Raw genomic sequence first — 248,650 nt, 5'->3', positions numbered from 1 at the left:
TCGAAGTTAAGCTAAGCTTATCTACCAATCTTAGCATGGCAAACGAGAGAGATGGAATAGGGAGACCGGACTTAATGAACTTACCTTTTGCACATGAATGATCCGGAATGACGTGAACTTATGCTTCAAACTTTTTGCCTTCTCACACAAGATGGAGATCTTTTTGTCTTTCACCTTCCATAAGCCTTGAATCTATTTCGTCGAAATATGAACTTTTGGAGCAGATAAATCGAGAACGAATCCGTGTACTATTATTCTAGGAACAAGATACTACCATGCAGCAAAAGTCATATTCCTAAATGCCCCATAAAGGAAATAAACCAAAATAACCAGCCCCATTACACACAAGTATAATGTTTCAAGCTCTTATACCTACTATAATAGAATACTTTTCTAACTTTTTATCAGTAAATTACCAGTCTACCACATGAAACATTTAAAAGAACAGCTCTATTTACAGCAATTTTTACAGGGAGAAACATAGCCTGGTATATACATGAAAAAATGGTCAAAAAAAAAGGGGGTCACATTGATAGATTATTGAATACGATGCCAGGAGCCCTATTCTGGCAAATGACCCGAGGTGCGTACTAGCTCTATGTCCAGACAAACTTATTCCTGAAAATAATTAAGAGATTCTATAGATTAAATTACGAAAAAGAGGAAGAAAAGAAAATGTGGAAAAAGGTGTGCTAAATGATTGGAAGGTAAACAAACTTATCCAGGGGATTACTTGCCTAACTGAATAAAAATGAATTTGATAAGATGCAAATAATATGGCATAGACCCATTATAGTCTAATGTGTTTTCAGAACAATGCTTTAGCCTTATGCAAGTGAGTGGAGCAAACTAAATCCTTCCTTAGCTCATGACTGAAGATGGACACATAGAACATTGGTGTAAATATATGCTACTCACCCTCTAGACATTACCAATTTAAGGTTCTTTGCTTTGAACCATTGGTGGAATGGAACTTCAAACCAGATTTTTGAACCACGATGCAGCAAAAAATGGACCACATGGAAAATGGAAGAAAGGAAACAAAGTCATATGAAATTGAGAAATTTAACAAGAAGAGAGCCAAGCAGGTCAGCACCAAATGAATAATTGCAGAGTGAATGGGGAAAAAGCGGATCCAAAGCATATGCCCATGGGTGTGACAAACCTGCATGCAAACAAGGTCAGAGTCACCCTGAACATGGATGCTTCTAAACCCTTTATCCAGTGCATATTGCAGCCCTAAAATTATAGCTTGATATTGAGAAGCATAAGCGGTTTCTATGCCCAGACCTTCACGCAACCTACAAATCTTTAGAGGAAAAGGTAAGGCGCGTGCATGAATCAAGAAGCCAAATGCTTGAAATAGAGCAAGATGTTTACCCAACTTCCATCAGCAGCTCGAAGCACAACTCCCGCACCAGATTGCCCAGGATTTCCTTTTGAAGAACCATCAAATTCTAGAGTGCAAGAATGCTGACAAGAAGTAAACGATCAACTAATAACCTCCAATTCAAAACAGTCTAGCTACCAGAAGAACAACGTGGAAAGTATAATAAGTCAGTTTTCTAAAATGAGAGCACCTACATACAAGAATATTAAACAAGTTCTATGCAGTGTAAATAAAAGTAGTAATAAGAATATAGAGATCTGTAATATTTGCTGGAATAATAAGTTGAGTGAGTTTAGCTTATTCATGTGTCCAACAGCATCAGGAAATGGGACTCAGGAGATAGGACAATCTTAAAGATTAAGTATAGCCAGTCAACAGCTTAATGATAATATGCTATTGAAACTTACCCCAGATAAAGAAGATAACACTTCCTGTGGCCACTTCTTTGGCCCAAGCTTGATGGATATTTCGTCTCTACAAGAAGAAGGGAGCTGCAAGAAAATGAGATATTAGGTAGATGCTGATGAAATGGCGAAAAGTAACAAGGACATTTCAATGTTATCTAAGCACCAAAATCCACAGCAATTCAAACAATGAGCTATAATGCACATTTAATTTCACCTTAGACAGATAAGTAAGCCCACCTTTACAAATTCATGGACGGTTGGTTCAACAAGCAAAATTTTTAGTAACATTACCTAGCAGTTGCAAAAGGTTCATCAAAGTTTTTATTCATGATACATCAGCTAAAAAAGAAAAGAACAGACAAACACTTTCAGAAGAAAAGAACAGACAAACACTCCCCGAAAGTCAAGCTCCTGACATATTACTGATGATCTTTGATGATTTCTACATTAATAGGTTCACCAAACAGAAGAACCATGTACATACTTAGACAGCATAAGGTACCAAACTAAGGAAAGAAAACGTGTTTTGCTTCTTTTTCTTCTAATTAGTGTTTCCAAAACATTACATTTAAAAGCTGTTAGTCTTGCTGATTTTGAAACATGTTATTGAATCAAGAATTGATATGATAAAATTTGTTTTCTTAACAACTCAACACTTTGTCCTGACCAATGAGGTTCATACATCACAACACATTTCACTTCCTGATCAGACTATCAAACTGGAGGCAGTTCTGCAAAGAATATCTAGCTGAGCAAGCCACAGCTCAAGTTCATATCACACTCATCATGATAGTTGCATTTTGATAATTCTTAATGGCAAGGGTTGATACTGTACAAGCAAAACTTTCTCTGATGCAAATATTACAAGCATCACTTTATGCAATCTGATAACTCAATAAACTGTTGGTTTATGTGAATCACCTTGAATGAAAATCATAAGATTTAAGTAATTGGAACATCAAAGACAACGAAACAAAAAAAGAAAGCACATCCCAAACTTTACAGAACCATGAAATCACAGGTCACCTGATATGAATGGCAAGGCAAAAGAGTACCAAAAAGCCGTTCAGTTAGATCACCAGCCTTAAAAGAATAAAGAGCACCTTTAAGGCCACAAGAAAGAAGATATTTCTCTACACCCTTCGGCATAGCATGACCTTTATACACACTGACAGGAGGATCACGTACCTATGAGAAAATGAAAGAGGAGAATCATTTAATCCATCCATCAAAATTAACTACAAGTTCCATGCCAACATGGAAAAATCACCAAAGTTTCAATGATTGTTCTTGAGCAGAGACATAGCTGGAATAGTGTATAGAAGATACTACTGCAGATCTAGACATCTAAGACAACCCAAGTGACATTCAAAATGTGTACTACGCACATAATCCACTTTGACCAAAAGCCTATTACATGCCACATATGAAGTCAAACAATTATACCAGGCAGAAGTAAAGATGAAATCAGATAACACTTCAGGAAACAAATCTCACTCCTTTTCTCTGCCTTTTATAACACTGACAGTCTCACATTACGTAGACCTCAACTGGTGTGTGAAGCTCAAGTGTTCCTGGAGATGGAACACATATATCATTTAGTTTAGATTTGAATTCGAAAAATATTATGCACCACACTACATCATACTATCCCATGTATCAGAAAGATGACTGGCTGAAGGTGAAAATTTTCACAGTAAAATTTCAGTTCAATATAACAATTTTGCGGTTCTCTCATCCATTCGCCTGGAGCTCTACAGCAAAAAGAAACGGGTAATATATACAGAGATAAATTTGGATGCCAATACAAAATCAATGGCCTATTTCGCCGGTAATTTAAAGTGGCCTATTTTGTGAAAAAAGGTTCATATATCAATCAGTAGAGTTACAGAAAACATAGGGAATCGGATTAGTTACCGACGATCCAACTTGAGCCTGACAATCACTTAAACTCTTGTAAACACCAATAATATCCCCTTTTCTAACCACAAAGAATGCATCCTTCTCGTCCTTCAGCATCGCTTGAGTCCCAGTGTCCTTATGTCCAATAGGCCACTCAGATGAATAGCACTGACAGCTAATTCGCGTCGAGCAAAGTCCCAAATTAGCAGCTCTACTACTATCTACATCCTGAAAACTTCTACTCCATGACAGAGAATAAGCTCCATGCATTGCACTCCTCACAACACCACTGGTCCTGGGTAACAAAGCCCAAAAGCAAGCCGAAACCATCTCTCTTAATCATCATAAGAAGCAATTTGTGAGTGTTTTTAGTGTGTGCCCGCGAGTGTGTGCAGTGTGCTGCTGTGCCGGGTTTCAACTTTCAATTTCACAGAGACTGAAATCAATTTAAATTATGAAAAGAAGCCTCATTACCATAATTTAAATTACACGTCTGCTGACCAATTGACTAGGGACAATAATAAATGTAAAATTCATCATTTATTTACGTTCATCATGTCATGTGCTCCTAAATTAGGAACCGCGGGAACCAGAGTTTCCTAACCATATCCCAATTCGTTTCATTCGAACCATTTCTATCGATGCTAAAGGCCCATACTAAGACCACTGAGGTTTGGCCTTTTATTTCTGACCTTCCATGGGCCATGACTTCCTGGACTAAAATTGGGTCTGGGAAGCTGGGGATGGTAGGATGGTTTTATAGCGCAACGGATCTTCTGTCCTATATTTTGTGTCATTCTCTGTCCCACTTTGTATTATATTGCTATTTTTCCTTCATAAATATCATGTTTTAGTTCTTTTTTGTTTCCTTATGATTCAATAACTATTAATTCAGTAAAAAATAAATACAACAGCTTCAAAAAAGCAATATATAATAGAAAATTAAAAAATACAGCAGAAAATGCATAAAAGATCTCATTTTTTATGCATTTTGATTTTTTGAGTTTGTTAAATTTTGTGTATTACTGAATTAGTAGTTATTGGATCTTAAGGAAATAAAAAAGAACAAAAACATGATATTTATGAAGGAGAAATAACAATATAATAAAAAGTGTGACAGAGAATGGCACAGAGTGTAGGACAGAAGATCCGTTGCGGTTTTATAGTCTCTTTACATCACTCGTATCTTTATACAGATGAATGGACCTAATTAATCAGCATTGAAGTGACTGTTACCACAATAACTGTAGCATGTTTGAAAGTTCAGCCTTTTTGCCTACTTCCATTACTCTTTCTGTCGGTTTTGTAGGCTCCATCGTTAATACTTTAATCTGAAATGTGTTTAAGGTATGGATTTGGTGCTTAACTTTTTGTCATTGAAATTATGTTTTTTAATTGGTAAAAAGTTGATAATAGCTTTTTGTATAGAGTAATAGGTATTGTGAATTGTTGTAAATCCGTTTTGGCGTATTTAAGATGATTTTTTTATTCTTACTGTATATAGTCATTATTTCACAACTTTCTGGTAGAGATTAATTTAGTGTAGATTTGCTGATTATATTAGTTATTCAATGAAGCTGGCTATTGCTTATTAATTAATTTGTCTTATGCACAACAAATTCAGGGTTATAATCCTTTGCTTGTGTATCAGTAGGCTTTCTTGATATATAGATATAATAAGCTCAAATCTATTAATGAGGCTAAAATTGCAACTCAATCTGATCATCTTTTAACTCATCTCAAAGTTCACTTGAACTTGTCTGACTCCTTCCACCAGAAATGATAGAAAGCTTCGAACAATATTGCATTTTCCATTTTTGCCATTCATTCTAGCGTCCGCTAATATTAATCTAAACTTCCGAAATACTAACTTGAACGAAAAAATAGAGAGAGGCTTGAAAATTCTTGACTTGCACAAAACAGAGACCAGGATTAATTTAGAAATGCTTTTACCAAGAAATCGATCCATGCTTGCAAATAGAGCGCTTGTTTGAGAACGTGGTCTGGCCAAGATTCCTGGACCAAAATTGCAAAACAAAACAAAGTTTTGTTACTCCGCAAAATCTGAGCGCAAGGATCTTGATTAGGTTGTGAGTAGCTGTCACGTTAGTTAAGAAATTGATCAAACAAAGCCATTTCAATGAATTTAAACCTCCATATGACGGTGAACAACTTAACCTGTTTCTATGTTTCTTGCATGGTGTAGTCGGCTGAATCATAAGCCAGGACTCTTGGGAGTTTTAGGGAAATTGAACAACTTATTAGCGGTTGTTTTGTTTTACTTCATTTAGGTCCGTCGTAATGACAGCATTAATTTGGAGAGCAAGGACAATTCTATCGATCAAGAATTTGTTTGTCCAAAACAATTTTTTGATTGGTTTTTCCAAAGGAGTGTCTCACTTCTCACTCGGTTCTCATCCCTGACAAGAAACAAATTGTATGACTCAGAAAGCATGTTTGAAGCTTAAAAAAATGGCATTGCATATATTGAGTAAATCTTATATGCACTGACAGTGCATATACTATCACCGTTAGATTTATGACGTGTGTGTAAAAATTGAATTTCAAATTCAAATTTTGCATAGTTGTCATTCATCAAACGCTGTCATCGTAGGAATTATTAATTCTACAAATATCTATTATGTACACATCACCTAGCTAACCTATGATTCTAGAAAGTTAGGCCGAGTATTGGATTTTGTACCGCCTTCCTAGTCCTACTCGTTAAATGGAAAGGACGACCACGTACCATCGTATTAGCCACCACAAATGTATTCAAGAATGATGCTGATATATACCCTGAGTTTTTATTGGTGTTGCAAGGACCATTTTTAAGTATAATAATAATAAGTATGTGAGCAAATTACGCTGATAATTCGTCGCTCAATTATTAAGAGTATGTTTTTATCCACTGCACTATCAAAAGTGTAAAATTTGGACAATTTCATCTGATTTCATCATTAACTGTTTTTTAATCTCTCCAAAGTGAAGAGTTGGGATTTAGAAGAATGCACGTCAAAAGCTTACGATGATTGGTACCAGACCATCTGACCAATATAATCCGGTCCGATTCGACCAACTTAACAAGAGTAAAAAAGAATTTGGGCATTGACCCCTCTAAAAGAAAGTAGAAAACTATTTTAAAAAGTTGGTTTAAGATTTATTTGTTCAGTTTCTACTGATTTTATCGTTGGGGTAATCTTTAAGCATCAACCTAAAACAGATTGAACTGTCTAGTTTTGCCTTCGTATATATGCGCAAATCTTGTCTTACTTTCGCCTGCTTATGGATTAATTAGTTCGAGAAGGTGAATTAGTCGTAAGGTTGAAGCCGGCTAGCTCGAAAAATAACAGGAAAAGGAAAAGAACAAATTACATTATTCTGCAATATTTTGTTAGAAGAAAAGACATGGTATTGATTTCGAAGCTTTCATACGCTAGTTTTGGAAAACAAGGCAAATGCAACATGCCATATAGCTTCATCACTGCTGCGCTGTGCTTTTGTGACCCCCATAAGACCAAGTTTCCATCCTAACGAGTCCAAATTCAAGCATGCGCGATGCGTCACTATATCACAAACTTTGTTTCTCTCCCAGCTTGAATCAACACACCATGCAGATTTTACGTCAAACACAAAGAAAACCTTCTATATAAATAGACGTGTGGAGAGTAATGCTTATCAAAGAGTTGAAAAGCTCTAAGAAACTTTAACTTATCAAACATGGAGTCACAGAATAAGAAGAAGAGCTTAGCTCTTCTTGGCTGGTTTGCTGTGGTAAAGGCTTTTTCTCGCCCATTTCTTCTTCTTCAAAGTCATCGTCACCCACAGCGGAAAACAAACAGGATGAGGAAAAACATGATTTGTCTGCACCAACATCATCAGAAACCACCCAGAGGAAACATGGTGGATGGAAGGCCATCCCATTTATCTTAGGTATCTATTTCTCCATTATTATCTTTCCATTTCAAGCACAGGCGGAGCCAGAATTTTCACTCGGAGGGAGGAAGCGAACCGAGTGGATTGCTATACAAAACCATGAAACAAAGAAAATGTAGCATATAAAAATTTCAAATTTAAAATACTATAACTAGCATTCTAATGCTTCAATAAAATATGAAATATCAAAAAATAAAATACTAAATCAAACTCTCTATCATTTTATTTTTTCAACAATCCAAGTATTATGCGACGAAAAATGTTATTGTATTATTGCTCACCGTGTAGATAATTATAAATGATCTTATATTATGCAAAAGAACTTTGGTAATTTAGTTGATATTTTACATAAATTAGATATTGGTTGTGGGATAAAAAATCAATTTATTAGACTGTTAATTTCTTTTAAGAACACAAAATATATGAGATTTTATTAAGCTGTGTTACACAAAAGACATATAAAAAAGAGTAGGTTTGAAAATAATTTTGAGTGGGCGGCTGTCTGTCCCCGCCCCGGGCTCCGTCCTTTAGTAAAACAACACTCTATCGCCTACAGTTCTAATTCGTCGAAGTATACGTGCATACAGATAGAAAAACAATGCATCTAGTTATTTCTTTAAATTGTTTTCATCTACCTATTGAAGATTTATCTCATCAGTTACATTCTGATAGTGTAACGCTTTTTAAACATAGTTTGGAGTCAAATCACCTGCATAATAAGATGATTTGTACAACTAATGATATCATGTTCTACCAATTTAAGCCAGCTTGTGCGAACACAGTTTGCACACTTGCGTGCTGTAAGTATAAAGATGCGAACATCATCTTGTATATATCTTTCGTGTTCATGTGTCTTTTTTTTTTTTCCCTGGTCATGTGAAAACAATATTTTGAGCCTTTGATGATAACTAGTGAAGTGGTTTATACATGCAGGAAATGAGACGTTTGAGAGGTTGGCAAACGTGGGATTGTTGGCAAATTTTAACGTGTTCTTGTTAACACAATTTCACACGGACCAAGTTTCAGCTTCAAATGTAACCAGCATATGGTCGGGAGCGACAAGTTTTTTACCCTTGGTTGGTGCATATATTTGTGATGCCTATATCGGCAGATTTGTGACCATTGCTTTCGCCTCCTTCTCTTTGCTGCTGGTACGTATGCTCCTGTGGATCAGTGGATGTGCTACTTACAATATTTCCCTCTGTGAAACTACTTGGAGTTTCTTTTAAATAATAGTAACTAAAAGAAAATCGTCACGATCAGGAATTCCGTGTGGTGTAACAATAATTGCTTGTTGTAACACGGAGAAATTTAGCATGAAATGATCTAGGTTATGTGGATTGTAGGGAATGGTAATAATGACACTGATCCCGTGGATTCCTCAACTGCACCCGCCGCCATGCCCAACTGAAGATTCTTGCAAAAGACCTACGGTATCCCAGATGGGATTCTTGACCATAGCACTCGGATTTTTGTCCATAGGCTCAGCTGGAATACGGCCCTGCAGCATCCCATTTGGTGTGGACCAGTTTGATTCAAGGACTGAGGAAGGAAGAAAGGGAATCAACAGTTTTTTCAATTGGTATTACTCCACTTTTACCATGGTTGTAATCATTTCTCTAACCTTGGTGGTTTACGTCCAAAGCAACGTCAGTTGGGTTTTGGGCTTTGCGATTCCCACGATCCTCATGGTAGTCGCGATTATTCTCTTCTTTTTATTGGCAACAAATTATACGTCCACAAGAAGCCGGAGGGAAGTGCATTTTCCGGCATTGCTCAGGCATTGGTCGCCGCCTACAGAAAGCGTAAGCTTAAGCTTCCTGAGAAAATTCGTGGACCATCTGATAGAATCTATTCCGACCCACCATTGAAGCTAACTATTGTGACGAAATTACCACTAACAAATCAATTCAGGTATGCACGTTATTCCTTTCTTCAAAGTAATATAATTCTTTTCCTTTTTATGATTAATACTATAACGGTTCGATTATTTGGTTCCCTGGTGGTACATAATAATAATAGGTGGGTTTGTGTTATTTTTTGTCGACGTAAATTTCTTTAGAGAAAATGTTACAATTTAGGGAGCAGATTATAATTTTAAAACACTAATAGTTTATTCGCTCTCCTTTTTACCTTAGAGTACCAAGTACAAAAAACCCCACTGTAATATTTCCATTTGGATTAGTAGTTGTTAAGGAGGGCTTTGCTGAAAGATTAACTAACACCTGTCTATTTAGGAACTTAATTAACATTACGAAGAGATGGAATACCCTTGTAAAAGAGTATCAAGTGTTGGCATATAATAGGTTATTCACTTATTTGCATGTGGTTTGGTGCCTTCAAAGGTTGCAGTAAACTAGCTGGCGACAAATCATTTTCCATCACCTTCACAATTTTTTATTTTTCTCTTTTTGGTTGCACTGCTTTTTATCGTTGAAAAAGTCTATGTCGACTGTTTCTAGCTCTTCCAAAATATGGACCCATTCACATTTTCTAGTTTACCAGTACTTTACCGACAACAGACAGAGATGCAATGCAATCGGGAACAAACATACATGCAATGCAATTGGAACTCTTTCTTTTCTACAATAAAAATGTTTCAGCAGACGATTATTTAATGCACTAATGAAAGATACTTCAAAATTTCTTTTTTCATATTTTGTTCTTTGTCACCTGTATAAAGATTAGTGCCATTTGATCACGTTAATCCCAGGTTCTTAAATAAAGCAGCAATGATAACGGAAGGTGATGTGAAGGCTGATGGATCAAGAGTTAACAAGTGGAACTTAACCAGCATACAACAAATTGAAGAAATGAAATGTATCTTGAGAATTGTCCCGGTATGGGCGGCTGGAATCATCTGCCTCCTGTCCTTGGGACAACAAGGGACCTTCACATTATCACAAGCATTAAAAATGGACCGTCATCTTGGCCCCAATAAGTTCCAAATCCCAGCTGGATCCCTCTCGTTAATTACCATGATCACACTTGGAATATGGCTTCCTGTATATGATAGAGGGATCGTACCATGGCTAAGAATAATCACAAAAATAGAAGGGGGAATTACTCTCCTCCAGAGAATTGGAATTGGGTTAGTTTTTTCTGTTCTGTCGATGGTTGCTGCTGGATTCATCGAACGTATGAGAAGGGCTGAGGCTATAAAGCATGGAAGCCCTAATGGTATCTCACCGATTTCAGTAATGTGGCTTGCCCCGCAGTTAATTCTCACGGGTTTTGCGCCGAGGCATTCAACATTATTGGACAGATCGAATTGTACAACAAAGAATTTCCTGAGAACATGACAAGCGTGGCGAATTCTATATTGTCGATTACTTCTGCGCGGGCTAATTACCTAAGCATAGTTCTTGTTAACGTTATTCATAACACCACGGGGAGACATGGGCGTCCTGATTGGTTGGCTGAGGATATTAACGACGGAAAACTTGAATATTTCTACTTTGTTATAGCCGGTTTGGGAGTCTTAAACGTGATGTATTTTCTACACGTTGCTCCTAAATACAGATACAAAAGTAGAGTACGGATTGATGAAGATGACGATGATGAGAAGGCTGCGCAGGTTTTAGCATTGTGCTAAATGCGGTGAAAGAGTGAAGTCTAGTTGAGGATTTAGGCAGATGTATAGACTACTCCATCCGTACTACGTGCGTATGGTTTAGTCACCTACTTGTGTATGTATAGCAGACCCTTTGAAACTGTTTTCATGTTAGATCATTATTAACGGTAATGAAAATGGCATGCCTTTCCAAGTATTTCAAGTGTACTTGTTGGTTTGCTCACATTCTTCCAGAAGAACAAGACGGGAAAAAAGAGAGAAAGAAAGAAAGAAAGTGGTTTGCGGATTACAAACGTAAGGACTCTTATTTCTAAGGCGAAGCTTTGTCTACTTTTTTTTTTTTCTTTTTCTTTTTTGGAGGGCAAAAGTAATTTGTAGTTTAATTGCATGCTCTTTTCTTAATGTGGATGGCAGATTCCTTTCTTTTGATATAGAAAAATACCTGGAAATGATTCACTTTTATCTTCTTCTTTTCAAATTCAATGCAAGTTTGATTTTCTCTCTTGATTGTGAAGACAAAGGCGAAGCCATGTTCCATTGAGGGTCGACAATTGTCCACCCCTCTACTTTGAAAAATTGCTAAAGATGGTACTGAAAAGTATTTTTGTTTTTTAATTTAGTTCAAGGAAATGATTTTGGATAAACTACATTAACTTGCTAGGTGATATGTTCATTCTAATTTGCCTCCTCTAAAATTGTTTTATTAGTATTTAACCCTAAAAGGAGGGGGAAGGAGGGGGAAGGAAGGGGCGGAGGGTTGCAGGGGAAGGGAAGGAGAGAAGAGGAGAAAGAGAGAGAGGGAGGAGAAGGAAGGATGAGAAGAGGGAAGAGGAGAAGAGGGAGGGGTGGTGGTGGCGGTGGTGGCAAATAGTGGTGGAGGGATAAGATGGTTGGTAGAAATGAATCAAAGAAGAAAGAGATGGAATAGTTTATATTATTTTATTTCGTGTATTTTTTAGGTGTTTTTAGATGTATTTGAGATTATATGTATTTAAAGTGTTTTTGAAATGTATTATACAATAAACTTGTGTATAAAAAACTTGAATTTGAAAAACTCACCGATCCAAACAGGGTCTAGGAATCAGGGCAAGTGCCCAACGATTGAATGTTGAGATAGGTTTAGCGCACAACTTCCTCGTCACCATAATTCCACTGACTAATTTTCATATCTTATTTTATTACTCCCTTAGCAATTCAAGTCCATGGTGTCGGTATCATTGAAATGGTGCAACAATTTTGTTCCAAGTTCCTCCACCCATTAAGGCTCTTGAAAACACCGGGTAAATTGTTACCTGTGGGTTGTGGCAAGCAAAATTGGTTAAAATTGTCAATGCCTTGAATTGATGCATGTGTCTGGTAACTAATTAACTACAGACAATGATACCACTCACCATTTTATTAACATTGTTATGTACTTGTTGTTGTGTGCAAGGGGAACTAGAATTGTACCATATCCATGGATGCCATAGGCCCATACCAAGACCGCTAACATTGGCGTTTTACCCCCGACCTGCTTGGCATTACTTGAGCCATGGCTTGCTGGACTAAATTTGGGGCCAGGCAATATGGAGACTCCAGAAGCTGAAGGGTGGAGGCTGCATAATTTCTCCATGCATCTCTGTGTATATGAAGATGAACAAGAAAGTTGAATTGGGCTCAAATATTTTGCATGAGATTTTTCATATCTGTGGTTTGACTGCACAAACAGAGACCGGGATTCATTTAAAAATGATTTCATCAAGAAATTGACCCATGATGCTTGGAAGTAACTTGAAAGTCAGTACTCGTCTTAGAACGTGGCCTCGTCAAGATTTCTAGACGGACAAAGAGTATAACAAAGGGCACCGGTGAATGTTTAAGTTTTGTGACTCCGCGGAAATCTTAGCGCAAGGATATATCTTGATTTGGCTATGAGTAGCTTTCTGATTAGTTAAAAAATTGATCAAACAAAGTCATTTGAATGAATTTGGACCTCTATATGATGGGCACAACGGACCTGTTCCCATGTTTCTTGTATGTGTATCACGCTGTCAATTTTACTTCATTCATTTTTCTCCTACCAACCGTATTAATTTGGAGAGCTAGCAAGGACTATTTCAATTGATCAAAGGCTTGTCCCAAGCAACTTTACTAGCGCCTCGCTTCTCAATTCTCATCCCACACAAAATACAAATTGTATGACTGAAAAGATATGATTAAAGCTAAAGAAAAAGGGATTACGTCCATGTCACCTAGCCAACGAGTCTAAAAAGCTAGACATAGTAGTATTGTATTCATAAAAGCTTAGGCGGCGCGCCTTTATATTATAATAAACCGCGTCTTGGCCCAGTTATTTGGAAAGTGATGGTCATAAGTGTGAATTTAGGAGCAAAACTTTCGATTCTTGTCAATATATGAGGGCATGAAACATTTTCTTGAAAGCGAAGTTCGTGTTTTCTGTTAATGATCAGCTAGATAGATGCCACTGTGCTCTGCCTGATCCCTTGAGATAACAACAATAATGCAGGACAATAAAGATGATGGCCATAACGTTGGTGATTGATTGACCATATGATTGATTAAGTTCACCCCATATCGATCTCGGTTGATGTCGTTTCTTCTACCCAAATATCTTTCAATTTGAATGCGTTCGTTCACACTATACATTCAAGCATATAAATATGTATACCAGACAAAAATTTAATAATACTACCACCAAGATTTTGTAGGTATTAATTAGCTTCCCCAGTCGTCTACTTTCCAGCAATTCAGTACTAGCTAGTTTGAACAGAAAACATGGATCGCCCACCTCGTCAGCAGTCAAAGAGATGATACTGAAGCATGATGTTGATATGGATCATGCATCCTGCTCAAAAGTCAAAACCTGTTGCAAATTGCTGATAAATCATAAATCAATGATTGACGTTGTGGAAGATGGATCATCATATCTATCTATGTCTCCACCTTAAATTTTTCCTATTGGCGGTGCGTGGAATACAATAATAAGTGTGTTGAAAGTGAAATTAGTACTGATCGACCATGAATATCGTGCGACGATGGTCGACAGCCGGAAAGCCGGAAACTGGTGCTGTTTTGCTTAGGTAAGATGTGCATGAGAACAGCATTCTCAGTTGAAGTAAAAGGAAGAGAATCATTGAGATGATGAATGGAGAATCTTTCCTGCAGCGTCTTTTTCAAAGATAAATCCAAACAAAATTTACAATCATTGGCTTGGGAATTCAAGTTTGATCCGAAAGCAAATTTGAACGCAAGGGCCTACAGGCCGCAGCTGGTTGACAGTACTGATTGTGAAGATGATGATGAACAATTTGAGGCCACCAAAGCACCTCCACTATGAACAGGTTGGACTAACCAGTCAATCATACCACGACAGCAGTCGTTCATGTGGTGCATTTTGCGTTTGGGAAATCTAAGCCTGATACGTACAACAAGACAACAGGGATATATGCAAATTGAATTAATCAACCCAGTTATACGTTCAAGGTCTGCCCTGCCCTTGTATTTGTATGTTCCAAAGCAGGAAGCCTTACAAGAGAATCTCATATTCCTGCAGGACTGAGATCAACATGTTTGAATGTACAATCGCCCAAACCCCCATCTCGATCGATCTGCCACCTTCGCAATTATTGTTAAGTGACAATCACACCATGCGATGTAAGCCATGACGTAATAAATATAAACACGAGTACGATCATGTTATCAAAACACAACAATAGTTTTTATCGCTAATTGAAATATGCATCCAAAATTCAAGCTCAAGTATAAATATTCGAAATTATCAATTTCCTATCATGAAATCGTTCCTGCAATCGCACTAGTAATGATTGAAGAGAATCGGGATCCCACGTCCATGTTTTTCCAGCTAGCTAGAAGTAACTTGTTTGTTTTTCTTAGCGTTCCCATTTTGGTGGCTTTAGTCCAATATTAGAACCCTCGCTCCTTGAGGACTCTCTAGCACCACCATTTGTGTTGTCCTGTTCCAATGAAATGTACAACACCTTAAAAAGATTTTGGAAGGAAGTGATTTTTGTCTTCAAATTGTTTTTTTTTTTTCGTGTGTGCGCGTGTGTTTTCACTAGACAATCATAAATCTTATCCTAATTTCCAGAGTTAGTAAAATATTATTGTCACCTCTATCCTCTTCTAATCTTTTTTTTAGTAAAATATTATTGTCACCACTATCCTCTTCTAATCTTTTTTTTTAACACATGGATTATCCCAACTTTACCAGACTAATCTCCTTGCGCCTGTGCACCCCGCCCCTAGGGATGGCAATGGGGCAGGGGATCCTTCCCCCGTCTCCCGCCCCATTGTCAAATAACTCCTCCCGTCCCCCGCCCCTTGCCCCCCATGCCCCGCCCCGTTTCCCCCGCGGTCCCCCGCGAGGAAAGAAATTAACTTACGAAAAGCAAAACTCTCCTCATATGTCCAAACATTTTTTAGAACTAACAGGAGAGAGGAAGAATTCCCAAACACTAACCAAAAATATCAAGAACAGTTAAAATCCAGAAATAACAAAAGGCAAAGATCAATGAAAAACATAAAAGAGAAAATCAGCAAAATGAAAGGAAAAACAAAGCCATGGTTGTTGGAACTGCTTATAAACGATATCATAGGCCATGGAAAGAATTCTTGTTCCATTAGACTCTCGTATTTACATTTTCATTAAGGCTTTTAGACAAACATCTTTTCATAGGTCATGGTTGTTACTTACTTTTGTTTTGTGTGTGTGTGTGTGTGTATATTTTTTTTTATGCGGGGGACGGGACGAGTGTACGTTGCCCCATCCCCCGCTCCATTTTAAGGTGGGGGCTAAATATTTTGCCCCCACCTCCGCCCCATTTTTATCCCCGCGGGACGGGCACTTGTTCCCATTGTCATCCCTACCCGCCCTCCAAAAATACATAAACGTTAGAAAGTTAACTCGAACACACGACCTCGGAACCTAATTAGATTATCTTGAAACCATTGGAGCCAACCCCAATGGACTATCCCTTTCTTCTAATCACTTATCTGTTTTAGCATCATCCTTGATTCTGCATTAACGCACTATTCTAAAAAACGAAATATGGGTTACTGTATATTTTCTTTGGTGCTGTGATTTTGCCCGACAGTTGGCATCTTTATCCTGTCATTCATCGCTCCTTTTAAGCTTGATGATGAAATAGTTGCCACTTCCCATACAAATATACGGTACAATACAAGTCTTCATTCCTGAAAAGACAGAAGTATGCAATTTATTCTTCAAAATTTCATTCAAGACTCTTGGACTAGTTAATTTACAGAAAGGCATATCATATTTATTGCGGTTAATAATGATCTAACATAGCAAAAAACAAAAATGAAGTAAAACAACCGATATAGATACATAACAGGTGATTAACCATAGGCAATTAAGTAGCATATTAGCCAAAACCCGCAACTAACAAGACTTCACCCCTTGACTACAGCATTAAGTTCAATGCTAAAATCAGGCTTTTCCTCATCATCTTCATCAACCCGTACTCTGCTCTTGTATCTGTAATTAGGAGCAACATATAGAAAATACGTCAAGTTCAAGACTCCCAAGCCGGCTATAACAAAGTAGAAATTTTCAAGTCTTCCGGCGTTAATATTCTTAGCCAACCAATCCGGATGCCCGCGTCCCCCCGTGGTGTTATGAATAATATTAACAATAATTGCACTTAGGTAATTAGCTCCCGCAAAGGTAATCGACATTATAGAATTCGCGACGCTGGTCATGTTCTCAGGAAATTCTTTGTTGTACAATTCGATCTGTCCGATAATGTTGAATGCCTCGGCAAATCCCATGAGAATTAACTGCGGGGCAAGCCACATTACTGTAATTGGCGCGCTCCCATCGGGGCCTCCATGCTTGATCGCCTCAGCCCTTCTCTTCCGTTCGACGAATCCAGCAACAACCATTGATAGAACGGAGAAAACCATGCCAACTCCAAGTCTTTGGAGGAGGGTAATTCCACCTTCTACTTTTGTGATTCTTCTTAGCCGTGGTACAACAATTCTGTCATACACCGGAAGCCATATTCCAATGGTGATCATGGAAATTACAGCGAGGGATCCAGGGGGGATTTGGAACTTGGGGCCTAGACGACGGTCCATTTTTAATGCTTGTGACAAAGTGAAGGTCCCTTGCTGGGCCATGGCTAACAGGCAGATGATTCCAGACGCCCATACTGGGATAATTCTCAAGATGCACTTCAGTTCTTCAATTTGTTGGATGCTACTTAAGTTCCACTTGTCGGCTCTTGATCCATCAGCCTTCAAATCACCTTCGGTCATCATTGCTGCTTTGTTTAAGAACCTGGGATAAACAAACGTTGTGGTTAGATGATCCATTAATCTTCAAGTGGGAAAATAAAGGAGAGAATGGACCAAAAATAGGGGCAAAAAAAATATTCAAGCACTATCTTTCATTCATTATTTGAAGGGTTGTGCATTAGAGCATTAATAATTATCTGTCGAAAGATTAAAATGTTTATTATTACAAAAATTAAAATGTGCAAATAAGATGAATTGATACTCAAAGGTTTCATTACTTTCTTGTCATATTGATATTTTACACTGTGTGTGTGCATCTCTGACGAAGTACCGTGGCACTAAATATCAGTATGGCCAAAAGGAAGAAAATGGAGTGACAAACGTGCCCTTTAATGGGCATTTGATAATGGACGGTCCACTTGCGTCAGGATCTGATATGACTTCTACAGTTCTACCATTCTTCACCGAGAGAGAGAGCGATATGACTTCTACCCAAAATTTGATAAAACGAAATCATCACCTTCTGAACAACATCTAGTAGAAAAATAGCGTATTCTTCTGAAGCAGAAGGAAAACATGAGCGGACACACCTTCTAGAAGAAATAGAAACAGTACCGGTGAATGTGTTTGAGCAGAGTATTATTTAAAATAATTATTGTAATATTTTTTGTGATGCGATGTATGTAAAATAAAAAAATAATTAATAAATATATTTATGATACAAATAAAATATTATTTAAAGTAATTTAACAATTCAAACATACTCATTCCGAGTGACATTTCAAGAAAAAACACAAGACAGCCAAAAAAAAAGCGAAAATGGATCGATAATGAAATGTTGCCAGCTACTTCAGTACTGCAAATATTAAATAACCTACATTATCTGCCATCACTTGGTACTCTTTCAACACACAGCAGGTGTTAGTTGATCTTTCAACATAGCCCTTCTTAACAAATAATAATCAATTGAGTGCAAGTATGACTTTACCAATCATAAAGGAAAAAAAAATATTATGATACTTGTGAGAAAGAGACGCGTGCATACCTGAATTGATTGGTTAGGGGTAATTTCTTCACAATCGTTGGGCTCAATGGTGGGTCGTAATAGACTCCATCAGATGGTTCATGACCATTCTCAGGAAGCTTAAGCTTTCGCTTTCTGTAAGCAGCGACCAACCCCTCAGCAATGCCGGAAAATACACTTCCCTCCGGCTTCCTATGGATGTATATTTTCGTCCCAACAAAGAAGAGGATAATTGCCACGACCATGAGAATTGTGGGAATTGCAAAGCCCAAAACCCAACTTACGTTACTTTGGACGTAAACCACCACCGTTAGGGATATTATTAACACCATGGTAAAAGTGGTATAATACCAATTGAAAAAACTGTTGATTCCTTTCCTTCCTTCCTCAGTTCTTGCATCAAATTGGTCCACACCAAACGGAATACTGCACGGCCGGATCCCAGCCGAGCCTATGGACAAAAGTCCTAGTGCTAGGGCCAAGAATCCCACCTGGGATACTGTAGGGCCTCTGCATGAACTTGGATCATGGCATGGCGGCGGGTGCAGTTGAGGAAGCCACGGGATCAGTGTCATTGCCACCATTCCCTGCGAGTCACACAATTAATTTAGATTCAGTTTACATGGGATCAATTCATTATAAATTGCTAAGTATCTTCTAAAACATATCATTTCTTTTAATAAGCAATTGTAGTTGCACTTGCACCACATCATGTTACTAATGAGAACTTATTCAATGTAGCACTTCTACACCGTGTCAACTCACAGTAAAAGGATTTTTCTAACAGGTACCTCCGTCAAATTAGTATATCAAAATGATTGTTTTTTAATGGGTGTTCACGTCAAATTTTGTTAAGAATTTTTGTAACTAGACCTAAATTATATTGCAAGTTGTGTTAAAATTATAATAATATCTGCGGGGAGGTAGGGTTTGGGGTTGTGCAAAAAAATTAGAGGGTAAACATGATTTAAGTGGGGAAAAGGACCCTTCGACGCGGACATGGAACTAGCAAATCTCACAAACATTAAAGTAGCAGCAAGTAAATTGCTCGCTCGGTTTCCATTAAAGAAATGATTAAAAGGTTAAAAAGTTTCCGTAATGATCATGCGAAGAAGGTATTAAGTATTAGTTTAAGGAAAGTTAAATAGAATTATTGGGTGAAGGGAAAAGTCATTATGAAAGAGATGTAGGGAAAGGAGGACAGATTTGTAATTTAGACATGGATGAAAAAGGCAATTTTGCAACGATGAATATGCAAAATCGTTTCCTCCCTCTCAAGTTGTATCCTTGGATTAGTTAAATGAATATATATATATAATTTAGGTGCATCAAGGATCGATAATCTCCCAATTTACTAAGCTTGTCATCTAGACCATAACTTTGGAATTTCCGGATTTTGGCAGACCACCCAATTGAAGAGTAGCCAATTCAAGAAATTAAATAATAAGCATGCACCACATACTATTATATCACGTGGTAGCGGGCCCCACTGTTTTACTGCCAATGAATACTTAATTACTAGTAATTGAATATACTACCTATAAATAAATAGCATCTGCTTTGCCTAATATCCGATCACTTTAACCAAATTCTATTAGCTGCGGCATCGTCTGCCGAACGTTCTGGCATACATATAATTCTGGCCCTAGGATATGACGATAATACCCAAAACAGCGACATATATCAGAGCACAACAAGGCCGGCCGGCCGGCACGGCACATATGATAGCTTATGATATCAGTAGAAGATGAAAAATCAAATCTGATGCTGGAAAAAGTACTGACTAATTTGTTTGGTGAAGAACCTCATCGATCATATATAATTGCTAATGTGTTTTTTTTTTAAAAAAAAAAAAATTTGTAGGAATTTAGGGTACCCAACCCAAGCACAGATTGAATTCCTGTTCAAGTTTCAGCAACAGTACGTGTTATTTTTATATAAAAAAAAAAAAACATATTTTGGAGCATTTATTATAGTAGTAAAGAGTTTAGTACTAATGCAGGTATGAGTTACATAACATCATCCACACAAAGGAATTAATACACGTACCAGCAGAACGGAGAAGGAAGCGAAAGCAATGGTCAAAAATCTGCCGATGTAGGCATCACAAAGATACGCACCAACCAAGGGTAAGAAACTTGTTGCCCCCGACCATATGTTGATTACGTTTGAAGCTGAAACTTGGTCCATGTGAAATTGTGTTAACAAGAACACTGTAAAATTTGCCAACAATCCTACGTTTGCCAGCCTCTCAAACGTCTCATTTCCTGCATATATAAGCCACTTCATTAGTTACCATCAAAATTAAGCTCAAAAAACTGTAAGCTGCAGGTTTAAATTGTTAAATCATAGTTATTGGACGATATTCATCTTATTATGCGGCGGGTGATGTAAATGTGAAGTGACTGTGGTAAAAAAAAAGTTCACTATAAGTGTAGCTCGTGCATAAAGCTTGAACAGTTAGATGAAGGCGATTTAAAGACACAACTAGACGACGCATTTTTTTTTTTACAAACTTCATGCATATTTGAAGAAGTAGAAGTAGAAGTAGGCGATCGACAAAGTGTTGTTTTGTGCAACCGTGCAGGTCAATTCAAGAAACAAAACTTGACAAGCTTCATCTCAAATGGATCCTTGTAGAAGCCACACCAATCTCACGAATGGTCAGAATATGCACGCACGTAAATGGGTTTTTGGCGAAACAGAATGAAAAAAAAAAAAAAAAAAAACAGATCAGATCGACCTAAAACAAATGGCATGGCCTTCCATCCTCCGGGTTTTCTCTGGGTAGTTTTTGGCGAAGACAAATCTTGCTTTTCCTCATCATTTTCGTTTTCCAGCGAGGGTGATGCCGACTTTGAAGAAGGGATGGGCAAGGGAAAGCCTTTACCACAACAAACAAGCCAAGAAGAGCTAAGCTTCTTGTCTTCCTGTGACTCCATCATGTTTGATGGGTAAAGCTTTTTAGCTCTTTCTTAGAGCTTTTCAATTCTCCCCACCCCTCTATTTATAGAAGGTTTTCTCTCTCTTTGACACTACAAGATGGGCATGGAATTCTGTTTCAAGCTAGCTGGGAAGAAACAAAAAAGTTTGTGATATGGGGATGATTACTTGGGTGACGTTTGCTTAATTTTGTACCTATTTTAGATGGAAAGATGGTCGTATGTGGTCACAGCCTCACAGGACAATGATAAGACACATCACTCCACGTCGCATTTCATTTCCCTTGTTTTATGAATTTAGCGTACGAAAGCTTCGATTCAATTCTTCCCAGAGAATACTGTGGATCAATGATGAAATTTCTTTTTTGGCTTTTAATCTGTTATCTTTCGAGCCAGCTCCAACAATATGACTAATTCGCCTTCTCAATGATTAAGTAAGTAACCCATAAGCGAAAGTATCCACAAATGTAAGATAAGATTTCTGTTTACATGGCAAGGCGAAACTAGAAGAAAGTTCAATCTGTTTTAGCTTCATGCTTACAAATCGTCCCAACAATCAATAATATAATATATTGGTCAAAATCAGTAGAAACTGCAAGAGTAAAAAGGGCACTAAACCAGCTTTCAAAAATTTTTCTTCTTCCTTAGAGAAGGGTGAGTGACCAAATCCTTTTTTAATTTACTCCTTGTAAATTGATCAAATCGTACCAGATAGTGTAGGATCAAGTAATCAATTATCATAAGCTTTTGACCTCTATTCTGAATCTAATATCCGGATTCAAGCCAGTGAATCCCATTCACGCTCCTCATAACTCCCCAACTCTTTACTTAGAGAAGACAAAGACAAATTAAATTAAGGTCCGAAGGTTGGAAAAATAAACGGCAACGTACGGTCGACGTAAATGCAGGGCGATGATGATATATTGCACTAAATTGCGGTGTTAAAATCGAAGGCCAATTATGACTTCTTTCTTACGAAGTCGAGTCGAAAGCTAGGCCTCACAATTTTGGTGTTGTCATGTAATGTTTGGATCGGTACAGTTCGTCGTCATTTATTTGAGATGCCGTTGTCACGTTGGTTCCCATAGCAACATAATGAGTTCTATATATAGCTTGATCATTTTATCATCATTATTTTTGAGAATGATCTTAATTAGAAGTTCACTGGAAAATTTGTTAGTTGATTTGATAATTCAAGTTATTTATGTTGAGAAGGAAAATAGTCTCCGACTAGTAGATATCGTCTGTACGAAGAAAATGAAGGAAGAAAGAGAGAGGACGAAATGTTTAATTAATTGTATTATGACATGATAGCAATAGCTCAATCATTAAATGGATAGCACCAGTTCACCTGTAAAATTTTAGTGGGGATTTGATGTTCTAGATTATTGCTATCTATAAACACCAAATAGAAAGTATGAGCTACAAGCCAAAAACTTACAGCACCAGTCTCACGATGAGATACTTGGGTCAGTAAATCAAAGTTACAACCGCAAGCAGACATGAGCTTGAAGCTTGTAAGGGGAGAAGTCGCATTCAAAAGGAAAATTATGGTATAATGACTTTAGCTCAAAAGTCTATATGCCAATGTAACCAAGTCAAGTCACAGTGGTGGGATAAAAAGTAGGTTTGTGCTTTTATTTTCCCTTTATTTGTTGAGCAGCGGGAGGAAGAATATAATGTAGACCTTTGTGTTAATTTGCCAAAATAACCCTTTACATATTCAACTCCGCTAGCTGTATTTGTACTAGGTAATCCGATATCAGTGATGAAGGCAGAAAAATCATTTTCAGGTAAAGATACAGAGACTCTGAGATATGAACACATATATTTTATTTGCCTGGAGAGCCACTTTTTTAAGTTTATCTACGCACGATAGCCGTTAAAATTATAGTGCCCTGCGCATATGAACTAGAAAATGCATAGACGGGTATACCTGCCTCTTAAAATTAAACAATAATGTTAGCTTAACCAAATACGATCGAAGCTACAAAGCCATGCAACATTTGGACCGTAACAAAAAGTGTTTTAGAGGAAATTTTTGAGTTACCTCCTCTAGCTAGTCTTTGTCATGATCAGTTGATCAAGAAAAGGGTTAAAATGTGATTCAGGCCATGTAAATACTGCGGCAAAAATTACTGTAAATAAAAAGAAGCTGTGAATGTAAATTTACCCTATTTCCAACCCAATAGGCATTAATTGGCCTTCTAAGAATTCCCCATATCAGTATTTACACTCTCTCGCTAGCTTTAGAAAATAAATAAATACATGCATCAGGGTTCAGACCCTCGTCTCAATAGTGTTAAATAACTAGAAAGTCTCATCCCTAAACTCAGCCGTCAACAATGGGTTCAAGAATCCTACCTTTGTATATATTGATCATTGTTTTTCTCTATTATATAGTATATAGTATATACCTCTTGCAAAAAGCATCAAAAATTGGAGTCTTGGACATTTAATATCGTCTAAGTGCTTCTGTTCAGATTCGCCTGCAGCCTCTTAGTTAGTGAAGGTTCTAGTTAATATGACTCTGATGGCAAGTGCAGCCCGGGACCAAAGTTTAGTCGGGGACAGGTCTTATAACCATTGAAGCATGCTTTTTAGGTTTTATGTACCGACCTTCTTTCTATAGGTAAGATATTTCAGCCAGAGTTCAATTTGAATACAAATTTTGCACTGCCCTGCAAAACCAAGTGCTTTTCAACGAGCAGGAGACTACTTAAGAAGAAAATTCTCCTGGCAATTGGCATTGGGACGTATACGTGATTGGTTTATTCAGATACAGTATCCGATCTCCCTACCGCCCCACTATGATTTGCCCCCCTAGGGTTTTGATTCGCGTTGCAAGGACTTGAAAACTACTTTTCATGATTGTATTGCTCTATTCCTATTAAATCTGACATTTTTCTTCCTTATCTACAGAGATTACGTGTTGAAATCTAACTTGACATGTGTCTGGGATACAAAAAATGGTCCATAAGGAAAAAAAAAAAAACCCTTTGTGATGTTAGTACCTAAGAGTTGTGACCACGAGGCCAAGCAGTGTCACAATAATTGTTTGCAGTTTTTTTTTTTTTTTTTTTTTTTTGTAAGAAGAGACTCTAAACCTTACGAAATATTAAGAAGGGAGAAAAAAAAAAAAGGAGTGATTTTAAAGCGGAACCAGGATCTCATATAGTTCGTCACCTAACTAATGTATTGTGATTTCATTGTAGAAGAACGTCTGTTTATAATTCAGCTATATCATTGAACAGCATCATTCATGTACTTGTTGTTTCATTATTCTTCATGTGAAAGACTAAATTAAACCATGTGATCAAGCGTTAATATATAATGAACTCAAATTATAATCCATCCTGCCATGGCCCCTATAGGTTTCTTGTAAATCAAAACCACCCACCCAAATGAGCAGAAAAGAGCTGCTGCAGCACGTCAGCGTGCCCCCCTTCTCTCTCTCTCTCTGGTATTTCTTGCTACAATCTTCCAACTAGGAAGAAAGAAGCACTCTACTATTATTTAAAAAGAAATTGGAGCCCTGCTGTTAATTGGTGAATCCTGCCGGTCCAGGCTTAGACAGAATTATTGGTTCATTGGAAAAGGGGCATGCCCAAATTAAATGTTTGGCATTGACTACCGCGCCTTGGTTTTTGGGATTTTTATGATTACAGATAACGTTAAATATGTAAGCATATCACGGGGCAAACACTAAAAGAGCATGTTGTTCTTTTATCTTGCAGCAGGGGTACAGAACAGTACGTGGAGCATTTACGATTCTAGGGGCCTTTGGCTGCCTCGGTATGTAAACTATATTTTACTTTTAGTAGCTCTAACATATAAGTATTTGCTATCTTTCCTACCAGAAAAAAAAAACCCTAGACAGCATTGTCACATCTATGTCCAGTATTGCCATGTTCTCGTGTTTGCCTCTGCAAAGAGTTCTTGTTGTCTAGTTTTTTTTTTTTTTTTTGGGTCTGGGAGCTATTATCTAGTAGTAGAACTTTATATAAATAGTAGAACTTTATATAAGCTGATAAGTAGTTTACCACTTTTAGGCATGGAAACCAACATGGTAAACCCGCTCATGACCTTTCACATAGGAACCAACGGCTCATGACGAGGAAATCGTGCATTCAGGTATTTTTTGTAGAATAAATAGACCAACTAGCGGGCCCTCCGATTCTCTTTTTGGGCTAAAGAGGAAGTCCAACAAGTGAGTGAGCCTGAACCAGATATTGCCTATTCTGCTCTCCAAGAGTCCACTTAAAAGAAATAAAAGAAAACTTTCCTAGAGCTGAAAACAACACTCATCGAGTCGGACAAAAGTATATTCAGAATTGATTTGAAGCTTTAAAATGAATGTTTGAACTTGATATTTTTTTAAGAACATTGATCGAGTTTGGGTGGAAATTTTAGATGTATGTTCATGAAAAACTTGGCTTGGTTTGGTTTAAAATTTCAAACACATACAATCAAAATTTGGCTTGGTATTTGTTGCTTATTTCATTAATTTTTCTTCTATGATATTTAAGAAATCTATTACAACAAATTAGGGATGTGATTAAAATCAATTATGACTATTCAAGAGACGAGAGTATTATATGTTTACTATTTTATAAAATAAGCAATATACAGGAAAAAAAAAAGTGGAGTTAAGGAGGGAAATTATAGGTATAATTTTATTAAATTTATTTGCAGTATATGTTATCGAACATATCGAGCCGGACAACGTAACAAACGTGATTGGTTTGTTAATATTTTTGAATTTGAAATTATCTTCGAGTTTGGATTGATACCTAAACAAACAAAGCTGAACGAATCTGGTTCGAATTCAAGTATCAACTTGTCGGATGGGCCCTAGCTATGCTGTGGATTCCCATAATAGTTGGCCCAACTTGATTGGACCAATAAAGGTTATAATTCAGGAAATTCTGATGTTCTGCCACGAAAGTTTATAGGCTGGTGACCGTGGCAAGTGGCCCACTATTGTTCTGCATCTCAGCTCGTTGTTAAACAGCCCAAAGCTTTTTTCTTTTTTTTTTTCGATTTACTTGACATGACCGTAAAATAATTGTTTGAGTCGTCCAATTCCATGTGAGAATTAATTTCGTAATTTTATTGATGTGTGTTAACTGAAACATGACCGTAGAATAGCAGTATACACTTGCATTGATTTGGTGGAGCATCATTAGTATTATTATTATTACCCTTCCATCCATAATTGTCAGGTACAGGATTGATTCGAATCTTAAATTTGATAATCCTGAATCTGAATTCAGAAAAGATTCTAAAAGCTCTCTCTTCATACAAATTTTTTTTTTCATCGATCATATGAAAAAATTGCAGTTGTAATAACTGTACTTTACATTGCACATATATAAAAATACAAACTGCATCTAAATATCTCATTCCGTTCCTCTCATTAGGTACTTTGTTCGATTTGAATTGTCTATTTACTTACCAAAATTTTCCCGCCATTCATAATATATCCGTCAAGCGGACCCTACACATATACTCATGACAAAGAACAAGACTGTTGAGCAAAGAGCCAAAGCAAAATGAAATACTACCAAAACACAGCCGTTTTGTCTCGTTGCTTGCTGCACCATTTTCCGAAATTGGAATTTGATAGTGAAACAGTCAGAAAACAAACCAAATACGGTACCATACGCTGTTTGTTTGGTTTCTGAAACAAATAATCGCAAATCTAAGAGGTGAGCCCTCTCCCCCCTCTGCAAACCAAAAATAAAAAATGGAGGAGTAGGAGTGGACCTCCATCGTCACAGAATTTTTTTTGCTTTTCTTTTGTACGTAAAATTTCTTGATAAAGTTGTCACAACAAAATTTTAAAATAGGTGGTTCTACTTACAAGTACTTGGTGGTGTAAACTGCATTTCCACAAAGTATTGCCGATTGTAAAAAAGAAATCAATGCTTAGCCATACTTGGATCCTCATTTTTGTTAGTTTTTACGATGATTTTTATGAAATCATATGGTAAGGTTAGCATGTACATGCATACACATAATATTTTTCTAAGAGTTTTCCTAGCGAATGTCCTCAATGCATTCGTTAGCACATTTAGTATTCACCTAACATATCATATGTATAAATATATTAATAATTATTATCATCTCTTACATATATATATTTTATCATTTCTTATATTTATTTATTTATTTTAATTAATTTTATATTTTACAAAATATAACGCATGAAATATATTTTAACGATACATCGGTTAAATTAACCGAAAAAGTAGCAGAAGACGTGGCCTTGAACAAATAAGGCTACTAAACTATACGGATCAAGTAGTTTACTATAGTGAGGCGGTTTATACAGAAGACGCCACTGAATTAAATGCTTGCTCCGCTTTTCAGTACAACATTGTTCGTTGCTTCACTGCTATTCCTTCTCTCTCTCTCTCTCTCTCTCTCTCTCCCGCGCGCGCGCTCTACCCTAGTAACAAAGCATAGAAGCGGGCGTTTCTTGTTCTTGAAAGCAAAGCTCAACCTGTTCGACGAAATGCCTGTGCGATGCTGTCCCTGACCACTCCAATCCATTTCCGTTTCCATTTTCCTCCAAAACCCGTTTCTCATTTGAACATCCCACCAATATGTCTTGTTTTAAACACCAGAAAGAGGGCTCAAGTTAGGAAAAAAAGCTTTACGGGGCAAAGTAGTGATTTTGTTGGGTTTCTTGAACTGGGAAGGGGGGGATTCTGGGAGAGTTCTTGGTGTTGTTGGTGTAAAGAAAGGTCGGCAAGAGAAGGAGATAGTGAATTGGAGGAGGAGATATTGGAGTTCATGGAGAAATCAGCTAAGCCTGGGTACTTTCCCACCAAGAAAGAGTTGGTGGAAGCAGGAAGACTGGATTTGGTCGAGGCTATAAAGAACAGGGCTGGATGGTTTACTCTGGGTTGGGAGTCTGACGACGAGGGAAATGAAGAACAGAATGTTAAACGAGATGAGGCGTTGAGGATGGATTTTGATATTAAGGAGTTTCAGAAGAGAGTTGAGACTTGTGAAGACGGTGGTTCCTTGAGAGAAAATGAAGCTGGTTCTAGGCCTTCTTCATCAGCTAGCAATAGTTCCCTATCTGAGGAATCCTCAGCTTCATCTAATCATTCTGCCTCCTCCTCTGGTAGACCATTGTGAGGTTCCTTTTTGCAAAAATAATAGCTTCTTGAAAGTGTGTTTCTTTAATGTTTATCCTCTTATTTTTTTTATCAGTGTAAAGTGTCCGTTTTCTTTGTTTTATTCGTGGGAATTACACACAATTCTGTGGGAATTTGTATTCACCAATTACTTGCCTTTGCCTGTCTGTTCAGAGAAATTGGGGTTGAGGAAGATAGTGGGATTGACGGCATATTGAGTCGTTTAGAGAAAGAAAGGAGTTCATCTTTTGGTATTAATTTGGGGATGCCTGAATACCTAACTCATGCTCCTGGGGATAACGGTTACTTTGGAACCTCTAGAGATGTAGGTAAGTCGTACTTGTTTTTGTCATTTTCTTTGCAAAACCTCAAGGATACGGTTAAGTTGTAGCTGTTCTTGTCGGTTTCTTCGTAGTTTATTTTTGATAAACCCCTGAGGAAATAATTCAGACCAGATCTATTTAATCCTTAATTCATTCTTTCATGATTGCATGACATCAGAATCCATGTTCGTCTCATAAGCTATAAAGTTGATGGAGTGCACTTGTTCCTTTTAAAAAATTATTGGACAAAACTTGAAATCTGATCTTGTTATGCCTCAATAGACGTTCTATCACAGGGTGCATGACCTTCAGAAATCAATCACTCTATAATATGTTGTACATTTGGTAGAACAAGTTTAGTAATGTAAATTTTTGATAGACTAGTAGTAGAAAATCTTAACAACTTGTTTGGGTTAAGAATTGATAATATGATTATGTGGGCTTCTATTTTCATTTCAAAGTTACTTCCTTGTTTGAGTTCTAAAACATATAAGTGGTTTTGGTTAAATTGTAAAAGACAGGATGGACCCTGGAGAAAACAGCAGATGTACATCACACGGTCCTAATGAAGGCAGAACTAGTAGTGCAGATGGCAATCACCAGCATTATACTAAGCCGGACACATGGAGAAGTTGGAGTCTAAACCGTGCTGGTTTCAACAACACAGAATTCGAAGGTACATTGTTTCCCATTTTGAACTTTATTTTAAGGTTTCGTCACATGGACTTTTGATGTCCTCCTAAAAATTGCAGCTGCAGAAATTTCTTACAATAAAAACCAAATAGAAGATAGCAGAGAAGCTTCAAAATATGAGATCATCAAACTGGCAGCAGATGTTACTAAAGCTTTGGATAAATTGAAAGAGACAGACAATACTCTAATACAAACTCGTCTTCAGAACCTAGAACTGGAGCTTGCCTCTGCACTTAATTCTTTGAGGTTCAAGAGTGAGGAAATAAATTCAAAGGAGGTACATTATTCCACTACTCTGGATTTTTAGGGGCACCCTTGATTATGCTATACAGTTAGTGTAATTAAAGACTCTGGCTACTTTTTTCCAAACCATTTTGTCTGTTGCTATTTTTAATGTTATGATTGTGATAATGACTGATCTCTTGCTACTCAAATCCAGAGTAGCAAGAATACTTTTTGCATGGGGAATTGGTATCAAACACTCTTAGTTATGATCTTTGCAAGGCCAGTTTTTTCTCTGAACAGGGAAATCCACATTCTTCGTTTTGTTTCATCAATCTAGTTTTGTAGTTTTAGAAGTGCCATCTGCTATCTTCTATGATACTGGCCTATTTCATAAAGTACAAGCTTACATAAGCTTGTTTTGATTTGTTATATGAATAGACAGGTGTAGTGCCATTGCTTTTGCAGATTTTCATATAGTTTGCTTATGTGTGAACAAATGTAGCTTTTGCTGATAAAGTACATTACATTAACCCCCGCCTCCCACTATCCTCCCAAACAAAACAGAATAAAAAAGTTTTAGAGCAGCTTTAAGGAAGGATGAAAAGTAAGAATGCTGAATACAACTTGCTAATCAATTATTTACCATGTTCAACCACAAAAAGGATGAAGTTACACAACCCTAGAAGCATGCCCTACTCAACAATAGATCTAAATCAGCTATCTATTTTTCAAGGTTGAAGAGGATCTCTCCCCCGTGCTTGTCTTTGACTGCTAGCTACCGCTTTTTTAGGTTCTTGCAAACTCTTCCAGGGACTTGCAGACACTTTCTGATGCAGTGGAGTTCCAGGAAAATGAGTTAATGAGTTCTCAGGAGAGATTACGGTCAATACGTGCAAAATTGGCTGTTGTAGAAGGGAAAATGGCATTAGCAATAAGGTGAGCATGTCTTAATTTGTTTGATGATTTACAAATCTGATTTTTTTTTTTTTTTTGTAAAGTGTGTGACATGTCCATTTCATACTGTTGCAGGGATGCAGAAAAGATATTGGAAGAGAAACAGAGGAGAATTGATGGTGCTTGTAAAACTTTGGCACTTCTTCGCACTGCCTACATTGTTTGGCCTAGTTCAGCCTCAGAGGTTCTCTTAGCAGGATCATTTGATGGTTGGACAACTCAGGTTTGCTTGTCTTTAAATACAATTCTAGTGATTGTTATTATTGCTATTAATATTATTGTTGGTGCTTTTGTTATTATTACCTATTGTGATTGCTAAGACGTGAGGTTCAGAATTTTTTCTTCAAATGATTGATTTGGTATGCTTATACCCTGAAACTTTTACTCACCAAACTGGATAGATCCCCTTTGCTATCCTATCTACATCCTTCTCCCCAACTTAGCAGACAGACTAGCCCTCACTGGCGCCTCTTCAGAAGGAAATGAAAAACTTAAAATCTGTTGACAAAAGATGTGACGGCATAAGAATTAATGACAGCTTAAAATAATTGTATTGAGGTTCGCCTGCTTGGCTAGCGTGCACAGTTTGACATTGATTTTTTTTTTTTGTACGAGTGATTGAGTTGCATATATTGATTGCTCACTTGTACTCGACTATACATTTGCAGAGAAAGATGGAAAAATCGCAAACAGGTGTTTTTTCTGTCTGCCTGAGGCTGTATCCCGGCAGATATGAAGTATGTTTTAAACATTTTGTTGGTCATGATTTGAAAAAAAAAAAAAAATTTGTTACAAATGGACAATTTACCCTCCGTTATTTTGCAGATCAAATTCATTGTTGATGGTAAATGGAGAATAGATCCGCTGCGTCCCATTGTAAATAACAACGGATATGAGAATAATCTACTTATAATAACTTAGAAGAAAGCTCAAACTTGGGCAACCCTTGGTCTTGTGCGTGAGTCAGAGATGATACTGGGCTGGTTGATTGTTGGATGCACAGACCACTAGTTTTTCGACACCCTTTGGTCTTACACAAATTTGTAATACCACAATTTTAGCTTTTACTTTGTAATGAGTTTTCTCCCTATTTCAAGTTTCATTCAGTTCTGTACATAATTCGACTTCCAAGTTGGAATCTTTCATACATATTTTGATCTTTTTGCACAGTTTCTCATTCAGTTCTATGTATTTGGTCTGGTAGGAATTATTTACAGATTATTTATCATAAACTTGAGCTGAATTAAATTATTAAAAGGATTATATGTAGACAAATGGCCACAACTTACTGCTCAGTACGTACAGGTTTTGGCAAGTTTTCAGGCAAAAGAATATGTCTCGGTGATCTTTGATTGACTCTAATTTTGTAAGACAACATTACAAGAATAGCTACGGTAAGAAAGCAGAAGGGCAGTCTTTTCTTTTTCTTTTTTTTTTTTGGGATCTTTGAGCCAAATTGTCAACTTCACACTACTCTTGGGATAGCCTAATTGAGCCAAGGGACTAGAGGGAACAGCACCAACCTCTTGAGTGTTTAGATCGAAGGGGTGCAATGCTACACGCCCTTTGTAATGTAGAGATTTGAACTCCGAACCTGCATCTTATGATTCACCGTGGCCAACCCACCAAACTAGTTGGTTAATAGGACCATCTATTTAGGAAATGAAATGCTGCCAAATATCCCTTTTAATGTTGAAAGCCAAAAGACCAAGAAAATACTCTCAGATTGTTACAACTGCTTTAAAGAATACTAAACCTCTTTCTACATTTAGTGCTATTAAATAAAGGAAAGCTGGTTACAATAACTTAGCGCTTGATCTGATTAAGCATATATGAAAGCAGCCATAAGCATATAACCAAGAAGAGAGCACGAAATTGGCCAGTGGCCTTCCCCATGACTGCCTACCTTGGACAAATTTCAGAACAAACACGAAATGGTCTTGACCACCCAGCATCCAGAATTACAAAACGATTGCTTGAATCAAATGATTGAAGCTTCCACTTGCAAGACCGATTGTTTTAAATCCCTCTTTATTCATATTTACTCTGAATTTATCAAGAATACATCCAATTCACAGTTCTTTCAATACTGTCACCTGCATAACTTGGTTTCTTGCTATCAGTACCCATGTTTCCATTTGGAAGCTGCACTTGCCCTTGCCTCATATCAGGAAGCTGTTTATGGGCAGCGCAGTTAATGGTATCTAAGCGACATAGAACTGAGTGAGTAGCTGTAGTTGCTGTTGACATAGTACTAAGTGATTAAAAACCAATTTTTTGGCAAACTTGAAAGGATCATCATCTCTTACGTGAGCTAGCGTCTTGTTCTAGCAATCTAGGTCAAAAACATCTCCAGATCCCAAATGCAGCCAGGTCAAACATTAGAATTCGTACCAGGAGTTCTTATGGCATAAGTGAACCCACTTCCGCAATATACTTGACAAACAAGATGCTGAGGAGCAATTAATTTGCCAAAACTTACAACGTGAGGGCCAGTTTGATCTGCTGTATCTCCCAATCCCAACTGGCCATGTTCACCCCAACCCCATGTCAAAACTGATCCATCATCTGCAACACATTATAAAATATAGGAGATATATAAGCTAGCTAAGGATGGATGGTACTTTCAAACAAAATTCTTGATGATAACTTGCCAGTTACTACAGCAGAGTGCTCAGCTCCAGCAGCAATTTGCCGAACCTTCAATCCATTAAGCCCTGGAATTCTCCATACAGCATCTTTATCTGATTCTTCTGTCATAACCATAAATTTTAAATTAAAAAAAAAATTAAAACACTTGCATTCAAGAAGGCAGCTACAGATATAATCCTAGCCATGATAGAACTTGTTAGAGATAAATGTTTCATTGGTGACTGGTCAGATTTATTCTGTCATATTTACAACCTTAGATAAGTTCAGGATGAGGACAAAGACAATTAGTCTATCCTATGGTGGAAAGTTACTTAATTAGCTGTTAAAATATAATGTCTAAGTACATTATATTCAAATAGATAATAATCTCATTCAACATTTTCACACATATTGATTCCAACCCCCCAAAAAAAAAATAATAACGAACTCCAGTCACAGATTAAGCATTCTGTCAATTACACATTAAGCTTATAACTGCTTTATGACTCTAAAGCCACTATATATTATCAATCTGCATTCTCAAACATACTTTTTCTGCTTCTTGTCATCTGAGGGTCGCTAAGAATTCCATGGCCATAGTCACCAAGCATGAAGGCTTCCCCATCACCTGAAACAACAACATTGTTCACAAGTAGTTTGGAAGACTTTCAGCAGATACATAGAGTGATATCAACTTGGAGGTGGATATGAAAAAGAAAACTAGACAAGAAGCAGGTACCTGTTAAAAGTAAAGCATGATTCCACCCTAGAGCAGCAGTGCTGAATGACAAACGTGTGGTAACACACTGCGGAATATGCACATCTGAGGCACCACTGAATCCCCTTCCCCATGTGTATAGTTGTCCTTCGGCTGATAGAACATGCCACATTTAACAAAAGAAAGCAAGAAAAATGCAAGGAATAAAAAGAATAAAGAAAGGAAAAAAAATAGTTTTGTACAGCTAAATATTTGAGGAACAGATGGCGCAATCCAAGCCACAAGAAATTACTGAATTATCAAGTGCCATGAAAGAAATTTTTGAAACTCACCACATAAAGCTGCACTATGATCTCCATTTGCATAAACACTCACGATTTTGACATCATTCAATCCCACGGAGGTCTGAGGTAGACTTACTGATTGGAGTCTTTCATTAGATATACCTAGTTGACCACGCTTTCCAAAACCGAATCCATGTACTTGCTGTCCTAAATGATCTGCATAACAAAATTTCAGATTTCAAAACTTGGCATAGTGTGAAAAAATTGGACTGCTCTCTAACACATCACATGTACATTTCTCTAATAGCATATATATTAACTCGTAACAGACACAAGACTGGCAATGACTAGTGCAATGGTGATTATATTTACCTTTAACCAGCACTACTGAATGGCGCATACCACATGCAATTTGCGTAACATGCCTCAGCTCGAAGTATGATACCTTTTCTGGTGAAAACCGTGATGTACAGTCACCATGTCCAAGCTGACCAAATGAGCCATCTCCACAAGTGAAAAGGTAACCCTTGTCTGAAATTTATTACGGAATTTCACCAAAAGCAAGACAATGGAAGGCAACTATACAAATGACCACACCAAATGAATTTGCAAATTTTCAGGGACCTTTCTTGAACGTCAGCTAATAAAGTTAAATACATAGAATTGCTATAGCTGATGATGGAATCACGATTGAAAATAGTTCCGGATTAGCGGGAAAAAAAAAAGGTTTTCAGTTGACATAATCAGGCATGAAACACATGCTAGAGAATCTGAAAGCTCAACATTCAGCTGAAAGGTAATTTTGACAAGTTCGGAGAAAAGCAAGCCAAACCAAGAGATTATAGTCCATTCCATAAAGGCACTTGAGCTTATGACATGAAATCCAGCATTTTGATTTAACTAAATAAGTCCAAAATTCGAACTTTAAGATTATAGTATTCAAGTACTAATTCAATTGAATTGAAGGCATGAATGAGAAAAAAGTCTAAAAACCTGAAACAAATCCCGAGTGATTCCAACCAGCCGAAACGTGAGTGATGACAAAGCCTTCCAAAGACTCTACAGCCTTGGGCTGTAAAACATTAACCATCTCCCCATGACCCAATTGCCCCGAAGTACCCCTCCCCCATGTCAACACGCTTCCACCTATAAATTCCATAAAAAAGATTTAATTTTTATTGAACCCAAAAAAGAGAAAATGTGAAAATGTTATGTATACAAACCAGGGGTGAGAGCAATGACATGGGCGCCGCCACAGGAGAGGAGAGAGATGGGCCCCGCAAAAGAAGAGAGGGAATTGAGTAACTGAGGATTTTGTTCATCTTGGAGTTTTCCAGTTCCCAGTTGTCCTTCTGTACCTGCGCCCCAACTCCACACTTCTTGTTGTTGTTGTACTAATACTTCTTCTTCTTCTTCTTTTTCGTTTTGTTCTATGATTCTCTCGTTTTCTTCCATCAACTTGGCGAGTTCGATCAGGGCCCGACAGACAAACGAAGTGCTATTCCTACACGAGAGGACTTGTTCACTTCTGGACTCGGTTATTTTTAATTATGTCGTGGCAGTCAATTGATTTTGCCGGGCGCTCAGATACCCCTTTTTTTTTTTTTTTTTTTTGTTTACATAGGAATGTCCGGATCAATCCTTACCACGCCCGACTAATCCCCTAATCCTTACGCGACGCTCAAATACTTGACGTTCATGCTTTCAAGTCGAGATTTAGTCGATTTCCAATTTCAGCGCAAAAGTAATGTATAAAACTATGAAACTGTGGCTAATATAAATTTAATTATAAAATACAAGGAAAAACCCCTTTCTTGCAATTATCTATATTTGTATCTATATGTATTCAGGAAGGGATTTTTAGCAGAAACCCTCTCAATGCCTTCTAAACTTATCATACTTTTTTTCTAGATTTTTGTATTTATTTTAATACATAAAAAAGTAGTGGGTTATAACCCACTTTATCACCAATCAATATTCTTACTATCCCACTATCACCTTATCACCAATCAATATTTCCACTATCTCACTCCCACTATCCCACTATCTTAATTTATCATACAATTACTCCTACAAATTCTTCTTTTACTGATCGACTTAATTAACTTATCGAGTTAATTCCCTCACCCTCTCTCTCAGTTTCTTATTTGTTTTAGATTCTCTATTGATTTTGTAAATGTATTGATTTTGTTTCTTTTGTGAGCAGTAGTGGAAGATATTATGTGCAGAGACTCCAGCAGAAATCAACCTTCTTGCGGCCAGCTTAATTTTTCAGGTCAGTCCCCTCTGCCTTTTAAGTATGTTTTGTTTTTGCTTTGTTTTTTGTCATGAATGATATTGCATTGATTTTCTGATCATCTATTATTTCTGAAAATTTTTTACAAAATCTGATGAACGGTTGTTTGCTTATTGTTACACTGTAAATCAAAGATAAAAATGTATTGCTTGCTTATATAATTGCGGATGGTATAGGTTCATGATTGAGGGTTCTACTATTTCTAACATAAATTGTATATTATAAAAATTTATTTGTTTGTATTACTGAAATTTTTTTAATTATTTTTTATTGCACATTTATCACATAAAATAGGTGTTACGATAGTTATTTTCATAATTTTATTCCAAAAACGATCGTGCATGAAATAAAAAAAAAAGATTTTTTGATAATTAAAAAAAATAATTAAAAATGGTTTATAATTGGAGAAAAACAATTCAGATACTACTAATAACTAAGGCACTATACGCCCATTATTAAAATTGGATTAATTTTTAATTTCGTCAGAAATCCTTTTGGCAAAATTGCATTCTAGCCTTTCTTTTCTTTATCAACAATGACAATTACAACTATATAATTCATCTATCTAGCAACAGCACAATTCAACTCATGAAATAAATAGTTCATTGCTTAAAGTACTTAAACGAAAGGTTAGAGCCAAGTCCTACTTAACACCTGCAAGTAATATATTACAATTAGAAAAAAGAAAATGATTCAAGAGGAGCAAAAAACTCACAAAGCCCCTGACATATGTGCAATCGTCAAGGCACTTTTGAGCATTTAAAACTGCATTCCTTAGTTCAGGTAACCACTTCTCTGTAATTGTTTTCATTTGATTACAATGCAATTCTATTAAATTCTATTGATGCTATTTCTATATTAATTATTATTTTTTTTGGTTAACAGTTCTCATACAATATATCACTATTTACACATAAAATAAATACATAAACTATTGATTTTTAATTTAATATATATTTTATTTCTAGATCAAAGAAATGAAAAATGTAACTATCCTCAAGATCGCCAGGCATCCACATCACCAATGATTTTGCATGATCATGGTAAATATACAGTTTCTTATATCGTCATACACATCTTACATATACATTTTTTGGCTGCACTATCTTGCTAAATCAACTATAGATACAATACAATACAATTGTATTACAATTGTTCGATTACAATACAATTGTATTACATTCTATTGATGCCATTTATAGACAACTTAGCAATTTATTTTATTTTATAGATTACCAATTACTACATGTACCAAAATATTTTTATATAGGGATTACTTCATTAACTATGGGTGCTAATAACAATTCAATTGGTGCGTATTTTTCATTTGATTATAACACAATTGTATTAAATTCTATTGATGCTATTCTATATTAACTATTGTATTTTTTTGTTAACAATTCTCATACAATGATAAAAAAAATTCTCATACAACTGAAAAAAGACGGTTCTTGAATGATATATACATTCTATTATATTTCAAACTATTGTTAAACAGATATTATATTTTAATTTTATTGGTAAAATTTTTTCACCTTTATTTGTTCACCATTTTATTTTTTTTCCAATAATGTCATCACCGTGCATAGCACGGGTATTCCCACTAGTTTATATGTATTGCAGAAGGGATTTTTAGCAGAGACCCTCTCAATAACTTCTAAAGTTCTCATTCTTTTTTCTAGATTTTTGTATTTATTTTAATACATAAAAAGTAGTGGGTTATAACCAACCCTATCACCAATTAAATTTAAAATTTAAAACATTCACACTATCTACTTCATAAACCGTTTATAGTTTGTTATTTATACTTTAAATCTTTTTTACTCCTTAATTAAAGACAAATGCTCATTCACATACTATTTTAATACAATTTTAATTCGCAAGCATACAACATGATCAAGAAACAATAGAACCAATTAGGACTAGATTTTGACTCCAAAAAAATTAGGCCTAAATGGCACTGGCCCGTTGTCGTAACTTGCGATGCCAATTAGAACTATTTAGTGTTTTTTTTTTTTTGCAAGGAGTTAGAACACTGTAAATCTTATTTAGACAAACTTTGCCTCATCGGTGATTTGAGTATCAAGTTATTGAATATACTACAAATCCTATAATATCAGTCTGCTACAAAAAAATAATATTTTACTAGCATGTGGTATTTGCGTACGAAATTTCAGAGGTAAATCAAATGTTTTTAAATACTCATGCATTAATTAAATCACCAATTTTGGCTTTCGTACTAAAAGTTGATTGGTGTGAAGAGTGTTCGCACCTTTATGTAAGATTATCAAATCAAATGCATAATATTTTCAAGTATTTTATTTTAACAACATTTAATTACATTCATTTTTATTCATATATCATTCATTTTCTAATATAAATTTCTATTATTTTTTCAGGATATATCTTCCGAAAAAAGGTAATTTTTGAATAATATACACATTCTATCATATTTCAAACTATTGTTAGACAGATATTATATTTTAATTGTGTTGGTACAATTTTTTAACCTTTTTTAATTCATCATTTTATTTTCAGTTTTTCAATAATGCCAGCACCGTGCGTAGCACGGGTATTCACACTAGTATTATTGTATGGAAGAAAACCTTTTGCATTTCTTGGAAAAATTTTTGTTTTTGGGCTTTGGATTGTATTCTGTCAGCACTTTATTGGATTGTACATTTTGGGAAAAAAATTTTTAGAATCATTATTAATGTAGCACGTGATTTGAAAGTGTGTATGTGAAACAAAATATTAACTACAAAAAATGTTAAATTGATCTTTTGAATTTCTTTTCGACAAAAGTTCAAATCAAACGTATCTGGACCACACAATGGAAGAGTATTCTTTTTTCTCTTTCTAGTGTTAAAGTTCATTTTTGCTAAAACTTTTACTGCAATTTTTAAATTGGTCCATAAACTCCTTTATTCTTTCTCCCTTTTTTTTATTACAACAGGGGGGATGAGCTTAAAAAAGGGGAAGGACAGAGAATTTGAATCCAAAATATGTAATTCTTGATGTCTAAACCTTGGTCCTAGTTTTTTTTTTCTTTTCTTTAATTTTGGATTTTTTTTTGGGTTATTACTTAATCTTTTTTGCTGTTCACTTGACTGGTGTTGTATTAATTTTAGAAATTCCATTAACAATTGTCTTCAAGTAGGAAATTTTTTACAGTTGAAGAATTAAAGTGTCCTAATTTATAATTTAGCGACTAAAGTAAAACTTGATGTATAGTGGAGGAATGTTAAAAAAAAAAAGAATTAAACCTTGACAAAGTAAGAAAGAGGTGGAATTAGGCAAAAGGCTCCTTATGGTACATTGGTGCCCTGCGCCTCCTTTCCCTGGTCCAGGCTTCCCAACAACTCAGATCCAAACTACCAAATCCAATGTCCAAAGACTCCAACGTCCAAACCCCTCCTCCTCTGGGCTCCAACTCCTCCTGTTCATGAGTTCCATTCGTCAGAAATAAATCTCCATTTTTTATTCTCCAAACTTTTAATAGGAGTAGTAGTGACTACTAAGTAGTAGCAGCAAGAGAAAAAAGGAAGGAGAAAAGATAAAAGAAAAACCAAGACGCCGCGCACACCACACACACAACACAATGAGCCGTAAGCGAGACAGGCCATCTTACTCCTCCCGCCATATTCCTTACTCTTTCCCGAAACGACGCCGTCCTCTTCCATTCCAACAAGACTCCATAGCCAGCGACTTGGACGACTCCGCCCCTTCCCCCGCCCCCGCGAAGCAGCCCACTACAGTGGTGGTAATTGGGCTCCCCACCGATTGCTCAGTTCTGGACCTCAAGTCCCGCTTCGAGATCTATGGCTCCATCTCCCGCACCCGCATGGACCCCAATGGTCTCGCTCACATCACTTTCCGCTCCCATGACTCAGCTCGGGCCGCCGTCTCCGCCGCTCTCGACCCTTCCTTCGCCATTACCCTCATCTCTAAACCAGTAAGCCCTCTAAAACCCCACCCCATCTTTCTCTTTTCCATAATGAATGCCAACACTTGTTTCGGGCTTCATATCCAGCCCAGTTTATCTTGTTCCCAGAACCGGCCCGGGCCAAGTTTGATGACCGATCGAACCCAACCCCTTATTCCTTTCTGTTTAATATACATTAACATTCGAGGAATATATTATTATTTTTGTCGTAGCTATGCTTGAAAGTTTGGATTTTTACCTCACCAAGAAAGGAAGAAAGTAAGAAACAGCAATGCTTTCCTGTTCCTTTAGACATCTGAATTAGTCAATTGTTGGCCACGCTATGAAGAAATCATTAAATTTTCCAGTAAATTGCTGAAATGAGAGCTAACCTTCTTTTTTTTTTTTTTCGGTGCGGGGAGTTTAAAGGAAGGAGCCCTTTTTTATTCTGGTTCCCATTGTTACCATTGTTCTGGAGTTTTGATTTTGTCCATAAGGGGGCCAGGCATTGAATTTTATTCAGTTCATGTAAATTGGTATAATGGGGAATTGAAAATTTGGATATTTGAATTTTGTTAATGAAGGTGCAAGTAATGTGGGCTAGTGATCCAGTGCCACAATGGAAGGAAGGAGTTGCAAAGAATGAAGGAACGCCATCAACAATATTGCCGTTGGCATCGAAGCTATTGAGGCCTGAGGTGCCTCTTAGTCGGCGTGGGAGAGGTAATAAGCTGGGCTCTGCTATTGTGAATCCGAGAGCTGAGAATAATGCCAATGGTGATACAAATGATATCGATAACAGTAAGAAAGTTGGAATTGGAGATGAAGGTGGTTCTGGGCTTTTGAAACCTTTCATGGGCAGAGAAATTGTTGCCTATGATGATATTCTGTAAATTAGTTAGCTGGGTCTTCTTGGGGTGTCTCCTGATTGTAACAGTAGCAGCATAGTTTTCGATTAAAGAATAGGTTATCTTTACCAGCAGAGATTTTGAATTAGGTTTTGATGTTATTGGTGATTATGGTTTTCTTCTAGTTGAGTCTCCTTTGCTTCTGCCTTTGTATCTGTATGATTTAAAGATTTATGAGGAGACCCCATTTGTAATGTATTCTCTCGTCTAAATAAGTTGTTCTGTGGATCTGAAACATATTCAAACGCTGTTGATTTGGTGTTTTTGAAGTGCTCATGTTTTCTGGTTGGTGAACAGTTGATATGTTCAAGGATTACAAGCGTGCGTTTCCCAAGGATTGTGGCTTATAATTTGATTCCTCTTGAATATACTGAGCAAGGCTACTTTGACTCAGCTGGTCCCTCTTTGCAAGGATTTACGTAGAATGACAGTGCATGACAAAGCCTCTTGGTGGTTTCGTTATAGGCTTTGCCTTGGATTGTCAACTTTCCTCTTGATTTTTATTGTACTGTTCACGTAATAGGAGCTGAAGCATATTACTTCCAGATAGCATTTATTTTCATCTGTGAAATAATTTTTGTAGTAGCCCAGGCAAAGTAAATTCTTTCTAGGTTTTCTGCATTTTTGATATCATGATCCTACCTAAAGTTTTCAAGACTTTTTCATCTCATTTGTCTGCAATTTTCCAAGCAACATTGTACTGTTTATAACAAGCAATTTGTTTCAGTTGGTACAAGTTTGGCAAGAAGGGAATATGTGTGCAGACTATCTAGCTAAAATGGCAAGGAGTTTGGCTTCAGAGATGACTAATCTCAGGGACCTCCCGCATCATCTCAAACAGCTTTTTGGACAGGATGTTTGTGGCATTTCTTTACCTGGGTTCCTGCGTAATGGGCGTTGACCCTCCATTGTAGAGAAAATTTTTTTTTTTTTTGGTTTGTTCGATTTTGGTCAACCAAGTATGCAGCTTTGTGCTTCTTGTTCTTGCTATTGTAGCAGTAATGTCAGTTCTTTCTCTGCCTCTGGCAGCTGTAGCTTTGGATCTGTCTTGTTCTTAGGCTGCCATGAAGCGTTGCTCCATCACTGTGTTACATAAAGATAACAACTTGATGGATCGTCAGTAGATCGCCGGTGCCCTGTGTCTTCATAAAGTTCAATATATGATCAACTATGATTACAGGATTTAGTAGGCAAGATCATTTTGGATCGGGATTATTTGTGATGGCAGGTGCAATTGCAAAGTATAGTTAACAGTCGAGATCGGTTGAGGAGAGTTCAGCCAGATCTTGGTTCTTCAAATGAAATCAAATGAACAGCTGAGATTAGTGCAAGTTCTCCTCAACAAATCTTGCAAATGAACTCCTCTAGTCCCCCTGTCTGCTTTGTTATTTTTGTATCCCACAAGTCTTTACAAATGCTAAAACTAAACAGAGCAAAATCTAACTGGAAATGGTGTTGAATTTTTCGAGATTTAGACGCGCCTCCAAATACATTCTTATCCTCTGCTTAATTCGTGCTCCCTTGCTTTAACCTCATCCCAAACCAACAAACTGCTCTGAACTGCATCAAAAACTCATATAACAAAATTCCACATCACAGTATTGGCTGACCTCGGTTAGTCCGCCCCAATTTTTGTTGGCTTATGCTCAATGCTTCCGTTTGGCCATGCTCTGAGTGTCATTAAGAGACCAGAAAATTAACCAATTTTCTCTTTTTCCTTTATTTAATTTTTCTGTAAGCTGCTTGGCAATTGGCAATATATCATTTTTTTAATCCCAATTCCGCCCCACGCCCGGAAAAGTCCAAGTACTGAAGTAGACCTTCAGTCAAGGATCTCGTAAAACCCTCTTTCCTATAGACTCTTTCCCTTCAGTCCTCTGTTGTTGTGGCAAAATTGGACATACGCAGCTGTATGGTATATAGCTGAATGTATAGAGATTGAGCCTTTTCTCCATTTTTGCTCCTCAACACTCTTCCCTCAGCAATGGCTGCTTCTTTATCTAACCCGCCAATGCTTCTGACCCTCAATCATGGAAAGTCCCATTTCAAAGTGTCTTTTTCGACAACATATTTCCACCTACTTTCCAACAAACAAATTCCCATCAAGTTCAAACCTTTTTCAACATTTCATGCCCCTAATTATCTGGGGCAGTTCCAGACCTCTTCTTTTCCCATTCTAACAGCTACAAGAGCTTCCTCAAATGATTTTCTTAAAACAATTGAAGAAAAAGATAGAAATTTGGCGAATGAGGAAAGGCCAGTGAAATTCCTCTTCTGGGTACTTTTCTGGGCATCTGTATCTATTGGTATATTTGCTGTCTCTGGCGATGCTAGAGCTGCTGTTGATTCCATTAGAGCTTCCAGCTTTGGTTTAAAGGTTGCCACTGCTTTGAGGGGTTTTGGTTGGCCTGACGAAGCTGTTGTGTTTGCTTTGGCTACACTGCCTGTGATTGAGCTTCGTGGGGCTATTCCTGTGGGTTATTGGTTGCAGCTCAAACCTGTTTTGCTCACTGTCTTGTCTATTCTTGGGTTAGTGCCTCACATTTTTCTGCTCAATGTTAATTTTCTGAGATGATTACGTACCAGATCGTTATGTTTAGAAGTTTTCGAATTTAATTATGGAATGTTGATAAACTACCATAAGATGTTTATTTTTCCTAATCTCCAGTGGCACTTTTTAGTTTAACCATGTCATTGAACTACTGTGATCAATAGGAATTGAATAAATTTTATATGGGAGCAAGCGCTAGTCCAAGTGATAAAAACCACCCTTTTCCCTTCGGCTTAGATAGTGATGTACTTTAACAAAAATTTAGAATAATTAGAAATTTCTCGATTATAGTCTTCCAGATTGTTTGTGTATACGGGTAATGCACTCAAGCTTAATGCAAAAGCTCTCGGGTAGAACTCTAGATGACTGTGACACCCCCAATCAATGTATAAGCTCAAGATCAATGTATAATTAGAAATTTTAAAACTAATGATCCCGAATGAATGTAATTTTCCAACTCTTTGAGATGGCCTGTTTATTGAGGATAGCCAATTTTACGCATTTTCATGTTCATTTATTTTTTATTGCTGTTTTCAAATGCATGAAACGGAATGTAAAGAGACTTGTTGAGGTTTCTGGATTCTCGTATCATCTTGCTATGCAGGAAACTGAAATAAGAAGTTGAGCTGTACATGATTTTGTGAGTTGTCAGTTATTCAATTCAGTTGCATAATTGTAGGAATATGGTTCCTGTTCCTTTCATCATTCTATACTTGAAGAAGTTTGCAACGTTTCTTGCTGGGAAAAATCAGTCTGCTTCTCAGTTTCTTGAGATGTTATTCGAGAGGGCCAAGAAGAAAGCTGGTCCTGTGGAAGAATTTCAATGGCTTGGTCTAATGCTTTTTGTGGCTGTGCCATTCCCTGGAACAGGTGCTTGGACAGGAGCTATTATAGCTTCTGTACTTGATATGCCTTTCTGGTCTGGTTTCTTGGCCAATTTTGTTGGTGTTGTTTTAGCTGGTCTTCTAGTGAATTTATTGGTGAACCTTGGACTCAAGTATGCTGTTATAACTGGTGTTATACTGTTCTTTATCTCCACCTTCATGTGGAGTATCCTTCGAGGTCTCAAAAAATCTCTAAGCTCAACAAATTGAGCCGTATTATATGTGGAGAATGACTGAACAAAGTTACTTGACATGAATCTGTCAGTTTATTGATAAACATATTTCTTTTCTGTTGAGTAAGTTGGTATCACTTCCACTTAGTGCCCTTCTACTTTGGTGTGCTTGTCCAAATACTACTTTTGTACATTAAAATTACTGCTGAAAAGGTTGCACTCGCTTAAATGATCCAAAGGGGAAGAATATTTAAATAGATCATAGATGTGATTTAGTACTTGAAGACTACGTCAGATATGTTTGGTTAAGAAGAGTCTTTTAAGAGAAATGATATAATAGCTCCAGATTTATCACCTTAAACTCTGCTGAATTCTTTAGCTTCTGCCCATCAAAGAAGAGTCCATCCTCACTTGCATTTGATTTTTCGAGTACCAGCATTCATTTTCTGTACGGTCTTTCTCCTTACCTGTCAATGTTTTGGCTGCTTGTTTGTACTTGTGGAACTAATCAATGGTTCCTAAGTTTGTTATTTCTCATCACTACTTTCCAGAAAACCTTGCAGCTTTATTTTAGTTTCCATTGATGGGAGGCTCCGAAGTTCAAACTACTGCATGAAAATTGAAGTGATTATTAAGGCTTGAACTTGTACACTCACAGATCCCTAAGACCTAGCATGTTTAACCAAATAATCGAAGTGTTATTTACAATCCCTTTGCAGTAGGACATTATCATTATGAACCACATGAGTAATAAAACCACTATGGATTGCAATACTTTGAATACATTTCTCATAAATTGGCTTTCTCGAAATTATGTAATATATCTTTATGGCGAGAAATGCAAAGATAGCTATTGATGTTGTATTTGGTTTCAGATGATATGACTCAAGAAACTATTTTTCCACACAGCTTAGAATGATTAGGTTACTAAGATTGCAATTTTGGTCTTTCACCCTTTTCTGCAGATGATATCTCTGATTCTTAGTTGTTCATATTCATTGAATCGATCTCGTCAATTTTTCCTTGACGTTGTCTCCTGTACAAGAAATGTCAAGCAAGACTTGGATTTTATAAAAGTTTTATTTCAGCATGTTTCTGAATAAGTTTGGCATTTTTATTGGACTGAATTGAGCTCCTTTTGTCATTCTCTACCTCAAGAAGTTTGCAACTTTCTTTCTGGGATAAACCAGATTCACAAAGTAATTGAACATGCAACTGGAAGTGTCATTTATGAGATCTGTAAAGTCTGCTAAATTCCCGTGACAAAACAGTCTTTATCCCATGCAACAAAATTAATGAAGTGTCGAAAATGTTTGTGATTGTATGCACCTTGTTTTGTTCTTGAATTTTTGCTGCCTTTGGGGTTTTCGCTGGATGCAGCATCTAAATTGGGACCTGAACTCGTTTCCTAACATGAAAACTTTGATCGCTTAAAACCTACAGAAAAAACGATCCACATTAGGCTTTTACTACTGTCTCAAGGGCACAAAAGAATGAAATTGTGACCGAGGAATCCAAGCCCGAGAGAGATTTTGTTCCTTATTATTATTGTTATTATTATTTTTTTTTTTTTGGGCTTGGAAGGTTTTGATCCTATTCCAGGTTGGAAAGCCTCTCACAAACCCCTTGTTAAAGGAAATACAGCCCACAAAATCCAATCGGTCCATACCACAGATGTTAGAACAGAGAGGAACAAGCCTCAGGATCGGTGCAGCCCAAGTTATGATGATATGAAGTATTGAGGAAAGCGGACTCGGAAGAGGAGCGGGCTGGTAGTTTATGCATAAATCAGCGAAGACAATCTTTAGTCACTAGTCAGTTAAAATTTGGTCTTTTTCCAGTTTGATAAACGCCCTTCAACAAACGGGTGTGAGTGTTTTTCAAATACAATAAATTTTTTTTAAAAGTATTATAAAAGGTAATCTAAAAATTAGTTTAAATTTTTTAAAACTTTAAAAAATATCTCAAAATATATTTTAGAAACTTTTCTACTCTTAAATATTTCAAAATATAATCTAAAAATTCTGCTATAATAAAATTTTTTAAAAACATTTCAAAAAACAGCTAATTCAAAAGAGTTACGTTCTTGAAGGCCAAATAAGACCGGAAAAGAGATGTCCATCACTTCCACAGATTTCGCATTGATGGGGCAGGTTCGTTTAATTTATGGCCATAAAACAAACACCACAAAGGCCCTACTGGCTACTGCAGAGCTTCACCTGAATGAAATTCCGGTAAGATTTTACTGGTATCTAATGCCCACATGAGTCGAAGGATAACTCCATCAAGAATCAGAGCGCTGGCGGCGACTGAGTGGACCAATGGTGGATCGACAGCGCAAATGCTGTAAATGCAAGACTTGGAAAGAAGCCTGGATTTACCCATCTTTGTAATTTTTTGTTGTTTTGTCATTGTGGGCTCGAGGTATTTATTATTGATAAATCAAGGTCGGCATACATTTGGCCCCGGATACCAGTCAGAGGATGTTAACGGGGGACAAGGGGCACGGACGGTTCCGGATGATTTTGCTCATTTTTAACTGCGCGTAACTTTTTTTGTATATTGCGTAACTTTTTTTACACATCGTGTAACTTTAGAATAAATTTTTGTGGATCTCACACGTAACGTGAAAATCGAGTTACAACTTGTGATTTCAGCCGCACAAATTTTTGAGACCAAATCATAGCCATTGACTGTTGAGAGACGGTCATTAACTGATGACCGTCCCTGCCCCATTTCCGTTGATGGGTCATTAAAACCTGCCTGATCTGACCCATACAAAGTACGCATGCCAACGAGGTTTAATTACCTAAGATGAGAAAAGGAAAATAAATAACAATTGAGTTGACAACAATGTGGTTCATCATGGTTTCACGTGGGAATTGGAAATGACCCCACCCCCCTCCCAAAATGAAAAAATCCCATGCCCCTGTCAATTGGCCGGCAAGACCTTCAAGTTCCACCAAGGTCTAGCATGATAGTTACAAGAAAATTGCTTGTTTGCAAAAGTAAAATTGCTGTGTTTTATGTAAATATATTTTTAAATTATTTTTTTATCTTATATATATATATATATATATCAAATTGATACAGTAATTTTTTAACAAAAAAATTCAGAGAAATGCAATCCAAACATGGAATGGGTTGGTTACAGGAAAATTGGTTTCTCTGAATAAATATGGATAATATAATTTTTTTTCACTGTAACCCCTGATTTACCGTCCAAAGAGGGATTTAGTTTTTTTTTTTTTTATGACCAAAACTCAGTGGTTAGGATAAATATGGATTCATAAATCATAAACAGATAAATTGATGTAGAGATCTCCACATTTCACAATTCCTAGGTTGGCTTCTCCAGGACAAGAGGATTTAGGGCCTATTTGGAGCTGCGATGAGAAAAGCATGTAAATTAGTAGAATTTTTGGTTAAAGTATTTACGGAGTGCATGATCCTATTATTTGAGTGTATGCTAGCATAAGTACTTTTTTCTATTTGGTAACATGTAATTTTGAATTTTTAAAAAATATTTATCTCTTCATTTAGTTCAAATTATTAAAGTTAATTTTTATTTGTTGAAAAACAAAAGTTGTTCTTAAAATGCCAATTTTGACCTTGAGATAATAGCCAAAAGCTCTACTCATAAATTCAAAAAATTGCTCACGAAAAATATTTAAGTTCTTTATCCTCTAAAAGCACCCTAAGAGCAAAATTATCACAATTTCAAATAGACCCTAAAATAGTTTGTTGGCTTGCTTTTTTGTCTCATTTTTTTTTTTTTTTGAAACATTACTAGTTTATAGCCAATGCTGCTGGCTATTATTCAACAAATTTCGGGTATCTTGAACGGGAACCAAAAAAAAAAAAAAAATAGAAGAAAAAGGCCGACAGTGTTTGGAAGATAGGCAAATTCTCAAAGTGACGATGAGGGGTATCTTTAGACCTGTGCCAACCCATATCAAAACCAAGAAATGAGTATTCAAAAGTGTAAAATTAGGAGTAATCCTACTCGCTAATGATAATATTGATTTTTTTTTCACTAATAAATACTTACATGGCAAATGTAACTGATTTTTAGTATTGCCGAATATCACGCTATAGGGTGGGAGTCTAAAACTTTTGATGATGTAAGGGGTGTCTTTTTTCCCCCAGGAATATTGTACTGAAAAATTCTCTCAATGGAGTTATTTAATGGAATATTTATCATCTTTCTACCAAAAAAAAAAAAAAAAAAGAACTTTCCATATTAAACCATAAAAAACATAAAACAAAACAAAATAGACTCATTTCACTTGCAACTTGCAAGTTGCAAATTGCCACCCATTTCACTTGCGAGTTGGGAATGTGGAGCCTCATGGCATAGGTTGCTGACTGCTTAAATTAAATGTGCTTCTGACAAATCGGCGTGGCACGCACGTGGGACAATGGCCCCATGAGAGTGATCCTACACTTTGTCACTTGTGATCTGTCGAACTACTGCTAATTTAAAAAAAAGGAGCGATTCACAACTGACTTCCAGACAAAAGCCCAATTTCTGAGTAGTCAGAAAAACCCCAGTCCAAATACCGGGAGGACCCATCTCTCTAATTCGTTGCATTGGGCAGTCACGTACGTTCATGAAGTTGAGGTCATCGGCTCAATCAACCCCAGTTCCCAACCTTATCTTTTATCTTCTCTCTTCATCTTCGGTCTTCTTTTCCCCTCCTCTTCTCACCATATGATCAGAGAAATCTGAATCCCCTGGAAAGCAGAGCTCAACAACAACTCACAAAAAGACCTGTGAAACAGAGAGTTGTGGCCTTTGTGTTGTGGGGCAGCTTTTGGACTCCTCCGTGCACTACCCGCCACGTTGATCTACGGATCACCATCAATGGGCCTTTCGCTGGGCCCTTGGGCTTCAGAGGTTCCCCAGCGTACGTCTCCTTTAATTGCGTGGCATGTTTGACGTGACCGCTGTTCTCGACACGTGCATGTCAGATGTGATTCTTCCCAACGTGGCACTTTTCTATTTGTCATCTTATAAGACGAAGCAGACTTTCAACACCCCGCCCCTTCTTTTTTGTTATTTTTTTATTTGCATCCACCAATCGGTCTCTTCTGCCCGGTGGACCGAGTCTGAGTACTAGCGCCTCGGCCAACAGCCGAAGGGTCTTTGCCCGCCACAAAGCCCGTTTTTTTTTTAATGGATCTAAGAGTTGTGATTTAGAGGCGGGAACCACGCAACGGATCTTCTGTCCCATATTCTCTGTGTCATTCTCTGTTTCACTTTTTATTATATTGTTATTTCTTCTTCATAAACATCATGTTTTAGTTCTTGATGGTGATCTACTCCCTCTCTTGCTCTCTCTCTCTCTCTGATCACGTTGGTCCCCCTACATAAATTAGAATTGGAATTAGTCTAGAAATTGTCAAAAAATGGACAGAAAAAAAATAAATAATGCCTCATTTAAAGTTGCAGTGACTTATTAGGAAGACGCGAGTGCTTTTAATATAAGCAATTTTAAATTATCAAAAAAATGAGTTTCTTAATTATAAAAACATCCTAAAAATGCTTTAGGTGTGCTGTGTAAACGCGCCTCAACTCTAAATATGGCCTAAGGAGCTCTCTCAATTCTTTGTTTTTTGTTTTTTTAATGTATAATTAATTCCGTCTAAGTCTACCCTTTTCTTGCCTCCACGTCTCAACAATCTTGATCATTTTTCTTTAGCTTTTTTCACTGGACTAGGAGGATTAATTTGATATAATATTTTTAATTTTTAACTTTAATTATCCCTTAAAGTCATATATATTATCCAAGTACCCAATTGAAAGCTCAACTAGAAACGTTAGATGCATAATTCAAAGAGAAGAAGAAAAAAAAAAAGGAAGAAACTGCACCGAGATTCCATCTTACTCGAGGTTGATTTATTGAGCAACGAGGATGTAACTTTTGAGACACTTTTCCACAACGTTGATTTCGGGAACGGGCAAATAAAATTTTTCCCCCCCTCCAACGGCAACAGAGAGGGTAGAATGTAGATGTAGTTGACTTTACGTGCAATTAGTACAATCATTATACTCTTTACGTGAGTGAATTGATGTATATTCACATAATTTTATTGTATTTTATGATTAATGTACACCCACTCACGTAACTTTTATTGTATTTCATGAAAAGTAACAAAGTAATGTAAGTGTGTACCAAATTATAAAAGAATTATAACAATCGTACTGATTGCATATAAAACCAACCATAACCATAGTACATTTTATAATTGCAATTTAATCTGTAATTGCTACAATTTCACCACATTAATCTCGCCGGTGCATTTTTATTTTTATTTTTATTTTAGTGCAAACAATGAACAAGCTTCTACTTTAGGGATTCAGCAATTTGGCATGCGTTCATCTGTTACTTCAAAGTTACGTGCTAGGTGATGCATTGACCATCGATTACTAAAAAAATGAATAGGTTAATTACGAGATTAGATTCTAATATTTGTATAATCAACCAATGATTACCGGAATTCCACGTGTAAGCCCAATACAATAGCAAGATATTTCATTTCAAGACCTTAATTCAACTTAGAAACATTTTAAGAATGACCCGTGACACGTTAGGGGCATTTTATTGCAGAGTTTGAGAGACGAAAATGTCAGCATCCATTAAAGGGACGTAGTTAGCCAAAAAAGTCATTTGCCTATTGAAGAACATGTTGAATTGAACCGTTCAAAGAATTTGACTTTTTGGCTTTCCTACCCTCCCTTCCCTTTTCTTCCTCCTCCTTTCGGTTTCGCTGTTTTGTCATGGTGCCACATTACTTTGTCGCTTCTTCTAGAATCTTTGCGAGTTCATTCGCTGCAATTTCACCATAACCAAGTTCTTATATTACTACTATATGGGATTGCACCGGTTCAAGATCACTACATTCCCGAGTTCCACAGGTGTCTGAATGTATAGGAGATCTTTTTTTTTTACGTAACGACATATTTAACCTAACCTAACATACTCCTATTCCTAAGGGAGGAAAATCTATTCTATAGGGTGGCCCAATTGAGTTGGAGAAACCTGATGGGAACTGAACCACCATCAGACCAAACGGATGCATCACACACCCATATGAATTTAGAACGAACCTCTTATAGATGCACATTGATGAGAGACAAGATTTGAACCTTGATCTCTCACTCCCACAATTAATATAATGATCAACTCCTCGACAAGATTTGAACCTTGATCTCTCACTCCCACAATTAATATAATGATCAACTCCTCTAAAGAGAATTGGTTGAATGTATAAGAGATTATTTGAAAATTTTTTGTCAAAAATAAAAAAAAATGCTCGAAGATTATGTTTATGACGAACAAAATAGAGAATTTCTCCCGAATAATTTCCCATCCTAAACAATCGTTACACAAGGAGCAAAGGTGTGCCATGAATTAAACCGTCTCTAGCAAGGAGACCAAGTTCCTTGCCGGGCGAGGTCCAGATCAAAGTTTCTACATCAGGAGTGGTGGTGAATCACCATGCACTCTCTATAAATTGGGTTGCAAATTGCTCCATATATTTAGGAGCGTAAAAGGGAAATCAGACTAAAAAGCTCATGCATGGTTAATGGGACGTGCTGTAGGGCAGATGCCTTTGATTTTGATCAGTTTTAAATCCGTCCTAGACAGAGTGACTCATCATTATTCACTTTAACCTAATGCGCCGAACAAGTGATCCGATCCAAGGATGAAAGTTCGCAACAAAACTAACAAAAGCTGATGGTTTTTCTTCTATCTCAAGTCGGTCTAAAATTTATTATGCTGAACTGAAATGAGCAAATGTCATGATTTTCACCAACTAAACAAAAGCCAACCACAAGATGCTGAAAATGTCAGTATCCGGGGCCTGATATGACTCCTAAATCTTCTCTATATTTACAGCAAGATATAGAACCGGGACATCCAAGATAAGTCAGTATGCCCAGAACCAAGTGGATTGATCTTCAACCGAAAATCCCAGATTGCCTGAATTGCATTGCAGATCATTGTAGCATTCGTATTCAAGTTTGGGTGGAAAGCCTGTTGGCTGAAGGAGGCTTCTGCTCAGGCTATCATCCTCATCCTGAGAGAAATCTGACAATTCTGGTTCAAAAACATGTGAGGAATCATCAGGGACCATCAAGGAAGAATGGTTTCCATCAGTACAATGTGAGCTGTCTGAGTCAAAAACATCACTTTTGGCTGAACTTGCATCTTCCTGCTTAACACTAACTGGCATTTCGGGTACGTTAGGAGAAAGAGTAATAGGATTTGCCTTCTGGGGTTCAGCATTCAATGGACTGATAGTACTGGAATCCAAAGGCTCTGATTTAGCCTTTCCTCTCTCTCTTTGGACCAACTTTTCAGCGAGTGAATGAACCTATAGGAAAAAACAAAATAGTAATATTTTAGCAAAAAACCAACCAAATTGGACAACTTTAATTAATGTCTATGACAAATATAAACCAGAAAAATACCTCATTTTTCAAACTCTCATTCTCTTTGAATAGGGTATCATAATCAGCTCTGAGTTTATCATAACTTGATTTGAGACAATCATATTCTTTCTCCAGCTGTTTAGTCTTGTACCGGGCTCTTCGGTTCTGGAACCAAATGGCAACTTGCCTAGGCTGCAAGCTAAGATCTTTAGCAAGTTGGACTTTTCTCTCAGGATCGAGCTTGTTTTCCAACTCAAAACTTCTTTCAAGAAATTGAACTTGCTCTGCCGTCAGTCGCCTTTTCTTTTCTGGTTGGTGAAAGCAATTGTCGTAACTCTCGCTGCCATCATCTCCTTTGTCACGCTGTGCGAAGAATGTTTTCTCTCTTGTGTTTTCTCCTCGAGCATCACCGAAATTAACCATGGATGTAGAACCTGAAACAGAGTAGGATAATCGAAACTCACTCCAATTTTCAAGAGACACAAAGAATTGTTATTAACGTCACATTGAAATTAGAATCCAAGTCCATTGTTCTCTGCATTGGGCTAAGCAAAATAATAGCACAACTATGGATAAATTGCAGGATTTCACAACCACAATCCAACTTTAGGACAACATAATGAGGTTAAAAGAGATTAATAAATGAGAACCATGGGATAACAAGCTGGCTGAGGAAATCTTCAGAAACTCTCACTTGGTTCAACAATTTGCCATGCCAAACTACACTACTGTTTGATTTTCAGAATAGTATCTACAAGACAGTACAAAATCAAGAGATGCAAATAATTCATCATAGGCAAAAAAGTTAGTTACTCGTATGAACGAACTGTAAAAAAATGTGATCGTTAGCTAAAAAACTAGGAAAAGAAAGAGAATCACATGGACTACAATGCTCAGTAAAATTCTTGAAATTTTAAAGAATTTGACATACCATTTGATCAAAGCTTTAGAAAAATTCAAAGAAAGTACAGAGCAGAATAATGAAAAGAAAAAGCAAAATATATTTTTAGCCCAAGACCAGCATAAAACAAGACACCATAAACCAACATGCCAAAGCAAGCAAGAAAAAAGGGACTCAGTATGAATACCATGAAAAGGAGGAGGAGAAGAGTTAGAAATCCAGAGAGAATCAAGAGCTTCATGAGAAGAACAGGGCAGCCTTTCGTTTTGCAGCAAAACACTACTGGTACCGGTAATATTTCCACCACAGCCCTCCATAGCTTACAGGAGTATTTTATCCTATGAGTTACTATGACTTAGAAAGAATAGTTACAGCCGAGAGTTTTTGATCAATGAGGCAAAACTTCAAGGAGGCAGGAGAATAGGCCAAAAATAAAGGGACTGACGAGAAATGGGATTTAAGCAAAGTTTTGAATTAAAGCTTATGGCGAAAGAAAGTAGTGGCGAGGACGATAGTAGTAGTAATATCCTCAAAAGTACGAGACTGGCGAGAGCTTAAACACATCATTTCAACTTTCAAGTCGGTCTTTGGCAGGTGAAAGGAAAGACTAGAGGCGACTGAGGAGGAAGGTCTCGTAGGCACTAACTAGGTAGGGGACCTAGGAAAGGGGTTGCTTCTGTATAGACTATAGAGGGAAGAAATCTATGCAATCAGAGAAGGAACAGAGAAAGAGAGAGGCTCTTGTATGGGAACTGGGAAGGAGAGGTTGATGGAAGAGCTTATAAGCAACTACCAGTATCAGGAAGCTTACTCCAAAGAAAGGAAGGCAAGAGGCCTTTTCTTCTGTGGTTGGAAGAGCGACTAGTTTTAAGTTGCTTTGAAGCCCCTTGTTCATAAATTTAAGTAGGAGAATGATTTTTACACTCCCCAAAAATCTTCTTGCACTCCCCTGTTATTCTATATGTGTGAAACCCATGGGCTAGCCCGGTTGGTCGGGGATTTACTCGGAAGTTGCCTCAGCTGTCAATAGCAAGTCTCAATCTTCACTGATAAATTGGACATACTTAGTAATATGATGATTATTGTTACCCTCTTGAGTACTGAATAGAAATTCAGAGAAATTTTTTGAAATTAATTTTTAGCATTTCTTTGATGTGATGTGATACACATGAAATTTTTTTTTAAAAAAAAGAAAATCTAAAAATATGTTGATAATATAAGCAAATAAAAAAAATTAGCAAATAATTTCTATCCAAACAAACTCATTTATGATTTGTAGTTTGGTTTCTTAATAATGAAATTGAATATTGTGAGAACTACTTGACTCCGAAGCTGTCCTCTTAAATAGAAGAATACGAAAGTAATGAATTTTTCATGGAAAGGAAGAGGCAAAAAAGAAGTGCTTATTTATAATTTTACGTTAGACATTTATTGTTCTGAATGTGCCAATTCAAAAGGTTACAGTAATTTGAAAACCTCTCTTTCTTAAGATGAGAAAAGCTTGGTGAGAACTGGGAGTCTGACCCTCGTTTAATGAAATAAAAAAAGATAAGGCTATCAATCAGAAAGATTCTTTTTTTTTTTTTTTTTTTTTGTGGTTCTTAAGCTCGAGTCTGATTAGAAGCGCCTTGTTTGGATTGTCGGTTTCCGTACAACAATTACATCGTTTTTCGTGATCATATTTCTCTATTATCTTTTTTCCTCGCATACATCAAATCGTTACAGTAATTTTTCCATGAAAAATCACGAAAAATGCAATCTAAACACAACTTCAATACAAGTTTCGCGTCAGGTCAGATCTGCTCATTGGACATGTACGTTTTATTCCAATCTAATATTCAAATCTAAATTCTGCCCAACCCTATTACACAAGAGGATCAACGAGTTTTTGTCTAATCGACTAGGCTATACTAGGGCTAGTTCGGCTCCATTGTTTGTCCTAAAAAAAAAAAGAACAAATCTCAAGCATTTGATCATTTTCAGATCCTCACAGCCTAAGACCCTAATTGTAAACCAAATTATATTGAGGTAAACGGCATTATACTTTCTTAACATTTGGTCCCAAAATCACTTTGTCCGGTAACGTTGATCTCTAAGTACTTTATTTTATTGACGGTCAAAGTTAATGGAAAGATGAAAGGATAAAAATGCCTTTATATTAGTAGTTATTGGGAATGATATCCAGTTTTTGCATTTTCTTCAAAAAATGACCACATAAATGTTAGAGAAAAATACGTTGCATCTCATGTGATTAAAAAAAAAAGAGAGAATTGAAAAGAACAATTAATATTAAGGTCCACATATCTACCTCACTTCAATAGTTGAAAAATTTATATGCTTTAGGAGTTTGTAGAAAAAATAATTAATTTTTGTGTAGAAGCATTTCAATAAGTATCACAGCGAAAAATTGTACCAAAATATAAATTAACCAATATTTAGGACTTTTTTTTTATATCTAGCCATTGATTTGTTAAAAAAAAAATGACATAGCAACACACATAGAGCATTTGGGTCTTTTTTTAAAGTCCTTATTTATAAGAAGAAGGGATTCATTAGGACAAGAGTAATTTTGCTTAAAAATTTTAAGGATCAAATGTTACCTATAACCGATAGAACGAGGCATAGTGATTTTGGGACCAAACGTCAAGAGGTTTATTGCCATTTATCCAATTGGTCGTCAGAGCATTAGTTTTTTGGTGTATCAAAACATGTTACAAGTTTTATCTTCTCTTTTAAGAACTTCAAACGAAAAATTGACTAAACATATATTATTGTTGCAACGGGTATCAAGTTGATTGACTAAAGGCTTTGCTTCCCACAAAAAAAAAACAGAGAGAAAAAGGCTCAAACTTTTTTGATTTCACAAACATAATAATGAGTCGGTACACTGGCAATGTAGCTGCGTGTGGAACGACTTTTAGCCTTTGCTGAGGGGACTCTCAGGCATGGAAATCCCAGAAACAGGGATGGGTGTGGTGAGTGATTAAAAGGGAGTGCCATTTAGGGTCTGTTTGGTTGGAAGTAAAATGTTTTCCTTGGGAAAATATTTTTCATGGAAGTAATTTTTCATGAAAATCATTTCCCTTTCATTATTTTCAGGTGTTTGGTTAGCTTATTGAAAATATTTTCTTACTTCATTTTTCTGGTGTTTGTTTAACTTTTGAAATATTTTCACTTTTATCTCTATCTTTACTTTCTACACATTATAACTACATACTTCTTCCCATGCAAAATAAGAAAATTTATCTCATTGTTTAACTTTAAAAAATCTTGGAGAAATGTATATATGAATAAAAAATATCTCCTTAAGCAATAAACAAATTGCTGGCCATTTAGTGTCAAATATCAATCGCATGCAATGCTTATTGTGACATATATCTTGCACTCTCACTGCTGAAAGTTTCTCTAGAAAAGAATGTCTCTATTATACATAATTAATTACTAGCATAGGATAAGCAGGATGAGGTTTTTTTTTTTATTTTTAATATACTAGGGGGAGGGTTGGGTGGTACGGGGGAGGGAGTGTAAGGAAGAGATCTTGGGTTCGAGTCCTCCTGTTTATACTAAAAAAAAAAAAAGAACATACTACAAGATGTTTTCAGTAAGTTTGGAACATACTACAGGCGGGATGCATGCATTTCGGAAAACAACTTCAGTAAGTTTGGAAGGGAAGTTGTTTTCCATAAGATGAGTAAAAATATTTTACATAGGAAAATGTTTTCAGTAACTTTTGTGCAACCAAACACGGGAAATTAGGAAAATATTTTCCTGGAAAATATTTTCACCCAAAACAAACGGACCCTTAAGGAAAGGGATTTTCTTCTGCTGATCCACCACTCAACCTTTCCTTTTTTTTTTTTTCCCCCTTAGTGGAACTTATTAGATCACATCAGTCTTCAAGAGGATTTGGAATTGAGTGTCTCAATTAACTACAGCAGCCATGAGAGAGATAAGCCTCCTTTGTTTCATAATCACCTCTGCAAGAAAGAAGAAGCATAATGAAACGTTTCTATAATTTCAGTTTGATTGATGCGTGTCAATGGAAGTTAGTTCCTAATGCACTTTCCTCATCTTCTTTTTACTAATCGGTTTACAACTCATTGCATCATCTCTTTACAAGAAAAAGTCATTATTGCATTATCTGTTGTCCTTACATTAACTCGTGTAAGAAAAGATACAACTGGCTTTGTTGCATATTTATTGATTGTGCCACCGTACCCGCAGCAGCCCTTTTAATGAATAATGTGTTGTTAAAATTTCAAAATATTACTACGAAACGTAATTCAAGCTGAACTATTATACCATAAATTATGAGCATGCTGTGCCACTTGGACAGACCTTAATTAAGCGCAGGGGAATTGGAGGTCGCCAATATTATAGTTACCAATTTTAGGCAAAATTTGGGATGGTTTTACACTTGTACGATGCCAGACTTGTGGGTCAAAGTAAACTGGAGGTGCGTGTACCGTACTTAAGAGGCTTCAAGACCTTCTTTTGACAAGGGCTTCAAGGCCTCAAGTGGAGGTGGATATATTGCAGGAAGAAAAGATCCTCATTCAAGTTTATAAATTTTTTTGGGATAATTTCAGAAACCTCCCCCCAAAGTTTTTATTAATTATAGATAGCTCCCCTCAAGTATTCAAAATTACACTTACTGTCCTTACTTTTACTATTTAGGTAACCATTTAGGCCCAATAACCTAGATTCTTTTTCAATAATCCTAAACTACCCTTCTATTAAAATTGTGAAAACAAAAAGGAAAAAATAATTTAGTCACCACCTTCCACATATACACTTTTGCAACTAATCAAGCATTCCCAACTCAATCCATCCCTACACTATGGCAGAATCCCAAATTCACTCCAACTCAGTCCCCAAAATTTGGGCAGTCACAAAATTCCCAACCTCAACTCAAATGCTTTCAGTGCAAATCAATTGCAACGGTCACCTCAAATACCCAATGTTTCTACAATTCATCCATTTCATTCCTTATCCAAAATTAACCAATCTCAAATTCCAAACTGTGATCTCATTGGCTGTCATTTTGCCAAACATAAAACAATATCCTAGCCTACGATCCCAATACCAAAAAGCAATAATGCTTTTACATAGCAAAGCATATAATTTAGTAATACTCCATCAACATCTAGGGATCTAGACCAACTTCGATATCCATAGCAAACTACTATCAACTATTGCAAATCAATTAAAGAAACCCAAATGCAGCTATTAATATGCAAGAAAATTTATCTTTATAGAAGGCAAAATTGCATGCCCCTCATCTAGACCTCTTCCCTTTCCAACCATCAATTTTTTTTTTTTTTTTTTTAAAATATCTATCACTAGTATCCTCTTCGTCTATAACTATTTTGATAGAGATATCTACTCACCTCAATTTATTATTTGGCAATTTCAAGTCATTAGCATCAGCAAAACATAAGAAAAGTTGAAAAATCGAAAGGTTCTAATTACTAAGAATGAGAGAGGCAGACATTGCTGTCATTATAGTTGGTGAGAACAGGTTATGGGAAGAAGGAGAAAAAAGATATTTTGAGATATACCTGGTTTTGTTGGGATTGTAAGTTATTTGAGATATTTTTACCGTAGCATTTTTTGTGATGTGATGTATGTAAGATAAAAAGATAATTGGGTAGATAAAAAAGTGTATTGAAAATTGTAATGATGATTTAAGCAAATATATTTGAAAAAATAATCAGCTGTCCAAACAAACCCAGGACTCAAGGAGGATGGGAGAAATAAATAACTATAAGTAGTTGGTGAATTTGTGGCAAGATGGGTAGTAGGGACAATTTTTTTTTCGTTTCACCATTTTGTTTAATCACATGGTATAGATTATCTATTTAATGAAAGAGATTCTTGTCATTTCACTGCATTCAGGGAGGTTGGTGTAATTTTCTAAATCTGAGGGGAGCTATGTGAAAATGTCAGTAACCTCAGGGAGGTTTCTGAAATCATCCCTTTTTTTTTGACAACCCCAACTCCTTTATTGATTTTTTCCTCTTCTTTTTGCTTTTTGTTTGTGGTGAATGAGCCCACTGCTTTTCCCTGATCAGTTTTGATTACATTCTCTTGCTTTACGATGGGCGAAAAGTTGGTATAAATAAATTGGCCCATTGCCGGCAAATTTTAGGCTACGTGATAAAAATCTTGGAGTCATTGCCTGAATATAGTCGGTCTGCTTCGCAGATTATGGTAGGAAAGCAGGTGCAATCCCTGCAGGGAAGTTTGTGTTGACTGATGCAAAGTCCACCGGCTTTCAACAAAAGAAACCAAAGTAGTATCTTTCGCCATTACTCCTGTGCATTGATTGAACACCAAATAAAAGGAAAAGAAGAAAAGAAACTGTATAAAGTAAATCAAATCCATGCACAAAAAAAAGTGTTAGAAATTTAGAAGTATGAATGAATAGACCTGCGAAAATTGGAAGTCTCCTTGCCCACAGGTAGACAAATCTTTTCGAGTGTGCAATTGAAAGAAAGAACAATCGAGGGCCATGAGGGGTTCAGCCAATTTCAGAGCGCTCTCTAAACATGTGCACTCATCATTCATAATTGTTATATATTATTGATTACTAAAAATAACATTAACCACGCCACCAAGAAGGGTATTAAGTCTCTCATTGTGCTGTAGGTGAGAGTTCAAATTGCATCTGTAGCGAAAAAAATTCAAGAATGATGCCAAAGCATCCATTTGATCTAATAAGTTCCGTGTACCTGTTAACTCTTAATACAAATCTCTTTAGACTCTCCATCTCCTCTAGTTTATGATATAATAGGTTATACAATTGTTATCGTCTCCGAAAAAAAATACTAAAAATAACACACCAAAACAAAATCCTAAAATTTGAACTCTCTCTCCTCTAGTTTATGATATAATAGGTTATACAATTGTTATCGTCTCCGAAAAAAAATACTAAAAATAACACACCAAAACAAAATCCTAAAATTTGAACTGCGGGCGCAATCAAAGTGGCATGAACTTATATTAGACCGCTACATATGAATAGCTTTATGAGTTTGTTTGAATATCCATTAATCACTCATTCAACTCATTTATTTGTATCATAAATACATTTTTTAAGGCTTTTTAAACACGTTTTTGCACCACCTTTCTTATTTATTCAAGTACTTCTACACACATATAATAGAGAAAATTTCTCCCAAATAATTAAGGGTTTGTTTGGTTATCAAGATTTACTATCTGCCTGTAATATAAATATAATATTTTTATCTCGTTTACATCACATTATAAATCATAAAAGTACTTGTTCTTAGTGATATTTTTTTCAAATAATTTTCCCATCCAAGTGAAGCCAATTGTTTTGAAATGTAGTACGATAGTACAAATACGAGAAAACGAGAGATTTCATATTGGGTTTGGGTTAGGTAGGTAACTTGGAAATGTGGCATGTAGTACAAACATGAGAAAATGAGGATCAGATTCCCTTTTGGGGTTTGGGTAGGTAACTTGGAAATGGGATTGAAAGAGAAATGTCATAGACATATAACATAACATAACATAACATAACAAGGGGGCGGAGGAAAGGAAAGAGAAAGAAGAAAGAAAACAAAAGCAACAAGTCCAATCAGTCGCAATCAATAGGGAGCTCAGGACTTTAGGGAGGCTCGATGAGTCACCACCTCCCACCCCATCTCTGCCTTCGCTCTCTTCTTTTTCAGTTTTCTGCTTTGCTTTGGTACGCTGCGCCCATTTTGTCCTCTTATACATAGGGTCCCCCGCTTTTCAACAATATCAAAGACCGAAAAAAAAAATGCGTTTATCTAATCTGCTGCGTCCATATGTTTTTCTTTTCCACGGTAGGGTACCCCACCACCCCCCTCCTGACAAATCAGATGATCCGCCACTTCATTTCTTTCATTCGCATATGAGCCCTTGTAAATTGTATGTATTGCTAATTTAGCACAACCATAGGCAGAAATCAAATTTTTCCCATTATATCAACACAGACTCATCATTAATTTTCATTTCTTTCACTTCATAGACAGTAAAAAATGGTTGCCTCAGAAAATTCTCTACAACTCATGATGCGATTCAATGCATCAATGTAAATTTCCAATTGTGTGGGAAAACAAAAATAAAGGACCAACATTTTTCTTCATTTCCTTCGCTTCTTCTTCTTCTTCTTCATTTTTTTGGGCGGTAACTGGTAACGGGTAAGACAGCAATATCCACCTGGGTTTCTTCTGCCCACGGCCATGGCAACAACATTAAAGCCGTATATTCCATTTATGGGGCTCCAGGCATGGGAAACATGCTAGTATATTATTCCATTAGCATGTGATCTGAAAACTTGCAGCTGTATATTTGTATCCCATTGGGGGATTGGATTCCCATTCCCATTCCCATTCCCCTTCCCCATTTGTTCTGGGCTATGGCTAGACAGACCTGGAGAAAGAAAAGTGAACCCAATTGATGAAAGGCTTAACTCGGCCGAGCCCGCGTGCTCCTGTCTGGCATCTATGCCCAAAGCCTCAACTCCTCCAAATGTTGCATGGACTTAGTTATATGCAGCCTGAGCCTGCGCTGGCCTCTGTTGGGGGCACAAACTTTTAGGAGGATCGCAGTCTGATTCTTCTACATTGGTAATTGAATTTGGTACCTGCTGGGACTGTGCAGACATTTATTTATTTATTTTTGTCTGCAGACAATTGTAGTAGTAATTTGTTATTATGAATCTTAGAAAATGTTCTTGGCCTGTGATATTAAAATGTGAGATGCGTCATACTTGTGACATAAGTAGTATAATGCTGCTGAAGTTGCACTTCCAAAATGTTTGTCGGTGCAAATCAGAGGACGTGACGTGACTTACCCGACCTTATGCCCTTTGAAATAGAGGGTATTAGGGGGGAAAATGGATTCACATATCCGTATCCCTTTTCACAGTCTAATGGTTTTCCGATTGCATGCTATTACTAGAATTCTTTGTCATAGTCGTGCTATAGTGGGACAGTTAAAAATAATTAAGTTCTAATCATGCTGCTGATGTGAAAGTTAAGTTAATACTCCTTGTGTTGTTGGTGAGTAATCAATAAGTATTTCGCAACTGACTTATAGTTTAGTTTCGAGCAGAAATCATTCAAACATTTTCGTACTGGAAAATGAGAAAGAAAAAGTTTTACGGTGGGAACGTTCACTAATTAACGTAGCCACATAAATCTCCATCTTTTTTTTTTTTTTGGGAAAAAAAATGACCAGTACCAAGTGGAACTGTCGCCCTCTATACCGTGTGATTCTTTGTTTTGAAGTTTCTGGGAGATCTTTGAATGCATAATATTTCAAGATGATGCAGCTATTGTTGAAGTCATTTAGTTGTGTTAAGAGTATTTACCACCCCAATCAATTATTTTCTGCTTTCTATTTATTACAGGAATGGAGACTAAATTCACCCTCTTTTTGAAAGAAAATTATTGAGCACTGGCCCGATACAGTCAGTCCATCTAGAGTAGATACCGTATTAAACCCACTTTCACCATTTGCCCATTCGACCCAATAGTTTTTTGCTGTGGGATCTCATTAGCAATTAGGCCTTGCTGTATGGAGCTGGATAAAGTGGTCAGCGGATTACAAAATAATGGGCCTCATCGAGCGTGGCCCTAAAAGCCCTAGGCTTAGGTGCGATGCATTGATTTGTTTCATGTAAATATATATATTTTTTAGTAAGTGGGAGATTTTGAACTCAATATCTGCTAGTTATAATTTCTCCCATCTTACCATTTAATCCAACCCTCTTCCCAGTTTTTTTCCATGTATCTTAGGTGTGACAAATTAAATTTTTCCACGTATCTCAAAATGCAATTTCTACTGTGAATTTATGATTTTTTTAATTGTATTTTAACAGGTCAGAGTAAATTGTGGTTGGATATTTGTATGTAAATGTCAAAGTCGAGATTCATTAGACTTTTGTTCAAAAAAAGAAAGAAAGATTGGAACACTCCTTTACCTTTCTTCTTGGGCAGGGATCAGTAGTAGTTCGGCCTCTTTTTGACGAGTACATCAACGTTACTATACTATTATCACATCGAAATACATTTTTTGCACTTTCCTTGACCAAGTCACATAACACGTTTCGTACAGTCGAATTACTGCCACATTTTGTACTGGATTAGACCTCTTTTAAGACGAGTGCATCAACGTCAATACGAAGTCGAATACACTTTGAACTCTTCTAGGCCAAACTATTGGAATCCTTAATTGTAGTGGATGGATTGTTTTCATTGTCAATGATGATCATGTGTTTCACGGGTTGGATTCGTACACGACAGTGACCCAAAGCCCAAAGGGCTTTGCCTAACTAAATATCACTCACTTTAATTGTTTCACTAGGATCACACTTTCTTGGTCAACTGTCCGCTCTACAAGGCTGGCATTAGGTCCTCTAATATATATATATATATATATATATATATATATATATATATATATATATTTTTTTTTAAAGATATAGACACAAGTTTTAAATCTTGTACAGCTTAGGTATAATTGAGAAAATATTTGTTAAATCAACTTGAAAAGGAATTTGAGGATTATGCCGGAAGGAATAAGCAAAATACTACACAGTGCTATAAATTCAGTCTGTTTACGTGGGTGCGCTCTTGCATTGACATTTTTGTGTTGAAGTGACATGTCAAAAGGAACTTCTTGGTTTGACCAGAGCCTAATGATGATAATGGCTTACTAATTAGAACCTTTATTCTGAACTCCCACTGCCTTATTGGATCGGGCATTGAAACTTCTAATTTAATTGAGAAGCTGACTCTAAAATGAAACTTTTTTTTTTTTTTGTTTATTGAAAATTAAGAAGTTTATTTCTTTTAAATTTAGTGAATCCTGTAGTTCGAGCGCATGAAAATCAATTTTAATAATTTAGTGTTCCAACAAGTTGTAAAGCTAGAAGCTCCACGTAGCAGTTTGTTGATCATTTCTACCTAACCTTGTGATTAAAAAAAAAAAACATTGAATTGAAGTCTTGATTCTTGGATATGAACCGCGCATCCAATAAAAATCTTAGTCCACTTTCTAAACAATGCTTATATTTATTATTATTCCATATAATAAATAATAAGAAGTGTTTTTATCTTCCATACTTCTGGCCGGGTCAACAAACCTCAGCTATGGCCTGCCTTTAAAAAAAAAAATATGTATATCCTGATTGCCTATATTCATATAGGTGGTGCGTTATCGGGATCTCTCCTTTCTTTTCCTTGGAAGTAAAATATTCCACAAAGCTCATCAAGAATCCATTGAAAGACCTTCATTACCCAACTCTGACGTCAAAGATCATAGGTTAATAACTATGTTCACGTGTTGAAATCGAATTGGGAGATACACATGACATGAATCAGTTCATTTGTTTCTGGACCCAGAAATTGGACAGGTATTCTAAAACAAATTAATAATCAATCAGAAATTTTGCTAACAAGTCATTGCATGGTAAGGGTGATCCCTTCCCTTCCCGCTAACATCTGGCACCCAAATCTCTTTCCCACATTTACCAGAAACCATTGGCAAATGCGTTGGTGCTTTGTGTGCTAAGCAGCGATCGATTAGGAGTGATCAAGAGTTTGGTAAAAGGTTACTTTTAACGTTTGGTTTTAGGTAAATCACATTTTCCGAGTATCCACATAATTTTTGACAGTTCATGATTGGAAATGACAGACAAAAATCGTGGCACTATTTCGAGTAAGTGTGACAGGTTAAAAGAGTGATGATCAGCACGAACCAATCGCTAAGCTTCACCTTCCACTTTCGGTTCTACTTCAATTCTTGATGAAGTACTACTAATGACGAATGATACAAAATACAAATTATACCATGAAACTCTCAACAAACATATTGCCAATTCTGATAAATTGTCCAAGTACTTGAGGGTGAAGAATCGACAACTTCAAAATACTATACCACTTTAACCACCCCCATAGCCTCTCTCTCTTCTTTTTTCTTCCTCTTTTGACATGATAACAGTTTTAAGGTAAAATCATCATCCTTAGCTTTAATAAGCACTTAGTATCCGATCAAAAGGGACGAGGCGTGTACTTTTGCCTGATGGTCAAGCGGACAGCAATAAAAGCATTAACAAAGTTGTTTCAGGAGAATTGGATTTTTTTTTCTTTTTTTTTTTACAGTGATAAGCATTGTGACCCAAATACTACAATAATTTGATATTGGACAATTTTAGAACAGTAGTGAATAGTATTTGGTATGGATTCATTGCATCTGTTGTCATTCATTCAAGAGCATGCACTTAGAAGAATTCTGTCAGATTAGACGTCCGACGTCCAGTCGGCTTAGTTGTCTCTTCACAGGACTTTGCTTCCAAGAATTCTTGACTTAGGAAACCAATAAAAATGACAAAATACATGTGGCGGTGTAGAAAAATACTAACTTGTTTAGTATTGATTCAGAGGGGAATAAGCTTCCAAAAAATGTACTATAAGATAACGGTCATGATTGGATATCAAAATTAATGAGAAGAATACCTGTTGTTTGGTAAGCTCTTATGGGAATCATTTGATGGGAATGAAAGTGTTATATCTTGTCCCTCATTATTTCCCAAATCAAACAAGTAAAGGATAATAACCAAAACTCATGCTCATAATGAGTCTATGATCGGGACTCTAATTCCAACTCCAAAAAAAGAATGCATCCGTCTCAGCAATTGAAATAAGTCAACAAAGTAAGTCGCCTGCAACTACAACTTAGTTCGATGAAACTAAAATGCTTAAACGTCACATTTCCTTTGCAAAAGAGTGGACAGGTGTGGAAACACTACTACAAAGCACGCATAAAAGTGTTGCTTTAGTCGAGACCCAGCTAGCTTTCCCCTATTATTTTTTAGTGGTAAAGAAGAAAAAACAAAAAGAGCAATTTCAAAGGGGTTTGCACTTGAATAGTTGCTCAGAGTATTAAAAAAAAAAGAAGAAAAAAAGGAAAAAGGCAAGGCCACTACTAAAATGATATGAAATATTCCAGTATAACCACCAAGATTCCCCCGGGAATATTATGTTTGGACAGCAGATTATTTGGTCAAATATATTTGCTTATATTATCATTACAATTTTCAATACACCTTTTTATCTTTCCAATTACCTTTTTATCTCACATACATCACATCACAAAAAGTGCTACAGTAAAAATATCTAAAATAATTTACAATCCAAACACATACAAAACATTCTTCTTAATCTCGAACCCAGTACCCTCAAGGATTCTTCCAAATAAAGACTTCAAATCATCATAGCAGCCACAGATACATGGAGAATAATTATTGTGCCATACTCTTATTCCATTCCATGCCTAGCATCGATCGTTATCCCAATTCGCGGATTTGGACTTCATTTTCTTCTAGCCAGTTATGTTTCCATCCGTAGAAGTTTACTGTTTTGCCTCCGGCACCTATAACTTGGCAACCTCTTCTTTTCGATTCTCTCTTTGTTCCCTTTTAGCAATAAATTCTGAACCATATATTATATATGAACCCTTTTTCGAAAGAACTGGTTTGGAATTTGGTTGGCATTGGTTTAACTTGCTTTATCTTGATTGCATGTAGTGTTTTACTTCCAAGAACTGAATTTGTGCATGCATTTCGATGCTAAGGACCACTTTGAGCATCATCACTTGGATACTTTTTTGGAAACCTAGATAAGTTGATATCTTTAGAGTCTAGAACTTTAGCTAAAATAAAGCTTCCCCTTTATAGCAGAATGAATTAGAGACGTAAACCAGATCTATCACAAATATCACTCGATGTAACTTTCTGCTTTTGAAAATTATACAGGAATAGTCAGTTCACTTGTAACTTTGCTTCACCAAAGTGATGGCAAAAGCACAAATAAAGAGTACAAGAAAAAGAAAAACAATTAAAGCAGAGATGGAGGGAAAAAAAAAAAGGAAAAACGCCGAATGCATAAAGCCTGGAATCTGTTGATTTATTAAAACCATTTATTTATTCAATTTTAGACAGCTTGAGGATGAATTAAACCGGTTGCATAAATGCGCCTGTTTCTGTGGAGACTAGCCTGGTGTGCAGAGAAGATGTCAAAGCACATGAATCACCGACCTACATAATTGGTTATGCCTTCAATTTAAGTTACCATACATATATATATCCGGTTTCGTTGGATTAGGGGGAAAAAAAAATTTACAGCAATATGAACTCATTTACTTTAATATTTGAAAACAGATTAACAACCTAAATTATAAATAGTACTATATATTTACTTGTTTTAAAGTTGTTACAACAATCTTGTGGATAAAAATGACTATGGCGATATATAGTAAAGGGTAATGGGTAATTGCATACGTTTTCTGCAAAGGATACGGTTCGAAAGTTGCACTAGTCTGCCATCTTTTTTCCTTTTGTTCTGTCTGGGAATATGAATTCAGGCTATGCATATTTTGTTGTGAAATAGACATAAAGTAAAACATAATTATGAAAAAGAATTTTTGACGGATAAAGATTCTCTTTTCTTTTTCGTTATGAAAGGAAGCATTTCAAGGCTCTTCTACAAAATCTTACACAATCACTTGTATACTTTCTGTGCATTACACAATCACTAGCTACTGAATCGAGTTTAGAATTTAAGTTTGGTTCGTTTAGCTACTGAGTCGAGTCTGAATGGGTCTTTTTTTTTTTTTTTATCGAGTTTAATTTGATTAGTTAGTGAATTAAATTAAAACAAGCAATTCGAGTATCTAATAATTTGATTCATTTTTCGATCTTAGCTGCTACGGAATCGACAACAAGCGACTTTTTAGGCGTAGAAGAAGCCCAAGATTCTGGGGCTTCAAAATAAACAGATGACTAGAAGAACTGAACCACCTCCACCAGCTGCAATTTCTGTATTGGTATATCCATCGGAATTATGAAACCATGTACTACTACACAAACACTCTGTTAACGCAAGAAGGCACTGAATTTCGTAGCCCGACACAAACATTTGACTGCTTAATGTTAATCTATTTGTTGGTTGCGTCAATTTTGGACTTCCACGTCTAACCCGCACTTGATGACGCATTAGCAAGTTAAGCGCCTTAATAATGCGAGATTCTTCACAGACTATATAGTAAGTACTTAATTAGCAAGGAAGTACATGAAAAATAACTCTAGAAATGAATCTCACCATTACCTACCTGTCTAGCTTGAGGACAAAGAAAAAAGAATATAGAAAATCCCGGAATCACAAAGTGTCCAACTTATGAATTTGACATCATATGATATCAGACTATGTCGACACATGACTTGATGCCACATAATAATGTTACGGTAATAGCTTGAGCACTTGTCTTTATTTATTTATTTATTTATTTTTTTCCTAAGGCAAACTGGGATATTTCATTGATAGAGAATTCAAAAGGAAACCAAGAGAAAGATAGAAGGTGTGATGTAAATGAACATTTTATCAACAAAAATAATTCAATCGTCTAGTGCAGATTACCACTGTTTTATCTGATATCGTAGGTTACCAAATTTAACAAATCATAATTTCAGTGAAAAACGACTGTTAGTTTTTTGAGGGAATGTATAAAATGTTATTTTCTAAATGGAAACCAATATATGTTTCTCCAGTTGATGATCTGTTCTACTTTTCTTTGAAACCATATTCACATACTTATTTCACCCTCTTTTCTTTTTGGTACAAACTTCTTTCAAACCCTTACAAAGTGAAAATGTACTAAGACAACACAACCTTCGCAGGTTCTGAATGCCAATTGAACGTCATTTTCTTGACATTGTTAAATTTGATTTCTTCGTCGAATTCAAACTTGAGGGAGCATATCCATATGACCCTTCAATTCATCTGTTTGTCCTTTTAGGAAGAATAGGCCTGCCTCGACAACACAACACAAAATTGGGTTACCTCACGTTGTGGCAGCTGCAACAAATGAAAATTACTAGTCATCGAGAGATTGTCTGGATGGAAAATACTACTGGTACTGCTTATGAATCTTGCTATTTTCACTCGACTACTATCAACCCTTTGTCAAATATATGAATTACGTGGCGGGTGATTACCCAACAAACTGGTACTTCCAGTTCCTTTCTTCATTTTTTTTTCTTTTCTTTTTGTGAGTTAATATATACATCAGGAATCAAGTTCTGCTGCATTTTTTTAAAAAAAAAATATATAAATCATAATCTCCCCTTTGGAAGAGCATGATTTAAGATGAGCAAACCCTTCCTTTTATTCCCCGGCATTGTTGTGAAAAGGCAGTATTTCTTGCCAATTAAATTTGCTGGATTGATACTCCTAGAAAACCAGGGAGCATAATGCACGAAATCTCAATTTTTGTGAAACTAAAGCAGGCAATTTTTTTTTTTTTTTAATGAAATATGCACTGATGTAACAGTTCACATATTAATTCACCAGGTATATATCATTTTGGAACTACACCATTTAATTAGCAAATCCTTTATTATTTTTGTTAAGCTTTTTCAAAGAGTGATTTTCTAGGTTAAAACCTTGGTATCTTATTCAAATTGTAGACATAACGTAAGGAACTACTCGATGTATATCATTAGAGCTGACGCATGATAGATACTTATTTAGTGAAATAGTCCTAGGAGTGGGCAAAAATACCCATAATATTCTATTCGATCCAATCCGAAAAATAAGATACATGATCCGCATTATTTGATTGGGACAAAAGAGGATCAGTCACCTGCTTATATGTAGGATGGATTAGGGCCATGGGATTAAGAACTCCTGGATACCCGATTCGCGACGCATATATATAAATTTTTAATTTTTTTTTCATTATATATATATGCTATAAAATAATATTTTTAGAGTTAATCAAGTAATTTCATCGAGCAAATGCTCTTTGAAAATATGAGAGACTATTTGTTTACAAGTTTCATTTGTAAAATTGTTGGCCTGATGTGGATCGGATCATCCAAATGCTCAACGGGGCGGCTACCTGACTTGTACCCACCCCTATGAAGTACTATCCATATTGTGAATTAAATAAGAAACTAATCTTCCTTCGTGCATTAAACGACACTTAAAAAAGAAAGATTATTTCCGTAAAAATCCTTTGACAAATAATTTGTTACCACATTTGCTGATGCATCACCAACCCTCCACTGATTAAAAATTTAGTTCAGTTAATCGATAGTTGGTAAAAATAATCTAGGTCCCGTTTGACAAGTGAGTTTATTGAGTGTTTGTCTAAAACTTTATTGTAACTTACTGCAGAAGTTTTTAAAAAAAATTTTGAAACATGTTTTTTTTTTTTTTTTGAATATTTTGAAGTGTATAGTTTAAAAATTTTGAGAAGTTTTTTGAGGTTATTTTAATTAAAGTTTTGTAAAAATCTTATAGCAGACAAACTTAACAAAAAACTTGTCTGCCAAACGAGGCCCTAATTTCTTCTCCCGACAAGTAACAATTTGCATTCACATATCCACATCAACGGGTAGTAGTTAAAATTCTCCCACCACTGAATCGATCCTCCATCTTAAGATGGACTAACAATCTTGTCAGAATAGAAATATAGAATATCTGCAATGTCGTGCCAAACAGGATCCAACATTTGTGTTAGCAACTATACGCGGACTACAGCCTTGTGGGAAAGAAGTCTGACTTTGTTTTTGAGGTTTTGTTTCTAGCTATTTAACTTTTGAGTTTTGGAGCTAAATTGAAGACTGAAAATTAAATGCGTAGGTGAGTTTCGGCACTAGCAGAGGTAAGTGGAGGAGGTTTGGTTAGTTGGTATGCTCTCTTTAAAAGCCAAATGGACGTGACTTTTGGTCCTCCATGACCGTTCCTTTTTGAACACCGATAATGTTCGGTTTGTACAAATCAAGTTAACCTACTTTTTTTTTTTTTTAACATGCAATTTGGATTCCTTTGTGGTCTTTGACCAAAAAAGAAACATGATTTTATTTTTTAATCAGCCCCTTTTATTCCTCCCCCCCCCCCCTCAATCTCTCACCTCAAACGCAAGTATCAACAACCAATCCTTAATGAGAAAATTAATACCCCCTTATCGATTATGGATATTGTTCAATGCAGAAAAAGAATTTAAGAAAAAAAGAAAGTGAAACCAAAATAATAATAAAAATAATAAGCTAAAATTGAGTTCTTAATCAGACGGCTAGAATGCTAGACTAGGGATTTTTTTTTTTCTTTGGAGGGTCGTAGATTAGGGAGTTAGATAGACAATATTGACCATTGATGAAAAGAGTTCAATCTTTATCTATCAACTACCCCATGGATTCCCATGTGATAAGTCATGACCAACTTAAAGGAGGGGATCATGTTGCAGGTTTGCTGCGCGTGTGTGGAGGCTTAAAGAATCCAATTCTTCGTTTGTATCCACATTTCAGGGTAACTCCACAAAGGAGGAGTAAAATTCAATAATATCGGCAAACGAATTAAAAAGCTTTTTTTTTTTTAAAAAAAAAGAATGCCAAATTGTTATGTCTTTTGAGTTACATTTACCATAATGATGGCGTTGATGGGTTGTTGCGGTATCAAGCTTTATCATTTATTGTTACGGTTCCTGCCTGGTCAAACAACTCATAACAATACTTATGTCTCAGCAGGTATAGCAGGAGGAGATTACTTACCAAAGAGGCAAAGAGGCAAAAAAAAAAAAAAAAAAATGGTAGGAGGAGATTCATGTTTTGCTTAATATTTTTTTTCTCTTCTCCCTTCTATTCAGGACATAGATATATACATTTCCTTATAACCCAAGGGAATCCCAGTTCACACCTTCATTATCTGTCTCTGTTATCTACAGTGTATTCTGTGTTCTCCCTTAAAAGTGGATACTTGAGTGCCTAAACAAAGATTAATAACACATGACCAAAATAAAACAACGCTAGAGTTGTTAAAGATTTGTGATCAGACTAGTATAAAAGGAGCTTTAAGGGGTTAGAGGCTTTTTCTACTAAAGGGTCTGAACTCTAGACGGTTCTCTCTAAGTTGGACCCTTTCTTGTCTCTCAACTCTTCAAATTTCTCACGTTTGATCCCCCCCTTCCCTCCTCCTCCTCTTCACCCAGTCCCCCTCTTCCTTTCTTGGCTTCAATTTTCCTCTGCAGCAGAGAAAAAAGAAATGGTTAGTTGTTCTTCATCCTCCTCCTCCCTTCGCTTTGAACCTTTGGGAAAGAAAAAAAGCGACGTGCTTATCTCGTGGAGTTTTCTGCAGGAAGTGGAAAACCAGCAGCCGGGCTCATGGGAAGGGTATGTAAGTTGGAGAAACAGGCCCGCACTCAAAGGCCGCCATGGTGGCATGGTAGCTGCATCCTTCGTCTTAGGTAAGGAAAAATCTTCCAAGCACCGATACCTGTTCTTGCATGTGTCCTAATTTTCCTTGCCTCGGTGAATACAAACCTATAAATGCACTGCCACTATTGTATTGTGGTCGGAAAAGGGACGGACTCTCTATGATGGGACTTTGATTAAATCGTAGTTCCATTACCTCATTTATTTATTCATATAGTGCCATACTACTTTTTTTTTTTATCTGCAGGCGTACTTTGGTTTACCATTGTGCATGCTGTGCGAGTATGAATTCTTGTTTGAGTACAACATATTAATGCTTTTTGTGTTGATTATTATGGACAACTTTTTTTCCTTTTTTGTATAGTGGCTGAGGTGTTGGAGAATTTAGCATATCTGGCGAATGCAAGCAACTTGGTACTGTATTTCTCGGAATACATGCACTTCTCACCATCAAATTCAGCGAATTCTGTGACAAATTTCATGGGCACCGCTTTCCTGCTTGCCCTTGTTGGAGGGTTCTTGTCCGATGCCTTCTTCACCACTTATTTCATCTACCTCACAAGTGCCCTCATTGAATTCCTGGTAATCAACCACCATCCTTTTTTCTTGAATAATTTTGGTTTTGTTCTTCTTTATCGACCAACAACAGGCGGCTTTAATTTATTTAAAAGAAGAAGAAGAAGAAGAAAAAAAAAAAAACAAGGACTGATTGGTCTGCTGTAATTTCTTGGCTCCACACATAATAGTTACATAGATTCACTAGTCTTCAATTACTCTCAAGTTCAACATATTCCACCTTGCAAGTTGTCAATGACTCCAGCCACTTAGCTTTAAAGAAAACCAATTTTCTGCGCTATAGCCTATAGCATGACTTAACTTTCCGGCCCCCTCAGCCAAAGGGACAAGAACTAAAATGTGACAAATGCCATGCCACAGTGGAAAATAAGATTTGTCAGATTTGGTTCAGCCCAATAACACTTCAAGGTTAGGATTTTCATTTTAATCTTTCTGAGTAGGATCCAGGGGACGGGAAATTCAAAGTCAACTACTGCACTTGATAGAAAGTGAATTTTTATAAGAAAATAGAAAGAAAAAAGAAAAAAAAATGGGTCATCGAGTTCACAGCCAGTTCAAAAGTCAAGCTAGATAGACGGTATTTCACGTGTCTTCAACTTGATGGGCAACAATTTGATCTTTATTTTCACCCTTTTTGTAAAAGGGTCCTTTTCGTCCTCCCCTCCTCTTGGGTCTGTATGGAAGTTGACATAATAATTTCCTCCAAGTTCGATAGCCAATAAAAATAAAGATAAAAAGTGATCGACTTTAGAATCCTAATCATGTCTCGATCATCTCTTTGAGATGGCAAAATCAAAAAAAAAAATTATCATTTTTAAAGGGTTAAAATCCATAAGTGCTTTGGAGAGAATTAGGTTAAATGATAAGATAAAAGGAATTATAAATAAAAAGTTTGAATTCAAAATTTTTCACTTATCAATATATATATAAATTAATTTTTTTTATATTAATAATATAATATATACACGATGATAAACGTTGAATGAATAATAATTACGTAAAATTTAACTTTGAGGATTTCTTTAAATACGTAAAAGACATGCATTGTGATTCCAATTCATGCATGGTATCTTCGTATTCTTGTGTAAAATTCAGGGGCCCGTAGCTCGGGTGCGTCATGCCAGGACGACAGCAAACTTCATTTTCGTAATTTCCGCTGAAAAGCCAGCCTACATAACATACCCATTTTGTTTTGTGGCATTAATATTTTTGTCTGTGGGGGGGCTCCGATGAGGCCTCCCCCCTCAACCAATAACGTCTTACCACTGATGCCAGCTGTCCCCATTCTACCGCATGCACACTTTCTTAGCCTCAGCGTCACATAAATTTTTTGCCCTATTTTGTCGGGCTGTCCCTTTTCCAGTTTCTTATTCCATGAGGACAACTCCCCTCATGCAATCATTTCAATCAACCATCTTGTCTTCTTCTTTAAGATAAATTCGCCACGATGACTCGAGTTTTTCTTTCGGCAAATCATAGATTGGGCGGCATTCAAATTTTACGCCTTCGAAGATGTACTAGTGCACTTCCTGGTTTGGGTTCAATAATTTAATACAATCACGATTACAATCCTCGTCCTCGTGGTAGACCACTTTCTCTTAAAAGCACAGCATCTCTACCAATTGAATTGTACGACGACATGCCCAATTGATCTCCAATTGAATATATTGTTCTTCCAAGTAATAGACGACCATCCAAACGTACAAGATGGATTGGAATCTTGGTCCGACATATCTCTGATTGGATGAAGCAGCATCAAGTGGGCTGCAAAACTCCACTATTTATTCCCTAGTATAACCACCATGCATGGTGATGTGTTGTCAGTTGTTTTCTCGAAAATCTCTTGTCAAAGATGTAGAGTGGCTGATTATCTGCCGGTCTGTTTTCATCTTAAAACCACATAAGCAGAGACAAATAATCCAGGTCAGCTAATTCAAAGAATTTATCATGCTTACTGAAGAGTGTCTATCACGTATCTAAACGCTTGTTTCCATACGCTGAGATTAGCCAGCCATTGTGGTAAGATACTCTAGCATGTACGTACCCGTAGGCTGGAGGATGGCGAAACAGGTGTGTTGTTTTGAGTGGTACACCCCATGCCTCGGTTACACTGCCATTAGGACAGAGCCACATAACATTCCATTTTTGTGAGGCAACACCATTACGGTGACATATCAGGGGTTAATTATCCTTATTTGGAGCGCTAGTCCAATAGAATAACTTGGCCTCAGACAAAGGCCACAGGATTCTTTTTTTTCTTCTTCCTACCTATGGGGTATTATTATTATTGACACTTTCTGATAAGTAAGGCCACATGATATCATGCGAAAGGTGACAGCTGTTTGAGTTGATGACCACTCGGCAAAACGCCCCCATCAGATGGACCGGACCCCATCTAGAGAAAAGGAAAATCCTGCTAGTCTAGTTGCATCATGCACGTGACTCCCCAGATTAGATACTCCATCCCATAAGTCATACAGTACTTATTAAGGGTGTTCGGTAATTAAACTCTGAAAGTTAAACTTAAAATTTGAATCCATTGAGTCGCTGAATTGTTAAATATACTATATTTTAGTGTATCACTTATCACTAAATTTGAATTCATTGAATCGCTGAATTGTTAAATATAATATATAATATATTTTAGTGTATCACTTTTCACTTTTTTTTAGGAATTAATTTTATTCAAAAAGTTCAGTATCAGTTAATTAATTTAAATATTTAATTTTTTTTATTATCAAACGCATCTGAACATGCTAAGATCTAAACTTATTAAATTTAAATATTATTGAATTGGATTATGAAACGGGACACCTGACACTCGCCATCGTTTGTGTCTAGTTGGTTTGATGTTACCCTACCCCCCCAAGAAATTTTGGTTCGACCACCGCCAAAACCAAATCGTATTTGCTCGTTTGATGCGTCGCTTTCTATATGTAAACACCTGAATTTGGGGGAATATGTAATTGTACCAAAATTAAAGGGTAAACTGCATGGAGCTAAAAGTAAATCTTGAGTTTCCTTTCCCGTGAGAGGTTGGGAAGCTTTTATAATTATTGCACCCTTCGTCTGTGAAGATTGTGGAAAGAATAAATTTTCTTTTTCCCCTCAACACGGGCTTATGATGCGAAACCTAGGACGCACTACTTGTTTATGTCAGAGGAACCAATCATATGGGTAGGTCAGCCCGAATTCTGAGCCTTCAAAAGTTGCATGTCCTGTCCCATAAAAACTGTCAGCATAGGAAGCAAAATGAACCTCAGGCTCAGGAATTGAACTAGCGTAAATTTGATACTAGGAAATATACATCATCTCTTTGAATTCCCGGTGATCAGATGTCATCTTCCTGACCTCATGATTTATTTGACTGATGTATCAGGGCTTGGTGATACTGACGGTGCAAGCTCACTCACCATCTCTAAAGCCACCAAAATGTGACCCTGCAACCCCTAGCATTCCATGCCAAAAAGTTCATGGTGCAAAAGCTGCTATGTTATTCATCGGCCTATATCTGGTGGCATTGGGGGTTGGAGGTATCAAAGGGTCGCTACCGGCACATGGGGCGGAGCAGTTTGATGAGGACAGCCCTAAGGGCAGGAAGCAAAGATCCACATTCTTCAATTACTTCGTGTTTTGCCTCTCGTGTGGAGCTTTAATTGCCGTGACCCTGGTGGTGTGGGTTGAGGACAATAAGGGGTGGCAATGGGGATTTGGGATCTCCACTTTTGCAATATTGTTGTCAATTCCAATTTTCCTCCTGGGATCAACTTATTACAGAAACAAGATACCAAATGGAAGTCCGCTTACCACAATAGTCAAGGTCAGTTTAAGGACAATGCTAACGTTTGAACCTTAAAACGCTGTCCAAATAGTCAGCTTAATACTACTAGTTTATTCACTTTAACTCTGATGCCATATAAATCTGGAATCCTCATGCATTCAACTGGTTCGAACTTCTAATTTAGGAAAAAGAAGAAAATAAAAAAAAAATATTGTGGTTCAAAACTACTACGACATCACGTGCAGGTCAGCTACATTTTCCTAATAAACACATTACTTGAATGAACAGGTCTTGCTCGCCGCGCTGCTAAATTCATTCAAATCAAGGGGCTCAAACAATGCTATAGCTAGCATGGCAACAAGTCCTACTCCAACTCCAGCATCTGAGGAAGAAGGTGGAAATATAAAGAGTAAAACAGTTGAACCAATCCAGGAGACTCCATCAAAAAGTCTCCAGTTCCTCAACAGAGCAGTGGGAGACAACTCGACTGCTGGTGCACTAGACTGCTCAGTGCAACAAGTGGAAGAAGTCAAGGTTGTGATTAAAATCCTCCCCATCTTTGCTTGTACCATAATTCTGAACTGCTGCCTTGCCCAACTGTCCACGTTCTCAGTTCAACAAGCTGCAACCATGAACACTAAACTTGGCTCCTTAAAAGTCCCTCCGGCATCTCTTCCATTTTTCCCTGTAATCTTCATGATGTTCCTAGCACCAGTATACGACCATTGCATCATCCCCTTTGCTCGTAGAGCCACAAAAACAGAGATGGGAATCAGTCATCTTCAACGCATTGGCATTGGATTAGTCCTATCCATTCTAGCAATGGCAGTGGCAGCTGTAGTTGAAATCAAGCGGAAGAGAGTAGCTATGGATACTGGATTACTTGACACCACCAAGCCATTGCCCCTCACATTTTTCTGGATTGCTTTCCAATACTTGTTCCTGGGATCAGCTGATCTTTTCACATTAGCAGGATTATTGGAATTTTTCTTCACAGAAGCTCCGAGTAGCATGAGATCTCTGGCTACCTCTCTTTCCTGGGCTTCACTGGCAATGGGATACTATCTCAGCACTGTGATTGTCTCAATTGTTAACAGTGCCACAGGAAACTCCGATCACAAGCCGTGGCTGTCAGGGAGCAACTTGAATCACTATCACTTGGACAGATTTTACTGGGTGATGTGTGTCCTAAGTGGTCTGAATTTCTTGCACTATCTATTTTGGGCAATGCGATACAAATATAGATCAGGTAGGGCCCCTAACTAATGGGCAATCCTGAAATGTAAAAAGTGAACTCCCAAATTTTAAGTCATATGTATAGTTTGCTATGAGAATTAAGGTTAAGAGTATAGGAAGACAGTCCGTTGGCTGTAAATATGTCCAATGATTTGCTGCATTTTGTTGTTCACATCGTAGAGTCAGCAAGAGGAATAGTATTACTATATATTTGAAAATTGAGATAATTTTGCAATTTGTCTCTGCATCTAAATACCAAAGCCTTCCTGCACAACCCAGGCTGCAACCAGGTTATCGTCTTCCTGATACCACCACCATCCACGATATTTTGAAGTGACCTTTGATGTATCTACAATTACGGCGTTCATTGCAAGGTCAGAGCATTGTCCGCTATGCCATCTGAGGCACTCTCATTAAAATCATCGTTTTAATTTAGCGATGTGGCCACCATTTCTTGAAATTTTGAGGAGATTGGACTTCAGCTGGTTCAGTACTAGCCAGTAGAAGGTTATCTCTGACTGCTGATCGATCACAACAGTGTCCTAATTTTGATTAGCCATTGCTGCACGATGTATTTATACTACATTACATGTTTCGTTTGGTTTGAGGAATTTGACGAAACATTTAAAATTCATCCAAATCGTTTGGTTTGAGGAATTCTTGAGTTGTTGAAGAACAGGCAGTTTTCTTGAAATCATAAAAGAAGAACTGTTATATGATATATTTGTGATATAATATTGTTAGTATTTCTCCATAAGATTGATAAATTTTTGAAAAATTCAAAATGTTAACATATAATAGTGGGAAAATCAATAGCATCTACGAAGAGTACTTTTCTGCAGAATTCTGAAAAGTTGGATCATTGGAGAAGAGATAGTCTATTAAAGATCATGAAAGAAGAAAGGGAAATCAGAAATTTATAATTATATTTATAAAGATTTTATATATATTTGTAAGTATACTAGTGATAAAAAAAAAAAAAGGGACTTCATAAATGTACTTGTCAATATTGAAATGAAAAGTACATTCTGTTGAAGGTTGTGCAAAAAGAAAAGAAAAGAATGTGTCTTGAAGATCATGAAAGGAGACAAGGAATCAGGAATTTGTAATATGTTAATAAGTATTTTTTTTATAGTATTGCTTTCAAAAAAATTTTAAATAAAATAGAATGTAACCACTGGTAGTTAAGATTGAAGAGCATGAATGGTGGAGCTAAGAGTCTCCACTAAGGTCAAATTTTGACTTGTTACATCTCTTATGAGTACCTATTCTTATAAATTATTGTAACCCACTACATTTCATACATCATCTATGAGTACCTATTATTTAAAAATAGGGCAAATGATCGGTTTCATCCTTCATATTTCACAAAAATATTCTTTTCGTCCCTCACTTTTAAAATGAAGCAATTTCGTCCTTGATATTTAAAAACTGAAATTATTACATCCCTAAACCCAAATTTCAATCTGAATCAAACCACCAATCAACCTGATTACAAATTTTGCGGGTGTAATTGGTAGATCACTTGGTTAACTCAACTTGATATTCATGTGAAATTTAATGAACCTAAAAATAAAAAATAAAAAATTATAACATAAAAAATAAAGATTAATCTTTTCTACATTATCATTGTATACACTGACGGTTTTATGTACCGCCATATCATTTTAATTTTAATTTAAACACCAAATTTTATATTTATAATACACATCTAAATTCGCAAGCGGATATACTAACGGTGTATGAAAAGATTTATCAAAAAAAAACTCTACTATTCCAAGACAAAGAATGGCCTTTTATTTTTTTGGTTTAATAAATGTCATGTGAATATGATGAAGTTGACCGAATGATCTATCAATTCTATTTTCGAAATTTATTACTGGGTTATTAGATGGTTTGATTTAGATTGAAAATTAAATTCAGGGATGTAATAGGTTTAATTTTTAAATGTCAAGAACGAATTTGCTTCATTTTAAAAGTGAATGACGAAAAGAATATTTTTGCGAAATGTGAAGGATGAAACAAGTCATTTTCCCTTAAAAATATTACGAATTAAAAAAAATGAGTGAAAAATTAATTTATTATTATTTTCATTAAAGAAACCTTTTTCCAAAATGAGTATCCAAATAGTTACAAATAGATATACAATATCTCTTTTGCTTTATTTTTTGAAACATTTTTTAAACTCTTAAAAATTTTAAGATCATTTTTGCCAAAGTCAGATAAACTTTTTCGTTTATCTATTTACTACTTCTACTTCGAAACTTATGCAATGTAAGTGATAGTTGGCATTTTTTGTGCATTTCACACTCTGCATTAGGAGTATTTTTACTACAAGCAACTTTGTCCTAATATGCTAATCAGCGTGTCACGTGGCTCGCAGGACTCGTTTTATTACGGATACAAAAACCTCAACATGGGGATGTAGCTCAGATGGTAGAGCGCTCGCTTAGCATGCGAGAGGTATGGGGATCGATACCCCGCATCTCCATTGTGTTCTTACTCATGCCTTTGTTTGGCGCTTTTCTGGCAAATTATGCAAGCGCATTTTTTTTCCCCACAAATTCTACCTTTGCTATCACAAGATGAATGATTGATAATTTCTTACTTTCAGCTCTTTATTATTTTGTTTTTAAACTTATTTGAATCAAAAAAATATTTTTTTGAGTGATTTGGTAATAACAATAATGTTTCTATTTTCAGTTGTTCAAGATACTATGTGAATGAATCTATTACCAAATCTAATGAGTTAAACGTAAAGCAAAGTCAAAACATTTAGTTTATATGCTTATTCTTTGCTCTAAAATCAAGAATAGATTCAATAAATTTAAAAATAGAAGAAATGATCGATATAGAAATAATTTTTGAATTTTATTCCATAATAATTCTCAATATTTGCTCTTACCTAATCTTGTAGTACTTCCTTAGAGACTATCAGTGTTTCACTTCATGAGGTCTAATGTGTCAAACACTAACCCAATTTTTTCTTGTCTCCTTTTTCCATCACACAAAAAAAAAAAAATTTTTTGTTTTTGGCTTGCCCCGCGTGAAATGGATTAAAGCCTTCTTAAGACCCTTATCATTTATTTATTCATTGGCTTCTAGTATTTTCATAACAGCTTTAAAAATGACACGCCAAGAAACTGTAACGCTTGAATGAATTTTCCGTCTTTCCAAAATTGCTGTCCTCCACCAATTTATATATTCTCCAACTACAACGAAATCTAAACGGATGTAGATTTTATACATCTAATGGAAGCTGTTTTTACTTTTAATGATGCGTTTTAACTGCTATGATCTAATTTCCACCAAATTAAATTCTCCAACCACAATTGGTACAAGATAGATCAATTAGATAATCAATATGAATACAGACCAAACCATATTCATTTCCAATTTTGAATTGGTCAAAAGATTGAATGATAGCTTGTCTTTTTTTGGCTTATGATAGAAACAATAATGAGTTTAAACATTAAAATCAACACGGACAGAACATAAAAATGACAAAAATGCTTGAAAAAATTTCCAATTATCTTCTATTGCAAAGCTGCTCTCCACAATTACACTTTCCAGCTACAAGAGATGCATGACACGGTCAACAAAATCAATTACTATTCCAATTTGACCCAGGCCCCAGGAGATGGAATACCATCGTGGACCACAAACATCATATAATAGCCCGGGGGCGCAATGTTTTTGGTTGGTGGCGCATACACCGTCATATTGTACACCCCATTTGAAATCTCCTCTACACCAGCACAGTCCAACACCAACAGCCGTTGATTCATCGCAAAGGAGTGCGTTGTAAATGATGGTGCAATCAAGGTTACGTCAAACCCTCGACCAGGATTCAAATGCTTCAGATCAAACTTCACAGACAACTGCTGGCCGTAGGATATCACATTCACATTTCCTGGGGCCCCCTCGATGGAAGGAATTGAAGGCCGTACATCATCAAATTGTGGGTCCAAGTAATGCGGGGAAAAGGCTTCCAGGCTCGTATCAGTTGGATATTTTACCCCCTGAAATTTATAGCTCCCGGTGGGATTGCTTCCGCCCACTAATATCCTGCCATCTGGCATCAAGATGGCTGAGGATTGGAACAACCTCGGAGTTGAGGAGGGGTTCATCACGATAAATCGTCTGCTCGGGTCGGGTTCGCAGGCCACGTAGAGAACCGGGTGGAGAACCGGGTCGTCCGCCATCTCCCACATGGCTGATCCTCTTTTTGCACCATTCACGATGATAACGTCACTGGTGGGCAGCAGTAACATATCGGGCATGACCCGGCGGAGGGGCATTTTTTCCATCACCCACTTGGGTTCTTTCTCCGTCACCTTCAGCCGCCCACAAGTCGTCGAGGCCAACACGTGTTCACCCTTGGAGGCCTTTACGTAGGCTCCACCCTTTGCACCGCCGCATATCATCACCTCCGCGTCTAGTGACTCGATAGAAATTGGGTTATCCCTGACGCCGGTCAAATTCAATGGCAGCAACACAGACGAACCCGTCAGCGGAGTCGACCGCCTTGCTCCTGGGATGGGAGGAAACTTCCTCACAACCTCATGCTTCATGTAGTTTAATAATATGGAATGTCTGTTTGCGAAAATGAAAAGGTTTCCATCGGGTAAGAGGTGCAAGAAAGGGTAAAGATTGCTGACTTCGATGTGGTCGAAGGTTGATTTCAGGAAAGGAAGACTGTAAAGGTCTCCTCCGGGAGAAACTGCAGCCTTGGGAAAGAACTCGTAGCTGAAAGCTGCGTGGCCTCCCACCACGATAATCCGCCCATCGGGAAGGCTTTGAGTGGTTGCGTAGTATCTACCCTGCCTCAGCATCTGGTTAACCTCGAGCCAGTCACAAGTTTCACCGTTGGTTGGCCTGAATATGCGTATCTTTTTCGATCCGTGGTTGTAGCCGCCGGATTGCACGAGGATGCCATCATCGTCGTTCGCCCCGGAAGAAGCCCACACGTTGCTATGCACCAAGAGGGGTCTGTAAGTGTTGGTGGCGATGTCGTAAAGGAATGAATGGGCAGTGCAGTCAATGTTGGCAGGCTTTTTTTGATTCAAGTAATCCTTCTCTAGGCACCTGTGCTTAGGGAGAGAGAGGTTGGAAGGGCCGAAGTTGGTGCTGTCGAAGATCACTACCTTGTTGTTGTGGAAGAGTTGCATGTGCATGGCGGACACGCCTACGAAGTTTTGTAAAACTTGCCATTCTCCCCCTGGAATTGGCCTCTTTGCTGGAGCTGGAGCTGGTGCTGGAACTGGGCCGTAGTCTTGAGAAGGTGACGGTTTTGGAATCTGCGCGCCTCTCGAAACCGGCGATGGTGCAGGCGCTCTAGGGGTTGGTCTGTCTACTGGCGATGGTGATGGTGATGGTGATGATTCAGGAATATCGTCGTCTCTCTTTGGAGCAGGCTTTGGAGACGGGAGTGGGCTTTTTGCTGGAGAAGATGTCGTTTCTGTGTTGACGTTGTCGCCATCGAGCCATGCCCTATGGACGAATTTATTGGACGAAATTGTGAACGGAAGAAATTCTGCTTCAGATGTTGATGAGGTGAAAAAAGAGAACATTGAGAGAACGATGATGCTGATAAAAGATAGGTATCTTGAATCCATTGATCAAACTGTTTTTTGGGTTATTTTTCTTGTATTTGGCGATATGATGAAGAATTTTAGTATAGAGACTGAAGATCGAAAAAAAAAGAAAAGAAAAACTACGGAGATTTGATCTTCTTGGATGTTTGAGAGTATAGAGAAGCAATGGAATTGTTTTGTTTTGGTACATGTTTCTGAGGCTAGAGTGAAGCCTTTATATAATCGGGGGAAGGGGGTAACCGTAACAAACCATTAAATTCACAAATCAAAGTGTGTCTTAATTGGCAAAATCAACTTAATTATGTAAGTATCGGTTGGGAATTAAAGATAAGAAACTCATTAAATTCACAAGTATTTTATTTTATGCACTCATTTGTTTTTGCTTTGGTGAAGTTATTGGATTAGACTTAATGCGTATGACTTTTACTTGTGTTTGAAGGACGAGCTTTTATCCCTTTTTAATGCTCAAGCATGGATACGTACTTGAGTGTGAAAATGAGAAGAAAGGGCCATATTTTTTTGAATGCCGAAGCATGACAAGCATTTTGCGGGTTACAGATAAGAGAAGGGGAAGCAAATAGTAATTGTAATGCTGAAAATTGAAAATTGAAAATTGTTTTGTGTGAAGAAGAGACTTCCAAATGGCCAGCATTAAGCTCTCATTCATTCGAAGCATGGTGCGAAGAAATTAAGCTTGATCTACATCAAAGACCTTAAGGCCCTGTTTGGATTGTATTTCCTGCCGAAAAATTGCATCGTTTTTCATGATAACATTTCCCTATTACTCCCTCCGTCCCACTTTGATATTCCTGTTTTCATTTTTCGTCTGTTCCAAATTATAGTCCACTTTCCAATTGAAAAATGTAGTCGTATTTTAATTTTCCTAAAATACTCTTATTCAATGTAAGTTGTTGTTACTATAAACCTACCCCATTTAATGAGAGTTTATTCTTTTTTTACCATCAATTCAAGTTCCAATAAAGTTGTACTCTAATTAATATGAGGGTATTTTAGAAAAATGCTACTTAAATTGATTGTTTCAACAAAGTTAACTATTTTTTATTAAATTATGTGAAAAAAGAACCAAGACTATCAAAGTGGGACGAATGGAGTACTTTTTTCCCTCACATACATCAAATCGCTACAGTAATTTTTTCATTGAAAATGCAATCCAAACGGGCCTTAGTTTGAGATAGTACTCCTATATGAAAGTGGGAAATTAATTTTTTAAGAGACAGCTAGCTTATGTTACACTATATAACATGACCAAGTTTTTCTTATCTAATGCTAAGAAGAAAATAAAAAATGAAAAGAGTAGAGTGTACTGCACCAAAATAATCTCTTCACTAAAAGCCATAGGAACAAAATTTGATCTGATAATCATTTCATTCTTATCCAAACACCAGTAGATGGTATGCCCCCATTAACAACAAACGTCATATAGTATCCTGGGGGTGCAATATTTCTTGTTGGAGGTGCACACACGGTAACCTTGAACGCAAATGCAGACAGCTGCTGGTACCCAACCACATCCAACATCACCAGCCGTTGATTCATTGCAAAAGAATGCGTGGTAAAAGATGGCGCAATCATAGTAACTCTGAAATCTTGACCGGGAGGGTGCAAACCGAGAGTAAACGTGATGGAGAACTGCTGACCGTAGGATATGATATTATCCGTGGGACCCTCGAAGGTCAAAATTGAAGGCCGCAATTGGGAGTATTGTGGGCCCAAGTAAGGTGGCAAAAATGCCTCTAAAGTCAAATCTGTGGGGTACTTTACTCCGGTGAACCTGTACAACGCATGAGGATTACTTCCACCCACTAGAACTCTTCCGTCTGGCAGCAGGACAGCAGATGAGTGGTAGAGCCTTGGGTTTACTGTGGGGTTGAGCACAGTAAATCTCTGTTGCGGATCCATCTCACTGGGTCTGTAAAGTACCGGGTGCAAAACCGGGTCATCCGCTAATTCCCACCCGGCCGATCCTTTTGATGCGCCGTTCAAGATAAGCACATCACCCGTGGGTAGCAACAGCATATCGGGCATGACCCGATTCATAGGCATTGTTTCCATCTCCCATTCAGGATCCGGATCCGTGACCCTCAACCGCCCACAACTCTTAGAAGCTGCCACGTACACACCCAGCCTAGCTTGAATATACGAACCGCCATTAGCTCCACCGCAGATCATCACCTCCACCTCCGGCGACGGCGACCCCAACCGCGAACCACTTCCGGTTAACCGGAGTGGCAACAACACCGACGAGCCCGTTGACGGATAAGACCTTTTTTCGCCGGGAATCGGGGGAAATTTTCTTAAAATCTTGTTATTAACGTAATCCAATATAACCGAATGCTGGTTGGCGAAAACAAAGAGATTTCCGTCTGGTAGTAGATGCAAGAAGGGGTAGAGATTGTTCTCCTCTCTCGGGTCGGACGTTTCCTTCAAGAATTGGAGCCAGTAAACCTCAGCATTGCTGAAAAACACCGAGTTCTTGGGAAAGAACTCATAGCTAAAAGCTCTCCGGCCACCTACGATGATAATCCTGCCGTCGGGGAGAATCTGGTCGGAGGCATACCATCTTCTAACTGTCAAGTTCTGTGGGAGTTCAAGCCAATCACAGAAATCGTTGTTGCATGGGGTGAACAACCGTATTTTATCGGCACCGCCGCGGTAGCCGCCTGTCTGGACAAGAACTCCATCTGGGTTGACGGCGGCGGAGGAGCACCAGACATCAGTTTGGACCATGAGGGGTCGAAAAGTGTTAGTGACAATGTCGTAAATGACTGAATGAGCAGTGCAGTCGATCCGAAGTTTGTCGTCGACGCTGAACCGGCATCTTCCAAACGGGAGGGAGATATTGGACCTGCCGAAGTCGGTCCGGTCGAAGATGACAACTTTGTTGTTGTATAGAAGCTGCATGTGCATGGCGGAGATGCCTATACTTTTTTGTAAAAGAATCCATAAACCACCTGGGTTTATGGGCCCGGATGATGAGGATGGAGGAATATTGGCCGAATCCGACGGCGCTTGAGGAAGTTCTGGTTCAAATTCAGACCGAGGAGGTAGTGAGGGATGAATGAAAAATGGGAGTGGATTATTTTCTTGAAATGGTGAGGATGAAATTGATGAATAAGTGGGAAAAGGGAAAACGAGCATGATGATGATCAAGAAGATGAATGACCGGTGATTTTGTGAGGCCATTTTTCTTGCTTTCTTGAATTGGAAAAAGGAAGTCTAGTCTCTTGGGTAAAGAAAATTGAGCGTTGATTCCATGATTGAATTTAAACTCTGGCCGGGAAATGGATTGAGAACTGGAAAATGGGGATAGAGAATGTGATGGAGCTAGCCTCGTAATTGACAGGTGACAGCAGATTACTAAAGCAGAAGCGGTGGTTTCTCGTTAGAGCGTATATAATGGCTGGATTAAGTCGCTGTTAAAGTTCCTAGACAAACTCGTTTTCTTGGGTTGCTATCACTATGATTAAGGGTGTCACAATTAAGTTTGCTGCCTAATTATGAGGAAGTTCTTTTACAAAGTTTAGCTTCAGGGGCATCAGTAGACTTAATTGTGTTAATCAAGACTAGCCCAAAAATATATATTTATTGCTGGAGAAATGGGACTGCAGTGGTTCGTGGATTTGCCTCTTTGGAAGGAAATTTAGTTGTGCTCGTAAGTTCGTAATCAGTGTTTTGAACGAGTATGTGAAGAGGCCGACACAGATACAGATTATCAACACTGCTAAAAAGTTGCTGTAAACTTTCCTGGCTTGCATGTTTCACCCAGACAGATTATCAAATCAGTCTAAAGACGTACACATTTCCTCGCATGAATCAAATTTGTTGTCCCACAAACACTGCCCCAATTGAGTCTTGACTATAGGCAGTTGCCGTTCCAAATTTCCAATCCATTTAGCTGGAATCATAGTGGGATGTAGTTCAATCAGGTAAAAATGTGACACATATCTTAAAAACTCACCGCTGTCAAATTCTTACATGACCAGTTCAGATCTCAGTACAAGAGTTTGTACATCAAGACAACTTTACACGGGAAGCAAAGCACCTCTAAGCAATATCATCTGGAGTCGCGCTACTAAATTTGAAGGCACTGTTCCAGATCATTAGTCGCCTAAGAAACAATGCAAAGTTCAATGAAGTCCAAACTATACAACAATCTACCTCCCATGTCTCCCAACATCTACATTTCCTGAAACCGCTTTGATCGATGACTTTTCAGGCAGCAACATCCACGATAACAAAAAATGAAATCAGAAAAAACTAGGGGCTGCTAGGAGGTGCTGGCACCTATTGACAAGCTTCTAACCGCCACTTTGACAGCGCCCACAACGCTAAGATGCTCCATCGCAGGACTCAACCCTTGTTTACCCTGACTGTTACAACTACTACTTATCTGGACCCCCACAAAGTATGCTACCTGTGCAGGCATCAAGCAACAAGAGGGAACGTGCTACATTAGATGCTTACAGAGTCCATGTTGATCATGCGATGACAGGAGTAAGAGAGTGTTTGTAATAAATTCAAAATACATCGTGCGCGAGTCCATAGTAAGATCTACACTAGATGCAATATGCACCGAAATTTTCGAGAATATTGCAGAAGTAGAACATCACAAATGAGCTAAATTCAGGATTTGAGATGCTACTATCTATAAATGATTAGTCCAAGAAATCTCTTAATGTTATCGATCAGGAGATTCATTAAAAGTTACGAAGCTTGAGTACACTTTACAGAATGATTTCAGCTATCTCAAGCAGCAAGAAATGTGCAATGTGCAATAAAGGTCATGCATCTAAAACATACAGGTAATAATGCTACCATTGCATCCAATCAGGTCCTTCCAATTTGAACCGTATTTTCTTATTCCATATCCACTAACAGAGATACAAATTAAAGAACTAAACACCAATGAAGCTTTATAACAATAATGAGGAAATTAGTCTCAGACTGGGAAAAAAAGAATAACAATAAAATAAAATAATATGACATGGAAGCACGAGGAGAAGATTAATGGAAATATAAATCACTGGTGGAGGGTGTATCTGATGGTAGCGAAGCTGTATGGATAGAAAAACAATAAAATTTCTGCAATGATATACGCTTTGTAGATTCGTAATTGAACTCCCGACATTCTGAATCTAGTGGCTTACTGTCGCAATTATCACATTTCAAATCTGAATTCAATTGTCACTATCGCAATTATCATATTTCAAATCCTTTATTGACAGAAATTGATGGAGTTTCACAATTATCATATCCTTTAACTGAAAATATCACTTATCATTGAGTCATAGATCAACTGTTAGTATATTGAACCTAATTACTGAGTTATGCTGAAAGCAACAATACAATAGGTAAAATGAAACAAAAAAGTGAAAAACCAAGGAGAAAACAAAGAAGATGAGGAGGATTATCATGGTACTGAGAAAAAACCAAGAATTTGCTTGTATCTGCAAGAGAAACAAAACTATCATACTCCTTCCGTCTCACTTTGATAGTTTTGGTTTTTTTTTTTCCGCTTCACACAGTTTAAGAAAAATTAGTCAACTTTATTGGAAGGATGAATCTAGCTTACTATTTTCATAAAATACCCTTACATTAATATTATTAGTATAACTAACCATTATACCTTTTCGTTAATTGCAACAACAATATTGATGAAAAACTGCATCATTCAAGGCATGAATCAAAGCAATTAATGAATAAGGTAGATTTCATTCACTAATAACAAAGTACATTAAATAAGTGCATTCTAGAGAAGTTAAAAGCTAACCATATTCTTCAATTTGAAAGTGGACTATAATTTGGGATGGATAAAAATGGAAAACAAGACTATCAAAGTGGGACGAGGAAGTAATGCTTTAAGTGTCATATTCAGTGCAAAGGTCATGTCTTGATGCTTTAGTATTACAGGCAAATTAATGGTGCGTGTGGAAGATCCATATCCCATAAGCAATGCAGATATCCAGACTGTATAACATCAAAATTTCTTACCAAGAACTAGCTCAGTGATACAAAAGACATTCTTTAATTGACAATCAGCAAGTTTACCCAGTGATAGTAGGGGACAAAAAAAAAAGACAGTTGCTGAATGCCAAAGAATTACCTTTCCTGTAGCATTACGGACAGGTGAAATGTGAAGAAAATTCCAAAATGAAGTCTTGTCTTTTCTGATAACAAAATGGCAATACAGATGATTCAGCTATAAACATGAATTCAGTAAGCTGCTAATCAACTAGATCTTTCACTTTTATTTAACTTAGAATGAGTAAATTATTAAAAATACCTGTAATTAAGGATATGTACAGTGCATGGTCTCTCATTTCGAATGCATTCTGCTATCTGACAAAGAACAATTAGCCAGCGGTTACATTCATTTGCTTTCCTTTTATGTAGAATACTAAGATTTTGAAGCCCTCAAAGTCAAAACAAAGATTGACTACAAAACCAAATTGGAGAATAAGTTACCTGAAATTGAGTGGCAGAAACTGTGTCCAGCCCACTTAAAAATCTACAGTTACGCCCCAATACTTCATGCCGTGCATAACCTATTGAATCATGGATACAAGAACAAAATGAGAAGACTAAAGACATCGTTTTGAAGTTTTCTACCAAGTGGAAGTTCGTCAGGGTTGGATTGAGCTTGATTAAGACAGACAAACAAACAAGTTGACCGATATTTGGTAGGTACCTGTCAATTTCAGAAAGGCATCACTGGCATACACAATTGGCATGTCATGTAAGTGTGGATCAGTTCTGCAAGGAAACAGAAAGTGTTTCCAAAAAATGGAAAGCAGAACATCAATAACCTGGGGAAAGAATACAGTTATTGGGCAGCAACAGTTACAAATAGTTGGAAATTGAAACAACTCACAATACAAAGCTTTGTTTGATTCTACCAAATGATATATTAATGGAGGCACCAAGACCCATTCCAGATAGGCAGCATGCTTTTCCACACACCAATCGACCAGTGACCTCACTCGCACTATAGTGAGCTAGGACTGAGAGAATGTTGCTAATAGCAGTAGCAGCTTTCCTCTTCTCCAGCTCACTTGCCTCACAAGGCTGATCGATCTCTAATTCTACAAATCAAGGAACGTAAACATCACATGGTTTAACAAAAATGAGAATCTGATTTACAATAATCCTACTCCTCCAAATGTGAGATAAAGTAACATCTTACTATTCAGCATTTGTACGTGGGTCACTGTTTCTTCCCAAAAAGGAGAGTAACAATCCACAAAAGTGACAAACAAAAGCCCTACCTCACCCCCCAAGACACAAATTTTTACTTGCTAAAGCACTGAAAGTGGCAATGAAAGCACAATATTATGCTATTATGGCACTGGAAACATTAGAATTTGAGACAAACCTCTATCATCTGAGTTCAATAAGTAATCCAGAGCCAATCCACGTCCCACTTCCATGACTGAATCAGAAGTCACCTCTCTCCGACAGCACCCAAGAAATCCGGTTCCATCTTCACACAACTTTGAGGGATTCCTCACAACTCCGGACTTTCTCAAGATAGGCACTTGAACTCCCAGAAAGTGAACCACCCTTCCATCCTCCTTAGCAAAAACAGGACACATATGAAACAACATCCAAAATGGAGTCCCATCTTTCCTATAATTCAACAAACTAATCTGTATAGCCTTCTCTTGCCTAATTGCCTCACGAATTTCCAGAACAGATCTTCGATTAGTTTTAGGCCCCTGAAACATTCTTCCATTCTTCCCAATCACCTGGTCTTTAGAATAACCAAATATTTTCAGAAAAGCACTAGAAGCAAACACAATTGGGTGCCCAGAAATGGAAGGATCAGTTATAAGGAAACTATCACCCAATTCATCAAGTGCTTCTCTAACCCCATCTGAGTATCTAACATGAAAAGATTGTTCAATCAATCCCAGTTGTGGTTCCATATCAATCGAACTACAACAAATTTCCCCTCAAAGACTGTACCTTTACAATCAAATAACAAGCAAAATCCCATGTGGTAGTTTCACTTGCAGCTGTTTCTGCCTAAATTCAAAATTTCAACTTCAACCCATCAAAGTAATACCATACCAGGGAAAAATATCAAGCAGCGGAGAATCCATCAAAAGAGAACATAGTAAACACAAATATAGCAACTTTATACCAAAAGACAGCTTGCTGATGCATGAATTCTGTGTACTCTAGTTGAAGAAAAGCATAACGGACAAAAGGGCGAATACAAAGCATATAATACTACCAATTTGTGAGAGTTCGGTGGTCTTACTAGGAACAGTTTACAAGATGCCTTTGACGGAGTTGTCTCTACATGAAAATATCAAAAGAGAAGTATTCATACGAATGAACAAAAAGGATTAGGAGATGCCCATCACTCATTGTTCAAGCATGAATTATGTGTAGAACACTCTCAATCAAGAAGGGACTGTCGGGGGAGAGAGACGGTTTTGAGTTCACAAGTTGCAAAATATATACATATGTATATATATTCTATCAAAATTTCTCAGTTATATGACAGGGTTTTTGACGCTATTCAATCATCAGCCAGAATGTGGATGAAAAGAACTGAGGGTGGCTATTCGCCGCTAGTCTGTTTCGTCAAGGGGTTCATCTTGGATGTGTCGTGAGCAAAATCAATTCTCCCTACCCAAAAGGTTTTAATTCTTGATGTAAATCTATTGCAGAGGCGATTTTTAGCTGAGACTTGGTTTCAAACTCTCCATTCTTTAAATATCTTAAAATATATTTTAAAAACCCTTCTACTCTTAAATATTTTAAAATATTTGTTAAAATATATTATAAAAACTTTGATACAATAAAAATATTTCAAAATATCCCCAAAAACAGTTAATTCAAACTAATTTTTTGACCCTTTTGCCTTAAAGAGGGAACAAATTTTAGTGAAATCTTCTATTCCAATACTTTAATTTCCAGTCCACTGTCATATGCAACAATTAATGGAATTTACAACAAATGCAAGAATGCTACTGTAACCAAATTTCACACCTTGAAAAATAATTTTTTTTAAAGAGAAGGATATGGAAGCTGGGCGAGCACGTCTTATTAAATCGTTACATGGCGAGAAACTAAAAATCTATCGATCTGGTGTGGGTACTATCGTGTTTCCCGAATTATCTGAGGAAGTTAAATCCACGTCACTTCCAGGCGACAATTTCCAAGTGGTGGTGGCTGTGGCGGCCGCGGCATTGCTGTGGTGGAAAAGTGCAACATTAACACATTGGCAGAGATCCATGATTTTACGTGCTTAGACAAGCAAGTTGCCAAAGGTAATAAAACGTGCTCAAGGGACAACCCCAGGACACAAATTGTAATGGTAAGATGTTGTAAATAATTGTGGATATTAATTGTGCATTGAAATTTCAATTAGCTGTAGATGTGTGTGCATTCACTACGTTATTGTATTGTGACGAAATTGGGCATGTTTTGGTCGAGAAACATTTGAAATTCATAAGGATGAATAGATTAAATTTTTTGAATTAATATTCTATGTATCGATAGTATATACATTGATAAATTTTAATGCGTGTGTCGCACATGTAAAATATGATTTTTAAATTTAAATTATGATAAGTTATTATACTTTCGAATTATAATATATATAAGTTATTAATGTATAGAAAATTAATCATAATTGTTTTATGAAGAATAATCAAAGCAAGACCTGTATTTTTGGGCATTGATTTCCATTGCATACTCCGAAATATGTATGCGTCGATCAATCCAACCCAAGGACTTCATGGCAACCAATTATAATTTCTTGCTAAATACATAATTAAGAGTATCCAAGTATGCGTAGAAATTTTTTAAAAAAAAAATTGAAAAGGGAAATGAATATACAAAGCAGATATAAGCACAAAATAATAAATTAGGTAGGGATGGATTAGATGGTTTAAAAGAATGAGTGTAAATAATAGATTGCGTGTTTAAATTCTTCCACATTCCATTAAGAAAAAGCATAAAATTATAAATAGATTTTTTTTTTTTTGGAAGCAAAGACATAAATAGAAAGTTGGAACGCCAAACTCGACATTGATACTTATCCATCCACGTTATATCCAAGTCATCTAATATTCAAATTTTCTTCGAAAAAAAAAAGGTCCACATTTTCCGCATAAAAATTTCTGGTTCGACCACTAGTCCGTCCATCTTCTTTTCCAAAGATTATTTATGTCACTTCGCCTTGGCCGCGCATCGCCGCATTTCCACGCGTCCCTCAGTTTTGCCCACAAGCTTATTTTTCTTTTTAATATTTCTGGTGGTCCAATGAGCAAATCATACGCGTCAGATCAAAGCTAGCTCCAAACTGGAGACAAGGCTGAACAGATAGAGTATCATAATCTTAGCTAGAGAACAAAATAAAAGGGCAGTATCTCTTCGGGTCAATAAGAAGGAAAAATAAGTTCTGGGTGCATGTCAGAGGGTGTGGTGTCAATATGTAGCGTATTTTTGCAAACTTCCTTTTTTAGATTTTCCAGAATTGAGGGATGGAAAGGAATTACCTGCAATAGAATGGAGAAAATGGGAAGTGAACCATTATATTAAGATTTTAGACAAGAAAAGGAATGGATATTCCCGTTGAGACTACCGTAGGAATGATGCATTTGATAGAAAATACGGAAAGGAAATGAGAATTTGATAATGAATTCCATAGTTGGGTATTCCTTATCTCTTGTTGCATTGCCAAATAAATAGGGATTAAATTTTTATACATCGTTAATAGATGTGTTAGTGGATCTCGATGCATATCATATGATGTAATATTTCAAATTGAAATCTAATAAATTGTGTAACATGCATCAAGATCCATTTATCTGTACATTAATATTATACAAAATATTAACTCAGTAGATAAAAATAAATACCAACACCATTCCTTAGATTTGCTGGTTTTACCACTTGGAAGACGAAGCGGACATTCAGCAAGAAAAGGATGCTCTATCTTTGATTTGGTGATTATTGATGATAGTATTAGGCCCTGCTTGATAATTCAGTACAACACCTTAATTTAATGGATTCGAATTTTAACATATTTAGACCGTTTGATAATAAAAAATTAAATATTTGAATTAATTAAGTGACACTTAATTTTTTAGGCAAAACTTACTCCTAAAATTAAGTGATAAACTATTCACTTATCACTGAATGTGGTATGCACTCACATGTATTAGATTTAATATTTAACAATTCAATAACTTAATGCATTTAGATTTCAGATTTCATAATTCAGTTTTTAGATTTCAGTTTTATCATCCACACCCTTAATTTCATAAATCTAACTTATCTAAGGGTCTGTTTGATAACATAAAAAAGTGCTGAATCTGAATTTTTTCAGATATTCAGATGTTTTGAGTGTTTGATAAATGAAAATCTATTTGCTGAACTTGTTAAGTAGTTCTGAACTTGTGTGTATTTTTTTCAACACAAGAATCCTAACTGAATGCTTAATTCTGATAGAAATCAATAGAATTACTTCAATTATCTTATCTTATCTATCAAATCTACCTTTGTTTGTTAATTATGTTCAAAATTCTTATCTAATTAAATAATCTAATATTATCTATCTAATGATTTTCTATTTCTTTTTTCTCCCTTTTGAATGATTTTCACATCTTCTCTATACTCCTCATATAATATATTTCATCTTTTATATTAATTTGATTTAAAAATAAATATTGTCATTTTCATACCTAACATTTTTAGCTAATTAAATCATAGGTTCTATTTCTTTTTTGGATGAAAAGATATAAGGACAAATTTGTCAAATTTAACTTATTAAGCATTCAGTTATAAATGTTTACCAAACAATATAAATAGGTTTAACATTAAAATTCAGACATTCATATATTTCTTTTCAGTACTTAAAATTCGGCAAATTAATTGTTTCAGTATTCAGATTTCAGAATTCAGACTTTAGAATTCAGATTCAGTTTTATCAAATGGAACCTAACTTGTTTGACCTGCAACGGCAATATTATTGTTGTAAAAAACTTCATTTACAGATCTCAGCAGGGGAAAAAAAAGTAGTAATAACTAAAGAGATCCTTCCTTAAAATATAAAATAAAAACTTAGTTGATAACCTTTCATGTTCATAATCTAGATTAGGAATTTGGTCAGAGATGAAGACCTTACATGAATTGCTAGATCGTATTTCATAGACTTCAAGGGAGTGCTCAATTACGTAAAGAAGTGTTGCATGATTGTCGCCATTGATGATGCTAAATAACATCAATACGAGACCCTTTATATAAGCAATATTAGCAATTTGGTAATACACTTGCTATTTTCTTAAAAATCCTTTAAATTAATCATTGCTCATTATTATTCAAAAATTTGATTGGGTAAGTTAAGACTCGAGAAATTAGAGCTTATGAGTTTAGATCCTTTTTTCTCCTTTCCGCCTCTTAAGTAAATCCCACCACTTTCCTACTATGAAAAGGGGAAAAAAAAATTGTCCGCTTAAAATAATTTCCCGATAATTGGTTATTAGCTATTGGCCACTACTGGACTCATTGTCTACAAGTTTTTGTGTGTGGGGGGGGGGAGTCAAAATCTGGCGTCTGTTGTTGAGCTCGGCCACCACTGGGTCTGTGACGCTTTTAAAAAGGGAAAATCGTTTAAAACGTCCCACACATTTTGTAAAATGATATTTTTCGTTCCTTATTTTTAAAATGTAATTTTATGTTTCTTACAAACTTAGATTGGTCAAATTTGGTTCCTACCTAAGTTTCCGACTAGCATTTGGTTGGAATCCATCACGTACCTTGCACGTGATCATTTTTTAAGGGTAAAATTATCAAATTAATTTTACACAATTCGATCCATAGTCACTCATATTTCACAAAATGAATTTTTTCATCCCTCGTATTTCACAAAATGAATTTTTGTATCCCTCATTGATCATGTGTATGAATAGTTTTTTTTTAAAAAATATATATGTATCTATTTAATTTCATTTGAACAATATAAATAGCACGCGTATAACTACCATTAGCCTATTTAGACGAAATCAAATAATTTCAACATTGTCGAGTATTTATATCGAATTAAATTTGGATAAAAAAAATAATCAAAGAAAAAGTATGATAAAAAGAAGTAAGTAATTGGCACTTTCAAATTTTAAAACAATCACAAAGTAAATAATTCAATTGTTGGTCTTAAAGGTGGCGAGTAGAAATTTCAAATTTAAATTGCAATTCATTAGCATGACTGTAGAATTCGAATTAGGACCCATTAATTGGATGACCTTATTATACAACTCAATAAATAAATTATTGCTAAAGAGAAAAGACCACAAATATTGAACAAATTCACATGGTGAAATCAAATAAATATATTCATGAGTTTAAAATAAAATTATTAGTTTTAAACTCATATATATATATTGAATAGCATGTATACAATTACAATTAACCTGTTTGGGTGAAATTAAATAGAGATATATTACATGTTATTCGCATTATTCAAGTGAATTTAAATAGATATATACGTGAATTTTAAAAAACTATTCATACACATAGTTAATGAGGGATAAAAAAAACTCATTTTATAAAATATGAGGAATGAAAAAATTCATTTTATAAAATTTGTTCTCCATTTAGTACTTTAGATTTTATAAAAAAAGAAAAAAAATCGAAAAGACTACAAAAATCTGATTTGTAATCTATAATCAATTAAAATAATAATCGAAAACAAGAGTTCATTAATAAATGTTTTTTCCCCAAACTCCCCTACCTAATATAAATCAAATGCAAACTAAATGGGTTTAGGAAAGGTGGCTCCAGTCGACCGTAGTACGCTAGCTAGTGGTGCTACTGAACAGCGAAGTGCAAACTGCAAAGTGACACTTACCAATCTATCGCAGATCCGGGCTCCAACTCCACTGGCACCCGATCTTACACCGGCTCCGACCCGCCTGCCCCGCTCCTTCTTCCCTGCATCTCTCCAACATTATCTCCGATCAGGTATTCAATTCATCAGTCCAGTCGCCGATCACTTGTTTCCTTTTCACATTTTCTCATTCCCTACGGTGGATCTTTCTTTGTACATTCTAAAGCGAGCTTATTTAAATTATTAGGGTTATTCATCAATGAAATATAAGGATGCATTTCTACCAATTCCTTCTCTAATTCTGGCCTGTAATTGGATTTGTTAATTTCGCTTACTATTCAAACCGTCACATTTGCTGCTGTATTTCTTTTTTGACGAAAATTTTGCATCAGTGCTTTTATTTAGTGTATATGTATGTAAATTGTGGCTAAATGTAGTAGATTGAATCTATACTGCTGTCTCAACTCGAGGTCTGGTCGTTTAGTTTGTAGAAAAAAAATTTTATAATTCAAAAGCTGCAGAATTTAATTTTTGCCAGGAATTGCATTAGTCCTTTTTTTTTTTCAACGTGTCTGTATCGTGTGGCCATTTTGTAAATGGAGTATTTATGTATAGCGCAGTAGAAATTTGGGGTGAAGTTCTAAGAGATGGGCGTGCTTAATGTTGCAGAATTCATTTTTCGGTTGCAAAGCTGCAGAGGTTAATTTTGGTGCAAGAATGAACTTTTTGGGGCTGCGGTCAAATCAGACTGCAGCTTCTTCTGAGCAATCTTATGCTCAAGAAATTCAAGGAGATGCACATCAGCGTGTGAAACTTGCAACAACTCTAGAGGGTCTTATTGCTGAAGATCCATTTCCTGAAAATATGGTGGCTGAAAGTAGGAATGGAGATAGTGAAGTGTACGGGACTGAAAATGGGAGTTTTGACCACACAAGTGCAAAGAGTAACTCTCATGTAGAAGGCACACATGTTGATGTTTCTGAAGATGAGGGATGGATAGCCATTCCATACAGTACAGCCTCTTTTCTTTCCTTTCTGTTTTGGTTTTTATCATGCTATCTTAGTGGTGGTGTCACCAAACCAACTTGATAAATTTTAAGAGAAAGTGTGCGGCTTAGTCTTTATCTTTTCTGCAGCCAATGTATTGATTTCACTATTTTGGAAAGTCCAGTGTGTGTGTGTGTGTTTTTTTTTAAAATTTTAAAAAAATGTCATGATATGCTTTTCCTCTATTGAGAGAGTAAAACATATGCTGGAAACTATTTTTTGTTCTTCCTATTTTTGAAATGGATTCCTGAGATTTCTTGAATGGCTTCCAATAAAGCTGAAGATAAGATTAATCATAACCATGTATTCTTCTCCAGAGGAACTTCCTCGGAATTGGAGTGATGCACCAGATATGTCCTTGTTTCGTCCTCTGGACCGCTCTTTTGTATTTCCAGGTAGTTCATCTTCAGGGGCATCCTTCAGCTTTCATTTTCATATTTTCATTTCTGCTACCCTTTTTTGTTTAGCAAAAGAGTTCAGGTTTCAGTTTATAATTTATTCTTCCCTCCCGCCTCTTGTTCCTTCTGATTTTCTGAAGTTTTCTGTTTCACAGGTGAGCAACTTCATATATTACTCTGCTTGTCGGCATGTAAGCAGGATATGGAAATTATTACACCCTTTAAAGTGGCTGCGGTGATGAATAAAAATGGTTTTGGACATAGTCCCGAGAAAGAGAACAGTAACGCCAGTGGTGAAAATAATCCTGTTCCAGAAAGAATGAAGGAAGGGAGTTCCGATGATCAAGATGTGAATCTGCATAGCCCGAATAAAGGCAGAAGGGATTCACAAAATTATATTTCTGATGGTGAATCTCTTCTTAGAATGGAAGATCACAGAAGGCAGACTGAAATGTTACTGAAAAAATTTGAAAACTCGCATTTTTTTGTTCGAATTGCAGAGTCAGATGAGCCACTTTGGTCTAAAAGAAGAGCTCCATCAGAATCTCTGGATTCTTCAGAAGTGGCTGAGAAGTTTAATATTGATAGTTCAATAAGTAAGAGTGCAAGAAGAAAGGTTGCTCTAAGCGCAATTGTCGATAGAGGAAGCTGCGATTCGAGCATCACTGGGGGTTTGGCAAGAAATGCTATCAAGTGTCTCTCTCTTCCCAATGGAGATATAGTGGTATGCTTTACATAATTCTATCCCATCTTGAATATTTTATCTCATGTTTGTTGAGAATTATAAGTATGGTATCTGAGCGTTCATATTTTGGAACTAAGAACCTACGTTTTTTTTGGTATTCTGATATGTAAAGAAGTTTCTTTTTATTGTTACCTGATTATCTTTTTCCAAAATAGATATTTCCTTTAATCATGACATTTATTGGGTTGGAGTACTACTGATTTTCATTCCATCTTATTGTTTGGAAGGATGCAGGTGCTTTTACAGATAAATGTTGGTGTAGATTTGCTCAGAGATCCTGTTCTGGAAGTTCTTCAATTCGAGAGGCATCAGGACAGAGCTTTGTCTCCTGAGAAAGGGGAGAATCTTGTTGGCGTGGATCATGATCCATGTGGGGAATTATTGAGGTGGTTGCTTCCTTTGGATAATTCCATACCTCCTCCATCTCGTCCTTTATCACCACCTCAACTAAGTATGAGTTCAAGCATCCGGAGCACGTCCATAAGAGCTAGTGCATCTGCCTCATCTGGTTCTCAGCTTTTCTCTTTTGGCCATTTTAGAAGTTATTCCATGTCATCCCTGCCACCAAATAGTACACCAACCCCATCTGTTACAACCCCCAGTCCCAAACCAAACACTGACCTTGATGACAGGGATCAGTTCTCATTTCAGAAGATTGAAATTAGTCAAAAGAACAGGAGTGAAGGGCTTTTATCATTCCGAGGTGTGTCATTGGAGCCAGAGCGATTTTCTACTCGCTGTGGTCTGGAAGGCATTTATACACCAGGAAGACGGTGGAGAAGGAAAATTGAAATAATTCAACCTGTAGAAATTTGTTCTACTGCTGCAGATTGCAACTCAGATAACCTTGTTTGTGTTCAAGTGAAGGTCAGCCCTGTTTTCTCTTATTGTCATTAACACTGTTAGCGTCTCATAATGTGGTCGGAAGCCCGTTTTTATAGTAGATCTGCTAGATCATTTATGAAATGAATATTGAATTAAAAAAACGACAGTTAAACTATGGTACTAGTTCCTTTTTATGTTTGTTCTGCCTACTTTGGCTCGAAGGAACCTTCTGATGAAACTTCTGATGTATATTCATTTACTTGTATTGCAGAACATCTCTCCTGTTCATTTGCAAGAGGTTGTGGTGTATATAGATGCCATTACAATCGTCTATGAAGAGGCTTCAACTGGTGGACCACCTTTGTGTTTTCCAATTGCATGCATTGAAGCTGGCAATGAGCACAGTTTGCCAAATTTAGAACTCAGGTTGCTTTTCACCTATGGTTCAGTATTAGGTCTTGAAACCATTTTTTATGCTTGGAAAACCAAGAGGTTTCTTAACTTTTCTCTCATGAGTATAAATTGCCTATGCTTTCACATTCATTTACTTGTGTTCATCGACTTGAATGCATCACCCAGGTCATGTATTTAACGAAACAAATGGACTTTAATAGACTAGTAAGTGTTGCTAATCTAGATTCCCTAGAATCTCAATCGTTTAGTTGTTATGCTGTCTTTCCAGGAGAGGGGAAGAACACTCCTTTATTCTTAAACCAGCAGCTTCATTATGGAAGAGCCCTAGAAGTCATAGTGAAAAAAGTTTTGAGTCATCAAGTTTAGCCGCTGGAAATGCAGCAACAACTTGGCGTCAATCCATTTACAACGAAGGAAAACAAAGTGGCTCGTCTGCTGATCAGTATGCAATTCTTGTATCATGTAGGAGCAACTTCACTGGTATAAATTACTGCTGATTATCTGTTAGTTACGGTACCGAATTGGTTAATATAATTATACTTCATTTATACCTATATGTTATTAAATTCTAGAATCAAGGTTGTTCTTCAAACAAGCTACAAGCTGGAGGCCACGTATATCTAGGGATATTATGATATCTGTTGCTTCTGAAAGGTCAAGACAAGCTATTGGATCTGATGGAAGAGTTGCTCCGCTTCCAGTTCAGGTTTTACCTAAATCTGAGAAGCAAATGTGTTCTTTATTTCTCTATTTGCAAAGCATTTATCTTGATTCTTGAAACTGTCAGGTGTTAACACTTCAGGCTTCAAATTTGACATCTGAAGATCTTACATTGACAGTTCTTGCTCCAGCATCATTTACTTCACCACCATCTGTTCTGTCATTGAGTTCTTCACCATCATCACCAGCAAGCCCATTTATCAATTCTTCTGAGTTGACAACAAGAGTGAGTAGTGAAAGAAGCAGCAATGCTGGCCATACACAAGTCTCAGTTTTCGTGGATCAAGGTCAGGGAGGGAAAGGTGGATATCAGTCTATTTCATTGAATGCTGAAGTTATTCATTTATCTGATGTCCTTCCGAGCAATGATTTAGGCTGTACACATCTCTGGTTGCAAAGTAGAGTGCCACTTGGGTAATCTCCCTCTCTTTCCTTTACACGCACACGCACATACAGAAAACACCATTGTAGTGTTTTTTTTCCTCTCAATTTCAATCTGCCCCCTCTTGAACTAAGCTTGGTTGCATCAGATGCATTCCTGCTCAGTGTACATCAACTATCAAGCTTGAGGTACTTCCTTTGAGGGATGGAATCATTGCTCTTGATTCTTTGCAGATTGGCGTTAAGGAGAAAGGTATCTCTGGGTCCTTTTGTTGAGTTCATATCTTGTTTGTGATTGTTCTTGAGATTATAAGGTTTTTGTATTAAAACCAAGATGAGTAGTGAAGTATTGCATATCATCCTTTGACTCTGATATGTTTCAATCAGTGATTATGAACACAAATTATCTAAAAAATCAAAAGATTTAACCTATGAAATGTTGTCTAGGAAAAGCAAACAATCAGAAGTGTTGTCTAGGAACATTTAGCCAAAAGATGTCAAATTTTTCTTGCAATAATTACCTGATACAAACTGCACAGATACAGGGAAGGAGATTTGTTTGCAACACTTGATTTTACAAAGAATGTTGATTGTTTGGGGTCAAGGATGGCTTCTGAGTTAATGACTTGATGTTGATACCAGTTACCAATTCGATTGGGTTTTCACTTTTGATGCATGCAGTTTCTTCAATTTGTAGAATTGTAAAGGCTATACAGACTAGGCTTATATGTAACTTGTCTGGTATATGACCTTGTTTATGTCCTTTATCCATTTTTGTTTTGTTCTGGTGTTTGGCAGGGCTTACCTATGTGCCTGAGCATTCACTAAAGATTAATGCTACGTCTAGCATTGCCACAGGAATGGTCTGACGGACTGTTGAGTGGTGTAGAGACCAAACAGGCATACATAGTCATGTACGATTTACAGATTCAAGTAAAGGTTAGAATAGGAGATATGCTGTTAAAGCTGTATTTGTACAAATTGAGTTCCGTGAAAAACAATTCAATTTCTCAAATTTTCAATTTGAGTTTTCATTCATTGTGAATATGTACGGGGCCATTTTGATTTATTTTTTGTTTTTTCCCTTTTTTTTTTTTTTAAAAAAAAAACAATTTCGATAGAGGTAATTTATCTTTTCTATGAAATGTCATTGTGGCTACTGGAATATTGTAGTTTTATCTCTTGCAAAATTTTAGTTCTGATCCTAAGACATCATCAGGGAATACTTGCAGCTGCGGATATAAAATCCCATTCAGAGGCTGAGACTGCCCCTTCCCAGAGCTTCCTGGGTTTATAGCTTAGCATAGTTCCCTGACCAAACTTTTATTCCTCTGCCAATGTCTGCATTTTTTTTAATCCAAGGTGCGATATTCTCGCGAAGATTGCTTTTGCAAGTTGCACCAACTCTTAATGGAAACCTGAGCTAGTAGTGGTTAGGCAAGTGGTGCTTTTCGGATATTTGCAGCAGAGCCACAATCATATTCGACAGTGCCAAAATCCGACTGTAGTTGAAGGACACTGGAGATTCAACTGCAATCCAGTCATTCTCCGGAGATTTGTCAAGTGGCCAGTTTGCCATCAACAATTGTCATGCGACGTGCATACTTTCGATTGTTCTTTTCACTCGGAGACTAGATGAGGAGAAAGAAGAAAAGATACAAAGTACGATGGGATTTTATCAACTGTTCTCTCCTCGTTGGGATGATGTTTATCTCTTTGCAAGTGTCAACCTTTTTCCTAGGAGAATTCGAGTTAATTGCTGCGGATTTGCCTCTAAATTGGAGAATGTAAATCAACACTCAAAAACTGAACCAAGTTGTCCTTGGGTTTTTAGCTTCAGACAGGCCATCCATTTTCACCTTGCTAAAGGATCGAAGACGCTTCTCGTACGTTAGTTTCAAACTTGAGGTTTAGTGTGTAGTTCATTTTGTGGCAATTTTTTTTTTTTTTTTTTTGTCTTCACAGTGGGTATCTGGGGCTTATGGACTGGTAATACCGTACGACTCCAACTAATCCCATTGCGGATGGAGAGAGAGGCTGCCCAGCATCATCCCACCAATGTTTACCCGGGATTTGAACGTGCACGGAGACTCTCATCCAACTGGGCTACAACCATCCGCTCTAGCCCGGGGGCAGTTCATTTTGTGGCAATTGATGTCCTTAAACATCAAATAAAACTGTAGAAGAATGTAGCATGGGTCCATTATTTTCATGGCTTGGTGTAAAAGAAATAAAAAGAGACACATCAATCGCAATAAGGGGAGATAAAAATTACATGGACGTTAACATTTAATAGTAGCTTTCAGAGGGGTCACTTTATCAATTTATAATACAAATTAAGAAGGGATATTCTCTATAAAAAAAATATATGTTGAAACAACCATCAGCTTATCATGTTCTACAGTTATACATTAGCAAATAAAATAGTGCTCGCAAGTCAACTCAGCCTTGACAAAAATCCGCTACAGTAGTGTTTTCCAGAGCAACTGTCCAGTCTGATCTATTAACATTTTATTACACTTGTACGGTTTTAAGTTGCAGAATAATTTGCACATCTCTCTCTTGTCTCGCAGATCAATTCGTCTGTTGTTTCATCCTAGATCTGTGGATGCATTTCCGTTCTAGCGTAAAATTATGCTTGAATTGATAATTTTTTTGAAAAGTTTGTAAAAAAAAAATATATATACTGTAACGATCTAATACACGCGAAATAAAAAGATAAATATTCATGCAAAAAGTGAACATCTTTTGAAAAAAATAAATAACAATCCAAATAAGAAATCGTAGTCGAAACTTTTTAAATATTACTATTTTTTGCAGTTCATGTATAAGTGACTTGCTGCAACGAGTTATTTTTCCAATTCGGGCTTCAATATCATCCAACTCAATCCACATGTTTCATGGCTTTCTTCAATTTCAGAGAAAAAGAAAACCCCCACCTCACCTCACCTCAGCCTCACATGCAAATAAACCTTTTGTCAATCATCAAAAGTCAAAGAATTTGGTGAAACACTGCAACTTCCTTTCCCTAAAATTGTTGAACAAAAATATCATAGCAGCAGCAGCAGCAGCAGCAGCAGTCTTGGTAGATAATGAATGAAAAACCTAATCGAAGCCAGCCAGGGCCAGGGGTGGCTTTCACATGCAGCTATGCTCCCATTTCAACCCCATATCGTATTTTCTATTTTAATATCATTATGTGCCCATTAAAGTCTACTCTCCGCCCCCTATCCCTTGTAAATATTAATATTGGTGAAAATTAAACAACCAAAGGAATTTTGCCGCAACCTACTCGCACTTTGATGGTCAACATTTGAAGAAGGGTGCAACTCATTTATCCAAGTCAGCATAGAAGATAGGGATGGGGGCACTGCTGTTTTCAGACTCCCTTCACTGTGCCCCTCCCCAACTTTCGAATCTTCCCTTTGGCAGATTGTTTGTTTTTTTGTGTAATTATTATTATTATTATTATTAAGCCAGTGCTTAGAAGTTATCCCACTCATTGGCTGCTGATCATATGATTAAATTTCATTTTGTTTTCCGTGTCTCAGAGTTTTTTTATTTATTTAATTTTATAGAAATATGCGTGTTGATAACTACGTGATGTATATGAAATAAAAAAATAACATCAAAAAATCACTTTAAAAACTTTTCACGAGCTAACAATCCAACAGGTCCTTCATTTCTTATGTTTCAAAATATATGATTCGTGTTTCTTCTATTTTTCTTTTCTTGAGAAAATACGAACCAGATATGGTCTGGAATTTCACTTCTTTTCTCCACTAATCTGCTTGATCAACAGATTAGAATTCACGATGGCTTTTTTCTGTTAAGTGGAAAAACAGAGAAAAATAATTTAAGATTTAAGAAAAAAAAACCCTTAATATCATTCCTGACGCCCGTGTTGGCGTCCGCACACTTGAGGCGGACACGTCACCGTACATGTGGGTCCCGCCCTCTTATTCTCTCTCGTGCCCAGGCTGCCCATTCTTTCCACTTCTCACTTCTTGAAAACTGACAGCTCTCCTCTTCAATACCGCTCGAATTTCCAAAACTGCCCCTCCAACTAAAACGTTTGCAAGAGCCTCAGTATTTTTTAATTCGTGGATTTAAATGAAGCCTGCTCTCAGTTTTAGCCAAGGTGCGATTGGAATTTTTTTACAGACAAATATTTATAGTTTTTGTGAATGTTCTTCCAATGCATCTTTTACTTGATATTTTCTCTTCGCGTGCATCATATTTTAAAAAATATTATAGTAATTTTTCTTTAAGAATTTCTCAAAATATGCAATCAAAATGCATTTTGAAAATTTAACCATATTTTATTTCTTAATAAATTTAAACTTGTGTTCCTATTCAGTTTGGTTATTCTTTGAACTAAATTTAAACAAATTTTAATCAAATTAAACTCAATTGACTTGATTCGATTCTATTAATATTCAAGCTTTATACTTTATCTTTAGGGCTTGAATTGATTTCTATTAGACATTGTACAAATTTGGTTTAATTTGTTAAAGAAGAATGAATTTTTTAATTTTTTTTATCATCGATGACCTCCGTTTTTATTGTTCAAGTAATTTTGGTTTCTATTTATTAAGTTTTAACCCGTAAATAGTTAGCAGTCTCATAACCATTTACGTAAATTCAACTTTTCTGCCCGCGTTCTCCGGGCAGCTCCACATTAGCTTTTTCGGTCTTCGATTCTATTAAAAAATGTAAGAACCGATAATTCACATTTCATTACAATAATTATTTCTCATTTCCAGAGGTGTATATACATTACGCATACATATCAGAGAAAATAAATTGCTCTTTTTCTTTTTCTTTTTCGAGCATTGAATTGGTCAGAATAATAGTTCTCTTTTGTTGGGATTTCAATATCTTTGAGGTGCAGACATTTCTGGGGGGCACTTTTGAACTGGAATTATTATCTGATTCCAGCTCTGTTTTTTTTTTTTTTTTTGTTTTTTTACTATGCTTTGCTTGCTTGCCTGCACTATCAATCTGTTCTCCTCCTCTACTGGGGGTAAAGTTTTCTACTTTGTTGAAGATCAAACATGTGATCTGATTATTTGAGCTCTTTTGGAGCAAATTTGTGATCTTTGGTTGGTTTTTCCTACTGGGCTTGAGCTATTTCCACTGTTTTCGAAGGATTGGCCTACAAGTTTGGGATTTGTGGCGGCCCTTTCGGGTATTTGGGTTGTATTTTAGAGTCTTTGGCTGATTTACTGAACCTGGTTTGAGCTATTTTGGATGATTTTTGTCGGGTTTTGTTGGAAATAGGAGTTCTGTATAAGGGCTAGTTGGGGAATTTGTTTGAGGGCTTTGGGAAAGGGGGAGGTGGGTCTTTGGTGAAAGGTGTGATTTTGGGAGTTTTTTGATGCCATCTGAGTTCTATTTTAGGGGTTGTGAAAGATGGGATTAGTTGGAGGAGGTGATGGTGAAAAGGTGGAATCTTGGGATGTTGGAAAATCAGAGGGGAAGAAGAAGAAGAAAGAGAGAGGTGGTTCCGTGGAGACTGGATGTTGGAGGAAGTTAAGGTTTATTGGCAGCTGTATTTCTTCAAGATCTAAAGTGGATAGCTCTATCAGTGGCATCAGTACTCACTATGGTATTTGCAAGATTCCTTCCTTTTTCTCAATTGAACTGATTAAGGTTGAGTTAATTGTTTCAGCTAAGCTTGTTCTCAGTCTACATGAACACTTTCGTATCATATGTGGTGAAATTGTGCGTACATGTTCTGCTTGTGTGTTTTACTTAATTCGCTTGAGCATGTTGTCCTTTCTCCGGATTCCAGAGCATGGTCAACATCTTTTTTTCGTGATTTCACGTGTTCTTTACTTATTGGTATGCCAAGCTCTAGGTGATATAAGCAATGCCTCATGAGAAATTTCAGATTTTGGTTTGAGCAATTGAAGTCAGATGGTGTTATGGGTAGGCAGGTAGCTTTCACTGTCCCAGTCCCACCATTTCTTCCCTTGAAAACCTGAAAATGAGACAAAAATTGGAGGGAAGGTAAAAGAAATCAAAACACAAATAAGACTTCCAGTATAATCTAATCGTCCTTTTGTTGGCTGTGGGGTGGGGGAGGTCTTCGCTTTTTTCATGGATAGAGTACCTCAATGTTTGTAGCTTATTCCTTTTTAATCTTTTTGGATATTTATATCATGAGATTTGTATATTCTATACATGGATTGCAACCTCTTCCATGGACCAATGTGGGATATATCCTTTTGTTAAAAGGAAATGGTATTGAAATTCTTAAATTTGACATAATTGCTAGTCTTTAGACTACAATTTGCGAAAGAAAAAATCTTAAGGAGTACTTGAAAGTCCTTTTTTATTATTTCTTTATTGTAGCTTATGACAGTAATGGATTGCCACTGTAACCCATTTTTGGTAAATCAATTTAATATTCTGCGCATGCCCTTAATGATTTTGACCAAGTATTTGAAATTTCTATACTTAATGGAAATTGACGTTTTCTAGTCTAGTTGCAGAAACCAATTCAATTAAGGGGTTGTAATTTGCTAGGAAATCAATTTGAATGGTTCAAATAATGTCAGTGCTGGGAAATGTATTTGATTTTCGATGCCTTTTAGTCAAACATATCCCCATGACACGCATGGATAATAACAGGGATAAGAGACGAAGGGAGACATTTTATCCTTGGTTGCACATAAGCACCAATTGGCAGGTGGTTATTCAAACTTCTGATGTTTCCAGCCTCTCGCTGCAGATATGAGAGTACCTCATTTAATGGGATTAAAGTTATTACTTTCTGTTGTTTAAGTCAAGCATCTCATAGAACCACTTCAGGACCTTCCATTGATTCTCTTGTAGTGCTGTCTGACTACTTGCTCATGTTTGCTCAGTGATGTCTCCATACTGGTTGCCTTTGTCTAGTATTTTCCCTGTGTAGCACATGGCTGTGATTTCTTGGAATGTGATAGTCTTCAAGAATACTGTGTGCTAAATGCTAATTGCTAAACAAGATAAATTCTTCCTAGGTTTTCTCTTCTATACAAGATTATATCCTGTACCTTATGTTTTCCACTTTTGTGCATGTCTGCAGAAAGCAAGTCTGCAAATGACACTAGTCGAGATCAACCAGCTGCTGCAGTAATTTCTTCGACAGCCACCAGTACTGCAGAAAGTAATTCATCCACGTCCAAACTTGAAGAGGAGCTAAAGGTTGCTTCTCGGCTTCGAAAGTTCACATTTAATGATCTGAAACTAGCGACCAGAAATTTTAGACCAGAGTCTCTTCTTGGTGAAGGAGGTTTTGGTTGTGTATTTAAGGGATGGATTGAAGAGAATGGAACAGCGCCAGTGAAACCTGGAACGGGGCTTACTGTTGCTGTGAAAACCCTCAATCATGATGGGCTTCAGGGTCACAAAGAATGGCTGGTTTGATGCTTTCTTGAATAACTTTGCTTTTGATGCTGTTTTTCTAATTTGTCCTTGTTAACTTTTGGTCATTCTAAATTTTTAATTAAATTTGGCAGGCCGAAGTAAGTTTTCTTGGTGATCTTATCCATCCTAATTTGGTTAAGCTTATTGGTTACTGTATTGAAGATGATCAAAGACTGCTAGTTTATGAGTTCATGCCTCGGGGAAGCTTGGAGAACCATCTCTTTAGGAGTATGTAATTAGTACTCTTGTAAATTTTGTTCAATGATAATTTCTTCTCCTCATGTTGAATTGTAAAAGTGATACTTTGAAGAGATCATCTTGTCTATGTATGACATTTGACAAGCTTATACCCGTTCTACAAAACCAAAAAGTGTATAAATAAATAAATAATAAAATGACAAGCTTGTAACCCATTTTGTTGAGGAATATGTTTGAAGTGCTAATTATGATTTATATGGACTTATGCATGTGCCTCCCTGTGTGGGCTTCCATTTAGGATACGGGGTATTTATATTTGTCATGTTGGAGTTCGCTGTATTTTATTAAATGTGGTCCCACAAGCTTCAAGAAATGGTATGGTTATTTCTGTACTGGCTGAATGGCCTTGCTACTTATTCCACAAGCTTCTTTATGTATTACCAATTCATTCTGTTTTAGTTCAGAGTGTTGCTCATTTTATTGTTCCATTGATGCTTGAATGCAGGTTGGCTGACTCTTGAAATTTCTAATGCTATCTCTTTAACTAAACATACATCAATTCTTGCCTAATTATGAATTAGGGTTGTCTCAGATGGTTAATGAATTTCTTTACCAATTCTTTAACTGGGTTTGGTCTTCCATCATCCTCCCCTTGAGTAGTAGGTTTTTCCATGATAAAAGGGGAAAAATGGTGTTTCTAGTCCTGGTTTGATGAAGGTGCTTGGGTGCCAGAAAGAGTATTGGAGTAAAAGAGAATATGAGTAAAAAGCGAGGATGTAGTAAGGACATGTATCTTCAACTTTACCTACTGTTTTTGTTTTCTGTTCTTGAATATTGGTTTGAGTATTGGTGTCTGGATATCAATGGTCAATGTTATGTAGGTGTCACTTACCCAATCCTTTTTCTGATCAGAGTCAGATTCATTGAATGATAATACTCATAGATCATGGTGAGGGATAGTAATACTGTTGAAATATCCTTAGCTACATGCTTAATGCCTTCACATAATATTATGATGGAAATAAAGCAAACTGTGGACATCTTTCACAATCCTGTTTCCCATCTTCTTCCTTATCTAGTTCTCTGATTGTCTGTACCATTTTTGAGCCTGGTATCAGAGGTGTAATTTTAATCTGACGGTACTAAGAAGTATTCACTTCATTCACTTTGTTGTTGGTACTGTGGTGCTATTGCAACGTAAACGTAAATACTGGCTTTGCATATGATTTTCCATTTTTATTTCAATTTAACTCCTGTTCTTTTTGTGCAGGGTCCCTTCCTCTTCCGTGGTCTATCAGGATGAAAATTGCTCTAGGTGCTGCAAAAGGTCTTGCATTTCTCCATGAGGAAGCAGAGAGGCCAGTTATATACCGTGACTTCAAGACCTCAAACATCCTGTTAGATGCAGTATGTGATCAACACTTCAGAATTTATATGAATTAAGTTGTATTATCATTTTGGGAAATGCTGTTTGAGTCTTCAAAATTCTGCTCTGGTTCCATTTTATTCTTCTATTTTGCAACTTTTAAGACATTTGATTGCTTATGTTGTGTATATGTATCAATTTAGTCCACCATGTTTTTACTTGACAGTATTTCGTCCACTGTGTTTTACAGTTTGTATGTTTGCTTTATAGCTAATTAACCAAAAATAATCAAACTTTAGGATATTGGGGATTAATTATGCCATTAGTGAAACACGAGGGACAAAAGTAGGTTGTGACTAAAATATGCTTGGGCTAAAATATGGCGAGTGCAAGATATGATGTACTAAATTGAGATCAGTACAAAGCACAGAGAACTAAACTGCAATTGGGCCATTTACCTTTTACCTAATAAAACATCATTTGTTTGTAGGATTACAATGCCAAGCTTTCTGATTTTGGACTTGCCAAGGATGGTCCAGAGGGAGATAAGACTCATGTCTCTACTCGTGTGATGGGAACATATGGTTATGCAGCCCCAGAATATGTGATGACAGGTAATCTTGATCTCTTGTTATAATTATTATTGATATTTGTTTCTTGCATGCTATTCCTCTAGAGAAGAAAGAAAGATAGAAAAGGGGGCTGTGAAGGCAATAAAAGTAGGTTACTCAATCATATTGGAGGCTTAATTTTGTCTTTTCCAAAGCTTGACCTGTAGTGATGGATGTTTCACTGCTGTTGGAAAATATGCTAATCCCGACCCCTTGTTGTCTCACAATTTTCCATTGCCGTGTGTGCCCGCTTGTCTTGTGAGAATGAGGGGCTTCTGGCATATCTGTGGTCATTATTCTTGCTACCGTTTGAATTGGCACGGAACTTGGCTACTTCAAATAAAAGCCCAATTAACATGGTCATAGGACATTCATCTGTTTGATTATATACGCTTGGCTGCTGAGTATTCTATTCTACGTGCTACTTATATTCGATGTCTTCATAGGACCAAGGCAGCGCAATCATGTCAATACATTGAAGCTCACACAGAAAGCTGGAGCTAGACTAGCTTTTCTCACTAAATCATCAGTAATTCTAATAACTAAGATTTTTATGTGGTAGAACAATACTTGACATTATGGATGGCGTGTTTAGCTTCTCTTTTTCTTGAGCTTCATTATGGAGTCGAGTGTTTGGTGGCTGCAACTTACCTGGTCATTGTGTATTTAGCTGTTAATTTCTAATCAGACGTGTAATTTTTTTCTCAGGGCACCTTACGTCGAAGAGTGATGTCTACAGCTTTGGCGTGGTTTTACTCGAGATGCTAACAGGCAGGAGATCGATGGACAAGAACCGGCCTAACGGGGAGCATAACCTGGTAGAGTGGGCCCGGCCTCATCTTGGCGAGAGAAGAAGGTTTTATCGATTGATAGACCCTAGGCTGGAAGGCCATTTTTCGATTAAAGGTGCACAGAAAGCTGCACAATTGGCTGCTCGCTGCCTTAGCCGAGACCCAAAAGCCAGGCCGCTAATGAGTGAAGTTGTGGAAGCCTTGAGACCTTTGCCTGCTCTCAAGGACATGGCCAGCTCATCCTACTATTTTCAGACCATGCAAACTGATCGCGTAGGATCCAGTCCAAACACCAGAAATGGTATAAGATCACAAGTTGCATCATTCACGAGAAATGGACAACATCCTAGGAGTCTTTCCATACCAAATGGCTCTCATGCTTCTCCGTATCATCATCAGTTTCCTCAAAACTCACCAAAACCGAATGGTAAACAATAGGGGTGGACTGGAGTTCCCAGGACGCGTTTCTTTTCCAATCCACATTCTTTTTCTTTCCCCAAATCACGAGCATGATTTGTTGGCCCCCTGGTGTTTTAGATGATGACTGGAAAAGGGAATGGAAGAGTATGGTTTATGGTGTTGTGGTCTTGAGTGGTGTAACTTCCTTTTGGGAAAGAATGTAATGTAAGCACAGCTGAATTTAGTGGAGAAAATATTTATCTGTATCCAAATAAGAAACCCTCCTATCTCTACTCCTCCCCCATCCCTGATTCCTGCGTTCTCATGCGGGAAGGGGAAAGAAAAAGGTCCAATCTGGTAATCGTCTGACGGTCTGGGTACAAATTTTTAGCATGTATATATCAACTTCTTATTGGGCTCATTGTTTGGAATACGTGAACTCCTTTGCCTTGAGTCGTAAAATGGACGTCTCTTTGCTGGAACAGAACTTTTGACAATCAGCACGATGCATGAAGGAGAGGGAAGGAAGAGGGGGTGGGGGGTGTAAGGAATGATTGATCAAAAATAACTTTTCCTCCCCGGGTTCGAAGGACCGGGGGGAAGATGGTGTGGAATTCTTGATGAAACGAACTTTTCCTTCCCCGAGTTCTTTGAACTAATTAACTAAACAAAAGCCCTTCAACTTAGAACAGAAAGTAAGCCCCATGAAAAGTTTCGGAAATCAATCTCAACTTCTGATGGGATTACTATTAATCATCATACATACCAGAACAAGTTAATAAGATTATGCCTGGCTAATTCGAATACTTATTTTGAACATTTACTGTTCAGAATCTTGGTGCTCATTGGTAAACCAACCTTTCAACTCATTGGTTCCACTATTTGGTCCTTAACAATCAATGAGATTTATTTAGACGGTCATGCCAACTCGAACACAAGTCAGTTGTAATCTCTCTAAATAGTGATGTGTACAAATTATAGAAATTAAAGGAAGATAAAAATTTGTTAGCTGTGTGTGAGCTTTAATGGCCTATCAACTAAACCGGGAGTTTAGTTAACATGCAATTTTACGAAATCATGTCATTATTTCTTGCATCCGTACAATACATAACCAGATATTTTGCCGGTAAATACTTTTCCAAATAGCGAGTAGATTCGGATTTTACTAACTTTTTAACTACAATTTCTGTGTTAAACTCCCTTCCATTGAGGCAAAACGTTTCCAATCTGCATGAGAATTTGCCTTATTAACACTTTAAATACAACCTCTTAGTAATCCCTTCTTGCATTCACTGGCATTAATTAGCATCTTGTGATGTACTAATCCTCTTCAGCTACTTCTACCAACTTTTCTCCTTAATTTGATTCCATTAGCTTTTTGGTCACGGTATTAATTTCAGAGTTTGGACCATGAATAAACAATTTTCTAATTAATTATAAACATTAAATATCGGTATTAATAAGTAGTATTTAAGAACCATGGAATGCTCCATGCTTCCTTATGGCTATAAGTTTCTGCCCACTGATCAAGATTTAATAAAACATCTTCAACACAAAGCTGCTGGAAATCCATTGCCATCCCTCGGTCTTATAGATCGAGGAATGCGATCTATACAATACGGAACCGGATGATTTGTTCAGAGGGTCGAATAAAGATGTTAGATATTTCTTTGTTAAACCTGAGAAAAAGGTTAAAGGCGGCTCAAGGCTTAGAAGGACGGTTGGGACTAAAGCAACGTGGAAAGGTTCAAACAAAGGTAGCTTAGTGCATGACTTGAGAGGAACGGTGGTGGGATTGAAAAAGAATTTCGTATGCATATTGAATAGTGGCGAGAATGGTACGGGCATTCATGGCGGATATATTATGGATGAGTTTAGGCTTAAGGATTCTATCCCAAACATTGTTCTTTGTCGCGTCAAGAAGAGGCCGCAGCAAAAGAACCATCAAGATCAAGACCGAGATATTGATGCCAATACAAGTGAGTTCAGTATGATTTCTGACGACGTAAATCATGATGAGGGAGCCATCATATGCATGCCCACAGCCGATCAAGATCAAGGTCAAGATGTTGATCACGACTTAATTGACATTGACGAGTTGTTACCACCTTTAGACGATCAAGAAAGCAGCAAGCAGTTAATTAATGAGGATCATCATCAAGGTCCCCCAGTTGAACTCAGTATTGAAGATGCTTGTGATTATCATAACACTATGGCCATGATTAAACATTGATCAAAATGGCAATGGATCCTTTGCAACCGAGGAGTTAGTGCCATGCATAAGTTTTGGAGCGAGCGAGCGATATTATCAAGACCGTTCAGGACGTCCCTTGATTCTAAACGTGGAAGCTGATTATCATAAACAACTGGAGGAAGCATTAATTGATCCAATGCGGTCAGTGGACAACCAGCCCTCTGTGGAAAAACCATACGCCACCGCAGGACTTTTATCTGCAATCAACAATGCCGGAGAGTTTACAAAAGACACAGTAGAATTTCTCTTAGGTGATTATGACTAAAAAGATGACATAAAATTCTAGATCATAAGTTCCAGAATGGTTCTTCAAGGTTTATATGGAATCTTGTGTCGATTTGTATGCATATAGTCTAGACTTTGTATCCTTGTTTAAGCTTTCTTTAGTTATTGCAAGTTTAGCCACCCTGTGACATATGTTCTGTCTCTCTTTCTAATTGAATTTTCCCCCCCTCAAAAATCTCCATTGCTTGCTAATAAAATGGTAATAATGAGTGACATTCTTCTTTTTTTTTTTGGTGCATAGAATACATATTATAGGGTTGGTTTATTTTTTCCCTTTGGGGATGGGGGAAGGGGGCTTATGTTGCTCAAAGTTAAAGGCCAGCCAATGGTGATGGTTTTCTTCTTCTTTTTGGCGTTCACTTCTTCTATTGTGTGCAAATATTTGCAATTTAAGGAGTATCTTTTGCCTTTTGCTCATAGTTCTATTATTCATTTTGAAAGAAGCATCCGACAAATGAGCTCACAGCTGTGACTTATTCTCCGAGCTTGGCAAAATCAAGAATTGCACATTCTCCGGTGTTCTCAATTAACCAAAGTGTGTACAGTGTGTAGGATTTGTTTGGATAGAGTATTATTTGAAATAATTACTATAATATTTTTTGTGATGTGATGTATATGAGATAAAAAGATAATTAAAAATATAAAAAGGTGGATTGGAAAACGTGTTTATATTGCAAGCGATTACAAGAACTTTTAATTCTCACCAATCCTATCTTTTACAAAATTTGGCACTTTTTTTATTTGATGTTTGATAAATATCTTTTCTCGACAATTAAAGAAAAACAAAATTAGGAACATTATTAAACAAATGTACATATGAATATCCTCTTTCTATGACTTGCATGGAGGTAGAAATTGTCCCTCTGATAATTATCTTGAAAATTAGTAAAATCATTACAATACAGTTCACAATAAGCCCCAAAAAGGGTCTTACAATCACAAAAAATCCCTCTTGTTACATTATCCACAAGGACAATTAGCAAGCCCTTGTAATTTATCACAAACCTCAAGGGATAATTGTAAATTAACCAAGTATTTAATGTAGTTTTGTTGATTTTTGCCATATTAAATTAAAAAGACATGAAGGAACCTGTTATTATTTGTTTTTTTTTCCCCTTGCCAATCTCGCAAGTTCTTTTTTCCTCAATTTTCTATTCTTTCAAAATAACCGACGGCCCACAACATTCCCCCCTCTCCCAAGATAATCCAACGGCCAAGAAAAATCAGCGTAATAAACTAGGTTAAAAGTTTTGGAAGCATTTTCCAACACATCCAGCCTCATATTCTCTGTCTCTATTTTCCCCGTCAAACTCCCCGTCGCAGCTTACAACCCAACGCCGCCAACCAAACCCTCCTTTCTCCCTCCTCAGTCGAAATTTAGCGGCGGAAAATGGTGAAGGGTCCCGGCCTCTACTCCGATATCGGCAAAAGAGCCCGAGGTATTTATCCTTTGCTCTTTCAATTGTAGTCCTGTTTTGTTAAGTTTCGAGGATTTTCGTACTGTACTCACAAGATGTTTGATGTTTTGTCTGTTAGATCTTTTGTACAAGGATTATCAGGGCGACCACAAATTCAGCGTTACCACTTATAGTCCCAATGGAGTGGTGGGTTCTCTCTCTCTCTCTCTGTACTGGTTTGTGTGTTTTTTGTATACATATCTGTGTATGGGTTCAAATGGGTCATGTATGTATGAGCTTGTTTTGCCGATGAGTGTTGTTTCTGAAAGTTTGATGTGCTTTTCGGCTGGAGTTTCGTGATATATTGCAGCTGGAAAAAGTAGTCTCTTTGATTTACTTATGGAAGAGGAAATATTTTCGTTTTAGCTACTGTTGCAATAATGACAAAGGAGAAGAACATGGGGGGAATGTCGTTATTTTGGCTTTATTTACTTTGAAATGCTAAGTTTAAATGTCACTTAACTGTGTACAATTTGGACTTGCAAATTATTAATTTGGTTACTCAACCCCTCCCCCCCCCTCCCCAAAAAAAAAAAAATAGCGCTTTTGGGAAGTGTTCATGCCTGATTTCTCTGGTGTGGATGAAAAGCAAGGGAAATTATTATATCCTCCCTGTATTTGTTATGACCCACGAATCATGATCATGAGGTCATGATTGATCATATTATTAATCCATGATCCTTTTATCCATGAATCATGATTGATAAGGTCATGTATTGTTCTTCTTGCAATTTATTCTCAAGGCAGTTATTAGGCTCTGCTGTTGATAGGTACTCTTGTGAAAGAGTTCCTGTAGGGGGGTATGGCAGCCTTTCCATTGGTTAATACTATTGGTCAATCAAAGAGTTTATAGAAAATGCTGGTACTCTACAAGCATCACTGTGTAAAATGTTCCGGCTTTGGTTCTTTTGTGTATTTTTTTACAAATATTATCTTTTTGGAGATAGAAGAACTTCTCTTTCAAATTTGCACATCTGCAGCTTAAAACAACTGAGAATACTCTTATTCCAGGGAAAAAAAGTTGTTTTATGGTATTGTTATAACTTTCGAAACAAGTTTTCCAACTGTCTAATAAGCTTTGCCCGTTTTCCTGGAAGACCACATAGGCTGCAGTTTAAGATAGCAACATCCATCATCACTTCTACATTGATTTCTTTGTTATTCACATATGGAGAGGTTTTAAGGTCCCAAATACACTGTCATAATGTCAATCTCAGTCATTATATTAGTTGTTGATACCTGAAAGTTTATTTTAGTTTGTGCTATGAAGGTCAATACGTTGTTTCATTGACTAATAAATTATCTGTCATTGAGTCAATATCCAGGGCATTAGTACGGGGTTTAAATTTTTCTGCAAGTCGGTGCTTTTAGTCAGAGCTTTATAATAGCATTTATTGTTTGCGTGCTGCTACTTGAGCTGCATACATTTTTTACTTTTCTAGAGCGCAAATATGTAAATATTTTTGCTATTTTTTCAGGCCATTACAGCATCTGGACTAAAGAAGGGTGAATTGTTTCTGGGTGATGTCAACACGCAGTTGAAGAATAAAAACATTACGACTGACTTTAAAGTCGACACCAACTCCAAAGTAAGTTGTTGAAGTTGTTTGGCTTGTAGTTATTTCGTCTAAAGGTGGAGATTTCCTTCTGTAATTAACGGTGATTCTGAATTATAATCTCATTTGTTAGTCATAAACTGGCAGGGTTAGTATGACATGCTTGTTTCCATTAAGTTGTACATGTAAATGTAATTCTATGTGCAAGTAATGACTGAAACAAAAGAACATATACTGTTGTCGTTGTTGTCTAGGTCAATATTTGGTTTTACGGCATTCGAGTTGTGATGTAACTGTAATATTTGCTGTTTTTGAATCCTGTGCTCTTAGCATGGTTTGGATTGTCCCCCATTATTGTGGTTTATTTTTCCTTCCAAAAAATTTTCAGTTGAGGCATGTTATTGCTAGTTTGATCTCTTCTCTGGGTTTTATTATGTTGTTTGAACATGAAAGAGCTTTATGTTATTAAAATTTGCATTATGCAAAGTAGATGCTTGCAATTCGATGTTTACCAAGGATGGCAGCCTATTTGTGTAAATCAAGGAGTGCCTTAGTTAAAAGATTTGCATGTAAGAGGGCCAAAAAAGAAGAAAGGAGATCTAGGTGATGATTAATTTGTCCTTAAATCAATTTAATGTAGGCTTTTCTACCCTTTTCCTATTTATCTACGGAATGGTCTGAGGTCTTACATAGTGGTTGCAATATCATGATGCGTATGTTTGGCTTGCTTATGTATATGTAGGTTTTCACAACCATCACTGTTGATGAACCTGCACCCGGTCTGAAGACAATCTTTAGCTTTGTTGTCCCAGACCAAAGATCTGGCAAGGTACTATATATTTTACGGGTACTTCTTCCGTATCTCTTGCAAAATGATGATCAGGGCTGACCGGTGAAATGCCAAATTTGTTCTGATTCTGTTATCAGGTGGAACTCCAGTACTTGCACGAATATGCTGGAATTAGTTCTAGCATTGGACTTACTGCAAATCCAATTGTCAATTTCTCTGGTGTGGCTGGAAATGACAAGCTTGCTCTAGGTACTGACGTCTCTTTTGACACTGCCACAGGGAACTTCACTAAGTACAATGCTGGTCTTAGTTTTACCAATTCTGACCTAATTGCTGCATTGACCTTGTAAGTGCCCTTTCTTTTTACTGGATTTTAATTGAAGTACCTGCCGTGTCACTTATAGCTAGTTTGGGAGTTGAGATTCCAACGGAATCAAAAAGAAAGGAAGAGAGAGGTGGATTTCCCTACGTTTGGGACTTTCAAGTGAGACAGAAATGAAAAGAAATGAAAGTTCTTTCATAACTTAACATTTCCCATCTTTTCTTTTCTAACCTAAACATCCAAACTAGGTATTAAGTTGCTTATAACCACTTTAGTTATTACATGCTTACTTATGTATACACACTCGTTTTTTTAAGATCTTCCTGATGATGGTGGTGCGTGTTCATAATTTTTCTTCTGAATGCTGGGCTATAATTTTTTTTTAATTATTATTATTATTATTTAAGTTTCTTGGTTGATGAGTTCTTTGTTAACACAAACAGGAATGATAAGGGCGACACCCTCACTGCTTCCTACTACCACAGTGTTAGCCCATTGACTAATACAGCAGTTGGAGCAGAGTTGAGTCACAGTTTCTCTACCAACGAAAATTCTCTCACCCTCGGAACACAGCATTTATTAGACCCATTAACCACAGTGAAGGCTCGCGTGAACAACTACGGCAAGGCAAGTGCTCTTATCCAGCATGAGTGGCGCCCGAAGTCTCTCTTAACCATATCAGGTGAGGTTGACACCCGGGCAATTGAAAAAAGTGCAAAGATTGGGTTGGCTGTTGCTCTCAAGCCATGAAGCAAATGATTACCATTGGCTTGGGTAGCACCCCGGCAATGTTTGCATGGGCAGAGCAAATAAATAGGGCAACAAGAATCTAGTGAAACTTTGTTTCCTAAATTCAATTAATCTTTTTATGTGGTAGAATTGGTTTTCTGATCTATTCATAGTTTGGCTGGTCGGAACCTGTCTGGCTTGGTATGACTTATTTTGACTTGGTGATGGTGAATTGAACTTTCAAGCAAAGTTTTGTATGAGATGCTACAATTGGTCTAAGCTTCTTCATATTGGTTGTCCATTCCGGACCCAGATGTGCGACATGAAACCTCTACTGCAGGAATTGCATTTTAGAACTCTGGAATCTGAAACCGCTTCAGCTGTGGCATTTCGGTTCCTTTCTGATTGGTGGTAATTGGCATTTTAATTTGGAAAAAAAAAAGAGCAATTAAATTGCATCCATCCAAACATACAAATTGTTGAAATTGTTTGTAGCTTTCAAATTATTGCACTCTATGATTGATTCAAATGTATTGATATGGCACTAAGAGCATACTAAGCATGTCCTCTCATGATACTATGGATTGGTCATTGGTCAAACCCTCAAAAGTGCAACCGCTGCTACTACTCAAGGATCACCGTGCTTACAGCCTCTGACCATGCAGCGACTAGGAAGCGAGGTCTAGCTTCTATTTGGATTGAGAATTTGGAGCCTAAATGTTTATGATGTTCTGGGGAGATACAAGGTAGAAGTGAGAAACAAGTAGGATATGCGTGCATCTTGAACTGTAGCTTATAAGTTTTTGCAGGGTGATGCCGGAAAAGAAGAAGAAGAGGAAGGGACTTTTAGCATAATAATTTTATACATTCGACATATGATAACAAAACGCCTCTCCTCCTTGCATTGTACTCTGTCGTACTTAGACAGACGTCATTTTAGCTCTTCACAAACAGATATAATTAAGTCTTACATAACCAAATCAGGCTTAATATGCAGTATCCTGCCATCATGATCTGTGCAGTGCCATGTAACCTCATCATTCCTGCCTTGAAGTATAAACCATCTCTGATTTGTGTCTTGTGAAGCAATGTATCTTCCCGGCTTCTGCATTTGCGCTCGCAGCAGCTTCCGTTCTTAGGCTTGAAGCCAGTAGCAGCAACATAAATAGATCGAAAGTGTAATATAGGATGTGTATAGAACTTGTTATAGAACTCTCAATCCGTTTAAAATTAAGTATTAGCCGTAAATATTGCAGCAGACTTCTTGTGTGATTGCTTGTTTGCATGCTGACAAATAAAATGCATAGGATGGCCACAGCTAAAGAACGATCAAGATCATGCATAGACTTTGGAGTGAGCAACATTGATCAAGATCATTCAGGTCCCTTGATGCCAAATGTGGAAACTGATTATCAAAAACATTTGGGGGGAGTAGTAATTGATCCCATGGAGGTGGTGGTCTTTCAGGTGATTATGACTGAAAAGATGATATATAAAATTATAGACCAATGACTCCGGAATGGTTGTTCAACATTTTGATGGATTCTTCTGTTGATTTATACGTGCACAGTCCAGACTTTACTATTTTTCAGTTGAGCTTCCTTTTATTTTCTTGCAAAATCTAGCCAATTAGAAAATCTCTGTGAAGTATAAACTGATTTTTTTTCCCTGTTTGAAGGAAGCATGTGGCTGGTTATTAGTGGCATATTCTCGAAGCTTGACAAAATCAGGTATAGCATATTCTATGACGTTCTGATTCACGTCTGCATTGAAGCCGGAGGTGTACAGCATTTGGTGGCTAGCTACTTGATGAAATAAACCGCACATTCCTTTTGAGGTTCATTAAAAATTTAAAATACGCAAATTCCTTTCAAGTTTATCATAGTTGCCAACATATTAGCATTTGGCAATGAAGTACAGCTTCTTCTTCTTCTTCTTCTTTTTTTTTTTTTCCTGATGACTGAATTTTTAATTGCCAAAACAACAGTTATAATTGCAAGGACTTTTTAATTCTCACAAAATTTTATTGTTTTCACAAGATTTGACACCTTTTCTTGTTCTCCTTGGCCTTTGATAAATATCTTTCCTACATAATTAAAGAAAAGTAGAATGAGGTATATGTATAATTAATTGTGAATTATCCTCTTTCTGTGATTCATACGGAAGTAGAAATTGTTGTTTTAAAAACTAGTAAAATCGTTATATATATATATATATATATTTTCTTTCTTTTACAATCTCTCCTATCTTACTATCCAACTCAACCTCCCAAAAAACCATTGTAATATATAATTCACAATAAGCCCCAAAAAGACACTTTTTACTTGAACAACAAAAAGTATTGGACAATTAGCAAGCCCTTGTAATTATCACAAACCTCAAGGGGTAATTGTAATTTCACCAATTGTTTCATGGTTTTTTTTTTTTCCTTTTTTCCACTGGTGCCAATCGCAACTCTTTCACTCTCACAGCCCAACCATTTTTTGAAGGAATCTCACAGCCCAACCTGAAAAGCCAGAAAGTCCTCCTCTAATTCGTTTCCCTCAATTCTAAATGCCAAAATAGACGACGGCTCATAACAATCTTATATCAACCCCCTCGCGAGATCCAACGGTCAAGAAAAATCAGCGTAATAAATTAGGCTAGGAGTTTTAGTGGCATTTTCCAACGCAAGTAATTTTCTCTCTATCACATTTTCCCCGTCGAACACCGCATTTCAGCCAACAACCCAACGCCACTTACCATTTACCAAGACCCTCTCTCTCTCCCTCTCTCTCTCTCTCTCGCTCTCTTCGTTGAATTTTAGCGGCGGAAATGGTGAAGGGTCCCGGCCTCTACTCCGATATCGGCAAAAGAGCCCGAGGTTATCTTTTATTACTTTTTATTATTAGTCCTTTTTTTTTGTTAAGCTTCGACGATTTTTGTATTGTAATATCCAAGATGTTCCATATTTTGTCTGTTAGATCTTTTGTACAAGGATTATCAGGGCGACCACAAATTCACCGTTACTACTTATACAGCCAATGGAGTGGTGGGTTTTTTCTCTCTCTCTCTCTCTCTCTTTTTTATGTGTTTTTATATTCGTATCTGTGCATTAGTTCAAATGGGTCATGCATGTATGGGCTGATTTTACTGATGAGTGTTGTTTCTAAAAGTGTGATGTGCTTCTATGGCTGGAGTTTCGTGAAATATTGCTGCTGCAAAGAGTGGGTTCTGTGATTTACTTATGGACGGGAAATATTTTGGTTTTAGCTACTGTTGCAATTATGACAAAGGAGAAGAACAGGGGAGAATTTAGTTATTTTGGCTTTATTTACTGTGGGAAGCTAAGATTAATTGTTAGTTATCTGATACAAATTGGGCGTGCAATTATGAATTCGTTTTTTTTTTTCCCTTTTTCCCTCCAAATTAGAGCTTTTGGGAGGTGTTCATTTCTGATTTTCTGGTGTGGATGAAAAGCAATGGATATTGTTATATCCCTGTATTGTTCTTCTTGCAATTTATTCTTAAGGAAATTATTAGACTCTGCTGTTGATAGGCAGTCCTGTTGGGGAGTATAGCAGCCTTTCTATTGGTTTAACGCTTTTGGGCAATCAAAGCACTTATAGAAAATGCTTATCCTCTAGAAGCATCATTGTGTAGAAAGGTCCAGCTTGGGTTCTTTGGTGTATCGTTTACGAATATCATCTTTTTGGAAAGAAAAACTTCTCTTTGTAGTTTGCACTTGTGCAACTTAACACAACTTAAAAAACCCTTATGCCAGGAAAAAAAATTGTTCTGTGGCTTTTTTATAACTTTCGAAGAATTGTTTCCAACAGTCCAATAAGTTTCTATTGTCTGTTTTCCTGGGAGACCACATAGGATGCAGTTAAAATAGCAACTGCCATCATGACAGTTCATGAACTGAGAGGTTTTGAGGTTCAAATTCTTTTGTTATAATGTCAATGTCTGTCATTATATCAGTTGTTGATATCTGGTAGTTCAATTTAGTTGTTTGTGCTACAAAGATTAATGTGATATTTTGTTCATTGATAAATTATCTGTCATTCGTTTGACAAAAAAAAAATTATCTGTCCTTCAGTCAATGTCCAGGGCACCAGTGTACTTTTAGTTATAGCTTTTCTTATAACGTTTATCATTTGCTTGCTGCAACTTGGGCTACATTCATGTTTTTGTTTGCTAGACTGCAAATAAATATGTGAATATCTTTGTATATACTTTTCAGGCCATTACATCATCCGGTATAAAGAAGGGTGAATTGTTTTTGGCTGATGTCAACACCCAGTTGAAGAACAAAAACATTACAACTGATGTAAAAGTTGACACCAACTCCAAAGTAAGTTGTTGAAATTGTTTGGCCTGTAGTTATTTTGTCTGAAGGTGGAGATTTCTGTCAGCAATTTCCAATAATGATGAATTTAATTTCATTTCTTAGTCATATAAATCTTAAGTTTGCACAGTAATCAGATACAAAAGCGATAAGGAGGTTAAGTTTATAAATTGAGCTTTTGCCCAAAAAAAAAGTTTATAAGTTGAGCTTTTGTCCCAAAAAAAAAAATAGGGGCTTGTACATAGAGCTTTCAACCAAACTGGCAGGGCTAGTATAAGCAAGCTTGTTTCCAATATATTGCATTTATAAATGTAATTTTATATGTAAGTGATGGAATTGTAGTTTGAGCTGATATAAGAACGTGGACTGTTGGTTTTTGTCGTCGTCTAGTTCAAGATTAGGTTTTAGGGCATTACACGTTTGATGTATCTGTAATATTAGCAGTTTTTGAAACCCATGCTCTTACCAAGGTTTCTTTGGCCCCATTATTGTGGTTTATTTCTCCTTCACAAAATTTTCAGTTGAGGCATGGCATCGGCAGTTTGATCTCTTGTCTGGGTTTTATTATGTCTTTTGAACATGAAAGAGCTTAATGTCTGTGAAATTTGCATTTTGCCAAGTGGATGCATGCAACTCTATGTTTACCATGATATCAGCCTATCAGCATAAATCAAGCAAGCAGTGTCTCACTTAAAAGATATGCATGTGAGAGGAGCTAAAAAGTTGAAAGGAGCTCTAGCCCCTTGGTGATGCTTATTTTGGCCTTAAATAAAATTTATGTAGGAAGGCTTCTCTTACCTGTTCCTTTTTACCTACATGGTTGTCTGAGGTCTTCCATAATGCTTATGACATCATGATGTGTAAATTTGGCCAATTTATGTATATGTAGGTTTTTACAACCATCACTGTTGATGAGCCTGCACCTGGTCTGAAGACAATCATCAGCTTTGTTGTCCCAGACCAAAGATCTGGCAAGGTACTGTATCTTTTTACAATTATCTTCCTCCATTTCTCTTGAAAAATGATTATAAGGGCTGACAGTTGAAATGTCAAATTCCTGATTCTGTTATCAGGTGGAACTCCAGTACTTGCATGAATATGCAGGAATTAGTACTGGCATTGGACTTACTGCAAATCCAATCGTCAATTTCTCTGGTGTGGCTGGAAATGACAAGCTTGCTCTAGGTGCTGACCTCTCTTTTGACACTGCCACAGGGAACTTCACTAAGTACAATGCTGGTTTTAGTTTCACCAATTCTGACTTAATTGCTGCGTTGACCTTGTAAGTGCCCTTTTTTTTTTTTATTGAATTCTAATTGAAGTACCTGCCATGTCAGTTAAGTTGCATATAACCACTTTAGTCATTGCAAGCTCACTTTTTTGTGTGCGTGTGTGTGTTATAAGATTTTCCTGATGATGGTGGTGCATGTTCATTGTTTTTCATCTAGATGCTGGGTTATAGCTGTACTTTTTGTTTCTCATTTTATTTTTTATTTTTCATTTTTTAAGTTGCTTGGTTGATGAGTTCTTTGTTAACCCAAACAGGAATGATAAGGGCGACACTCTCACTGCTTCCTACTACCACAGTGTTAGCCCGTTGACTAATACAGCTGTCGGAGCAGAGTTGAGTCACGGTTTCTCTAGCAACGAGAACACACTCACCATTGGAACACAGCATTCATTAGACCCATTGACCACAGTGAAGGCTCGTGTGAACAACTATGGCAAGGCAAGTGCTCTTATCCAGCATGAGTGGCGTCCCAAGTCTCTCTTTACAATATCAGGTGAGGTTGACACCCGAGCAATTGAAAAAAGTGCAAAGATCGGGTTGGCTGTTGCTCTCAAGCCGTGAAGCAAATGATTACCATTGGCAGCCGGCTATGTTTGTACGCACAGAGCAAATAAAGTAGGACAGCAAGAATCTAGTGAAACTTTACTTCCTAGAGTGCGGTTAATCATTTTATGTGGTCGAACTAGTGTTCTGTTCTATTCACAATTTGCCTGGTCGGAACCCGCCTGGGTGGGTATGACTTATTTTGACTGGTACTCCATTTTGATTGTGGTGGTGATGCCGATGGTGAATTGAACTTTCAAGCAAGTATTATATATGGTGCTACAATTGGGTTAACCTTCATATTAATTCTCCAGTCCGGACCCTGATATGCAACTTGAAATCTCAACTCCAGCAATAGCTCTGATGCTCTCCTGATTCTGAAAAGCTTCAATGGCTTCCTTCCGATTGGCGGCATTGTAATTTGGAATGGATGAATGACTAAATTGCAGTCTTTCCAAACATATAATGTTAACAGATTTTCAACTTGCATTGTTAATATAGAACCAAGAACATACCAAACTTATCCCCACAGAATGCTTTGCTTTTGTCATTGTGTTATACCCTTAAATTTGAACCCGTATTTCTCGTACTTCCTCAGGCCGCTGGCGACTAAATCTCTGGTCAAACGCCGTGATCTTGATCTCTGACTCTTTGACTGTTTAGCCGGTCGACTAATCTTTATTTAGCTTGAAAATTTGAAGCCTAAAAGCTTTTTCTTTTTTGTTGTTCTGGGGAGCCAGGAAGGAAGATGGAAGTTATAAACAAGCAGATGGCTTATCCATGTAAGCATTCTGATTACAAGACTACTACAAAGACTGTATACTGTATGAGTTTCTGAAGGGGTCACGCTAGAAAAGGACAGCATTATTTTATATACCATTCGACATATGGGAACAGAAAGCCCCTTTCCCTGCATTCTTCTCCATCGTACTTAGACACACGTCTCTTCAGCTATCACAAATAAGTCTATATCTTACACAACCAAACCAAGCTTCATGTCCAGGTTATTATACATGCTAACATGCATTCCCTGCCAAAAGCATTATGTGGACTTCACACTTCATCAATCCTCCCTTGAAGTAAACCATCTCTGATTTGTGAAGCAATATCTCTCACTGCACCCGGACCATGTGGGATGAAGACAGAAGAAGACTTTGAAGAGGCACCTATCTCTTTCATTGTGTCAAAATACTGAGTAACTAAAACCATGTCCATGACGTCCTTGGAGGATGTTCCAGGCACATTTGAAGCAAAGCCAAGCACGCTGTCCCTCAGTCCATCGACAATGGCTTGACGCTGACGAGCTATGCCAAGTCCAGCCAGATATTTAGCTTCCGCTTCTCCTTCAGCTCGCTTTATCTGCAGTATCTTATCAGCTTCTGCCTTTTCGCTAGCAGCTTCCCTTAGTCTTGAAGCTAGTAGCAGCAACACGAATAGATTCAAGATGTAATGCAGGATAAGTAGAAAAACTAGCTGTAGAGCTCTCAATTAGTCAATTTCTTTAAAATTGTTTAGAAGTCAGGTTGCAGCAGATTTTCTGTTATATTACATACTTCCTAAATAGTTGGGAATGTTGCTATGAAGCGCAACAAGTTAGTCCAAGAGAAGCAACAACCAAAATTAGAAATTCTACTTAGACCAAGTACAATCATCAGCACATCAAACGTGGAAGACTCTCATCCAGCTACTAGTGTCAGTAAAAAATGAGATCATGAGTCTTCACTTTTCCAAACAAGAAATTACAAACTTAGCCCTTTATTACATATAAAGTAACATATACCTGCATTTATCTCGTTCATGGCCCTTTTGACTTGCACATCTGGTTCAATATCCACAATGAGCGTCTGAACTATTTCATAACCATAATTCGACATGGCCTAACCATCAACAAAGAAGAAAGAAAAGGAAACAAGCTGCAAGTTAGAACCTACTTTTGTGTTGACTCTAACTACAATGAATTACACTTGCCTTTTCAAGTTCCTCCTCAACTGCTTTTGCAATTTCATTCTTTTGCTCGAAGACTTTGTCGAGTGACAGCTTTGGTACACTTGCTCTAACAACTGAAACATCAAAAGCATCCCATGAGAATCTCATGTGTGGGGATAGTTGATTCAACCTAATAGTTTAGTTAAAACAATTACCAAGCCTAAGAACCTAATCCTATTCTACATCATCCTGAAATTTTAGCAGATACAAAATGATTTCTATCAAGTTCTTCTTTGAACCATTCCTCCAAAGAGCCATCCGTAAGTTCCAATCAGATAAGTCAAAACTAAAAAGTTCAGGACATTCAGAATTCTAATCAGACGTACTTGACACAAAGCATCAAAAAAATGAATAATGATCAGAGGAAAAGAAAAACAGATACTCAGAGAAGGAGAGAGCTCTGAATGTTCTAAACTGTAAGAGTGGATGGAGAGCTAAACAAATAGATCTGTAGCTTACAGAATGAAGCTATAAAGTCAATATTATTTACCGTCAAAGACATAAGCCTGAATCTGCTCCTTGGTATTACTGAGCCTGTAGTATGCATCAGATGCCTTTTCAGCTAAGGCTCGATACTGAATTGAGGCAACCACCGTCACAAAAACATTATCCTGTATTAAATAAAAAACTTTTAGAAGAATAGATTTGAAGTATACATATCTCTGTATCTAAAACAATAAACCCCTCCACAGTACAAGTTTTAAAGGAGCATCTTGTAGCTTAATCACGGTTCTATCCTCTCATAAGCATTCTGACAAAATATGTATGACCTTTCATATCCTAAACTACATGGAAAACATGTAATCAGCAGAAAGAAAAAATAATTAGACTCTTCGATTCTGTCTCATATAATAAGTAGAAATCCAAGAGTTAAATTCCAAACCTCATCACCGTAACAAACTTGAACTGAAAAGATAGAGAAATCGACTGTGATAAACTATTAACACAAAAAAAAGGGCTTTTCGTGGAAAGAAACCTTTGTCTTGGTTTCACATTTAATATCAAGATGCTGCACCCGCAATGACAGATAGCCTCCTAGCTGACTTCCAACACACCATGGCACGCAGTGACAACCAGGCTCAAGAACATCGTTAAATTTCCCAAAGTTTTCTTTGATTGCCACAGTGGACTGATCCACTTGAATGCAGCCCAAAGCTTGTCCCATTATCGATCTCCCTATTAGGGAAAATAGAAAAATAATCAACACCTATAACGACAGTTAATGACAATCAAAAAGCAAGCAGAAGGCACGACAAAGACACCCCTTCATCTGGTACTTCAGAGTGTGCCACTAAGTACCTGGGACAAAGAGCAATTTCACAACAAGTGTCTCGAAAAAGGATTCAAGGATAACGCCAATTTTACCAGATAACTCTCACACACTTTGATTTTGGTATAAGTTACAATTGAAACAATGGGAAGACATTTTAATCAATTCCAGGCCACTCAAAGTGCGTCACTTCACATGTAAGAGGATAAGCAGAGAAATGAAATAATTTTCAGAGTGCTACTAGTCAGCAGAGAGATCATTATGTACGGGATAAAATACCCAAAAGCTCAAACTATCATACGTAATACACATCTCCACAGTAACCCAGCAGAAACACTACCCACCTCCAACCTCTAGAAAAACAGGAAATGTACCGACATATCAACAATTAACAAAGCTAGGAGACTCACGAACAACGAAGACAAAATCGCTTAATGGAAAATTTGCATGTGACAGAGGATCAATCTTGAATCCATTTAAGATCGTCGAAAACACAAGTGAGATACTGGCATCAAAGCGATTCCAATTTTCCGAGACAAAAGCGCAGCTTGATCAAATCAACCAATTCAAGAGACAAATTCTCTAATTACCTGGAGCTCCAAACTCTAAAGGCAAGCAAGATGGATGTTTCACTGGAAATTAGAAGGAGAATGAAAGAAACGATCCTTCCCCTCACAATTTATAGTAGCTTTGGCTGAATTTCCTAGAAATTTCTTGTTGTCATGTCTACCGCTGAGACTTCTAAACACCAAATGATGATATCCAGGGAAAATTAGAAGCAATTTCCTCCTCTCTTTTTTTTTTTTTTTTTGGGTAAGAAAAGGCAATTTCCTTCTTAAAAAGGGCACCAACAAAATTAAATGCAGTCAGCAAGAAGTTGCTGCCATCTGACAAAACTGACCCCGTTTCCTTGTTCTTATCCTGGAATATTGAGGTTTCTACCGTTAACGTATTGCAAACGAAAAGGAAAATGAAGAGACGAGTGGCTTTAAATCGTTTTCGCTTCCCATTCCTTTTATCCCATTGCTGAAAAGTCCAAAGATTTATTTCGATTCGAGGAAACTAGCTGCTAAAACTGCAAGGGGTAGTATTTTACATGGCTGAGGACGACAAGTCTATGGGCAGTTTTTGATAGCTGGAGGAAAATAGAAATACTACTACTGATATAAGTAATAGTACAGTTTTATATTACGTGGGGTTAATTCCACTTTGTCCCCCCAAACTTTGGACGATTATCCACTTCAGTCCCTAAACTTCAAAATGGAACACTTAAGTCCATAAACTTATAAATATCTCCCACTTAAGTCCCTAAACTTATAAAATGGGACACTTAAATTCCTAAACCCTTATAAAATGGGACACTTCGACCACCAACGGCATTCAGGATTTGTTAACAATTTTCCTTAAGTGGGAGGTATTTATAAGTTTAGGGACTTAAATGTCCCATTTTGAAGTTTAGGGACTGAAGTGGGTAATCGTCCAAAGTTTGGGGGGACAAAGTGGTATTAACCCTATTACGTGAGTCAAACAGTCAAAACTGCAATCCGGGATAGGGTTCGAGGGAGATCACGAGGAGGATCTCTTTTTTTTTTTTAATCTTATTAATTAGACGTGGGCAATGCACATGATTTTCGGGTGCATTTATTTTATTAAGATTGTAATCTTTGAAATATCCCTTAAAGCTACTAATAACGATGCGTAATCTTTTTAATACATACATGATCCTTGTTTTTAAAGAAAGTGAATTTTGTCCCCTCTAACGCTATTGGATTGTAAATTTAAAGCCATGACTAATGGTGTACAAAAAAGTGGACAAGTCAAATTGTCAATTTCAAAATCAATTGGTCCGATTGAATATTAAAACCAATATTATGTATTTTTAATATAAGCAACATATCATTTGAGAAAATATTTATATTCAAACATGTCTATTATACTCTCCGATTGACAAAGAGAACAAAAAATAAACCCGTCTCATTAAAATTCAAATTTTCTTTTCTATTCTATAGATTATAGAATGCAACCCTTAACATCATCAGACTGTGTGGAACAGAGTGGGGTTGCAACAGGATATCTACCGGTGTCCCGCTCCCACTTCCCACGTCAGAAGAAATATCTTTTTTTTTTTTATTTCTATAATCTAATTTATCTGCGGCAGATTAGAAAAGAGAATTGATCGTGATTTCGAACCTATCCTTTCAATGACCTCACTTAATTGAGATAATAGAGGAGATTTAATGCTTTAACTAATAATCCTTTTGAAAGTTTTTATAATTTAATTTAATTTATTTTATATGAAGAAAAAATGTATAATCTCTGAAAAATCTATAATAGATACACAAATTCTATTAGATAAAAAAACATTTTAATAGTTCCTTTGTATTTTTTTAAAAGAGGCGGAGTTCGAATCCGATTCGATGGTCCAAGAAGGGATTTAATCCTTATGAGCCAAAGTTTGATGGTTCGGAAGAAAAGAACGCATCCATTAAACAAACTCGCATCAGGTTTTCAGTGACCAGAACTAGAATTTGCAAGACGGATCGTACTTCATTTCCTTTTTTTTTTTTAAGAGGAAGATCGTAGTTCATCACCTTTGGAAACCTTAATCACATTGAGAATTCCTTGTTCCAGTAGGTCCATGTCCAACTTATACTCAGCAATTCCTTGTTCCAGTAGGTCCATGTCAGCTTCGTCAATCAAGCTCCCTTCATTCTTCTCTTCTCTCTCCCGTTATTCCTCTCCTCCTCCTTCCTCATCTTCTTTCATCAGTGATTCTAGGAATTTCATTTCCTCGAAGAACATCTTCCCCAAAGTTTCCATGTCCCACCAGCAAAATCGTCACCTTACTTCAGTCTCTGATTCTGTAACCCCTGATCGCCCTCAAGGCTCTTCCTTCCAGGTACCCATCTGCTTCTATCTTTCTAAATTTTTATTCTTGATGTGGGTTTTATTCCTGATGTGCTGAATTATCATAGGGTAACTGCCTTTTGAAACTGAGCAATTATATTAAATATTCAATCCCTTTTTTTCTTAATATTTAGTTAATCTTGAATTGAGTTATGATGTCTCAGCTATAAATGAATTGCACCTAATCCATAAAGTTGGTAGAAAAGTTGCTCTGATCAGTTCTCAACTATTCATGCTCATTGTTGTTGTCTAACTTTGAAAAATAAAAACAAAAGTGTTATGGCCTTAGGTTTGTGAATGGATTGCTTCTGTTATTATTCTTTGATTAATACTTTGGTTTTAGCGACTTTTATATTGTGGTTTATCTTTTGCATTGCAGGGTGGTGAGTCATTCTTCAGGTGCATATTGGCAAGTATGGAGGCAATTTATCTGAGCAGAAACCCGACTGCTAAATCCATTTTGGAGCTTGTTCATTCTGTTGACAACGAACATATATGCTATGACCATTTTGCATTCAGGACCTTTGGGGTAAGCATGCTTGACCTTTCGTCCTTCTCGTGAATAGTAGAGGTTGTCTTTGTTTATACATTAATTACAAATGTTCGTTAATCTTGTGGAGCTTCAGTATATTGGTGTTCTTTTGGACATGAGTTCATTTTTATTCTTCATCGCAATAGGTAAATGGTCATGGAATTGATTCAATGGCGGGGCTTTTCTTGGACTTTGGTTATGTTCAGCGTGAAGAACTGAGATTTCCAGCTAAAAAGTTGAAAGCTTTCTGGTTCTCTCCTCCCAAGGTTCAAAGTTCTGATGGTGGTGCAGGTGTTAATGGGCCATTACCGAGAATATTTATATCAGAACTCCTGGTGGATGAATTGAGTCCACGGGCTCAGGTTTGTAATAGAGCAGTATTTTGTCGGTTAAAAGCCCTGTCCTCTACTTCTTATGTTTCTCTTATTTATTGTCCTGATAAATCAGTGAAGCATAAAGAGGGCTTGATATCTTTGTACTGTAGCATTTGTGCATGGTCATGCCATTTTACTTCATAGTTTCTGCTTTGGCAAGATGTAGTCCAATAGAGCTGCTATCCTTGTCTTGTACTTATTCTTCTTGCTGCTACCAATTCTCTTTACGATCTCACATGAAATAGGTGTAGAAATGACAGAAATGCTTTTGTCGTTTTGCTGTTGTGTAACAATGTTTGCACATTGTTTCACTAAGTTGTTATCACTCTTAGTGTCCTATTGTTCCTTTTATATTTGGGTTTTTTGCTTCCTTATTTTCATTCTCCTTAATTTCCCTCCTTCGGCTGTGAGAAGTATGATATTTCTGAAGGGGTGTGCAAGGCTTTGTAGTCTTATTCATTTTCCCGTCTCATGATTCATGTACTTTAGCTCTTCATCAAATAATTTGCACAAAAAACTACTGCAGGAACGCCATTAAAGGAGAAGCACTGCTGTTATTTGCACTGCATGTTTTGAAATTCTGGCTAGATTCTCATTTTCTCATATATAATGATACCCCTTTCCACGTACGTAAATGCTTTCTATCCTTAAGCAGGTTGATTCACTCGTGCAGGAAATTATCAGGAGGTATACTGCTCAATCAAACAATGGAAATAAGCATGCATCTCTTGCAAGTTGCTTGGGATCCTTGACGTGGGAGAAACCGTCATACGCTGAATTTCTACAATTGGCTAGGTGCATGATGCCTTGAAGCATAATTTACCATCTAGACTTAATTGTTAATTACTTGGATTGAGAGTAACATATTTAGATAGGATAATTTCTTAATTGTCCAAGAATTCTTGGTTCTCTGAATTTTTATCTAGCTTTACAGGCATTTGCTGATCCTTATTGGCAATTTTTTGCCTCCAGTGAAAGTGAGTATGCTGCTTGGACCCTTGTTAATGGATATGCTCTCAATCATCTTACTGTATCGACTCATCGGCTGAAATCCCATCTGAGAAGTATCAAAAACCTCAATCAATTTATTGAGGAGAATGGTTACAAGTTGAACTCTGAAGGGGGTATTCTTAAGGGTTAGTGGCCTGCTTCATATGTTCTTCAAATTTAGAATTTATAATCCCACGAGTGACAGACAGAAAATTTTGGGCTAGCTGATTTTTTTTCAAGAAAATTTTCTCTCTTTTACTATTCTCTTGCAAAGTGAAATAGATAAGACGAAAAGAGCAAAAAAATTCTAGATTGCACTTCCATTAATAAAAAACAAAAAAATAGTTATTGTGTTTGATAACTTTTCCAATCTCTTGCCTGCTGTGTAGAGACTTGGTAGTTGGCCTTCAATTGGAGAAAGTAGAAGTTATCTATGCTATTTCTGTTTCAATTTATTTATTTAGGTTCCCTGTAGTTTAAAATGTCAAAAGACTGATGAATGGAGCTTTTGCATTAAAAAGATACTAATGATGGTTCCTCTCTTAACCAAGATTTATATTATTTTGTCTTGTCAAACCTTTTCCTGAAGGCAAATAATCACTCTTTTCCTTCTGGATACGTTTCAACATTTGTGAGCTGGATTTTTGTGAATCTAATGAAACAGCATTACACTTGAAAACTTTTTTTCTTTGTTTTGGGAAGAGAGGGGGGGGGGGGGCATGATTGTGAACTTTGTGCAAGGTGAGAAATACATATGAATGATCCCTCATGCTGTGAAGTACTATAAAATAGTTGACCGTATATATCAGGTGGCTTGGTTCGTTATTCATGATAAATTGCTTTCTTGTCTATTCAATGGTTTCCACATCAACATGTTGGAAGTATGAGTTGATAACTTATATTGCGTATCTATTTCATTTTCAGTGAGCCCTGATGGTCTTCTCTTGCAAAGCTCAACAGTAGCAGATTCAGTTGCTTTCCAGTTTGCAGATGGCATTGAGAGTTCAGTCCCCTGTTCATACATTGAATTTGCTGAACGTCTCATACTGCCTCAATACAAGAATTTACCAGAGAAAGAGGTTTGCAACCTTTAGTTGAAAATTTGCGTGCTCAAATTTTGTTAATTGCATATCAAGGCTTATGCGAAAAAAATGGTTCCTTAATCTGTACAGGTCAAAGAGTTTCACAGACGAGATGGATTTGAGGTTGGCAATGCCGACAAGATATTTGAGAGCACATCCAGTGATCAGCTAACCAGGAGGTCAGCATAAAGCAACTATACACTAGCATTGAAGCTCTTGTGGCTTTTCTTTTTTAAAAGGCGAAGCTCTTGAAGCTTAGGTGTTGGGTACTCAATACTTGGCCAAAGATCTTGTGAAAGTTGTAGATTGCACCTTTCTTTTTGTAAGTATCGAACAAAATGACACATGCTACTGTAAAGCTATTCTTGCATTTGCTGGAATTAAAGAGCTCTAACACAAAATGAAACTTTTGCTGTGGTTTATCTGATTTACATTAATTCTGTTGTAGCTCCTTCGTTCATGATGAGTTAAGCCGCAGATTGCATTATTGTTAAAGCATCATCCCCTGGTTTTCCTTTCCAAACGAGTAATTGTCCTTGAGTTTTTCAGATCATATCATCGATGAAACAAGAATTCCAAATGGGGGGTTGCTGTAATTTTGCCATGATAAATGGATTAAAAGATGCTAAATGTCATGATTGCCATCTGTATAGTATTATTTTTTCCCCTTTTACGTATTTTTTTTGTTTTGTGGGTTGGGGGGGGGGGGGGGGAGGGAGGATTTAGCATTAGACCATTGATATTTCAATTTGGGGGAGGCATTACTCAAAGTGCCTAACCTCTGTTTATCTAAACGATAGTATTACGGTAATCCTTTTATTGTGCAAAAGGATATTATTTCTTCTTTTACTTCTCTTCTTTCTTTGATTTGGGACATGGGATATTGATTTTAGTCGACAAGATAAATTTAGAAGAAAATGACAAGGCCAAAAGGAGTAGTAGTATTATTCCCGTCTTTCTTGTGGGAAATTGCTGCTCCAATCACGCAAGTCATGTAGGCATGCTTATCCAAAATCATAGGTCCTTCAAATTATTCCTCATAGGTCCTTCAAATTAAAAAAAAAGAGAAGAAAAAAAGGGTTCACATCTAAGATAATTACCTCCAATGCCAAATTATTGAGTGTTATAATTCATAACTACAAATGCAAAATTCCTAGTGTTTTTCCTTTTTAAACTTTTGAATATTTTTTCCAGAGAATTTTCTGATTCAGGTTTGTTTGGATTCTATTATTATTCCAAATAATATTTTATTTGCATCATAAACATATTTCTCAACTCACCTTTTTATATTTTTAATTAATTTTTTATCTCATATACATCACATCATAAAAAATGCTAGAATAATTATTTTAAATAACACTCTATCCAAACAAAGATAGACGGAGCTGCCTCCATCGTTGGCAGTCGAAGAATAGTTAAGGACAGGAACCTGAAAGAAAGAAAGAGAAAAAGACAAATAACTGCCCTTCTTCTATGAAGCAATGATGGGTAAAAGACAATATCTTAAATTAAAAGTCCAAAGGGTCGGAGATAAAAGTTTGACCCTTTTAAGGTACGTAAAGACTAAAGATACGTGGTCGGCTAAAAGTGTCGCTGTCCATAGTCTAAAGTGCGTTATATTATAATGACCACTTTCTGGCCGCAAAGCGCGCAGACATCTGGACGCCTGACCGCATCACATGAGAAATTTATCACTTCCTCCCCTTGGATTTTTTGCCAATTCTCTTGTTGCCTCTATGACTCATTTCTTTTGAAAGATTTGCCCCTCATAACACATACTCAATTTTTAGCCTTTTTTTTTGATAGGTCTACTATATAATTATAAAAGCAAAATAGTTGTATTTGAAGATGTGAGAATTCTTAAAATTAGTTGATTTTTTATTTTGATTATATGGTCCTTCAAATATAGCGAGCCTTCTAAAATTAGACAATAATATAAAAGTATTTGAAATATTATACTCTACTAAAATTCATCTTGATCTCGCTATTTTTCGTTTATTATAATCTTTTTACTATAATATTGACGCTTTACTAAATTCATCGCGCTCTTACCATTCTTTGTTTGCTAGAATCTAGTTTGGTTATGTTTTTTTCATAAATTCTATACGGTCTTTATGTCGTGAGAATGAAAGAATATTACCTTTTTTTTTAAATATATTTTTTCAAACGAAATTTATTCATAAGGAGAAGCAATCTATTATTTTTAGTATTTTTTTTTGTAGCATGGAAATAATAATATTATGAAATTTAAGATGAGGGCAGGTGGAAGGTAGATTAGAGCCTACGAGATCTTGAAAAAGAAAATACCGGGAAGTTACCGCTTTAACCTGGCAACTTGGAGGAAAGAGGAAAATAAGGATAATATATCCATCAGCAGCTGTTATACATATATATATATATATATATATATATACACATACACGCACACACATATCTATATATATATACATATATATCTGCAGGTAAATCTGCCGCCTGCCTCTTTTCTTCTTTCTCTGATTAAATCAATCAAACAGAGATATAGCAAATGTCCACCGTTGCTACAGAGCTTTTGCTCCACTATTCTCTCAGACGACGTACTCTGGTTCCAGATATTCATGCATATTCGAGAAGGGCCCCTCCTTTTTACTTAAATTACACTAAGAGGCCACTTTCCGGTGGCCCGAGCTTGAGCTCCTTTGAACTGAAAGCTCCCGAGGCTCTTACTCTCCGAGCTAGCGCCTCCACAGACACCGCTGCCGTCGTCGAATCTGACGTCGTTTTCAGCGAAACTTTCTCCCTTAAACGCCCAGTAAAGGTACTTCCTCGATATGCTTAATGATTTTCTGTTGCGTTTGATGCTAGTATCAGTCATGGAACGGTGTCGTCTCATGCTTAACTAATGAATTTATTGTCTACTTAGGTTCTGTTTGATAAAACTGAATCTGAATTTTGAAATCTGAATTCTGAAATTTAAATATTGAAATAATTAATTTGCTGAATTTTAAGCACTAAAAAAATATATGAATGTCTGAATTTTAATGCTGAATCTATTTATATTGTTTGATAAATATTTATAACTGAATGCTTAATAAGTTTAATTTGACAATTTTGCCCTTATATCCTTTCATTCAAAAAAGAAATAGAATCTATGATTTAATTAGTTTAAAATTGTTAGGTATGAAAATGATAATATTTATTTTTAAATCAAATTAATATAAAAGATGAAATATATTATATGAGGAGTATAGAGAAAATGTGAAAGTTATTAAAAAAGGAGAAAAGAGAAACTAAAAATCGTTAGATAGAGAATATTAGGTTGTTTAATTAGATAAGAATTTTGAACATAATTAACAAATAAGGGTAGATTTGGTAGATAAGATAAGATAGTTGAAGTAATTCTATTGATTTTTATCAGAATCAGTTAGGATTCTTGTGCTAAAAAAAATACGCATAGGTTCAGCATTGCTTAACAAGTTCAGCAAATAGATTTTCATTTATCAAACACTTAAAACATCTGAATGTCTGAAAAAATTCAGATTCAGCACTTTTTTATGTTATCAAACAGACCCTTAATCAGTTGTTGATCTCCTAATGGATAAGTTTCCTTGTACCTATTGTGGTTATCTAATCTTTTTAATGGTTGACAAAATGAACTTTTAAGTACAGATTTCTGATACAACTGTTTTTTCTGGTTAAAAAAGTGAATGTTTTGTGGTTTGTATCGTGGCGGGAATTTCGTTTTTTGGTTACTTAATTTAGGAAATCTGGCTGCGATAACAAGAGATGCTTCTGAGGGGTGTGCTAGTATTATGCAATGTTAGGACTGGCAGGAAAGCAAATACAAGCTCACAATCTGGGATTTTTGTTTTGCTCGTTATAAAGAGACGAGAAGAAAAGTAAGGCAATCGAACGATCTAAATACTGGGTTTGTGCTTAAAGATTAATTAGTCACTGTCCTGCTTTTAACAAAACTGATTGCTGTATCATTAATGTTACTGCTACGATCTGTTTCTTAATGGTTGAGTGTTTATGGTTTAATTGGTGATTAATATGGATGGGATGTTTATATTTGAATTGTGGGAATGGCAGGTTGAAGGAAAGATAACAATCAGATTGGTTAATGGGAAAGATGAGGAAAACTGGCAGCTCCTTGTGGGATGTAGTCTACCAGGGAAGTGGGTTCTTCACTGGGGAGTTAAGTACATAGGCGATGTGGGCAGGTTCGACTTTCTTTTAAGGACCATAAAGATGAACTGTATAGTGATCATTATTTCCATATTCAAGCCTAGAAGAAAGAAAAATGTTTACAAATATATCCAGAGATTTTGATTCCAAGTCCTTTTGTTTGTTTTAGCTTTATTTTATCTTGAACTTTTGTATCTCGACTATGGTAACTGCTTTGCACACATTGAAGTTGAATTTTCTATATAAGATGCAGTGAATGGGATCAACCTCCCCCGGAGATGAGACCTCCAGGTTCTATTGCCATTAAGGTGGTAATTGATTTTTTCATGCCTTCTAGCCGTCCAGTTGTTTTCCTCATTTCTTTCCTTGATATATTTTTTGACTCTTATGACAGGACTATGCAATTGAATCTCCTCTAGAAAAATCCTCCACATTGGAAGGAGAGAGTTTTTATGAAGTGAAGATTGATTTCAATACAAATAATTCAATCGCAGCAATAAATTTTGTATTGAAGGTATGCCTGCAAATATTTTTGAGAGTCATTGCCATTAGATAAGAATTCCCATGTAGAGTTTTTGGTCAGTGAATTTTGGTTCTGTAACCTTGAATCGTTTCTTTTTCTTTTTGTCAGGATGAGGACAGTGGATCTTGGTATCAGCATCGAGGAAGAGACTTCAAGGTTCCTCTGACTGAGTATCGTCATGATGATGGCAATGTTGTAGGAGCAAAAAAAGGCTTTGGTATATGGCCAGGTTAATCAATTTCTACTCTTTGTACATAATTCTTTAGATCTTCCAGTTGCAGCTGTAAATTGTTTGCATTTATGTGTTTTCTCCAACTTACCTATATTCCTTTTTATCTCTCTCTTATCATGCTTCATGATTGGAACCTTAAACTGGTCTATGAGTTTATTGGCCTTCAATGATTTATCTGAAACAAACTGCTGATGGTCTGATAAGTTGGATGGTGTAGTTGCATCTGGATGGAATTCTATAATCAAGAGCATGTCTTAATAAAATTGTGGGCCAGAAAAAATTCGTACTTCATGAAGATTTTTCAGTTATATGATATATATGGGATGAGGAAGAAAGATTAATGCCTTTGTTGTAATTGAGCTTTGTTCATTTCATTCCGCTTGCTCAGTTTTACTAACTTCCTCAACTAAAGTCTTGGTGTTTCTACTTGCACACCAGGAGCTTTTGGACAGCTGTCCAACATGCTTCTTAAGTCAGAAGGAGCTGAAAATAAAACGGATTTTACCACTTGTGAGTCAAAAGATCCACCTCATCAAAATAGTCGACTTGAAGGGTTTTATGAAGAGCATCCTATTGTAAGAGAAACTCTTGTTGATAACTCGGTAACTGTTTCTGTGACACAATGCCCAGAGACAGCCAAGAATCTTTTGTATATCGAAACGGACTTACCAGGAGATGTCATTGTTCACTGGGGAGTCTGCAAAGACAAGGATCGGAAGTGGGAACTTCCAGAGCAGCCCTATCCATCTGAAACAAAAGTATTCAAGAATAAGGCTTTGAGAACTTTGTTGCAAGTATGTATACAATTTTAATATTTTTTCTATTTATATCTGATGGTGATGACTTATTTTAGCGCTGCAGCCCCAAAAGATAATTTGGCCCAGCTGGATAATTGGTCCTTATTTGAACTTAGTCCACCATATTGTTTTTTTTTTAAATTTCTTTTTTCCCTGCGTGGCTTGGTGCCTAGTCCTTCCTTTACCCAAGGTGAAGGGCTTGCATCCTGGAAAAATGGAAATTAGGCGGTGGAAAAGTGCATTACTGACTCCTTTCTATGGTTTTGAATCATGAATAATTTATTTTGCTGTGGGGTGTGTTCGTGATTTTCATGTACTTTCAATTTCTCTTCATTGCACAGCAAATTTCTTCAATCTTCTTATGCACGTTTATTAGTAAGTTTGTATCGTATTTCATTTATCTTATTCCAAATATTTTTGGGATTAAAAGTTGTCAAAATCTTGAACTAGGTAGAAATTTATGCTGTGTCTTTAGATAGAACTTTAAGTTGGAGAGGTTTATGTACTGCATGCTTAACCCTAACAGAATCTGAGTTCATAGTCTTTGTGCATATATCATCAAGGATTAAATTCAGTTTTCTGCCTGCTGGTACATCTTTTTTATCTTTCAAGCAAATATTCATGTCTCAGGAAATATAACTCTTTTTAAAACAGCAGGGGATAATCAGGATATCATTTATAAGGTGTCTAAAGCTACCAAAATATAAGGTGAATGTGGAGAATTTTTTCCCTGTAACTATAAAAACTTGAAAGGAATTTATTTACCAAGTTCTTTGTTTGTTGGCATGATCATATAAGTGCATGTGGGCGTACACACACGGACCGAGACTCTTAGTGCATAAAACTCAAGTCATCAGCTTGATCAAATTTCTGAGCTCTAAAACTTGATTAAAAGTTGAAGGGGTCTTAACAACAACTTTACTGCAAAAGAGTTCAACAAATAGTAAATCCAGCAGCAGAAAGCAAATGTGAAACCAAGTTGTTATGCCAGAAAAAGAGAGCAAGAGTGAAACCAAGCTGTAACTAAGATACTTTCCCAGCTTTTATTCCATGATCTGATCTCATCTGTTGAAAATACTGTTAAGTTGGAACTTTGTCCCTATTAAGAGATGTTAGTTGCCTTGTGGAAACTTGTCTCCTCGGTTACCCCATAGGAAGAAACTGTTCATTCATCTTAGCCAGGGTTCTGTCATCTTTGCTTGCATGTCCTAAGATTTTACACCATTTCAATTGCTTTTTCTGTGAGATGCAATATATTCTCCTTGGGCAGTATTTGAGTAAGTTTTAACATATACGAAGGCTTGTTCTTTGCTTTATTTATTTGATTTAAATAATAATGGAATGGATTCTGTCTTTTTAATGAGTTATTAAGATATTCCCGAGAATGCTGTGTGTGTGTGTGTGTGTACACAGACACGAATTGGTTGTAATGATTGTTTGTTAGTGTCATATCTGCTTTCAAGTATCAGAAACTCCAAATAGACTGTTAGTCCTTTTTATGACCAAGCCACAATCTTTTGGTAACTGAGATTGTTTGAGGTCAAAATATGCTTGTAAATGACCCCAGATGCACCTGTTTTTGCAGCGAAAAGAGGGTGGAACTTGTTCTTCGGGATCATTTACTTTGGATGTAGGGCTCACTGCTTTTGTCTTCGCTCTGAAGCTAAATGAGAATACATGGTTGAATAATATGGGGAAGGACTTCTATATTCCCCTCTCAAGTTCTAGGGTCCTCAATAAAGAACATAGCCAGTCTCATTCTGCCAATAAAACAAAGGAATCATCTACTGTATATACGGATGGAATCATTAATGAGATAAGGAATTTGGTCAGTGACATTGCCTCAGAAAAAAGTCGGAAAACTAAAATTAAAGAAGCCCAAGAAAGCATTCTTCAGGAGATCGAGAAGCTTGCTGCAGAAGCCTATAGTATCTTTAGGAGCGCCATACCGACATTTACAGAAGAGGGAGTCTCAGAAGCAGAGGTATTAACACCGTCTGTCAAAATAGCTTCTGGGACTGGTTCTGGTTTTGAAGTTGTATGTCAAGGATTTAACTGGGAGTCACATAAATCTGGAAGATGGTATATGGAGCTTCATCAAAAAGCTGCAGAGTTATCATCACTTGGTTTTACTGTTGTCTGGTTACCTCCGCCCACAGAGTCTGTTTCACCTGAAGGCTACATGCCAAAGGATTTGTACAATCTGAACTCCAGGTAAGAACAGTTGTGTTGGAAAACTAATATAGGTACTAAGATTAGATTAGTTTCCTGGAATCCTGAATTTGGACATGCTTATGCAGTTTTCCTATTCAGATAATTTACCGTTATGTAGAATGTGGGACTGAACTCTGACTTTAGACCTAAATGTGCAAACTTCATTAATACTGTTTGCACCTACTTCAATCCTATAAACATAATCATGAAAACCATGGCCTTCTTAATAGTACGATCTGCTGTAGTCTTCTTCATGGATTTGAGTTGACAATGGGTAGCTAAGTCAAATCTATTGTGGTAGCTGACACCTGTCTACTTTCAGAAGTAGGCTATTCATTCTTCTTTTCATGCCTGTCTTCCAATTCTTTATGCTACCGGGCAGATGTTAATTAAATTTTTATATTCTCTTGTAATTTCTTTTTTTATCTCTAGGTAAAGTTATAATTTGTTTATTTGATTAGAATAACTAAACTAAGGGAACAAATAAATCCGATTACCTGAAATTGCTCTGATTATTGGAATAAATGCTGATCAAGGAATAACTACTGAAATTGTTATACCACATCTTCTTGCAGCACTCTCTCCCTCTGTCTGTCTGCCTCTGTGGTTGATGTTTTTAACTTCTTGATCATTTTCAGATATGGAAGTATTGATGAATTAAAGTCTCTCGTGAAGAGATTCCATGAAGTTGGCATCAATGTCCTCGGAGATGCTGTGTTAAACCATAGATGTGCCCATTACAAAAATCAGAATGGTATTTGGAATATTTTTGGTGGCCGTTTGAATTGGGATGATTGTGCAGTGGTTGCTGATGATCCACATTTTCAGGTACTTGCTTGTGCCTAGTTACAGATTTTAACATTCACGGTTGAACTACTAGCTTGTTGGTATCGGAACTAGTGGCAGATTTTATCAGGATAGTTGAGTGTAAAACATTATTGTCATTCCTTTAATACAACATTCAACAGTGTGTAGATAAATTTGCATAAACCCTGGGCTGCAGATTAAACCTGATAAAAAAGAGTAAATAAGACAGTATACTGGTATACTGGTTGAAAAAATACAGAAACTAAGGGAAATGTGATTCTTGTCATTTCCTTTTGCTTCAATTTTTTGTCTTTAATGTACACTTTCTGAGCTTCCTATAGCTAGGACGGATTTCTATGGCAAAACATTAACTTAATCCTGCTTATTTTGGTTGTCAAGATTTAGTGCTTTGTGGTTGGCTTTACTTACAGTTGTGTGCTGCATTTGGAAACAGCAACTGCAATCCTTCTACTTTTTATGAAGCTTACTTGTTGTGTGGTACCTAGATTATTTTCCATTATATAATTACAGGCAAATGCTCGTGTCTCCACTCTCTGGACAAATCGATTTTGAGAGTATTGGTGTTTCTTCTGATTTGAGCAGTATCTTCTACCTTTGTATTTACATACCCATCTGGATTTCCCACTGTGTGATTCCAAAAACGTGGCAGTTCCAACAATTTATTTTACTGTATCTTTTTCCTCACAGGGAAGAGGCAATAAAAGTAGTGGGGATAATTTCCATGCTGCACCTAATATCGATCATTCACAAGAATTCGTGAGAAAGGACCTCAAAGAATGGTTATGTTGGCTAAGGTCATTTCTTGGCATTGCTCTGTGTCAAGTGCTTGTTTAATTCTTTGTTTGGTAGTGGGTTCAGTAATACATCTGTATCTTTCATCAGGTTATTTGATGATTTGAAGTACAATTCCAGGTTTTTACTTACCTGGGACTAACTTCTGGGTCTTTTGGAATTTGTGGACTTGCAGGCAAGAGATTGGATATGATGGGTGGAGGCTTGATTTTGTTCGAGGTTTTTGGGGTGGTTATGTCAAGGATTACATTGATGCTAGTGAGCCTTACTTTGCTGTGGGCGAGTACTGGGATTCTCTTAATTATACATACGGGGACATGGATCACAATCAAGATGCACATAGGCAGCGAATTATTGACTGGATTAATGCTACTAATGGATGTGCTGGTGCATTTGATGTTACCACAAAAGGGATTCTTCATTCTGTAAGCATCTACTTAGCAGAGGCTGCATTAACCATCATAACATCTTAGAACCTTTCTCTTCTACTTATATAGAGTGCATGGTTTCATTTGCTTTGGGAGCAGTTTCGTGTCTTAGTTGTTTTTGATCTGCAACTTTTAGGCACTTGGAAGGTATGAATATTGGCGATTATCTGACGAGAAAGGGAAACCTCCTGGAGTTGTTGGTTGGTGGCCATCTCGTGCGGTTACTTTTATAGAGAACCATGATACTGGTTCTACTCAGGTATATAGTACTGAGAGTTTATTGCTCTGGTGTATCTTTCTGGGCCCTGGCTAAGTTCCATGAACTCAAGCTTTTCAATACAAAAATAATAGCACATTCAAAGTGTCTCTTAATGGACTTCCTCTTATTTTACCTACCTCATTCAATGAAATAAACTGGCCTTTTGACACATTTCTCTCTTTTCATGATGGAAGAGAAGCTCTCAAGTAGTGGTGTATCACACGTTTGTATGTCCTTTCTTTGACATAGCAACTTGTTTTTTTTAAGGATCGGTCACATCATTAACTTTACAATAATGTTTAAACAGAACTTGTTTGACATTTTTAAATAGCTGTCATTAACTGTTCTGATGAGTAATGACATCTAATCTACTTTTCAACTTGTTTGCTTGCTGTTTTCCTTTCAATCCATCTATTAGGGTCATTGGAGATTTCCAGGTGGAAAGGAGATGCAAGGATATGCTTACATCCTCACTCACCCAGGAACACCGACTGTATTTTATGATCACATTTTTTCTGACTACCAGTCCGAACTATCAAAACTAATCTCCGTGAGAACCCGGAACAAGATCCACTGCAGAAGCATAGTAAGTTTATGATGTTAATTTAATCACTGCAGTAATTTCCTGTTGTCTGAAAAAAGCATGTCAAAATGAAAAATGGTTCCTACAGAACATAAGTCAATCGGGACTATTAATCTCTTGATACTGTGGAAGATTGCAAATGCAGAATCTAAGACCTTTATCTTTCTACTTTTGTCTTGGATTTACAACCAATCATTAGCTTCATTGATCCTTTGAACTGGTATATTTCTTAAATCGTGCAGTTTCCTACTATTTCTACTGATCCTGTTCGTTGTCCTTTATTAAATACTTCTCTGTATTTTTTGGCTGGTTGAGTATTGAATTTAATTGCTACATGAAGTTAAAAGGAAATTGTTCAATATCATTTGAAGCAATTGTCTGGTATCCAGATTTTCATGTTAGATGTTACAAGGTCATCTCTTAACAGTTTTGTCTAAATCTGATGACCTGTTTGGAGAATGCCTTTGCCGTTAAATTCAGGTGACAAGGTTTATTCTTGTGGAAATATTGTCCTCCTTTTTCTTATACAGCCATCAGTCAGTCACATTTTTGTAAAAACAAGGGACAGGGGAATTGTCAGTAGACTGCTAGGGGAAATATATTATCTTGGCCACACTAGGATTTATCGTTGTCCCTTTCTTTTATCTTGTATTCAGGTTAAAGTAATGAAGGCAGAAAGGGATGTTTATGCGGCAATTATTGATGAGAAGGTGGCCATGAAAATTGGACCGGGTTACTATGAGCCTCAAACTGGTCCTCAAAAATGGTCCTTAGCTACTGAGGGCAAGGATTACAAAGTGTGGGAAGCATCGTGATAGAGATACGGCTGCTCAAATTGATACTAAGTATATATTATAGGAAGCATGTTTTCAAAATCTGCTAAGAGTCACTGCAAATTTTTTTACAAATTTAAAAGGAGGTGAATTTGGACGGGTGCTAGTCCGAAGCCCTTTGTTAACTTGCGGACATTGTGTGTACCCCAAAACACAGAATGGACGGGGAGTCAATTGGCATTTCGATGCAGCAAAGACTATGTAAAGGGTCATTTATGGCAACTTAATTGGCTTGTGTTCATCTGCGGAACAGGATACAGGCAAGTGTGGCTACCGAATATGTAATTTGGCAGACACATTTGTAGTCTTTATTTCATACCTCATAGCTCAGCGATTATGGCGTGCGCTGCTATTTTTTCAAATGGAAAGATTTCGATGTTTTCATTCTCCTGATGAAACACGATCAGGGTATAATGTATTATAATTCCCAAGTTTAAGGATGTAAAAACTAGTTGCCATGATATATATAATCATCTCTTATTATACACGTACTGGCCCCCTGGCTCTGTTTTCAAGTCAAGAGTTGAAAGCATAAACCAGATTTCTTCTTCTTTTTTTTTTTTTTTATGGTCTTTTCCAACAAACAATAACATCAAGTGCAGATGCTAGTTGAAAGCATCTTGTTTCTCCCCTGTCCATGTTAAATCTTTTACATGCAACCTCTTCTGGACGGCCCCTGAAGAATTTTACTGAAGAACGCAACAAAGCTACTTGAAGAATAAATATGCTCTCAGCATAACAAATGACAGCTAAATATCAAGGCCATTGAGTGCAATTGTTTGTAGGAAGGATATTATCCCCGATCTATTTCGATGTATATACTCTAAAGGACCTTTAGGAGCTCTAGTACAAACTTCGAAACAGAAGTACATTTGAACAAATTAGGCATCCGGCCAGAGCACCTAACAATTTGCCTGACTTCGTAAATTAAGGAGGTCAAATGCGATCACAGCTCATGCGTACACAACGATTGGACTTCTGGCAGTCACAGTAAAGGATTTTCTTTGGTTCAACGCCTTTAAACCATAGAATTTTAGGCTTCACAGAGATATTATATAGAGAAGCCTTAGTAACAACTGCTTTATATGATGAGCTGGGGAGACCAACATTAGTAACTGTTCTTCGAAATGTAACTATAAACTCTCTCTGTTTTTGAACCCGGGCAGTCATCGTTGGATAATTTAGATCCTTAGACTGTACTGCTGCTACTTTCATGCAGGTGCTATTGTCTGCAAATATCTTTTTTCGCGTAGATGGATCAATTTCCAAGCCGCAAATCAATTTAATATGATCTGCCTTGAATGTCTCATACACAAGTCCAGGATGCGCAGCTTTTACTGGATTTAGATGACCTGCCCCGCAAGAGAATTCAGCATCTTGATGAACAGCATTGGTTGCATTCATCTGCCAAGCTATAAGCAAATAATAGGAAGTGTGACTCGTGAAAAAGGTGATCAAGGAGCTTCAAAAGTTCTGTTTCCATCATTCCGTGGTCCCCTTTACCCCATCAAAAAGATCGAAAAATGAAATGTAGGAATTGAAGAACTTTGACATGAGAATGTTGAATGTGCTAGAACAAGCGTCCTTTGAAAGAGTATTACCAGTAGTCATAAGAGTAGATTTGATTGCTGACGGAGACCAATGGGGATGAAGTGACTTAACATAAGCAGCTGCTGCTGTAACATGACGGCAAGCCATGGATTTTTATGTACTTACATGGCGGAGTTGATATAACTTCCAGTTAAATTAAACTGTTGAAGACTTAAACTCGATGCAGCACCAGGGACAACAAAGGAGACATCATTCAATGCACCTGAAAGGACAATTGACCCAAGGGCACCAACACTTTTAGCTGTAATAATTCCAAGACCACTGTCACAAACTACAATCTTTCCCTTCACGAGATCATTGTCCAGACACCCAGGAAAACATGACCTGACGTGGAAAATCAAGGTCCTTATCTTTTAATTTATAGCCAGAAATCACAATTAAGAATGGATGGATAGATGATAAGATCCAACATTTACATGGCTTCGAAGTGGGTACAAGTTTTTGAAGCATCCTTCCCAAGTATTAAGAGGGAAACTTGTCCCATTCAATTTCAAAGAATTAACTGCTCTTCCCTGCAACATACAAAGTCAAACTGTAAGCAAGCTGTTAACTCCACAGAATATGAACTTGTACAATTCAGTTCGAGCTACTACGCCATTGATGTTTGATAAGGTATTGTATATAGAGCTAAATGCTAAGTAACAGATTTATTTGTGCAGCCTTTGAAGGAGAATAAGTTGGAAATACATACAGCAAGAATATTTCCATCTCCAAGGGCACCTTGGGCGATGATCTCACGACTCGTGCTGCTGGCTGCAACTGTGAATAACCATGGTGCGGTACTGGAAATATCACCTGATACAATACCATGGTTCCCTGTTGAATGAACTGTGAGTATACCTCTCTCTGTCGCATGAAAAGAAGCAATAGCTATGACATCATTCTTCAAATCAAGTGGAGATTTCGATCCAAGAGACACAGTAATGAGATATCAACTCCATCAGCTATAGCATCATCAAAACCAGCCATTATATCTTCATATGCACATCCGATTTTGTAACATACTTTGTATACGGCAATCCTTGCAGCTGGAACACCTCCTCTTGCAGTACGTTGTGCTATTCCATAGAAACTCGCATTCTTCACTTCGTTCCCAGCTGCCGTCGAGGCAGTATGAGTTCCATGTCCTTCTGTATCTCTTGCAGAATCATCTTCTGAGACCTAGGTTCGTGCTCCCACGATTTTACTGTAAAGTGAGTATGTAGTTCAATGAACATTGAATTATTGTGTTACTCCACAAAAAATATTCCAAAGAAAAAGAAGTTACTTGTTGCAGTGAAATTGCTTCCGCCTTCCATTTTTTGGGTACTGGGCCAAAACCATGGTCGTTAAAACTTTTTTATTCTGGCCAAATTCCTGTGTCAAGAACTCCTATAATTATGTCACTTTCGATTTTGAGATTTCGATGGACATTTTGCGAAAAACCCGTGAAGTCCCAGGATGCAGTTGTTTGGACTTGAAGAAGTTTACTTGGGAATACGGAAACAACATCGTCACGAGCTACATTGTAAGGAAACATAAGTAGTAGTAAATACTAAATACTCATCTGTCACTGACCAAATAGAATCTAACGGAGGTATAATGCATGAAGAAAAGAAAATGACCACATTTCACTTACCTGCCAGCTTTTATTGCTCTTGGTTTGTGAGATATGCTGCAAATCCATTAAAACTCCTATTGTAGCTTCTGATTAAGGACTTCCCTAGATATCTTTTTTCAGAGAGAGAGAGAGAGAGAGCCACAGAGGAAAAAGGGAATTAATAAAACAAATATCACAGGGAAATGACTTATTGGAACCTAAAAAAAAAATTTTATACCTAATTTTTAACAAATATACTTATTCTACCTCTTAACCCTCAATTCTCTCTATCTAGAGAATAAAACAAATGATTTTTTTGAGCTGTCTTTTGCTTAATTATATCAGGGAATTTTTGTCATTTCGTCCATTTCCGTTAAGTTTAACGGATTCCGTTACCTTTACAATTTAGTTTAAAGTACGAGGTGTCGTGTTGTATATTTTGAAATCACGAGTGACTTTTTTGTGTATTAGGTTTATCGCAGGGTCTTTTTTGTTTTTTACCCATAAAATAACAATGTAGCAAATAGCATGAGAGCGGAGTCTATCCATTCTTTAGTCCCCTGGCTATGAATCAAGTTTTTTTTTTGACTGGCACAATCTTTGTTTATATAGGCATGCATGTACTTGTCTCCTTCTTAAAGTTGTGATATATATAGTTTGGTAATTAAGTACGTAGGAAAATGAAATCTTTCTCTTTAACATCTTTGTAGGTGAACCAGATACATTTCAAGGCTTATTGTGGCATAAACAGAAAGATCCCCTATTAATTTTATTTTATGGAAGTACTGTTATGGAAGAATATACACGAATGCGTGACATTTAGTTGAGGTCTCAGAACCTAGAGGATTTAGGTTCTAATCCCCGTACTCTTCCTCGTTTCTTAAATTTCAATCTTCCTTTGCTAAAAAAAACTTAAAAAAAAATGCGTTGCATCCATTTAAGGTAGCTTTTTTACACTGCCATATTTTATCGGTCTCTAATACTAGAAGATTATTTAATGACTTAAACTAACTTGTCTATTATCAATTTTCTTTTGCACAGCAAGATATGAAGTGAATAAAGAAGGCCTTCCACCATCAAATAAAAATGAAGACGAGAAGAAAATAAAGAATCACAAAAATAGCCCTCATATTCAAAGTACTATAGAACAAAAAATTAAAAAGAAATCGGCTGAAAAAAAGTTACTAATTTAATCGAGTAATATGCGAGATTATTGGATACTTTTCAGGAATTAAGTGTCAAGTATTATTTGGCAAACATGGGGTTTATTTGGATAGGGTATTATTTGAAATAATTACTGTAGCACTTTTTGTGATGTGATGTATATGAGATAAAAAGGTAATTGGAAAGATAAAAAGTTGTATTGGAAATTGTAATGGTGATGTCAGCAAATATATTTGGCCAAATAATCTACTGTCCAAACAAACGGGGATTAGCTGTTTTTCGGAGTGTTTTTGAAAAATTTTGCTGTAACCGAGTTTTTAGAGTATATTTTAGGATATTTTTAGAAAATATTTTGGGATATTTAAGACTAGAAGATTTTTTAGAATACATTTTGAGATATTTTTAAAAATTTTTTAAAAATTTAAATTAATTTTTAGATTACCTTTTACAAATTTTTATTATATTTGAAAAACTTGTTTTTAAAAAATACTCCCATCCAAACAGAGCCAGAAGTAGGCAACCTGTAGTAGGTTCTCCAAAAATTGTCTATATTCATTTGCCTACCAAAATTGGAAAAAAAAAAAATCAATTCTACAAACTTAATTTGTCAATGGGAGTAAATGGGTACACCTTCCATTGGTCCAAAAACGAAGCGGTATTCCTTCAAGATAAAATTCTGACTGCCAAGTAGTAAGATGCACGCACACATTCAATTAGTAGCGGTTAGGGGTGTTCGAATTTCGGAAAAATTGAAAAATGGGGCATTTGGTAAAATCGAAATATATCCAATTTTAATATTTGGTAAAACGGTTCGAAATGGATATAAAAAAATATTATTGAATTACTGATCATCGGTTGAATTTCTGAAAATTTTAAAATACATGTTAATGAATCTAATTAATGAATTCAAAGAGCCACATAGCTCGGATTATAAATCTAATTAATGAATCATAAATATAAGGACAGATAATACTTCCTGCTGGCACGCTAATCAAATAATTTGCTTGATTCGGTGAAATTAATGACATTATACAAATTATGTGTATATAATGATTGGACTTCGGACACTATGCAAACCATCAAACCACACAAGTGAAGCAGATATCACCGGCGGTGTCGCTCTTCCACCGGTGACCGTCACAACAAATGATCTTTTCTCGTTCACCGTCGTGAATGATAGGATGTTAGGCTCCACAGAAATATTCACCTGAGAAGGCCTGGTAGTGATTGTGGCTCTGTATGTTGAATTGGGAAGACCAACATTTGTGACCGTTCTTGAAAATGTAGCTGTAAATCTCTCGCCATTTTCGACTTTTGCAGTAATTGTTGGGTAATTAAGATCCTTGGGTTGTGTCGGAACCACATTAGTGCATGAGGTATTATCAGCAAATATTTGTGCCAATGCTTTTGGATCAAGTTTCAAGCCACAGAGCAATTTGATGTAATCTGATCTTAATATCTCGTACACGAGTCCGGGATCTGCCGCTTTTACTGGGTCAAGATGTCCTGCTCCGTAAGAAAACTCCGCATCTCCATGACTAGCATTTGTTGCATTCAGCTGCCAAGCTAGGAGCAAATAGAATTTTTCATCATTCATAAAATATGTCATCAAGAACAACCGAAAAACAGCACGAGTTTCTAAAGGATAAAGAAGATAAAAGGAAACATAAATATGTAGCAATCGTGCGACTGTTACCAGTGGTCATAAGAGCAGATTTGATTGCTGAAGGAGACCAGTGAGGGTTTAATGATTTCACATAAGCAGCTGCACCTGCTACGTGAGGACATGCCATGGACGTTCCAGATAGTATGTTGTATTCTACAGATCTTGCATCCTGATGAGAGATTTCTGATGGGGATGCAGCAGGAGAATAAGCAGCCAGAATATCAACTCCTGGTGCACTTATGTCCGGCTGTATAATCAAGCAGCCTCATGGTAATTGGTAAGCATGTAAAAGTTTTTATGAACTAACAATAGCAAAAGGTGCTGCCAAATGTGGGCTAGAATACCTACCTTCAGAATATCCGGGAAAATAGTGTTTGGCCCTCTAGATGAGAATGATGCAACTACCGGAGCACTTGAGTCTGTTATATTCTCGCTTGGATAGATGTATGCTTGAGGTACTCTGTATACAAATAAGGATACCAAATGCAATGCAATGAAAGTTAAAATAGTGCTTGGTACAACCCAATACACAAGATTATGGATATATAGCTCGTGACTAACTTTGTGGAGTTGATGTAGCTTTCGACCAGATCAAACTGTTGAGGGCTCAAAGTTGATGCAGCAGAAGGAAAAACAAAAGAAACATCATAGATTTCACCTGAACGGAAAATTGATCCAACGCTGCCAGCCCTTTTAACTTCAGCGAGGTTGCTGCTGCTAAAAGTGTCATCACAAAGTACAATTTTTCCTTCAACTAGCCTTCTGTCTAGACAGCCTCCATAACAACGCCTACAATGGAATATATTAGTTAGATATTATGTTCCACCTTGCGCTGAAAAAGTCGTGACCAGCGCCAAGGATAAATGGCTAGATAGAAACGGAACTTACTTAGCTTCAGCCTCGCCACACTGTATTGAAGCATCCTTTCCATATACAAGAGGGTAATTTTTCGTGCTATTCAACTTGAAGGAGTTAATGGCATTTCCCTGTTACATGTGAAGTCAAAAGATGAGCAAGTTCAAGAAACAAAGGAATTGATATAACCTTAAGTCAAATATGCTGTTAATAAGTGACTATACAGAAGCTGAGAAAATTAAGTATTGCAAAATCTATAGCAACTAGTAAATGCGAGAAAAATTGAATTGATTAAACATACAAAAATCTCGGCTCCATTTCCAAGGGCAATTTTGCTGACGAGCTTGCGATTTGTAGTGCTTGCTGCAACTGTGAATAACCATGGCGCAGTACTGACGACTCGTCCTGTTAAAGAACCATCATTTCCTGCTGACTGAACTGTGAGTACACCTTTGCCGATCCCATGAAAAGAGCCGATAGCTATGGAGTCATATTGCAAGCCAACTGGAGACTGTAGTCCAAGTGAAACCGTAATAATGTCAACTCCATCAGCTATAGCATCATCAAAACCAGCTAATATATCTTCATCTGTGCATCCCGTATCACTACACACTTTGTATGCAGAAATTCTTGCAGATGGAACCCCTCCTCGTGCGATACCTTGTGCAATTCCATAAAAACTCGCATTTTCCACTTCGTTTCCAGCTGCTGTTGAAGCAGTATGGCTTCCATGTCCATCTAGATCTCTTGCCGAATCATCTCCTCTGACATAGTACCGTGCTCCCACGATTTTGCTTAAGAAGTAACCATGTTTTCCAATAAGCAATATAGATTAGTGTACAACGGAAAATTCATGACATATTTTAACAAAAAAAAAAAATACACCTACAGGTACAGAACACAAGGAGTTTACTTGTTACAGGTGAAATTTTTGCCTCCTTTGCAGACCCCCTTCCATTTCTTAGGTATAGGTCCAAAACCGTGATCGCTAAAACTTTTTGACTCTGGCCATATTCCAGAGTCTATAACTCCTATAATTATGTCACTCTCGATATCAAGATTTCGACCGACGTTTCGTGGAAATCTCAAAAAGTCCCATGATGCAGTTGTTTGAAGTTGGAGAGTTTTGCTTGGAAATATCAACGCCACAGCATCCCGACCTATACATGTATGGAAACTCAGTATAAATCTTCACATATAATCGTAATAAGGCTCAATTAAGATCTAATGCATAAATTCTTAATTGCTAATATATATTTGACTCACCAGCCAACTTTTCTCTCTCTTGGTTTGTGAGATTTGCAGCAAACCCATTAAAACTCCTATTGTAGCTTCTGATTAAGGATTTCCCCGTGTAACTTTCACAAAGAGAAAATAAAGAAAAAAGTTAATGAAAAGAAGAATTAATTTGTACATATTACTCGATCAAGACTAGGAATACTTGGCTTACCTGCTGTCAACAACTTCCTGAAGCATACTGAGATGGCGTGCTGAAGGTGAATAATCTCCTTCAGGAAGGGCTCCCAGGTATACTATGTAAACCTGCTTGGAAAATACAAATTTAGTAGCAATTAAGATTTAATTTTATCTTTGCAATGCTTTAGTTGCATCATTATGGTTATCGAAACAGCTTAATACCGATAACGTTTCTACTAGTTTGACTGATGTATTAAGGCTTTCAGCTGGACTTATAGTTTTCCATATTCAATAAACTGGGGCATTGCTGATGCCACCAAAAAAAAAAAAAACATATCACCAAAAAACTGGGGCATCTGCTATCGATTCTGTAACTGAGCAGCCATTGATGATCATTTCTTTACGAGTGAACAAGACAATTAGTTTTTCATAATTATACAGGAAAATGTTGAAGGCGAAATGCTCGCAACTTCCTTTGCAAAGAACAATTAGTAAGCAGTTAACTAAGAGAACAAGAGTATAAATCAAGTAATGATTTTTTTTTCTATATATATATATATATATATAAAACTAATCTTAACAACTCATACGATATTGGGTTTTTGAAATTGTCCCTAAATAATATTGCAGATGACTAGAAAAGTTATAAGTATGTCGTAAGAACAAGCAAGTGACCAGACAATTGTTAAGAAGACTTGCCTTCCTTTCTTCATCAGTAGCGGCAGTAGTTCCACCACTTCCACTCAAACTAATGACAAAAAGGGCGAAAAGAATGCAGGAAATTCGAAGTGCATCCATTCTTGATTTCATCAAAATGAGCTTCGTGACTTATTTTTATGGTTGTGCTGTACAATCCCTATTTATAAAAGCAGGCGTGGTGTTGTTATTCTATTTAAGATTGCGTTCATATATATTTTGACAAGTAGGAAAAGATTTTCCATTTTAAACATGCTGCTCCAATGTAAGAATCTGAGTTGGTTGATATAACGAGATGATTCAATTGATTTCGTACAGGAAATGCTTTTATGCCCATTGATTCTTTGTATCTAATTACTTCCATTCCATAGTTCACGATAGAATCGGTTCTTTGCACAGATGAGAATGAGGTGAGGGGTATTTGATTAGTCAGTCATACTTTGCTGGCCATGCATCCTCATCCTCATTCGTTGTTTAGTTTTTCTCACCTCATCAATCATCATGGGTTGTCTCCTTCGTTACCTTAATCAAAATTCTCCCAAGAAATTTGTCTAAATACATTTGCACCAGAAAAATTCGACGAAAAACACGCTGCAAACAAACTAGCAATTTTGTTCATGAGAGTGGAAAAATACATTTTTCATAATTTGTCCAAATATGGAGGAGGTGCATGAAAGAAGTACCTTCTTCTTTTTTTAAGATCAAGTTGTATTAGGTAAATTAAGGGACATTTGGAAAATTTAAGGTAAACGTTGCAAACTTGAATATTTTGCCCCATTCAAGTCCGGGTTCTAAATGATACTCATAAACGTGTTGAAAATATATACAAAACAAAATCACTTAATTATGTATTGCTCGCTAAATTTCTAGTTGTCCTAAAGGTTTTAGACTTGGCTCTTTATTAGATTTTATTAAAGGGTAAGAAATATGATGTAATTAATGAAGAGTTGTATAAACAAAATACTAAGAGACCTCTGGCATTATGTTTACCCAAGGAGACGGGGCAGGGACGGTCATCAGAAGGACCGTCCCTGAACAGTTCACGGTCAGGATTTGACCCAAAAAAATTATACGGTTCAGATCACTTTTTGTACCTCATTTTTTAACAACGTGTGTGGGACCCACAAGAATTTGTTCTAAAGTTACACGTTGTTGTGCAAACAAAGTTATGCCATGTGCAAAATGCACAAAACCGCTAGGAACGGTTCCCGTGGTCCGTTACCCAACTGTATTTACAAGGAAAATTTATTTTCTTTCTAGTGGTGTTGACTCGTTTACTGTATTTTCAAAAATGTTGGGTGGCATTACTAAACGAGTCAACAAAAATACTAAGAGACCTCTTGCATTAGTTTCTTTCATTCAAATACAAACTTGTTCGCTAACGGCTCATAAGATAAGGAAGAGTCCAAAAATTTCATAAGAAGATCATACCTTAGAATGTGTGTAGTTGAATACTAAGTAATGAAAAATTAGTCAAGATGTAGCTATACCGCTCTAGAACTTTTTTTCAATTATTTTAATTTGCTGTAGATTTTGCCAAAAACTTATGAAAAGTAGTGATAAAAAAAATCAGAATAAAAAAATTATTCTTTTATTCGATTTTAGGAATTTAGCGTCATTGGCTATTAAAATATGCATCTAAAACCGATTACGAATCAAATTCTAAAAGAACTGTTAATAGGCTTTCTTAATGGTTGGTTATCCACTCTTCCCGCCACGAGTTTCTCCTCTCCACCTCGTACCTTTGAGATATAAAAATGTTATCCAAGTTTCATTGCCTTCTCAAATTTTTGTCCCATTGGGGACTTCACCAATGCCACAACTGAGCTCTCTCCTAACACTTGGGGGACTCCCACGGCAAAGCCAATCGGATCACTGGTACTCAATTCCAGTGATTCGTCCGGTTGGATCGAGTAGGATCCACCACTAATTGTAGAACAGGTCGAGTAAAGCAAGAAAAGTCGAAGAAATATAGGAGGTAGGATATACAGATAGTCTTTAGAATAAATAATTAATGACTTTCACCAGCCGTGTATCAGTTGTTTTACTAGCTTTGCTTGTGGCATTTGCTGCAACAATCCCACGCTTGCGTGGCAGTAGTATTGAGGCAGATGCACACATTGGCGAATTCGATGATTTTCTACGGAAGAGGGCTGAGGATGCCCTTCAGGCTTCTCTCAGGGCATATAATCCTGATCCTGAAGCCGTCACTGACAATTTCACCAGACAAGTGGGAAAGTGAGTTTTTTCTTTCTTCCTTTTTTTCCCCCCTTACACTTCTTGGTTGCCTAATTTTCCTCCCTTTTAGCTAGTACCATCAAACAATTAATATTCACGTTCCATGCATCTTTTTGTATGTTGTCTTCACGTTCCGTGCATCGTTTTGTATGTTGTCTGTCTATAGGATGTTGGAAGGTGGCAATGAGACTAGGAGACAGCTTAAAGCAGGCGGTTGCGTTGCAACAAATCCCATCGACCGCTGCTGGAGGTGTGATCCTAACTGGGCAAAGAATAGGAAGAGGTTAGCCAAGTGTGCTCGTGGTTTTGGCCGCCAAACGAAGGGTGGAATGCATGGGAAATACTATGTGGTAGTTGATCCCTCGGATGATAATGTGCAGGATCCAGAACCCGGTACTCTTCGTCACGCTGTGATCCAACAGGAGCCATTGTGGATCATATTCGATACTAGCATGGTAATTAAGCTAAACCAAGAGCTTCTGATCAATAGTGACAAGACCATTGATGGTAGGGGAGTTGAAGTGCATATTGCCTATGGTGCAGGCCTTTCCATCCAATTTGTGCAGAATGTTATCATTCACAACATTAAGATCCATCACATTGTTCCGAAAAATGGTGGGCTGGTTAGAGATTCTACTTCGCACATTGGTTTGAGAACAAGGAGTGATGGAGATGGTCTATCAATCTTTGGTTCAAACCATGTCTGGATTGACCATGTTTCCCTGTCTAAGTGTAGTGATGGCCTAATTGACGCAATCATGGCTTCAACAGCTATCACAATCTCTAATTGCAAGTTTAATAATCACAATGATGTAAGTTAAACTGTCATTTAATTTGAAAGTACCCCTAGCTGAGATATGTTGACACCTTTCAAATTTTGAACCTTGATTTCAGCAAAGGCTGAAATGCGATTAATACTTCCAAGAAATGATAGATATGTGGTGGTTTGGATGATGCAGGTTATACTTTTAGGTGCAAGTGACGAGCATAGTGAAGATGCAATAATGCAAGTCACAGTAGCATTCAACCGTTTTGGCAAGGGCTTGGTGCAGAGGATGCCAAGGTGCCGATGGGGCTTTTTCCATATTGTGAACAATGACTATTCTCAGTGGCAGATGTATGCCATTGGTGGTAGTGCTCATCCGACTATTATCAGCCAGGGTAACCGATTCAAGGCCTCTAAAAACCAATTCACTAAGGAGGTAAGCATTTAGACCCTACAAGGAGGAGCTATGCTATAAACGTCATACTGCTGAACTGAAAACCTTCATCTATCTATCCGTATTTCAATGATCGAGTTTACAATCCAATTGACACAAGTCCTTTTAACATGTCTCCTCTGCCAATGCATCGAAGCATTCGAGTAACTGTGTATTGGAATATTATTGACAGGTGACCAAGAGGGATTATGCCGAAAAGAGCCAGTGGATGGGATGGCAATGGAGGTCAGAGGGTGACAAATTCTTGAATGGAGCTTTCTTTGTGGAGTCCGGGCCGCCACTCAAAAAGAGTCCATTTACTGGAAAAAATAAGCTGCAATTCAAGCCTGGTTCATACGCAGGAAGGCTCACAAGATATGCTGGTGCACTTAAGTGCCGAGAAGGCAAGCCTTGTTAACCGGTGATTATATATAGAAGGCAAACATTTTTTTTTCCCGTCAAACGAGGCAAACATGTATATATGTATCTATGTATATTTGGAAAATGTTGCTTGGGTATAGATCAAATAACTTTCAGCCACACTTGTGGGCTGAAAATCAAGCAGAAGAAAGTCACTGCTGCATAGACGTACAGAGAAAGAAGAATAAGCCTGGCCAAACCGCGAAAGCAAGCTCCATGGAGGTAGTTTGTCATTTCTCCTTGTCGTCTTGATAGGCACAAGATAGCATGTGATTAGAGGTGTTAAACTTCTAAGTTGCTGACTAATATTAGTACAATTACAAGTAAATACCATTTGTTGGAAACACGTTTCTAAAACAAAAGTTATGCCGTAATCAATGGCTATCCTCAAATATTAGGCAGGATAAGTATACAAAATACTTCCTGAGTCTTGGCTCTCTGTGTTGTGAATATGAGACTAAATTCACTGGGTGAACAATTAAATTAATCTGGAGGATCATACAATGGAAGAGCCAAGAATCATCAATGGGTACACCGCAATTAGCTTCGAAGATGACTTTTACAAAGACTAAAGAGAGATTCTATCGTTTTCCTTCTGCAATTTGTACGTACCAATGTGGACAAGTCAATTATCCTGTGCAATGGCACCAAAATTTCCGATATACTATGATCCAAAATACAATTAAACCACAGCCAAACAGGATTTAGATATAAAGGATCATAAGGTGTCAACAGAAATCTAGAAACAGATGAAAATTTAAAAAAAAAAAAAGAAGGAATGTTTATTGAATTAAAACTTTTAGTTATTAAATTATAAGCCAACTTATTGCCAAACAAAGCATCTTGAAAGCAGGCCAGACCATCCTTCTCATCCCAGAAGAATCGTAACTAGGATCCCATAACTCAGATTTGTGAAGCTTGAAAAGAGACTGATTCGCCACCCGATCTTTTTACTTTCTATGGCTTATAAGGCTATAAGAGGTCCTTCAACAGAATTCACGCTCAGAAACAGAAAAGGCACTCTATCAGAGTTCCTGCCATTTCATCCAAGCACAGCCAATTGCAATCAGTTTGATCCGCAACGTAGTTCAAGAATTATCTCTTCTGAAGAGGGCATGTCCTGATGTTATGTCCTTTCACCCTGCACAGCCGGCAGATGTAACTTTTCTTGGTAGGAACAGAATTTTTACTTGTAGCGACAATACTTACTTCTGCCATCTTCTCTTGAGGACAGGACCGCCTATTATGCCCAGTCTGTCCACATATACGGCAGTGGTGTTCCTTTGAGACTAGTCTCTTTCTTTCACTTGATTTTGACTTCCGGTATGTTCTTCTGTTATGCCCCTTTTCACCACATAGCCCACATGTAAACTGTCTATCCCTCAGTTCATTCTGAACTTCTGGACAGTAGTTTCTCCTATGGCCTTCACGTCCGCAATTCTGACAATAAAATTTTACCCCTGCAGAAGAATGAAGCACATCATAGTCTGACCCCTCCAAATCAGTGAAGGACTTCACATGCTGACATGTCGTCAATGCAAGCAGCAAAGCCTATTCTTGCAAATTCTTCATGTAACTGGCCTCGTCACTACCACATCTTTGAGGTACCAGACTTTGCTATAATCTAGGAAGAAATTTAGATAGAATGGATCCTAATAATGAGGTTAGGCCTCTTCAAGAACATAAACATACATGTCCAATCAGGTATGGAGACGAGGAAATACCGTAAGACTTGTGATACCACTCAGTGGTCCACTAGCTGAGAACCACATAAAAGTTGTTGGCATAGAGCTTAATAAAATTTGTTAACAAGTTTCAGGTACTTCAGCAATAAAATGATGTAATAACAACCGATACCATCATATTCAGAAAAAGGAAATTCAAAGACAACACAGCACATAATAAAACTCCGAGTGGATTTATAGAAATTAGCTGAGTAGATGGCATCATCATTTTGTAATGCATTCTGACAAAAAAAAAAAAAGAAACTGAAAATTGTAAAATTCCACAAAAGCATACAATTAATGGACCTTTCATTGAGATACTTCTTCTTTGTCGGTTCTCTGGGTCACGGAAGTACTTCTTCATTGCTTCAGAAGCCTGCCTCCTCGCAGCAGGGGTGCCTTTTACTTTCTACATGAATACTAACAATCTAAATTAGAGGTGAAATTTCCCTACTTTACATTACAGTACTTGAGCGGAAAGCTGAAATCACTTTGAATAACAAGATGTACAAAACTGCATTTCTTAACACTCTGTATCACTAATTTTGATGAAAAGTGTTTTCCACAATCCCATTGTATTCTGAATATTCAAGACCCAAAACAATCATGTCACATTCTGTCCAACGTATATGAGGAACATAATAAACACCAGCAAGAAAAGTAGGGAGGTTCTAAAAGCATGACTTTGTTAGAATACTGTAGATACAGAACATAATAAGATACTATAAAACAAAGGAGTACAGACTACAAATGTGTGCTTGATTGGAACTTGAAATAAAGTGCTAATTCTTCCCAATTCAGACCTTGATGGCAGCCGATCTTTGTGCACGAAGCAAAGGATCACTATGGATAATCTTCATCCTCCTACTAAACAACCCAGTTTTTGCATTCAGGCTCTGCAAGCATCCAACTAAACAAAGAAAATTACATTCATGGTGTGGTTGGGAAGCAAAAAAAAGAAGGAATACAGAAAATAAAATGTCATATGAAAGAATATCCTACGAAACTTAAAACTGCTCAAAGACTATACTTGATTCAAAATGAAACTTAATTTTATTGTACCCAAGACAGATAAAAAATTCAACCAAGAAGGAAAACTAACTTTGAGGGATCTGCTAATCTTCAAATTGACTTCAGGACTTGGAGAGTTGTATACGCGCTTGGTTTTTCTCTTCACATTCAGCTTTATGTCTAAATTGTCCACTTCATCATCTTCTTTTACCTTGAGAGGAGAACTGAAAACTCATCTATGTGAATAAATATAGTTCAAAAGAATGCAATACCCTCAAAAGGGGTAATGAGATTTGCAAATCATGAAGCACCAAACACCACATATCTGAGAAAACTAAAAACAGCCACACAGGAAAAAGAAATAGAGCACAACTTTGTTCAAGGAACGAAATGCACGAAGCCACATAGGTATCACTTATAACATCAGGAAACTACAACGCCAAAAAGGAGGAACTTTACTGTATATGAAGCAGTTATACATCACAAGCACGAAATGCATGATTCTTTACAAACACAAAATTTGATATCAGAAATTGAACAGTAGTGCAATGTTCTATGGCATAAGAATTTCCACATAGATGCAACCAAAAGCTATCTATGCCACGTTCCCTCTTTTTCAACCATTGACAGAAATGACCATTTATGAAACAAAAGCAACCATTCTGATGTTTAATATGGCAGTGCGTAACCTTGAAGAGCAGAACATCATAATCAAGAAAGTGAAAGACTTACACAGAGTGGGCTTTCTCCCATGGCTGTTCATCAATCGACTCCTCCCAGATAACACAATCTCCAAGGCACTGAGGACAGGCAATTAGACCCTGTTTTGATAGGGAAACAGAGATCAGTATAGGAAAACTGTTAGCAATGTGGTTGGAATGAAGACTAAGACAACCAGAAATATAAATAATGCAAATATCAGGCAAATTTTTTAACATTGGTTTAGTGCAATATTTTGCTAGAGCAAACTCAAGTTTCTCAAATGCTCAGAAACAATTACCTTTCCATTGCATAGTGAACAATCTGCTCTAGATCTTTCTATTCCACATTCTGTACATGGAGTATAACCCCTTCCCCTGCAACTTGGACAAGGCAGTTCTCTGATATACTGCCCATTTGGGCCAAACCATGATCTTGGTTTCAAAGTACCAGAAAGAATCTTCCTAAAAAAATTATGATGCATTAGATCAAAAACCACCAGATAGAGCAAGAAATAGAATCTTAGACATGTCCGGCATAATCGTGATCAAACAACATAAGCTGGGTAATGAGAACCAAACTAATTCATGGGTTTTATTCCATCAGGCAAAAAGCATCTGCAAGCAACTTCTATATAGAATAACTGTAAGAAAACGCATTCTTCTTGACTTCAACAATCAAGTGAAGATATGATGTTTGAAAGAGCTTCAGGGACACAGATATAGCAGATACACATAAAAAAAAAAAGCTATATAAATTCAAACGAAAAATATGCGCACTAACAGGGCAGGAGAGGCTAGACCTTGGTTGTGGATCGACAGAAAGTCCAAAGAACTCCTCAGGAGGGTCATAACCTAGCTGCTGCAATATAAAGCTAGGAGTTATATTCAATATCCGGATAAAGAAAAGAGGTGATCATTAAGTAATACCTAGTACTAGTTAATGCAATGCACCAAGCAAACAAGTTTTTCCAGCAACATACTCCACCACACAAAAGCAATTTCCCCAAACTCTCCCAAAACCGACCAAGATTGCAACTTTAGCAACTTTTAATAGCCCAGTTGTGTATGAACTGCGTATGAGGTGTCAGGTTGGAAAGTGTGAACAAATAAATGAAATAGGAAAAGAAGATACCTGGGATTGGTGTGGTTTCGGGGGTGATGGTGAGTTGGAGGAATCATCTGGCTTGAATGAAGAAGAAATTGGAGTTTGATGACTGACAAGACTAAATTTCCTTTTGGAATGTGGCACTATCCAGTACTGCAAATTCTTGTTATTGGGTTTCCTGTGGCACTGAAGAACGACTATATTCACTCTCAATGCTGATGAATACATTGACGAAGGCTTTGTTGCTCAACTACATATATGTCTGTGCAGAGGCACGCAGATACAAGACGAAAAAGAAGAGTAGAAGGATTCTGAACAAAAATAATAATACTATTTGTAGATCCTAGACAAGGAGAGCTTTGGATTTTCAATCCGTTTTAACTTTTAAGAGGAGTGTGGACTATTGAATCTGGAATATGGATAAAGGGAGTCGATGGGAGGCTGCGCCTGTGCTCCTGTGCCTATACGGTGGTCTCGTGTTTGTGGTCTATACTCTATGGTTAGCAGATATATTCAGTACACAGTACGGGTGAAATTGTGGATGATGGTCGTTGTCACTTCCACGTCGGGCCTTTTTTTCTTTTCGTTTTTTTCCAATTCTTTTATTGAATGTTTTTGTTGTCTTAATTTTGCTTCTATGGTTCTGTAACAGGTATTGGGGGCTTTAGCCTTTTACAATAACTCATATGAAAGTGTGTAAACCCAAATATTTCATTAGAAATTGTGTAAATTACTCATCAGAACAGAACCATATTCATTTTCAAGTTCATTCTATCTGGAAATATAAACATGCCCAGTTACATGCAATCTTATGTTTGTAGAGCCCTTCTCTAACGTTGCGTTCGCCATGGAAGGGACACTTTGTGGGAAATTGGGTGAGGAGTGAGGACTTGTAATACTCGGACATCAACAGATGCTACGTATACCTTTTTTTTCCGATTAAAAACAGATGCTACATGTACTGATAACAACCTTGCATTAGACAGATTATTGCTGCTAAAAAAATAATAAAAAGACAAATTATTCCACTTATTTCAAAATTAATCACATATAAACAGCACATTGACTCATCCAATTCCAATCCACATTACAAAATTCAATTCTGCGTGGATCCCAGCAAATCATCTTGTTCAATATAAAAAAAAACATATACGCCTTTTATTACTGAAATTTAATTTATTGAAACCTCAACTAGTACTCTTTCACGTGGGTGAAAAATCACAACAAAATCTTACATTCTATCATTTTTTTCACTGCTACGTGACTTATGCAAATCCATATTGATGCTATGTGCATAATACATCCATCTGATCTGATAATGATCTCGTCGATTTTTCAATGATTTAATGGAACTCCTCTAAAATATGCTACAGTAGGAGTAAGATGCTGATAGATGAAAATTAGTACTCTTTCAATCTATTGTGTATAGGAGTAGATATCTTTTAAAAAATTACAGTAGTATTATTTTGTGATTTTACTTGATTATGTCGAAGTCTAGTGACTCTAGTGTTAGGTAAAAAAAAAAAATGTAGCGAAATTCTATCGGAGAAAGAGTAAAAGGTGAGAGCTACTTGGACCAGAGTCTTGGAACAATTTATGGAGAAATTGGACAGCAAATATTGACGGTTAGAGAAAGCATTCCGACGAGGTTACACGAGTTATCTCACTGCTGCAGAGCTAGCCTAAAACCCAGAGCAGCTGAAAAGAATGCTACACCTAAACCTCTCTTCTTCTCTATCCCCTATCCAAAACCCTAGTAAACAGCACCCTCCTCCACAGTCATACCATGGTTTCTTCTCCAACAATAATTCACCCTTCAATCTTAAAACCAAAACCTCCTCTCTTTCTTTCTCCAATTCGACCAAGAACCTTACCTTAAAATGCCGCCACTCTGGTTATTTTGAGCCTCAAGAACCGCAGCAGCAGAGGTTTTCTCCTCCTGATCAACAAGGTATCTCTTTTTTGTTAACTTTCGTTTTCTAAGATTTTTGGGAGGAAAGATATAAGGCCCAAGTGAAAAGATTTGATTTTGCGGAGAGGGTCCGCCTGGAGATTGATATTTGAGTTGTTTGCTGGCTTTTCCCCTTGTTTTCTTTCATTTTCTTTCCATCCAAGTAGATGATTTCGTGTAACTGAAGGTTCTTTTCTGCCTTGGGTGTGCCTAATTTTGTTGCAATGCATGTAGCAGAAATTTATGCAGGGAATCACGTAAAGATAGCAATTTTGTTAGCATTTTTATCTGGTGTTACAAGTGTCTAAAGTTTTACGCTCCATCCATGTTGGAGGTTAATTGGGAATTGATAAGGGCTTTCTTCGTGAGCTGTGAACTGTTGAGCTTAATAACTGCATTCCTTTTTCAGTCATTCTTATGAAGTGAGCTCATAGCGGTTTTTTTAAGCAAAGATGGTATTTTGGTTGTATAACAGGGACATTGCCGTCAAGGGTATATGTTGGATACTCTGTGTACAAGGGGAAGGCAGCTCTGACAGTGGAGCCTCGGCCTCCAGAGTTCACGCCTTTAGATGTATGCTTGTTGATGCGATAAATCAGCTTTAAGATCTTGTAAGAACGTCTGCAGTTAGTATTCATCTGATTTTTGTCTGTGATGGTTTTTGTTGATGGAGCAGTCAGGGGCATTTAAGCTGACGAAGGAGGGTTTTGTGTTGCTTCAGTTTGCTCCTGCTGCTAGCGTTCGCCAATATGATTGGAGTAGAAAGCAGGTGTTTTTTGTTTCCTTCCTGCGTCATGCATGACAGACTAGTCTTGAAAGAAAAACATGTGTTTACAGTAGAAACTAGGTGCTTGATCAGATAGAATGAAAAAGTCTATACTGATGATGTCAAGGTCAGTGATGCAGATGCAATATTTTGAAAATGTTACTGAAAGATGAATTTGATTGCATCAAAAGAGCCTTCTTGTAATTTGGCTTATATATTTTGCTTTCTCTGCACATTTTTCCAGGTTTTCTCATTGTCAGTAAATGAGATTGGGAGTCTAATTAGCCTTGGAGCAAAAGATTCTTGTGAATTTTTCCACGATCCTTTCAAAGGAAAAAGGTAAAGTTTGAATTCTACGTTTGAAGTTTGTATGGTGGTGGGTGTCTTAATTCCATCTAGCAAGTGCGACTCTAGTAAACTGAAACAATCTTCTCGGAGTATTAGAATTGTCTCAGATTTCAGAATTAGATCTATTCGTTATATAATCTTTTCAGTTTCAATACAGTAATTCATCCTCTATTTGAAACGAATATCTTGCTGTAAACAAATTTCAACTTAGTTTCCAATAACAACAGACGTTCTCGCTTCTCTTTGCCATTTTTTTGGCTTAATATTCATCAATAATTAGTTTTAGTCAAAAAATTTCTCTTTCCTGCTAGTCATGTATCCTTTATGTCTCAACAAATCAAGGTGCTTTTCCTGTTTGTGTCAGTGATGAAGGTAGGGTCAGAAAAGTGCTGAAGGTAGAACCCCTGCCAGATGGTTCTGGCCACTTCTTTAATCTCAGTGAGCCTCATGTTTCTTGACTTCCTTCAAGCAGTTGATAAAGTGACATTTATAACCTTGTATTTAATTCGTTTTGTGTACACAATTGGATTTGCTAAAGGTGTTCAAAACAAGCTTATAAATGTGGATGAGAATATCTACATTCCTATAACAAAGGCAGAGTTTGCAGTTCTTACCTCAGGATTCAATGTAAGATTTTTTGCAACCACAGTATTTGTTCTCCTGTGTCTTTGATTTAGTTTTTTGCACCTTTTCTGTTTTTACTTTAACATTTCTTTTGGTGAGGGATGTCAGAAGATTGGAGCATTCTGCAAATTATGGATGATCCTCGTGAGGAAATCACGACTTGTTCATGTGACTAAGCTTATTGTATGATCTGTAAATACATTAAAGTGGATTTAATTGAAGAACTAATGGGATGCATTTGATCCAAAGTGACTCTTCCCTCTAAAGGCTAGATGCTTTCATGGGAGAGAGGATTTTTTATATGTTTGGAGATTTTGGGCTGTTTCATTGGTAATTTTGGTCAAAAAAGGAGTTCCCTTCTGGTAGCAAGTCAGTCATTTGGAACCACCTTTTGTATTCTAGCTGTAGTGTGTGAGGTTAGGTCACTGGCGAGAGACTTTGCTAAATGCAAATGTAAGATGTCTGCAGAATGCTTACCTTTGACCTTTTGCCTCTAAAATGGCTGTCTACTTTAGACTCATGATCAAGTATTTTAAAGGTGTTCCAAAAGGTAACATATGGCCAGTTAGCGCTTTCTAGGTTTAATGCTCCTGTGCTCTTTCTTCCGCAGTTTATCTTGCCATACCTTATAGGTTGGCACGCTTTTGCAACTTCCGTGAAGCCAGAAGATGCTAGTCGGGTGAACTACACTAATGCCAGATCTGGTGCCGAGTATGAATGGAGCAGATAGGGATCGCTGTTTGCATCAACTAAATTGATTTTGATATTCATGCGACTCTTCATTCCCTATGCCTTGTGCAGTATTGTATTTTGATGAAGTGAATTCCTAGGAGTTTTTGTTAGTGTTATCGATATGGGTTTGAAGAATAGTGATCAAATTTCATTGCAGCTGTTCTCCTGTTTGGCATGTATGAGCCGAATTTGTTCCCTAGCTGCCTATTTTTGACAGTAATCAGCTATCTCGTAACCTGGCTTGTCATCAACCTGACGCCATATTTTCATCCTAAAGCTTGAGGATTAGTTGAGACGACCATGACAAAATTTCACTGAAGAACCATATGCACTTAATTTGCCATTTGCATATGACATCTACCAAATGTTGGAAATGACATTTGAATGCTATGATCGAAGCCAACGAAATTCTCAAATTATAAATTTAAAATTTGGAAAATTCTACAATCCATCTTGAAAATTCTACCAAACTCGTCACCTCGTTTAATAATTTAAATTCATAAAATCACCTCGTTTAATAATTTAAATTCATAAAATTATTTAAGGGTTGATATCTCTTTTTATACATCGAAATATAATATTCCAAAGGGATGGTAGAACTCCTCCTAAATTCCTCTTTCCGTTCCTAATTTCCATTTCTGTCAGGACGTCCACACACAAAAACTGACTCCCTCGCATCTGTTCCAAGTTTGGAACTTTTTGACTGTTTAGTTGAGGTTCCAAGTTTCAACTTTCCCCTTGAAATGTCTTACTCTTCATATGCTGTGAGCAGGAAATATATAAATCTGGTTCATGATTTTTTGTTCCTTCTTGTATTGTACTATTCGTGTATGGCTCGATAGTGGCAATCTCAACCAGTATGATTACCTTTTCTAAATCTGTGTTTCTTTCTGTTATCTGATCTACTTCAACCTTTTTGGGCCTTCGTCATTCTTCTCTTGGATTGGTGCATTGATTGACATGGTCAATTCCAGCCAGGAATTGAAGAGCTCCTGATAAGAATTGGAGCAGATAGGATGGGTTCACCATTAGATTGGTAGCATACAACGCCCTGCTAATGCAATGTAGTTGAATGCTTGCCCTTCTGGCTTCACCAGAATAATTTATGAATTTCACATGGCTTTCCGATGTTCTTGTTCTCCCCTCCCCTCCCTCCCCTCCTGCTCCAAATTTTGTCTTTTAAGCAACTTTCGGATGTACTTTTTTAAACTGTTATTGGTACACCCGCTAAACTGTTTTGCATCTAATTTGGTTCTTTCAAAATTTGGCATGTCCTCAACCTGCCTTCACATTTTTGTTATAAATCTTGAAAAATACGTCTTAAGATTGATGAATACAAGCCAACCATTGCAGATACATTGTGCTTGAAAATTTTGCAAGTCCTGTAAAAGATATAGGTTTTGGACGCTAAGATCCAAGCCACGGAAATTCTTGAAAATAAGATTTTGTAGCGGTTAGCTAATTCCCATTTGCACTAGGATGCACACAAACATTCACTTGTTGACAGTCTCCTCAATGTTGAAACTTCCGGACTTTTTGTTTTTTGGAACTGTTTGATTCGGGCGTTCAATCTTGGGAACGTCCAACAATTTAGATGGGCTGAACTCTGAAGTAGAATGCAAGAATTTTAATGATCACCAGTTTCAAGAAACAACACATGAGCTTTTGCATGCCGCTATTATTATAAGTTATTAGGGACTAAGAGTTTGACTGGAAGACTTACCGTGACGTTCTTTTGAAATAAAGTAAGATGCTTGATCTGATTGAATAAAAGAACCTGACCGCTATAAGAACTTGTAAAGCCTAAACAGGAAGCTGAATTTTCCCACTTCTTCCACTCTCTCCCTCCTAGTCCCAGTATGAATACCGTGAAAAAGGTTCTTTTGTTCTTAGTCTTGGGCAGTTTCTCTGCATTTTTGACAATTGGCAGATCAACTGCTGAGCTGATAACTTCTCTCCCTGGACAGCCTTCTAATGTTACCTTCAAGCAATATTCAGGTTACATTGTTACAGATGCTCAACATGGCCGAGCTCTTTTCTATTATTTCGTCAAAGCTGATTCAGGAAATCCGCTCTCACATCCCCTGACAGTATGGCTAAATGGCGGTAATGCCAACAACTGTATCATTTCTTTCATTTTCTATACTTTTTTTTCCCTGTTAATGTGCTTTGCTTCAGTTTAGGCCCTGGTTGTTCTTCTCTTGGATTTGGTGCATTCATGGAAAATGGTCCTTTTCAGCCTGGAAATGCAGGCCTCCTGTTAAGAAATAAGTATTCATGGAATTCAGGTACTGGTGTAATGGTTGATTGATTGCATGTAAGCCCATTTCTGAAACTGGATTACAGAAATTGACCTGATCTTCAAAACTGAACAGCATCAAACATGTTGTATGTGGAATCACCTATTGGAGTTGGGTTTTCATACTCAAACACAAGTTCAGACTACATCAATTGGAATGATACAACAACTGGTAATCAATGCTGGTTCATCTTTTAGTTGTCTCAGTAAGTAGAGTGTTGCTTTTGAATGTTTCAACAAACTTTTTTACAGCTTGGGATAATCTGCAATTTCCCTTGAACTGGTTCAAGGAATTCCCTCAACACAGAGATTCGGATCTGTACTTAACTGGGGAGAGTTATGCAGGTAAAATTTCACTCATTATTCTTCTTTAACTGAATTGGCTTTATTCCGGGTTTGGTTGGATCAATTGTCATTTCTACCAATAATAATAATAATAATAATGGTTATGCAAGAATTTAGAGCATTTTTGTGTTAGTGAAATTTGAAATAGCCGATGTGTGAAATGCATAACATTCTGATTAGCAGGATGATATATCTGCTCAAAATGGTTTCAGGTCACTATATACCACAGCTTGCAATGCTGTTGCTAGAGTACAACAGACAACTGAATAACAAACCTATCAAGCTCAAAGGAATTGCAGTAATTTTTCAATTCACTATCTTTATCAAATGCAGATTCATGAGAAGTTGCAACCAATTAATTAATGTACAAATTTCTCTCTTCCTATGTATTGCAGCTGGGAAATCCACTGCTAGACAGCGAGATCAGCATTGATGCTAGTGAATTCCTTTGGTCACATGGAGTAATTTCTGATGACATGCTTGCAATGAAGAAAACAGTCTGTAATGACTCGAGGTACTTTGTGGAGAGAATCCATAAAAATCTATCCAAGGATTGCCTGGATATGTATGGAACCATGAGAGAGGAGGTTGGAAATGATACTGATCCTGGCGATCTTATCATGCCTCCATGTTTATCCCCGACTACACAATCAACTTTTCTGGGAGGTCCTGCTGATGCAAAGGTACATGAAGTCTATCAAGTTGTTCTCGTTGGTTGAACAACTTTTGCTTTAGAAAAGTTTTAGGCTAAAGTACCTGAATTTCAAGCAGTTTTTTCAGAAACATGATTAGTTTGTAAATTAACTCCACTAAGTTGAAGCAAAGGAGAACAGAACCTATAGGCTGATGGTTGCTAATAAGAGTTTGAGTTTATTGATAGGTTGCAAAGAAAATTGCAGTTGGTGATCCCTGTCTAGGTGATAGGATATATGCATACCTCAACAAACCTGGAGTTCAGAAAGCTTTACATATCAAAACAACTCGATTTCCAGCTGTCTGGGACTTTTGTTCAGGGTCCAGTCTCTTCTCTCTCTCTCTCTCTTACACACACACACACACAGATACACATACCCACACACACACACTCCCAGGATATGGACAAACACAAGAAGTCGACTGCATGTTTTGTCATCCTGTGAGCTAAAATTGTGATCTTGCAGGCCGCTGGACTACCAAGCTGATAATATGGCTGCTAACATCATACCTCTCTTGTCAGGGATTCTTAGAGAGAACATCCGCATTCTACTTTTCAGGTTGGTTTATCCTGTCTCATTTTGCTACCAGTTTCAAGCTTGAGTTCTCATGATTTGATGTAGTATCTAATACTACTAACATTTAGACTTCAGATGCCGTCTACCAAAATTACCTCTAACCAAAACTACGTACACATCACATTTGCCAATTAACGTTTCAAGTATGCTTGCAGTTTACATTTTATTCTTAATTAATTACTACTTTAATCTAAGCTTCAATTAACATTTCTTGTGACCAGTGGAGATCAAGACTCAAAAATCCCACTAACACAGACAAGGAAAATTGCAAATTGGTTGGCCAAAGATCTAGAGCTGACAGCTTTTGGGAGATATGGTCCTTGGTATGATGGCTTGCAGGTACAAGTGAAATAATTATGGCAAACCTGCCCATTTTACAACTGAATTTCGTAATTCAAGTTCTTCTGCAGGTTGGGGGCTGGAGTCAATCATTTGGTGGATTAGAGAAGAGTAAAAACAATACACACTTGACATATGCTACCGTTAAGGGAGCAGCTCATGAAGTCCCCTTCACTTCTCCCTCCCAAGCTCTCACACTCTTCAAAGCATTTCTAAGTGGACATCCTCCCCCAAGAACCAGTAATGTTTGAGTCGAAAATTGCTGGGTTGAGTGCTGTGCTGTAGGTTGCTATTCAAGATGGAAGCTTTTGCTTCGGATTTTAACTTACCAAGTCAGCTAAATGTGCAGTTTCGCTGTGATGATACGGCATGCAGAGCAACGAACATGAATAATACTACGCTGCTCCAATCAGAAGATTGAAGAAAATTGTTGCAACAACAATAATGTATGCTATCGTCTTCAGGGGATGCCAAATAACAAATGCATTCAAAACCTAGTAACTTGTATATGATAGCTGTTGAATTCAAACCAACGGCCCCAATTTCTGGCCCCTTGTATCCTCACCCTGTTACGAGGTTCGCAATATCGGGCAAGTCGTAACTGAAACGGAGGGACCAGTACGACACCAATCCTCGAATCGCGGATATTACCATATCCACGACGACTCGCTCTAACTCGACCGATATTGGTCGATTCGAATCTGTGATGCATGATATCAGCCGATATATCCGAATCAACTAGGAGTCGACTCGGATATATTTTTAAATTGTGCATTTTTTGGTATTTTCTAATTTTAATAAATTTTCAAAATTTTTGGAAACTTTCATGTGTCATAACGTGCGTATCACCCGATATTCAACCGATATGTCGCGACGGATATGGAACAACCAAGACCACGATGCGACCGCGACCTGCGATGGCGAACCATGTTGTTACCTATGCATCATGCATGGTGGAGGGGGGTTGAAGTTGCATGTTGTTTCGTAACTAAATTCTACTTCACATAAGGGATCTATGTAAAAGAAGCCAGGCAAACTTTCCACAGGGTTAAACTATTTTATGAACTGTTCAGCTCTAAAGGAACTAGTACAATAGTAACTCCAAAAAGAAGAGTACCAGATATAAATATAATAGCATATGTACACGAAAAGGATTTAACTTTCTGTATGACGTCCCCTAACTTCAGTAAAGATCACCAAGGAAGTAATCATAGGCTAGCTGTTTTGACAACACTACTTGGTTACAGAAGGGCGTTCCGGATTTTGAATGCTATTATCAGCTATAGAGCTGCTGTTCACTGAAACTTGGTGGCTCTGATCAAAGAAGCCGAAACTTTTGAACAATTATCAAAGATAAATTGATGCAAAGTACATAATCTCCACTTGTAACAAAAGTTCAGACTACTCTAACTGGAATGACACAACAACTGGTATTCATAGACCAATCGGTGACAGTTCATTTCTTTTTATAGCAGTCAGTAGCGCATTGCCTCTAAATGTTTGAGCAAATTTTGGTATTTACAGCCTCGGATAATCTACAATTTCTCATCAACTGGTTGAAGATATTCCCCGCGTACAGAGACTCAGATTTGTACTTCACAGGGGAGAGTTATGCAGGTAAATTTCCATTTGTTATTCTTCTATAAGCACTAAATTATGTGGCTTCTTTGTCAGTCACAGTATCTTGCGTAGGTTAGTTTGCTACATGGATAAAAAGACGAACTAATTATGCAATAAATCAAGGGCTGCTCAGGCAAGTAAAACTCTAAACCGACAATTTTTCAAAGCTGAATTCATTCTGGTTAAGGGAAGTCATTACTGCACATGCATAGTTAACAGGGTAGATATAAAATTCCAATTTGTGTAGCTATTGAAACTAGTATTATCATCGTGATAATTTGGAATTAAAATGCCTACTCATAATGGTTTCAGGCCACTACATACCACAACTTGTGAAGTTGTTGCTAGAGTACAACAGACCAATCAATCTCAGAGCCATCGCAGTACTGATTTTTTGTTATAACTCTCTATCTTCATCAGCTGAATCCCCATAAGAAGTTACAGTAGATAAATTGATGCACAAAATTCTCTCTGCTTACATAATGCAGTTGGGAAAACCGCTTCTAGAATTGAGATAAGCATTGATGCTACTGAGTTCCTGTGGTCACATCACATGGGGTCATTTCTGATGAAATGCTTGCTATAAAGAGAACAGTATGCAATGATTCAAGGTACATGCTGGAGTACACCCATAAGAACTTATCCAAGGAATGCCAGGTTAGTGATGCAAAATTGGAAATGGAGAGGGGATCCGGCACTGATTCTGGCGACTCGCTCTTGCTTTATTGTTCATCCCCTAGTACGCAATCAGTTTTTATGGGAGATCTTGCTCATGCAAAGCTAAGAATCGTTGAGAAGAAAACGGAAGCTGGTGATCCCTGTCTTGCTGACAGAATATATGCATACCTGAGTAATCCTGGAGTTCAGAAAGCTTTACATGTCAAAACGACTCAACTCCAAGCTGCCTGGACCTTTTGTTCAGAGTTCAACCTTTCTCTCTCTCTCTCTCTGTGTGATCTCCAGACACACACAGACACAAGAATCAAGGTGTGGTCTATACATATCATAGTTTAGTTCCATGTATCTTCGCATGCCGTGAGCAAAAGTTGTGATTTTGCAGGCTGCTGGACTACCAGAGTGATAATATAGCCACTAACATCATTCCTCTATTGTCACAAATTCTTTAATGTTTAATGTGGAAGCTCACTAATGAGCTAGAAATTTACATTGTGGAAGCTCACTCTTAATCTTTAATGTTTCCATAGCTTCAATTAATAGTACATTTGTTCTTCAGTGGAGATCAAGATTCAAAAATCCCACTGACGCAGACAAGAAAAATTGCAAATTTGTTGGCCAAAGAACTAGAGCTCACAGCTTTTGGGGGATATGGTCCTTGGTACGATGGATTGCAGGTAAAAATGCAATGATTACTCCATGGAAACATTTTTCAGAATCTCAATGTTCTACATTGGAAGAATCATAACTCAGGAGTGGCCTTCTCCTCCAAGTTGGTGGCCGGAGCCAATCATTTGGTCGAATTACCAGAAATAGAAACACTACCCATTTGACATTTGCAACAGTTAAGGGTGCAGCACATGAAGTGCCCTTCACTTTCTCCATCCCAAGCTCTCACATTCTTCAAAGCGCTTCTTCTCCGGAGACTTCCTCCACCCAAAGTCAGAAATAATTGATATAGAGCTGTTAGAATGTGAGTTTGGCGGATTTGGATGGATCATGATCGGATTACAAGTGTAATTGGATTAATCTATTATTCCCGCTCAATTGTTGGATCAAAATGGATAAGAGTCGTGATTGTATTAATTTTTTCTCCTACATCTTCTTTGACAAGAAAAATAGTACCCTATATCTATATCATTGTAATAAAAGTTTAATAGATAACAACGAGTTAGTGAACAAATCATTTTATCTAAATAAAAAGAAAAAAAATTCAAAAAGAAGACAAATAAAAATTGCGTGATGTGACAAAAAAAAAAAAATGGTAGTCAAGACAAGTTTCAAATGATGTCGCTACATACGTATAGGATGGTTTAGCTATCAACACAAAAGGTCAATGACACAATAATTGAAGAGTATGCTAAGGTGGAGGGAGAAGGCGAAGGAATACAAGGTTTGAAAGAAGAGGAGAAAAGAATAGGCAAAATTTAGAAAATTGTCATTGGATTGGTGGTGGTGATCCAAAGTCACTTAACACTCGCTAATAATTGGCCCGCTGTGCCTCTCTATCTAAAACCAGAAAAGAGCCGAGAAAAGGAATCGCCGACTCTATACTGCAGAGGAGAGAGACCACTTCAAAGGAAAGAATAAGCCTCCAAACAGGAGAACTGACTATGGGTTGGGGGGGAGGGGGGGTTGCTGGGGGCTTAGTTTCCTGACACGTATATAGTGGTTACACATGGCACCGCCTTCTTCCTCCACATAGAATCTTCAATAACAAACTCTCTTCACTCTTCACAAGGGACGCTCCAGAAACAAAGATCTTGGGAAAAGGTATCACAAGCCCCTTCTGATCTTTGCAAGTCAAGAGGCGCTACACAGGTAACATTTTCTTGCTGCTGAGGCGAGAACCTACTGCTGCATCTCCTGAATTTTAACAACAAAAACTGCTATTCCTCGAGTTTGGTATGCTATGTTTTCTAAGGTGTTTCTTGGTTAAGCAATCTTTCTGCTTATTGTTGGTCGGTCAGTGGAAAATATCAACCCAAGAAGTAGTTGAATTTGTAAGAAGTAAAGAAATGCTAGAAGAACGCCAAAAATACAGCTATAAATGGGAAGAAACGCGCAGGAAGAGCCCCCATAGCGCTAGAAAAGTAGAAATTCCACGCTGCCCCATGATGAATAGGCCTTTAGGAAACTCAATGTGCAATCTAGTCCAATGGATTGTAAAGCATTGGCTCACACTAATGACGGCCATCTCATTGCTGACGCGCCCAAGTTACTGTTAGAATTTGACGAGCTTTTAGAATCTGATCATGATAAGTAGTTTTTACTCCGTTTTGTTGTGATATATAATGCATCAATTGGTTTTGCCTGAAAATCTAGCATTGAATTGTGCAAATTGAACAACTGAAGAACCTGCGATCCACATGTTTACTATCAATTCTAACCGGGTTTTTGAGCTTCTAAGATTGTTTGATTCAAATGCTGTACATGATTTTCATTTTTGTCATTTGCTTTGCTTGATATGCAGAAATAGCACGTCAATTTTTCCTTGGTTTATAGATATTTAGATAAACATGGCACAAGCATCAAAAGGCCCAAAATCTACAAGTTACGATGCTTACTTTGAGAATGTCCAAAGCAGAAAAATGTTACCTCAATCGTTACAGGAGACTCTAACGGCTGCATTTGCAAGAATTCCAGTTTCATCTTTTCCAGAAGTTCCTGGCGGCAAAGGTAACAGGAAGGAATCTTTCATTTCGCCAGCTTCTCACTTAATGTATCATCTATGGTTTTCTTGTTCAAACACATAGTGTTCAATGGCTTCTTGCAACGTACCTGTAGTGATTGAGATCCCAGCAGACACATCTATTGGAGATGCTGTGAGAGTTTTATCAGAAAGCAACATCATGTCAGCTCCTGTGAGAAACCCTGATATTGAATATACAACAGATTGGAGAGAAAGATACTTGGGAATCATAGATTACGCCGCCATTGTGCTTTGGGTGCTAGAGACAGCAGGAGTTGCAGCAGCTGCCTTATCAGCTGGTTCTGCAGCTGCTGCAGGGGTAGGTGCTGGTGCTGCAGGCACACTTGGAGCAATAGCACTAGGTTCAACTGGTCCTGCTGCAATTGCAGGCCTAACTGTTGCTGCTGTTGGAGCAGCTGTTGCAGGTGGTCTGAGTGCAGAGAAAGGAATGGCAAAAGATGCTCCCACTGCAGCTGATAAGTTGGGCGAGGATTTCTACAAAGTTATCCTTCAAGAAGAACCATTCAAGTCAACCACAGTAAGTGAGCATATAGGAGTGGAAGGTCTCATTAACATACTTTTATGCTTCTTAATCTCAAAACAATTTCAATCAGCTTTTCACAGCCACCATGTTTCAGCTATTTTATGAATTATCTTTGCACATACTTATCAAATCCCTATCACAGTACACACTTATCAAATCCCTTTATTCATCCTGGAGAGGTCATTGAAATGTTAAATGTTGTTGATTTGAACTTTGGAACAATAAATATATCTGTGATAATAAGAAATTTGTTGTGGCCCAAACTTCTAGTCTTAATGGATGAATATGTCACCTTAATGTTGTTCATTTGCAGGTGAAATCCATCCTGAAATCTTATCGCTGGGCACCTTTCATTCCTGTTGCAACAGATAGTTCAATGTTGAGTGTCTTGTTGCTTCTCTCAAAGTACAGGCTGAGAAACGTACCTGTTATTGAAACAGGAAATTCATCCATCAGAAACTTCATAACTCAATCTGCTGTAATCCATGGTCTAGAGAGATGCAACGGAAGGGATTGGTTTGACTGCATATCCGCAAATCCAATATCTAAGTTGGGACTTCCTTTCATGACACCAGATGAGGTGAGATAAATTAGATATCCAATTCACGTATCAGTGATAAGAGTGTGTGCAACAAGTTAAACATAAAAAGTGGTTGGCATTTTATCTTGGTCAGGTTGTTAGCGTCCAAAGTGATGAACTGATTCTAGAAGCATTTAAAAAGATGAAAGATAACCAAATTGGTGGACTTCCTGTTGTTGAGGGACCAAAAAAGCAGATCGTTGGCAGTGTGAGCATAAGAGACATCAGATTCTTGTTGCTTAAGCCTGAACTTTTCTCCAGTTTCAGGTAAAAGAAAATTTTACTACCTCAAAATGGTTAAGTGTTTTATATTGTCTACTAATCTTTGCGGCGTCAAGATTTTCCCATTAATATGCAAATAACGTCCATGGTTCCTACCAGATCATAATTGCATTTTATTGGCCACTAGGTTATAAACTCACCACAAACAGGCCTTTTTTCATATCTATTTCACTGAGGATATTTTCACAGGGTGCTCACTGTGAAGGATTTCATGAACACCATTGCTTCAGCAATCCCTCATACAGGCAAGGTCATCAGGCCGTTAACATGCAAGCCTGATGAAACTCTTGGCAGTGTGATACATGCGCTTGCTTCCAACTCAGTCCACAGGATCTATGTGGTAGGTGACGACAATGGAGTCACTGGTGTAATCACACTGAGAGATGTGATCTCTTGCTTTATCTTTGAACCGCCAAACTTCTTCGATAACTACTTCGGATTTGCGGCACAAGAAATGTTGGGCTGTTGATGTCTTTGCTAGCGAAATGTGTAACATTTGTTTGAGTAGACGGTCTTTTAACAGTTTTGTTCAAAATCAGGTGCCATCTCTATAATTTTACATGCTATTGTCTTCATATCACTCCCCTATGGTATTGGAGGGTGGAAATTTTTCCAGTTGCCTTCTGCTCATTATATCCCTGATTCTTTCCACATCCTTCCACTTTGCTAGTCCAGCGTATATGTTGGATAGAATAACGAAGGGAAAAGAATTATCTGGCTCTAAAGTTGAAAGCTTTCTAGCAATCTCTTCGCCCAGCTCAAAATCTGCATGCTGTTCACAAGCTCCAATCTGTCATGGAGTGCAGAAGTCTTTCCAGTTCAGCTTAAAGAAAGGTGAAGGCGTGGTCTACGGCAAAAGGATGGCGCGATTGATCAAACCGAAGAAAGGGAAGGCGTGATTCAGGAAACACGTTTTTCTTGGCTCCAAACAGAATTATGCTTCTGTTATGAACAAGTGGGACGGATCATTCTAGAATCCACCTGGCCTCAGCTCATTGGTTAGTTTAGAAGTTAGTTAGCCGGGAAAACCATAAAAGCAGAAGAAATCTTAGTGATAGGTAGCATTTTGTCATTTGTCCAATTACTTGTAAAGAAAGATTGGCTCTGCCAATCTCCCTCCCTCCCTCTCACGTTTTATTCCTTCACTCTTTTTCCCCTTCTATCTCTGAATCCATTGTTTCCAGTCTGTATTCATTCATATTAAGAAATTGAATTACCAAATCATTTTCAATACCAATTCTACTCCATTTCTATTGAGCAATAGTTTACTGCTTTCTGCAACAAATCTGTCACCATTGCCTCCAACTGGTTCTGTACCATTACAGTGGTATCAGAGCTCAGCTACGAGCCATTGGGATGGCTAAGTCACAAGATGAAGCATTGAAGAAGGATCTGTCTGAGCTAGGAAGTGTGGTCAAGGTACTAGAACACAGGCAAGAAGGTACGGAAAGGACCCTCAAAAATCTGGACCAAAAGTATGAGAGCATGATGTCTATGATGGCTCAGATGATGGCCAAGTTGAATGGCAAGGATAAGGATACAGAAAGTAGCAGTTCGATAGTAGGCCCCAGGAAAGGAGAAACACAAGGGGAAGGTCAGGGCAGATCAGATTGGAAGGAGAGCAGATCTTACACCAGGGTGCCTAAGATGGAGCTGCCTAACTTTACAGGAGATAATCCAAGGGAGTGGATCCGCAAAGCTAACAAGTATTTTAAGATCAATGGAGTGGAAGAAAACATGAAGTCTGAGATTGCTGAGCTGTACCTAAGAGACAGGGCTGATACCTGGTTCCATGGAGTATTCAGTGGCAGGGGAGTCATTCCATGGGCTGAATTTGCCACTGCATTATGTGCGAGATTTGGTGAAGGCACGCCAGAGGAGGCCATTGAAGAATTCAACAAACTCAATCAGGAGGGATCTGTTGCTGACTACCTGGAAAAGTTTGAGCTGCTCAAAGCACTGGTAATGCCTTCACTCCCTCATTTGGCTGACTCTTACTATAAAACATGTTTTCTAAGTGGCTTGAAGGAAGAAATAGTTAACATGGTAAAAATGGCCAAGCCCCTAACTCTGGCTGATGCAATAGAAGCAGCTAAGTTACAAGAAAAAAATTTAAAAGCCATGCAGAAAATACATAAAGGCCTACCCAGCACTATTCATACACACAAAGCCCCATTCCACACCCCAAGCCATAACCAGGGGAGCTCTGCTGCTCCCAGAACGTCAGACAAACACCCCATCAAAAACCATAAATATCCAAACAGCAACCAGAACCAATTCAGGAGGATCACCCCTAGTGAGTACAACCTCAGAAGAGAGAAGGGACTATGCTATAAGTGTGCTGAACCCTACACACTTGGCCATGTGTGTAAGCAATCCCACATTCACTTTTTGCTAGTCACTGATGAAAAGGGGGACTCTGCATCCACTGAGGAGGAAAAGGAGACTGACCCTGAAGTATTCTGTGACTGCATTGAGGGTCGACTGGAGGATGAACACATAGAGGTTTCTGTGCATGCATTGGCTGGGGGTGGGGAGCATAGAACAATTAAACTGAGGGGGACCATAAAAGGGAGAACTGTCACTGCATTGATTGACAGTGGAAGTACTCACTGTTTTTTGGATGAACAACTGGCCAAAAGCCTAGGCCTAATCAGCAGTGGACCCTCCCTAATGGTCAGGGTAGCTAATGGAGAGAAGATTCAGTCCAGGGGCCTAGTTAAGCCAGTGGTCTGGAAAATGCAGGGATATGAGTTTCAACACCAGTTCAATACCTTGAAGTTGGGGGGTTGTGATATGGTATTAGGGGTAGACTGGCTGGCCAGGTTCAGTCCCATGGAATTTGACTTCCAAGGGCTGAGGGTGAGGTTCAAAAAAGGGAAACAACAAGTGGAGTTGAAGGGGGAGGGTCACCAGGTGCAATTAAAGCTGATAAAAGGTAGTAGACTGCACAAGTGGGCTAGGAAACAAACCTATGGGATCCTGGCTCAGTTAAAAGCAGTAACTGAGGAGGTACCAGAAACTGAAGCCATACCCCCAGAAATGGGGAGGGTACTGCAGGAGTTTGAGGATGTGTTCAGGGAACCTCAGGGACTACCCCCTGAAAGGAGTCATGACCATTCTATCACCTTGAAAGAGGGATCCAAGCCCTTCCAGATAAGACCTTACAGATGCCCCTACGTCCAGAAGTCTGAAATTGAGAAACTAGTGCAGGAGATGCTGGGAAATGGCATCATCCAGCTTAGTAACAGCCCCTTTGCATCCCCTGTACTACTAGTTAAAAAGAAGGATGGCACCTGGAGGTTTTGTGTAGACTATAGACAATTGAATGAGCTTACAGTGAAGAGCAAATACCCAATACCCCTTATTGATGAGCTCCTGGATGAGTTGAATGGATCCAGGTACTTCACCAAGATTGACCTGAGAGCAGGGTACTTCCAAATCAGGGTCAAGACTGAAGACATACCCAAGACTGCATTCAGAACCCATCAGGGACTCTATGAGTTCAAGGTGATGCCATTTGGGCTAACCAATGCCCCTGCTACTTTCCAAGGCTTAATGAATGATGTGTTCCAAAAACAGCTGAGGAAATCAGTACTGGTATTTTTTGATGACATCTTAATATATAGCTCAAGTTTACAGGAGCATCTGAAGCATGTGGCAGAGGTTCTGGATATCCTCAGGAGGCACCAGCTGTACGCCAAAAGGAGCAAATGTGCTTTTGCTCAGGCACAGGTGGAGTACTTGGGGCACATCATCACAGAGGAGGGGGTGAAGGCTGACCCTGGGAAGATAGAGGGAATGGTGAAATGGCCTAGACCAGAGAATGTTAAACAACTGAGGGGATTCCTAGGCCTAACTGGATATTATAGGAGGTTTGTCAAGGGGTATGGCAGCATAGCCAAGCCTTTGACTGCACTGCTCAAGAAGGACAGCTTCCAGTGGGGAGGAGAAGCTGAGGAAGCTTTTCAGAAGCTCAAAGGGGCCATGAGTGACACTCCTGTTCTGGCCTTACCTGATTTCAACCAACCTTTTGTGGTAGAGACTGATGCCTGCTACAAGGGCATAGGGGCAGTCCTCATGCAGAACAAGAGACCAATAGCTTACATCAGTCAGGGGTTGGGACCAAAGAATATGGGGTTATCCATCTACGAGAAGGAGCTACTGGCTCTTGTCACAGCAGTCACCAAGTGGAGACACTATTTGGAGGGTCAACACTTCATCATCAACACAGATCATCAGAGTTTGAAGTACCTATTAGAGCAAAGAATTACCACCCCCCTGCAGCAAAAATGGCTAACTAAACTCATGGGGCTGAGCTATGAGATCCACTACAGGAAGGGTAAAGAGAATGTAGTGGCAGATGCTTTGTCTAGGAGAGGTGATCAAGGAATGGACTGTACTGCAATATCAACTGTAGTGCCAGAATGGATCAAAGAAGTGATTAGCAGCTACCAAGGGGATGATTGGGCACAAGATAGCATCAGGGAGGTGTTGCTGAAACCAGATCAAGTCCCTAACCTCAGCTACCATAATGATGTTCTGAAGTTCAAAGGAAGAATAGCTGTGGGATCTGGGGGAGAGATAAGAAAGAAACTGATCAGCACTCTACATGGCTCACAGTTAGGGGGACATTCTGGCATACAAGCTAGCTTTCTGAGGGCTAAACAGCTGTTCTACTGGCCAGGTATGCACAGGGACATTAAGACAGCTATTTTGGAATGTGATGTCTGCAAGAAATGTAAGGATGAGCATGTGTCATATCCAGGGTTACTGCAGCCACTGCCAGTCCCACAGTCTCCCTGGAGCCATGTCACCATGGATTTCATTGAAGGGTTACCTAACTCAGAGGGAAAAGACACCATCATGGTAGTAGTAGATAGGTACACCAAGTATGCTCACTTCCTGAGTATATCGCACCCCTTTGATGCCCCAAAAATTGCTAGAATATTCTTGGATGGGATAGTCAGGTTACATGGAATACCCCAAAGCATGCTATCAGACAGGGATAGAATCTTCACCAGTCTGTTTTGGAGTGAGATATTTACACTACTGGGAGCTACACTGGACCTCAGCACAGCTTATCACCCACAATCTGATGGCCAGACAGAAAGAGTGAATCAGGTACTGGAAATGTACCTCAGATGTTTCTCCCATCTAGAACCAAAGAAGTGGAACCACTGGTTGGCCATGGCAGAATGGTGGTATAATACCAGTCACCACACAGCTATTCAAATGACACCCTTTGAAGCTCTGTATGGGCAGGCGCCTCCACAGATGGCCCTGGGACCCTACACTCAGGCCAAGGTGGCTGTAGTTGGAGACTATCTAAGGGAAAGGCATAAGGTCGACATTGCACTAAAACAGAATCTAGCACAGGCTCAGGAAAGGATGAAAAGGTATGCAGATGAAAGGAGGAGTGAAAGGAGATTTGAAATTGGAGACTGGGTATACTTAAGACTACAACCTTACAGGCAAAATTCTGTAGCTATGAGGAGCAACACCAAGCTATCAGCACGTTACTATGGGCCCTTTGAAGTAATAAAAAAGATTGGAGAGGTTGCTTACATGCTGAAGCTGCCAACAGGGTCCAAAATACATCCTGTTTTTCATGTCTCACTACTGAAGAAAAAAGTTGGAGAACAGACTACACCTATTTTACAGCTACCGGAAGTCGATGGAAAAGGGCACTTGAGGGTAGAGCCCGTAGCAGTGCTGGATAGGAGAATAGTCAAGAAAGGGAATGCTGCTGCAGTACAATGGCTGATTCACTGGTGGGGAACAGATCCAGCAGAGGCAACATGGGAATTCGCAGAGGATATTGAGAAGCAGTTTCCCCAGTTTCAATCTTGAGGACAAGATATTTGTGAAGGAGGGGGTACTGTCATGGAGTGCAGAAGTCTTTCCAGTTCAGCTTAAAGAAAGGTGAAGGCGTGGTCTACGGCAAAAGGATGGCGCGATTGATCAAACCGAAGAAAGGGAAGGCGTGATTCAGGAAACACGTTTTTCTTGGCTCCAAACAGAATTATGCTTCTGTTATGAACAAGTGGGACGGATCATTCTAGAATCCACCTGGCCTCAGCTCATTGGTTAGTTTAGAAGTTAGTTAGCCGGGAAAACCATAAAAGCAGAAGAAATCTTAGTGATAGGTAGCATTTTGTCATTTGTCCAATTACTTGTAAAGAAAGATTGGCTCTGCCAATCTCCCTCCCTCCCTCTCACGTTTTATTCCTTCACTCTTTTTCCCCTTCTATCTCTGAATCCATTGTTTCCAGTCTGTATTCATTCATATTAAGAAATTGAATTACCAAATCATTTTCAATACCAATTCTACTCCATTTCTATTGAGCAATAGTTTACTGCTTTCTGCAACAAATCTGTCACCATTGCCTCCAACTGGTTCTGTACCATTACACAATCAAGGACCAAAGCGCAGCGTAGACAGAGCTGAACAAGCAGTTAATAAGCTTGTGACGGATTTCAAACTGGGGAAAATATTCTCGGAGAGCTTTTTCCTGAAAAAGAGGAAAGCTTCAGCTTCTTGTCCCAGCTGCGAAAACCCACTGATCATCGAATTCCATGTTGCTGAATCTGGCATCAACTGGTTATCTTTACAAAAAGCTCAATTGTAAGCTCACTTTGATCATTCAACACCATTGCTGCAATCATTGAATTCCACGATATTAAGCTCCTACCGGGTATTCTATTGCTCAGTCTAGCTTTTATGAAAGCTTTATTAATCTATTGGAACTGCATGGAATATTTTGTATAATCTTGTTAATATTCAGTGTCGCTCGCAAATTCACACTTTCACTCGCGATTCTCACCCTTCCAATTTTAATCGGATGTTTGGGAATTGGGAGGGACGATTCTCGCACTTGCTCTTACACAAAAACCCATCAATATGGGGATTCAAATGCAAGAAATAGCAAGAATATGGGGATTATGTAATTGGGGGAACGATGATTAAGGACGCTAATGGGGCAATTCCGAAAAAAGACACTCAAACATAACTATTGAGAAGCCACTATTGATTCTTTTGTAACCAATTCCTTTTACCCAACTTTTGCACTCCCTTGCTTTTGCAACAAAAGGGTCTTTCTTTTATCTCTTATGAGTGTAATGAACAAATACTATTTATTCATTTTTTTTCGAATGATATTTGATTATATTCATTTTAAAAACTATACAATTGTAAGCAAAGATTCAAATTAACTTTATAGTTAGTGTGCTTGAGACGGAAGAAACATATGATTTTTCTTATCTAGTGTGATGCCTAAAGTATAAGTGTTAATTTTAGTTATCATTTTTAACTAAACAAAAGGAGCACATTTGAAACAACTCTCTTAATTGAATAATATTTTCCATCAAAATAAATCCTAAAATGTGGGATTTTCTAAAATTACTTTCATTTTTTTTTTGAATCTAGTAGTGAAAAAACGCACTTATTAAACGCGTTGTTGTTTCCTCAAAATACGCATCATGCTTTTTTTTTCAAAAAATACATTCACTAAAAAACGGTTGTTTCTTTCAGAACTTCCACTATTTAGGAACTCTATTCGAAGAGCACCACTATTTGGAAGTTCCCTCCAATTTATTCATCTGTTTTAAGTTCTTCCACCCCAAAAAAAAAAAAATCATCCTTGTCAATCATGGGCTCCATCATTCATGTTTTAGGGTGCGTGACTAACACTTGAGAAACAACAAAACAACTACACAAAGTCCACACTGTGCCTAGAATAATATTAGCCCAATGAAGGGTATTATTGTTTGGGCCTCAGATCTATGGGCTCTGCACTAGATCTGTACAGCATCACGCCTGCAACCAAAGGCCAGATCTGGAAGAAATGCATGTGTAAACGAAATAGGAAGCAGCCCGGAAGGAAATACTCCCATATCCCACTTTGACAGGTCTGGGTTTTTTTCTTGACACAGTTTAAAAAAAAAAAATTTAGTTAACTTTGGTAGAAGAATAAATTTAACTCACTATCTTCCTAAATTTCATTATATTACATAGAGTATGACTAATTAACTTTACATTAAATAAGTTAGGTTATACTCAATAACAACCTACATTAAATAAGAACATTTTAGAGAAATTACAAGTTAACCATATTATTCAATTGAAAAGTTAATTACATTTTAACAGATGGATGAAAAAGGAAAAAGCAAATATATTCTTGGTTAGTTGAATTTTCTTCAACTTATCAAAAGGAAAAGGGGGCAGTTAAATCTTCTAGAAATGCTTATAGTAATAATTTATTACTAGTGACTTAAAAGACATGCATCAATTGGCTAAAAAAAGTAACAAAGCCAGTAAACTCAGCACTATTAAGTTTCCCAGGGTCCAATCCAGGTTGGGCTAGAAATTAGAAAGCCCCGTTACCACTGAGCATTCCCCTAACTTAACTTCTCTTGGTAGCTGTCGATTTCAGACAAAGAAATCCATTATTTTGGGAATTAAATAAGTTACCCAAGATAAGCATGGATGATGATAGAAAAAATTAGAAGACCACGGTCTCTCCATATTTTTGCTCAAAATATGGTCCTATATGTCTAATTTCATTTTCTTTAACCCCACCTTTTAATTATCCTTAATTAATAATCACCAACCAAAAAAGACCCGCCATGTATTTATTGTGGCAGATCTTTCTTTGTTAATCATCTCAATTAAAACAATGACAGTGCATAGGAAGGAGGCATATAAAACACTTTATTGCAATTAAGCTTATTTCGGTTTAAGGGTTCGGTTTGACCATATATATTTGTTTGCCTTCAAGATAAATTTGCATAGGTTCCTATGGAACTAATTCAAATGACACTAATAGTCACTATATTTTAGTCAATAACTCTTCTCACAAAAATTTTGGAAAAAAATATAAAAGGGATCTGCAAAGTTTACTTCATTAATAACCAAAATAAAAAAAGTAATGTGCTTTTATATAAAGTAAATAACTAATACTCCCTCCGTCCCACTTTGATAGTCCTGTATTTTTTTTTTCATCTATCCCAAATTGTAGTCCATTTTCCAATTGAAGAATATAGTTGTATTTTAATTTTCCTAAAATACCCTTATTCAATGTAAGTAATTGTTACTATAAACCTACTCCATTTAATGAGAGTTGATTCTTTTTTTACCATCAATTCAAGTTCTCATAAAGTTGTACCATATTTAATGTGAGGGTATTTTCGAAAATAGCAATCCAAATTTACTTTTCCAACAAAGTTAACTAATTTTTCTTAAACTGTGTGAAAAAAGAAACAGGACTATCAAAGTGGGACGGAGGGAGTACTAATAAAACAATTTATACACTCAACCCAAGAGAAACAAATTAAAAAGGGTTTGTTATGTATAATCACAAATGCATTGTGATTTACTCATTTTTTGGAATTAGAGGTTGTTTTGAAGGAGATAAATTGCCCTTTGCTTCTCACGCATTAAGTGCGCGCAAGGGATGCCGTAATTACTCATTGCATAAGGGTACAAAATAGTAAAATACATTACATGAGGGACCAAAAAACGGTATAGGTGAAAATATAAGGGACTAAAATGAGATTAGAACTACACATACGGTACTAAAAGTAAAATTTCCAAAACATGCGATACCAAAATTCAGGTGATATTAAAACAGAGTAGAGAAGGGACTGAGGGAGTACAGAGCAGAGTGAAGCAACGATAAAAGAACAAAAATGGCGAAGTTTTGCTAGGTACTTTCTTCAATCATGTGAAATAAACTATCTGAAAAATCTCCACAACCACATCCTTTGAAGTTTCAACTAAACCTCCCCTACCCATTTTTAGATCTCTGTTTCTCTATAATCACCATTTCTCTTTTTATTTTATATAATAAGTTATCTTGTTTTTCCTTTTTGCTAAAAATGTTGTCTTTTTTTTTTTTCTTTCCTTTTTCTTTGACAAGTTTCGGGACTTTTTGATTTAAGGGATTTGCAAGTGGGATAACATCCTGTATTATTCAGGTAAGTTTTAGATCCTACACACCTTTAATTAACACTGCAGTACTTGATTTTTCTTTCTCTTTTATTGTTTCTTTTGAGTTTTTGGAGAAACTTCAGTAGGATGCTTTCTTGAGCTGCTTTCTAAACGGGTTTGTTGCTGCTTGAGTAATATATTTGTTTGTTTGTTCTAGTTAGCGTTGTCTTTTGTCGTACTTAGCTACTCAGCGGGGTTGGTGGTTGTTCGGGTTGGGGGTGGGGAGCGACCAAGGGAGGAGGGGCTGGTATTTTGCATATTCTTTTTAGCTCATTTAAATTTGTTCTCGTGTGCCCGATTGTTTGGTGCACATACAAGATATAAGAAAAGATATCAATTTGTTGTGTGACAAATATAAAGCTTATGTAAAAGCTGAAATTTTGCTCTTGTGCTGTGGGTGCGTGTTTTCTGTGACTTGAGGATTGATTCAAAGCAAGTCCAGTAGAATGAAGGGAAAAAAAAGGTCCAATAGAATGAACACTTCTAGCTCTTGAGTTTAAGGGATTTGTGCTTTTGTCTATCTGGCATCAAACAAATCAATGTTCTTGTCGGAACTTGATCCGACATTGTAAATAGTGGCAATCATCAATTATCTTTCTTTCTGTTTGATTTTTGTGATGATTAATTAATGGAAACTAAGTTGATAAATCTCTCCTTGCTAACCAATATTCTATTAATTTTAGTGGATACCTTCTCATTGTGGTCAGTTGATGAATTTAGCATTCAATTATGAGGAAGACAACATTTAACTTGCAATGCCGGCCTTTTGGGTCAGTACAAGTAGAATAATATGCTTACATCAACATGATAGTTTTGCTTCTGATTCCAATCATTGGATTGTACGTGCTTCTGTTAGCTCATTAATGAGGTTCTACAATGCCAAATGTTGCAGGCTTTTGACTAAATTTTGCAGGTTGTAGAATACAGCGGTTTAAAAATGGGAAAATCTCCTGGAAAATGGATCAAATCTGTTCTATTTGGGAAGAAGTCATCCAAATCCAATTTGTCCAAAGGAAAAGACATTACAGTAAGTGTTCAACAACATTGTTCCTTGTCCTCTTCAATGGTTGTTAGTCTTCTCCTTGCCCTCCTATCTCTTTGTCTGACACCCTTGCACAGATAGAAGTATGTACAAGCTGATACATCCATACAGCAACTGTTACCGTATTCCTGCTTGCTTGTGGCATCCCCCGATGTATATGTTACAGGAAATAGGTGTCTAATGTCTTGTTTATGCTATTGGACAGTTGTTTGTGACAGTCTAGTTTATGCTATCGGACAGTTGTTGATGACACCTATCATCTATTTAGTTTTTTTGATAGGCTTAGCTGACCAATTTTATTTTTTAAGAACGCGCCAAAAGGGGAAATCAATAGAGGGATTCACTCATACGGATGCTCTACCCTTTGGGCTTTATCTCAAGCATCAAGTTGTGATAGTTGTGTAAAGTCATTGTTTTGAAAGGAAGATGCTTTACTTGGAGACCTGATGCTTTACTTGAAGCTTTTGATTTCTTTGAAGTACTTTGGCTTGATCAAATTGTTATGCCAGACCTTATGTTTACAGAGCATCAAAGTCTCTGTGTTATTAATTCAGTTATCTAAGTGCTGCCTTTTCAGCTTGTGGTTGGGTGCCGTTTTACTAAACCTCTGGCATAATAAAAAGTCGTATCTACAACTCAGAAGCCTGTACTTATACCTTTTATGTTTTTTCTTTGAAGAAATCTTCAACTGAAAAAGCATCACTTGTTTCGGACAAGGAACCACCTTCCAAATTAGCCGTGGAGCCATTTTCAATTTCTGAACCGGTTCCTTGTCCTATTGCCACCACTGGCAAAGGCCCAGAACCTGAAAAGGAAGAGGCTCCGAGGTTGCCAAGCATTGGTTTGATTTTGTCTTCACCAAAGCTAGATGGAGATGCACAAACAGCCACAGATGTTGATCCACCTCAAGATTCTGAGAGAATGAGGCTTGACCAAGCTGCTACAAAGGCACAAGCTGCTTTTAGGGGTTACTTGGTATCTTCCTCTTGGTGGAATTCTTACTGAGCTTCTTATACTTAATTCTGTGTAAACAAACAAGCTTATTGAACTATCATTTAATTTATAATTCATAATAGGTGACCACATTGCATAAGTTTTTCTGATGCTGCTAGTCATGAGCTCATGGATAGAATGTCGAACTTAATGAATCTCTAGAAGGTGGAATATATGACTTAGAGCTTGATGATATATTGTATATGCTGGTCTATTTCATTTATTGAAATATCTGATCGGATCATTTTTATTGACCAAAATATGATGGGCCTGAATGCCGCTGATAACTGATTGGGAATGTTTATAGAGGACGGAGACATAGAAATGCTCCATTCATGTTGTCCTATGCTTTTGACTTTGAGTAGTTATTCCACATCCTACTCTTCCACCTATGCCTTCACTCCTCAGTGATATATTTTTTTTTATACAACATAAAGAAAGTGACCTTTGGATGAGAATTTTTGGATACCTTCGGATGAGAATTTTTATCCAATTTATCGATACAATGTGTCACTGAGCTGATTACTAATTTGCACATATTTCTTTATTAAACTACAGGTGACTCGCTAATTAGTTTTGGCTAAAATATACATCTTTTTTCTCTGAATAGATATCCATACTGCTTTAGCCCTATTTTGTTTGCATCCTGTCATGTATAAATATGTACATTTTTGGATGGATGTTTCACCCCTGCTGATGCTCGGTCTGTTTGAAGGCTCGCCGGGCATTTCGAGCACTTGATGGCATCATAAGGCTACAAGCAGTTATTCGTGGTCACTTAGTCAGGAGGCAGGCTGTTTCCACATTGCAGTACGTACAGAGCATTGTTAAGTTACAAGCTTTTGTTCGAGGCCAGATTGTTAGATGTTCTGATATTGGCATTAAAGTGCGCGCTAAGTCAACTGTGGAAGAAAAGGTAATCTGTTAATTGATTTGTGTATGGTTTTTCTCTTGAACTAGAGTATTTGACATGATAAGGAACCATCAGAAAAACATGGCATTTTCCAATCACATGAACTTTAGTTCTGATTCAAATAGCTGTATTTGACAAGCACAGAGGTTGGAATTTAATACAGTAATTAGTTAATGTGCATTCCAGTCCATCTACCTGTTAGCTTATATTTGTTCAGTGTGGTTGATGTTTTCATGTACCAAACAGGATGCCAAATATTTGGAACCGAGTGAAAACACATATAATCAAGCAGAAGAATTGTTGAAGAATGGTTTTGTTGCTGAGGTATGTAAAATGTATCATAGCTTCTGCAGATTGATTCTTTCCTGCTGCTGCATTTGAGAAGGCCCAAGTTTTGGAATTTCTAGTGCAAAATTTGCAACCGTAAGATGGAGAGAAGTCATCTTGGAAAGTTAAATATAATATTTAGAAGCATTCCCTCCTATCTCTGTTTCAGCATAAGGGCAATTAGTTGATGTGGAGAGACCTGAATTTTTTTACTTATTCTTAAGTGAATTATACAAACATTTCTTGTTCTTTTTAAGCATAACCTCTACGGTGCATGACCAAAAGAGAGTAATTTTCTTGGTGCTTAAAAACAACTATTGAATGTTCATGTGTCATTAGATTTCTGTCTTATTCTATTCTTTTTGTGTGACATGCATTATATTCAAAGATATTGTATCTCATCACGTATTCGACAACTTTCAGCTACTCTCTCTGTCAGCCTCTGCGATGCCTATAAGTCTACAATGTGGTGTGGAGGAACCAGATTCAGCATGGCATTGGCTTCTTCGGTGGACATCAATACGCATATGGGAACCAAAATCTGAGCTGAAAAAGATTGCTGGTTCAAAGCATCGGAGAGCTGAAATAGGGCAAACCAGGGCAAAGCGCGGTACAGGGAGATTGCACTCTGGCACAGTTCACATTAGCTCAAGTCATAGTATGACTGAGTCAGATAAACAAAAAAGCAATCCAACGAGGACTTCAAATCACTCCACCAATTCTGCTCAGTGTTATCCTCAGAATGAGGTTGAGAAGGTTAAGCGTAATCTGAAGAAAATTTCTGACTCCCAAAGAGATGCTTCCATCGAGAAAGAGGTTGATACTGAGAAACAAGGACTAACTCATGGAAATGGATCGAATCAACCAGCTCATGAGCTATCAGAACACAGTACTGATACTCAATCTGATAAACTGCAAGCAGACTTGGAAGGGGATGTACTGAAACAAACTGATCAGGCAACATCTGCAGATCTTCCAGATAGGCATGACACAGTTGATGAGTTATGTGATTGTCCTGTATCTAACACTGATGGGCAACCTAAAATTTTTGGTGAGGAAAATGAGAATATTCTGGTTGTGGATAAGAATTTTAAGGATGATCTATCTGGCGATGAGAACCATAAAGTTAGCAAGAGAAGAGCTTCTTTACCTCCAATGCATGACGATCAAGATGCAGCTGTCCCTAGTGTCATAAAGTCTAAGGATGATCAAAATGGCAATGAGAACTACAAGTTTAACAAGAGAAGAGCTTCTTTACCCGCAAAGCATGATGAACAAGATGTAGGCATAACTAATGAAACAAAGGTCCCCAGTTACATGGCAGCAACTGAGTCTGCCAAGGCTAAGGCACGAGGTCAAGTCTCGCCGAGGTTTGGACAAGATGCATACGAGAAGAATGGTCTACCTAGGCGCTACTCGTTGCCTTCTTCTACCAATGTGAAGCTGACTTCATCTCCACGAGTACAGAGTCTTGTTCAAGGTAGTGGAAAAGGAGGAATCAAAATTGACAGATCTCTTTCATCTTCCAGAGATGGTAATATTTAAAGATGCTTTCATTTGGTTTAAAAAAGAAAAAAAAAACACAGCTTAAATATGATGGCCTTTTGAGCATATATTAGTATCACTAAAATTTGTCTGCACTTTTGAAATGCTTTTGAAGTCTATTAAATAGCAATTGTCTAAATACGATTTTATAAAGTTGAAAATTCTGTTTGAAAATTTTCCCCTAACTCGTGAAATTTACTTGGATGTAAAACATTCACAGCTGAATTAGTTTTGTGTCGAAAATTTAGTAATAATCAGCATCTTGAATTTGTTTCAAGCACCTGTTCTTCACGTCTGGCTTTGTTTATTCTTCCATCTGATTCAAATGTTTATTGTGATTTTCACTCAGGAACGTCTTTGCTTACCGTTCCTTAACATGTTGTTTTCCTGAATGGACTTGAACTTTCTTCATGCACTGCTTAACTGCTCTTAATCATGCTACTAGCATCTTTTAATCTGTTGTAATTCTCACCCCCATAGTTACTGTCATAGGATTCTTATGGGCCTTTTGGTTTTATGATGCTGCTCTTGCATTCTGATATATGGTCTTTTTTAGTTTCAGGTAAGTTGATTCAAGCAGAATGGAAGAGGTAAATACAGCAGGAAGTAGTTTACGTGAAGTTGCCAGAGTATAGTAGGTGAAACACAGTTACTGGCTATAGTGATTCTCTGTTTTGTGCATGCTACTTTAATGTAAGTTGGTCACTGTACAACATGGATGACAATGGACAAAAGAAGTGCATGGAGCGCAAAAATTGTCTTTTCTGGTATCGTCGAGTTTTTGGAAGGATTGATTAGTTATGTAGGCTTTTGGTTGATGGATTTTTGGAGGTTTTGAGGACATGTTATGGGAAAATGTCTGGATAATTTTTGCCATATTCACGGGTAGCATGAAGTTTTGTAGAGTTCTGAATTGCCATTTTACCACCTTGTTTTTAACTTGGCATCCAAGTCTTCGCCTTCACCATGAACCGTATGGTGGGAGTTAACGTTAATGGCGCGGGATATGAATGGCAAATTGAAAGCATTGGAAGGCTAAAACTAATAAAACCAGCGTATGCCTTCTTCCGCCTAGAATGGGAATGCATTAGATTGCCAACTTTTGCAGGCCGAAGCTAGCACTATACTAGCATACTACGTCAGGCAGCATTGAGGATCAGGCATGCCCGGGAGTTCCCCCCAAACACTTCAGTGAATTGATAGGTGCTCTCCATCTTTTAATTTGATGAATGATACTCAGCGAAGTGTTTGAGGCAGCTCTAGGGAAGACCTAAATTGTGGTTCTTGTTTCAGTTGCTTGATAACGTAATGCTGGCAATATTCATATTGATTTCTATCCTCCTTTTCTCTTGTAAATTGTTGCTATCCTTTTGTCTGAAAAGCAAAACCTGATCAAAATTCAGGATATAAAGTAGTAGCCGCTGAACCTACCCTCATCTGTGGGAAAAATTTAGTGAAGGAAAGCGGTGAATCAGAGTTTGACGACAATTCACTAATGCAGGTGATTGTGGCCTGCTACGTTTCCGCATAAGTTGTCCTCTACTCCTCATTTCTGTCCTTGTTTTTGCATTTGGTTCCCTTTTAATCATTTCTTCCAAGTTGCAATGCATTGAAAAATTTACGTTACCCCGAAAATTTTCGGGTCAGAAAAAAGGTTGATGCTTAGGATTACGAACATTATCGTTTGATTTTGTTGGGGGAGAGACACAAAAGTTGGAAAAGCCAAAGCAGTAGCGAACGATAGACAGAGACGGTACCACTACTTGTTTCTACAAATATTCCTTTTTCTTCATGAAGCCCACAATACCGGCCAGGTTCAAGTTCTGCTAATGCATCTACCAAGTTTTCTTCGCATGGGGCTGCCGTGGTCCTGTGTCTGAGCAGCAAACCATACCTTCCTTCGCCTACGTTTTCCAGTATGTTCAATTCACTATAAATAGGTCAATAATATCGTGTTCTTAATTTGCATCTACGAGCGTTACAAATTAAAAAGTGCACCCAAAGAGGAAGAAAGAAAAACGTCAGGTTTCCCCTAGAGTTCCCCTGACCGCTTCACTGCCGACTTCTTAGTTCTTCTTCTAAGCATGAATATCCAAGTCTAGCCCACTGAAGTGTTTGGGGGAACTCCCGGTGCTACCTGCCAATATCTACAGATTAGATCATATAATTATCTGCTGTAATTTCTATTAGAGTTTTTTGAGTCAAAACATTGGAATTATTCATTTACTTTTTGCAGGAATTTATTTGCTTCACTTCTTCACATACAGTTCAGACACAAAATGCAAAAATCGAATTTCCAGCGGTATTCTTAGTTCTTACGTAACTCTGATGACCAGAGTGATCAAGACGACTTCAGTTTCATAGATATGAACAAAGCCATCTCTTGTAGTTGTGGGGTTATGTAGAGGATGTCTGAGAGTTAAAGCACTTAACAGTGTATTTTGTTTTAAGCAATGGATCCGTGATGTGTTAACTTCAGAATTTATAGGTCATATATCTCAAACAAAGAGTATAGTTTAATGTTTATCTTGTAAGCAACAGAAGTAAAGTTATTGCAATGTGCCTAGTTCTCCATTTAATTTAAGCCTGTTCTTCTTCAAACACAGAATGCAAGAGTTGAATTTCCACTGGTCCAAGTTGGATGGAATTTTGCCAAGCCAGCTGAATATCCATGAATGCCCAATGAAAATGCAGCCATAGCTAGCAGAGGCTCCTCCACAAATAAATAGTAGCACTAGTGTTATATGACCACAGTACTGGCATCTAATGGACCATTACAATACAAGCCACTGAGCCAGCAAAAAGGACTCCATTCACTATTGTAACGGCCCCAGGACAAGTATATATCATTGCTGGGGGTAGCAGTAGTCCATAGAATATGGCCGGCCGGCCGGTGTTGGCGTCCACGGCCACCCATCCCCCGGCTCTGTCGTCTGAGTAGATGGTTCAAGGGTGAAAGGCAGTCGATCCCCATCAGCAATGTTTGTGTACGCCCGTCTTCCATCAAGTAGGTGGGTATAATGATATCATATGCAGGCATGGAACATTTTATATTAGTTCGAGAGCAACTTCTAGACATGTATGGCGGATTTTGTGACAAAGGTACGAGTTTGACTTAAATAAATAGTCCCTTTTCTTGAACTTTTCTAAAATTGGTTCCGGCAATGCTTTTCCTGTTATTGCCAGTTTAGAAGGTGATGCGCGGGCGAGAACCTGGTCAAGAATTAGACACAATTTTAAAAACTTTACATATTAAAGCAACCGGAATTTGCTGCGCAATTATGGTAAGACAGTTACACGAATACTGAAAATTGACCTGGGAATTTGAGAAAGCTTCCATTGTAGACGTCATGTTCATCTTCTCTCATCAGTTATCCATGCAACCACGCCACAAATTGGCCAGGTGCAGTACGCCCAGCCTCGATCATGTGTGTGTGTGTGTGTGAATGTGTCTATATATATATACATATATATATATATATATATGAGAGGATTCAGAAGGCAAAGAATAAACGGAAAATTACTGGTCCAAATTACTTGATGCTGTACTGTAGCAAATTCAACTATTACTCAACGGAAATTGGTCGTATTCTGGGGACTAGGAAGGCACGTTCTCGGTAACAAATCCCTATGGCCTAAAAAATACTTCAAGATTTTAAGCCATGCATTGCAGCCCTATAATTATATTGGATTTATCTGACAGTGTCTTAATACAACAGTCTATCCCTTGTGTTTAAGCGTTAGGGATTAATGGCGAGGACAACTAACAGGATACAAATTGCAGAAACACAATGCACCAGGTGCATCAGCAAATGATCATACGACGCACGAAATTTAGGCAAATATAAACATATGAGTATGTACCCTCGTCTTTCGTTCTAATTAGAATTTAAATTCTGTACATATGTTGCATGCATCTAAACCAATAGTATAATATACTGTGAGCAAATAGAAAATTAATTAATTCTTAATAAGTGTACACATGCATATGTTCCAAAATGTTAATTGACGCTACACACTTTCGTTTCATTCCTCCTTTGTTTAAATTTTCTACGAAACATTCCATATCTTAGGCATCGAATAAATGTCTTCAGATTCAAAAGGAAGTACAAGCTCATATGGTTACTTTGGTACGTAGCACAGAGGCAAGAGGCTAGTGTGTCTTGAAATACGAGGGGAATAAGCAATCGTATCAAGAACATTTAAGTCGGTGGCCTCGAAAGGAAGTGAGAGAGAAATTAAATGATGGCATGTATGCAAAATTCCAACTCGAACAAATTTTCGTATTCTTGCTTTTATTTCAGGTTGATGAGAACATATGACATCTGAAATTCAAAATGATTGGCATGTTGAAACCTATTTGCTTCCAAAATGTGATTCCTACCAAGTCGAGTTCTTGTAGAGATCACTTATTCGTGGAAGGCCTTAAATGAAAATCCCAACTTTTCGGATTCTCTTAAATTAATCTGCACTTCGCTCCCTCAGGCGTAAGCACAGAATGCAAAAACTGAATTTCCGCTGGTCCAGGTTGGGTGGAATTTTGCCAACCCAACTGAGTATCCATTTCCTATGAAGACGCAGCCATAGCTAGCCGAAGCCCCTCCATAAATTGTAGCACCAGTGTTATATGTCCACACTATATCTCCAGTATTGGCATCCATAGCATAAAACGGACCATTAGGAGCAGTAGAACCTGCAAAAAGGACTCCGTTGACAATCGTCACAGGCCCTGGAGAAATCTCATTACTGGGGTTCGCTGTGGACCAAAGGATTTGGCCCGTGTTTGCATCCAAAGCCACCCATCCACCGGCTGTTGTGGTTCGAGTAGATGGTGCCAGGGTGAAAGGTAGTCGATCACCATTTGCAATGTTTGTGTACACCCTTTTTCCATCTGTTGCGGCACCCCATATACCTCCTCCTTGGTTACTTCCTGGTCCTGCCCGCTACGCACACCAGAATTTGTATGGACATAGTAAAATGCGTCAAATCATGAAAATGTTAACCTTTAATTATAGTTAGTATAACCATTAGCTTGCAAATAATAGTTATTTAGAACTTACTATAGACCAAACTATGTCACCATTATTGCGATCAAGCGCCCATGCAAAGCCACTCTTCTGCACTGCCACTGCAATGTCACGCTTCCTTCCATTATTATTTATAGTAAGAAGCATCGGAGCCTCTCCAAAATCCGCATCTAAGTTAGGTCCAGGTGGACAATTGGGGTTATTAGGAACTAAGCATTCAAAATTGAAAACATCGTAGCGGCTCAATCTCCTCGACCATTTGATTTGCCCCGAGTTGATATCAAAAGCGACGATGGAATCAAAATGAACATCCGGTCCAATACACTGGCTAACATTAATTGGTGGAGTGGTCTGATTACTTAGGGCCCTTTGGCATGCCAAAACCTCTGCTGGAGCAATGTACAGATTGCCTGTTCCTACATAAACCAGCCCTCTAAGAGTGTCAATCGCGGGGCTACTTCCCCAAATAGCCGCTCCAGAATAGCCTCCCAATTTGCCACCATTGTCTGGAATTGTATAGGTTTGCCACAAAATTGTGCCTGTACGGGCATCCAGCTTAACCATGCTTCCGCGGAATGTGCAGCATTGTTGGGCTGGTAGAAGCTCTTCTAGTGAGGATACTCCCACGTAATATGCCCTGAAAAAGAAGAAAGGCGACGACAATTTTGAAGCTTAAGAAATTATTACATCCATGTAACAAATCTACTGCCTTGGTAGAATTTATCCCATGCAACAAATCCACTAACCCCGAGTAAAATGTTCCTGATGCAGTAATTTGAGCTAGAGGCCGGGGATCAAGGCGAGTCAACCATACCAGCTCTCCGGTTAATCGCCTGACGGCAACCACCACCGCAGGTCCATAAACTCCACAGATGAGAAGATCACCAGCGACAGTTGGGGTGGATCTTGACACCGTAACGTTCACTATTGCCCCAACTGGAGGCAGCCCAGTTAAGGTTCCAAGGTTTTGTTTCCAAATGAGAGCTCCATTGTCCGCGCGCACGGCATACAGAAATCCATTCCATGATGGGAAGTACACAACTCCATTGGCCACGGCAGGGGTGGCTGATATATCAAAGCCGGCTATAAATCTCCATTTCAGCCTCAAGTTCCTAACACTGATTGGATTGATCAGCACTTCTTGTACGGCATTCCTTGTATTTGTTAAGTCACCTCCATGATTCAACCACTGAAATTAATATGTTTCGTAAGTTGAAATGTTACATGTACAACATCGAAGTTTGTCATATAGTTTTTTCGTTTTTTCAATTGATCCTACACTGTCAAGGAATTTGTTTCATAAAGTAGATTAGTTGAAGAAAGGAAAGCAAAAGACATTTTTTGTTTTAACCCATGTAGAATAAGGAATAATTAACATCAATCTCGGCTTAGTTAAAGGGCACAAAGAAAGCTAGTAATATATATGTAGAGGGGATTGCACTTACTTCCGCGGCTGCGTTATCCACGAGAACAATCAAACATAATGTCAGGAATGGGAGAGCAAAGTTTCTGTTTGCTCTCACACAGGAATCTGCAAATGCCATGAGTCTTTAGCGTCCTAAAGCTGGAAATATTTGGAGGTAGAAAGCTAGTTATAAGTAGATATATAAAGGCGTAAAATACTGATGTAATAATAATGGCTTACAAGTTGACTTAATCGATCTAATAGTAGTTTCTCTACTTTTATGGCGGCTTCAATTTGGATAAAAACTGGTCCCGCTGTAATTAGTCTGTCTAAAAGGTGATATTTGATAAAGAACTTCGTCAAGATTTAACAAACATTACGGTATATAATTTTATATAAAGCAACGTGGATTGGGTATACAATTTTGGAAGACGGTTACATCTTGAGAATATTGTCAAGTATTTATTTAGGGAGCTTCCATTTGAAGACGTTATGTTCTTTTGTCTCATCCATGCAGCCAGGCAAACAAATGAACATGGGTTGCGTATGGTCCAAACAGCAAAATTTGATCTTTCCGGGGTTTGCTGTGTTTAAGGTTTTGGTTACTACGTTTCCTATATATATATATATATATATATATATCTCTCTAGATTACACAAATTTAGTTTCTTTTCTTGAAGAATAGCCTTTATTATACAAATTAAGTCTCCCAAGTTGATTTTTTGGATTTTATAGAAAATCGTTTATTGTACGCGTACTAGGGGCTTAATAAAACTCCAATACTATATATATATATATATATATATATATATATATATATGTGCGAAATTACGATCTAGTTTGCTTCTTTTGGTCCAAGTTGGGCGGAAGATTTTGGCGAAGCCAATTGAGTAGCCGTTCCCTAAGAAGATGCAGCTACAGCTAGCCGATGCCCCTCCATATATATAGTGACATATACAATATACATTGCACATAATATAGTAGCTAGCCAGCACCAGTGTTATATGTCCAAACAATTAACGTTCCCAGTAATGGCATCCATAGCATAAAATGGAGCGGTAGGAGCAACAGAACCTGCAAAAAGGATCCCTAAGAAGTCTCGTCGCTGGGATTGGCAGACTTCATCTTGAATTCTACTTAGCTGCATGAGCCTGTTTTTAACTGATTTTCAATATTGTGAAAGCTGATTTTTGAAAAGTCAAAATCAAAATCCCAAAGTAGGTATCTTGTAATTTTTTTTTATTTTTATTTTGCTGTCGTCAAAAAATCCAACAGCCAAAACGAAAAGGAAAAGCAAGGAGAATCGGACATACCAGATTTTTAAAAAAAAAAAAAATTCAGAATCTAAACCATGTTAAAAAAAAAAAAAATCAGTTGATAAGTCATATATATAGCGAGAGCATGATACATTTTTTTGCCTCAAAAATTAATTAGTAATATATGATAGCTAGTGGTATGATGAAAATTCACCAACCCCATAAAATAAAATACGTTCCTGAGGTGGTTATTACGGCAACTGTTTTGGGATCCACTCGAGTGAGCCAGACAAGTTGTCCCGTTAATCGTTTCACAGCAAATACCACCGCAGGGCCATAAACTCCGACGATGAGAAGATCACCAGCCACCGTCGAAGTGGCTCTTGAATCTGATACGGTAACATTCACAGTTGCATTAGTCGCATATGTATCCTAGATAAGGTTCCGATAAACTGTTTCCAGATAAGACGTCCATTGTCTGCACGTACTGCGTGAAAGAAATCCACTCCTAGTGAAAATACACTACTCCATCATCCACTGTTGGTGTTGCCGATACGTCAAATCCAGCAATGAATCTCCATTTTAGTCTCAAGTTCCTAATGGTGATTGGATTAACTCCTCCTCCCTCACCATTCCTCCGATTGTATAAGTCAAATTAAGCCAAAAGAAAAAAAAAAGACATGTGTTTGGATATAAGATTTTTTAGAAAAAAAAAAATTAGAGTAATACTGATCCACTTTTTATAATGTAACGTATACGACGTAAAGAAATGATTGCAAAACATATTTATTATACAATCACATATTTCTTAGAAATTATACCATATTTTTAAACATTGAATTTCGAACCTGAGTACATACACAGTACTCGATCCTCCTGTTAGCATACGTAATTTAGTCAAATGGCATAAAGAAATTTGCTTGTACCATGTACAAGAAATACTTGCTTCTGCAGTTGCATTTGTACGAGTACCGAGAGTAGTTATGCCGAGTGTCATGAGAAGGTAAATAAGGTTTCCATACGTTCTGCTAATGGACTGCAACATGACCATGAGTTTTAATTCATTTTAAGATGCTAGAGGCTTTGGAGGCACAAAGCCTGTTATAGGAAAAAAAAATAATTGCGTCAATTAACTAATTTGGATCATTTCGAATCAAATAAGCTCCCCTAATGCAGTTTCCGATATTTGCATAAGCAACAATGCATCGTGAAGTTTCAAATTTGACTCATTCGGCAGCTCAAGAGTATCACGGAAGCAATTATATTTTGCCACAGATTTCAGGAAATGGGTGAAAAGGGAAACAAAAAACGAAAAAAGAAAAATGGATGGGCCTCTACTATTCTATTTTGAGTAGAGAATAATGCTGCTGCTGATGATGAAACCTTGACAATGGATGGCGTTGGCAGCGGTACCAAAATTACCGTGGGTGGGTTGTGAATTTGTTGAGGAGTTTGGAATTTGTTTTGCTCTTTCACGGAGTTTTTTTGATATGGGATGACAACAGTGATAAATTCCTCCATGAATACGCAAGATTTGAGAGGATTAAGAAAGTAAAAATTTGGGTCTTGTCTTGATTTGGATTTTCAGTTGAATCTCTGTTCTGATTTGGAGAAGATGATAAGTTTTTAAATTTTCAAATGAGCCACTTGATTTTTTTTATACTCAAATGGAGCAAGAAAGTTTTTAAAATCTTATGTAAATCCTGAACTAATTTTTAGTATAGTTTAAAAACAAGGTTAATATAGAAATTTTATACTTTTCCGTCAAATTGGATGATTTCCATTCGCTGGCCAAATTAATCCAAATCACGAGAGGATTCTTTGGGGGATTTTTAAATCATGAGGAAGCTTTATGACAATAACCCAAACCACAAGAGGGTTTAGTGTATTTTATCCAAAATTAATCGATTGAGGCTGCTACCCTAATGTAATGTCCTAAGATGGAAGGCGCTGTAATTTCTACAACGCCCTACAGTGGAAGGCGCTGTAATTTCTATAGGGTTGGCGTGTATAGACATATTAATGTGGACCGCCCTAAGTAATAATAAGCCTACCATACATACATTTAAACTACAGCAGGTATTTTTCCAAATGAATCATTTCCTTTTCAGAGTAAACTCCAAATCTTATTAGGAATGAGAGAAATTAGAGGACTCTGAATTTGAAAGTCAAGTCAAATATCTTATGGTTGTAATTTTTTTTTTTTTTTTAAGGAAGTAACTTCAGATTCACGGTTATTTAAGTCATTTTCTTTTCTAGAAAGTCGAATTTTTTCGATATCCTTTTGCTGTATTGGAAAATTGCATTGCTTCCCTCTAGAAAGATTCAACATTTTGAAAATGATAATTGAAGAAAATTTATCTGCCACCAAAAAATAAAAAGAAAATGCTGAGATGAAATGTACTTGCTTTTCCAAAAGTCGGCGTGCGTGGTGTATCATTTGCCCGGATGACTCGAAAAATGCCGCCCGTGCCACGACGGGAAGCGTTAGGGACGATCCCAGGAGCAGATCAAGGAATAAATCTGGAAAAGCATTTGGTGCCTTATCTCTTCTGCTCCTTTAGTCTGCATGTACATTATGCGGCCATGAAAATGAAAAGATAAAAGAGCCTATTAACATATTCTTTGTTAATGGCTCTCATGAAAATAAGATATCCAGAACAGGGAAATGTCTAACCTTGAACCTGGTCCATATTTCGTGTCGAATTAAGGATTGAGAATGACACTTGCAAGGTGACCAGATTCTTGAATCTTTCATCTCTAAGCCTTTTTTTCTTTTTAAGTTCAGTACTTTTTGACCATGGGTAGTCACTTTGCTATCAGATTATGATCATGTTTTTAACCTCCAACTATAATACAAACTATCCTTCTTTCTGGGGTAGGGAAAATCTGTGAGATCACAGGGAAGAGGTAGAGGAACAAAAGGCAGATGTAGACGCGACCACAATCAAAATTCACCAAAGTTCTTTTTCTTTCCCATTGCCCGCATTTGCGACTTGGTACACCATATCTGTAATTCTCAGCTGGCAAATCTTAGAGCCTCACCATAAGGAATTTATACTTTGAAGCTCAATTGAAGAGGCAGGCAAAAGGGGCTGTGATCTATAAATACTATAAATACTGGTGCTACAACATCAGGAGCATTATACGTACAAAGGCAAATTATTCAAGTCCAGGAGCAGTTAACAACATCAGGTGGTTCCCTAGAGTTCCCCTGACCGCTTCATGAGGGACTGGTGAATATATCCAAGCGAACACTTTTTTTTATCATTAATCCCTGCTGAAGTGTTTGGGGGAACTCCCGGGTTCACTTGATTTTATCTCAAGGACTGAAGTGTAAGTGCAGAATGTACGTGCAGTTCAATTACTAGATCAATATTCAACTCTGAACTACAACATTCAACATCTTTCGAATTGAATAGTGATTAATTTGAGCACCATTTTACTCTATTGTTTTACCATGTTTTATTGCTTCAAACAGGTGGATCTGACATTTTGCAGCTAGATAATTGGAGTAAGTAAGAAGCAAGATGACTGACGTTTTTGTACTAAACATTTTGTTGAAGTAGGATATTTTTATGGAGATTCGATGGTATCATTTAACAACATCCCATTTAACAACTTGTTGGTATATTAAATCAATTTTCTATATATTATTATTTAGCACTATTTTCGTCAAATCAAATTTTTAGTAGTTTTATCATCTCATACTTGAGTATTATGTATTAGGTAATTACTTATTACCTAATAAAGAAGATGGGAAGGGTTGTCTCACTTAAAAAAAAAAGGTTTTGGATTCAAATTCTCTCACTTACAAAAAAAAAAGGTTCTACTTGTATGCTCCTGCTAAACATATGTGATTGACAGATAAGCCATGCTTTCATGCATGGATAAATAACAAAGTTGAACTCGCCAACAAAAAGTTGAAAACGAGAGATGAAGGGGATGCCTACTGAATGAAAAAATTGAACAAAGATGACCACTCAAGTTATGTTGGTTATCTATCTTTCATTTAACCCTGTATCATGACTAGGTTCATGCGTCCTCCAGAGGACAAAATGCGACTAGTGAATAATAGTGAGCACATGCAGGGACTGCATGAGCGGAGAGCCCTGTAAGTAGGGTGCCCTAACCAGAGGCAAAAACATGGATAACAGAGCATTAGATGTTCTCTAGAGTTCCCTTGAACACTTCACTGGGGCTCATTTTTTCTTTGCCTCAGTTAGGCTAAAGGTTGTTGCCTACTGAAGTGTTTGGGGGAACTCCCGGGTCCATTTGATACACAGCACCAATTTTCACATATGCAGTTGCCTTATATTAAATCCATCGAGTTTTTCGATTGGCACCAGGCATCTCTCTTCAGAGCTGATCATGAGGTAAAGCATGCACAAGGGGCTGCAGAGAGCACCAGATATTGAATATATATATATATATATGAGATTTTGGTTTACACACACACACACAGTTCCTGGCAAGGTAGAGATGAATTTCAGTCCTGTTGACCTTGATAAATCATTTCCCCAGCGGTTTTCAACTATTTATTAAATATTTTTTATGAAAAAATAATTCAATTGTTTGTATGGATGTGATTGCGTGTGTATAGAATACCAAACAGAAATAAGAATTGCTCTACTTAATGGAATTGAGAGCATAGATATAAACAGTTTAACATGCACACGTAGATTCACAATGCTTCTTTGTTTTGCTGAAGTGCTTCTAAAACTGAAAATTCTATTAAGGAAAAGTTTCTTATCTCGCAAAAAGTCTGATAATCCTTTGCTGTTGGGGGACTCATTTGACCTTTGCGAACTAAACAAGTACATTATTTGCCATGGCTTCCTTTGTTTAGAACTTTCAATGAAATGTAAACATTTCAGCGTTTATAGTTATCTATTCTATATGGTGCTTTGCTAACACTGATAATACTGAAGTTCAAGTGTAATTCAAATACATGCTCTAGAAGTAACCGTAGTTAGTTTAAATTTCATCACCTTGTTCTTGCATTTATTGGCTATCCGTTTTTGTAGATAGCTACACAGCGGTATATGAAACTTGTATACATATATATATTCCCGATCCATCATGCATTCTTTTACAAATAACTTAATAAACAGGTTTAAGTCTATGCCTAATCACTTACGAGAGTTTCATGTGAATTAATTAAAAAAAAAAAAAAGTATATGAAAACTTGTAAGAAGATAGATAGTTAGCAAATACTAATATGAATGAATAGCTACCGCGCGCTTGCAAAACAATTTGTATGATTTTTTCCCTTTCCAAGAGTATTCTTTTTTCCTTCTATTTACTAACTCCTAATTTTTTTTTCCCTTTTTTTGGTTCTCTCACAATTAGCATCTTGAAGTTCACAATCCTCCACTTCCTGAATACATCCTCTAATCAGTAAAGATTTCAAGCCAAAGGGCTACCATTAACTTGGAAGACACTTTAAGTACTTTCTTGACACCAATATAGCAGCATTTTGTAACAAGAGATTTCGTACGTACAGAGGTCTTCTACGTGAGAGTGTTAAAGTTTTCGAGTATAAAAATAGATTAATATCAAGTCAAATCGCAAATTTATGTTTACGTGCTCTAGATTTACAATATCACTTTTAGCATGGGATGGATACAATCCATTCATCAAGTGATCATGGGAATTATATTGTGAATTCGATCCTTGTATAAAAGTCACGAGTCAAATTATCATTACTATTTTCGCAAAAGGAATAACCTATATTTGATTAGAGAGAAAAAGTTTTTTTTTTTTTAAAAAAAAAAAAGTAGTAAATCAATTTGATGCTACAAGGAAAAAAATTCAAGTGTCAGAAAACAAGTTCAATAAGTTACGTAAATAGTTTTCCCAACCAATGACTTGGATTAGCTGTTTTTTGGGGTGTTTTTGAAAAATTTTATTGTAGCAGAGTTTTTAGAGTATATTTTGAGATGTTTTTAAAAAAAAATATTTTGAAATATTTAAGAGTATTAGAGTTTTTAAAATATATTTTGAAATATTTTTTAAATATTAAAAAAAATTCAGACTACTTTTTAGAATATCTTTTAGAGTACTTTTTAAAAATTTTTACAGTATTTGAAAAACTAGTTTTTGAAAAATAGAGGGATCCAAACAGAGCTGCGCCGTCTAAAAAACAAATCAAATCAAAGATATTCTTCCAAACTTTAAACGAGTTCTCAAATGTCATGGGCTGTTCTCGTCACTGTCTTCTGTTATTCTTCCAATCATAATAAATTCATCTCACCTTCGAACACGTAAACAGGCGGCCTATCCCATTTACCAATCTTTTATTACACGTAGGTGCTGCATTTGATAAGGCTAAGCTAACCTCTGGAGCTGAATATAGTATGAGGGAGGTTGAGAAATTATGAAAGTCCAACCCACAACAACAGGAAACTCTTTTAATTAGATAATAACTATATAATAGAGTAGTATGATGTGATTCTTAAATGAAGGGCCTAAGGCCACTTTGTTGCATCTTTTAGGTTCATGTTAGTAGTTTCTATACTTGCTCCCCAAAAGATCATATTGAAAATTGAAAGTAGAAAAAACTATAATACTATATATGTATTCGCTCATTTATGAGGGTCGATCGATGCCAAATCAGAATCAAATCCATCACTGAGATGGAAGAGTGGAGTGGTGCATCATAGGCATATGTTATTATGTTGCTCGTATACTTTTTCATTCACGGCATGCTCATAATTGTAGTGATTTGGATTCAATTGAAAGTGTGCTCTAAAACGGAATTCATCTGGAGCAGTAGTTTTGATTGTAAGTGACAAACAAACTCATTTACTTAAATTTACTCATACTCGCCCATTAATTGAAGGTGTGCTCTAAAAGGGATTTCATCTGGAGCAGTAGTTTTGATGCTGTTCTGCTGATCATGTTTGACATGTTAGCATAGATAAGTTTTTTTATTGGTAAGCATTGTTTGTGGAGAATGGATTCAATGAGTTAGATAAAAAAAAAAAAAGTCATAACATATGCCGTCCTCTTTAATGAAATCTGTGATGGTCGGTTGGTTAGAGATGCTCTTCATGACTTAAAAATATTGTTGACTCCTTCAGCCAACTTTTTCAAATTACTTATAATTGGAGTTATGCTTTGGTTGGCGAGGTCATTTACATTAAAATTTATGTCGTGCTTTGGTTGACTTGACCGAAAATTTCACAATATAAAGAAAAAGAAATTCTAAATCAAAAGTAAACTTTATGCTCCATGTCCCGACATTGTCGAGTTTGTAATCAAACTGCTTACTTTCATATCTGACTTAACTCGGGTTCACTAGAATATTTTCCCATTTGCCAAAACTGTTTGGATAGAGCATTATTTTGTTTGAGGACAAAAAAGGAATATCAACATGGCATGGATCTCCAGATAAAAATACCATCTGTTAATTAAATAGGAATATCATACATGTGTTCCAATCTTATACAGACAAAGAAGCTTAGCTTAAGAGGGTGATAATACATTCTACAAGTCTGGTATATCTGTTGCCCTTGCACGTACAAAAATCCTGTGGAACCATAGGAGCTGCAAAACTACTACATAGAACAAAACCTAGAACAAAATTTGGAATAGAAAGGGTAAATAGAGGAGGAATGTACAAGGGAAGCCTCAGCTAGATGCATCTTCTGACTCATCTCACGCGTGGGGACTTCAGTTGAGTGGGCAAAGGGGAAGCACAAGGAGTCATACTCAGGGGTGAACGATTTTGTTTCAGAGAGTGGCGAGCAGGGTCAGGCGATGCTTGATACTCTGATGGAGAGTGTTTTAAACTTTTAGGGCTTGGGAGATCTTCTAGTGCAGCTAGAACATCGGTCATGCGTGGCCTAACTTTTGGGTCGGGGTTCAGGCACTGCATAGCAAGGTTAGCAGCTGTAAATGCTCCTTTCTGAGGGTACTGGCCTTCCAATTTTGTGTCCATTATTCTAAACAATTTTCTCTTGTCACCTAAATATGGTTTTGCCCAGTCCACCAGATTCTGCTCCACACCAACCTTGCCTTTATCAACAGCACGACGTCCAGACAACAATTCAAGCATAACCACTCCAAAGCTGTAGACATCACTTTTTGCCGAGAGTCGACCTGTTTGTTTACACACACTTTATTACACAAATTCGAACAATTTATCACCCTATATATCTAAGAGAGACGAAAAGAGTTCGTCTATGATGTACCTGTAGCAATGTATTCTGGTGCAGCATAGCCGTGTGTTCCCATAACTTGGGTGGATACATGAGTCCTATCACCAGTTGGACCTGCCTTGGCCAAGCCAAAGTCGGACAACTTTGCATTGAATTCCTGCAATTTCAAATCATAGTTAGCACCAAACGTAGCAGAATGTAAGTCCGTTTCAACAAAACAGACCATCTTTCAGTTACTGAATTTAGTAAAAGTAGGCAATTCAGTATACCGAGTCTAAAAGAATGTTAGACGCCTTAAAATCTCTATATATCACTTGTTCCTCAGCATCGTGCAGGAAAGCAAGGCCTCTGGCAGCACCAATTGCCACCCTCATTCTTGTAGCCCAAGGGAGAGGTTGCGCTCCTCCTGTCATAGAAACCATAGGTTGACGCATCATAATATGTTCAAGATAGCCACCAAAGTCGCAAATGATCTAATAATCTGAAGATGACCCCATATATCACATAAAACAAGTCCACAGGACCGATAAACTTTAAAATCACTTTTATGGTATAATGGGCATCAACTAATCATGTTGTGAAGAAAAAGTACGTTACAGTATGAATCATACTTCTAAATAAGTGGTTCTCCAAGCTTCCTTTCGGCATGAACTCATAAACCAAAAGCCGATTGTCACCTTCTGAGCAATACCCAATGAGCTTGACAAGATTTGGGTGATGAAGTTGCCCCAGATAATTGACTTCTGTCTGCGGATAATCTTTGCATCAGTGATTAGGCCAAACATAAAGCCATGGAAAATTAAAACAAAATTGAAAAGGAAACATACCAACCACTCTTTGTGGCCTTGGAAACCCTCGGGCTTCAGTTTCTTGACAGCAATGACCATTCCAGAGCCAGGCTTTGAAGGAGTGAGAGTCTGCTCATCAATCCATCCTTTAAAGACATAACCAAATCCACCTTCCCCAAGAAGACTGTCAGGTCGGAAATTTCTTGTTGCATTCCTCAGCTCACTAAATGGAAAAGATTTAACATGGGGGGATGACAATATCTCAAATTCGGATCTTGGAGTAGGAATACTGTCAAAACTACTGCTTTTTCCACTGTACGATGGAAGTGTTAGAGTTGAAGGTGCAGAGGAATTGCTAGTCTTGCTGGGGATTCTCAATGTCTCTGAAGCTGGAGGAAAAAGAAACCAAAAATATTGAGATGGTTCAGCTGCTTTTACTGGTGATTCAGAAAATTAGAACTAGTCACTGTAAAAAAATATATATATATTTCTCCAGTCATATACAGCAAAGTTACATCATTTAAGAGACATCAATGTATTACAGTGGCTCTGGCTTTATTTCTCTTCCAGTGTCCCTATTTCTGCTTCCCAATCCAATTTTCAGAAGGCATCAATGATCATAGGTTGCTTGTAGTAAAATGGAACCTAATTTCCTTTGATTCTAAAGTGTAAATGAGGTCAAGATAACCTAACCATTTAAAGCAAGGACAAAGTAAAAGCTTGTTACACAATTAAGCTTGTCTTAAAGACATCAACAAACTTCTGATCCATTCATGTCTAAAGATTAAATCTTTCAACAAGAAACTAGCCCTCAAACCATGTGATGCAACCTGATCTTTCAAAGATATGACAACTGAAAGTGAGCCGGAATTGAACCAGCAAAGCCACTAAATTAAGTTAAAGCTCGTGCCTAAAATTGAGAGAACCAGAACCAAGCATAACTCCAACCTGGACCAGCCAGGATACCCAATGTTCAGACCCAAGACAACTCAACCGACCATGCACCAATAATTATAGAAAAAAGGGGGAGCCGGATGATAGAACAGGTTCTCGAGCATAAACCTAAGAACGAATTCATCGGCTTTAGACCTGACCCTTCCCCTCCTCCCCAAAAGCCCAAAGCCCACCAAAAGGGATAGCAGAACACAGAGTTAAGGACAATCAACAAGCAAAACCGAGCGCAATCAGAACCAAAAGGGAACAAATATGAAGAACCCATAGACTCGAAAACAAAACAAGAGATGAAGAGGGTAAATCCTGCTTTGCTTAAGCACGAGAACATGAACACCCACAAGCCAGAACCAAAGTCAAGCCAAAAAAAAACAGGCAGAGATATTGAACAAATACTCGTAGAAAGATGTCAACTTGGGGACGATACAGCGCCCACAATCCAGAAAAACAATAATATATCAAGAACCAAGATTATAACTTTCTTCCAAAAGCCCATAAACCAGTTTCAATCAAAATAACAGAGAACTGAGCAAAGTACCAGGAAGGGTGTGGGAGCTAAGCGTGGCATCAACTCTTGCTGAAGAACCTAAGCAATTTCCCATCAGATGAAATGGAAAGAAAAAATAATCAAAAGAATACAGAAAAAAAAAAAAATTTCTTGACAGCAGTCCACTACTTATTGTTGTGAACTGAAGCTAATGGCTCAAAAGGTGGCGTAGAAAAGTTTGGCACGAGGAGATAGATAGGAGTATTAGATAGATGGACAGGAATAAAGAAGTGTTAGAGAGAAGAGGAGGTGATATTTCGTTTAATATAGAAACGATTACTTTTAACTGAGGATTGAGGGGCAGCACTGTGCTGTTAAAATTATTCCAATATGAATAGAATGGAGAAGAGAAAAGCGTGGTAATACAGAAACAAAAATTTTGAGAAAACGGCGTTCAGTTCACATGATACATCATCATTGACGCGATAGAATTAGTTAGTTGGAGTTGGGGGGGAATTTTTACTGGAGTGAAAAGAAGGAAAGAGATGAGAAAGTGCAACGAAAATGGGAGGCAGGGTCAGGCAGCCACCTTCCTTGCTGGCCTTTTAGGTGTAGTTTCCTTCCCCTCCACCAGTTCGGTCCATTCCAGAAAACGACAATTGCGTGTCTCGACTCTTACTTCACTACGTGTCTCTCACTCCTCAGTCCCCTACATTTTTGCTTCTCTTCTGTTCTTTTTATTTTAAATTAATTTTCTCCCATTTTAAGAGAAAAAAAAATTTTCAATGATCTTGGATTTTCCGGACTACCCTTTTTTGAAAATTTCAAGCATCTAGGAAAAGAAAGCCAATAATATATACACTCGGATAAAACGTGGACCAATTATAAGTGATCTATAAAAATCTCTGATGCATTGACTGTACGCCATCATCTCTTCTAAATTTTTATTAAAAAAAATGAAAATTTAAGCGATTGTTAAATTTGCATCTTTCAACCGTGAATGTTGTGGCATATATCAATTGGATTTTAAATGTGGTAGTAGTTCTTTTTTATTTGCGAATTATTACCAAAAAGAAAACAAAATGATTACTGCTTTTATTTGTTTCTGGAAAGTAGCGAAGTTTAGAATGGTTTTATATTCTTGTGTACAATCAATAATGTGGTCCAGCTGCTGTGTACGGCGGATAGAGGGGCGCACAAAAAGTCAAGTCAAGATGCTGCTACTCTTTGCCACCCCACAAAAAAAAAAAAAAAAAAAGAAGGGAGCCAAGATGATGCTTACATCTCATCTACATCATCTTGCCCATGTCAAAGAGGCCAAACAAACGCATTCTCACCCGGTCAAGATGGTGTAAATGTACTCAGCACATTAATCTTCAACCAGGCCTCGGTAATTATCAAAAGTTAGTAGTAGTAATTGTCAGGTGGGGTTGATTATTAATATTGCCTTGTTTGGATTTTAAATGGTTAAGATTGATTTTGAGCTCAGAAGCTCAAGACGTATGATAGAACATACAGTTGAATAAAATGTTCATTTACATGTATAGTACATAAGTTTGGATTATTTTTCTATCTATTGACAGTATATACACTTTCACCATTAAATGCATGATACATAATTCGAATTTGAATTTGAAACTCAAATTTCGTATGTTACACGAGGATGCAATGAAAAGAATTGCAAAATAGAGGCCCTTAAATCAGATTATCCTCGCGTAGCCTGGGTTTGATCCAGTCAAAAGGGTTTAGACTTTGTAGTAGTGGTGATTTCCAGAATAATGCATTTATTCTTGCAGGGTTAGCTTCGAAAAAGGGCAAGAAGACTCTCATTTGCTACTAGTTATCTCTAGTAGCTTGTAGAGTTCTTCAAGAAGAGGACCAATTTAGTATTGGCGTGCCATTATTGGCGCTCATAAGCAGCAGTATCACCTTCCTTCTTATCAATTTTATGTCAAACACATTTTATTCTTTCCGTTTACTTTTACCATCATGTCCGCTTACCAAATTAAATTGGTAATCTGAGGCTTGAAAGTCAATATCAGATATCGACTGTGGCTCAAAATAATTTCACCCTTGAAATAGTTAGAAGCTCGAAAGTCAATATATCAACACACGAGATATTTTTGCAATTAATGTATTCACATTACAGGTCACTTTTCAGTGAAAAAAAAAATTCTTTAAACCTATTATTTGAAGTTAAATTCGCTCATAAAGAGGCTAATCCCACAGAATATTTTACTTAGACGTCGTAAGATAATATGTATACTTTCATCTCTAAACTCTAAAGATTTTGCTAGTTCTTTCAAAAAAAAAAAAAAAAAAAAAGAAAAGATTTTTCTAGTCAAATTAGGATAGCTTTTATGTGTATGATACACCTATAAAGAAAGGCAATCATTCCTCTGTTGTTGAACAAAGTTCACCCGTCAAGAATTTACCAACAGACAGCAATTTATTTTAATTTGCATCAGCGCAGCCCTAAAGTCAAAGGCATTTGCCTATTTCACTTTTTTCCAAACCTTTTTGTCTTCAGTTTTCCAATTTGCATTCCTGCACTTGGGTCCGTCTTTCCCTGCTTGATTTACTTCTTGAGCCATTTTCCTGTTGATTTGCTCTTGAACCCAGATGCTCTAAGTCTAAGATGGTGGTTGAAGTCTCCTAAATTTATTTACCCCAAAAAAAATTATTATGGGTTTTAGTTGGCTTATGCCCTTAAAGCTTTGCCTTTATGATGTTATGGATACAGGAGCCTGGCTGGTTGTATTCATGGTTGACTTGGACTCGAATTTGGATGACTAGGCAAATGGTTTTTAATGTATGGACCAAATCAAGAATTATACGAATCTAGCTACCTAGTAGCATAAATTAATACTACTACACATCGGAGTGCACTAACTTTATGCTCTGATTGGAGTCACTATTATGGTCAAAGGGAATCAAAAAATGCAAATTAATTTCGTAGAAATGACATAACATCCTTAGTCTGCTGCATGCTATTTAGTTAATTACATATTTCTATATTGCTGATTCCTGCAAAAAAAAATTTAATTAAATTTTTTTTAAATAAAAAGAACATGAAGAATTTTTTTTTAAATTTTTAATGGTAAAACCTTCGATGTCTGGTGATCACATATTAGACTCCACTAATTCAGAGTCGAGCACTATGAGCAGCTTCCAAGAGTGATTTGCCTTATTTGAGGGATATAAACTCCTTGCTACTTGACTCAATAATCATGGATAAAGAACATAAAGATAATCACTACTTGCGGTATATATACTTCTCACGGTTATTTGTCTCTGTAGATAAGAATGTAAAAGTTTCTTTTGGCAGTATTTGATGATAAAATTCCAGGTGATTAGATTCAAAACAGCTCAGCCGTGACGTTAGCTTGAAGAGGGGTGAAGGGCGATGTTTCTCCAGCACTTCTGGTTCCAGTCGGACGTTACATCAAATATAATAGGTTCAGCAGTTCGAGTCTATTTAAAAGAAAAACTTGCAAATGAGTCGAATCAAATCAAGTCAAATTTTGATTTAGTCGAGTCGATCTTCAACTCAATTTGATAAAGTTTGAAGTCGATCTCGAACTCGAACCCTTTAGATACTTTAAAAAATAAAAAGTAATTATTTTATTTTTAAAGAAATGAATAAAATATTTATTTTTCTTAATAATTAATAAAAATATTATATATATATAATTGAATCGACTCGTGAGCTAACCAACTGAGCTTCTTTATATTCAACTTGATCGACTCAAATTCCACTCGAGTTCGATGTTGACCGAGTTTAAATTAAGTTTTGATCAGTTTGCAAGTGGTTTGATTCGTTTACAGACGAGAATCCAATTGAGACTAACTGCTCAAGTAAAATTTATACGTCTACTTCCCTCAGCGTTGAAAAATTAATTCTTTTCCCAAAAGATTCCAAAAGACAGCAGCAGTCGAAGAGGAAGATTATCATATTATCGTGGACTAATTCTTTTCCTTTAATAAAAAGGGCTTGGTGGACGCATGAGAACAAATGGGTTGCATTTTTCTAGATTTTTTGTAGAAAAAATACTGTAGTAATTTGATATATGTGAGGTAAAAAGGTGATTGGAAAATGCGTTCACGGAAAACGTAGCAATTTTTCTTTGAAAAATGGCTGTCCAAACAAGTAATAAAAATGAGGAAACAGGAACACTTTGCATCTTATAATTGTCGAAGTTATAAGACCTACTCTTTAACTGCGAACTTTCTCAAATTAACTGTGATTCTATTTCGGTATTCTTATATTATAGGCATTTTTTTTTTAAAATTTGAGAAAATTTTATAGATATCTATAACTGTCAAAATTACAGTGAGTAGTGTCTCAAACACAACTACTATTAGAATTCATAAATTAATAGAGACTAGTAAACCAACAAATTTCCGATCACTCTGAACCCTATTCACACTATACCAGTCATTCGGCCTTGTTTGGATTGCGGTTTTCCGTCGAAAAATTATATCATTTTCCGTGATCACATTTCCTTATTACCTTTTTCCCTCACATACATCAAATCGCTACAGTAATTTTTCCATGAAAAATCATGAAAAATGCAATCCAAACACAACTTTAAAAGCTCTGTGCATGGTTTGACTTGGTTGTTTTGTGACACATTACATATACTCGCTTATATAAGACTTGTTTGAAACTGGGCCAGATGCCGTAGAAACGGTCTGCATGGAGCCAAGAAGAAGATGAAGTTTAATGAGTTGATATGAAGAGTAAGGAGGGGGGGAGAAGAAGGGGTGGACTCTAATTTTTAAATTCTCTGCGTTTGGCATATTTGCCGAGTCCACTTGAGACTACTAGTGCCGTATGGGGCATCCTAAACTAAAACCTCTGAAAAGATCGATGTGAAAGCACGCGGACTCCGAAAGATACCACAAAATTGCCTCATACCATGTAGTATTAAGAAGCTTCAGTTGACTAACAAACATATGCTTTGTTGATGTAGAAATTATTAAGTGGGAACCAACCAATTAGATGGTGGAAAAAGAAAGGTTAGTGGAATGCAAAAATTAGTACTGCCACTCATATCTAACTCTACCACGTAACTTCATGATCATTGGCTGTATTAAGCAAATGATCATGTAACACGTTGGCAACTCAAACTTGATTCGATATTAAAAATCACATGAAAATCATAAACATGCACTATTGTACGGTTTGGAAAATCCTCCATGATTTGTTCCCTATTGTCTTTAACGTCAAAGTTAAAATATTTATAAAAAATAAAAAAAAAAAGACGCTTCAAACTCGATGCTTGAAACAAATTCGATTTACTTTTTAGAGCATAATTCTGTGAACTTGACAAAATTTTAGAACAGAGGTCTCCTCCTCTTCCCTCATAGTTTTGGATCCACGTCCACCCACCGATTATGGCATGAGTAACTCAGCAGGAAGGATTTGTTCTCTCTTTTAACTCGCAGTAGTGTTGGATGCGGCCTCTTTCCGTCCAACACAAAATTGAAAATTCCAAGGAAGCGCAGTCTAAGAGCTGGGATAAGCACTGCTGTCATTGTTCGCGAAACCAAACCGGAAAAAAAAAAAAAAAACACTAGACTTTTTATTTTGCAAGTAATTTTTTCCTTTCTTTTTAAGGAGTGATTAAAAATCACGATATTTTTAAACTTTTTTTAAAATTAAAGAGAGACCTGAAACATTATATATTTTTTTAAAAAAAATAGAGGGAAATAGCTTGGGAATCAAATCAGCTACCTAGCTCGACTCAATCATGATCTACTTTCTGGCAAGGGTGGTTTTTTTTTTTTTTTTTTTTTTTTTTTGAATTTGGAAATTGGAAGGCTGTATGGACTGGGCCACTAGTAGCTTTCCATTAGCCCATTGTTTGGAGGACTGATTCATATCCCAATAAAAGGAAATGTACAGATGCTATATTTGCACTTGTTAAATCCAAAACCTTAGGCTTAAATTGGCCCAACTTACTTGACGTCCTTATTTTTCTCTCCCTAAAAAAAAAAAAAAACACTGAATGTGTTTGGACAGAGTATTATTTGAAATAATTATTATAATATTTTTTGTGATGTGATGTATATAAGATAAAAAGATAATTAAAAATATAAAAATATGAATTGAAAAATATGTTTACGATGCAAGCGAAATATTATATGAAATAATTTTAGTAATCTAAACACGCTTAAAGATTTTTGGTTAGAAAAATAGTAATTGCCTAGTTGGCAATTGAGCGTCTAAGAAAAATAGTTAAAAGTAATATCCTAAAGGAAGGGGAAATAAAAAGGCAACTTGCCTGAAAATTCCAGGAAAAAAAAAATGGAGAAGGGGCAAAAACCTGAACAAAAAAAAAGGGGTCGGAGGTCCGACTTCCAATTCCCGTGCAGCGTTGCATTGTGTCACTTCAGCCAATTAGATCTCAGCATGGACTTTCAAAGCCCAATAATATGCTTCCACGTGTGATTTCAACGTAGATTTTTGACCCCACAACCTTCCCTTCATATAAATTCCTCAAACGACAATCCGCAAGACAAATCGTCGTTTCGCTCCATTTTTTTTTCCCAGTTAAGTATAAGTATAAAAGAGAAACTCGAAAAATCAAAATTTGGGTATAAATTCTGTTCGAATTTGCATGATCGTCGAAGAAGTCGCCAGACAGTAGACGTGGCACGCCGGATCTGTTATTTCCGGCGAAGTTGAGGAAACTTTACTAGTGATTCGACAAATTGACTAATAATGGAGTCTCATGGCGCCGGACTCCACCGCGTATTTCTCCTGGCCTTCTGCGTCGCCGGAATTTGGTGTGCGTATATCTATCAAGGCGTCCTCCAAGAGACTGTGTAAGCATTCTACATTTCCTTAGCCCTGTTTTATGGTTGAAATTTTGTGATACGAATTCGTACTTCTGTTAAGTTCGTTTATTATAGGACGTAGTAAAAATTTGTGAGAATTCATTTTAGGAACACTTAATCAGATATATGTACCTGGAAAAATATGGCATTTTGAAGATGATAGTAAAATGGCGTGATCTTTGGTACTCGAAGATATACATTAAGGTCTAAAGATATCCTTGACCTCCTTAATTTTCGTAGAATTTCGTGAAAATGTTAGGAACTTTAGGAGTGCATCGATTCTGCTTTCATAATCTGGTACTTGAAGTTACATATGCGTCAAGACATACAAATAAAGGAAATTCAGTGTAACAAAGTAATTAATGGTAAGAGATTAAGGTCTCGCATAAAGTTAGGAACTCTACTGATGGATATCAGTCTGGCTAAATGCCACTTCACAGTCTAAATGCCACTCTACAGATGGATATCAGATGGAATATTTCTCACACATTGTTGGGTTGACTGCACAAGCAGTAGCATACGTGCATTTACTCTGTGGTGTTCTATGCTACTTTAGATGCTGAAGTAATTATTCATGAGAGCTTTGTTAGTGTATTATTGTTGTTGATTTTGGTCAATATTCTGTTTTAGATCAACCAAGCGATTTGGGCCGGATAAGAAGAGGTTCGAGCACTTGGCTTTCCTCAACTTGGCACAGAATTTAGTTTGTTTGATATGGTCCTTTATAAGTAAGCTTTTAAATTACAATTATCTGTTGGAAATTGTGGAATATTTTGATAGTTGATGAACAGGAAAGTAATCAGATTTACTTTTCTGATTATTTAGTGATAAAGATTTGGTCCAACGGCAAGAGAGATGGTGCTCCCTGGTGGACATTCTGGAGTGCTGGAGTTACAAATACAATTGGACCAGCTATGGGCATTGAAGCATTGAAGTATATCAGCTACCCTGGTCAGGTAATTTTGGTTTTTCATGGAGAGAATGTGTGATGTTTCCTTTCATACTTTATTCTGAACCATGAATGTCTAAACTTGATTGGTATCCACCTTATCTGATCCCATGCTTTGATACAGTTTTGTACATCTTAATAATTTCGTAACTTGTTTAAGGACATTTGCATTCTGGTCACTCCTATTCTGATAACATTGCAAATCTGGATATCTTTGAATGATTTTTTAATTGCGAATTCACCATTTATGTGGACAATACTCTGAATTTGATGTGTTTATAAGATCATTACAGTGGTTGCATAAAAAGGCTACCAAGAAAAGTATTTCCAAATGACTGGAAGTTTGTTTACATGATAGGCTTTTCTTCCAATGGTTTTTATAGATAGGATAGATTTGAACATGATAAAATATTAGCTTTTGAATCAAATTGCATGTTCGTGTTTCTAAATTACAAGGACGAAGGGTATTTTGTGCTTATGCAATTTGTTATTGTTTTCAGGTCCTGGCTAAATCCTCCAAAATGATTCCAGGTGGGCTGCATTCATTATAATACTGAAATCTGTATTCTGCTGAAAACATTTGTTCAAAACCTTTTAGATGACACGTCAGGGGCATCCTAGTGGAACAGGGAAGGGATCTCTGAAAATTTATTGTCTTTGTCCCTTTCTTTCTTTTGCATTTGGGATGCAGGCTTTCACTTGAATTAGAGGAAAAGTACTGCATTTTTTTATTGTGCCACATACATTTTGACAATCTGAAGCTTCAGTTTTGAAGTGGGCATTGGCAAATTTTTCCAGTTGGGAATTTTGTATTTTTTCCCCCTTGGTTGTCAACATTAATGGGCACATGTATTTTTATTAATTTAGTTTCCTATAAACCATTTTGATGATGAATTGATGACCATTGGTGCTGAAAGTAAGCCTTGTATGGTCATGCGCATCAACAGGAGCAAAACTTTTCTTTGTGTAGGCTGATAGGCATAATGAGTACATTTGAGAAGAACCAGTAGTCTTTTGAAGTTTTCTTTTTTCTTTTTTATTTTTAATTAAATCTGGACATGTCTTTATGCAGTGATGCTGATGGGTACACTAGTTTATGGCATAAGATATACATTTCCTGAATATGTTTGTACACTACTTGTTGCTGGTGGAGTATCAATGTTTGCTCTTTCAAAGGTGAGTGTTTGACACAGAAATTGGTAATAAATTGCCCTGCTTTCTCTTCTCCTCTCTCCATCTTGGTAGATGCATACATTGAATGAGTTTGCGTTGACAACCTGCCCTTCACATTTAATTTTCCTGGTTACAGCCTAGCTCAAAATCTATCAGCAAGCTGGCACATCCTAATCCTGGACTTGGTTATGGTCTATGCTTTCTGAATCTTGCTTTTGATGGATTCACCAACGCAACTCAGGACTCCATTACAGCAAGGTATTTGGTGTGAAAGTCTGTTGTTCCTTGGGCAGAATACTTGCATATCTTTCTCAAAGTTTTGCATTTATAAAACAACTCGATCATAGAGAGTATTTTGAAAGAAATCATATTCATGTTTTGACATCATATCCTATTATGTTTGTTGTGTTCCACTGTTGCATGGTACTCCTTGCTCAAGGAGCACTTTCTAAAAGGACTACCTATAAGTACAAAGAAAGCCACACAGGATGGACTTTCCCGTATTAACTGATCATTTTCATACATCATGTTTCAGAGAAAATAGAACACTTACTAACGTGGCATCCCAAAATTTTGTCTCTTTTTCCTGTGCCCGATATCGATCAGCCGCTTGTCCATAACTCCACATCTAACTGTGCCTATTTTGGTTCAGGTACCCTAAGACAACTGCTTGGGATATCATGCTGGGAATGAATTTATGGGGTACAATTTACAACGTCATCTTCATGTTTGGTTGGCCACAAGCTAGTGGATACGAGGCAGTTAAATTCTGCCAGCAGCATCCGGAAGTGGCCTGGGACATTTTGCTCTACTGTCTTTGTGGTGCAGTAGGCCAGAATTTTATCTTTCTAACCATTAGTCGATTTGGTTCCCTAACTAACACAACTATTACCACTACCCGCAAGTTTGTGAGCATTGTGGTGTCTTCAGTGCTCAGTGGCAATCCAATGTCTACAAAACAATGGGGAAGTGTCATCATGGTTTTCTCTGGATTAGCGTACCAGATTTATCTGAAGTGGAGGAAATTGCAGAGGATGCAGAAGAAAAAGAAGTCCATGTAACCATGGCTCTCATTTTGGATTTAAGACGCAGGTTTTTTTTTCCTTTTTTTTTTTGAAATTTTCATATAGTATGTGGTGTAAAAGCGCTCGCCTTTTTTTTTTTTTTTCCTTCGCATATAGTGCTGGTGCAAGCGCAAGGCTAACTGAATGCGCTTGCAGCAAAGAGAATGTATTGGAATAGTATGATTATTAATATAGAATTTTTGGCTCTAGCTCGATTTGGCTCTTAATTGTTAATTATGACCGACTTCCATACCTCTTGACTCGCAATAATCATGATAAGGCTAAACTCCCATACCTCTTGACTTGCAATAATCATGATAAGACTACTAGTTGCTTATACTTCGTTCCTTTCTCTTCCCTTCCGTGAGCTTGATATAAGTTGATAGAATGGCAACTTGCAAGAATCCCCTGTTCAAATTGAGTGCAAAAGGGCAGATGGAGGGCAGGAAACGATGAATTCATGCTGAATCCTTGGACAAACCTTTTATTCTTCTGTCATCGATTTTCTAGCAAAAAATCAAGGCAAAAAAGGGTGTGGCATTTAAGCGGTTTCTTTTGCCAAGATGAGCAGATGGACGGCACTGTATAATCTTTGAGAAAGCCACCTGCCGCTTTATTTTCACGTAGTTTTCGAATTCTGCATCGTAGGTGTTCTGTTACATTACAACAGAATTCGATGATTCTCTCACGGGTAAGCTGGTCTTTAGTTGATTCGCATGATAGTGGCATGATTAGTCTCTGTGCAATTCATGTCTAAATCGGTGGACGTGATCATGGTTCAAAGTTGCGGTGGTGGTCGTGGCTCGGACTGTTTTACATCGGTATTAGCATATCGGTCGTGATTTCAGCAAGATGTAAATTTTTGAAATATTTAATATTCTAAAAATTGTAAAAAAAAATATGATAAATAAAAATAATAAAAATTTGAGTTGACTCGGAATGACTCGAGGCGATTTGACTGTTTTTATCCGTCTCGGAGACGTTTCGACCGAGTTCTCAGTGACTCGATCGAGTTCTCGGCGATTCATTATCTCGGAGTCATCTTATCGCAGTATCGGAACGGAAAGCTCTGTTCTGGTGACGACTCGGTCGAGTCTTTGAACCATGGATGTGATTGATTGGATTGGGATATCGTAACAATTTAATGTTTTAATGTGGTTGATCCTCAAAATGCCAGCAAAAATAGGCGAAGCAATTCTGTTGTCTTCCTTTACCTGCATCACTGGTACAGAATCAGGAGTATTATTACATTGACTAAGCATGGAGGAATTCACATTACTCAGAAGTTGAAAAATCCATTTCGCTAGATCATGGTTGTGTTTCACTTTTGTTTTCTTGCTTAGGAGGTCGGCCCCTCTTCCATGTCTTGTTTTTGTAGGCTAAATTGAAAGCTATAAAATGAACAATACAAAATTAGTACTTTTAGGCAAGTTGCTAAGAGTGAGCACTAAAATTTGAACCCAATATTGGCCTACCATGCATAGATAATGGCCATTCAAAACTAATTTAAGCAACAAAACCTTCATGTTTCATTTACCAGAAGAAAGCTTGGATGAACACATAAATTATTAAGATATTGGGTGCAAACATGGTGGACCTGCAGTAATCTTTGCACTTACTCAAAATTGTTCAATGAGTAAAGATCTAATCATGTAAACTTGCTCGAAAGAAGTCGGTGGTGTTGAAAAGACTCGTATTTACTGGTTTATCCTTCCAATCTGCATCTTTGAAGTGGTCATTTGAGGTCAAATTAAGTCCTTGAATGCTTAAGGTGGATTTTGAGGTGAGTGACTGCCAGTGCTTTGCTCAACTTTAATTTGTACAGGGTTCCCTCCCTCTTTTACCAGTACCTTTTGCTTTTGATCATGATCGCGTTTGTCCACCACCAACAACCGCTGACCAAGTTAAATAACAGACTTCCTCAGACCCCCTCTTCCCCACTAGATTTCCCCGTCCCTGCATCAGAGACTTTCAGAAGCTTTCACAGAGAGAACGAGGGAGAGAGGAGAAATTTCTCATGTCATGGCTAGAAATATGCACGAATCTTGTAAGAATTCTTACCCTACTCTTATGCCAACATTTTGTTCTTCCTGCATTGCACTTTTCCACCTCAATTGGCGATTTTTTCCAATTATATTCATTAATCTGTTTCAGGTTTCTTTCGTTAGCTGTAACTTCTCTGTTACAGAAGCAAGATAATAGACATGAAGAAATGTCTGCGCACGGGAACCAAACTGCATTCTCCACTCCAGTAAGTATAGATCACATTACAAGTAAAACTAAAGTAAAGAATCTATAAAACCAAGAAAACTTCTGGAATACTCTGCACACCTTGAAAACAAAGAGTCCAATACAACTGGTTGAACCTCCTTTGTTCCTTTTTTTTTTCTCCTCTTATGTTGTCAAACTTCTCTATAGAGGGTAATTCTGGCGAGGTGCCGCTTTCTACTTACACTATAATGACTAGGGAACTATACTGTATGTTCTGTACAATTGGCATCTTCAAGGCCAAAACTCATGGGAACATCGAATACCAAAACTCGAGTCCCAAAACACACAAAAGAATTAGACACGATACTCGAGCACACAGGAAGTCTATGTGAGTATTAGATAGATTTACTCAGTAAAAAGAAAAAAAAAAAGAAGCATAGGGCAATCTAGAATGTACCGTAACATTCTAGAATGCAAAGCAGAACCTCATAGGCCTTCTGCAAAAACACAGGTCGATATGACTGCTATGGAAGCAAAATGAGCTGAAAAGTCAATGTAAAAAGCTCCATTTGCTGAAAACTCTAAATAAGCAGTGATGGAGGTTCTGAATCAAGGGAGATGGATCAGTGAAATTGGTCATAGGCTTTGAAGGAGAGCCCTTTTGCAGGCTGGAGGTTGTGAAGGATTGGTGCTAGGAGTTAAGGATGTGGACTCCATTCCGAGTGCTCTCAATAGGAAATGCCTTTCCTGCAAAACACATGAAGTTATTACTTTTAGCAATAAATCATACTCACAGATAAAATATTAGACATGAAGTGGAAGCAGATTAGCACAAAGTTAGTAATTTGTACTTTTTCAGTCTGAACAGCCCCAAACATTAAAAAGAATATCCATCTTTGAATTTCATGGAAAAGAAACAACAGATTTCAGAACATACCTCTTAATTTAATATCAACTTTATGATCAGTGAAAAAGAGAATTAAAAGTTTGTATATATGTAAGCTAAAAGTTGTTCCGCTACAAGAAAATATTGTATGGTCAAAGTAAACTGCTCAGTGAATTAGCATTTTTCATAGGTAAAATATCTGATGCTTTACACTATTAAAAAGAAAATAAACAGTAAAATGCAGCTAGAGATTGATCATAATGTGGAGAACTGTGAAGCGGAGTTAAGTTTGTGAAAGAAGAAAACCAAAATGAATAGAGAAGGGTAAAATGGGATCTTGCTTCTTACAGGCTACAAACAGTAAAGCCTATTCTAGAATGTTGTGAGTAATGAGTCCATGTTTTTTAAGAAAATCATTACATTAACAAACCAAACAAGAAGGATGGAAGATGCTCGCCACATAGTATCCATCAGGGGCAAGTGACAAAGACATATCATACATTGTATCCTAAATAACTCCAGGAAATTCCAAATTCTGCGTGATCCTCATTTTATCTCTGACATTAGCAAGAACTAGACACAACAACTGTGCATCTATTCAATACTCTGAGGCAATTACACTAAATCCTGATCAAGAAACCCTGCTGGTCAAAGTACTTTCCTTTTAAGGTAAGTCAAATTAAAAAACATATCATTTTCACTGTAATTGACTCTTTTCAAGTGAACGTAATAAGCTGTTTGCTCTGGAGACATTCAGTACTCTAACGAGAGCTAAAGGCACAACAGTTCTCTTTCCTTTCCCTTTTAACTAAAGTTCCTGAAGGTTGATTTTAAAGTCTGCTTCAGAGAATTTTACTTATACAAACACTAGTGGGACTCAAGGTTACAACATATTGGTCCTCAGGTGCAGCTTTCAAAGTACCTAAGTGCATGTAACTTGTTGAAATTCATTGCATAAAGATGTAGGTAACTCATACTCAGTGATTTTGATCAGGAGTAAGCTAGTTTAATTTTCTTTCACTATTCAAACTGGAAAGCTAATGGGGACAGCTTTGATTGTTATATCATGGTGTCATATTGAATTTTGTATAAATTAGCAGATTTAATGTTTCAAAATTTGGTAACTGCAGTTGGTAGTAATTGCTTCCTGTAAATTAATACAGGTCTACTACAGCAATACTGACTTAAAGTAAGACAATGTACAAACTTCAGATTACTCACACTTTCTGAAAATTTTGGGCTGGGAATAGTAGCTGCTATTGTTCGGAACAGTGGAGTCTCTTGAAGAGGGGAACCGAACTCTGTAGTTGAAAACCCGCAAGCAAGTACACCATCAGCTTTTAGTTCATCACAATCTGGCATGACATCTGATAAAGCTAGTGTTAAATTCTTCTGTAATCTACTAGAATAGAAAAGGATTAGTCCAGAAGGGGCATAATGAACATCTTTATACCTTTATCTGTAGGTTCACTGCCTAACATTGTGTTTTCAACTTTAACAAGCTGATGCTGATCACCTGCATGAGTTGATTGTGATACAGGTCTGACATCCTGATATGGTGCACATAGCTCAGATTGACATTGCTCCACTTTATCAAGTGGTAAATGTGATGGCAGAGTTGATCCAGTACTATACTCAGAGCTGCCTGAGGACTCTTCATATAAGTCAGGTTGCCTGCACAACCAACAATTTAGAAACCATGGTGGTGATAAAGAGATCTGAAGTAACATTCCATTGGCCTGGTCTGTTTACCTCCATGATGCTTGATTGCCCTCAAAACTACCTTGTAAATCCTCAACCAAGTCCTTGAGAATGTCAAGTTGAACATCCATGTCAGAAATTCTAAAGCAGAATTCATCACTTTCTTTATTTTGGTTCAAGAAGTCCTGAAGAACCTGAACGCACATATACTCATGTTAGAAGCTGTCAAAATAACATACATATCTGCTTTAATTACACAGCTCAAGCCAATGGTGGATGTCTCCATGGGATTGAGGTCCACATTTAGACCTTTGTTTCTCAACACTTAGGTACGATTTTACTGAAAATACAATGTTTCATATTTTAAACCAAACATGAATTAATTTCTTTGGTTTTTTAAAGAGGTCAAGTAGAACTTTGATAAAGGCACTTAGATGTGATTATCCCACTTAAGGAACTATTTGTCAGTAAACTTTAAGAAAGCGTACAAATCTATTCGATGAGGGATGTGATTTGAAAGTTGGATATGCAAACTACCTTCCAGGCATTTTCAAGGCTCTGATCCGTACTGTCTACGTTAACTTTTGCAGCAAGTGAGCTGAGTAATTCAGCTTGTTGCATCAATGCGAGTACCTTTGGATCATCCTTCTTGAGAAATGTTCCTTGAATTTTGTTATTGCTGGCTGTTTGAAGATTTAAAAAGACTGAGTTAGAAGATTAGTTTCTCTGATTTCAACTACTCAATTTGGTGATCAATACACTTTCAAGCCATCCATTTCCTTCCTCTGGTAGTGATACATGAAATACCTTGACTGATTCGATAGATTTCTACTACCAAATAAATGTAAAGACTTTTAGGATGTACCATCAGTCGGAGCCTCTTTGACATCATTGCCATGCTGCTGAGTTGACAAGTTGCTTCCACTTTTGTGTATGTTTTGAGCTAGTACTGCAAATGGAGGTCTAAGCAACTGACTACTTGTTGCGCATTCGCCAACTAACTCTTCTTCGCGGTTGCAGCTCTCAGTGGGATCAGGGATGTGGGCTCTCCTAAATTACAATAACAGAGCCTTAGTAATTAGAATGTGGTTGGAAGCTTACCTAGAAATGTGAAAATTACTGCACTAGTTTTACCTCATCTTCTTAAGGGGTCCTGCAGCTTCTGATATGCCATTTGTACTGAGACCACTTGGAAAGATAACTCTTTTATTGTTCAAATTGATATATGAAGTGTTGTTCTCTTTCGCTAAGGCTTCACGTTTTGCTCTCTTCTTACAGAGGGTAGAGAATCGGTTCTTCACGGCATTATCAGTCCTGTTTGTAGAGACCAGAATTGAACCATACTGGTCAATACCCTTATGACCAAGACTAAATTGTTTAGAAATACAAATAAATAAATAAAAAAAAAGCTTCTTCAGTAAATCAAACTCTCTTTACCTGCCTGAAACAACTTTTGCAATTTCAGTCCATCTGTTGCCAAATATTTTCTGTGCCTGCATGGCATCTTAAATTTCAGATCACTCCATCCAATAAGAAGGGAATTTGTCATCCAAATTAAAAGGATCAGATTGATGAAATTAGCAATAAATCTTAGATCTAATGTCATCTGAGGAAAAATTGAAATATTTATCATATATAAAAAGTCAGAGAGAGTAGAAGAAAAACAATATCAATAAAATGACAAAAATAAAACAAAAATTTGAATAAGAACTGGAAAGGGCATGAAGTAATGCATCAAAGCAGAAGTCCAATATGATTATTAGTCGAACATCAAAATCAGAGCTCCTGGAGAGCGTCACCATACCTCACACAAGAGCAGGTCTTCTTCTGGTGACCACCCACCTTTCTTGAAATCAGAGTTCAAATAAGTGAACCACCTGCATCATTATTGTCATATCAACATCACAAACCAAAACCCCAAAAGAGTACCCAGTGTCTTGAATAAATGCCTAAAATCTTAAGGTTCTTCTCAAGTCTCAGCCAACCTTCTTCTGCATTGCCTGGTTGTTTTATCCTTGAACTTCGAAGCAATGATCGCCCAACTGCATCCACAACCGGAAGTATTAAGAATCAAAAACCAGTCATCAAAATCCTTTTACACCTCAAACAAAGTAAAACCAATAAAAATCCCTACTTTTCTGTTCCATGGATTCTAATTTGCTCTCTCAATATATCATCCTCCTGCAACCAAATCGCATCCATTCAATTAAAATCAATACAATAAACAGAAAATCAAAACATGTTAACGGGATTGAACTTTTACTGAAAAATGGGATCAAAAACAGTAAAAACAGACCTCTTGGGACCAAGAAACAATATGTCTTTCTTTCTGCTTTGGCTGCTGCTGTTGTTGTTGTTGACTAGTAGCAATTGCATCAGTAGCACCAGTATTACTACTTGGCCTCCGCTTCACACTCTGCATCGTCTAAACTGTTTGTCCAGCGCCGTTTCTCCCCCGCTCTCGCATGCTAAAGTAGTCTTTTGGTGAGTGTATTATATAAAAAAGAAAAATGACCAAGGCAAAAAGAGAGAACTGTTTCACTCTCTTTTCTCTCCTCTTTTACAGAAGCAAAAGAAGGAAACGGAACAGCTCAAGCCACCCAACCCCCAAAAACAAGAAACGATACACTGTTGGCCTTTTGAGAAATACACTACTACTACTAGTAACCCTTTAGGCCATTTGCCTCGGATTCGAACTTTTCACAACAACGTTAACAGAATCCAAAATTTAGGATTCAGATTAAGAAAAAGCAAAAACACAAGAAGTAGGAACTAATATCACTGACACCAATCCATACGAAAAGAAAAAACGTATCCTAAACAAAAAATTAATTGTTACGTGCCTCGAGAAACGTGTAAACAAAAGCCAAGAACTGGGCGGTGATCGAAAATTAGATGGATCAAAGAAGAAAAGTGTAACAGAACGTGTGTATACGGTGTTTGGGAATTTATTTTGTTTGAAACTGTAGATGAATTTAATTTTCTTTTTAGTTAGGCAATGGTGTTGAAAACTGAGGTGGATAGAAATGGATGGATGGTTGGAGTTGGACGGATGGATGTCTCTGTCCAAGAAAAATGTGGAAATGGGAATGGGAATGGGAATTTTAAAAATAATCAACGGATCCTTGGGTTGGGTTAGTGCTTTTGAGCGCGGGTATGAAGGGGAAGTTTGAAAAATAACGCTGAAACCCACGAGACTATAATTAATAGTTTGAGTAGACCAAGCAACCGCACACTCCCACTCACACACTTTCACTCACTATGCCATTGGCACTATTATTATTGTGTTCTTTTCTTGTTGTCTCAATATATCTCTTTCTTTAATGTACAATTTTTTTTTTTTTTTGGTAAATTTTTTATCTTTTGAATGAAACATGTCAATGTTCGTGAGCTAACTGTTGCACTATCACAGGGATTGATTGGCCTTTCATTTCATTTCATTTCAATTTCAAAGTGTTTGATTAGTTTGGGATATTTTCGTCTTGGGCCATTCATGTGTGTGTGAATTGAGTTAAATGAATTATTGAATGACTAATACAGGCACTGGCTGCATAGACCGCAGAGGGATGTTTGATTTTCTTTTTTTTCCTTTTCTTTTGCTTCCCATCGGGGGATCCACAAGACAGAAGCTAAACCCTGCCATGGGCGCACAACCACGTGAGAATGGGGATGCGATGATTTGGCAATTTTTGGTTCATGGCATTGTGCCTGCAGCACAGGCTGGCACCATTTACTTCTCTAGATAATTTCTCTATAGATGAAAATACTTCTCTGTCTACCTTTCTTCTTTTCCTCTTTTTTTTTTTTCAGGAGAAATGGAGAGTTAACTAATCTTCTTATTTGTAGACATTTATTCTGAATTCAGGTCTAATTGGCCGCTAATATTGGATTCTATTTTATCATTTGTAGGGGAAAGAAATATTCTAATACAATTTCAATCTAACTTAATCAATACAGCCATTTTGGTAACCGTTGATCTTTCTCCTCGATGGAGGGAGCATTTTGTAAACGTAAAAACAAATGCTGTCATGCATGTAGTTTTTTTTTTTTTTTTTTTTGTATATGTACGATTTTAAGTTTAGCTGTTGGGAAAAAATACATATAACAATCGAGTTCAAACTCCGTATCAATTAAACTATTGAGGTTAGTTCGGTAGTCAAGAAAAGTCTCTTAAAAAAGTTTTCTCAAATTCAATGTTTAAATTCTGGGCTTGACAGTTCAGAATAGAAAGAGTGTAGCGAGTTGGTGGGAGGGTTTAAAAAAGAAACTAAAAAAAAACTCCACATCAATTATCATTCCTGATTTCCTGCCATATTTACCTGAAGGACACAGCTAAAGGTCAATTTAGTCATTTACACAAGATAAGAAAAGTTTCAAACAGGTAACCAATTGAGTGACATCCGAACAAAGTCATTTATTTACAATTGATGCGTTGAGTTTTTGAACAGATATCAATAATAAATACACAAATGACCAAAGTTAAAATCTTAGTATAATTAACCCATCTCTAGCATCCAAATCACCTAGCATTTATACAGTATGATGCTTTATTAAAGAATTACCAATAAAGAAGCTGATTGAAATTTCAAAGCGAGCGTAAACATTGCATAATAACAGAGAGATATTTCTGACCAAAAACAAAAAAGTTTTCCAAACTGTACCTTTTTCTTGAAGTCAACATTTCTGTCTAACGCGTATTCGGATAAGGGTAGTGTAATAGTGGAGATGATGATCCTAGGCTATTAGTTTGTCAAAATTTCACTTGATTTATATAAAGCATTTGAGACTACTTTTCTGAAGCCTCGGCAGCATAAAATACTAAAATGTGGTTCTTTTGTGGGTACCTCGACCAGTAGATTATCTGGTTTTTTTTTTTTTTTTGGTTTTTTGGTTCAATCAATTATACTAGTCTATCTCATCTCCAGCAGAAATGAGAAATATACCCGAATAACTAGCATACCAACTCATGTATCTTCTACCAAAAGAATACCACTAGACACTGCAAGATTCTTTGAACCATCTTATGGTCAGTCCTGCATGATTACTGAAGAATATTATTTGAAATATTATTTAAAATAATTATTGTAGCACTTTTTTTGTGATATGATGTATATTATGTATGTGTACGTGAGATAAAAAGGTGGTTGAGAATATAAAAAGATAAATTAAAAAATATGTTTATAATACAAGCGAAATATTATTTGAAAAAAAAAATGAGATATTGAAATGTTACGTTGTACACGGACATAAATCACATAAATTTACATGAATACGTATTAACTTTGAACCATGCTATGGTTATTGCCATGATTCAATTATCTGTTTGCGTTACATTTGGAAATGGTTAATTATTTTCTCTTTTTTTGTTTTGTTTTGATATATTAGTAGGATACACACACACACAATTGTACACAATTGTACAGTAAGCACTATTTTGGATCAATAGTAGTCATTTATTGCTAGTGAATTGACTCTCTCCGCCCCCGTGGGTAGCTCGGCTGGGACTGGTCGTCTGTAATTACAGCAAGGTCCCAGATTCGACCCCCACGTGCTATCGTTGTTAGGTATCTTTGGGGTGAAACTCTGTCTAACCTGGGGGAATTAGTCTCCAGACCCGAAAAATTTTTTTTTTTGACTCTCTCCATCTAAGGTAAGCTATGATCATGTCTCCATGCTTGCTTCTTCTCGCACTGTACCGTTGCAACACCCAAATCACGATTTATTGTGTCATTATTGTAACGACTATAATGCACGTTAGGATTTGTCAATTAGAAATTTCTCAAACCATCCAAGTGATTTGCACCAAACTTTGTCTGCTTTTAGTTTGATGTAAACATAGTAGTAGTATTTTCCTATTCATTTTGAAATTAGGTTGTGTGGGGCACGACACAGCCGGCTACTCTTACTAAACATTTAAGTTTTGTCTTAAATCCAACGATAAGGCCCTCCACTTACCGAAAAGAATCCATATTTATTTCTCATCTAACTGAGGAGCACCAACGTCATATAGAATGGAAGCAAGACCCGTATGGAATTAATTGTCATCTCATTTTGATAGTAATACTCTAGCATTAGTCCTTTATCTTTTTCATTATTTATTTGGCAAATTTGATGAAAGTCTTTGATCAAGACATATAATTAGGCCTGAAACCCATCAAACTTGATATCATTCGATGATGCCCTTTAGGTCTCTAGTCCGGAATCTAGAGTCCTAGACTAGACCTGACTGCCCACCCAATAACGGTTTATGCTGGCATCCATTCCTACGTGGACCTGAAATTTGACCGCCAAGTGGAAAGCACTCTGATATGGTGTCCACCTATTTAATCAAATTGCATTTTTGCAAAGGGTGGAGCCCCGCCCAGTCACGGCCGGTTCCAGCCTCATTCGTCTCTTTCTTGATGGCGAAATGTCCCGCCAAAGGAGGCATTCATGGATTCATATTTCATGATTAAACAAAACTACAAAATCAATGTGATAGTACTATCACCTAATATCATGGACCCTTTTGTGGGAATATCCATGGTTCCTATACATCATTTTTTGCTCATACCGTACTCTGTAAAATGTTGAATACAATAGCTATTGACATCACATTGGAAAAAATTGAAATTCAAAACTATTAGTATCCATGATAACTGCTTAAAAGAATATTTTTTGACGGATAAGATTATTGATACTCCTAGAAACGTCTTTTTTTTTCTTTTTTTTATTTAAATCGACAACGATAACATTTTTATAACCTACCATTTTTTTTTACGGCAACGATAACATTTCTATAATCTAATCTATCATAATATAAAGGGAAGGGAAGTCTAAAGAGCCGATGTATAAGGGGTGCTCTGTTACCTCTTTTAAATTTTTTTTATTACAGATAGGATTCGAAACCTAATCTACAATCAAAAGAGAGAACTAAATCTCTTTTTTGGTGGCCACCGAACTTTGCCATATGCTTATTACTTAGGTGTGTAATGTGAGTAAGTTACCCCCCACTCGATGCTTGGAAAGAAAACATAAAGCATTTTGGAGAGGGAATCCAAGTGTTGCATGAAAAAAGGGAAGGTAACAAGGGATGGTGGAGGACTAAGCAGAGAAGACTAGACCTAGCAGAGGGGAGAGAGGTCGGTGGAGGATTGTCCCACAACCACAGGCAGCCCTCAAAGAGCCAGAAGATACCAAAAAAGACCAGCCCCCCGACGGGGACGGCACCCTAGGCAAAAGCTTCTTCCACTCTCCCCACACTTTTTTTCATAGCTCTAGCTCTATTGGCTTAACACTAAACAACAATGCCATGATTTTCAAAAAGAAAATTCCGCCCTCCACTCACCTCATTGATCTTTTTCATTATGCCTAAAATTTGTCCGTGATCCATTCAAGTCGTGGTAATCGATAATGAAAAGGGTAGTCCATGGCCATCCATCCAATATTTATATCTATCTCGTTTTATTGGATGGCCTTGTTCTATCTTCCCTGGCTTGATTAGATTATACTACTATTTTGTCTTCACATCTCGCTTTTATCACTATTCAAAAGCATGATCTTTTCTGTCTTTTTGCTTAAAATCCGAAGACACGTATCCTTTTTTTTTTTTTTTTTTAAAATAGTAGCCCACGTTAGATCATTTTTTATGTTTCAAGGGATTGTATTACACTTATGTTAAGATAAAAGCTTAATTACCATACCCCTCTTAGAGTAATTTAATTATCGGTGAGAATGCAAAAGCAGTTCACCATTTCACCTGTCCATGCTGCCTTATATGGTCATAGATTCTCTCTGCCAAGCAGCACGTGATAATGGGGTTTGGGTTTGACCAACGAGTTTTAAGGGTCTTTGTATCTCTAAAAGTGTTCAAATCAAACATTATTATTTGACAGATTAAAACATTCAATGACAGAGCCGAATGTCCTAATGATGAGCTTGAATGCAGTTATAGCATCTCTTGAAACAATGCGTTGATTTATTGACTAATGATCTTAGTGACAAACAAACAAAGGATCATAAAGGAGGAGAGAATCATGATTTATATGAACATTTGATTGAAGGTACTTTCATCATGAATCCTTCTCCAGTTTTATTTGAACCTTAAGCGCATCTACTTTTACTCAATTCAGAGGAGATGAAAAAAAAAAAATACATTCACGTATATTCACCAAGAAAACTTTTTTTGGATTTGCAAGAATCGAAATGATTTCCGGGAGCGTTGTTTGTTAAGAATAGGCATCATTCAAACTGGAAAAATGGTAGGGCAGTAAAAGCTAGATCGCTTGCAAAGTGGGATTTTCTTTAAATCTTTTGAGGCTGTAGTTAGACCCATGCCTTCCACAAAAATAATGCTGCTGGCCTTGAACTGCTAAAGCCATTTTTTCCGTACTTTAAGGTTATTCTTATGGTCAAAATGGAGTAAAATTCAATTCGTATAATTCTTGTTTGTTCTTTCTGGTTCATACAGATAATGACCTACCCTCTGTATCAATATTCATTACTATTTGCACATCCTCCAAAAGGGGCAGAGAGGGGCCAGAAGCTTTAAAGATTGCTAAATTTCACTTGTTTTTGCTTCATTAACCTATACCTGAATAATAGCTCTCCCTTTTAAAGGAAAAAAAAAAAAGAAGACTTGGAGTAATGACAATAAAATAATGAAATTTAAACTCGTCTCAATCTTGATGATCAGAGGTGACTCTAATTGGATCACCATTTGAAAGGTAAATAGCTAGTTTGAGTGAAGATTATGATTGCGCGGAAGAAAAGAATCAAAAGTGGTGCTTAGAGTTGGGGATGGGGGAGGCCCAAGTTCCCAAAGAGATTGATGGCTTCAGGTGGGGCTTAATGCGTTCTCTTTTTGCTTGATGAAATCCTCATCATTTCAACTCGCGCGGCCACCGCATCAATCAAGATTTGCCAAGTGTACTCTACTCAACATCAATTTTTCTTTTTTCCTGTCCTTTCTACGGCAGAAAATATTAAGAACCAAGGGAAAAAAAATTAAAGAAAAAACATCTAATGAGTTCAAGAAAGGAAAACAACACAAACACGTGGGCCTTTTGTGGCACAATCCAAACAAAAAGACACTTCAAATGATCATTTAGTACTAGAATTCAATAATTTTATCATTAGCTTTCTTTTGTTCTCTTCTGCGTCTTTGGGTTAGTTGTTATGGCTTTAATCTACTATCAGGGGAAAACAAGTAATCCCATATTTTTATTCCACTGGAGGCTGTAATTGTCGAGTAAGTTGAGGGGCTATTTTCATTGAGTTCTATCAAGAATTTGAAAAAAAAAAATTCTTTTTTTTTTATTAATAAGTTCAATATGTTTATTTGAATATGATCGTTGAAGTAAACCGCAAGCATTTTTGCTTGATTTATTACATTATGTTCTATTTGAATATTATAGGCATTCTTTCTCATGTATAGCTGACATCAACAAAAAATTTACTAAGAGGAAAAAAAAATTGTAGAAGTTAAATCATATACTTACATGATGCTTTCAAAATTTTCACCAATAGGTGAAGGGTTTCGAAATGTATGATGGGTACACAACATAAACATAAACATAGTTGATCTTGGTAAAAGATTTGTATGGACAGATAACCACCAAATGGTTACTTTGTCAAATTTATCACAACTAATTGATACTTTGATTACCTCAAAAAGTCGTAACAAAAATTTCCCAACATTTACTGTGCTTTTTCAGCATTTTCGACCAAAAGTAAAATAAGCTGTCTCGGACCAACTTTAATAGATCACGATCTGCCTTTAGAAGAATGTAACAAAAAACCTTGCCTAAAGATCTTCCTAAGTACTACGTTTTAATTGCTATTGTTGTTTGTGCTTTAGCTAATCATGTTATCAATAACGAAAGGGTAATCCATCCCACTTTTCATCCAAAGGGGTCCCGTGAACAATCTAAATAGTAGGCGCTCCCTTGGACATCTCCATTCACTATATTGAGTTAGGCTAGTAAAAAGGTAACAACATAATGATGAAGTCGAAGAAAGATGAGAGAATTTTAAGCTACGTACATTGGTGGGGAAAGCATAATTACTAGCAGTAACGAGTGTTCTGATTTATTATATACCAAGTCTTTCACTTTGCAGTTCTCTTGTTTTTCTTGCGAGTTGGATGTCTTTATATCCGTCTTTCCTCAAGTTCATAACAGTACATATCTTTCCTGTGATGCATTTTACAAAGAAGTATCTTTCCTGTAGCAGATTTTACAAGCAGTACTTTTCATTGAATTAATGTAAAACTAAAATAGCCTCAAAGTAGGTAGCCTTGCTCAATCCACTTCCTGTTTCTTGGAAAGGACCAACCTCACTGTTCCCCTAAGAAAACACAAATACATGCACTTATATATATACATATACTCACACATGCACTTTGATACAGAGATTACTACTATATGTTTTAATCCCATGAAAAAGCAAAGAAAAAAAGACCCCACGTGTGGGTATGGGATGAAAAATTGAGCTGATAGTTTGGCTTTATGAGAATGTAGGGTTGACATGCTTGGGATTCCTCCAATGGTTGTGGGCTACCCCTACTTCTCTTTGTGAGTTGTGAGTCTTGTGACATTAGAGCAACCTTTTTAAGGTCATAAGGCGTATAGATTTTCTTTCAGTCATCTTTTTCTGCAAAGCACGCTCTCGTAAAAGATAAAGGTTTTGAGAATCCTATGCCCCCATTTTAATTCCTATCAACTTGGCTTTTTATTCTCTTATTCCTTTTGCGATGAGTTGATGGCCGGATTCCTTGTTATCACCCCCACTCTGTTCCATTTCATTGGTTATTTGGTTTTCTACGTTACGATGTTACATTGGTCTTCCTCACTTGGAAGATGATGGAAACTTTTCTCACTAGTTTTTTTGTATTAAAAGTATGATAATTATTTTTAAAATTAAGAATTGTTGCCTCATGAGTAATGACAAAGTGATTTGCCTCGCCAATCATCATGAAAAATAGGACACGTTTTACATTGCCCCAGTTCCGGTTTCTTGCTCCCTCATTTTCCACCTCTTTCAATTTAAAAGTTTACCGCAAGATTTTTTTAAAAAGAAAAAACAGAAAAGAAGACCATTCACTTCACTCAATGTATCTTGTGTCTTTTCACAACATAGAAAATGTGGCTCTAATTTCGTTTGAGGGCTTTTTACTGTTTCTTTTGGTTTAACCCCAAAAAAAAAAAAAAAAAAATTGGAGAAGAAAAAACTAGGATATTACTTATTTTTCATGATATGCAATTGTTGTAATGAAAACAAGTAAATTGGAGTTTGATCCTAGAATTGGCTGAAAATCGGACCACGAAATGGAATGAAAGTTAAAGGGGACAAAAAGTATTAGCAAATTGCTGTCCAGAGAGTGACATGTTGTGATGAAGGTACAGATACGGCTTCATTGTTTACTAGAAAGTGAAAGACGAAGCTGCGGTAGGCATTCTGAACTGGCATGTAAAGAAGAAAAGCAAAGGGAATGGTAGACAAATCAAGTGCAGACATCCTTACTAAAGGACACAGTGGTACTTCACAAGAGTTAAGCAATACTATGATGTTCGTAAAAAAACTGAACAGATTATTTGAAAGGAAAAGCCGGAGGAAAGAAACAACTAAAACATTGCATAGAATTAAGAAGATGATCCCAAGTGGTGAAGGGAAAAGAAGGAAAGGGGATGGTCTTCTTAAATGTTTAAAGGACAGGGTGCTTCTTTTTTCCCCCCCCCCCCCCTCTATCCTTGTGTAATTATCGAATTTATTTGAGGGGGCTGCAATAGATATGATCTTTGAGGATATCCAATGAAACCTTCTCTTTCGATGCTGAAATCAAATGTATTCAAGAGCTCTGAGTATCATTTCTGATGAATATCTTTTAAGAAGGAGCCTATCGCTTAAAACAAAACTGTTACATTCATCTGAATCAATGCTTAATTTGCTGCTATGGAAAAGGACAATATTACCTTATAACTGGTAAAGTGCAAAGTGTGCTAAAGGAAGTGAATATTAAAAATATTCCATCCCAAATATGGGTCACACTCTTTTAACACCTTTCAATAAAGATGCCACACACAAATACAAGAATTCATGAATATGAGACTGGCCTGCTATGCTACAGCCGTGACTAGACACCACTTGCTTTTCTCTCTCAATTTCGCACAGAGTCATATAAGTAATGCTTTTCTCAAGAAGTTGCATTAACAAACAGAAAAAAGAATGAACCTGAACATTGGTCAAAAGTCCAATGAATGAGTAACCCCATTGTTTCTTCTTTTAAAGCTTTTAAGTTGGTTTCAATTCATTTTGGTTCTTTTTCATTCAATCCGTGGGAAGATGACCAAACATTATAGTCATGATATAGGTTCTGGAAAAACAAAATTATGCTCTATCCTAAAATGAGAAGATGTCCACCATAAGCGACCAAAAGGTCTGAATTATCCACAAAAAAGCTTCTTTCGAAAGAGATGATCATACAACACAATATTAGTGCAGCTGAAAAAGCTTCATCTACCTGGAAAAAGCTTCAAGAGGCCATGAAAATGGTCAAGAAGCCCCTCAGAAAAATTAAGGAGTAGGTGGGTTGGTGGGTTACAGATGAAGGAGATTTAGTAGACGTCGTGAAAGGGAAAAAAAAAAAAAAAAAAAAGGTGTTGTATTCAGATAATTGCATTTTTGTGAGCCATGAAGGAGTCTACCGTTTCATTTTATTTCTTCATCAGATTGCACTGTCTTCACCCTACCACCTTGATGAATAAGGATCACGCAATCCCACTGGTGGAGAAAATTTTTTTGATGGATCATTGGCGCAACTCTAAGACTGGGATTAACCATTGATGGATCGAATCTACCATGGCACTTTTTTATGTGTATTATCTTAGTGCCTGGATATGGACCTCTTTAATTTTTTGGTATTTTCTATTTTTTATTTTTCTTCTTTTTGTTCTGCTCGATTTCTCCGTTCTTACCTTGAAAGCAGTAGTAAAAAAACTTATGTGGAATTGGGCTTCAGAGTATCGCCGTGAAGCAACTATGCAAACACTGATAACATAGATACATAAAGAAGATTGCATTTCACAGTCTAGCCACCAAGCCTTTCTCACAAGCTAAACTTACAATAACTACAGGCGAACCACAATCCAACAAAAGATCAGGATTTGAAGAAAACTGAATAATTAAATCATGAATTTGTATACAAAAGCATCTGCCAAAACCAATGTACCACACAAGTACTCAACATTAGACAAATAATCCTTAGAAACCATGTATCGTTACATACCTCTCCCAAAAGGAACCCACAAATCAAAACCCTTTAGGTCCACTTTCCTTCAAAACCACAGGCTGCTCAGCCATTTTCAGGCAATACTTTGCAATTTCCCTAAACTTAGGAACACTTCTCAAGTCCACCTTAGTTCCATCTTTCAAAGTAATGATGATATCACCCCATTCACCAATAAATCTCGGTACAGCCTGGACATCTTTAATCACCTTATATGAAAAATCACTTCTATCTCGACCAGTTAGGCCAGAAATAACTGTGACCCTCAAATTGGTAAACCTGTACCTTAAGAAAAATGCCCTCAAAACTGCAGCTAAAGTTAATGGCAGCCAAAGAAGAGTGAAACCCAGAAGAAGGTTTGCTAAGAGGTCACCATAGTGGGCTCCACCATCAAAAAAGACGGTTTCTTGGGCGACTTTGATGGTGGTGGTGGTTGCGGTGGTGGCGGGCTTGGAGCTAGACACTTGGAGCTTGGTGGTTGGTCTAATGAGGGATTTTGAGGTGAGTTTGGAGAAAGGCAGTTTGGGAACGGTGTGGAGGGATTGGTGGAAGATTGAGGTGGTGGTGGCGGTGGTGGGGGAGAGAATTGGGGTGGTGGAGCTGGCCGAAGTGGTGGCGCTAGCCATTGCCATGGTTTATCCGTTCAGACATAAACGGTTATGGTAGTTGTTCTCGATAGATTTTGGAGTTTTTCTTCTCTCTCCGATTTTGAGTGGATACAATTGTCTACGTGGCATGCACTCAGTCACAATTTCTGGGGAAATCCTGAAATTATTTTCTACTTTGTTTCTTATCCTCTAATTTTGCCTTGTTCATTTCTAACTTTATGCCTGATTTGAGCAAAATTTTCTTTTGATTTTTGTTAAATCTAGAAAAGCAAATCAACTTACAAATACACTTTTGAGATATTCTCTCTTGGTACCGTAATGCATGCGCAAAGATTATAGCAGTAGTGTTAAAGTTAATGGAGCCTTTCTACACTAGACGTTCAAGCCACATAAAAGGAACGTTTTTGAAACTTTTTAATTTCCATTTCTCTTTTCCCGGAAAAGCAATTTTCTTTCTCGAGAGGAGAATAAGATAAATATTCTTTTTTTTTTGAGTTTATGAATAACATAAATATCTATTAAGTCCATTAGATGAAAGCAATTGTAATCAGAGTCTGATCATTTTAAAACAAAAAAAATGTACCTCAATATTAAGATTTTGAGGTTTCTCGAAATAATATTCAAAATAAGAATGATTTAGGAAAAACGGATTTTGCGCTTTTGGTGACTGGCAATCAACAGAGCTATATCTATTCAATAGTGATGTGATGTATGTGAGATAAAAAGATAATTGGAAAGATAAAAATGTGTGTTGGAAATTGTAATGATGATGTAAGCAAATAAATTTTGACAAATAATCCTCTATCCAAACAGAGCTATATCTATATCTATATAAATTTGAGAAGGGGTTTTTAACAACAAACCTCCACACACCTTTTCACTCTCAATTCCATTTTTCTAGCATTTTAAATTTAATTTATTTCGTAAAATGCATCATATCCACATTTGAAACACACCACCACGTTTCCATCAAATAAAATTCCACTGCAAGTCTGCAACTAACGCTCCTCCCTTCACACACTTTTCCACTCCAATTAATACTCCTCCAATTAACAATTCCACTCCGATTAAAACTCCTCCAACCCAATAATAAGAGATAACAACATAATTTCACCAAAAAATCGCAATTTACCATCTCTTTCAACTTTCTTTTGATATCGATCTGAGCCCTCAACTTAATTTCACCATGAAACATACCCGCCGACAAGCATTCCACCAATGCCTAAATTTCAAATTCGCCAGATTACAGAAGGAGGAAACATTTGCTTACAGTACAAAACATACACTACAACGATCTCACACAACGATTCGAAAAGTTCCAGCAATTTTGCCTTGACGAACGAGAAATCTCACGTCAACTATGATGGATAAAATCCCAACTACGCCGATTCAAATGTCACACACATCAAATTAGAAATTCCGGTACTATTTATTCTTTAAATATTGACATTTTGATTGTAATAAATTCAATATTTTCAAAACATTTTATATTCTACAAATTTTGATTTATACTTACCAAAATTCTCTAAATGAAGCTTGACAGTAGGTCAGTTGACTTTAATTGATAAATTTGCTACTGATGATGGTGCATATCTGCATCAAACTATTGCAAAAAAATAATGTTTTACTGGCCTGTGGTATTTGTGTAAGAAATTATAAAGGTAATTCAATTTCTTTTCACTTTATTTTATATAATTTTTATAGCTTATTAATAAATACAGCATATTGTGCAGGACCATCACTTGTACAATTCGAGCAAGCAAATTGTATATCAATCACTACTTGAATGTTGCTCAATATCTACACAGTTGGTAAGATTTAAAAATAACAAATTATTAAATTATTAATAATATTTCATACACTTATGAATATGTATTTGAAAAATTTGTAGGTTTGACAATGAAAAATGTGCTCAGAAGTTAGTGACGTGGTTGCGGTCATGCAATCTTACAATGTCGCAAACATTGTTGATATCAAATGCTAAGAGAATACGGATATTCGAATATGCAGTCACACCTACAGTAAAAATGCTCTCAATTAATTATTAATGAACAATTATCTACATATTATTTTGAATTAATAATTGTAATCTATACGTTTTTTGAATGGTTTTAGCCTTTAGGTTAAATATTTTTGGATACTTACTTACATTCAAAGTATTAATATAGACAATATGTTCCATGAGTTATGCAAAAATTGTGGACAACCATGTCAATCTCATTTTTCAAAAATGGTGTGTATCCATTGTAATGACGTAGTCGACACTATTGTTAGGTAATTATTTTCATATATCTTTAATTTTAATTATATATATTTTTTATTGTTTATCACAATTTCTTCTTAACAGATATAATATTAAAATACAAGTTAGAGATTTCAATGGTAACCTATACCTCGCCCTTCAAGACGGGCATGCACGATTCATATTTCGTTGTAATGCTTCTTATCTTAGAGATTTAAAAGGGAAGGTATAAATTATTTATACGTATATATTTTTATACAATATTATTTACAAACTTTCTAAAACAAATGATAATTTTGAATTCCGCATGCTCTTAATTGTTAGGAAATTTGAGGTACATTGATCAACCAACTCATTAATTCATGCAAAAATCGTGCATTCTCATTTATAGTACGAACTTCACAAAATTTAACAGCCCCCAATACTAGCATTCTATTCAGAGTTGATTGGTGTGAAAAATGTTCCCACCTTCATAGAAAATTATCAAATTGAAGGCAAAATATTTGTAAGTATTTCATTTACTTATCAAATTAAATATTCAGTTACATTTAATTGAACCCTTATGTGGCTCAATTTATGATATAGATTTCTACTTTTTTTTTGTAGGATCCAACTTCCATCAATGTGGTAGTATATAAATAATGGGGATGTTTTTATCATATGTTGAACTATTAATACAAAATCTCATTTTTTAACTATACTTTCATGTGCCCTAAACTATACGAACAATTACATACATTTCTTACTCTTTTTAAATTCCTCCATTGATTATAATTTTTTCGAAAAATATAATCTACTATGCGTAGCACAGGTGCTTAGACTAGTTATCCCAAAATAGAAAAGCTGTTTGCCTAGCAACTAGTAGTCTGGGAGGATTTGCTGCTTTAAAAAAGGCCAAAAAGTAAGCCAAACGGGCTATTGAACAGAAACTCGAATTCACTGAGAATGGGCCTACAGCCTGTTACATCAGAACTATGAATCTTCCTTCTTCTTGCTTCGTGGGCTTTTTGAAGGCACAGATAGTGGGCTTTGGTAGGATAGTTGTGTGGAAATGGAAAAGACCATGGTCCATGACCCAACAGTCAGGACTGACTACCCTATGCTGCTAGAGTATTTTGGGTATTTTGGTTTCATAGTACAAACAAAAGAAATCTAAAATCAGAAGCAGATTATCCTATAGAGTCCTAGTCGTACCACCTTTTTTTTTTTTTTTTAAAGGAGTTTTCCATTCGTAAGATATGCAAAAACTCAAATTTTCGTTTAGGTTCGGAAAATTGCAGCATGAAATTTTTATTGCAGATTTTTATAAACTATGCATCCAAGTATTTGCTGATTACAAGGCATATGGACTATATATGTTGAACAAGACGCAAATAAAGAGAGTACCTAATACTAGTACTAGAACACCGTTTCACGTACGTACTCCAAAAGCATTTTCTTCGAATCTAGCTATTCTGACTGATACAGTATTTTTGGTTTTTGATATCTAATGCATAAACATTGCAAGCGGAAATTTTCGTTTCAAGACTACTCTAATTGTTATTATACTTATAATCATTAGAGTCCAATGAATTAAGGAAGTCTGCTTCTGCTTCTGCTAGTCACAAGTGTACCTTAATTAATTTTTTTTTTTCAGGTTTGGAGGGGAATTCCAGAATCACTAAGACTAATTCCTCCAAGTTGGACAGAGTTTCGTCCCAAAAATGTCTAGCAACAGTAGCACTAGCACGTGGGAGTTGAACTTGGGATCTTACTGTAATTACAGACGATCAGTCCCAGCCGAGCTACCACGGGAGCAGTGTGCCTTAATTAATTGGTTGTCAATTATTTGCTAGAGTCGAAACAACCTGGAAGCTAGAAACGAAATACTTTTATTATATGCTACAAACAGATATAGTAGTTGTATTACTCTTCTCGATCAGGTATTGTAATCTTAAGTAATCACAAGATTCCTGATTTTTAAAAAAAAAGTTAGACGTAGACTTCGTTGTTTCAACCCCCTATGAATTTTGGAAGCAGCCGTTTCCAACGTAAAGAAACTCAATAATTGTACGCTATTGGGAGGCACATGTCCTCCAGAACATGGCTCAAAATTCTCCTATTCCCAGCACCATCGCATGTTCTTATTTATTTATTAAGGTGCGAACCCACTATGCACGTGGCCACCAGTGGACTGTACACTTAACCACCAAGCATTGTTAATTTTGATAATTTTTTTTGGCGATAAAAGAAAAGTGGCATTTAAAATTGTCCCACAAATCTGCAGCCATCAGTTTATTGCCAGAGTTTCTTTAATCTTCTTCACATGATCCCATAAACAAGAATAGGATCACAGTAATCATGCGCGATTTACAAGTTTGATCTTCCATCCATTTCTGTCGAGTTTGATTGGACATATATATATATATATATGAATGTGTTTCTACAATGTTAATGTAATGTACACAAAAAATGTTGTCACATGCTTGTTTGTCTTTCATTGGCTTTTTATGACAAGGTTGTTGAGTCTATATAGCTCCTACCCCCCATCCTGTTCTGTTTTCGACAGTTCATGCAAAAACAGCTGTGAATGAAATCTACAGAGGGTTAGAAGCAAAAAACTACCTCTGTGCAGATAGATGTTTGTACTAGGTTCTTTTATATAAAAAAAACTTCATCTGTTTCTTGGAATCATCCACGAAGTTATCCATTAGAAAGGATGCATCAAGCATACATTGCATGTGTGATTTACTGTACTGATTAACAACCGACAAAATGATTGCCATACTAATCAAAATGTAAAGTAAGACCGATCGAATTGTTTTGACGGGGTTATAAGTTTTGAATACATGTATATATCACGCAGAACATGTGATTTTTTTTTTCTTTTAGAAATTGAGATGCATCTGCTTCTGCCCGGTGTGAAAGAAGTATTAACGTGCGGAGGAAAATAAAGAAGTGGGTGAAATGTCGAAACAAAAGAAAAAAATGGCCATAATTATAATGAATGTGTGGAAGGGTAGCGTAGGGTAGCGTCTGTGAACGTGAAGCAAGAAAGAAAGAAAGAAAGAAAGAAAAAGGGGGCTGTGTTGTGAAAGGGAGACTTTTCTGCTGTTTCCTGTTTGTTGGGTTGGGAACTTGAACTTGAGGCAAGAAGTGGAATCCAATCCAGATCTTCTTCTATGGTGTGATAGATGTACTACTTTAAAATTGGATGTTCAGGATTGAATTTTTATATATAGACACAAATTTTTAAGCAGCAAAAATTATACTTATTTGTTTTAAATAATTATGCCTACGTACATTAATAATTAATAATTAATGATGTATAGTGTCTAAGTAAATGATGGATGGTTGTCAACTTTCCGGGAGAATTCGGGGGGGAGGGAGTCACATGAATTCTTTCCAAATCTGCGATTTTAATAAAAATGGAAGGGAAGAAGAGCTGCTGAAGAGTGGAGGGAAGGGGAAGGGGAAGGGGAGAGAGGGAAAAGAAAGAAAGAAAGAAAGAAAGAAGGAAAGAAAGAAAGAAAGAGTGGGTACAACAAAGTTTTCTTTTCTTTGATACCATTTTACCATACCGTTTCCTTGTCACCTGTCATGACAAAGCTTTGCCAACGTCCCCTTCACGAGAATGACCATTTCCAACTCTCCTTGTTTTCTTCTACCCTTCCATCTGTTTGTCCTCTTCCTCTCTCGGAATGTGCGCTTGATGCTCTCTCTTCCTCAATTCAAACTATTCTTGATTTCAATCATCTTTTACCAACCAAACCCCTCTCAACTAGATTTTCTTCACCATTTCCAACTACAATATGCCCCCCCCCCCGGGCCTCCCCTTTTGAAAAAATTAGCCAATCTTTGAAAAATTTTGCAAGTAT

The 248,650-nt window shown here is 37.0% G+C and overlaps 29 protein-coding genes, 2 long non-coding RNA genes, 1 other non-coding gene and 3 pseudogenes across 53 annotated transcripts; 20 read left to right on the top strand and 15 right to left on the bottom strand.

Moving 5' to 3' along the window:
• Nucleotides 1–7,419: 7,419 nt before the first annotated feature.
• LOC113718624 (protein NRT1/ PTR FAMILY 2.13-like) lies at nucleotides 7,420–11,481 on the top strand (annotated as a pseudogene).
• Nucleotides 11,482–16,487: 5,006 nt separating this feature from the next.
• Nucleotides 16,488–21,530, bottom strand: LOC113719197 (protein NRT1/ PTR FAMILY 2.13-like). The gene is made up of 4 exons (XM_027244325.2): nucleotides 21,256–21,530; nucleotides 20,562–20,779; nucleotides 18,534–19,099; nucleotides 16,488–17,531 (listed from the first exon to the last, which is right to left on the bottom strand). The coding sequence occupies exons 1-4, from the start codon at nucleotides 21,455–21,457 to the stop codon at nucleotides 16,643–16,645; spliced, it is 1,875 nt and encodes a 624-aa protein (XP_027100126.2). The 5' UTR covers nucleotides 21,458–21,530; the 3' UTR covers nucleotides 16,488–16,642.
• A 6,184-nt stretch (nucleotides 21,531–27,714) lies between these two features.
• On the top strand, nucleotides 27,715–31,981 carry LOC113717894 (protein PTST homolog 2, chloroplastic-like). The gene is made up of 8 exons (XM_027242736.2): nucleotides 27,715–28,602; nucleotides 28,780–28,934; nucleotides 29,446–29,604; nucleotides 29,681–29,898; nucleotides 30,637–30,782; nucleotides 30,876–31,023; nucleotides 31,469–31,537; nucleotides 31,626–31,981. The coding sequence occupies exons 1-8, from the start codon at nucleotides 27,986–27,988 to the stop codon at nucleotides 31,719–31,721; spliced, it is 1,608 nt and encodes a 535-aa protein (XP_027098537.1). The 5' UTR covers nucleotides 27,715–27,985; the 3' UTR covers nucleotides 31,722–31,981.
• A 487-nt stretch (nucleotides 31,982–32,468) lies between these two features.
• LOC113717886 (ultraviolet-B receptor UVR8-like) lies at nucleotides 32,469–36,138 on the bottom strand. Its single transcript, XM_027242729.2, has 8 exons — nucleotides 35,657–36,138; nucleotides 35,427–35,579; nucleotides 34,806–34,964; nucleotides 34,482–34,649; nucleotides 34,171–34,302; nucleotides 33,982–34,059; nucleotides 33,455–33,553; nucleotides 32,469–33,368 (listed from the first exon to the last, which is right to left on the bottom strand). Exons 1-8 carry the CDS (start codon nucleotides 35,886–35,888, stop codon nucleotides 33,175–33,177), a joined length of 1,215 nt encoding a protein of 404 aa, XP_027098530.1. The 5' UTR covers nucleotides 35,889–36,138; the 3' UTR covers nucleotides 32,469–33,174.
• Nucleotides 36,139–40,181: 4,043 nt separating this feature from the next.
• LOC113719539 (uncharacterized protein At1g27050-like) lies at nucleotides 40,182–41,831 on the top strand. The gene is made up of 2 exons (XM_027244759.2): nucleotides 40,182–40,684; nucleotides 41,239–41,831. The coding sequence occupies exons 1-2, from the start codon at nucleotides 40,331–40,333 to the stop codon at nucleotides 41,545–41,547; spliced, it is 663 nt and encodes a 220-aa protein (XP_027100560.1). The 5' UTR covers nucleotides 40,182–40,330; the 3' UTR covers nucleotides 41,548–41,831.
• LOC113719538 (uncharacterized) lies at nucleotides 40,547–45,293 on the top strand. The gene is made up of 3 exons (XM_027244758.2): nucleotides 40,547–40,684; nucleotides 42,290–44,091; nucleotides 44,793–45,293. The coding sequence occupies exons 2-3, from the start codon at nucleotides 43,547–43,549 to the stop codon at nucleotides 45,205–45,207; spliced, it is 960 nt and encodes a 319-aa protein (XP_027100559.1). The 5' UTR covers nucleotides 40,547–40,684; nucleotides 42,290–43,546; the 3' UTR covers nucleotides 45,208–45,293.
• A 7,626-nt stretch (nucleotides 45,294–52,919) lies between these two features.
• Nucleotides 52,920–55,351, bottom strand: LOC113719709 (uncharacterized). The gene is made up of 3 exons (XM_027244997.2): nucleotides 54,702–55,351; nucleotides 53,653–54,047; nucleotides 52,920–53,555 (listed from the first exon to the last, which is right to left on the bottom strand). The coding sequence occupies exons 1-3, from the start codon at nucleotides 54,829–54,831 to the stop codon at nucleotides 53,109–53,111; spliced, it is 972 nt and encodes a 323-aa protein (XP_027100798.1). The 5' UTR covers nucleotides 54,832–55,351; the 3' UTR covers nucleotides 52,920–53,108.
• An 18,101-nt stretch (nucleotides 55,352–73,452) lies between these two features.
• Nucleotides 73,453–79,615, top strand: LOC113717773 (protein NRT1/ PTR FAMILY 4.6). Its single transcript, XM_027242582.2, has 5 exons — nucleotides 73,453–73,620; nucleotides 73,711–73,819; nucleotides 74,152–74,369; nucleotides 77,743–78,183; nucleotides 78,433–79,615. The coding sequence occupies exons 1-5, from the start codon at nucleotides 73,618–73,620 to the stop codon at nucleotides 79,408–79,410; spliced, it is 1,749 nt and encodes a 582-aa protein (XP_027098383.2). The 5' UTR covers nucleotides 73,453–73,617; the 3' UTR covers nucleotides 79,411–79,615.
• A 2,183-nt stretch (nucleotides 79,616–81,798) lies between these two features.
• TRNAA-AGC (transfer RNA alanine (anticodon AGC)) lies at nucleotides 81,799–81,871 on the top strand. Its single transcript has one exon. It is a non-coding gene; the product is annotated as a tRNA-Ala (tRNA).
• Nucleotides 81,872–82,893: 1,022 nt separating this feature from the next.
• On the bottom strand, nucleotides 82,894–85,163 carry LOC113718868 (aldehyde oxidase GLOX). Its single transcript, XM_027243792.2, has one exon. It carries the CDS (start codon nucleotides 84,996–84,998, stop codon nucleotides 82,992–82,994), a length of 2,007 nt encoding a protein of 668 aa, XP_027099593.1. The 5' UTR covers nucleotides 84,999–85,163; the 3' UTR covers nucleotides 82,894–82,991.
• A 1,057-nt stretch (nucleotides 85,164–86,220) lies between these two features.
• LOC113717913 (aldehyde oxidase GLOX-like) lies at nucleotides 86,221–88,797 on the bottom strand. Its single transcript, XM_027242759.2, has one exon. It carries the CDS (start codon nucleotides 88,179–88,181, stop codon nucleotides 86,358–86,360), a length of 1,824 nt encoding a protein of 607 aa, XP_027098560.2. The 5' UTR covers nucleotides 88,182–88,797; the 3' UTR covers nucleotides 86,221–86,357.
• Nucleotides 88,798–88,944: 147 nt separating this feature from the next.
• LOC113719477 (protein TWIN LOV 1) lies at nucleotides 88,945–93,715 on the bottom strand. 3 transcript variants are annotated; one of them, XM_072071828.1, is made up of 8 exons: nucleotides 93,262–93,715; nucleotides 92,371–93,023; nucleotides 91,870–92,080; nucleotides 91,687–91,751; nucleotides 91,464–91,543; nucleotides 91,282–91,337; nucleotides 91,102–91,165; nucleotides 88,945–89,412 (listed from the first exon to the last, which is right to left on the bottom strand). In XM_072071828.1, the coding sequence occupies exons 2-8, from the start codon at nucleotides 92,921–92,923 to the stop codon at nucleotides 89,266–89,268; spliced, it is 1,176 nt and encodes a 391-aa protein (XP_071927929.1). In that variant the 5' UTR covers nucleotides 92,924–93,023; nucleotides 93,262–93,715; the 3' UTR covers nucleotides 88,945–89,265. The 3 variants fall into 3 exon arrangements, with proteins under 3 accessions (XP_071927929.1, XP_071927930.1, XP_027100476.1); XM_072071829.1 differs by having other exon boundaries at nucleotides 92,371–92,748; XM_027244675.2 differs by having other exon boundaries at nucleotides 92,371–93,715.
• Nucleotides 93,716–98,783: 5,068 nt separating this feature from the next.
• Nucleotides 98,784–104,418, top strand: LOC113719194 (uncharacterized). 2 transcript variants are annotated; one of them, XM_027244320.2, is made up of 11 exons: nucleotides 98,784–98,975; nucleotides 99,511–99,853; nucleotides 100,206–100,283; nucleotides 100,442–101,010; nucleotides 101,266–101,898; nucleotides 102,128–102,282; nucleotides 102,539–102,750; nucleotides 102,843–102,976; nucleotides 103,058–103,404; nucleotides 103,521–103,624; nucleotides 104,170–104,418. In XM_027244320.2, exons 2-11 carry the CDS (start codon nucleotides 99,559–99,561, stop codon nucleotides 104,238–104,240), a joined length of 2,598 nt encoding a protein of 865 aa, XP_027100121.1. In that variant the 5' UTR covers nucleotides 98,784–98,975; nucleotides 99,511–99,558; the 3' UTR covers nucleotides 104,241–104,418. The 2 variants fall into 2 exon arrangements, with proteins under 2 accessions (XP_027100121.1, XP_071928601.1); XM_072072500.1 differs by having other exon boundaries at nucleotides 98,838–98,975; nucleotides 100,787–101,010.
• Nucleotides 104,419–108,205: 3,787 nt separating this feature from the next.
• LOC113718977 (serine/threonine-protein kinase PBL34-like) lies at nucleotides 108,206–114,445 on the top strand. The gene is made up of 6 exons (XM_027243923.2): nucleotides 108,206–108,982; nucleotides 110,447–110,781; nucleotides 110,880–111,015; nucleotides 112,256–112,392; nucleotides 112,842–112,965; nucleotides 113,671–114,445. Exons 1-6 carry the CDS (start codon nucleotides 108,787–108,789, stop codon nucleotides 114,189–114,191), a joined length of 1,449 nt encoding a protein of 482 aa, XP_027099724.1. The 5' UTR covers nucleotides 108,206–108,786; the 3' UTR covers nucleotides 114,192–114,445.
• A 3,500-nt stretch (nucleotides 114,446–117,945) lies between these two features.
• On the top strand, nucleotides 117,946–121,846 carry LOC113719392 (mitochondrial outer membrane protein porin of 36 kDa). Its single transcript, XM_027244601.2, has 6 exons — nucleotides 117,946–118,130; nucleotides 118,228–118,295; nucleotides 119,627–119,737; nucleotides 120,447–120,533; nucleotides 120,632–120,840; nucleotides 121,260–121,846. The coding sequence occupies exons 1-6, from the start codon at nucleotides 118,082–118,084 to the stop codon at nucleotides 121,564–121,566; spliced, it is 831 nt and encodes a 276-aa protein (XP_027100402.1). The 5' UTR covers nucleotides 117,946–118,081; the 3' UTR covers nucleotides 121,567–121,846.
• A 1,054-nt stretch (nucleotides 121,847–122,900) lies between these two features.
• On the top strand, nucleotides 122,901–123,359 carry LOC140021097 (uncharacterized). The gene is made up of 3 exons (XR_011825068.1): nucleotides 122,901–123,012; nucleotides 123,116–123,136; nucleotides 123,224–123,359. It is a non-coding gene; the product is annotated as an uncharacterized lncRNA (long non-coding RNA).
• An 834-nt stretch (nucleotides 123,360–124,193) lies between these two features.
• Nucleotides 124,194–128,009, top strand: LOC113717596 (mitochondrial outer membrane protein porin of 36 kDa-like). Its single transcript, XM_027242351.2, has 6 exons — nucleotides 124,194–124,408; nucleotides 124,509–124,576; nucleotides 125,771–125,881; nucleotides 126,765–126,851; nucleotides 126,949–127,157; nucleotides 127,421–128,009. Exons 1-6 carry the CDS (start codon nucleotides 124,360–124,362, stop codon nucleotides 127,725–127,727), a joined length of 831 nt encoding a protein of 276 aa, XP_027098152.1. The 5' UTR covers nucleotides 124,194–124,359; the 3' UTR covers nucleotides 127,728–128,009.
• A 455-nt stretch (nucleotides 128,010–128,464) lies between these two features.
• LOC113717595 (hypersensitive-induced response protein 1) lies at nucleotides 128,465–132,051 on the bottom strand. 2 transcript variants are annotated; one of them, XM_027242348.2, is made up of 6 exons: nucleotides 131,556–132,051; nucleotides 130,672–130,871; nucleotides 130,186–130,306; nucleotides 129,678–129,769; nucleotides 129,490–129,586; nucleotides 128,465–129,124 (listed from the first exon to the last, which is right to left on the bottom strand). In XM_027242348.2, the coding sequence occupies exons 2-6, from the start codon at nucleotides 130,858–130,860 to the stop codon at nucleotides 128,763–128,765; spliced, it is 861 nt and encodes a 286-aa protein (XP_027098149.1). In that variant the 5' UTR covers nucleotides 130,861–130,871; nucleotides 131,556–132,051; the 3' UTR covers nucleotides 128,465–128,762. The 2 variants fall into 2 exon arrangements, with proteins under 2 accessions (XP_027098149.1, XP_027098151.1); XM_027242350.2 differs by having other exon boundaries at nucleotides 131,376–131,854.
• Nucleotides 132,052–133,303: 1,252 nt separating this feature from the next.
• Nucleotides 133,304–137,287, top strand: LOC113717842 (2-oxoadipate dioxygenase/decarboxylase, chloroplastic/amyloplastic). Its single transcript, XM_027242657.2, has 7 exons — nucleotides 133,304–133,864; nucleotides 134,252–134,401; nucleotides 134,551–134,766; nucleotides 135,452–135,573; nucleotides 135,751–135,914; nucleotides 136,693–136,847; nucleotides 136,941–137,287. Exons 1-7 carry the CDS (start codon nucleotides 133,604–133,606, stop codon nucleotides 137,037–137,039), a joined length of 1,167 nt encoding a protein of 388 aa, XP_027098458.1. The 5' UTR covers nucleotides 133,304–133,603; the 3' UTR covers nucleotides 137,040–137,287.
• Nucleotides 137,288–139,271: 1,984 nt separating this feature from the next.
• On the top strand, nucleotides 139,272–148,993 carry LOC113719178 (alpha-amylase 3, chloroplastic-like). Of its 4 annotated transcripts, none has more exons than XM_027244288.2 (13): nucleotides 139,272–139,647; nucleotides 140,922–141,052; nucleotides 141,271–141,325; nucleotides 141,412–141,531; nucleotides 141,649–141,769; nucleotides 142,211–142,566; nucleotides 144,155–144,783; nucleotides 145,422–145,611; nucleotides 146,299–146,405; nucleotides 146,579–146,828; nucleotides 146,968–147,090; nucleotides 147,509–147,676; nucleotides 148,330–148,993. In XM_027244288.2, exons 1-13 carry the CDS (start codon nucleotides 139,378–139,380, stop codon nucleotides 148,486–148,488), a joined length of 2,679 nt encoding a protein of 892 aa, XP_027100089.1. In that variant the 5' UTR covers nucleotides 139,272–139,377; the 3' UTR covers nucleotides 148,489–148,993. The 4 variants fall into 4 exon arrangements, with proteins under 4 accessions (XP_027100089.1, XP_027100088.1, XP_071927716.1 ...); XM_027244287.2 differs by having other exon boundaries at nucleotides 139,276–139,647; nucleotides 141,265–141,325; XM_072071615.1 differs by having other exon boundaries at nucleotides 139,277–139,647; nucleotides 141,271–141,328.
• Nucleotides 148,994–149,299: 306 nt separating this feature from the next.
• On the bottom strand, nucleotides 149,300–152,659 carry LOC113718623 (subtilisin-like protease SBT4.4; annotated as a pseudogene).
• A 1,237-nt stretch (nucleotides 152,660–153,896) lies between these two features.
• On the bottom strand, nucleotides 153,897–157,595 carry LOC113718622 (subtilisin-like protease SBT4.13). Its single transcript, XM_072072186.1, has 10 exons — nucleotides 157,497–157,595; nucleotides 156,832–156,923; nucleotides 156,648–156,739; nucleotides 156,295–156,541; nucleotides 155,683–156,175; nucleotides 155,415–155,512; nucleotides 155,088–155,315; nucleotides 154,875–154,986; nucleotides 154,557–154,773; nucleotides 153,897–154,426 (listed from the first exon to the last, which is right to left on the bottom strand). Exons 1-10 carry the CDS (start codon nucleotides 157,593–157,595, stop codon nucleotides 153,897–153,899), a joined length of 2,208 nt encoding a protein of 735 aa, XP_071928287.1.
• Nucleotides 157,596–159,306: 1,711 nt separating this feature from the next.
• On the top strand, nucleotides 159,307–161,790 carry LOC113718621 (pectate lyase). The gene is made up of 4 exons (XM_027243512.2): nucleotides 159,307–159,731; nucleotides 159,898–160,543; nucleotides 160,691–160,933; nucleotides 161,124–161,790. Exons 1-4 carry the CDS (start codon nucleotides 159,508–159,510, stop codon nucleotides 161,346–161,348), a joined length of 1,338 nt encoding a protein of 445 aa, XP_027099313.1. The 5' UTR covers nucleotides 159,307–159,507; the 3' UTR covers nucleotides 161,349–161,790.
• Nucleotides 161,791–161,979: 189 nt separating this feature from the next.
• LOC113719649 (uncharacterized) lies at nucleotides 161,980–166,389 on the bottom strand. Of its 4 annotated transcripts, XM_027244903.1 has the most exons (9): nucleotides 165,919–166,387; nucleotides 165,587–165,645; nucleotides 165,086–165,248; nucleotides 164,818–164,906; nucleotides 164,177–164,309; nucleotides 163,878–163,970; nucleotides 163,381–163,483; nucleotides 162,560–162,810; nucleotides 161,980–162,491 (listed from the first exon to the last, which is right to left on the bottom strand). In XM_027244903.1, exons 1-9 carry the CDS (start codon nucleotides 166,117–166,119, stop codon nucleotides 162,477–162,479), a joined length of 1,107 nt encoding a protein of 368 aa, XP_027100704.1. In that variant the 5' UTR covers nucleotides 166,120–166,387; the 3' UTR covers nucleotides 161,980–162,476. The 4 variants fall into 4 exon arrangements, with proteins under 4 accessions (XP_027100704.1, XP_071928849.1, XP_071928848.1 ...); XM_072072748.1 differs by having other exon boundaries at nucleotides 161,980–162,810; nucleotides 165,587–165,642; nucleotides 165,919–166,389; XM_072072747.1 differs by having other exon boundaries at nucleotides 161,980–162,810.
• Nucleotides 166,390–167,481: 1,092 nt separating this feature from the next.
• On the top strand, nucleotides 167,482–170,588 carry LOC113717745 (single-stranded DNA-binding protein WHY1, chloroplastic). The gene is made up of 7 exons (XM_027242545.2): nucleotides 167,482–167,842; nucleotides 168,318–168,415; nucleotides 168,519–168,611; nucleotides 168,853–168,947; nucleotides 169,321–169,394; nucleotides 169,495–169,583; nucleotides 170,191–170,588. The coding sequence occupies exons 1-7, from the start codon at nucleotides 167,599–167,601 to the stop codon at nucleotides 170,308–170,310; spliced, it is 813 nt and encodes a 270-aa protein (XP_027098346.1). The 5' UTR covers nucleotides 167,482–167,598; the 3' UTR covers nucleotides 170,311–170,588.
• Nucleotides 170,589–170,917: 329 nt separating this feature from the next.
• LOC113718725 (serine carboxypeptidase-like 46) lies at nucleotides 170,918–175,387 on the top strand. Its single transcript, XM_027243629.2, has 10 exons — nucleotides 170,918–172,418; nucleotides 172,496–172,600; nucleotides 172,688–172,783; nucleotides 172,864–172,956; nucleotides 173,169–173,254; nucleotides 173,352–173,639; nucleotides 173,837–173,970; nucleotides 174,117–174,209; nucleotides 174,449–174,566; nucleotides 174,638–175,387. Exons 1-10 carry the CDS (start codon nucleotides 172,172–172,174, stop codon nucleotides 174,815–174,817), a joined length of 1,440 nt encoding a protein of 479 aa, XP_027099430.1. The 5' UTR covers nucleotides 170,918–172,171; the 3' UTR covers nucleotides 174,818–175,387.
• LOC113718620 (serine carboxypeptidase-like 45) lies at nucleotides 174,865–177,817 on the top strand (annotated as a pseudogene).
• Nucleotides 177,818–178,180: 363 nt separating this feature from the next.
• On the top strand, nucleotides 178,181–182,196 carry LOC113719468 (SNF1-related protein kinase regulatory subunit gamma-1-like). 6 transcript variants are annotated; one of them, XR_011824982.1, is made up of 7 exons: nucleotides 178,181–178,682; nucleotides 179,335–179,540; nucleotides 179,649–180,091; nucleotides 180,411–180,677; nucleotides 180,772–180,944; nucleotides 181,149–181,498; nucleotides 181,630–182,196. XR_011824982.1 is itself a non-coding variant. In XM_072071715.1 (6 exons), the coding sequence occupies exons 3-6, from the start codon at nucleotides 179,714–179,716 to the stop codon at nucleotides 181,426–181,428; spliced, it is 1,098 nt and encodes a 365-aa protein (XP_071927816.1). In that variant the 5' UTR covers nucleotides 178,181–178,682; nucleotides 179,474–179,540; nucleotides 179,649–179,713; the 3' UTR covers nucleotides 181,429–182,196. The 6 variants fall into 6 exon arrangements, 4 of the variants coding, with proteins under 4 accessions (XP_071927816.1, XP_071927815.1, XP_027100468.2 ...); XR_011824983.1 differs by having other exon boundaries at nucleotides 178,181–178,766; XM_072071715.1 differs by having other exon boundaries at nucleotides 179,474–179,540; nucleotides 181,149–182,196.
• LOC140021016 (uncharacterized) lies at nucleotides 181,993–187,375 on the bottom strand. The gene is made up of 2 exons (XR_011824984.1): nucleotides 187,285–187,375; nucleotides 181,993–182,891 (listed from the first exon to the last, which is right to left on the bottom strand). It is a non-coding gene; the product is annotated as an uncharacterized lncRNA (long non-coding RNA).
• A 3,182-nt stretch (nucleotides 187,376–190,557) lies between these two features.
• Nucleotides 190,558–196,675, top strand: LOC113716757 (protein IQ-DOMAIN 31-like). 7 transcript variants are annotated; one of them, XM_072072517.1, is made up of 9 exons: nucleotides 190,572–190,667; nucleotides 190,880–190,937; nucleotides 191,634–191,720; nucleotides 191,864–191,977; nucleotides 192,671–192,967; nucleotides 193,701–193,901; nucleotides 194,145–194,222; nucleotides 194,649–195,705; nucleotides 196,327–196,675. In XM_072072517.1, exons 3-9 carry the CDS (start codon nucleotides 191,706–191,708, stop codon nucleotides 196,362–196,364), a joined length of 1,800 nt encoding a protein of 599 aa, XP_071928618.1. In that variant the 5' UTR covers nucleotides 190,572–190,667; nucleotides 190,880–190,937; nucleotides 191,634–191,705; the 3' UTR covers nucleotides 196,365–196,675. The 7 variants fall into 7 exon arrangements, with proteins under 7 accessions (XP_071928613.1, XP_071928618.1, XP_071928614.1 ...); XM_072072513.1 differs by having other exon boundaries at nucleotides 190,574–190,667; nucleotides 191,843–191,977; nucleotides 194,649–195,759; XM_072072512.1 differs by lacking the exon at nucleotides 191,634–191,720 and having other exon boundaries at nucleotides 190,558–190,667; nucleotides 194,649–195,759.
• Nucleotides 196,676–200,039: 3,364 nt separating this feature from the next.
• On the bottom strand, nucleotides 200,040–202,356 carry LOC113716621 (uncharacterized). Its single transcript, XM_027241017.2, has 4 exons — nucleotides 202,243–202,356; nucleotides 201,544–201,986; nucleotides 200,831–201,434; nucleotides 200,040–200,713 (listed from the first exon to the last, which is right to left on the bottom strand). The coding sequence occupies exons 1-4, from the start codon at nucleotides 202,339–202,341 to the stop codon at nucleotides 200,252–200,254; spliced, it is 1,608 nt and encodes a 535-aa protein (XP_027096818.2). The 5' UTR covers nucleotides 202,342–202,356; the 3' UTR covers nucleotides 200,040–200,251.
• An 8,492-nt stretch (nucleotides 202,357–210,848) lies between these two features.
• LOC113716945 (probable serine/threonine-protein kinase PBL3) lies at nucleotides 210,849–214,101 on the bottom strand. The gene is made up of 6 exons (XM_027241510.2): nucleotides 213,901–214,101; nucleotides 212,451–212,800; nucleotides 212,235–212,370; nucleotides 211,893–212,029; nucleotides 211,657–211,780; nucleotides 210,849–211,564 (listed from the first exon to the last, which is right to left on the bottom strand). Exons 1-6 carry the CDS (start codon nucleotides 213,962–213,964, stop codon nucleotides 211,116–211,118), a joined length of 1,260 nt encoding a protein of 419 aa, XP_027097311.2. The 5' UTR covers nucleotides 213,965–214,101; the 3' UTR covers nucleotides 210,849–211,115.
• Nucleotides 214,102–220,377: 6,276 nt separating this feature from the next.
• LOC113717380 (UDP-galactose/UDP-glucose transporter 3) lies at nucleotides 220,378–224,090 on the top strand. Its single transcript, XM_027242200.2, has 7 exons — nucleotides 220,378–220,683; nucleotides 221,326–221,423; nucleotides 221,521–221,651; nucleotides 222,145–222,175; nucleotides 222,717–222,820; nucleotides 222,954–223,075; nucleotides 223,470–224,090. The coding sequence occupies exons 1-7, from the start codon at nucleotides 220,580–220,582 to the stop codon at nucleotides 223,876–223,878; spliced, it is 999 nt and encodes a 332-aa protein (XP_027098001.2). The 5' UTR covers nucleotides 220,378–220,579; the 3' UTR covers nucleotides 223,879–224,090.
• Nucleotides 224,091–226,086: 1,996 nt separating this feature from the next.
• On the bottom strand, nucleotides 226,087–231,773 carry LOC113716433 (transcription factor MYB124). The gene is made up of 12 exons (XM_027240758.2): nucleotides 230,976–231,773; nucleotides 230,814–230,860; nucleotides 230,665–230,721; nucleotides 230,484–230,556; nucleotides 230,117–230,172; nucleotides 229,814–229,993; nucleotides 229,545–229,729; nucleotides 229,217–229,362; nucleotides 228,731–228,873; nucleotides 228,432–228,652; nucleotides 228,200–228,345; nucleotides 226,087–226,839 (listed from the first exon to the last, which is right to left on the bottom strand). Exons 1-12 carry the CDS (start codon nucleotides 231,099–231,101, stop codon nucleotides 226,729–226,731), a joined length of 1,491 nt encoding a protein of 496 aa, XP_027096559.2. The 5' UTR covers nucleotides 231,102–231,773; the 3' UTR covers nucleotides 226,087–226,728.
• Nucleotides 231,774–241,718: 9,945 nt separating this feature from the next.
• LOC113716315 (uncharacterized) lies at nucleotides 241,719–242,674 on the bottom strand. The gene has a single exon (XM_027240598.2). It carries the CDS (start codon nucleotides 242,573–242,575, stop codon nucleotides 241,967–241,969), a length of 609 nt encoding a protein of 202 aa, XP_027096399.2. The 5' UTR covers nucleotides 242,576–242,674; the 3' UTR covers nucleotides 241,719–241,966.
• Nucleotides 242,675–248,650: the final 5,976 nt, after the last annotated feature.

Source organism: Coffea arabica, chromosome 11e (genome assembly GCF_036785885.1).
Source record: "Coffea arabica cultivar ET-39 chromosome 11e, Coffea Arabica ET-39 HiFi, whole genome shotgun sequence".
Lineage (NCBI taxonomy): Eukaryota > Viridiplantae > Streptophyta > Magnoliopsida > Gentianales > Rubiaceae > Coffea > Coffea arabica.
Note: the sequence above shows the minus strand (reverse complement) of the source record. Positions and strands in the feature narration are given on the sequence as shown.

Bases quoted from the DNA above. Each gene is read 5' to 3' on its own strand.
- LOC113717886 (XM_027242729.2), bottom strand. From the start codon at position 35,888: ATGGAAGAAAACGAGAGAATCATAGAACAAAACGAAAAAGAAGAAGAA. The intron at 34,650-34,805 runs GTAAATATAATC...TTTGTTATGCAG, and splicing joins TTCAGTAGTGCTGGTTAAAG to ATCATTTAGGACAGCAAGTA. The intron at 34,060-34,170 runs GTACCTGCTTCT...TTGTTGTTTCAG, and splicing joins TCATGCTTTACTTTTAACAG to GTGATGGGGAAGCCTTCATG.
- LOC113719392 (XM_027244601.2), top strand. From the start codon at position 118,082: ATGGTGAAGGGTCCCGGCCTCTACTCCGATATCGGCAAAAGAGCCCGA. The intron at 119,738-120,446 runs GTAAGTTGTTGA...ATGTATATGTAG, and splicing joins AAGTCGACACCAACTCCAAA to GTTTTCACAACCATCACTGT. The intron at 120,841-121,259 runs GTAAGTGCCCTT...TAACACAAACAG, and splicing joins CTAATTGCTGCATTGACCTT to GAATGATAAGGGCGACACCC.
- LOC113717894 (XM_027242736.2), top strand. From the start codon at position 27,986: ATGCTGTCCCTGACCACTCCAATCCATTTCCGTTTCCATTTTCCTCCA. The intron at 30,783-30,875 runs GTGAGCATGTCT...ATACTGTTGCAG, and splicing joins AAAATGGCATTAGCAATAAG to GGATGCAGAAAAGATATTGG. The intron at 31,024-31,468 runs GTTTGCTTGTCT...ATACATTTGCAG, and splicing joins TTGATGGTTGGACAACTCAG to AGAAAGATGGAAAAATCGCA.
- LOC113716621 (XM_027241017.2), bottom strand. From the start codon at position 202,341: ATGGCATTTGCAGATTCCTGTGTGAGAGCAAACAGAAACTTTGCTCTC. The intron at 201,987-202,242 runs GTAAGTGCAATC...TATTAATTTCAG, and splicing joins TGGATAACGCAGCCGCGGAA to TGGTTGAATCATGGAGGTGA. The intron at 201,435-201,543 runs GTTAGTGGATTT...CTTCTTTTTCAG, and splicing joins TCAGGAACATTTTACTCGGG to GGCATATTACGTGGGAGTAT.
- LOC113717380 (XM_027242200.2), top strand. From the start codon at position 220,580: ATGGAGTCTCATGGCGCCGGACTCCACCGCGTATTTCTCCTGGCCTTC. The intron at 220,684-221,325 runs GTAAGCATTCTA...ATTCTGTTTTAG, and splicing joins GGCGTCCTCCAAGAGACTGT to ATCAACCAAGCGATTTGGGC. The intron at 221,424-221,520 runs GTAAGCTTTTAA...CTGATTATTTAG, and splicing joins TTTGATATGGTCCTTTATAA to TGATAAAGATTTGGTCCAAC.
- LOC113718725 (XM_027243629.2), top strand. From the start codon at position 172,172: ATGAATACCGTGAAAAAGGTTCTTTTGTTCTTAGTCTTGGGCAGTTTC. The intron at 173,255-173,351 runs GTAATTTTTCAA...TATGTATTGCAG, and splicing joins TCAAGCTCAAAGGAATTGCA to CTGGGAAATCCACTGCTAGA. The intron at 173,971-174,116 runs GTCCAGTCTCTT...GTGATCTTGCAG, and splicing joins GTCTGGGACTTTTGTTCAGG to GCCGCTGGACTACCAAGCTG.
- LOC113716757 (XM_072072512.1), top strand. From the start codon at position 191,888: ATGGGAAAATCTCCTGGAAAATGGATCAAATCTGTTCTATTTGGGAAG. The intron at 191,978-192,670 runs GTAAGTGTTCAA...TTTTCTTTGAAG, and splicing joins CCAAAGGAAAAGACATTACA to AAATCTTCAACTGAAAAAGC. The intron at 194,223-194,648 runs GTATGTAAAATG...GACAACTTTCAG, and splicing joins AGAATGGTTTTGTTGCTGAG to CTACTCTCTCTGTCAGCCTC.
- LOC113718621 (XM_027243512.2), top strand. From the start codon at position 159,508: ATGACTTTCACCAGCCGTGTATCAGTTGTTTTACTAGCTTTGCTTGTG. The intron at 160,544-160,690 runs GTAAGTTAAACT...TGGATGATGCAG, and splicing joins AGTTTAATAATCACAATGAT to GTTATACTTTTAGGTGCAAG. The intron at 160,934-161,123 runs GTAAGCATTTAG...TATTATTGACAG, and splicing joins AAAACCAATTCACTAAGGAG to GTGACCAAGAGGGATTATGC.
- LOC113716315 (XM_027240598.2), bottom strand. From the start codon at position 242,575: ATGGCAATGGCTAGCGCCACCACTTCGGCCAGCTCCACCACCCCAATT.
- LOC113719197 (XM_027244325.2), bottom strand. From the start codon at position 21,457: ATGATGGAGTCACAGGAAGACAAGAAGCTTAGCTCTTCTTGGCTTGTT. The intron at 19,100-20,561 runs GTACGTGTATTA...TGTGACTCGCAG, and splicing joins CTTCCTTCTCCGTTCTGCTG to GGAATGGTGGCAATGACACT. The intron at 17,532-18,533 runs GTATGCACGCGT...TGTTTATCCCAG, and splicing joins CCCCTAACCAATCAATTCAG to GTTCTTAAACAAAGCAGCAA.
- LOC113718977 (XM_027243923.2), top strand. From the start codon at position 108,787: ATGGGATTAGTTGGAGGAGGTGATGGTGAAAAGGTGGAATCTTGGGAT. The intron at 108,983-110,446 runs GTATTTGCAAGA...GCATGTCTGCAG, and splicing joins TGGCATCAGTACTCACTATG to AAAGCAAGTCTGCAAATGAC. The intron at 112,393-112,841 runs GTATGTGATCAA...ATTTGTTTGTAG, and splicing joins CAAACATCCTGTTAGATGCA to GATTACAATGCCAAGCTTTC.
- LOC113717596 (XM_027242351.2), top strand. From the start codon at position 124,360: ATGGTGAAGGGTCCCGGCCTCTACTCCGATATCGGCAAAAGAGCCCGA. The intron at 124,577-125,770 runs GTGGGTTTTTTC...TATACTTTTCAG, and splicing joins CTTATACAGCCAATGGAGTG to GCCATTACATCATCCGGTAT. The intron at 127,158-127,420 runs GTAAGTGCCCTT...TAACCCAAACAG, and splicing joins TTAATTGCTGCGTTGACCTT to GAATGATAAGGGCGACACTC.
- LOC113719709 (XM_027244997.2), bottom strand. From the start codon at position 54,831: ATGGAGGGCTGTGGTGGAAATATTACCGGTACCAGTAGTGTTTTGCTG. The intron at 54,048-54,701 runs GTATTCATACTG...ACTCTGTTTCAG, and splicing joins TTCTCCTCCTCCTTTTCATG to GTTCTACATCCATGGTTAAT. The intron at 53,556-53,652 runs GTATTTTTCTGG...TTTTTCCTATAG, and splicing joins ATGAGAGTTTGAAAAATGAG to GTTCATTCACTCGCTGAAAA.
- LOC113718622 (XM_072072186.1), bottom strand. From the start codon at position 157,595: ATGGATGCACTTCGAATTTCCTGCATTCTTTTCGCCCTTTTTGTCATT. The intron at 156,924-157,496 runs GCAAGTCTTCTT...TTTTCCAAGCAG, and splicing joins CTACTGATGAAGAAAGGAAG to GTTTACATAGTATACCTGGG. The intron at 156,542-156,647 runs GTGAGTCAAATA...ATACATGTATAG, and splicing joins AGAGAGAGAAAAGTTGGCTG to GTCGGGATGCTGTGGCGTTG.
- LOC113716433 (XM_027240758.2), bottom strand. From the start codon at position 231,101: ATGCAGAGTGTGAAGCGGAGGCCAAGTAGTAATACTGGTGCTACTGAT. The intron at 229,730-229,813 runs GTAAAACTAGTG...ATTGTAATTTAG, and splicing joins GGACCCCTTAAGAAGATGAG to GAGAGCCCACATCCCTGATC. The intron at 228,346-228,431 runs GTATAAAGATGT...TAGCTTTATCAG, and splicing joins CAGTGAACCTACAGATAAAG to ATGTCATGCCAGATTGTGAT.
- LOC113717595 (XM_027242348.2), bottom strand. From the start codon at position 130,860: ATGGGACAAGCTTTGGGCTGCATTCAAGTGGATCAGTCCACTGTGGCA. The intron at 130,307-130,671 runs GTTTCTTTCCAC...TATTTAATACAG, and splicing joins AATGTGAAACCAAGACAAAG to GATAATGTTTTTGTGACGGT. The intron at 129,125-129,489 runs GTATATGTTACT...TGCTGCTACTAG, and splicing joins CATGAACGAGATAAATGCAG to CTTCAAGACTAAGGGAAGCT.
- LOC113716945 (XM_027241510.2), bottom strand. From the start codon at position 213,964: ATGGGAAATTGCTTAGGTTCTTCAGCAAGAGTTGATGCCACGCTTAGC. The intron at 212,371-212,450 runs GTATGTTTCCTT...GATTATCCGCAG, and splicing joins AAGGCCACAAAGAGTGGTTG to ACAGAAGTCAATTATCTGGG. The intron at 211,565-211,656 runs GTACATCATAGA...GTAAACAAACAG, and splicing joins ACCAGAATACATTGCTACAG to GTCGACTCTCGGCAAAAAGT.
- LOC113719539 (XM_027244759.2), top strand. From the start codon at position 40,331: ATGAGCCGTAAGCGAGACAGGCCATCTTACTCCTCCCGCCATATTCCT. The intron at 40,685-41,238 runs GTAAGCCCTCTA...TTGTTAATGAAG, and splicing joins TTACCCTCATCTCTAAACCA to GTGCAAGTAATGTGGGCTAG.
- LOC113719538 (XM_027244758.2), top strand. From the start codon at position 43,547: ATGGCTGCTTCTTTATCTAACCCGCCAATGCTTCTGACCCTCAATCAT. The intron at 44,092-44,792 runs GTTAGTGCCTCA...GCATAATTGTAG, and splicing joins ACTGTCTTGTCTATTCTTGG to GAATATGGTTCCTGTTCCTT.
- LOC113719477 (XM_027244675.2), bottom strand. From the start codon at position 92,923: ATGGAACCACAACTGGGATTGATTGAACAATCTTTTCATGTTAGATAC. The intron at 92,081-92,370 runs GTTTGTCTCAAA...CTTGATTTGTAG, and splicing joins ATTGAACTCAGATGATAGAG to AATTAGAGATCGATCAGCCT. The intron at 91,166-91,281 runs GTATTTTTAATA...TTTTGTTATCAG, and splicing joins GTACATATCCTTAATTACAG to AAAAGACAAGACTTCATTTT.
- LOC113717913 (XM_027242759.2), bottom strand. From the start codon at position 88,181: ATGGCCTCACAAAATCACCGGTCATTCATCTTCTTGATCATCATCATG.
- LOC113717773 (XM_027242582.2), top strand. The intron at 73,820-74,151 runs GTAAGGAAAAAT...TTTTTTGTATAG, and splicing joins AGCTGCATCCTTCGTCTTAG to TGGCTGAGGTGTTGGAGAAT. The intron at 74,370-77,742 runs GTAATCAACCAC...CTGATGTATCAG, and splicing joins GTGCCCTCATTGAATTCCTG to GGCTTGGTGATACTGACGGT.
- LOC113718868 (XM_027243792.2), bottom strand. From the start codon at position 84,998: ATGGATTCAAGATACCTATCTTTTATCAGCATCATCGTTCTCTCAATG.
- LOC113719194 (XM_027244320.2), top strand. From the start codon at position 99,559: ATGAACTTTTTGGGGCTGCGGTCAAATCAGACTGCAGCTTCTTCTGAG. The intron at 102,283-102,538 runs GTTGCTTTTCAC...CTGTCTTTCCAG, and splicing joins TTGCCAAATTTAGAACTCAG to GAGAGGGGAAGAACACTCCT. The intron at 102,751-102,842 runs GTATAAATTACT...ATTAAATTCTAG, and splicing joins ATGTAGGAGCAACTTCACTG to AATCAAGGTTGTTCTTCAAA.
- LOC113717842 (XM_027242657.2), top strand. From the start codon at position 133,604: ATGTCCAACTTATACTCAGCAATTCCTTGTTCCAGTAGGTCCATGTCA. The intron at 133,865-134,251 runs GTACCCATCTGC...TTTGCATTGCAG, and splicing joins CTCAAGGCTCTTCCTTCCAG to GGTGGTGAGTCATTCTTCAG. The intron at 135,915-136,692 runs GTTAGTGGCCTG...TTTCATTTTCAG, and splicing joins TGAAGGGGGTATTCTTAAGG to TGAGCCCTGATGGTCTTCTC.
- LOC113717745 (XM_027242545.2), top strand. From the start codon at position 167,599: ATGCTACACCTAAACCTCTCTTCTTCTCTATCCCCTATCCAAAACCCT. The intron at 168,416-168,518 runs GTATGCTTGTTG...TTGATGGAGCAG, and splicing joins CAGAGTTCACGCCTTTAGAT to TCAGGGGCATTTAAGCTGAC. The intron at 168,612-168,852 runs GTGTTTTTTGTT...ACATTTTTCCAG, and splicing joins ATGATTGGAGTAGAAAGCAG to GTTTTCTCATTGTCAGTAAA.
- LOC113719178 (XM_072071614.1), top strand. From the start codon at position 139,378: ATGTCCACCGTTGCTACAGAGCTTTTGCTCCACTATTCTCTCAGACGA. The intron at 141,770-142,210 runs GTTAATCAATTT...CTTGCACACCAG, and splicing joins AGGCTTTGGTATATGGCCAG to GAGCTTTTGGACAGCTGTCC. The intron at 146,406-146,578 runs GTCATTTCTTGG...GTGGACTTGCAG, and splicing joins GAATGGTTATGTTGGCTAAG to GCAAGAGATTGGATATGATG.
- LOC113719468 (XM_072071714.1), top strand. From the start codon at position 179,381: ATGGCACAAGCATCAAAAGGCCCAAAATCTACAAGTTACGATGCTTAC. The intron at 180,092-180,410 runs GTAAGTGAGCAT...GTTCATTTGCAG, and splicing joins AACCATTCAAGTCAACCACA to GTGAAATCCATCCTGAAATC. The intron at 180,678-180,771 runs GTGAGATAAATT...TATCTTGGTCAG, and splicing joins CTTTCATGACACCAGATGAG to GTTGTTAGCGTCCAAAGTGA.
- LOC113719649 (XM_072072747.1), bottom strand. From the start codon at position 166,119: ATGTATTCATCAGCATTGAGAGTGAATATAGTCGTTCTTCAGTGCCAC. The intron at 165,646-165,918 runs GTATCTTCTTTT...TTTATATTGCAG, and splicing joins CGAAACCACACCAATCCCAG to CAGCTAGGTTATGACCCTCC. The intron at 163,971-164,176 runs GTTAGTTTTCCT...GGATGCTTGCAG, and splicing joins AGATTAGCAGATCCCTCAAA to AGCCTGAATGCAAAAACTGG.